This window comes from Medicago truncatula, chromosome 3, assembly GCF_003473485.1.
Source record: "Medicago truncatula cultivar Jemalong A17 chromosome 3, MtrunA17r5.0-ANR, whole genome shotgun sequence".
Classification (NCBI taxonomy): domain Eukaryota; kingdom Viridiplantae; phylum Streptophyta; class Magnoliopsida; order Fabales; family Fabaceae; genus Medicago; species Medicago truncatula.
The window spans coordinates 200,419-469,246 of record NC_053044.1 but is presented as its reverse complement, the minus strand read 5'-3'; the positions used below and the strand labels follow the sequence as shown (position 1 = coordinate 469,246).

General features: G+C 32.7%; 28 protein-coding genes, 1 long non-coding RNA gene, 1 other non-coding gene and 1 pseudogene across 46 annotated transcripts; 22 read left to right on the top strand and 9 right to left on the bottom strand.

The window, feature by feature from the left end:
• The first annotated feature begins 7,929 nt into the window (after nucleotides 1-7,929).
• LOC120575812 (glycine-rich cell wall structural protein-like) lies at nucleotides 7,930-9,772 on the top strand. 3 transcript variants are annotated; one of them, XM_039832387.1, is made up of 4 exons: nucleotides 7,930-8,118; nucleotides 8,211-8,483; nucleotides 8,625-9,029; nucleotides 9,081-9,772. In XM_039832387.1, the coding sequence occupies exons 1-4, from the start codon at nucleotides 7,986-7,988 to the stop codon at nucleotides 9,704-9,706; spliced, it is 1,437 nt and encodes a 478-aa protein (XP_039688321.1). In that variant the 5' UTR covers nucleotides 7,930-7,985; the 3' UTR covers nucleotides 9,707-9,772. The 3 variants fall into 3 exon arrangements, with proteins under 3 accessions (XP_039688321.1, XP_039688320.1, XP_039688322.1); XM_039832386.1 differs by having other exon boundaries at nucleotides 8,625-9,772; XM_039832388.1 differs by having other exon boundaries at nucleotides 7,931-8,118; nucleotides 8,211-8,465; nucleotides 8,829-9,772.
• A 4,604-nt stretch (nucleotides 9,773-14,376) lies between these two features.
• LOC11419399 (uncharacterized) lies at nucleotides 14,377-16,429 on the top strand. The gene is made up of 4 exons (XR_005645462.1): nucleotides 14,377-14,756; nucleotides 15,402-15,512; nucleotides 15,600-15,728; nucleotides 16,058-16,429. It is a non-coding gene; the product is annotated as an uncharacterized protein (transcript).
• An 11,707-nt stretch (nucleotides 16,430-28,136) lies between these two features.
• On the top strand, nucleotides 28,137-32,984 carry LOC112419764 (uncharacterized). 2 transcript variants are annotated; one of them, XR_003009809.2, is made up of 4 exons: nucleotides 28,197-28,397; nucleotides 29,748-30,003; nucleotides 32,376-32,441; nucleotides 32,537-32,984. XR_003009809.2 is itself a non-coding variant. In XM_039831187.1 (2 exons), exons 1-2 carry the CDS (start codon nucleotides 28,152-28,154, stop codon nucleotides 29,805-29,807), a joined length of 306 nt encoding a protein of 101 aa, XP_039687121.1. In that variant the 5' UTR covers nucleotides 28,137-28,151; the 3' UTR covers nucleotides 29,808-30,198. The 2 variants fall into 2 exon arrangements, 1 of the variants encoding a protein (XP_039687121.1); XM_039831187.1 differs by lacking the exons at nucleotides 32,376-32,441; nucleotides 32,537-32,984 and having other exon boundaries at nucleotides 28,137-28,397; nucleotides 29,748-30,198.
• A 1,236-nt stretch (nucleotides 32,985-34,220) lies between these two features.
• On the bottom strand, nucleotides 34,221-35,939 carry LOC112420474 (protein FAR-RED IMPAIRED RESPONSE 1-like). The gene has a single exon (XM_024780147.1). The coding sequence runs from the start codon at nucleotides 35,937-35,939 to the stop codon at nucleotides 34,221-34,223; it is 1,719 nt and encodes a 572-aa protein (XP_024635915.1).
• A 1,124-nt stretch (nucleotides 35,940-37,063) lies between these two features.
• Nucleotides 37,064-41,100, top strand: LOC112420010 (protein FAR-RED IMPAIRED RESPONSE 1). Its single transcript, XM_024778559.2, has 3 exons — nucleotides 37,064-37,830; nucleotides 39,912-40,863; nucleotides 40,948-41,100. The coding sequence occupies exons 1-3, from the start codon at nucleotides 37,064-37,066 to the stop codon at nucleotides 41,083-41,085; spliced, it is 1,857 nt and encodes a 618-aa protein (XP_024634327.2). The 3' UTR covers nucleotides 41,086-41,100.
• Nucleotides 41,101-41,964: 864 nt separating this feature from the next.
• Nucleotides 41,965-44,750, bottom strand: LOC112419776 (uncharacterized). The gene is made up of 4 exons (XR_005645101.1): nucleotides 43,493-44,750; nucleotides 42,946-43,201; nucleotides 42,643-42,708; nucleotides 41,965-42,547 (listed from the first exon to the last, which is right to left on the bottom strand). It is a non-coding gene; the product is annotated as an uncharacterized lncRNA (long non-coding RNA).
• An 887-nt stretch (nucleotides 44,751-45,637) lies between these two features.
• LOC11419396 (DNA mismatch repair protein MLH1) lies at nucleotides 45,638-57,853 on the top strand. Its single transcript, XM_003598014.4, has 15 exons — nucleotides 45,638-46,112; nucleotides 47,159-47,231; nucleotides 47,609-47,743; nucleotides 47,870-48,080; nucleotides 48,577-48,725; nucleotides 49,558-49,656; nucleotides 50,385-50,454; nucleotides 50,550-50,685; nucleotides 51,729-51,823; nucleotides 52,564-52,672; nucleotides 52,891-53,056; nucleotides 53,959-54,120; nucleotides 54,478-54,649; nucleotides 55,911-56,071; nucleotides 57,281-57,853. Exons 1-15 carry the CDS (start codon nucleotides 45,736-45,738, stop codon nucleotides 57,323-57,325), a joined length of 2,160 nt encoding a protein of 719 aa, XP_003598062.2. The 5' UTR covers nucleotides 45,638-45,735; the 3' UTR covers nucleotides 57,326-57,853.
• Nucleotides 57,854-59,004: 1,151 nt separating this feature from the next.
• LOC11414140 (E3 ubiquitin-protein ligase RNF170) lies at nucleotides 59,005-61,816 on the top strand. The gene is made up of 3 exons (XM_003598013.4): nucleotides 59,005-59,555; nucleotides 61,307-61,358; nucleotides 61,487-61,816. The coding sequence occupies exons 1-3, from the start codon at nucleotides 59,142-59,144 to the stop codon at nucleotides 61,597-61,599; spliced, it is 579 nt and encodes a 192-aa protein (XP_003598061.1). The 5' UTR covers nucleotides 59,005-59,141; the 3' UTR covers nucleotides 61,600-61,816.
• A 2,461-nt stretch (nucleotides 61,817-64,277) lies between these two features.
• On the top strand, nucleotides 64,278-65,321 carry LOC11418365 (E3 ubiquitin-protein ligase RNF170). The gene is made up of 2 exons (XM_003598012.4): nucleotides 64,278-64,932; nucleotides 65,009-65,321. Exons 1-2 carry the CDS (start codon nucleotides 64,519-64,521, stop codon nucleotides 65,081-65,083), a joined length of 489 nt encoding a protein of 162 aa, XP_003598060.2. The 5' UTR covers nucleotides 64,278-64,518; the 3' UTR covers nucleotides 65,084-65,321.
• Nucleotides 65,322-74,148: 8,827 nt separating this feature from the next.
• LOC11427949 (sister chromatid cohesion 1 protein 3) lies at nucleotides 74,149-79,730 on the top strand. Its single transcript, XM_003598010.4, has 13 exons — nucleotides 74,149-74,398; nucleotides 75,831-76,095; nucleotides 76,218-76,264; nucleotides 76,348-76,397; nucleotides 76,528-76,595; nucleotides 76,791-77,140; nucleotides 77,218-77,428; nucleotides 77,540-77,670; nucleotides 77,760-78,292; nucleotides 78,675-78,717; nucleotides 78,844-78,892; nucleotides 79,053-79,188; nucleotides 79,424-79,730. The coding sequence occupies exons 1-13, from the start codon at nucleotides 74,275-74,277 to the stop codon at nucleotides 79,520-79,522; spliced, it is 2,106 nt and encodes a 701-aa protein (XP_003598058.2). The 5' UTR covers nucleotides 74,149-74,274; the 3' UTR covers nucleotides 79,523-79,730.
• A 2,087-nt stretch (nucleotides 79,731-81,817) lies between these two features.
• Nucleotides 81,818-82,403, top strand: LOC120579710 (guanosine deaminase). The gene has a single exon (XM_039832397.1). The coding sequence runs from the start codon at nucleotides 81,923-81,925 to the stop codon at nucleotides 82,385-82,387; it is 465 nt and encodes a 154-aa protein (XP_039688331.1). The 5' UTR covers nucleotides 81,818-81,922; the 3' UTR covers nucleotides 82,388-82,403.
• A 909-nt stretch (nucleotides 82,404-83,312) lies between these two features.
• LOC11416268 (lysine histidine transporter-like 5) lies at nucleotides 83,313-89,932 on the top strand. Its single transcript, XM_003598007.2, has 8 exons — nucleotides 83,313-83,540; nucleotides 87,558-87,760; nucleotides 88,174-88,566; nucleotides 88,698-89,094; nucleotides 89,262-89,367; nucleotides 89,484-89,575; nucleotides 89,663-89,731; nucleotides 89,834-89,932. The coding sequence occupies exons 1-8, from the start codon at nucleotides 83,313-83,315 to the stop codon at nucleotides 89,930-89,932; spliced, it is 1,587 nt and encodes a 528-aa protein (XP_003598055.2).
• A 2,543-nt stretch (nucleotides 89,933-92,475) lies between these two features.
• On the bottom strand, nucleotides 92,476-99,391 carry LOC11414139 (putative methyltransferase At1g22800, mitochondrial). Of its 2 annotated transcripts, XR_005645473.1 has the most exons (12): nucleotides 99,222-99,391; nucleotides 99,078-99,158; nucleotides 98,912-98,990; nucleotides 97,883-98,024; nucleotides 97,689-97,758; nucleotides 97,227-97,291; nucleotides 97,066-97,144; nucleotides 94,729-94,816; nucleotides 94,305-94,369; nucleotides 94,093-94,182; nucleotides 92,654-92,833; nucleotides 92,476-92,618 (listed from the first exon to the last, which is right to left on the bottom strand). XR_005645473.1 is itself a non-coding variant. In XM_003598005.4 (11 exons), the coding sequence occupies exons 1-11, from the start codon at nucleotides 99,354-99,356 to the stop codon at nucleotides 92,720-92,722; spliced, it is 1,008 nt and encodes a 335-aa protein (XP_003598053.1). In that variant the 5' UTR covers nucleotides 99,357-99,390; the 3' UTR covers nucleotides 92,476-92,719. The 2 variants fall into 2 exon arrangements, 1 of the variants encoding a protein (XP_003598053.1); XM_003598005.4 differs by having other exon boundaries at nucleotides 92,476-92,833; nucleotides 99,222-99,390.
• Nucleotides 99,392-103,445: 4,054 nt separating this feature from the next.
• On the top strand, nucleotides 103,446-109,179 carry LOC11419395 (uncharacterized). 2 transcript variants are annotated; one of them, XM_003598004.4, is made up of 10 exons: nucleotides 103,446-103,732; nucleotides 103,927-103,965; nucleotides 105,539-105,662; nucleotides 105,953-106,014; nucleotides 106,500-106,567; nucleotides 107,516-107,565; nucleotides 107,722-107,791; nucleotides 107,894-108,017; nucleotides 108,379-108,495; nucleotides 108,916-109,179. In XM_003598004.4, exons 1-10 carry the CDS (start codon nucleotides 103,514-103,516, stop codon nucleotides 109,012-109,014), a joined length of 972 nt encoding a protein of 323 aa, XP_003598052.1. In that variant the 5' UTR covers nucleotides 103,446-103,513; the 3' UTR covers nucleotides 109,015-109,179. The 2 variants fall into 2 exon arrangements, with proteins under 2 accessions (XP_003598052.1, XP_039688391.1); XM_039832457.1 differs by lacking the exon at nucleotides 106,500-106,567 and having other exon boundaries at nucleotides 105,953-106,067.
• Nucleotides 109,180-115,803: 6,624 nt separating this feature from the next.
• LOC11409087 (glucuronoxylan 4-O-methyltransferase 2) lies at nucleotides 115,804-117,096 on the top strand. Its single transcript, XM_003598003.4, has one exon. The coding sequence runs from the start codon at nucleotides 116,025-116,027 to the stop codon at nucleotides 116,919-116,921; it is 897 nt and encodes a 298-aa protein (XP_003598051.1). The 5' UTR covers nucleotides 115,804-116,024; the 3' UTR covers nucleotides 116,922-117,096.
• Nucleotides 117,097-135,610: 18,514 nt separating this feature from the next.
• LOC11405354 (splicing factor U2af large subunit B) lies at nucleotides 135,611-142,395 on the top strand. Of its 5 annotated transcripts, none has more exons than XM_039831189.1 (12): nucleotides 135,611-135,898; nucleotides 137,072-137,469; nucleotides 137,675-137,794; nucleotides 138,870-138,937; nucleotides 139,642-139,712; nucleotides 139,795-139,848; nucleotides 139,944-140,003; nucleotides 140,310-140,483; nucleotides 140,580-141,032; nucleotides 141,129-141,264; nucleotides 141,467-141,534; nucleotides 141,635-142,020. In XM_039831189.1, the coding sequence occupies exons 1-12, from the start codon at nucleotides 135,758-135,760 to the stop codon at nucleotides 141,647-141,649; spliced, it is 1,758 nt and encodes a 585-aa protein (XP_039687123.1). In that variant the 5' UTR covers nucleotides 135,611-135,757; the 3' UTR covers nucleotides 141,650-142,020. The 5 variants fall into 5 exon arrangements, with proteins under 5 accessions (XP_039687123.1, XP_003598049.2, XP_003598047.1 ...); XM_003598001.4 differs by lacking the exon at nucleotides 141,635-142,020 and adding an exon at nucleotides 142,097-142,395 and having other exon boundaries at nucleotides 135,615-135,898; nucleotides 139,801-139,848; XM_003597999.4 differs by lacking the exon at nucleotides 141,635-142,020 and adding an exon at nucleotides 142,097-142,395 and having other exon boundaries at nucleotides 135,615-135,898.
• Nucleotides 142,396-143,235: 840 nt separating this feature from the next.
• LOC11405353 (GDSL esterase/lipase At1g33811) lies at nucleotides 143,236-145,261 on the top strand. Its single transcript, XM_003597998.4, has 5 exons — nucleotides 143,236-143,540; nucleotides 143,929-144,053; nucleotides 144,169-144,417; nucleotides 144,505-144,766; nucleotides 144,865-145,261. The coding sequence occupies exons 1-5, from the start codon at nucleotides 143,282-143,284 to the stop codon at nucleotides 145,080-145,082; spliced, it is 1,113 nt and encodes a 370-aa protein (XP_003598046.1). The 5' UTR covers nucleotides 143,236-143,281; the 3' UTR covers nucleotides 145,083-145,261.
• A 207-nt stretch (nucleotides 145,262-145,468) lies between these two features.
• On the bottom strand, nucleotides 145,469-148,767 carry LOC11405352 (GDSL esterase/lipase At1g71691). Of its 2 annotated transcripts, XM_039831374.1 has the most exons (6): nucleotides 148,457-148,767; nucleotides 147,109-147,230; nucleotides 146,380-146,619; nucleotides 145,913-146,162; nucleotides 145,578-145,814; nucleotides 145,469-145,535 (listed from the first exon to the last, which is right to left on the bottom strand). In XM_039831374.1, the coding sequence occupies exons 1-5, from the start codon at nucleotides 148,695-148,697 to the stop codon at nucleotides 145,594-145,596; spliced, it is 1,074 nt and encodes a 357-aa protein (XP_039687308.1). In that variant the 5' UTR covers nucleotides 148,698-148,767; the 3' UTR covers nucleotides 145,469-145,535; nucleotides 145,578-145,593. The 2 variants fall into 2 exon arrangements, with proteins under 2 accessions (XP_039687308.1, XP_003598045.1); XM_003597997.3 differs by having other exon boundaries at nucleotides 145,469-145,814.
• Nucleotides 148,768-168,868: 20,101 nt separating this feature from the next.
• LOC11417784 (beta-galactosidase-like) lies at nucleotides 168,869-171,386 on the bottom strand (annotated as a pseudogene).
• A 3,335-nt stretch (nucleotides 171,387-174,721) lies between these two features.
• Nucleotides 174,722-179,542, bottom strand: LOC11427947 (cellulose synthase-like protein G3). Its single transcript, XM_003597988.4, has 8 exons — nucleotides 178,927-179,542; nucleotides 178,500-178,592; nucleotides 178,026-178,127; nucleotides 177,714-177,926; nucleotides 177,521-177,623; nucleotides 176,463-176,641; nucleotides 175,983-176,330; nucleotides 174,722-175,316 (listed from the first exon to the last, which is right to left on the bottom strand). The coding sequence occupies exons 1-8, from the start codon at nucleotides 179,497-179,499 to the stop codon at nucleotides 174,843-174,845; spliced, it is 2,085 nt and encodes a 694-aa protein (XP_003598036.1). The 5' UTR covers nucleotides 179,500-179,542; the 3' UTR covers nucleotides 174,722-174,842.
• Nucleotides 179,543-198,819: 19,277 nt separating this feature from the next.
• LOC11427946 (agamous-like MADS-box protein AGL11) lies at nucleotides 198,820-205,336 on the top strand. Of its 4 annotated transcripts, none has more exons than XM_039831275.1 (9): nucleotides 198,820-198,936; nucleotides 199,980-200,187; nucleotides 203,316-203,397; nucleotides 203,483-203,544; nucleotides 204,234-204,333; nucleotides 204,507-204,548; nucleotides 204,657-204,698; nucleotides 204,797-204,963; nucleotides 205,052-205,336. In XM_039831275.1, exons 2-9 carry the CDS (start codon nucleotides 200,006-200,008, stop codon nucleotides 205,053-205,055), a joined length of 681 nt encoding a protein of 226 aa, XP_039687209.1. In that variant the 5' UTR covers nucleotides 198,820-198,936; nucleotides 199,980-200,005; the 3' UTR covers nucleotides 205,056-205,336. The 4 variants fall into 4 exon arrangements, with proteins under 4 accessions (XP_039687209.1, XP_039687210.1, XP_024633663.2 ...); XM_039831276.1 differs by lacking the exon at nucleotides 198,820-198,936 and adding an exon at nucleotides 198,991-199,683; XM_024777895.2 differs by lacking the exon at nucleotides 198,820-198,936 and having other exon boundaries at nucleotides 199,937-200,187; nucleotides 204,806-204,963.
• Nucleotides 205,337-207,469: 2,133 nt separating this feature from the next.
• Nucleotides 207,470-208,203, bottom strand: LOC11417783 (eukaryotic translation initiation factor 1A). The gene has a single exon (XM_003597986.4). It carries the CDS (start codon nucleotides 208,149-208,151, stop codon nucleotides 207,699-207,701), a length of 453 nt encoding a protein of 150 aa, XP_003598034.1. The 5' UTR covers nucleotides 208,152-208,203; the 3' UTR covers nucleotides 207,470-207,698.
• Nucleotides 208,204-210,848: 2,645 nt separating this feature from the next.
• LOC11419393 (regulator of nonsense transcripts UPF3) lies at nucleotides 210,849-220,457 on the top strand. 3 transcript variants are annotated; one of them, XM_039832247.1, is made up of 14 exons: nucleotides 210,849-211,073; nucleotides 211,731-211,837; nucleotides 212,525-212,620; nucleotides 212,739-212,837; nucleotides 212,988-213,067; nucleotides 214,267-214,362; nucleotides 215,741-215,873; nucleotides 217,453-217,553; nucleotides 217,886-218,381; nucleotides 218,511-218,603; nucleotides 218,724-218,839; nucleotides 218,917-218,965; nucleotides 219,721-219,854; nucleotides 219,964-220,457. In XM_039832247.1, exons 1-12 carry the CDS (start codon nucleotides 210,928-210,930, stop codon nucleotides 218,953-218,955), a joined length of 1,602 nt encoding a protein of 533 aa, XP_039688181.1. In that variant the 5' UTR covers nucleotides 210,849-210,927; the 3' UTR covers nucleotides 218,956-218,965; nucleotides 219,721-219,854; nucleotides 219,964-220,457. The 3 variants fall into 3 exon arrangements, with proteins under 3 accessions (XP_039688181.1, XP_024635574.1, XP_003598033.2); XM_024779806.2 differs by having other exon boundaries at nucleotides 210,850-211,073; nucleotides 217,429-217,553; XM_003597985.4 differs by having other exon boundaries at nucleotides 210,852-211,073; nucleotides 217,429-217,553; nucleotides 218,514-218,603.
• A 2,540-nt stretch (nucleotides 220,458-222,997) lies between these two features.
• Nucleotides 222,998-228,268, top strand: LOC25488444 (uncharacterized). The gene is made up of 7 exons (XM_039832442.1): nucleotides 222,998-223,469; nucleotides 223,564-223,809; nucleotides 224,172-224,246; nucleotides 224,343-224,756; nucleotides 224,844-225,077; nucleotides 227,277-227,705; nucleotides 227,785-228,268. The coding sequence occupies exons 1-7, from the start codon at nucleotides 223,038-223,040 to the stop codon at nucleotides 228,046-228,048; spliced, it is 2,094 nt and encodes a 697-aa protein (XP_039688376.1). The 5' UTR covers nucleotides 222,998-223,037; the 3' UTR covers nucleotides 228,049-228,268.
• A 112-nt stretch (nucleotides 228,269-228,380) lies between these two features.
• Nucleotides 228,381-236,971, top strand: LOC11405351 (putative B3 domain-containing protein Os03g0621600). Its single transcript, XM_039832437.1, has 5 exons — nucleotides 228,381-228,395; nucleotides 232,219-232,647; nucleotides 232,727-232,972; nucleotides 235,980-236,408; nucleotides 236,488-236,971. The coding sequence occupies exons 1-5, from the start codon at nucleotides 228,381-228,383 to the stop codon at nucleotides 236,749-236,751; spliced, it is 1,383 nt and encodes a 460-aa protein (XP_039688371.1). The 3' UTR covers nucleotides 236,752-236,971.
• Nucleotides 236,972-237,083: 112 nt separating this feature from the next.
• On the top strand, nucleotides 237,084-241,699 carry LOC120579736 (B3 domain-containing transcription factor VRN1). The gene is made up of 3 exons (XM_039832436.1): nucleotides 237,084-237,098; nucleotides 240,925-241,353; nucleotides 241,433-241,699. Exons 1-3 carry the CDS (start codon nucleotides 237,084-237,086, stop codon nucleotides 241,697-241,699), a joined length of 711 nt encoding a protein of 236 aa, XP_039688370.1.
• Nucleotides 241,700-245,663: 3,964 nt separating this feature from the next.
• LOC11405350 (B3 domain-containing protein REM8) lies at nucleotides 245,664-248,615 on the top strand. The gene is made up of 6 exons (XM_003597981.4): nucleotides 245,664-245,916; nucleotides 246,247-246,636; nucleotides 246,730-246,975; nucleotides 247,370-247,444; nucleotides 247,525-247,986; nucleotides 248,076-248,615. The coding sequence occupies exons 1-6, from the start codon at nucleotides 245,800-245,802 to the stop codon at nucleotides 248,355-248,357; spliced, it is 1,572 nt and encodes a 523-aa protein (XP_003598029.2). The 5' UTR covers nucleotides 245,664-245,799; the 3' UTR covers nucleotides 248,358-248,615.
• A 1,236-nt stretch (nucleotides 248,616-249,851) lies between these two features.
• On the top strand, nucleotides 249,852-251,707 carry LOC11405349 (40S ribosomal protein S9-2). Its single transcript, XM_003597980.3, has 2 exons — nucleotides 249,852-250,332; nucleotides 251,244-251,707. The coding sequence occupies exons 1-2, from the start codon at nucleotides 249,923-249,925 to the stop codon at nucleotides 251,425-251,427; spliced, it is 594 nt and encodes a 197-aa protein (XP_003598028.1). The 5' UTR covers nucleotides 249,852-249,922; the 3' UTR covers nucleotides 251,428-251,707.
• Nucleotides 251,708-255,604: 3,897 nt separating this feature from the next.
• Nucleotides 255,605-257,318, bottom strand: LOC11419392 (40S ribosomal protein S9-2). The gene is made up of 2 exons (XM_003597978.4): nucleotides 256,823-257,318; nucleotides 255,605-256,056 (listed from the first exon to the last, which is right to left on the bottom strand). The coding sequence occupies exons 1-2, from the start codon at nucleotides 257,230-257,232 to the stop codon at nucleotides 255,873-255,875; spliced, it is 594 nt and encodes a 197-aa protein (XP_003598026.1). The 5' UTR covers nucleotides 257,233-257,318; the 3' UTR covers nucleotides 255,605-255,872.
• A 1,510-nt stretch (nucleotides 257,319-258,828) lies between these two features.
• On the top strand, nucleotides 258,829-261,868 carry LOC11408476 (putative B3 domain-containing protein Os03g0621600). Of its 2 annotated transcripts, XM_013603294.3 has the most exons (7): nucleotides 258,829-259,015; nucleotides 259,642-260,037; nucleotides 260,126-260,371; nucleotides 260,500-260,604; nucleotides 260,802-260,965; nucleotides 261,071-261,260; nucleotides 261,347-261,868. In XM_013603294.3, exons 1-7 carry the CDS (start codon nucleotides 258,854-258,856, stop codon nucleotides 261,605-261,607), a joined length of 1,524 nt encoding a protein of 507 aa, XP_013458748.2. In that variant the 5' UTR covers nucleotides 258,829-258,853; the 3' UTR covers nucleotides 261,608-261,868. The 2 variants fall into 2 exon arrangements, with proteins under 2 accessions (XP_013458748.2, XP_003598025.2); XM_003597977.4 differs by having other exon boundaries at nucleotides 258,830-259,015; nucleotides 260,802-261,260.
• Nucleotides 261,869-262,467: 599 nt separating this feature from the next.
• On the bottom strand, nucleotides 262,468-268,552 carry LOC11419391 (putative methylesterase 12, chloroplastic). The gene is made up of 5 exons (XM_003597976.4): nucleotides 268,137-268,552; nucleotides 266,617-266,856; nucleotides 266,388-266,531; nucleotides 265,517-265,651; nucleotides 262,468-263,036 (listed from the first exon to the last, which is right to left on the bottom strand). Exons 1-5 carry the CDS (start codon nucleotides 268,380-268,382, stop codon nucleotides 262,764-262,766), a joined length of 1,038 nt encoding a protein of 345 aa, XP_003598024.2. The 5' UTR covers nucleotides 268,383-268,552; the 3' UTR covers nucleotides 262,468-262,763.
• Between the last annotated feature and the right edge of the window lie 276 nt (nucleotides 268,553-268,828).

Here is a 268,828-nt window from a genome sequence, read left to right as displayed (position 1 = left end):
CAAAATAATATTGAATTATTTTATTTGTGAAGAAATAAATATGCGGAAGTATGAGAGATAAATATGGCGGTTTGTTCACCTGTTTATTTCTTATACAACAACTAAATAAGTGTTCCCTTAGTGCTTTTTTTTTTTTATTTTTTTTTAAGAGAGATGACTCTTGTGAAAGAGGTGAATGGCTACTTATGGAGGCTTACATTGATTCTAATTATGAAGGTTCAATGAGTGATAGAAGATCTACCGCAGGATATTATATCTTCTTGTGCGAGCATCTTTTTGTTTGGAGGGAGTAAGAAGGAAAGTGTAATTTCTTGATCAAATGTCGAGGAAGAATTTAGAGCTACGACACTAGGAACATGTGAGCTACTATGTATGAAAAACTTATTCTAGATAATTTAAATATAAAGTGTGAAGACTTCATGAAGCTGTTTTGTGACTATAAATCAGTGATAAAAGAGAATCTGAACCGTAGATCGATGATTAAGCCCATTAAATATTGCATACTCTATTTCATTCACTAATAATTATAGCTCAACTGACAAATGTCAAAATTGTAAGGCCGGACGTCGTGATCCGAATTCGAACCTAGGACCTCACAGTTGTTTGTGAGTTTAATTTTAGTGGATTACCACTTCTTTCTAAGACAAAAAAAAAATGATCATAGATCGTTGACAAATGTGTTAACCAATGACTTACACCAAGTAAAAGATTTAACAAACTTACTTGCAATATGGACATGATAGATTTTCATTCACTAACTTGGGGTGTTTATTTAGCTCGTTAATTAAGCCCATTATTGCATACTTATATACTTTAACACTTTAATGATCATACTCAAATTACATTTTTTTTAAATAATATTCAGAAAATTACTCCCAATTCGACACAAACGAAAACTCCTCATTTTCTTACGAAATGGCTACTTTTTGGGTGAAATCAAATGAAAGATAGGACGCCTCAAAGGGAAACATTTTCGCACACTTTTTTTCATAAGGGAAATGTAGGTTGTCTAGACTCTGTCTCAATCTCTACCACAATCTTCTCGTTCTTCCATCTATTCCATTTCTTGCATCTTTTTTTTTTTTTTTGTTATTTTACGGCGATGTTTAATTAGCGTGATGGCAGGTCTACGAAAAAGTTACATGGTAGTCTTAATATGCAAGGGAAATTTTGAAACGATATCTGAAACTAATTCAAGTTTTGAGGTTGAAATTTACTAAAAATTGATAGTTAACCACCACAAAAAAAAAAAAAAAAAAAAAAAAAAAAAAAAAAAAAACTGATTTGTGGTCAACTTTAAAAAGATTTGTGGCTTCTAAAAGGCCCTCAAGAATTATTGGCAAAAAAGTTTTAACAAATTGTAAAATTCAAGTATGTTCTTATTATTGGACAAAAAAAGATCTTTCATACATATTTTATTTGAATCAGTATATAACATACAAGTTCAACCGCAAAAGAACAACAAAGAAGCCAGAGAAAAAAGGAAACACCAATACAAATTTCTAGAGATACAAACTTTGAATATTCACAGTTTCAAGAGAGCCAGAGCAAATAATACTTAATATTTGAATGGATTAATTCCTTGACGAAAATGAGGAAATCTCTCTGTAAAGGGAGGATTAGATGTAGCAACAATTATAAAAAGTAGAAACTATATTCGAAAATAAAACCATAAACAAGTTATAAAAAATTGTCAACACAATTCAAACTCTTCCTTTTTTGTGTTTTTACTATCTTCAATTAGTATCAGATTTCAGTCTCTTTTATTAACCACTTTATCGTTCTATATTAGGTAATCATAGGGAAGAATCAAAATTATACTCATTAGAATAGCCAGAAACTATATTTGTATAAAACACTATTGTGAGAATACTATAGGCTAAGAAAACAGAAGGAAGAATCAAAATGATTATCCTGTGATACATAGAATAGCCATAAAAAATGAGAATGAATGTGAATTATATTATTAGAATATGTAAATAAAATAGAATCATATCTTTTGCCTTGGTGATGCTCTAGAGCATTTATAGAATATCGATATTGCAGCTAGGAAATTTCAAACTCATTTCAAAGACATATTTGAAAAACCATCCTAACAAACGTGAGTCTATCTATTAACTTGTTCAAACTCCCACAGTTGCACTAATTGAACATTTATTTGTGTTTTGAATTTGGTTGACTTTCCTGAGACCAATCACGAGTAAACAGCAATATAACATGATCCTTTTTATTCTGTTGAGAATAATGATAACCAATATTTTAGTTCAATTGTTCGTTAATGTTAGTTAGAGAATATAGTTGGTTAGGGTACTAGTTTAGATACTATAGAAGTCACAAAGTTGACTCATTTGTACCTCTCTTTCATTTTTCTATCATTTCAACTACCATAAATACAACAGCTTTGTAAGTTTTTTTCTCTCTAGTTTCATGGATACCATGTTTCTTAACAAGGTATTAGAGCATGGTTGATATTGTTATAGTTGGTAATTCAAGTTAGTTAGTGATCTAATCAAGTTTGTTAGGTTAATCACATTAGAAATCTAGTTATTTTAGTTTGTTACAAATTTACTAGATTCAAGCATAAGGTTGTTAGGGTTTGATAGATTACTTGTCTTTCAAGCAACTTAACAAAACCATATATAAGCTCTTCTCATGTGTATTTCAATAATCAATGAAATCACTTCTTTTACATTTCTATTCTCACCATTCATCTAGTCTTTCTATTCTCTCAAACCCAATAAAATCAAAACCTTAAGAAAAACCCTAGCTTAGCTTGTTCATCAAGATTAAAGCTGGGCTAACAGCCACCTTGAAGAATATTTTCCGCTGCATCTTCTAAAGAAAATCTAATTTTCTTGTCTTCATTTTCTAGTCCATTTCTAAAATCACTTTCCTTTGATTTCATATATTTTCTCACTCAAATTCGAGTTCACTTTCTTGTTTTCTTTTTCTTTGTTCAATTGTGTTTCTCTAATCACATAATTTACGTTTGCATCGATTAATCTAATTGTTCATTCATTTTCAATTTTGTGAGATCCAGATCGAATTCTTACATCTTCTTCTTCGTTTAAATCTCTAAAGCATAAGATTCTTGTCCATTAATTGTGGCAATTCTTTGTTCGATTCTGTTAGAACTCGTTATTGTCATTTTCCCCTTAAATTTGAGCGATCAATTTTGTTTTTAAATCCGTATTCATCATCAGCGGACTCTCTTTTTTAATCATGTTTTGAGATTCCGTTTTATCATAGTTTTTTTTGTGTCTTTTTCTCAATTTTTAGGGCTTCAGGTTTGTGTTTTCCTTTCACCTTTGCTTTCGATTCACTCTTGATTTTCAATTTCATTTTCATACATTTGTTCAAAATTGGATCCGAATTCAGTTTCAATTTCTTGTTACGTCTGTTCTTGTTTATGCGATTACGTCTATCTTTTGTGATTCTCGCTCCAATTATGTTTTGTGAGTCTCGGTGATAGCGACGATTATGTTCGCAAAATTGGTTCGACCTTGTTTTCACACTTTTTCCCCAAATTTTAGGGTTTATGATTTAGGGATAATGATTCAAGACAATTAATTTTACTTGAGTTTCTAAATAAGTGCTCTCAATTTCAATTTTTTTCTTTTAAGAATTTGTGTTGACTATGTTATTTTCTTGGAGTGTTTGCCGCATTAGACTCGGTTCATTTCACATATCTTGAGCACCGAAGGCTTTATGTGGCAATTGTCGTGAATCTTCATATCGTCACCGTTCATGGTAATCATCTCTTTGTATGTTGAAATTCTATGATGCATAGGTAGAGGTACGGGTACCTGTACGTAATACAAAAAACTTTAAAAAATGAAGGTATGGGTACGATGTCATAAAACATCAAAAAAAAATCAAGTGAATTACAACCATTGTTGTTGTAAAAACATGCTTGGAAAAAAATCAATTTAATAAAAATAGTATAATACTGTTAGTATTTTAATCATGTGCTTAACTAGAGATTTAGTTTTTTGAGTAACCTCGTCCACAATTTTAATCAAAAGCAAGAGAGAGAATTGAAATACAATAAAAAGGCAAAATAATTTTGGTTATTTTTCCACCACCTGTATATTTTTTCTGCATCAACTATAACAAATCAACTAAGTAAAAATGGGTATGGTTCGGTATGTACATTACAAGTATCATACGCGTACCCGGTACGTACCGGTACTTCTCCATGTTTGAAGTACCCATGCTTCAGAGTTCTATTATCTGTTTATGCACTGGACTTCTCAGTTTGGAGTTAATTTATTGGCTGCATTACTGATCAACTTGAGCTTAGGTCTTCTTGAATTTTAAGTGTTTGATTAGTGTTGCTTTCAATTTTTGTTTGGGAGTTGGCTCGTTGTTTTGGAGCTATGCTGTATAATCTTCTCAAATATATTGTTGTTTGATATTTAAGAAACACATGATTGAATTGTATGATATGATTTAGAAAACATGAGGTTTTACATTTTTTTCATATTTAAGGAGGGAAAATACAGTGCAGACACAATTTCATCTATTGGACTTCAACAACATGGGTTGATTATACTCGAACATGCATTATAAAGCCTTTTAATAGTTATATATTAAAGTTAACTGAATTCAAAATTTGTTGATGTTGGTTATTTTCAAGGGCTCTCTTTTCCTTGTGTAGATGTAGGGCCGTCGTCCACAATTCGAAGGTCTTGTTGTAATGTTGACAATTTTCATTTAAAAAGTATTAAAAAAATCTAATATCACCTAGAGTGACAAACATCTATGTTGTAGTTAAAAATACGAGAAAAGATTCAAACATGACTTTTACCGACAGACAAATAGGCATTTACCTATGGACAATGTATAATTGACAGCAAAACTGTTGAGATCCAGACTTTTAACTACAGACAGAATGGCATTATTTACCTATGGACAATGTACTGTTTTTTCTTTTTTTCAAATTTTGGGGTCCTTTAAGTTTGTGGCCTTGTGTCAAGGATCTTGTTGCACTTGCACAGGACCGTCTCTGTGTTGATGGGTTCTACTTTGCACTCGTTTTCTCGTCCTTAAGTTCTTTTCCTTTGAGTTTTCTTGAGAAGGTTTTTAACGAAGATGTTGAGTACCCTGGTTATTCTTGCTTGAGTTTTTACCTCATCCTCCAAGAGCTGTTTTTATATTGTTTTTATTTAATAATAAAAATTCTATAGTGATGAAAATGGTAAACCAAAATGTGTCGGCATAGTTCTGATGTCTTTCCAATAAAGAATAGTACACTGTAATTTTTCTTAGTCAAGTACTTAGTCACTAAATTCACACATTTTAAGTTTAAAAAATTGGAAATTCAGGATTATAATCCCGATCCTTACAAATATGTCATTGATAGATACCAATCGAGTTATACTTACGAGACTACACTAATAATATTTTTTTTAATAAATGTGAAAATGACAACATATTTATAAAAAGTCATAAAGATATAGTAACTTTTTTATTTTTATAGTAACAATTTCTTTTTTGGGAATGTAGTAACTAATTAAGTGGTACTAATGAATTAACTTGAATTATTAAATGAATTGATCAAGATAGTGGTAGTGCGTTAACATCAAGCATAATCTTAAGACATTGCCACCGACCTAGTCAACTTTGTGACCCCATATTATTATTTTTTTTCCTTCTTAAGGATTCCTTGAACTCCCATTACCTACCGTCAATGTCATCACTCTTAACTGTGATCCCTTTTTTATGTGTCCTCTTTCATTTGTTTTTCAATAACATTGAACGAATTAAGCTAATTTATAACTGATAAAATAGCAAATAGTTGAAAAGTTTGGTTATTGCTTAATACTGATAACTGAAGCTTATAGCTGATTGAAATCAAAATGTTTGATATAATTAGCTTTTAAAGTGACTCATAGATATAAAATGACATAAAAGTATATATGTGTTTAATTTTTTTTTATAAATTTTATTTGTAAGCGTTTTTAACTACTATATCTAACTTACAATAAAAAAACACAAACATTCAATTTATTTGAGTATTTTTCATCTTTAAAATGATAAATGTTTTTTTTTTGACAAAAAATGATTAATGTTATATATTAATTCAATTGAGGTGTTTTTAACATTTCACTTTATTATCATATCTTTTTATTTTGATATTTTTTAAAGAATATATTTTTAACAAGAAAAATGTTAAAAAAAGAATATATTTTTTAACATTTCACTTTATTTATTTTTATTTAAATTGGTAAAAGAAAAAGGATGGTAAGCCCTTTTTTTTTTTTTTTGGTTACATTTTGTTAAGCCCTTTTTATTTAACTAGGTCTTTTTATTTGAAATGCTAGTTCCCAAACACTTCTTAAGTGCAAGCCCTTCATCGTAAAAGGATGGCAAGTTCATTGTGGAACTAACTACTATGATCAAATGTCTTGAAAATTTTATTTTATTTAGAGAATTGTAGGAATGAAACCTAGTTACCTTTGAAAGAGAGAGGAATCATGTATGACCAAATATTTTTTTCTCTTTAATGCACCAACTCAACCATTGCCAAATGCAACCCCTGATTAAAATTTGATAACAAGTTTAGTACACTTGTTAAAAATTCTCATCATCCATAAAGTACTATTTATATCTTTCATGTTTATTTAATAATAATTCTAGAGTGTTGTAAATGATCGGTGACAACCAAGAAGCGTCGACATATTTGTGATGTCTCAATTTGTCATGTGATGCCTTAGCTTTGTCATTTGTCAAGTAGTCGAGTGACCAGGTTCACACAATTTAAGTATGGAAAAATGGATCATTCGAAATTCGAACTCTGATCGCTACAAATTACATAAGAGTGGTTGACACAATTATTTTCGACGTGCATTCAGAAAGTGATTATTTGATTTACAAAGTGTGAGACATGTGTAGATGTTATAGGGTTAGGTTTACATTCATATTCAACTATTCGGTCATACGACATCGAATCAATCAACTATTTTGCTCCAGATTAAAAGTCGATTGATACAATGAATTTTGTGTTGGTAGGTAGATATGTCAATGTACCATGATGAATAGTTGGAGTTCTATGATCTATATCTTAAAAAGTATACCGTCAATCAATATGAACCACTGAATGAACAATTAACAAAGTCTAATCTTGTCATAACTTTTACTCGTATTTGTAATCCGTTTATTAAATTGTTCAACAACCAAACTTCTTTTTCCTTAAAAAATAAAAAATAAACTTCTTTTAAACTTGATTTAAAAAACTGCAAAACTTAAACCTGACAGTAACTATTTTTTTATTTTTTTTTGGAAGGAAGTAACTAATTTAGTGGTACTAATGAATTAAATTAAATTATCAAATCAAGCATAGTCTTGAGATGTATACTCATATATATTTATAAATGTGATTATCAAAATATTTATAACGTGGTCCCAATTTGATGAAATTAAACTAAAAAAAGACATTGACAACGACCTAGTCAACTGTGTGACCCCAATTAGTTTACCTTCTAAAGCAAGTTTCGTCAATTTCAGGGATTCCTTTGAACTCCCATTACCTTCAATGTCATCACTCTTAACTGTGATCCCTTTTTTATGTGTCCTCTTTCATTTCTTCTTCAATAACATTAAATGAATTTTGCATAGAAATTATGGTAATTGAGTTTTCTTTAGTTCATGAACACACGTATTCAACTTCAAGGTGGCACACCAACATGAAAATGTGGCTTATATCTGTATGAAAAATAGAGAAAAACTTCCAATAGTTCACACTTGGTAGTGGCAGATAATCTGGAATATGAAACTGACTTAAAATTAATATGGTTGAAATTGAAATGAAAACAATTAATAACGTGAAAATATGATAAGGAGACAAAAATTAGTGTTAATGAGTAGGTCCACCTTACTTATAGCATTTAATTTGATGATGCTCTTCATGCACTATAAATATGGGTGTTGTTAGAGCATTTTCTCTCATCCTTTTCTCAAGTACTGTTAACTAATTAACAAAGATGAATTTCAAACCTTTTGTTTTGCTGATACTTCTGTCTGGTGTGGTTCTCATATCTGCAGTGACGGCTTATGAAGATCCACCACCAAGCAGAAAGGATGAAGAGCTTATGGAGTGTGACAAGCAAGAATATGGTAACTTTGATCTCTTTATGTGTATTATTTTAATCCGATTGATATATAATGTGAATGATGGTTATTTAAGTTAATTGTGAAATATTATGCAGTTTTAAGTGGAAGGAAAATGACCTTAGAGCCACTTCATGGTGGAAAGTGTAAAGGAAAGGGAGGCGGAGGTTATGGTGGTGGATCTGGTGGTAGTGGTGGAGGTGGCGGCCAAGGAGGAGGTAGTGGGGGTGGAGAAGGAGGTGGAGGAGGTGATTATGGTGGAGGAAGTGGAGGTTCTGGTGGAGGCGGTAGTGGTGGAAGTGGAGGTGGTGGAGGAAGCGAAGGAGGTGGGGGTAGTGGTGGAAGCGGAGGAGGTGATCATGGCGGTGGTGGAAGTTCAGGTGGGGGAGGTGGAAGCGGAGGAGGAGGGCAAGGTGGTGGAGGAAGTGGTGGAAGCGGCGGAGGTGATTATGGTGGTGGAGGAAGCGGAAGTGGTGGTGGAGGTGGTAGTGGAGGAGGAGGTGGCGGTGGAGGAAGTTCAGGTGGGGGAGGTGGAAGCGAAGGAGGAGGGCAAGGTGGTGGAGGAAGTGGTGGAAGCGGCGGAGGTGATTATGGTGGTGGAGGAAGCGGAAGTGGTGGCAGTGGAGGAAGTGGAGGAGGAGGTCACGGTGGCGGTGGAAGTGGAGGAGGAGGTCACGATGGCGGTGGAAGTGGAGGAGGTGGTGGAAGCGGAGGAGGTGGTGGCAGCGGAGGAGGTCATGGTGGCGGTGGAAGTGGAGGTGGTGGAAGCGGAGGAGGAGGTTATGGTGGTGGAGGAAGTGGAGGAGGTTCTGGTGGAGGTGGTAGCGGTGGAAGCGGTGGAGGTCATGGTGGTGGAGGAAGTGGAAGTGGAGGAGGAGGTCATGGTGGTGGAGGAAGTGGTGGAAGCGGAGGAGGAGGTTATGGTGGTGGAGGAAGTGGAGGTGGTAGTGGTGGAAGCGGAGGAGGAGGTCATGGTGGCCATGGTGGTAAAGGAGGTCATGGTGGTGGAGGCAGTGGAGGGGGAGGTCATGGTGGCCATGGTGGTGGAGGAGGTCATGGTGGTAGTGGTGGAAGTGGAGGAGGAGGCCATGGTGGAGGAGGGAGTGGAAGTGGAGATCATGGTGGTGGGGGAGGTGGTGGCGGTGGAAGCGGAGGAGGAGGTTACGGTGGTGGTGGAAGCGGAGGAGGAGGCCATGGTGGTGGAGGAAGCGGTGGTTCAGGTGGTGGTGGAAGCGGAGGAGATTATGGTGGTGGAAGTGGAGGAGGTAGTTCTGGCGGCGGAAGTGGATCAGGTGGTGGTGAAGGGAGTGGTAGCGGAGGAGGAGGTTATGGTGGTGGAGGAAGTGGAGGTGGAGCAGGTGGTGGAAGCGGAGGTGGTGGTGGAGAAGGCAGTGGTAGTGGGGGAGGTTCTAGTGGAGGAGGAAGTTCTGGTGGTGGAGGAAGCGGTGGTGGAAGTGGAGGAGGTGGTGGTGAAGGAGGTTCTGGTGGTGGTGGAAGCGGAGGAGGAGGATACGGTGGTGGAGGAAGTGGTGGAAGCGGAGGAGGAGGATCAAGTGGAGGTGGTGGAGGCGACGGAGGCGGTGGAGGTTATTAAAACAATGTTATATGAGACCTTTGTATTTTGTGGCAGATATAGAAAGAGTATATCTATATTCTTCAAGTTTCTTTTATCCTTAAATGTTTGTCATGAGTATTATATGGTCTCTTGCTAATGTGTAGCACATAAATTATGAATGAAAAGAATGGAGATGTTTAAAATAATCATATTAGCATATTTCCATGACTCATTGCATATTTTAATTAGAGATATGATATTGAAAGTACCTTAATTTAAATTTAAACAATGTTCAAAGACTAACTAAGAAGCGTTTGAATAATATATCACTTTTATCATTTTATTTCCAAACAGAATCAAAATGTACAATTTTGCAAAAATGAAGTATCATTAATTAATTGGCTCCAAGTTTCTGATTTAAAAAAGAAACAAAGAATTGACACAAGTTCAGTTTATTAAAATAATTGGATAACCCTTTGTTATTTTGCAAAGTGGTATTTTGAAAAGGAGTTTGGAAATTTGATTACATAAAGGAAAAGGTGGATGTTGGATTCTATTGAAACTTTGTTACAAAATCAATAACATGATGTAGTTTCAGAGTTTCATCATTTAATTTATGTATTATGTTACTTATATTGTGCAACTTCATTTAGACGACCAATGTCACCTTAGAAAACAAATGAAAAGACATTTCTTATTTCAAAATTGAAGATACTGCACTTATATATTTATATGGAAGAGGAGTGCTATGAATTAACTGAAAACATAAGAGTAACTCCCAGTAACAATGGAATGGTTTTTACATAATTGAAAATAAACAAGGGAAATGATAACAATAGGAGGAAAAAAACTTTTAGAAATAATAGTTATTTATTTCCTTTTTGAATTTGCAAATGCAAAGTATGTTAAAGAGTTCTTGGGTGCTTGTGATGTGTTGTCTTGATGAGTTAAAAGTATTTATTATGAATATGTCTTGATGAAAAATAATCATATACATTTCCTCATGTAGATCACCATGAAATATTGCATTTTTTTTATGTCATAGTGCAGTAGTTATCTGTTGAAATGAGTAGCTAATGCTAGTAAAATTATGAAAATATAGTCTACATAAATTTGAGTGTATCTTTCTGTGCATAACCTTGTGTATGTTCCTTTATGCATTCATTTCATCTTTCCTAGCCTGCCTCTATTCGCTTTTAGACAATGCTTCAAAAACAATATGACAAAAAATTTGTGAGGAGACAATTTATTTGCAAGAGAAACATAGTGAGATAATGGATGCCAAGCTTTTTTGTGCATTGGCTTTCTAGCATTCCTTACAGCAATAGGATGATCCAACTCACCGGCCACTAATGGAATAACTGTGAGGTTTTGCAAAATCATCATTGATTCTCTTGTGAGATAAATATTAATTATGGTTCAACCATAATCTTCTTACAAGAATTTGAGTTGTTTTCATCCATGAACATGCTCAGAAAAAACAGAAATTCTGAGAAGCATTAGCTGGAGAACATCAGAATAACTAGTTGGAACAACGTCGAAATTTTATTATTAAGAATTTCACATTAGAAGAGATAAGGTGTGAGAGCATAAGCTAGATCTCACTTTCCAAGCTGATTTTATAAGTGGTTGATATTAAAGTTTATCAAAGATCAATTAGATCATGCATCTAACGAGTGTTGAGTTCACATATAGTAATCTATACAATTCAGGTTTCCCTTTTGTGAACTTAATTCACCTAAACAAACATAATTTAGTTCCCTTAGGGGAATCCAGTTTACGAGCATAGCTATATATCACTATTGCAATTTCACGAAAGCCCCGTCACCATTAGGTTTCCCCTTTGGCACGATACAGGATCGGTTGGCAGATTTCATGAGTGGGTCTCTATCTAAAAAGCAATTATATTTTCTTTCTGACGTAACCGTTTGCAGTCTCCACTTCAAACATTTCTTTGTACAAAACAACACCAGGTCAAGCTCCAATTCAAAGCAGCATAAAATCCAATATTCCATTTCACAACCCATTCTACGAAATTTTATTCCACAAAGTTAAATTGAAAATGATAAGAAAATCAGTCAAAATTGAAGAACTGATTTATATGTTGCAGGCTTTGGAATTTGATCTTTGTAGCAATGCAATTTAGGAGGAAGGAAAATAGATCTCATCCTTGAACCGAGTGAAACTCGGAGACTCAGCACGTTCCGACTCGACACAAACGTGCAACTAATGAAACATAGTTTTTGGATTGAAGACTTTGCAATGAGATAGATAAGGAAGTCGATCTTCCTTCCTACGGGTAGTCCAATGGATGGTTCGGATGGATATGAATTAGGAAGGAAATGGATGGATCAACAAAGTCCATTAATTCATACAATTCACTAATTTTTTTAAAAATAATCCAATCCAATCCATTAAAAATAATTTTGTTTTAGTGGATGGATTGAATAAATTTTGTTCTTGCTGGATTGGATCAATATGTATTTGGTGGATCAAATTGCCACCCCTGTTCTTTTCCATCCTTTCACGCATTTTTTAGAATCAAGAGAGCTGGCAAAAGATAGTTGTTTTCAGCGTTTTTCCCTTTGTTACCCGATTTGTGTTTACTCATGAAACAATACTTCAGGAGATTAAGCATAATTTCCTTCAAATTACATTTCACTTGTATAGGAAGTAACAAACATCTCCTAAAACTCACAAACACATATGCAAGATCCCAAATTCAAGAAATAAGAGGCAAAAGAAAAGCCTATTATTCGTGTATAAATCCTAAATTTTAAAAATAAAAAAAAAAGAAACAAAGAATTGACACAAATTCAGTTTAGAAAAATAATTGGATAACCCTTTGTTATTTTGCAAATTAGTATTTTGAAAAGAAGTTTGAAAATTTGATTACATACACAAATTGTGCATTTGCATTTGCGTAAAATGGGGGAAGAGATTAGCGAGATCTTCAGGTGGATTTCAGGGGTTCCATAAATTGTGCATTTGCGTAAAATGCAAGGAAATGCACTATTAAATCAAAGCGACATACTTTTTGAAGGTCATAAAGCTTTAATAGAGCAACTACTAGGCCATCACAAAATAAGTAATATTCACCTAGGGGTTCTGGTTTCCATGCGTCAAGGTTGCAACGAAGCAACTCATGTGTGAGATAATCGTTGTTGTAGTCATGGTTTGGCCTTTGAAGATTGTGTATTATAAAACAAATTGCACATCATTAAGAGTGCAAAAAAGTGAGATTTGTGAGAAATTCAATTCTATTCAAACAAATCCTACAATTCAATTCTATTCAATAAGGCTTCGCTGGACCCATTCTTCGAATTTGATCATAAAATTAATGTTTGAGAATGTCAAAGGAGACAAAAAATTGAAAACTACTAGCATGTAAATATGTTGAGTTTATATTCGTCATTATTCACTACATCATATTCATGTTTCTTCAGTTGATTGTTGGATGTGGGTATGATATGTGGAGGTTAATGCTTTTACCTGGTGACTCTGAATCTATTGGTGTATGATCCACAAGATTCATTTATGATCTTTAGTCTTTTTTTTTTTTATACGCAAGTTTGCATTGATATCATTTTTAGTCTTTTTTATTTTATATTCTAGAACTTTTTTTAGAGAAGTCATGCCAATTTGTTTTCTAAAACACAAGATTCAAAGGCCAAACCATAACTGCACAAGGATTAGCTAGAGATGATAATTCATCCCTTATCGTCTACATTGCAATCTTGAAGCTTGTAAACTGGAATCTCTGTAGGTGCTGCTCTTCGAAACAAGCACAGCCTTGATAAAGCATGCTGCTTTGGTAATGGTATATTAGTATATTTCCTTGCATTATACATGATTATACAATCGAGCTTCTAAACAATTTATTTGCTAAATCAGTCCTGAAATTGTTGTACTTTTACTCAAGTTTTCATTTGGGACTTTTTGAGGTTGTACATTAGTCAGCTGGTCCGATTCTACCGCATCAAGTCTTTCTTTTGTGTGGATAAACTATAGTTCTATGACACTTTTTAGCAGCACTTCTCATCATATCATATCCACAACAGGGTCTCGTGCACATCATCTGCGAGATTCAAGTGATCGAAATTTAGCTTCAAGACAGATTATACATTTTAAATTTGTAAAAATTCAATTTTTTAAAGCCCTCAGCCTCAGCTACATGAATTAGATGCTTTCTTCATTTTAGGATAGCGTGCAACTGTATTAGTTGAGTTTCTGTTTTTTAATTGTAGATGATAACCACTTTGAACATAACGAAAACAAGATTTGTAAACTCATTTGCCACATAAGAAAATAATATATTTATGACTCATTGGGGACCAACATTATACAAAATACTAGGCTTCAAACAAACCATGCAAAAATGAGCCGTTACATGATGATATTGTACAAGACTACAAGTAAACAAAGCTTATTATATGATATTACGAACAAATATTTAGTGAGAGAGCACTTCTACGGTGCAGTCAAACTAACTTTTTTGGAAAAGTTATTTTGTTTAGCCAATAGGATAGCTGTTGATGCCATGTAGTTAATGTACTGCTCGTGGACAATTGTAAGTCTAAACTTTTCCTTATTACAAATTAGTCCTCGTAGAAAACTTTAATTACTTTGATTTATTAACTTATTTTATTTATTAATTATGTAGAAACTCTTTAACCATTTTTAAATTACAATTTCACTTTCCTCTTTTCTCGTCTCCATCTTTCCTCGTCTCCTTCTTCCTCGTCCTTCTTCATACAAACATGAATTCACACAAAAGTAAAAATTCAGTTTCCTTCGTGTTTCTTTCGTTCGTGTTCTTCATATCTATCCAATTCATATGCCGAACGAAAAATCACTAACTCATATTCATCTTCCAATCTCAAATAACGGTATTCTTGGTATTCATTTAAAGTACTGATCTGTGTTAGTGATTTTTCGACCTCAACTCATCGTCCTCAAATTTCGACCTCAATCTTCCTATTCATTTAACTGTGTTATTGGTATCCATCTTCGGACATCATGGATCTCATTTAAGATTAGGGATTTTCGTCGTCTTCCAATTTCATGGATGTCGCCCAGATTTTCAAAGGTAGTTTTTCGCGTTTGCTTCAGTTAATTAGTGTTTTTGTGAGAATTAAATTCGATTCATCTAAGATTATGGATCCAAATTCATAAATTATGCAGTTAGTTATACCTTTGTCATTGAGTCTCAATTGACTTCGACTCATTGAATACAAGGGATTCAAATTAATTGAAGATTAGTTATACCATTGCCATTGAATTGGGCGTTAGTCTCAATTGAATCAAATTTTCACTGAAATGTGTAATTATGGATTAAGGATTAATATTTGACATGTTAACATAAAATGAAGATTGTGTAATCCAAATATATACTGTAATTTGTTTCAAATTATGTACTCTAGTTTAGGTCAGTTCTTTTTCCTAAGTATAATTTAAGTCTTTTTTTTTTAAAGTTCTTTTACAATTGAGGAAGCCATTTCCGGTGGATTACATGTTAGCTATTTGTGGAAATGCTTCCCTCAGGGAGCTTTAATCTCCTGGCAAAAGTGGAATTTTCTTCCACTTGACCCAAGATGACAGATTTATGATTAAGACAGTCAAAAAATCCGAAGTCAAGGTTTGTTTTTGGTTGTTAAATTGAAAACATTTTTCCGTGTTCGTTCAAACTGGTATAATGTACATCTGTATTGACAGCTAACTTTTGTGACTATAGGCACTTCTCCGGATGCTTCGAAGTTATTACGAACATGTTTCTCATTACGAGAATTCGCTTGTGAAAAAATTCTATGTGGTACATCATGTCAAACCAATTGGAGGCCAGAAGGTATGCCTTTGATGATAAATTATTGCTATTTTAAGGGGTTAGTCTGTGAGTTGCAGGAACTGATAGTTTGTTGTTATTGAAAATCAGACCCGCTTCATCATGATGGGCAATGTTTTCTGCTCAGAATATCCAATCCATGGACGATTTGACTTGAAGGGATAAGACTGAAGAAGAGATTGATGAAACTACCACCCACAAGGACCTCGATCTCATCACGTAAGTTGCTAGTTTTGTTCTGGTTAACATTTTTTGTGCTGCTACTTAGCGATGAATTATCAAATATATATGTTAAATTAAAATTTCTTTGGTATAATTCTCGAGACAAATTGAGAGGGATTGCGCTTTTTTGGAAACCGAGGGAATTATGGATTACAGTCTTTTGGTCGACATTCATTTTCGTGATGATAATACTTGTGACAAAACGGGATTATCACCATTTTTCTGCGCACTAGTACTCATTAATATCTCATTTTCTGTGCATATTGTAGATGAATATTATGTAATAGTAATTGAACTAAGACTTGTTATATTGTTTACCCTTTCAGGAAAGCATGACTCTTATCAGAGTGAAAAGTTTATGCGTAGTTATCGCTTCCTTGAAGCAGAACGCTACAGGACAATGATCGAGTCAAAGCTCTTCATTTTTCCTAGAGTATAATTTTCTGTTTTGATGTTTCTGGTGGAGCAGTGCAGCGCATTTGCTGCTGCTCTTTGCTTGGGAGCTCTGTTTTTTTTTTTTTTTTGCTTTATGAGTGTGTTATATAGCCTTCTGGTGTATTTGTTTTGGGGACGTGTTTGTCCCATTTTGCGGTTCTGCTGTTCGGTTTCGTTTTTGTGCGGAATATTGGAAAGTTTCCTTAATATCATGAGGTAAATCATCCTAAATATTTAGTGTTAGTACATATCCATGAATGGTTTTAAATACAATTACATATCCAATACAATTGCAAAATTCCTCTTTGGTGCGCTCAATGCTTAAGCTCACTATACAGTGCCAAGTAAAATTTTATTGAATTGATAAGATGAGTAGAAACAACAAAGTTTGATTTCCTAAGTTCATGATTAAAGAGACTTTAATATCATCCCAAGAACCAAATCATCCTAAAAGATCAACTTTCATAAATCAGAAGGTAAACTAAAGAAAGGATTGATTTTTTTTATTGAAAAAATTGATCTTAGAAATTGCAAAAACAATGTTGAGAAGTAAATCATAACAAAAAGTTAAGGAGTCACTAGAAGTCCATGAATATTGGTTTAAAATACATACACATCACTTACAACAACAAAAATAGAAAGAAAGAAAAAAAACTTTTGGGGGGAGACTTCAATCAAGATACAAGGAAAAACCTTAAACCAGCAAATGTTCGTTATAAAGATGAATAGAATAATAATTAATTAACCTAGACTTCTCATTTCTAAGGATCTCACTCTTGTAAGGGGTAGTTTCTACTAGTACATTATCTTCATAACCATAACAAAATAATGGAAATGTCCTTCTCTGTATTTAGCATTTCCCCCTTTCGCTATCATTCCATCTATGATGGAATCAATGAGCTTTAATACACACATAAATTAAGTATTTATAAATTTAAAACAACTTACTAGAGATTAAGACTCATATATCTCACTTTATAATATGATGAAGACAATATATCTTCAAGACTTATGATTTAATGGATCTAGACAAGAAAACAACTGAATAATATTCTTGAAATTTGTCATTGTCATTGATATCATTATGAAATCAATAAAAGCAATCCTAAAGCTAAAATTTAAGATAAAAAATTTAACAAATGACACCCAAAAACTAACAAAACAAAACATTATAATGTTGCAACTTCTATGGGAACCTACATTGGATTGTATCATCATATTAGTCAAAGAGCAACAACACAAGTGAGATCGACATCACTTCTTCACCCAAAGTCCTAAAGCATTAGTTATATGGATAATCTTCCTCATATGTTTCTCAACATATACTCTTGCATCCAATGTCGAATTTTAACTCACAATTGACACATTAATATCTCTCCATTAAGAGACTCTGTGTCCTCCCCACCCCCACCACCACACACACACAATGTTGAACCGGGATATGATATCATCGTCGGGCCTTATAGAGGAGTCAACATTGATGTGATTCGACACATCGCAAAAAGAAAACCACACAAGTGAGAATGATTCCACATCTTCATAGACAAATTGAAGACTTAAATATGAGTTTTATTAATTTATTTATTGTTCAACCTCCACTTTTTTATTCAATATTGAACTTTAACTGACACTTGATACATCAGAGCATTTTCTCCCTCAAATATGACGAAATTCTAAATGTGCTTGGCACGGGTCCATACTAGTAGAAACAAATATGTCTAGGAAAATATACGAGTATTTACTCATATTTATTATTTTTTGTGTTTTTTAGATACTTTGTGGCTCATTTTAGATACTATTGTTTAATCTATACAAAAAACAGTTTTTTAACTGATATGTCCGGTGAGAACGGATGAGTGGCAACGGTTGCAGATAATGCTCCGGTTTGACGGTAACGGCTTCCGGTAGGCTGGTGTTGAGTCTTCGCGGTGGAAAGAAAGGTGCCTACAGACACGTTAGCACTTCGACGCTCAAGTCAATAATGGAACTGAGAAAGAGTGCGTGGAAAGTGCTGTGAAAAGTGAATTGTCCCTTGAGGGTGAAGCATGTCCACCCTTATATAGGCGCGTGTTGCTCATAACTGTCTGCGGGTTATGCAGCGTGTGATTAGGGATGGAGGAGGACACGTGTAAGGTGATCCTCATGCGGGGGAGCGCTTCTGTGTGGTGATGTGCACTTAAACTGGTTTGCTGTTTTAGACACGGGGCCTTAAGGTGGTGTAAGCTATGCCACGTGTTATTGTGCGATTGGTCCTCTGACCGGTCCATAACACTAACACTACCAAAAATATATACTATTGCCTGATAAAATATAGAAGTCGTTACTTTTTTAAAAAACATTGCCAGATACTTGATTGTATTTTTTAATTATGTTTAAGGATTTAATATCCCTTTTATATTATTGTTAGAAACCTAAGTGTCCAATTTAAACATAGAAAATTATTAAGTTGACTTTACAATACAAACAACAATTATAGATAAGTAATATTTTACACATTGTGTCCAAGTATTTTTGTCGATATCCACTACTAGAAAACTCGGATTTAGCGACGGCCGTTTTCCGTGGCAAAAGAGTTAAAATTCCATAGCAAACAACTTTGTGACGGGTTTTGCGACGCCACAAATCCCTCGTAAAAGTGGGGGTCGGAAAAATTAACCGACGGAATATCAATTCCGTCACTCATTGCGGTGGCTCACACACGGTCGCAAACACCAAAAAAGTCGCTAAGCCTCCAACATTATGGATATATGTAACCAGTTTTCCGTCACAAATACTGACGTAAAAAATATCCGTCACAAATTACTGAGGGAAAAAACCGTTGCAAATAACTGAGAGAAAAACCCCGTCGCAAAATATCTGGGAATTTGGATAGCGTCGCGATGCTATCTGACGCTATACTACAGGACAAAATTTTTGTGACTTTTATATTTTCCATCACAAATCAATTTTTTTTTTTTTTCCTTTAAAATTAGTTTAGGAAATTTCTCAAAACACTTTTGGAATATAAAACAAGGTGATGAAAAATCACAAGATAAAATACATTAATATGATAAAATACGATAAAAATCACATTAATATTTGATGAAAAACCTTTTTGATTGCGTTCACAAGAATCACACTACTTATCTTTTACATCAAAATATATTGAAATAATTACTAAATAGTATTAGAACATTTACTTTAAACTAAAAGTTATAATCAAATTTTCAAAATAATATGATAAATAATCAAGTAGGTGGACACAAATGTTAATCCTAACTCGAACGATGAGGTCGATAAGGAGGTAGATCTGAATGGCCTTGTGTAAAAGACTCCATGAATTTTTGGAACTGCTCTCGGAGCAATCGCGAATCCTCCTGTGACTGCTCTCGAGCTAAACGTGACTCCTCCTGTGATGCACGAATCAATTCCTCGTTAGTCTTCAACCGCTCCTTGAGTTCCATGTTTTCAGCTGACATTTTAGATATTGCAGTCCTCATATGCTCATATTCAGATGGTGAGATGCCGTCAGATGACCTGGATGAAGAAGGCTTGTATTTTCCTGCCTCTATCCCCAAACCATATATGCGTCCTTTCTTGTCGACTCCTCAAACTACGTCCAAGAAGATGAAGTTGTCTGACTGATGGTCATTTCCCCCTTTCCCTATCATTAATTCCATCTACAATTGTCTATCGTTGCCCCTTGATGTTTATGTTGTTACTATATATTGGAACATATATGAAAATTGTGAGTTAAAAGACTCAACATAATTTCCAAATTTGGTAAAAATAGTGTTGTGTGAAATTAAAAAATGGAAGTCCTATATTGAATAGATCACACACATCAAAATAGTGTTTATGTGAGGGATGTACCTCTAAGAGGTGCATAATTATGTGAACGGAGTAAGCACTAGCGAATATATATATATATATATATATATATATATATATATATATATATATATATTATTTAAAAATGTTAAATTAAATAATTAATTTAAACATTATTAGAAAGTGTTTTCGTAGTCCACAGATTTGGCTAAAATATTTTGGAACACAATTTGAAATATTTTGGTACACAATCTGGAATATTTTAATATGCAATCTAATATATTTTGGTACTTGATCTGAATTTTATTTTAGTACATAATATAATATATTTTTATGCTAGATATTATATTTATTGGGACTCAATTTGAGATATTTCTGTAGTAGATCTAATATGTGAATTACTTATTGTCAAAGTTACTTATATATTACTTGTGAATTTTCTCTATAAATAAAGAGCTCACAAAGTTCATTCCACACACCGAAAAATATTCTGAAACTTTGAACATTTTCTTCTCTCTCTTTGTGGCCTTTGTTGACAAGCCTTTTCTTCTATTATATATGTGTAATTCAGTTTTGGCGCCTAATTTGGTGGATTAGGCTTTCCACCACACGGTTCAAAGATTAGAAACAAAGGAAAAGGATAATGGTTCAAAGATCTGAAATCACAAAATAAGGAAGTAAGTTCCTCACTATTAATGTCTATTCACTATTCCCTGAAACGATGCTTATGATTTTTTTGGTTGATAAGAAATTTCACGATTCCATTTTATTTTTTTATTTCCTTACTCTCTCTTTTATGAATTTTCTACTAAAAAAAATCTCTTGTATGAATATCATAGAAATAAAATTTTTATTTCTGTTACTGCGAAAATATATTCTAACTTGAATTTGAGTCCATCTTTAACAAAAAAAAAAAAATACATGAAATTGAGTCACTTGTAAAACAAAACAAAAAAGACTTTGCCTCTATTGTAGAGTTCTTGTGGTTTAGGAGTCAACTTTTCAACAATTAATCATTACCAAGAACACAATCATTTCAATTAACAACTTGTTATGTCATAATGTAAAATAACCTACAAATTACAATGCCATAATCATCTAACCTATAAACACCGACCTTTTACTCTTCTCTTGACTTGGTTATCATCTTGCATTGGCTTTTGTTTAAGCGAATATATAACACATTGCAAGCAATGCATGTTAATTAATATATTTCCTCTATTTTGCATTGGCACATGCCTTCGTGTTGAAGCGGCTATGCAAACATCCGTCAGTTCAACCAGGTACCGCTTCTATTTAGCTTGATTATTTTTTATTTTGTTTATTCTTGGTTATTTATGAATCATCCTTCTTAAGATGAGATATCATGATAAATAGAATTTCATAATTGTATCCTTTTGTTGCATTTTCTGTTGATCTGGATTGATCTTAATCAAATCGTATTTACATATTATGCTTATTTGTTGATCAAAGTATTTACATATTATGCTTATTTGTTTATCTGGATTGATCTTAATTGCTCAAAATCTTAGGATTCTTGACACCAACTAGTTCTACACTTGTAGTTGATTTATGAGAATTTTCTGTACAAAAATCACTATTATGTTGCTTCTGAATTGTGATGGACTTGTGGTGCATTACATTGGTGTTGTTTTTATGCATTACGTGTGCATTCTTTAATCTATTTTCCACCTTCCTTTCTCCATCTCTGAATACCCTCTTATGGCTTGGGCTGGCAGCTTAAAAATCCAACCTCATAAAGAACCCAAAAGCTCAACAGGTTGGTTTTTCAAATTTACCTTTGAAAAACAAAAATCGAAAGTTGAAATACTGATTTTTTATGATCGAATTCTTGCTTTATTAAATCTTGAATTCAATGCTATTGTAGTTTAGAACTCTTTCAATTTGAGTATCATTACCATATTCTCTTGTTTTGGGACTTTGAAGTAGGTCTCCAAGAGAAAGAGAGAGAGCTAATGTACAATCTTAAAAAGTCCCATGTAGATTTGGCAAAGAATAATGATATTCCACATAAACACATCCCACTTTCCCTAAATCCATTAGTATTAGCTTCAATGTCAAAATCTCCAACACCAACTACTACGTGGTTTCGTCTACTACTTCCATTAAAGAATCTTCCAGAACTTCGAAACGACATCATTTTAGAAAGACTATCAACATAATCTCCACCGACCAAACTTGCTTGAGAAACTAACAGAATCTCCACCACAAGCACCACCACATCATCTTTTTCACCGGAAAATATTCTTGATCAGTGTTTCCAACCGAAATCTCATCTTCTTCATCGATGAAATACTCAGCGACATTGCCACTGTCAGCTACGGTGGCTTTGCAACGATTGTTGATGTTTCCTATTGCCAAACGAAAGCTCTTGTTACCGAAAGAAGAAATGGAGGAAGGATGGAAAATCTTCGTAATCTCTTATTCTGATGCGAATACTATGATCGACATAACGGACAGGTTTGATTCAATGCTAACCAAGCGTCGATGCATTCCGTATGGAACGTGTGACAGCAGAGACATAATCTATGTGCATTTGTTTATCAAACGATACGGAGATGATCATTTTGCTCGAACTTTGATAAACAAACACACAGAGATTATGTCTCTGCAGTCACGGATTCCATACGGAATGCATGTACGCTTAGTTAGCATCGAATCAAACCTGTTTTTTATGTCGATCATCAGTATTCGAATCAGAATAAGAGATTATGAAGATTTTCCGTTCCTCATCAACTTCTTCCGGTAACAACAACCTTTGTTTGGAGATATGAAACATCAACAACCGCCGCGAAGCCACCGCAACTGACAGTAACAATGTCGTCAGAGAAATTGACCAGAGGACTTACTCAGTCAGCACGTTTGAGTATTTCATCGATGAGGAAACACTAAACAGAGAATATTTTCCTGTGAAAAAGACCGATGCTTGCGGTGGAGGTAGAGACCTCGGTGGTTTCTCAGGTGAGTTGGTGGATGAAGGTAACTCATTGAAGGATTATGTTGATAGTCCTTCTAGAGTGATGTCGTTTCGAGTTCTGGTAGATTCTTTACTAGAAGTAGTGCACGAAACGACGTCGTAGCTGGTGTTGGAGATCTTGACGTTGAAACTAATACTAATGGATTTGGGGGAAGAGATTAGCAAGATCTTTAGGTAGATTTCAGGGGTTCCATAAATTGCGCATTTGCGTAAAATGCAAGGAAACCCACTATTAAATCAAAGTGGCATACTTTTTGAAGGTCATGCATGCAGCTTTAATAGAGCAACCACTAGGCCATCACAAAATAAGTAATCTTCACCTAGGGGTTCTGGTTTCCATGCGTCAAGATTGCAACCAAGCAAATCATGTCTGAGATAATCGTTAGTGTATTCATGGTTTGGCCTTTGAAGATTGCGTATTATAAAAACAAACTGCACATCATTAAGAGGTGATTTGTGAGAAATTCATTTCTACTCAAACAAATCCAACAACCAACAATTCAATTCTATTCAATAACCTTTTTCTTTAAATTACGCTTTGGCAGACCCATTCTTCGAATTTGATCATAAAATTGATGTTTGAGAAGGTCAAAGGAGACAAAAAAATTGAAAACTACTAGCATGTAAATGACCGTTGAGTTTTATTTTTTTTGAACGGTAATGACAGTTGAGTCTATTGGTGTATGATAATCCACAAGGTTCATTTATGATTGACCCTACCTTTAATTACCGCAAGTTTGCATTGACATCATTTTAGTCTTTTTTATTTTATATTCTAGATATTTTTTTAAGGAGACAAACGATGTTCATCAGCACATGTTCAAATCCAACATGATCGTATGCATGATTAAATTTTTCCAGGTCGCGTTCTTGAATTTTTTTTAGTATTTCTTTGTCCTATTAGAATCTCTCATGATTGCTAGTAGTTAATAATATTTGCTGAATCAAAAATAAATAAATAAAATTGATTAGTTAGGCTTTGAAATTAAAGAATGTAATGTTTTGGAGTTGTGAATAGATAACTTTATATCGTTTATTTGGAACAGTTTAATGAAATTTTGTGTATAGAGAAAATTTATTTATTTTTGTTGTATGCGAAACAGCTTAGCTGAGTTATTTAAGGACTTGAATTGAAGGAAGATGGAAGAACCATAATTTTAAGTTTGGTGGTCAAGCCATCCACATATTGATATCAGAAAGAGGTATATTGTTAATATCATACATGATATATGTTGTCATTGTCTTATTTCGTGTTTTAGTGTAAAAAAATGATATTGACGTCGAAGCCATTATAATAAATATGGCGCTCGCGAAATATAGAGCAAACAATTTAAACAAAAAGTCAATCCAAAATTAGGATTATCGAAATATAGTATAGATTATCCATCAACCTATCCCAAAGAAATCACAATCCAAAACCAACATATTGTCTTAATCAAGAATTGCAGAAACTGTAAAATTGTCTCGAAGTAGATAGCACCAAAACATATAAAAGAAGTTAGTAACATGACATCATAATTCATCAAACTTTCACCAAAGCTCTCCTTCTCGTTTCCTAATCCATCCAATAACTTGCAGACGTTGACAATACTTCAATATAATTCAACCAAGATCCTTTCCAACACGGCGCATTGGATCGTAATTCTCATTCATTATACTTTGTTTATTTCTGTTTTCATTTATGGTTGTTGTCGGTGTCACTAATGTACTTAAAATTTCCACATAATTGATAGTGGAGTGTGGGTTGCTAAATGGATGATTGAATGTGCATTCATAGGTGATTATCAAAATATCAATGTCACTGTCTTATTTATTTCATAAGTTATTGAATGATTGAATGTCCTTTATAACTAGCATGGAAGAATTTATAATTATGTGTATTTTTCCAGGTTGTCACAGCCACTAGGATGAAACTTGCACTTCAATTGGTGCATTCTAGTAACAATACGTTGTTCAACGAAGTATTGTCGAAGGCTTCAAGTTATTGGATAGATCAGGAAAAGAGAAGGAGAGCTTTGATGAAAGTTTGATGAATTATGATGTCATGTTACTAGCTGTTTTTATATGTTTTTGTTAATAACTACTTCGAGACAATTTTACAGTTTCTGCTTGGTTTGTTCGAGACAATTTTACGGTTTTAAAATGGAAGACATGTTTCCTCATTTGGAGTTGCTCAAAGAACATGTTGTCATTTCCATTTATCAGTTCTCTATACCACATGTGACCTGTGAGAATTGATGTAGTTTTCTTTTCTTTCACAACATATTTCAACACATGATGTGTGACTAAATATAGGCCGCCAACACTGTTGCAATATGATAGCTACTATTATGTTCATAATCAATTTCCATTTCTAAACTACTATCACTCTCATCCGAGCTTTGGGACATCCTGTGCCACAACATTTAAACTAAATTAATACATAAAAGAGAGAAAATATATAAAATATTTGATTTAAATATTGTTAAATAATACGTATCCAAATAAGTATTAAAGTAGCCAATATCAAGTAAGAAAACAATATCATAGTACTCTAACATAATTTTTACTAACTTTCATTGTATCAAATAAAATAATAACTAATTATCATTGCTCAAATAAATATTCAATCCTTGATTATGCTCCTTGGAAAGACTGCCTATCCGATCAAAAGCCATGTTAGGATCTTTCTTCATGAGCTGAAAAAATGTTGTACTGTTATCTTTATTGGCAAGGAGTTTCATAGCAAAAAAGTATAAATGTGATCCTTGTACTAAGGAAGGAATCTCATCCAACATTGTCAGACACTTATCATAACTACAAGGATCCGCAAATGTTGGTGATTTATGATTCATCCCATCAACAATACGTTCAAGAGATCGTTGAAGTTTTCTATTGTTCCCATCTTTCCTTTCCCGATATTTTTCCTCTTTTTCAAACCAATATTTGAAGGAGTTGGTGTTGCATTTACTTCAACATTATTACCAACTTCAAAGCTATCATCTTCTCCTTCATTATCAATATTCAGATTATTTTCCAACAAATATGGCTTTAAAAGCCGGTGGATCTTGATATGGCTTTAAAATAGAAAATCCAGTAGCTACCCGGCCCTTGAAAAATTTATCCAACAAATCAAGAAATTTAGGTCCCCCATTCTTCCATTTCAAAACTTCAGGATCCTCCTAGATATCAAATAAAAAAAAATATGTAAACAAATGATTACAAGAAAGATAGACATAAGGAAAAAAATTAATAATTACAAAGTTATAAAGTCAAACACAAATACACCTTACTCTTAGTAGTCCACTAGTCATCACTAGCTTTGACGATATTCTTATCATGATCTCACCCAAGTCCGGTGTCTTTTTCAACTAATTTTGCAAATTATGCAAATTTCCTTTTTAAGGCATCCCATCTATTTTTCAGTTGAAAGCGGTTATAAGCATAAGTTGTCCTCTCTTGAAACTTGGTTTGAATGTTCTTCCATCCATCTTTATTAAAATGTAAAGATGGCCTATTACCGATATCAACTTCTTCAACACAAATTTTCAAAAATATCTCTGTTTTGTAATCGTCCCATTTTGCGGCAATTTTTTCATCTCCATCAGACCCTTTCAAATCCTTTTTGGGTGCCATTCTAGCTCTAATACATACAATGAAGATCAAATATCTATAATAAAAAGTGTGGAAAACTATTTAACTAAAATCTCTTGGACATATATGTGTCATTCTAGTTCTAATACATACATACTATTATAATTCAAAAAATCTAAACTTAAAACACGAGCAAGATGATTAGTTGAAAAAGATGGATTGTTCTTCCATATCTTGTGATACTATATATATATATATATATATATATATATATATATATATATATATATATATATATATATATATATGATATTTAACTACTAAATATTGATAATATCATTTGTTCATAATTTAACCTGACTCAATACTTAACTAAAGTGATCTAACAATAGGGATCAAACAATGCTATATATGTAAACAAATTATGAATAGTTAAGCATGCCATAAAATTATTGATTTACCAAATTATTACTCCACAAATATTTTGCACAAGAAACACAAGAATGATAAATTTATCACTAGCATTTGTTCATAATTTAATCTGTTTGTATACATGCACTCATATTGCCGAATACAAAGTATCATATTATTTTTTTATAAAAAAATTAACAAATATTCATCAGTTTAGCATTTGACACAATACTAAAAGAGTATGAGACAAGCAATGGGTGAAATAGCACAATACAAAAGCGTTCGTCGATTTCTTGCCATTGGTTTTCGTAAAAAAATAGCATTTTCCTTGATAATAATAACTATATAGTGGTTCCAATTTATGATATATAAGTATACAAGCCCCACGCCAAGGGAGGACAGGGCACCCAAACAATTACCCTCAAAACCCAACATCAACGGCACCGCAAAATAGAAGTAACAACAATATATACAAACAGAAAAAACATCCAAAATAGACAAAAACAACACAAAATATATGATAATGGAAAGAGAGACATGAAGAAAAAAAATACAGGTTCAATTATGAATGAATAAAAAAGATAATAAAATTGCTAACCTTCACAACTTAGATGATCAGCAGCAAAAAAAAAAAAGAGGGAACTCACTTGTTTAGAGAATAGAGAGAAGAATAATGAATAGGCTAAGAAAAAAGGAAGACTAGTCTTTTTGTATAGGAAAATGCTATTTTGTACGGAAGTGTTGTGCAAGAATACTCACGGGAGCGTGAAAACTTTCTACTTCCACGCGCTACACTTTCTCTGTCCAACAAAAATAAGATTAAATTAAATATAAAACCTGCAGTTTGTAACTAAAAAAAAAACAGTACTGCTATTTAGTACGGACGGTCGCATACGAAATTTCACGGGCGCGTTTAAAATCTTTTTTTCCACGCGCTACAGTGTCTACAGTTTTTTAAAATAAAAAATGATAAAATCAGTCATCGCACTTCAGTTTCTCTTTCCTCCGCAGCTTATTTTCCAGCCACCGTTTCTCTTCCTTCCGCAGCCGTTTGGAAATGAAAAGCACATCTACTCCATCATCTCTGGCCACCGCGACGGAACTATAGCTTCATATTCGAGTTCTCTTTTCTTCGGGGTAAGTCATCTTCTCCTTCTTACCATCTTCTCTGTTTTCTTTCTTTACAGTTTGATATGGGAGATGTAATTATTGATGGTAAATCCACTGGTATGTGTAGATTTATGTTAGCAGAAATGTTAATTCATTGGTTTGACCAACTACCTAATAACTACCCTTCTAAACGGACTTCCGGTTATAAGCGCTTTTACGCAAAAGCTGTTTCAGCTGACTCACATAAACCTCTTGTTGATAATAACCAAAATACTCCCTCATCATCATCTTCCAAATTGTCCTTGTTCTTGGTGGTTCAGGCGGTGTTGGTAACCATTCATTTATTCTTCTTCCTTCTGTTTCTTTTGTAATTAGTTTGATTTTGAATTTGCTTTAGGCCCGCCCTGTTTGGATAAACAAATTAATTTGCAGCTTAAATTATAAGTGTTTGTCGTGATAAGTCCTTATGAATAAGCTGTTTTCGTATGAGTAATAAGTTGTTTTCAGAAGTTATCTTCAAGAGCTTATAAAAAAAAGTTGAAAACATCTTATGAACATGAGCTATTTTCATAAGTTCTCCAAAACAGTCTCAAAAATGTTGAAGGTCAATCCAAACAAGTTCTTAATGTTTCATAAATATTTACATATTGTTTAACTAAATAGAAAAAATATAATGATTAGTCACTCTAGATGCATTTACGATCGCGGCCAATTCATAGAGTAGTTGCTGACTTATGGGTTTTGTTTATTAAGTTGACTCTATGTTAGATCTGCTATATCAAAAAAAAAAAAAAAATTAAAAGTAGATCAGTTATACAGTTAGTAGTTACTGGCTAGCAATCTGTCACAGTTGGTTAGATTTCTGTTACGGTTTGTTTGTTTTGGTTCAACTTTTTTATCTTGTAAATAAGACATGTTTGACTCAATATTCAATAATTCCGTTGAGATCAATGACAAATGTTTCGCTCATTTTCTCGCATTGTTTACTTTCATATGGTATTAGAGTCTAGTTACGATCCAAGGACATGTGAGTTATACTAGCTTATGTGACATAGAGTCAACCTATATTGTTGATGAATAGTATTAACAACCTTGTTGTTGGTAATATGTAATTGTGGAATAAGGAATTCCTTTGCAATGTTATTTTACGCATTCAGAAAACAACCGTAAAATGTAGAAGTGCATATTAATCCATGCCAATAGTTTTGATTCGGGGAGTTTGTAAATTAATTGACTTGACTTAATATTCAGGGCAGCTAGTTGTAGCATCACTGCTTCAGCGGAATATTAAGTTGTGCTTGATACTTAGGGATCTCAAGAAAGTCAAGGCTCTTATTGTCATTCAGGGGATAGTGATTAAGAAGTTCTTCACCACTTTTGGAGTACAGTATGCTTAAGAAGTTCTTCCTTTCTATTACTTTTCAAACTGTTTTCAGTTTTAAAATGTTATAGTCTAACTATAATATGCAGTACAATTTTAACATGTTGTAAAAATCAAATTATTTTCAATCCCTTCCCCCCCCCCCCCCCCCCCCCCCCCCCTGAGATAGCCAATGCAGCAAGGGATTTTGTTGTGGAAATTAATGAAGATGTCTCAAAGAAGACGAAGAGTTGGAAGCAGGGCGCACGACAGGAGTTAATTCAAACTTCTCATGCTCATGTGATTTCTGTTGATGCAGGTTGTTTCTCGGATGGCTATACTGCATCTGGCTGCGTGTTCAATGACTATACAGGTGTAACTACATTCTCAGCTTGCAAAAAGGAACAAATGACAGTTGAACCTACAATTGCTGAAGCTCTTGGCATCCGCTGGTGTATGCAGCACGCGAAGGATCAAAGAATTAAAGAAAAGAAATCATTGTGCAGTCAGATGTGTTGGTTGTAGTGGAATGCATTAGGGCAGATTGTAAAGCTCTTATGAATGCCTTTAGTAAGGTATCTGTTAACTTTATTGGTAGAGATTTGAATGTTTTAGCGCATAGACTTGTAGGTTATGATATGCAAGTAGGGAACAAGTCTTGGTTTGGATATCCCCTTCCTTTGAATGATGTTATTGTCTCTTGTAATGCCTCTGTTATATAACGAAGTTGTTAGAATATCAAACAGAAAGGAAAAAAAAAAAAAGAGATTGACTAATTGTAACGCCCACTTTCGTTTAATCGTTGATTTAATCGAGTTTAGGCCATTATATTATAATTATATAGTATATGCATGATTTTGGTATGTTTTGATGATTTGATCGATGACGTGTTAAGTTATGAGTATTGAAGGATTTGATTATGATATGGGAATTATTTTATTGTTAAATAAAATAAAGATTTGAAAATAATATAAAATATTTAGTTGAGGGCTGTTTTGATATTTTAGATAGTTTTGGGGGAGAAAGTGAGATAAGATAAGTAATTAGAAAAAGATATAAGTAGGAGAAGACCTAATATTTTAGAAACTCATTGTACGTGAAAACTTTTGGAAGAAGGGAGAAAAGCCAAGTCTAGAGGAATCAAGGTAGAGTGCTGCGATTTTCTTCATTCAAGGTAAGGGTGAGACTAGTAATTCAATAGCATTGATTGTTGTAATTCTGATGATTAATTGACAAAGTTAGGATTGATTTAGAAAAGTTTTGGAATTAGGTTAAAACCCTAAAAATTGATGATCAAACGGTAAAACTTGTTTAGATTGATGTAGAAACCGTCCTTTAACCTTAGAATATGTTTAGGATGAATTCTGGAATCAAAATTAGGCTTTGAACCATGTTGTGTGATGGATTTTTGAGAAAAACCCTAGTCTGCCCGTGCTTCTGTTCATCGCTCGCCACGGCGGGTGATGATCCTCGCCTCGCGAGTGATGAACTTCATCGCTCGCCACGCGAGCCCCTTTCCTTCGCCTCGCGAGTTGTTTGGTGCAACTCGCCATGGCGAGCAACCTTCCTCGCCTCGCGAGCAACCTTCCTCGCCTCGCGAGCTTAGGCAGAGTGCATGTCATATTTCGTGTTTCGACCTTTTTAGTTGAATCTTGTATGCCTTTGAGTACCTGAACATACCTAGTATTGATTAGGAATGAATGTAGGATCAGAGGGAACCCAGAACAAGCTTAGTTTGTGAGTTGAGTGGTGCTCGCCATGGCGAGTAAGTACTCTCGCCTCGCGAGTACAACCAGGATGAACTTGTTTATGTGTTTATGCGATCTGTGTCGCACTTGTTGATCAAGAGTGAACCCCTAACTGGTAATGAGACCTAGTGATGACGTTTAATGCAGCCTGTAGAGTTGTTTAAGTTATATTAATATTAATTGGTTAAGAACTATTGTATTGTATATTCATGCAAAATGAGAAGGTTTGATAATAATGCAATTTATGTGCTATTGATATAATAATATCATCTTGATATGTGACTTGTTTATGCTGCTTCCGTTGTTTAACTAAGTGCATAAGTATATGATAAAGTTTAGCTCCAAATTATTGGATGCATGTTGATTACGTTGATTACGTGTTTTGTTGTTAAGAGTCCATGCATAGCATATCATTGAGCTTAGTCCTCACCACGAAAATTAGGAGCTTTGTCCTCCGCACGTTTTATAGGAGCTTTGTCCTCCGCACGATTAAAGTATATTAATACTTATGATGACGATTGGTACCACATGCATATAAGGAGTCTAGGAGCATTGTCACATTGTCATGATTAAGATGCCTTGTTGATAATGATTGAATATGTGATTACGTGATAAGTGTTTATTGATTATGTTATGTTCCTCATAATGATTGGATAATGATTACGCGATAACTGTTTAGCATTTATGCAAAGTTAATAATGGAATGATTATGATGTTAAATTATGATTCGCAATTACATTGATTAATGTTATTTTATTATGAAATCTCACCCCTTCTGCTTGAAAATGTTGCCCTTCGTATGGGTAACTTGCAGGTGATCGTGCTTAGTGTGCAGTTGCTTCTGTGAGTGGCCTTGCCTCACTGTGTCGTCTAGGTCGCTCTGATACGTAACGGGATGGGGTTATATGCTATAACATGCTTCATTCTTTTACGTGAACTGCCTATGTTTTGATAACTCTTTTGAGATACTTGTTGGGCCTGCGTGCCAAATCGTTTTACGAATTATGATTATGATTTTCCGCTGCTATGTTAAAGATATTTGTGAAGGTTAAATTATCATTTAACTGTTTTTGGATTACGTTTCTATGTGATATCCCGTTTATGGTTTTTACTCTGATAATTGTTTAAGAAATTTGTATATTGGGAAAACGGGGTGTTACACTAATGCTTTTGACCATCTTGTTTCTATGACCATGTAGACTGTAATTACCATGATCAATCATGCAATTGGAGCATCTGGAGTCGTAACCAAGGAGTGCAACTTAGTAAGAAAGAAAGTGATTAATTATCACAATAATTAGAAGTATACCAACTTAGTAAAATATGTTTTGTTCTGCTCTAAATATGTTTTTGGTTACAGGATATTGATCATGGTTGGCTTCTGGCACTGAATGAAAGCGTGCAAGCACTGTTGGCCATATCAAACTGAAATATTGTTACTGTGTGAAGGCTTGTAATTACATATATGTATTATTGGACGAGCTGGGACAGATTGGGAAGAGGTAAAAACAAAGGTGGCTTAGGATTTAGAGGCTGTTAGTATAGTGCATTATGCTTCTTCCTTTGCTGAAGTGTTCAATGCAGCCTGTAGACGGCTTTGGGTGTTTTGAAGGTTAATATTGATGTGGGATGCTTTGAAGGCGGGCACACATGTTGAGGTCTGATCGTTAGCACCATGACTGTGATGGTGCTTAAATTGGATTGATGAACAGAAACAGTTACAGACTAATCCTGCTATTGTATCTCATGTGATTGTAGAAACTAACACAAGTAGTATCCAAGGACAAGCATTTGACTTTTAGGAAAAAGAGAGAAAATAATAATGAGCATTTGGCTTTTAAGAAGTCTGTGTTAAGACTATCCATGTAATGTAATATTACTCATGTCTATGTTATGCATGTCAATGAATGAAAAGTGCAGGAACATCAATTTGTGTACTTCAAGTTTTAATATTCTTTAGTAGTATTTCTTTCAGCATCAATAACATGATATTCCTTCCAAATAAAAATATTATAGTTTGATCGCAAAATAAAGCTAAAAAGTTGAAAGAGCGGTGTCATTTTTTATAACTGATTAATTCATTCAATAAAGCCTAGCACAAGGAGTGCAAAAGGCTAGAGTTTACAAACAAATCCAAACAAACAAGTCTCCACGCACTGATGAAAACAAACACCGGGAGGCACCAAAGGCCGAAACAGGGAAAACAAAAGGCATGTGGCTATACAGCATAACAACAAAAAGCCAATCATCGCCCAAACTGCAAATCATGCAGACCCTCATACCATGACTGCAGAAAACAAAAAAAAAACTCGTAACAGCAGTGTCTTAATCTTGGCTTTTGATGGCTGGATCATTCAACTTATGTCTCTGTGATGATTGTGTTGATCCTTCATATGGTGTCGTTCCTTCAAAAAGAGACAAAGGGATTGGTCTTTTTTGTATTAAAATCTGATTGTATTCCCACACAATAAAAAACCAATAGATTGCATTTACATACAATAAGAAAACTTCAAACAAATACCTGTAACAGATCTGAACAACACCAAAATGATATTAATTTTTAAATAAAAATAAAACAACACCAAAATCTATATTTGCACCTTGTTTTCTTCACCAAGATGTTCTTGATTTGGATTGAAGGGAGCTACAGTATTTACACTACCATTTTCACCACTCCATACATTGTTCTGCTCCTGCTAAAATATTTACATAGAAAACATGGATGCTTAGTATGCAATGTAATATCAGGTGCATTTTAAAATAAAAGTATGGAATCATCTAGAATATGAATTATCAAATAGAAATAGATAGAACAACGAATCTTATATCTGCACCTGATTTACTTGACTAGAATATTCTTTGTTTACTTGAATGCTCTCTTGTGTGCCAATTCCATCACCAAGTTGAGATCTGTAACACACTTCATATTCAATTTCTTGACCTCTAGATATGCATGGGCCCTGCCATAAAAAAATCCTAAATTAGACTTGTCAACTATTATATCTATAATATCAATAAATAAATACTATAAATTTCATACTCACCTATTCAGGACCTTGAGTTTTTTTACTATTTTGGTTGTTCTTTTTAGTTTTCTTTTGTGCAAGCTTCTTCTTCACAATCTGATCAAATTTAGATGTCTTCCTTTTCGAAGGAGGACGCCCTTTACTTCGAGCCAGTTTAGGATCAAGAATGGTAGCTTGGCTTTGAACTGAACAATCTTCTTCTATAATTCTAGGAGATGTTTCATTACATGGTAACTCAATTTTCATGTTTTGAATCCAGTTCATCACTTTCACTAAATCATCTTCACTATTTATCCTTGTTGAAGCAAATTCATAAAAGGCGTCACAAGCTTTATCAACACGTTGCAATTCAGTTTTTCCAGCCAAATTATCAAAACCACATTTAATAAGTATATACCTCCGCTTTATATCTTTCCTCCACCGTGCCAAAATATAATTAGATGGCACGAAATCTGTTTTCCCTATGAGCTTAAGCACACAAAGGATGTGCCTACATAAAATGCCTTTAAATTCAAACAAGTGGCAGGTGCATTTTAACATGAAGTCTTTTTCATTGAAGAGCACCATGAACACAATATCTTTCATCTTGTCATATACTTTCTTACTTTCTGTAACAGAAAATATTGAATCCAAATCCTCCAATCTGTTGAAACATGCATGACAGTACATCATAGAAGCTATTTCCAATTGGAATTCCTGAAACTTTGCATTGGTAAAGGCTTTTTGGAATTGGAATTCAAAGCCAAAGTGACTAATACAAGCAATAACCGTATTAAAAGAACGAAAGTCGGCAATGTTTTCCTTTTCAATTTTATCTTTCAATGCATTATCATACTGCTCAACAAATTGCTTCAGTGTTGTCTTTGAGGTCACATATCCATCAAAAAATGAGTTCATACTTTCACTTCGTTGTGTAGTTGACATTCCAGCCCAAAATGTGTCCCTTACATATGCAGGAACCCAACGATGCCGTTCAACAAATATCCCTTTCAACCATTCATTGTCATGTAGCTTGTAACACTCAATCATATTTTCCCACTTCATCATAAAATCACTTTTGCTAAAAGAATCGTATACAATATCATGCAAAAGTGTTTTGATAGACTCGTAGTCAGAGTGTCTACCAAACTTTTCTGGAATCTTTTTCATTAAATGCCATAAGCACCACCGATGACGAGCCTTCGGAAAGACAACCTCAATTGCCTTTTTCATTGCTCCGTCTTGATCAGTGATTATGGCATTTGGAGAACGTTCATGCATACATTCTAACCAAGTCTTAAACAACCAAGTAAAAGTTTCAGTATTCTCATTTGACAACAGAGCACAACCCAGCAACATCGACTGACCATGATGGTTTACTCCAACAAAAGGAGCAAAAGGCATGTCATATTTATTTGTTAAGTAAGTGGTGTCGAAAGATATGACTTCGCCAAAATATTCATATGCGGCCCTACATCTTGCATCTGCCCAAAACACATTTCGTAACCGACTTTCATCATCGACGTCCATTACATAATAAAATTGACTATTTTGCTTTTGCATCCTAACAAAGTATTTTTGTATTGCTTCAGCATCTCCTGTCCCAAGTCGTAATCGTCTTACTTTGTCTATGTGGTTTCTACAGTCTTTTTCTCCAAATGTGAGATTCTCATACCCATTTGCTTCACCGACCAAGGATCGAAAATTTCTACTCGCATTAATCCCAGCTTGATCATTGAGTTCTAACCTCCTCTTCATTCGAGCCCCAATATTTTTGTTAGATCTAAAATATCGTGCTTTCCCTGGACTTAGATCATGATTATGCTAAAAAAAAACACTTGAAATTTTAGTTGTTCCGTCTGAATACATACACACATTCAATCTAGCCTTACACTGCATTTTTGTTACAAACTGCAGGTTTTATATTTAATTTAATCTTATTTTTGTTGGACAGAGAAAGTGTAGCGCGTGGAAGTAGAAAGTTTTCACGCTCCCGTGAGTATTCTTGCACAACACTTCCGTACAAAATAGCATTTTCCAAAAAAAAAACTGCAGTTCAGCCAAAAAAAGAATGGAAACCCACGATCTCCACTCCCGCGAATCAGATACTCTTTCCTGCGAATTGTTTCCTCATTCCCGCGAATCAAATACTCTGATTGGAGTTCAATCTCATTTGTTGCGAAATAGCGTCGTGGTCGTTTTCTCATTCTTACGTCTTGCCTCTGTGAATTTGATCTCATATTCATCCTCACATAACTCTGTTTCTGCTTACTATCATAGCTTCCATTGATTCATAGCCTAAAGCAGAGTATTTCAGATTTCATTTCACTTACAAGTAAGTATTTTGTGTATTTGTTGTTTTTATATATCATTAGCAGGAAATTTGTGTATTTTGTGTATTCTGTGAATTTGGTCAATTAATATAGGTTTTTTATTTTATTTTATTTGTTGTATTAGTGCAAGAAGGATTTGAGTCTTGTGATGAATTGGAAACTAATGATTGTTTAGAAGCAAATGATACTTATGAAGAAGAAACACCTTGTGATGGGATGTCATTTGGATCTGAGAAGGAAATTAATGAGTATTACAGGAATTATGCTCAACGGGTGGGTTTTGGAACTACAAAAATAAGTTCAAAAAAAGGAGATGAAGGGAAAATGTATTTTACTTTAGCATGCAGTCGATCTAGAAAGTATGTGAGTCGCTCAAAGAATTTGTTAGAGCCAAATCCTGTAACAAAAATGCAGTGTAAGGCTAGATTGAATGCGTGTATGTATTCAGACGGAACAACTAAAATTTCAAGTGTTTTTTTTTAGCATAATCATGATCTAAGTCCAGGGAAAGCACGATATTTTAGATCTAACAAAAATATTGGGGCTCGAATGAAGAGGAGGTTAGAACTCAATGATCAAGCTGGGATTAATGTGAGTAGAAATTTTCGATCCTTGGTCGGTGAAGCAAATGGGTATGAGAATCTCACATTTGGAGAAAAAGACTGTAGAAACCACATAGACAAAGTAAGACGATTACGACTTGGGACAGGAGATGCTGAAGCAATACAAAAATACTTTGTTAGGATGCAAAAGCAAAATAGTCAATTTTATTATGTAATGGACGTCGATGATGAAAGTCGGTTACGAAATGTGTTTTGGGCAGATGCAAGATGTAGGGCCGCATATGAATATTTTGGCGAAGTCATATCTTTCGACACCACTTACTTAACAAATAAATATGACATGCCTTTTGCTCCTTTTGTTGGAGTAAACCATCATGGTCAGTCGATGTTGCTGGGTTGTGCTCTGTTGTCAAATGAGAATACTGAAACTTTTACTTGGTTGTTTAAGACTTGGTTAGAATGTATGCATGAACGTTCTCCAAATGTCATAATCACTGATCAAGACGGAGCAATGAAAAAGGCAATTGAGGTTGTCTTTCCGAAGGCTCGTCATCGGTGGTGCTTATGGCATTTAATGAAAAAGATTCCAGAAAAGTTTGGTAAACACTCTGACTACGAGTCTATCAAAACACTTTTGCATGATATTGTATACGATTCTTTTAGCAAAAGTGATTTTATGATGAAGTGGGAAAATATGATTGAGTGTTACAAGCTACATGACAATGAATGGTTGAAAGGGATATTTGTTGAACGGCATTGTAACACCCCGTTTTCCCAACATAAAAATTCTTAAAAACATTTATCAGAGTAAGCATCATAAACAACGGGATATCACATAAAACATAATCCAAAACAGTTAAATAATAATTTAACCAATATCTTAAACATTGCAGCGGAAAATCATAATCATAATTCATAAAACGTTTTGGCACGCAGGCCCCATCAAAAGTTCATAATCATAATCCATAACATTATAAAAATAACATATTAGTCACGTAAGAGAACGAAGCATGCATAAACATAAACCCCATCCCGTTACGTATCAGAGCGACCTAGACGACATAGTGAGGCAAGGCCACTCACAGAAGCAACTGCACACTAAGCACGATCACCTGCAATTACCCATACGAAGGGCAACATTTTCAAGCAGAAGGGGTGAGATTTCATAACAAAATAATGCTAATCAAAGTAATTCGAATCATAATTAACATTAACATCATAATCATTCTTGGATAACTTTGCATATTCAAATAACAAGTATCACGTATTCATATATTCAACAATATCACGTATTCACTTATTCAACCGTCATCAACAACATAGCATTATGGACATGACAATGTGACAATGCTCTTAGACTCCTTATATGCATGTGGTACCAATCGTCATCATAAGTATTAATATACTTTAATCGTGCGGAGGACAAAGCTCCTAATAATCGTGCGGAGGACAAAGCTCCTAATAAACGTGGTGAGGACTAAGCTCAATGAGATGCTATGCATGGACTCTTATGAACAAAACATCGTAATCAACATATCAACATGCATCCAACAACTTGGAGCTAAACGTCATCATTTCATCATATATAAATACATACAATGCACTTAGTTAAATAACAGCAGCAGCATAATCAAGTCACATAACAGGATGATATCATTATATCAATAGCACATCAATTATTTCATAATTAAACTTCCATATCTTACATAAATATACAATACCTTAATCATACTCAATCAATATCAACATATCTTAAACAGCTTACAGACTGCATTTAACGTCATCATTAGGTCTTATTATCATAAGGGGGTTCGCTCTTGATCAAAACGTGCGACACAAATCGCACAAACACTCACAACACTCAAGGCTGGAGGTGCTCGCGAGGCGAGGGTTCTTGCTCGCCATGGCGAGTACTAAACAATTCCCAAACTAAAGTTGTTCTGCGTCTAATCTTGCCCTACATTCATTCCTAATCATTACTAGGTATGTTCAGGCACACTAAGGCATTCAAGGTCCAACTAAAAAGGTCGAAACACAAAATCTAACATGCACTCTGCCTTATCTCGCTATGGCGAGTAAGGTCGCTCGCTATGGCGAGCTGCATTGCATAACTCGCGAGGCGAGGAAACAGGGTTCGCGAGGCGAGCGATGAATGTCGCTACGGCCAGACTTCCTAAATTCACAAAAACTCGACGTTTCACATGGTTCTAAGCTTGTTTTTTATTCCAAAGTTCGTCCTAAACATTATCTAAGGTCTAGGAACACTTTCTACATCAATTAAACCAATTCTCACCGTTTGATCATCAATTCTAAGGTTTTGACCTAGTTTTCGTTTTCTCCAATTCACTCCTAATTCTTGTTAACTAATCATCAGAATCACATTCAATTAACAATACTGAGTTATTAGTCTCACCCTTACCTGGTTATGAAGAAATCGCAGCCCTCTCTATGCTCTTCTCCCTTCTAAGCTTTTCTCCCTTTTTCAAAAGTTTTCACGTACAGTGAGTTTCTAAAATATTAGGTCTTCTCCTATTTATACCTCTTTCTAATAACTTATCTTATCTCACTTTCTCCCCCAAAACTATCTAAAATATCAAAACAGCCCTCAACTAAATATTTTATATTATTTTCAAATCTTTATTCTATTTAACAATAAAATAAATCTCATATCATAATCAAATCCTCCAAAACTCATAACTTATCACGTCATCAATCAAATCACTAAATTCATCGTGAATCACCAAAACATAACAAAATTATGCATATACTATATAATTATAATATAATTGCCTAAACTCAATTAAATAACGATTAAACGAAAGTGGGCGTTACAGGCATCGTTGGGTTCCTGCATATGTAAGGGACACATTTTGGGCTGGAATGTCAACTACACAACGAAGTGAAAGTATGAACTCATTTTTTGATGGATATGTGACCTCAAAGACAACACTGAAGCAATTTGTTGAGCAGTATGATAATGCATTGAAAGATAAAATTGAAAAGGAAAACATTGCCGACTTTCGTTCTTTTAATACGGTTATTGCTTGTATTAGTCACTTTGGCTTTGAATTCCAATTCCAAAAAGCCTTTACCAATGCAAAGTTTCAGGAATTCCAATTGGAAATAGCTTCTATGATGTACTGTCATGCATGTTTCAACAGATTGGAGGATTTGGATTCAATATTTTCTGTTACAGAAAGTAAGAAAGTATATGACAAGATGAAAGATATTGTGTTCATGGTGCTCTTCAATGAAAAAGACTTCATGTTAAAATGCACCTGCCACTTGTTTGAATTTAAAGGCATTTTATGTAGGCACATCCTTTGTGTGCTTAAGCTCATAGGGAAAACAGATTTCGTGCCATCTAATTATATTTTGGCACGGTGGAGGAAAGATATAAAGCGGAGGTATATACTTATTAAATGTGGTTTTGATAATTTGGCTGGAAAAACTGAATTGCAACGTGTTGATAAAGCTTGTGACGCCTTTTATGAATTTGCTTCAACAAGGATAAATAGTGAAGATGATTTAGTGAAAGTGATGAACTGGATTCAAAACATGAAAATTGAGTTACCATGTAATGAAACATCTCCTAGAATTATAGAAGAAGATTGTTCAGTTCAAAGCCAAGCTACCATTCTTGATCCTAAACTGGCTCGAAGTAAAGGGCGTCCTCCTTCGAAAAGGAAGACATCTAAATTTGATCAGATTGTGAAGAAGAAGCTTGCACAAAAGAAAACTAAAAAGAACAACCAAAATAGTAAAAAAACTCAAGGTCCTGAAGAGGTGAGTATGAAATTTATAGTATTTATTTATTGATATTATAGATATAATAGTTGACAAGTCTAATTTAGGATTTTTTTATGGCAGGGCCCATGCATATCTAGAGGTCAAGAAATTGAATATGAAGTGTGTTACAGATCTCAACTTGGTGATGGAATTGGCACACAAGAGAGCATTCAAGTAAACAAAGAATATTCTAGTCAAGTAAATCAGGTGCAGATATAAGATTCGTTGCTCTATCTATTTCTATTTGATAATTCATATTCTAGATGATTCCATACTTTTATTTTAAAATGCACCTGATATTACATTGCATACTAAGAATCCATGTTTTCTATGTAAATATTTTAGCAGGAGCAGAACAATGTATGGAGTGGTGAAAATGGTAGTGTAAATACTGTAGCTCCCTTCAATCCAAATCAAGAACATCTTGGTGAAGAAAACAAGGTGCAAATATAGATTTTGGTGTTGTTTTATTTTTATTTAAAAATTAATATCATTTTGGTGTTGTTCAGATCTGTTACAGGTATTTGTTTGAAGTTTTCTTATTGTATGTAAATGCAATCTATTGGTTTTTTATTGTGTGGGAATACAATCAGATTTTAATACAAAAAAGACCAATCCCTTTGTCTCTTTTTGAAGGAACGACACCATATGAAGGATCAACACAATCATCACAGAGACATAAGTTGAATGATCCAGCCATCAAAAGCCAAGATTAAGACACTGCTGTTACGAGTTTTTTTTTTGTTTTCTGCAGTCATGGTATGAGGGTCTGCATGATTTGCAGTTTGGGCGATGATTGGCTTTTTGTTGTTATGCTGTATAGCCACATGCCTTTTGTTTTCCCTGTTTCGGCCTTTGGTGCCTCCCGGTGTTTGTTTTCATCAGTGCGTGGAGACTTGTTTGTTTGGATTTGTTTGTAAACTCTAGCCTTTTGCACTCCTTGTGCTAGGCTTTATTGAATGAATTAATCAGTTATAAAAAATGACACCGCTCTTTCAACTTTTTAGCTTTATTTTGCGATCAAACTATAATATTTTTATTTGGAAGGAATATCATGTTATTGATGCTGAAAGAAATACTACTAAAGAATATTAAAACTTGAAGTACACAAATTGATGTTCCTGCACTTTTCATTCATTGACATGCATAACATAGACATGAGTAATATTACATTACATGGATAGTCTTAACACAGACTTCTTAAAAGCCAAATGCTCATTATTATTTTCTCTCTTTTTCCTAAAAGTCAAATGCTTGTCCTTGGATACTACTTGTGTTAGTTTCTACAATCACATGAGATACAATAGCAGGATTAGTCTGTAACTGTTTCTGTTCATCAATCCAATTTAAGCACCATCACAGTCATGGTGCTAACGATCAGACCTCAACATGTGTGCCCGCCTTCAAAGCATCCCACATCAATATTAACCTTCAAAACACCCAAAGCCGTCTACAGGCTGCATTGAACACTTCAGCAAAGGAAGAAGCATAATGCACTATACTAACAGCCTCTAAATCCTAAGCCACCTTTGTTTTTACCTCTTCCCAATCTGTCCCAGCTCGTCCAATAATACATATATGTAATTACAAGCCTTCACACAGTAACAATATTTCAGTTTGATATGGCCAACAGTGCTTGCACGCTTTCATTCAGTGCCAGAAGCCAACCATGATCAATATCCTGTAACCAAAAACATATTTAGAGCAGAACAAAACATATTTTACTAAGTTGGTATACTTCTAATTATTGTGATAATTAATCACTTTCTTTCTTACTAAGTTGCACTCCTTGGTTACGACTCCAGATGCTCCAATTGCATGATTGATCATGGTAATTACAGTCTACATGGTCATAGAAACAAGATGGTCAAAAGCATTAGTCAATCTCTTTTTTTTTTTTTTTTCTTTCTGTTTGATATTCTAACAACTTCGTTATATAACAGAGGCATTACAAGAGACAATAACATCATTCAAAGGAAGGGGATATCCAAACCAAGACTTGTTCCCTACTTGCATATCATAACCTACAAGTCTATGCGCTAAAACATTCAAATCTCTACCAATAAAGTTAACAGATACCTTACTAAAGGCATTCATAAGAGCTTTACAATCTGCCCTAATGCATTCCACTACAACCAACACATCTGACTGCACAATGATTTCTTTTCTTTAATTCTTTGATCCTTCGCGTGCTGCATACACCAGCGGATGCCAAGAGCTTCAGCAATTGTAGGTTCAACTGTCATTTGTTCCTTTTTGCAAGCTGAGAATGTAGTTACACCTGTATAGTCATTGAACACACAGCCAGATGCAGTATAGCCATCCGAGAAACAACCTGCATCAACAGAAATCACATGAGCATGAGAAGTTTGAATTAACTCCTGTCGTGCGCCTTGCTTCCAACTCTTCGTCTTCTTTGAGACATCTTCATTAATTTCCACAACAAAATCCCTTGCTGCATTGGCTATCTCGGGGGGGGGGGGGGGGGGGGGGGGGGGAAGGGATTGAAAATAATTTGATTTTTACAACATGTTAAAATTGTACTGCATATTATAGTTAGACTATAACATTTTAAAACTGAAAACAGTTTGAAAAGTAATAGAAAGGAAGAACTTCTTAAGCATACTGTACTCCAAAAGTGGTGAAGAACTTCTTAATCACTATCCCCTGAATGACAATAAGAGCCTTGACTTTCTTGAGATCCCTAAGTATCAAGCACAACTTAATATTCCGCTGAAGCAGTGATGCTACAACTAGCTGCCCTGAATATTAAGTCAAGTCAATTAATTTACAAACTCCCCGAATCAAAACTATTGGCATGGATTAATATGCACTTCTACATTTTACGGTTGTTTTCTGAATGCGTAAAATAACATTGCAAAGGAATTCCTTATTCCACAATTACATATTACCAACAACAAGGTTGTTAATACTATTCATCAACAATATAGGTTGACTCTATGTCACATAAGCTAGTATAACTCACATGTCCTTGGATCGTAACTAGACTCTAATACCATATGAAAGTAAACAATGCGAGAAAATGAGCGAAACATTTGTCATTGATCTCAACGGAATTATTGAATATTGAGTCAAACATGTCTTATTTACAAGATAAAAAAGTTGAACCAAAACAAACAAACCGTAACAGAAATCTAACCAACTGTGACAGATTGCTAGCCAGTAACTACTAACTGTATAACTGATCTACTTTTAATTTTTTTTTTTTTTTTTGATATAGCAGATCTAACATAGAGTCAACTTAATAAACAACACCCATAAGTCAGCAACTACTCTATGAATTGGCCGCGATCGTAAATGCATCTAGAGTGACTAATCATTATATTTTTTCTATTTAGTTAAACAATATGTAAATATTTATGAAACATTAAGAACTTGTTTGGATTGACCTTCAACATTTTTGAGACTGTTTTGGAGAACTTATGAAAATAGCTCATGTTCATAAGATGTTTTCAACTTTTTTTTATAAGCTCTTGAAGATAACTTCTGAAAACAACTTATTACTCATACGAAAACAGCTTATTCATAAGGACTTATCACGACAAACACTTATAATTTAAGCTGCAAATTAATTTGTTTATCCAAACAGGGCGGGCCTAAAGCAAATTCAAAATCAAACTAATTACAAAAGAAACAGAAGGAAGAAGAATAAATGAATGGTTACCAACACCGCCTGAACCACCAAGAACAAGGACAATTTGGAAGATGATGATGAGGGAGTATTTTGGTTATTATCAACAAGAGGTTTATGTGAGTCAGCTGAAACAGCTTTTGCGTAAAAGCGCTTATAACCGGAAGTCCGTTTAGAAGGGTAGTTATTAGGTAGTTGGTCAAACCAATGAATTAACATTTCTGCTAACATAAATCTACACATACCAGTGGATTTACCATCAATAATTACATCTCTCATATCAAACTGTAAAGAAAGAAAACAGAGAAGATGGTAAGAAGGAGAAGATGACTTACCCCGAAGAAAAGAGAACTCGAATATGAAGCTATAGTTCCGTCGCGGTGGCCATAGATGATGGAGTAGATGTGCTTTTCATTTCCAAACGGTTGCGGAAGGAAGAGAAACGGTGGCTGGAAAATAAGCTGCGGAGGAAAGAGAAACTGAACTGCGATGACTGATTTTATCATTTTTTATTTTAAAAAACTGCAGACACTGTAGCGCGTGGAAAATAAGATTTTAAACGCGCCCGTGAAATTTCGTATGCGACCGTCCGTACTAAATAGCAGTACTGTTTGTATATATAGTAAAACAAGGATATGATTGGAATTTTAGTTTGTTTTAAACATATTTTTTTTTTGTTAAAATCTCGTAACAAATTTCTCTCTCCTCTAAAAATAATCTATAAAAAAAAAAGCTGCTCATAACAGCTCATTTGAAGCTGTTTTTAGATTATTTTCATGAAGAAAACTTAGTACAATTCTTTAGATGCTTTCCGTATGGTTCTTAACTAAATTCACCATGATTTCCTCAAGTCTATAATTTTCTCAAAGTTTGTTATATCCAAAAAAATATTTATTTTTAGTTAAAAATCATACGAAAAGCACCTAAGAAATTGTACGTAAGTTTTCTCCTATTTTCATATTCTTATTTTTTTGAAAATCTGTGAGATACAGATACAATATTAAAAAAAGTGATTATTTTGTTAAAAAAAATGATTTTTTTTTTATTAAAATAAAACCGTAACAAACGGACCTTGATGTATTAATTTCTAGAATCGGTGGGACCCGGAAAAATACTGATATGGATTCCTTCTCTCTCTCCCGCCCAGTACAACATTCATACTCCCGCGAACAAATTCCATTTCTCGTCACTCCAAAACCCAACAAACACCGTAAAAGATGGAATCGCCACCCAAAATTCAACGCCTAGCGGAATCGGTCGTTAACCGAATCGCCGCCGGCGAGGTAATCCAACGTCCAGTCTCCGCCGTAAAGGAACTCGTCGAAAACAGCCTCGACGCCGCATCCACTTCCATAAACCTTACAATCAAAGACGGCGGTCTGAAACTGATTCAAGTCTCCGATGACGGTCACGGTATTCGACGCGAAGATCTTCCGATTTTGTGTGAGCGGCATACGACTTCGAAGTTGTCTGCGTTTGAGGATTTGCAGAGGATTACGTCTATGGGGTTTAGAGGTGAAGCGCTTGCTAGTATGACTTATGTTGCGCATGTTACGGTTACTACTATTACTAAAGGCCAATTGCATGGTTACAGGTTAGGTTTCTTTCTCTCTGGAAATTCAACTTCTGTAGCACCATGAAATCTGTGTTAGTGTCCGACACCGACACATTCAAGTTTAAATAATCCATTTTCGATGTCCGGTGTTTGTGTCAGGGGCTTCATAGTTATTTGATCATATAATAAGAATTAAACATTGTTTGGACATGAACAAATTATTTAAGCTTATGTATGAGATTTTTGCCAATTTTTGCAATTAATTGTTAGGTTGATATATTTCAACTTTAGCTGGGTTTGAATTTGGATCCTTTAACTCATTTAACTGTTAGCTCAAATTAGTTGAGCTACCCAACCACATGCTTATGTATCATAACAGAAGATAAAATGAAATCAAACAGATTTCATGCAAGTTTTAAGCTGTGTTCATAAACTAAAATGAAGAGCTTATGTAAGTAAGCTGTTATGGACATATCCTAAGATGTTTCCATAGCGGAAAGTAGCAGTTTCCTTGATTTCCGCTATGCTTTAGTGCTATGCCGCCGCTATTTGACAAAACTTTGTACTAATTAGCATATGGCAGAACAATTCCAGTTTGTTCGAATTCTGGTAAGCTATAGCGCCGCTATAACTTCTATTTGACAACGCTGGTTTCCATAAGCTCTCGTAAATCTTCTCACAAGTACTTATGTTAATAGATAAAGGTCTTGTTTGAACAAACAACTTATTTGCAGCTCATAGCACAAGTGCTTATCATGATAAGGGCTTATGTATAAGCTATTTCTATAGAAAAAGATAATTAAATTTAAATTGTTTTCGTATAAGTTATAAGCTGTTTTTATAATCTATCTTGAAGAACTTGTGAAATTAAGCTGAAAACAGCTTATGAACAATGTCATAAGCTGTTTTCATACGTTCTCCCAAACAGTCTTGCAAAACTTATGTTAGTTGATAAACTCAAATAGGTCAACCCAAACAGGCCTAAACTAAAATAAGTCAATCTAAATATGCCCTATGTCATAATGTGTAGGACTGATGATATTGAGTATTGATTTTTTATATTAATTTTGTTTATGACTGTTTAGGGTATCCTATAGAGATGGTGTCATGGAGCAGGAACCTAGGCCCTGTGCTGCTGTAAAAGGAACACAGATAATGGTATGCTATAGGTTATCTTTATACTATATTGTCATTAAAGTTTGATTTTAATTAATGGTCTATATAATGAAGACATTGAAGGTTATTATTAGGATGTTTTATTTTGATTAATTCAATCTCTGAAATTGTAGGTGACATGCAATATGGTTCTTGAAATTAACAAATCTCAATATTACTAGTCTTTTTAGATTTGTCAATTTGGTTCCTGATAATGTGACTGAAATTTTTAATTTTAAGGATCATTTTGAAATGACATTAATTTCAGAGACTAAATTGCTTGACTCTTACAATTTCAAGGACTAGATTAGTGATTCACCCAATTGGAATCAAATGTTTGCATGTAATTGATTGAGATTATTGTGCCTGCCTGCTGTCAGGTTGAGAATCTATTCTATAATATGGCTGCAAGGAAGAAGACACTACAAAATTCTTCAGATGATTACTCAAAGATAGTGGATGTTGTCAGTCGGTTTGCAATACATCATACCAATGTCAGTTTCTCTTGCAGAAAGGTTGGTTTTTTTAACTTGAACGATAAAATTAAGCTTATTTATCGCTACATTATTATAGAGGCATGCGTTGTGAGTTATATATGTTAATTAATTTTAATTGATTTCGGACTTTACTGTTACTATCAGCATGGAGCTGTTAAAGCAGATGTTCACACCGTGGCCACGTCTTCAAGGCTTGATGCCATCAGAACAGTTTATGGGGTCTCAGCTGCTCACAATCTGATTGAAGTCCAAGCTTCGGACAATGATCCGTCTTCTTCAATTTTTGAGATGCATGGTTATGTGTCTAATGCTAACTATGCTGCCAAGAAAATCACTATGGTGCTTTTCATCAATGGTATACATTATACATTATATTAGCTATATAAACATAAACTATGATGCATTTTGAAATGTTTAGAGGTGTTTATAGTTATTATATGAAGTCTCTGGCAGTGTTAGTTTATTCCGTCAGATAATATGTTTTGCCACATAGAAACTCTTACCGTGAATGTACTATGCATAACATGTAAAGGCTTCTGTCTGTGTTTCTCTCTCAGCCAGTTTTCATTTTCCTCACCACAGTGCATGATCTTCACCCTCACGCAACTTTATGGGTGGAGCGTAGAGAAACTCAAACGTTTTTGTTAATTATATATATTTTTCTTTATTTCTTTTTATACCCTTTTCAGCATCAAACAAGGTTACGTGCTATTCTGCTCAAGCACTTAATTTTATTTACATCAATTTTTTTTTATAAAACAATGTTTAATATTTATATCTGAAATCTGACATGAGCTAATGACTTATTGTTTACAAATTCTCATGAGAAACTTCTTCTTTATGTTCCTCAGATAGACTGGTTGAGTGGTCTGCATTGAAGAGAGCTATTGAAATTGTTTACGCAGCAACATTTCCTAAAGCATCTAAGCCTTTTATATATATTTCAATTGTTTTACCTCCTGAGAATATTGATGTCAACGTGCATCCAACAAAGAGAGAGGTATGGACGTAATGAAGAATATGAATGCGTATAATGTGCATTCTTTATTTGTCATAATTAGTTAATTATTTCTAAAGTCACTTTCTTCCTCAAATGAAGTTCCATGTAGCTGGCAAGGACCTTCAATTTTTATGACATTGATCTGAAAAGACTTCTAAACTTCATAGTTTTTATTATGGAACATCCTTTGTGTGCAGTGTTACTCTCAATTTGGTTAAACCATTTCTTTTTTACTTTCTTTTTTGTTTGCTGTAATTTTGAACAAATGGTTGGTTTAGTCTTTTCAAAACATAATTTCTTATATTTTATACTCATTTGAAAGATAATTTTTTTTATCTCCTGACTTTTATTTATTTATGTTGCAAGCCAGCAAATAAAACTTTAGGCAGTCTTTGTTTGTTTTCTGATATCATGTCACGAACCAACTCCCAGCTTAGTCTGTCAGACAAAGGCTCATGAATGTTTCTAACATACTCTCTTGTAAGCCCTTTTTTAAAGCATCCATAGGCCCACTTTACCTTGTTATGAAATTTGGCTGCTTATAGAGTTGTGGACATCCATCAATGATGGTGTGCCAAGGATCAAAAAGTTACATGTTGGACAAAGACACCACCTAGAAGGTCAATCAAAAGTTGTCGTTAAACAAGCTAGGAAACAATCTTATTTGAAAATTCTAGTGCCAAGGATAAAAATTCTAGTCCCAAGGAATTGATACCATGTTACCCTATTATTTAACTAGCATTGAATTTAAGCATTTGTTAAAATTTTAAACACTAAATTTACTAGTTCTTTCTTCCTTGTTATTGAAAACAGTGTGTTTGTTTTCATATAGGTGAGCCTCTTAAATCAGGAAGTTGTCATTGAGAAGATACAATTGGTGATTGAATCAACATTGAGGAATTCCAATGATGCACGTACATTTCAAGAACAAGTATGTTTAAGACATAATACTCAACGCTTTCTAAATTTTAGTGTATAGTTAGAAATATTACTAATTTTGAGCACATTACTTTTTCCTCCATCAATTGAATGCATGGATAAAAAAGCAGGTGCCAAATTGTTGTTTTATAAACTGACATTGAGTGAACCTTTCCTAGAACTGTTTGCAAATCAACTTTTACAATTTTCACTGTCTTGCTTTTACCAACGTTTCATCACAAGAACTTACTCCATACGACGCCATGGCTGTACACTATACGGTCTCTTTTTCGAAGCTTTGCAGATGCCTTATAATTATTACTAGAATGCAAAAGCATTTTCAACTGCACTACTGCAGCCTGCTGCATAGCAATATAACTAGTAAGTCAAGGTTTGGTTGTTAAAGAATACTGGCCAATTCCTAGGCGTGATTAATTAGAATACTGATGTATCTAACATTGCCTTGCTTCACAAATTAGGTTAATTTTCTCTCTTTATAATGAAGCGAAACTTTATAAAAAGTTTTACTTGAAATGATTTGCTCCAGGATCCAGTGCTTTCAACCTTTATTATCTATTCCTATTTCCTACTCAAATCCCATGAAATATATCCTGGATCACAATTTTTAATTTCTAAAATATGTGTTCATTTTTAATTATTAACAAATTCTTGGACAACATGAATGAGGATTCTTACTCAGTACCTGTATTTACTGTGTATTTTGTCTCATACTTGTGACAGACAGCTGGACAATTTTCTACCTCTCGTACTAATAAGAGCAAGGAGGTTAACCTCAGCCCTACTCCACCGGGTATGGGAAATGTTTTGTCATTTTGTGTTGCATACCTTTTGTTTGTTTTTGGTTTATACTCTTAATTAATGTGTTTCATCTTTTATTGATGATAGGCTCGAGGTCACAGAAAGTGCCAGTAAATAAGTTGGTTAGAACAGATTCATTAGATCCAGCAGGAAGATTACACGCCTACATGCAAGTTATACCTGGTGGACATCAAGAAAAGAGTGTCACTTTGAATGCAGTAAGGTGACTACCATTTTCTTCTTGTAAATGTTTGTATCTAACAGGCTACTATTCATTTTTAAATTGATTTTTCTTTGCGGTAATTTCTTACTCCTTCAAGCATGTTTAAGTTTCTCCAAGTGCTTTTTACTATACTGTTTTTGAAATTTTTACATACTTCTTGTGTTCTTCACATTGTTTATGCATCTCAACGTTTCTTTATACAGATCCATGCAATTACTATCATTCTGAAGCATAAAATATACAAATTATACAAATCATATTAACTTGAAGCAAACAAACCATTTAGACAAGAATGGAAATGGGAGAGGTACAATAGAAGAATTGAAAACTGGCTGAATTGCTTTATTCCATATAGCTCAGGAATATTTATACGGAGTACGGGCTTGGGTTTTCTAGGAAAGACTACTATACAATCAAGCTATTAATTAATACATTGATTCTAGTTAACTCCTAGCCAAATGAGTTAATAAAGTAAATGGTATATATGCAGCTCTACACATTAACTAAAAGAACAATAAAATTATGAAACTAAATTTCTTCCCCTTAACTGGGTTATATTTGATGTTAAACTAGTAGACTTATGTTTGGACTCATAAAATGATAAAACTTCTACCTATAATTGGAATGAGGAGCATATATGAAGTATGAACCATGGTATTTTGTATGTGGTCTCTCTCTCTCTCTCTCTCTCTCTCTCTCTCTCTCTCTCTCCCCCTCTCTCCCTCTCCCTCCCTCTCTCTCTCTCTCTCATATACTACACACATCCTTCTGTAATTAGTTGGTTGGTTCTAAATATTTGTGATAAATAATTATGATTTGATATGTATATTTTGTTAATTAATTATGTTTTCATAGGTTCTTAAAATCAGAGATTGTATTCATGTTTGATTTTATGTACTCAATCATGCCAATGATTTTGTCATGCAATATAGAAATCTTCTATCCCTTTTCGAGTATAATTGGCTGCTAGAAATATGTAAATATTGGACTCCTATGTAACGATTGGAATATATGTATTTTTAATTTTATTTGTACGTTGCCAGGTCCTCAGTTAGACAACGAAGGAGCCTACAAGATTCTATAGAACTCACTAGCGTAGAAGAGCTTCTTGTTGAGATCAATAACAACTATGACCCTGGTATGCTTCTAGATTAATCATAATGTTGATTCTTGAATTTGATGCAGCATGTGACCATTAATTTATATTATGTTATGAGATAATTTGTTTCCTAGTTTCCTATAATTAGTTTCGGTTTTGGTTATTGATAAAAGTCCCAAATTAGATGAGATATCACTTGAAAACAAGTTTATAAGTGGGATGCATCCCTCAACTTACAAACCGATTTTGTAGGTTTGAGTTAGACCAGCCAAAATTCCAAGAGTTCTCTTTTGATGTTTTGAGTTAGTTACTTTCATGGTTTTTGAAGTTATGGGTTTTATACAAAATAAGGAGGACAGAGATGATAAAAACTCTGAATATGATTGTGACGAGATATAATTGATAATGATTTGATACTAGGTTGATACAAAAGACTAAGCACAGACCCCTATTCATTGAGATAATAATTAAGAAATATGGAAGATAATCTTAAGAGATAATATAAAATACTCTAAGATTGATCGTATGAGATAAACTAAGATACTCAAATATAATATCACGATATTATGTTGTGAAAACATTCTCCCTTTTATGTTGGCTTACTAGTTTCCTAGTTTCCATATTATTATGCATTCTATTTAAAACTTTGAGGTGTTATTGTTTGTGAATAATTTGAATAAAATATTGTCTGGTTTACGATCAATCTCTCCTTCCACCGCAACAACCTCTGTGATGTAGGTCGATTCAGAAAACGTTACCTACTGACATCTATCCTGTAGGAATGATGGACATTGTAAAGCACTGCACATATGTTGGAATGGCAGATGATGTTTTCGCTTTGCTTCAGCATAAAACTCATCTTTATCTTGCAAATGTTGTAAACTTGAGGTAGACATTTTGCTTTTGTTAATTTAATCTCTGTTGTGGACAGTCTTTGTTATTAGTTTCAAAGTTAACAAGGTTAAGCAGGCCTTTCGCTATTCAGACTTCAAGCTCAATGAGCTATTGTACGATGCAGCATGCTAGAGACATACAATATTTGTTGCCATCTATCTTAAAGCTTTTGAGAATTGATCATTGACAGTCTGTCCTTAATTTATATGCAGCAAAGAGCTTATGTATCAGCAAGTTCTTAGCCGTTTTGGCCATTTCAACGCCATTCAGCTAAGTGATCCAGCCCCCGTGAAAGACTTGATTATATTGGCACTGAAGGAAGAGGATCTAGATTCAGAATGTAATGATGATGACACATTTAAAGAGAAGATTGCAGACGTAATCTCACCTTGGCTTTTTATTACTTCTAATTTTATAAATAATATATATCTCCTATAATTGTAGTTTTTGTTTACCCTGTAGCTTAGGATACCCTCTATTCATTTAGTTTGTTAGGTTAGGCTGTGATGAGTATAAAATATGCAGAATAGATTATAGTGGAAAGGGGGTTGTTTGAGAGAATTAGGGCCCTTGGGTAATTGGGAGGTTTGCAGACCCTTGAATTTCTGCAGAGTTTTAGCTTCAGTGTTTTCTCTTGAAATTGTAGATTCTTTAAAGTTCAACAGTAATGTAATACTTAGGAAATGGATATCAAATGAACACTGCACAGCTGGTGGTTAATAGTTAGAAAGTCAAATGCTTTTTCATACCATGGGGTGGATCCAGACATGATATTTTGGAGTGGCTAAATTATGAAAGAAACTATGAGCTAAATTATACTAAAAATAAGAAATAACATTGTTTGATACAATACATTTACGATGAAAATTGTCTACCATCCATTTGTTGAAAATGAGCTAAAATAACATCATTATGATAGTTAACATTCATTTGCTTAGTTTGATTAACAAACGCAGCCTTAATACTTTGGTTTGGATTCATGAGAGCATAACCCATATGCACACAATCAACATGAGAGCTATTGGAAGAAGTAGCATGATTAGCCAATTTTATAAGATTCTTCCAATCACCAAAACTATCTCCCACAAAGTGATCCCCACCATAATTACACAATTTTTAACATGGCAAACAAAATGCCAGGTCCTTAGATTCACTATAATCAAGCCGATCATACAGATCAAACCAAGATGTCGATTTTGCAAGAATTGGTTATCTCTTTATGTATATTTATGATTATCTCTTTATGTATATTTATGGTTACCTCTTTACCTATTCTCCAGATGAACACAGATCTGCTGAAAACAAAGGCTGGTATGCTGGAGGAGTATTTTGGCATTCATATTGATGATCAGGGAAATATCTCTAGACTTCCTGTGATACTTGACCAGTATACTCCTGACATGGATCGCATCCCTGAGTTTGTGCTTAGTTTAGGGAATGATGTTAGTTATAAAACTCTCCATTCTCCGTCTCTTAATCTCAGCAATTTCTTTTATATTTTCTCTACTGTGTATGTCTGACTCACTGGTAATAAATCAGCTATTTATACGATGCCTGAACCTGAACTCGGTTATGCTACACAATTATAAATACTGTCATACTATCTGCATTTTTTTTCTGTATTTTGGATACACTTTTTGGGAGCAAACATTACGCTAATCTAGTTATTATTCCATTCAATTGCTTACCTACTAAACATTCAAATGGATGCCTTTTGATAATGATGAAATGCATAATTTTTTCCAATCACATTTTTTTCCTTCTCATGTTGAACATTGTGGTATGCATTTTGATGATAGGTTGATTGGGATGATGAAAGGAACTGCATTCAAACAGTTTCAGCTGCTCTGGGAAATTTCTATGCTATGCATCCACCGATGTTGCCCAATCCATCTGGTGAGGGATTGCTTTTCTACAAGAAGAGAAAACTTTTTGACAGTTGTGCCATGGAGAATACCTGTGATAATACTGGTATGGACTTGATGCTTGTTACTTTCTAAATCACTCGCACTCATAGACGTGCATATATATCCACACCTATCAATTATCATTGAAATGTGTACACTTTTAGTGTGTAGAGAAAAATATAAATCTACCTAACTAGGTCTTGTGGGAGATAAGTTTTGGAACTATTCTTGTTAAGTTTTGGATGTGGTGTCACATAGTAATTGTTGAATTCATACAAACCCACAGATGTTTTATGTGATATCACGATAGTTTGCTTCTGATAGATACTGGTATTAAGGGGGTAGATTATATGGATAGAAGACTTGTTTATTGACGGATAATGATGATAACCTCTTGGAATAATTTCCAAAAGAAGTGGTTACATAAAAACAGAAATTGGTAACTGCCGCAACAAGCAGAAAGTGTGAGACACAACCAACCACTAAGAATTAGAGATCCTAGTATCTCCCTTCCCTAACCAATAATAAAAATAACCTGATTGTTTACATGTGCCATCCTTTATCCATTTAGACACACAGCACACTAACAAATACATATGGGCCTAATTATTTGGGCCTACTAACAGCTTCCACCTTAGAACTCGCCTCACAAATACATCTGCCTTTTGATTTTCCATAAAACCTGGCTTCCTCAACAAAGGCACAGTACTTACTGATGTAGCTCCAGTCTAAAGGAGATGTGGCACATATACAAGTGCCACAATCTGTCTACGTCCATGATTATCGTGCCAAAACATGCACTCCTTTCTTTTGAGCCTTTTAAACTTCAAATCAATCTTGCTATATTGAGGGGCCAGCAGCTCTTTTCCCCAATGATTTTCTCTTTTCTTTGTTGATTGCTATTTTGTTCTTTGGTTACGGAGGATTCCTTACATCATCATCTCTCTCATTGGTTTCTCTTTCTATTTGTCTTAAATAAATTTCTTATATTTTATCAAAAAAAAAAAAAAAACATGAAGAAAAATTAGGAACACACTGTGTTCACTCCCAATCCTTTTTAACCTTGTATTCAGCTTATTGCATGTATTTTTTCTTTCAATACTGCATGATGGGATTTAATGTTTATTTACTGTTGGATTGTAAAAGTTTGAACAAATCAACTTGGTTCAGACTTTCATCACTTGACTTGCAAACTTGTTGATTTTTAATTGGGAAAATGTCATTAAGGGGATGCAGGAAAATAGACTTGACTTGGAATTTTATTCTTCCATTTAAGTTTTTGGTGGATGTTACTGGGTTCTGACGTTAGTGAATTTTGTGTACAGGGAGTGATGTTATTGACAGCAATATTGAACAAGAACTGCTTTCTGAAGCCGAGACAGCATGGGCCCAGCGTGAATGGTCAATACAACATGTGCTTTTTCCATCCATGAGACTTTTTTTCAAACCACCTCCTTCTATGGCTACTAATGGTACCTTTGTTAAGGTAATGTTTGTGTGAGTAATTATTACTAAAATATTTTTTTACCGTATTTTTAAAATTCATGTCGCAGTTTGACAACATGCACTATTCACATAATTTAATTTGACATGTATTTAGGAATCGAGGGAGTATAATGGAACCTTTCCATATAGCCTACTCTTTTATGTCATGCAAATCTCATCCTCCATATAACCATATGCCCTTTCCCAATAATGCATGACCAAAATCCTTACTGTTTCAGTCTTTTGATTGTACGTGTTAGCCCCACCTATTTAAGAACACATTAAGACTCTCTCCTGCTTACAGATTCGGTTGTAGGGATTTGATTGAAACTCATTGATCTAATCATTTTCCTTAAAAAGCCAGTTAATTCTTCCCGGCTTAACATTATCTGTTGTGATTGACCTGGTAAACGTTGACTATTGTGGTCTCCCTCAATTGATATGATGTTGCAACACGTGTCTAGTGTTTTCATGTCTTGATGAGGACTTACCTACTCATTTGATTATTTATTGTTTTATTAATGGTGTAAAAATGTCTACACATATCACTAATTTTATCTTTTCATAATACCACTTTATTATACTACTTTGTAGTAGAAACTTTTGTTTATGGTTTATCTTCATGCATAAAACACACACCAGTACACATACCATATTTTTTTATTTTTTATTTTGAAGGGATCTACTCGTTTATTAAAGAAGACAGATTTTGATATTTAGTTTGATTGGTTTTATTCTAAATTTTAATTATAGGATATGTTCAATTATGTTATTGAGAATTACAAATGTTACTTCCAATTTAGTCAATGTGTTTATTGTGGTTAAATTAAGTCATGAAACATCAAATAATCTCAGTGATAGAGATAGCATAGCTGTAGACAAGGAGAGGGCCCGGATTACCTTTTCTATTAGAATAAGGAAGGGAATCGCTTTGATTGCTTGCGACAGCTTATCGATGCTCGTTAGCAGCTCAAACCAGAAGTTTCAAAAGCGGGCCTACAGCCTCATTTTGTTTAACTGAAGTTGCATACGTTTATATTTATTTATATATGTAACCTATATGTTATCGATCTCTTAGTTCATGAGTTTTACTAGAGTTTCTGATTTATAATCATAATGAAGTAGGGTGTGGAAACATCCAATCATCGAGGAGGAATTTTACTAGAACCATCATTGATGTGTTTCATTTTCTGCTTTCTATTTTTTACAGGTAGCTTCATTGGAAAAACTGTACAAGATTTTCGAAAGATGCTAGCTAACCAAGTAGATTTGGAGACGACGGACATCATTTTTGCGCTAGGAATTATGGTTTTGGCATTATGGGTTCGGTGTTACTACTTTCACTGCTCGCACGTGTGAATATGTATCTACTATCTAGAATCTAGATGATTCAATCTCCCTTTAGAGAATTCCTTGGCCTATTGATCTATCATGTTTTTTTGTTAAGCAGTTTCAAATGTATAGGCATCATCTCAATGATGCAATTGGTTTAGGGAATATCAATGAATTCTAGTTTGTGCAATCTTCACCTTCAGCTTAGACTAAATATAAAGAGTGTGCTAGGTTTCAAAAATTTGCTTAAAAAGTTGTTTTCATCATTGGATCAATAAGTCTCCCCCTATTGGATTCAATGAGATGTGATGCGATTTATTGTTCCAATTGTGAAAAACAAACTTGTGTATGGTACAAGATCAATTTACTTGTACACATCGGACAAAATCATTGTTAAGTGATTTTTACTTTCGAATGACACAAAATACTGAAATAGTATGAGTTTCTTAGATGATTCATTGACATTTAGAATAATATATCAAATGTATCTTGTTCTCCACATACTTAGATTAGATAGTTGGACGAGGTTCAAATGGATTACACGATATTTACATGAAATGAAATTAATTTAATGGCATCCAATGTCGTCTTTATGGTAAAGACTTAAGGTACCCTTGGAAAAAGTTTGGTCCAACTGTGGACCTTCTACTTCTAGTACAGCCTACTAGGTAATATAAGTGGCTGATGTCATGAAGGCTTAAATACTACTTTGATTTCTTAATTTATTTTAAATCAATTTAGTTACTTAACTTAAAAATTGATTAATTTGGTCAATTAACTTATTCAAATAGGGTAAAATTTTATAAAATAAATAAATAAATAAATACATGGTATGAGAAAACTTTTAACTTTCTTTCTTCCGTTTTCCTTATACCAAATAATTCAAAAATCATCTATATTTTTTACTTAAATGTAATTTTGATCATCTTATTTTAATAAAACCGAATCTTTAATCCTTTTTTTTGTATGAAATAGGGTTATAGGCGCTAGTCCTCCTACTTTTAATTGCGCAACTCCTCGTATTATTTCAATTGATTTTCCTTTGCTCCGTATGCATGTTCACCATCCAATTTAACATCATATTTTAAAAAACTCTTAATGACTATGTTTTTCATTTGAGGAATGTTATTTGAACAACCAAGTTGATGACAACTTATTTGACAATCATATTTTACAAAGAAAAAAGTGGTATTGACACGGAAACTATAGCAATAGAGAGATAAAGTAAAAAATAATGTGAGTATGAGAGAAAAAGTTGTTGCAAAAGTTATCAACTAAATGGATGTTCAAATATTATGTTACTCCCTCCGTTCCAAATTGTATGTCACTTTGGAAAAAAAATTTGTTCCAAATTGTATGTCGCTTTACAATACCCAATGAATCATTAATGTTACTTTTTCTATTATATCCTTCACTATTTATTGTCTTCTCTACTTTCAAGTCATTCATTTATCTTTCACATATCATTTATTAAAGACAATTTTATAAAACAACTCATAATATCTCTTCTCCACACAAAATTAATTACATTTCTTAATACGTGTGAAATGCCCAAAACGTTATATAATTTGGGACGGAAGGAGTATCAAATAGTAGTACTCTATCTTTCCTTCTTCTAATCCATTTTCTCAATCCTACCAACCACATCGTAAAAGATTGAGATAGAGAGAAAACTGATTATCACCGACAACACCAAAACCCTATCATCACAATCACAATCACAATCACAAAATTGAACAATGAATGAAGAAATCGAAAGCGGAGAAGGTCCACCAACAAACGATCTATGTTCAATCTGTCACGGAAACTTCCAACTCCCATGTCAAGCAAATTGTTCTCACTGGTTTTGCGCTAACTGCATAATCCAAGTTTGGCAGTATTCTTCTCCTCTTCAACCTTGCAAATGTCCTCTCTGTCGTCGTCCTATTAACCTTCTTGTTCCCACCGACGTCGTAGACGACGCCAATTCTGAGCAAGATCGTTTGAATTTGGCTGATATTCAAAGATATAACCGTGTTTTTGGCCAACAATCTAATGCTAGTATTGTTCAGAGATTACGTGATCTTCCTTTTCTTTTGAAAAGGCTTTTTAAGGATTTTGTTAACCCTAATACTTCTCTTCCTCTTGTTATTAGAGCTCGTGTTTTCATTACGGTTAGTTCTTTCTTTCTGAATAACTTATCAACTATTATTTTAGTGTTGTTGTTGTTGTTGTTGTTGTTTATGTTCAAATTAAATCATTAGGTAGTCGTGATCCACGTTGGATTTGGATTTGAGATCTAGAGTTGAATTTGAGATCTATGGTGTAGTTGCAAAGACGGTAAGTAAGCAAGTAACTTTAGGTATTTAGGGTGGAAAATGTGTGTACCTGTTGTTAAAAGTTCCACATCGGACAATAGATGACTGAAGTGAGGGTAGTCTTCATCTCACAAGCCGGTTTTGTGGGATTGTGTTATGCTCAACCACAATTTTTAAGACGTGCAGTGAAGCTATGGGTGCGTTTGATATGCTAAAGAATAAGGGATAAGATAACTCTAACTCCATTTTGTAGTATTGATCCAAGGGTAGGACAAAAACTGAAATATTTGTCCCCCAGGAAACCAAAACACAACTTTCTGGCTTAAATATAAGTTGTCTAAAATACCAAAATAGTCTTTTATCCATCCAAAATCGTGTAGGACAAAAAATGTTCAACATCATAAAAGTTTGTGATGTTGTGTTGTTCACTCTAGTACTTACCTTTTAGTAGATTAAAGGCACCCTGTAAGTTACTCCCTCGTTTCCTTCTTACATGTTGTTTGATAATTTAAGGGTATAATTTGTCAATTTTACTTCTTTTTAAATTACTGCTACTTACTCTTTTTCAACAAAACTAATTAATGTTACCTATGATACTGGTTTCATGAAGAATTGAAATTCAATAAATAAGATTAGCTACACTGTCGAAATTTTAAGTGCAAAATAAAGTAACAACTCTGATGGAAAAAGTTAAAGACTCCATGAAGTTGAAATAAATTTTATTTTTGCTTTACGAACAACATTTAGACTATTGACAATTGTTTGTTATGCAAGAGAGATGAAGTGTGGGTGCAAAAAAATAGGAATTTGTATGAGAGAAGGATAGTAACTAACAATTGTTTGTTACAAGAGAAAGATAACACGTCAAATTTATTAGAAAGAGAATGTGTGCAACAAAAATAGAAACTTACTAGTGGATTAAAATGATAGTATAATAGGAATGAAGATAGTAGCTTTTATAGTGAGGAATTAGGGTTCTAGCCCTTGAGTTCCCTTTCTCGGACAATTGTCCTTTGAGGACACATGTGAAAAGACTATCATAAGTTGGCCTTGGATCTAGATTGAACAGTCCAGATTTGTTTATGCGGTCTTGATTCTGTAAATTTAGGGCAGGTCCATGACATGGTCTGCCAGGGCATTAGCTGAGGAGAGTGACCCAGTCCATGTAGGAAATGTCCTTTGGCCTAGTCTTGAACAAGTTGAAATTGATTTTAACAAATTTTATTAGGGTTAGGGTTTATTGGGTGTTTTCTTGTTTGTCGTTATTTTTCTTGTTTACTTTATGTAGGAAATGCTAACTTCGTCACTCTTTATTTTAGTAAAAAAGATAGTGGACCTGTAGATTCTATAGTGAGGAGAGTAGATCAAATTGATGGTAGTCAGATCATTAAAGGCGGAGGAAGACCTGAAAAAAAACTATAACTTAAACTATTTAGAAAGTTTTAGAGATTAATGAGTAAGATAGAAATACGGTATATGATAGAGCATTATGACGTAATTTGATCAATGTAGCCAACCCCACTTAGTGGGATAAGGCTTGGTTGTCGTTGTTGTTGTAACACTTTTGTGGTGTGGATTCTGACATAGACATTGTCTCTTTTATACAGATGCTACTAAGTATTATATACATCTTCAGCCCTATTGACATCATTCCAGAAGGTACCGTAGCGTAGAATGTTATATTGATTTCAATTTCAGTTCAATTAATCAGTTATGTTTTGTCGTTTTGTTGAGTTTGTGTAAGTATCTATTACTCATGCTTGAGTTTTGTTCTCTTTTCTGTGCAGGGATGTTGGGAATAATTGGTCTTTTGGATGATGTCCTAATTGCTCTAATCTTTTTCCTACATGTTGCTGCACTCTATAGATCTGTACTTTACCTCCGACATGGGGGTTCGTGAGTTATGCACCTTTTACAGTTTTTTAGGTAAAGTAGTGAAATGAGATGTTGCATTTACTTTCGTCTTGTGAAAATTGACAATGCTCTGTTTTGTACATAGATAGACAGTTCAGTTCATTTTCGAATATTGGATTTAGCAAGAGGTGAATAGAAAAGCTCCATTTAAATTTCAAATATTTTGTGGAGCCAAAAGAATTATCAAATTTACTTTTATCATATTTGATATGTTCTGGTGGCTATATATGACATGCATCTATTCATAAATGCTCACTAGTTTTCCTGTGATCATTAGTTAAAGGATAAAATGTCATGAATTTTGGAACCTGGTTGTGTATTCGTTCTAACCTCTATGGTAACAAATAGAGAAGTCCATCGCTGAACGCTACTAGCACATATCATAAGCAAGATTTTAAGTAACAGTTACAATAATGGTCACAATCTCATTGCAATCTTTGACACTATAGAGAACTGCATTCAGATGCAGTTGATTTGGCCTTTTAAGGCTGTGTTGTTTTAACAATGTCAAAAAACATTATCACAGGAAAACTAGTGAGCATGTATGCCTTTTTGTTCCTTGCCACTTCACTTTTCTTTCTTCTTTCTTTTTACCTTGTGAGGATCTGGAAGTTGATTTTCCTTTGGTCTAAGTTTTGTGGTGGTTGTTGGCATTTAAGGCGCATGACATTGGGCATTTGCCAATCAGGCTAGTTTCACTTAGGAGAATTGTTCTGTGTGCCCCGTAGATTGCTCAAAAGTTCCTTGAATTTATCGGATCGTACAATCTGATAATAAAACATATCGATTATGGTTGTACGATCGTACAAAACAATGGGCTGGTTTGGATTGGAGTGTAACTCCCGATCAACTTATTTCATAGACCGAGCAATCCACAGGTGCATAGAGCAATTCTCTTCACTTAGTCGATCTTTCGCTTATGAAAGTTATCACTTTATTTTGGAATCCTGTTTTCTGTGAATGCTGCACAGAAAACAATTTTAAGTTTTGTGACCAAAATAGGAAGTGATCTCGCTAGAGAACAAATAGGTGTTGCCAATTCTGTTTCTTTTTGTTGTCTTTCATTCCATATACTTGTACAAATTATGGAATCAGAAGCTTGTCCCTTTACAATTTCACCATCGTATGACCATAATCAATTTGTCATCCCTCGGTTTGAAACCATTGTTTTCACATTCAAATCAGGTGATATTAGTTGTTATTGTGATGAAAGACGAATTCAAATGTTTTAGGGAAGCCGAACACTGTAACGATGTGGCGGTGTCACAGTGAGAAGAGAGAAAAAAAAACAGAGAGAAACAGAAGGGGTGAACAACATACTTAGAAGCGTATGGTCTAATGGTTCTAATAGGACTACGAGACCTATCAAGGTCACCCACCCTAAACAGGATCATAAATATATGTACCTTTCTGGTTTTGATTTCTGCTGAAAACTTTGCAAATCAGATTCTGTAAAAACTAAAAAGTCACAGAAGTGATGAGTTAGTACCTTATATTCTTAAATATGCAAACTCATTTTAGTGCCCATCAAGCTTTAAACTTGGAAAAGGTGAAGTAGTAGAATAGTGCGACAAGTTAAGTAGTTCTAAAGTAGTCAGTCTACGGACCTGTTTGGTACAACTTCTAAAAATGACTTTTGAAGTATTTCATTTTTATAAGCGATCTTTCCACACTCTAGTTTCAAATCAAAATAAATCAGAAAAAAGATGAAAAAAAATGGCTTGCGTGAGATAAATAGTAATTAGGGGTGTGTTTGGAAGTCGTTTCTCTATTCTATTTTCTTTTCTCTTTACCACAAAAAAAAAAACCTCATTAATTTAATTAGAAATGAATTCAAATTTTTTTTTTAAATGGTTGTCGCACACTTCCCGAACTCAACCCAAAACCCTCAAGAATAATAGTAATAATTAATCTGTCTCTTGTTGAAAATTCTTACATATTCTTATATTTTGTTGAAAGCTTTATTTTAACGTTTAAAAAATCATGAAAAATTCAACTTCTAAGTCACATTTTTGAACTTTGTGTATATTATACGGTCAAAAATGAGAAGAATTTCAAATACACGGTCAATTTGAACAATTAATTATAGTATAAAAGACTTTCGAAGTAAATTTGCCTATTAATATTTAATATAGAAATGACACTTATTGTAAATAGAGCATGAACTAAACCGTTAGAAAAATGCTACTTGATACGAATTAAAATTCGTGAAAAACCCACGAATGACTCGTGGCAACCATTTCTTAATGTGTTGGTGATTCCAAACACTCTCATTTGTTTTGGTGCTTCACTTCTATCTCGAGAAATTTTGAATGAATTTATCACATATAAAAAGTTGCAATTAGCTATTAATGTTATAGTGCAAAAATACATTAAAACCATAACATTGTAAAATCAAAGAAAAAGACATTTGATGGGTTATACAGAACATGGAGGATGAGTGATGAGGGTTGTAGTCTAGTGGGGAAGTCAACGTACATAGTATGGATTAAAACCGTGAAACACGGAGTTTTGAGGGCCTTTGTGAATTTTCGTGCAATTATGATTCGCACCATATAGCAGCTCTTTTTCTATAAACCCTACAAACAAACAAAACCACACCAATCACATTCCAAAAATTCTTATCAAAGTTTATCTAAATCTCATCTAGGTTTGAGATTTTTTGAGGGGCAACGTTATTCATTCTGTTAGTTTTTAATTTTTCATATTTTTTTAAATAAAATAATTCTCAAATTTATCAAAATCCCATCTGGCTTTTTTAGTCAGTCACGTTTTAATTGTTTTGATCTGATTTTAAATGCGAACCTACTAAAGAATGGATATATGGTGGCATTGGTTGAGTATGACAACATCAGCTTAAAGAATATATATATTTCCTTCCAATTGCTCATAGGGAGGGAGAGAGATGGATGTAGAGCATCACAGCAGCGGCGAAGGTCCAGCAACGAACGATCGATGTTCAATCTGTCACGAAAACTTCCAACTCCCATGTCAAGCAAATTGTTCTCACTGGTTTTGTGCAAACTGTATTATCCAAGTTTGGCAATATTCTTCTCCTCTTCAACCTTGCAAATGTCCTCTTTGTCGTCGTCCTATTAATCTTCTTCTTCCCACTGACGTTGTCGACAACAACAATTATGAGCAGGATAGTCTTCTGGGTGATATTCAGAAATATAATCGTCTTTTTGGTGAACAATCTAATGCTAGTATTGCTGAGAGATTACGTGATCTTCCGTTTCTTTTAAGAAGGCTTTTTAGGGATTTTGCTAACCCTAATGTGTCTTTTCCTCTTGTTATCAGAGCTCGTATTTTTGTTACAGTTAGTTCTTCATAACTCCTCAACTATTTTTTTACTTTGTTGTTGTTGTTGATGTTTATATTCAAATTATCATTAGGTAGTTGTGAATCGTGTCGGATTGGAGATCATTAGTCGGAATGTTGGAGGTGACTTCGAACCGTTGTTCCTATGATCAATAGCTTCCTTCTTCTCCGGACGGAAATTGTTTATGTTGCAAGTGGACGGGTACGGTACATACAGATATGAGAATACAACAAATTAAATTCCAGAAGGTACCGTAGTGTAGAATATGTATATTGATTTCAATTTCGATTCAAATTGCTTAGCTATATTGTCAAATTAATTACCTATTGAACATCGAATATTGGATTTAGCAAGAGGTTAATAAAAAAGCTCCATTTGAATTCCAATATTTTGCAGAGCCAAAAGAATTATCAAATTTATCTTTACCATATATAGTTCATACATGCAAGCTAATTAAGTGGCTTTATTTGGCATGCATCCATTCATAAAATGCTCACTATTTTTGCTGTGATCATTAGTTAAAGTGTGTATAAAGAGATATGAATATGGGAACCTGGTTCTATCATAAATACTAAGGGTCCCCTAATATGGACCTCTTGCTTAATGGTACAAGCATGGTATTTATTAGCTTATTGCTTGGTCCCCCAATTTAGCCAGCAATAAGTATGTACCTTACCTCAAAAACAAACAAAAATAGTGTATGACCCTTTTAGCTTTTGAAAAGCCAGTTTCTTTGTTTATTGATTATTAAATAGGTCATGCTAACTAACTTGTGTTTTAAAAACATATCTTAATAACTTAAAAAGTAAAAATATTCTTTTAAATTTTGTACATTCTTAATTAATACTACTAACTTGTATTAGAATGTGAAAAGTTAAATTAAATACACATATAAACAAATGATAATTTAGTAAAATTCACACACAAACTAGATATATTGACTACACTACCAATTTTTCTTAATGTGTGAAATTGATCAATGGGGCTTATGATAAGGGACGGAGGAAGTACATATCAATTATCTTTTCATGTATCCGTGTAATGACCACCATCATAAACGTATAGTAAAATATAGGGTTATGTTAACCGGAGCCTCTAGGGCACTGGTTAAGGAAACAAAAAAAAAAATTAAATTAAAAGTAATACTTTTTAGACATTTAATGAGTTGTCTGCATAAATTTCAATGTCATATTACTATATCTGCTTCCTTAACCAGTGCCCCAGAGCACCGATTAACCTTACCCTAAAATATATTGACTTTAAAGTGATCAAAATAGTACTTCATCCGTTTTAAAATGAGGGTCTCTTTATCAAAATAAATTTGTTTTCAAATGAATGTCATGTTCACTTTTTCAATTCAGATTTTTACTATTATGCCCTCTAATTAATGGTGTGTACACTATTTTCAATGTAACACTCATACTAAACGTATCTAGAAAATTTAGTATGTGCATTATTTTAGTACTCGATACATTAAAATTTAGGCTTAATACATGCTTTGGTCCCTTAACTTATTTTTGAATTTTATTTTTGGTCCCATAACTATAAAACATCTCAATTTGGTCCCTTATCTCTACTTCCGTCAATCAAGTTAGTCCTCTCCGTTAGTTTTTTTACAAAAACCGTTAACACTTGCCACGTGTCATTTATGATTGGTGATCAAGGGTTAAATTTGAAAAGCACACACAAGATACAATGGACTCAAACTGAACCTTCATTAAACTAGAAGAAAAAAATATGTAGATTTTTTTAAAGATACAAATCCAGAATTGAAGAAAGTTTCTGCAAAATTTTTGAGAAGAAGGAAAGGGTATTCCAGAGGAAGAGAAAGTGTTTTTATCTCTTCCATATATATTCATCAATCTCAACAATAAAAAACCCAAACTTAAAAATTGAAAACTCCAAAAATAAAAACCCAGAAATAATAATAAATAATAAAAAACATAACTCCATCTTCATCAATCTCTATACTCCTAACTAAAATTAAAACCCAGAAATAAACAAAACTACACATTCTAGCTTTCTCATGAGATAGATATTTCAACAAATAATAAGCTTAAGATTAGGATTGAAGGTTGAAGGTTAAAGAGAGAATACATGATGGGAATAGTGGGGAATCAATAATTTGGGGGTGTTTTTTTTTTTTTTTGCAGAATGTTCATTGCAAAAGAGGGAGCGCGAGAGAGAAGAAAAGAGATCTGGTTTGTTTAGAGAGAGAGAGGGTGTGTGGGAGAAATGTTTTATTAAATTATACAATTTTTTTAGATTTATTTTTGTTTTTATCTATGTGTTGGTGAGTTTTTGTTTTGTTGTGGGTATAAGGTAAGAAGATGAAGATTGTTGATGATTTTTAATTTTAAGAAATTCAAGACAAAAGGAAATGATAATAAAAATTATCATATGTTGCGAGTCTATTGTATCCTTGTGTGTGCTTTTAAAATTCAGCCCTTGATCACCAATCACAAATGACATGTGGCATAGGTTAACGGATTTTGTAAAAAAATTAACGGAAATGACTAACTTGATTGACGGAAGTAGAGATAAGGGACCAAATTGAGATGTATTATAGTTAAGGGATCAAAATGAAATCCAAAAATAAGTTAAGGGACCAAAGCATGTATTACACCTAAAATTTACAACATAACAACCTCAATGAATATGCACATCTATACAATCCTAAAAAATCCAATACATTCTTCTAGTAGCCACTTGAAGCCATAACAATAATCTTCGACTGATACGAACGTGTACTTGATGATAATCCATTCGGCTACCTGCATACCGTCTCTTGCCACAAAACCTGATGATATGAAACATAAAAGGATTGGGATGAGACATAATGTCTCAATGAGTTCTACCTAATCCTATGCTATAGGCAACCTCGGGGAAACTTATGGTTACCACGTGTCTACAACACAACCATTCAGTTGATTATACGTGTGTGAAATCTTGCATACCTAAACGATCTTGCATAACTAAGATCGTCATGATCTTCTACATATCATAGTCTACAAGTCTTGCTATATGCTCTACATGCCATGGAGGTCAAGGGAAACTAAGACCCCTAACTCTGAATATCGTCAACATCATGGCTTAATCATATCATATACATAACATATTTTTGACTGGACGACTGGGGAAGACTAATATCGTCAACAATGTGTCATCATGAACATGTTGCAAGAGCATATACACATCTGTGTCATAACATAATCCTATCATATACATGTTGCATGAATCATTCATATTTTGTTAGAGGTTAGCGTTGAACAATCATTGTTATCTTGGTTCGTTTTACGGATTAATCCCGAGTGAAGTAACCCAAGAATTTAGTCTCATGACATAACCGGTGAAATTCCCATCGGAGATTAACACCGGACTCCTCTTAATGCCGTGCAGTCTTACCTTGCAGAGTGTATCCCGTTCCCCTAACGTGAACCTCTCGTATCCCCTGGCGTGGATAACGGAAAGAGACGACATGTTCATACTTACATAGTCTTATTCATACATAAAGGGCTATTAACTTATACTTACTTGAAATGATTACCATGGGTCCGTAATCTATCCGTATAGCGGTAAATACTTACGTGCTTGCTCTTATTGATACATGTCTTGACGTGTTTAGGTTACATAGTAACATGGCTATTCTCGACTATCTAAGTCGAGGCTCTATGAGTTTCCCAATGCTTAGAGGTTAGGTTACTACCCGGCATGATTAGTATCATATACTCTCGTGTGCCATTCATTGTCGAACAATGTTAATGTTTCATCATGCATTTCCCTTTTAAAAGCTTAACTTGGATTGTACATTAGACACTTGGAAATTGAGGGGTTTATATGTTATAAAAGACTGCACAAAACGGGCCTCTCGGACGGCCCTTGCCGGGCCTAAGAACGAGCCGACGTTGTTGCTGGAGTTTACACGCGATAAGCGAGTTTTTCGCGTATGGCGTGTTTCTTCAGCCCAGAATTTGCAGAACACGTATTTTGGCTTAAAAACCTCAAAATCAAGTCCCTTACTGCACACTATCCATCCAGAATGCATAAAACCATAGAATATGAAATGCATGTCAACATTAACATAGTTTTGGGCAATTCATGGCACAAAGGGGTTAATAAAACCTAATTCATAAACTAACATAGCATGAGTTCTTACAAAAGTACACACACACAAACCCAATGGTATGAACTAACTAAGAACTCACATGTATTTACTGAGATTTGCTTCAAGCTCCTAAGCTTCTACACCAAACCCTAGCCCATAGCTTATCACAAACAACTCGATTCCTTGGGTTCAACACAAAACCCATATCAGTCCCCTTACTTCAAACTCTCCTCCAGGCCTCAATGCTGAACCTAAAATCATGAAACCGATACCAAAATGTCGGGAATTTCGTTAGCTAACCATAGCAACAAAGTTCACGTGATTTGAAGTTACAGCAAGAGAGTTCTTACCGTTTTGGTGAAGCCCTGTCCCAAAACCCCTAACCAAATTCCAGCAGAATTTACCAACTTCAAATGCGTTTTCCGAATCCGTTTCTAGCCCAAATCATACAAAGTTTGTGTTCAAACTGAAGGGAATTGAATGAGGAATCTAAACCTTCAACAATAATTCAATTCCAAGCCATACATAAAGATATACGAATCAAAAACCAGAACTTGAGCTTACCGCTATTTCATGAAACTCAGCCATAATCCCCACAGCCAAAAGATACAACACCAGCTCTATCTCTAACAACTCTTGGGGGTCAGCTTATGCTCTTAGAGATTCTGTCACACAAGCTCATCCCCAACGTGATTTGAAACCCCAAGCTTCAAGCAACTAAACTCAACCTTAGTGCTATCTTCTCCTTCAATTTCATGTTTCTACACACCAACAAACCATAACCAAAGCTTAAACACACATGCAGCAACCATAAGGGCTTAAACTTACAATTTTCCCAATGGACATAAGTGGAAATAGGGCTCGGCTGAGAGGAAGTGAAAAGTAACATTGAACTTATTTTTAGAGCTTATATGTGATGAGAATCAAGTTGGTAACATTGCATGTATGATTAAAATAACTTGGGTGGAAAACTTGTGAAGTTGGTGGAAAGGAGACTGGGAAAAGGCTTCAGCTGGAAAGAGAGAATGGAGTGGATGAAATGAAATGACTATATATAGTGCTTAGGAGAAATGACCATCTTGCCCTTTTTTTTATTAAAAGTCTTGCTAAGCCACACTAAAGACACCGATAACCGAACATGTGTGTTTAATTGAAACTGTATGTTAAATATTCTCCATTAAATAATTAGGTAAGTTCTATGGTACACCCAACAATTTAAGTGTATTGGTACACCAAATCCTTAAATTAATACTCCTTCCGGTCCTATTTATAAGAGAAAGTTGACTTTTTAGATACATTGAATAATTTATGTATCTAGTCAAGATCAATCTAAACCAAATACATAAATTATTTAATGTATCTAAAAAATTAATTGTCTCTTGTAAATAGGACCGGAGGGAGTAGTTAAATGAGTTATTTTTTGTAGGAAAAAATTATTTTCTATCACCTATAATTATAATAACTAAATCTTATTTACCAAAAACGTCAACGCAATAAAATTTGATTTTTCTGAATTCTTATTACTCATAATAGAGAATTTTGAGTATTTTTTACAATAAAATGTAAAAAAATTAGTATGATTTTTAGAAAAAATGAAATGGTGTTTTTTTTTTTATATAAAATGATATTTTCTAAAATATACTCCCTCCGTTTTAAAATATAAGCAAAATTCACTTTTTAGGTTCATTCATTTAATGATGTGCCATTAAATGAATGAACCTAAAAAGTGAATTTTGCTTATATTTTAAAACGGAGGGAGTATATGTCAACAAACACTTATTTTCTTCATAAAAAATGATAGTTAATTTATAAAAATTAAAGTGATGGTACCGGTACACTGTAATTTACGGGTGTACCATAGAAGTCCCCAAATAATTAACCCTTCATAATATTTCTTCTTTGACACGTTCACTGATACTGCGGTCTGTCGAGAATTTAGCTGGATGTTACATTCAAAGTAATATATTCTATTATGGGAAATACATCAATAGTTAATAAGGGTAGTTTAGTAAAAGGGTTATATTTTTAGACAACTTTATTGCATTTTTTAATATGTATGCAGAAACCTTAAATGACATTCGTTTTGAAATGGATGGATTATTAATTAGAGTATAAAATTGAAAAAGAAGTAATTAATAATGTCTTGAGAATCAAAAGGGTCATTCATTTTAAAACAATTTTTTTTTTTTTTTACAAATGAGACACTAATTATCAGAAAACAAACTCAAACACTCACACTGCATCTTTGTATCAATATCATTCTAAGTGTATTTTTTTAATCATACTAATTCTACACAGTGAAATTAGAATTTATCTTTATGTAAGAACTTGTTTAATCTTCTTTGGGGTGTAAAGAAGGATTAAGTGAGTGTTAGTAGTCTGAATAGGATGTGAAAAACTTGTGTAAGCATGTCGAGGCATTGAGAATACAACGTAAATGTCATCAAAATCATAAGTTGAAGGCGCGGAGAAGCATTCTTAAGCATCATATTAAAAATTGTGGGGATTGAACTAATCCACATTCAGTGAAGCATTATTATCTTGTGTTTTACTCGCTTATCCCTACTCTTTATTTATATATTTAGATCATTAAACTTATATCACACACCAAATCACTTTAATTGAATTTGTGCACTTCCATGCTTCATAATCATATTTGTCTATTCTCATTCTAAAGTTTAGTTTAAAAGATAAAAAATTAAAAGGGTCGCGATCTAAACCTCGTTTTCTTGTGACTATTATTTTAACTTCATGGTGGGTTCAGAATTATGACTTCCCTCACCAGAAGCTCTTGCCTTAGTTTGAGAAAGTTTTCATCAAAACACTTTATGGCAAGTTGGTGATGGTAAAAAAAATCATGCTTGGTTTTGACAAGTAAAATTTTATGGTGAACAATGCAATCCACCACGCTCAGTCTTCTTTTGTAGTGATCGATAACACTTTGAGGGTATGTGATATCCTTAATGCATGCAATAACTGTGACGAAGGAGTGACGAGTCAATGTGATATATTCTTCGTGATTGTATTTGTATGCATGTTACTCAAATTTGGTTTCGATTAATAGATTCTAAAAATATCACTTGCTTTATTCTCGAGTGGGACGAAGGAGTGGATCTTTTAGAACATGTAGAGATAAAGGGAATGCAACAACTAACATATCTTGTTCGAGTATATTTATGGTAACTTCTTGGTCTTTGTGGAATTGGAGAAACTGATGTATATTTGAGGAGGGATTTTTTTTTGTAATTTTGTAATAACAGTATCTAAGAGGTACTCAACCATTTATATAGAGACTCTTTAACAAAATATTTAAATGAGTTCTAGGAATAACTTTTTATCATTTACGTTTCAACAAAAGCAATTCAACAATCATTATTTTATTAAAAAGTGGTGTGAGGTCCACTTAAGAATGAGAGTCTTAAGTGAGACCTTGGGTCTTAAGAGACCTCCAATTTTTTCCTCAATGAAGGTACCTATTAGATACTAGGTCTTAAATGGTGAAGACCTCACCATTGAGGATGATCTATGTAATTGTCGAGAAGATTCACAAATTTTTGTGAATAAGGTCAATAAGGTAGATTGCGAGGACAAGTAACATATTCTTTCCAAAAAGTTGTCCAAGAGACTTAATTTTTTTTATAAATAAGATAAGATACGCGATCATTTTCTAAAAATAAATAAAAAAGAACAAAAAATTAGGAATAAAATTTGCAACAACTTTTTTTGACTCAAAAAACTTGTCGAAGAGACTTCACAACATTTTTTTATGGTGGTCGGGATTCTTGCATATATTATGCATTATCTCTACCAACCGAGTTAAGCTTACGAGGACACTTCAGAACATTCATAAATAAGATATATAAGATACACAATCATTTTCTAAAAAAAGAACAAAAAATTAGAAAGGAAATTTGCAACATCTTTTCTGACTCCAAAAAGTTGCCTAAGGACTAAAGAACTTTTATAATAAAATAAAATAATAAAATTACTTGTTAACAATTTTTTAGAGATTTGTTAACAATTGTTGAACTTTGAAGTCTATCATAATCGTGAGCTATAGATATTAACTCATTTAAACTTTTTTAATTATTCCAATTATATCTTTTTAACAATTCTTCTAAAATACTTATTACGTTCCTTTTAAAGGGTTCGTTTTATAATATTAACACAAAAATAGCGAAGTGTATTTTTTAATCTTTTCTTCCTGTTATACCTCATTTTAATCCATCAATATATTTTTATTTTTTTGCACACACTTTCTCTTTCCAACAAATTTAATATGTTATCTTTCTCTGGTAACAAACATTTGTTGGTTACTATCCTTTTCTCCAACATTTTTTTTTTGCACTCTCTTATAACAAACAATTGTCAATTTTTAAATATTTTTCTTCTATCTCATCAAATGCATCTTCAACTATATCATCAGCCGTTCCAATGAGTCTTTCACTCTTTATTCCTTTTGAACATTCATGCAGTCTTTTATTTTATTTTTCTCCCAAATATGTTCTTTTATTTTGCACTTGAAATTTTTAACAATTACTGCTCATTTTATTTATAAAATTTTAACTATTCAATCATTATTATAGGTAACAAAATTTTGTTAAAATTTTAGGATAACAAGAAACAAACTTTGTTTAAAAAAAACAAAATTTAATTTTCCAAATATATAAAGCATTAATTAATTTTATTAAAAAAGATAAGAGTAATTGACAAAAGATATAATTAACAAATCATACTTTTAAAATATCAAAACGATGGTTAAATAGAAACGAAAACGACAATTAAAAAAGAACGGAGAGAGTAAGTTTTATTGTTGGCGGACTTTGTATAATGTTATATTAACAATGTTATTGAAATTAAGATATGAATTTATTAATAGTGTCATCGGAAACATAAACATAGTTGGCTGAATTTGTTAAATAAATATTAATTTGAATATTTATTGAATAAATATAACAATGGTAGTTATCGTAAATTAAGGATGAACCAAGGTGTTTTGTTACAAACCCACACACGAATCGTATCCAACACAACACAACCACACAACTTCCATGACACGATTACACGACACTATAAAATAAAAAGCGGCACTTCAAAAAAACCAAAATTTCATCAAAAATCGCGCGCCAAAAACTTTCCTTAAATAAATAAAACCAATCGTAACCCTAATTTCTTATAAACCCCTAATTTCTCTGAAAATTCTTCAACAAAATCAACACAGAAAAACAAGAAGAATGTTTTACTCTCAAACGTTTTTGGCGCGAAAAGGACCACTCTCAACGGTTTGGATCGCTGCTCATCTTCAACACAGACTCAAGAAATCTCAGTATGCTTCTACTGATATTCCCTCCACTGTTCGTAAGTACCATTTACTTCAAAACCCAATTTTTCAATTTTTTTTTTTCATCTTAAAGTTTAAAAGATTAAATTTTTCTCAAATTCCTATATGGGTTTTGTGATCTTTGGAGGGTTGATGTTGTTTATTCTATTGGGTTTTAATTTTTCATATTTTTTTTATTTTTTTCTTGATTGAAAACAACAAATAATTTTTTTTTGTTGTCAAAATTCTATCTGGGTTTTGAGTTTTTTTCTGGGGGTAATGTTACTCATTCTATTTGGTTCTAGTTTTTCATAAAAAAAATTAATTTTTCTTGATTGAATTATATGTTTTTTGTATTTCATTTGTCAAAAAAAAATGTTTTTTGTATTTCAAAGTTTGAAAGTTTCTCAAAATCCTATCTGGGTTTTTGGATTTTTTTTAGCGGTAATGTTCTTCATTCTAATGTATTTTAATTTTACTATGATTGAATAGAAAAAACTAATTTTTTTTTTTGTCAAAAACCCATCTGGGTTTGAAATTTTTTGAGGGGGTAATGTTATTCATTCTATTGGGTTTTAATTTTTCATATAAAAATTTATTTTTTCTTGGTTGAAAACAAAAAATAATTTTTTGTTCTCAAAGTTTATCAAAACTTGGGTTTTCAGTCATTTGTTGAGATTTTTGAGCCATTCTTTTAGACTTAATTTTTGAGTCTGTTAGTTCCTATTGTGGGGGTGGTGAGGATGTTTATGAATGTTTTTATTCTCAAAGTTTGATAGTTTTTATTTTTTTTTCTCTATTGGGTTTTAATTTTCCTTGTGTATTTGTTCCTTTTGTGAATGGTGGGGTGTTTGTGCCAATTGAGGACCTTGGAAGTTATTGAAGTTAGTAATTTATGAATTTTAATTATTGAATTTTGTTTGTTGATTTTGTTTGTATGATAGTTTTGTTTTATTCTTCTAAACTTGCATTTAGAGATTTTATTTATTAGGTTTTTTGCTTTCCACAATATCTGTTGACATTGTTGTAGACATTTTAATAATCTCAAACTTGAAAAGTTTGTAGCTTGTTCAAAATCAGATAAAATTCCATCTGGGTTTGCGGTCACTCATGATGGACAATGTTATTCTGCAGGGTTTTAATTTTCACAATATAATCGGTGTGGAGCTTTGGTTATAAATATAAGTGTGTTTTGTTAAATAAAATCCCAAAAGAAATAGTGGTCCAACTGGTGAAATCACCTGAACTGCCATTTTTTGACCGGATGATCGGTTTGTTCCCAGATTTTATGTCATAGCTAGTTTCATCCTTTATTGGACCCAATCTGTTTTTTATCAGCTTAGTTTTTTTTTTTTATTGAAATTTCATTTTTTAAGCAATTGTATAGAGGTTCTGCTTTCTACAATGTTTTTCAATATTGTTGTAATGATTAACGTAGTGATTGACATTGATCTTGAATGTTACTTTTAGAGCATATAATGGATCCTGGTGTTCCCATTGCATTGAGGATGTCAGCTCACCTACTCTTAGGTGTTGTTCGTATTTATTCGAAAAAAGTTGATTACCTTCTTAACGACTGCAATCTTGTTCGGACTGTTTTGTACAAAGTATTTGCTTCAGTATCAAATAATACTTTACCTGAGGATGCTAGGCAAGCACCGGTTCATACTATTACCATGCCAGCCACTTTTGACCTTGATGCGCTTAACTTAGGCTATGAAATAGATTTTAACGGGTAGAGTCTCCTTTATCTTTTCATACTATTATCAAAATCTCTATACAACTGAGTTTTCTTTTATCTTTTCATATTATTACCAATTTTTTTAATCAACTGATATAAAATTGGTTATGTCTTAGGTATGAGGATGCTCACATAAGGAGTCAAGATGAGATTACTCTTGCAGGTTAACTAAGTGGATGCATAATTTTAGTTATGTATTTTTTAAGTAACACATGAAAGTTTAAAATATTTTAATGCTATGTGCAGATCGAAGTCCTATTGTAGTGGATAATTATGTGGCTATACGTTTCGATGAGGTGCATGCTTTTTCCTTTCCTTCTCATTCCTTTTATATATATAGAACTTACGACTTTAATTTGAATAATGTTTTTTTTTTTTTTTTGAGTTAGAAATTTATTTCATCTACTTGTTTTCTTGTATTTTTAGGACATACCATTTAGTCCTTCAAATGCACAACCGCTACCAGATTCTGAGGCAAGACCAAATGAGGAAGAGTAAGATTTGTTGGTTTTGGTGTTCAGTTACATTTTTATTTCTGTTTCCTCTTATGAACCAATAGAATAATACATTGTTATTTGTCCTTATAGATATATTCCAAAGAAGAGTAAGTTTTTTGTTGGTTTTGGTGTTTAGTTGCATTTTCATTTCTGTTTCCTCTTATGAACCAACATCTTTGTTTGTCCTTATAGATTTATTCCCCAATCTCCATCGTCGACAAGGGTAGTGGATGTTCAAGATGGTGGTCCAAGTTCCCATATAGAGTCACATACTACCAGTCATACTAGTGATGATAACAATCATATCTTTCAGGATCCCGTTACAAAACAGACATTGCCACCGGAAAGTCTTCGTGATCCTTCCAATGATGCTGTTGAAAATATTCCAACAGATATGGATATCGATATAACTGTTCATGAAAAGGATCAGACTCCTGAAATGATTCCTGAGATCCATGCTGAAACCCCCCCAACTCAACCAGCTAGACCACCAACTCCAGATGCTTCTCAAGGTGGTGCCTCAGATGGACAAGTTCATGGAGGTCAGTGCTTACCTTTCTCTTACATTTACATATGAATCATATAAATTTATAACTGATTTTTTCGTACTCAATCTCAGGGCCAATTTCTGAACCATCTCTTAGGAGTTGTTCTTTCGATGCTGCGATGCTTCCTACCCCTCAAATGGAGCAGGGACAGAGTTCTACCCATCAAATGGAGCAGGGACAGGGTCCTGTCCCTCAAATGGAGGGTCAGGGTCAGGGCGAGAGGCCTCAAAGAGTAAGGAAGAGAAATCAATTCTATGATGACCCCATAGTGTTACCAAATAGGTAATTTTTTCATTGTTTGATTCAACTGCTTTTGTGTCCTGCAACATATAGTTACATGTAGAAATGCACGGTTTTCCCATACTCATTGCTCATGTTGGGATACCTCTATAGAGTCATGAAGAGAGCCCTTAATGATACTCGTAACATACGACGGAGGCGAAGGGACGTCACTACTTTGGGTGCATGGGAACTGAAGAGCAAACGGTTCAAGGAGGGTGTTTTTGACCAGCCTTTATTTACAGGTAGCTGTTCTTTATCGTTCAATCTGAAAATTTTGGTACTTGCATTCCCTTATGAATTTCTCAATTGAAACTTGTGGCTTCTTATTCAGGAATATGCAATGAACTTCTAAACATACAAAGAAGGGAATATATATGTTCAAAACCTCACTTGGTCATCTCTGAGGAAGATCATCCGGATAATACTACTATTACTCCTCCTCCAATTAATCAAGTTGCTGATGAGCCAATAATTGATGCACCTGAAATTGCTGTTGACGAGCCAACAACTGATGCACCTGAAATCGTTGTTGATGAGCCAATAACAGATGCACCTGAGATCGTTAATGCATCTGGTGTGGAAGATATTGAACACATTCGTGACGTTGCTGATGATCAACCTGCCACTATCCCAACTCAAAGTAAAGAAACTGAACAGATTATTCCAAGTGCTTATAGAAGCCCTGTTAAAGGAGGTGTTGCGACTCCTACTTCGGTTTCTGAGGGAATGGACATACCATATGGTGCAACATCACCTCGAGCTCATGCATCTGAAACTGGAACTTCTAGCACATATCATGATAACATATTGCAGAGCCATGACTTTTCAGATACTAATCAATTTATCAATTCTGCTGGAAAAGACGTAAGATTTAACGCCTTTTTATGAATACTTCTGTACAATCTCACTTGATGAATTATGTTCCATTTCAGCATAAAACTTTTATTCTAGTTAGCATTTTTACATGAGTTGAGAAAAAAAATTGAATGAGATATTTATACTTGCATCTTTTTGCTCTCTTATGATAGGTAAGGATATACTTATGACATATTGTTGGTCTCCGTTTCGTTCCATGGTTTAATGAATATTTTCGTGTGACACGTTCTCTTCTGTTCATACTTATCAAACTATCACAGTGCTATCCTGCATGTTCTACCTTGTACACAATATCCTTGTACTGTTTTGCTTTTGGTTGAATTGAAGCATTTCAAGTAATCTAATATCTTATCAACCTTTGTTATTGTAGGACCTCTGGTTTCTCGAAGAAGATAGTACACCAGCCACAGCCAGTATGTTCTATTTTCATGTCATCTGCTATTTGATTCATGACAGTATTTTACTCATGCTATGTTAATATTGGATAGCGAGTTTCTGCAACAGTGATATTATAGTTGACGTAAACGTTTTAATGACAGGTTCACAAAGTACAAGTAGAAGTATTGATACATTGTCTGGGAGGACTAGGTACTTATCGATTTATTACTATTTTAGAATATATATGTTCTTGTTCAAGTTGTTCATATCATGTAACATTAAATCACTTAGCGAAAGGCTCTGGAAAAGCTTTCCACTTGGATTTGTGCCACATAAGTTGTTATGTTAACTTTGTTCTTCAAAATTCCAGGGGTCTAGCTCAATATTTAAAAGATTATTCTCCATGTACAACAATTCCGGAGCAACCTGCTGAAGATTTCAGCTTGAACAAGATCTTGGATGGAAAAACTAGAAAGATTGCTGCTAGGATGTTCTTTGAAGTTTTGGTGAGTCATGACATTTCCAAGTTAAAAATTAGAGATTAAATGATATTAAATTGTTTTACATCAACAACCAATCTCAGCTCGCCAACACAACAAATAACCGTCTTTTATTTAAAAACTGTCAAACTTGATGTGCAAAATTGAAGAGTTACATGATTGGATGTTAGTGTAAAATAACTGTATGCTGACAGTGCATATCCTTAATCTCCAAAACTTATATCTGTATGTTGCATTTCAGGTGTTAAAGACTCATGATCTTATTGATGTACAACAAGAGGAGCCTTATGGTGATATTAGCTTCAAATTGACTCCAGCACTTGACAAAGCTAAAATTTAATATTTTTAGTTATTTATAGTCCAGTTTAGTCCCTGATGTAAATTAGAGGTCAACCCCTTGAGAAATGTGTATTTTACCTTAGAGTAAATTAGAGGTTAACCCCTTGGAGTCTCATTTCATATTTGTATAGGCTTGAAGTCTTATTTCATACACCTAGTTTAAAATCTTAAGATTTCTCCTCAAGTTTTGATGGCATTATTTTGGTGAATCAAAGTGGCAAAGAAAGACCATTCCCTCATCCCTAAAGAATACATATTAAATTATCAAGAACACTTCTCTTTTCAAAATATTTGAATCTCACAAGAATAAAATCAAATACTCCATCGCATTTTTTTCACTCACTTTTCATCACTTAGATGGATAAAAGTAAAATCTACAGTCATTATTTAATAACGCATAGCACCTGGTCCTAGTATTGTCCAATTTTATATATTGTCAACAGTTAAAATATATGCACCGACAGTAAATAATTATGATTTTTTTCATGTCATTACAAAACTCAAGTGCTTTTAGTGATCATGATGCATATAACTAAAACGAGAATCTGTATAAGATTAAAGCACACAAATTAGATCACAAAGAGACCAAAATCTTCAAAAATATTATTAAGATGTTTGTTATCGTTAGAGCACCAATTAGAGATTTTGACACAACAAATATAATTAAGATGTTTGTTATCGTTAGAGCGCCAATTAGAGATTCTGCCACAACAACTTTTGATGATGACGAACTTTTTGAATAGAGTTTAGCAAAGAACCCCCTCAAGTTTCTCATGTTTGCATTGTCCATTAACCCGTATGTGACCATATTTAAAGAATTTGTAGTGCTTCATATTATGGGAAGGACATATAGAGATAAGAAGACAATAATAACAGTCAAATCCATAAAATATGCTCCATCCTTAAAGAACATCATGAATGTTGTGAGGTTTTAGATTAAAAAAGAGTGTACCTAAGCCTATACTATGAGCAAAGCTTTATAGTGGGACGATTATGGTTTTATGATCCAAAACTGTAACTTGGACAACTATCTCAATGGACAGTTGTAGACAAATCATGAGGAGATTTAGATCAAACAAACGATCTTTATAGGTTCAAGGACCTACTTGAGTGGCGTGTCAGTTGTTATCAGAGCAGGTTTCTCCTTCTTTTTCTAACGGATCAGCCATGGGAGATCAACCGATGACGAGGGCAGAGTTTGCCGGCATAACCGCGACTCTTACCACGACCATCAAAGCTCTGTCAGATCAGATGGCGGCATGGACAGCTAAGGTTGACAACAACAACGCCAACAATAACAACTACTACAACAGGAATATTCAGAACAGGGGAGAAGTACCAATTCCAATTATTAGGGTTTGTAATAACAATCAGACTATTGATGATTCGAGTCCTGAAGAGAAGGTAGTCGTGACTGAAGAGGGCGATGGACGTGGGAATCACCATGATTACGGCGTAAAGGCTGATATTCCATTGTTTTACGGAACAATGGGAGTAGAAGAATTTTTGGATTGGGAGATTGATGTTGACAGATTTTTCGACATCATGGACGTCCTGGAAAGCAAGCATGTTAAGATGGCTGCGAACAGACTGAAAAGTAACGCCGCTGTTTGGTGGGATAGACTCGTTGTTCAGAGACGGAGACAAAGAAAAAACCCTATTCGAACTTGGAGAAGGATGAAACAGTTGATGCTTGAAAGATTTAACTCTCGCGGTAGATTGTCTCTCTCGCCACTTGTTTCAATTGAAAAATTGGAGAGGAATCAGCTCTCGTCGCCACGGATGTATGAAACGCCGGTGAAGGGTGGTTATGATGATATAATTGAAGAGGCGGATCAGTTCATTAATGAAGAGGATTTTCATAATTCAGCAGACTTGTTATCAATGGAGACAACACATAATGAATCATCTGCTCATCAAACCGAGAACGATGTAATCTGTTCCTCTTTGCAAAATAATGGGAAGCATGTTGGCGTAGATTTGCATCATGAGGCTAGTGACTGTGTTCTAGCTGAAATGGATGACAAAAGAGAGGAACAAGAACATTTCAAACGTACATATCAAGAAAACTTGATACCTAATGATCATTGCTTGGCATCAGTACCCTTGATGGAATCCTCCAATAAAGATCACATACCACCATGTTACCAGAATGTGAAAGTGGGTTGATTAATGCTTCTGGTATACTTGAGAAGGTGGAAAACTTACATGAGGGAGTTCTGATGAACACTGGACCAGTTATTGCTACTCCGAACAAAACTGTTAATGTATTCTCTAGAGGTGTTAGTATAAATGATATAAATTGTTATCTAACGTGGATGAAAGGGCCATTCAAGAAGCACCTCCAATTATTAAAGAGACTCCTGTTATAATTGAAGATACTGAAAAGATTAACTCTTTAATGGCTGAAGTCAATAGTTTGAGGAAACCACCAGACCGAAGCAGCGTTCTGGCTCGACTCAAACTGCAGAACTTGAGTACTTATGTTGAGAAGAATCAGCTCCGACCCATGTCCAATCCGCCACATCGACCACCAGCAAAACCGCCGCATCACAGCCGTCACATTGGACTCAAGGAATTGCATGTAGATGGGGTTCAGTTCAGGTTTTGCCACAAATCTTATGCTGTAGAGGATAAAGACCAAAAGTTCATAACAAAATCTTATGCATGTGGTGATGGACGCCCATTTGGTCCAGTCATTGTTCGAAATGATGAAGTAGTTGTAAGCTTTCATAACATGGTTTTAAGAAACAAAGATCCCACTGCTCATGCTGAGATTATTCCTATAAGAGAGGCTTGTCAAAAGCTGGATCAAATTTACCTTACCGACTGTGGAATCTATATGCTTCTTGTGAACCTTGTATAATGTGCTTTGGTGCCATTAATATTTCAAAAATTAAGAGATTGGTTTATGGAGCCAAATATGAAGTTGCAGGGGCAATTGGATTTGATAGTTTGATGATAAAAAAAATAGACGGCAATGCTGCTGAAATTGCAGAACAGGTATTTGAGAAGAAAAAGGGAAAATATTATTCAATTTGTAGGAAGATCTACAAAGGTTCTGAGACACGGTCAATAGTTTGGTGTGACAATTATCAAGAGGTTTTTCCAACCTGTAAATGCAAGCTTGAGTCCGAATGTGCTGGAGTGAAGTTTAACATGTTTTCCGGAACTTCAATGTCATGTCCTCATGTAAGTGGAATCGCGAAAATGATCAAAGCTAAACATACCGAATGGAGTCCAGCTACTATAAAATCTTTAATCATGACAACAACTTACTATGTTCATGATAATATTATTAAACCTCTCGGAGTTGTTTCTTCTGCTGAATTTTCAACTCCTTATGATCATGGTGCTGGACCTATTTATTAAACCTAGAAAAGCTCTTGATCCAGGTTTAGTATATGATATTAAACCACAAGATTACATCGAGTTTATTTGCACAAAGAAAGTAAGTCCTTCAGAAATAGGAGTTTATTTGCTAAAAGTGCTTTTTGATTCTGCCTTTACTGCGGGATGTCACAAGTACAAGACACTCCTAACTACATAACCAGTGAAGAAGCTTGCATATGTAGGCAAATCAAAGAGCATGATCTTCATTATGAGGGTGTAAATTCTGTAATCAACTTTCGGATTATGCTCAAAAGTATCTTTTTATGAGTGAACCACCAGCCCAACACTACATTTCAATTTTTAGTACTTGTGTGGAATGGGAAAATAAAGCTATAGTTCGATTACATGTGCACATGGAGAGCTTTGTCATTCGAGTTCCTTGCCATGATTTTTCAAATATGTCTGACAAGTGTGAAATTGGACCATGGGGGCTAATTGATCCAACAATTATTTTGTGCCAAGCTTTGGGTGATGATGTGATTATTTACATACCTTTCTGTTCTGCTGATTCTTATATCGCTTGGGTTTTCAAATTGTTAGGAGGTATGTATTCTGGGAAAAGGCACGACTCTTCATCTGTCAAGCACTTACATTTCACTCAATGGGATCCCGGAGGGTGGTCTCCTGTTCATTGGAAGAGTCAACATACATGGAAGCTCTTTATCAAAACGAGAACTCGAGGTCGAGTTCTTCAGAGGTGGAGGAGATTGATGCAGGAGGATTTTATTAGTAATTTAGTAGTATTTATTATTTCACTCTAATTTTCTAGAACTTTCTATTTTGTTTTCAATTTGTTATTTTTGGCCAATTAGGGTTTGTTATTTCCATATTAAGCTTAACAGTTGTAGCCTAAGAGATAACTTTTATTCAATCAATAATATTTCTGAGACTTTTCTCTATTTTCTGGTGGATTCAAGAACCCTATTTTCACAAGTTTGTCGCTTGGGAATTTGTTATTTTCTTTTTAGGTTTAGCGTTTGCTAGCCTACGCTTCCGTAATGCGTCAATATATCTTTGTAATCAAAATTTGGGTTGTTCATTAACCTTTATTTTGTTGAAATGTCATCCTTTAAAGAAGTTTCTCAACTTGGATTAAATTAAACACCACGATCTTTTACAATAATGGTTAATTTTACCAATAATTTGACTTACTTGGTGTTAACGGATCTTGGTTATGCGCGCACACACACATGTGTGTGTATAAAGAGAGAGGTAAAGAGACGGAATGATCACTATAACTACAAAATATTTATGGTATAAAATTATCGTTAATTCATTATGAAAAAATAGTAGTTGTATATCGTTAAATGCTATGATTTTTGCCGAGCTATTTGAAGTGAATGTTGGTAATCAACAATTCTATTCAAAATGTTATTTGTGAGATAGGTTTTTTAGAATCCATTCATCTTCGTTGCCATATGCAGCACTCACATTTGTTGGTGAAGATTTTTAATTTAAATGAGCAAATTCTTAATATTTCCAACATGTAATTAGAAAAACAACTTATGTGTGAATATTTGGGCAAGCTCGGATGCCATTCAAGATTAAGTCTGAGCTTTTGGCAGACTTCTCCGTAGAAGTTAAAAATAGTGTTAAGGCTTAATGCTCCAACCTGAGCATTTCTATTTTCTTCTTCTTCTTTTGTTTCCTTTGTCATTCTACCAACAAAATATGACTACAACTCAATGCTACTTTCTCTTAATTTCATTTATTCAATGAGACTCAATTTGTTCCTAAATACATGTTGTTGTGAACCACTTCACAAATGTTAATGCACAAATTTACTTATTAATATTTTTAATTACATATAATAAAAATTATAAAATTTGATATTTAAAAAAATATTCGAGACAAATCCAACAACATATTAGTTAAAAAAACATGGTTACAGTAAATTACATAAATAATAACTTATAAAATTACGGCGACATATATTTAAATACACGGATTAATGTGTTCATTAACTCAGGAGCTAAGTGCCAATGTTAATCAAAATGTTGTTACTCAACCTTCCAATAACGTGACCCCTCCAAAAAAAAGTGTCCCAAAGTAGATAGTTAATTTTATTTTATCTTCTGTATTTAAAAAAAGTTATTTTATCTCTTCTTTAATTTCTTTTAGAAAAAGTGTTTTAAATGTTTTTTCTTAGAAAATAACTGATTTAAACCCGTCTTTATTGGATGGCATTGTGGCAGTCCCTTTTATGTCCCCACAAGAAATTGTGACAAATGTTATTATCAAATAACTCAGTGGCTTGAATGCAGTGAATGTCTGAAGTTTAAATCCAATACTCACAGAAACACGAACACTTCATTATATTAAAGATAATATCATCAGTATAAGTGGGAGTAGAATAAAACAATTGAAAAATTCTTGGGTATCCTTATAAAAGATTGGTATCAATATTTATAAGACAAATTAATTAAATATAAAAAGACTATTAGCCTGTTTGGTTTGGCACTAGACGTGAAAAGAAAGAAGCTATGTTTCCTCCGCAATTTCTTAGGAACAAATGGCTTCCATGTCAATATGGTTTCCTCCGCAATTTCTCACTTTGCAACGCTACAACAAACACTCACTATGTTTATTGAATGATTGATACTATATCCAACAAAACTTAAGGACCTGTTTTGTGTGTAAAATATGAAAGAGACATGATATGATATAATCCTTAAAAAAAATTATTGTTTGGGAGGATCCTCCTCCTGAAGACTTGAAGACAATCCTTTTGTCTGATCGCAAAAGGATGTTGCACCCTCGAGCTTAGTTTTTTTTTTCTTTTCTCTATTTTTGATTTTTCTTTTTTCTTCTTTAGCCAATGTACCCAAAAAAAAAAATTGCATCATAATCAATTCTTCCAAGTAACATAATCGATTAAGGAATTAAAATAAGCTCCACACAATTCGGACATGCTTCTTAATAATTGAGTATGCCAAATATAATAAAATAATCAGCTTTGACCAAGATGGGAAAATACTAGAACTTCTCGATGCATGATATAAGCATATTTTTAAAAGTTGTAGTTAATTATGAATTTCTCATAATCAATAATAGTTTTTCCAATAAAAAATATTTTTAAGCAGAATCATATTAAGATGAAAACCACTATGAACGTGTAATTTGTTTGCTAGAGAGATTTTTCTAGTACTCACACCTAAGGATCCTAAAATACATGGATTACAAGTAAATAAACTCATAACCTTGTTCAAAAAAAAAAAAAAAACTCATAATCCAAAACTTGAAAACTAGATATTCTTTTCCGTTTTTTGCACTAAAGTTTTTCTAGTTGTTACATATAATTATTTACGTGTCTTTGTTTGAATATATAAAGTTTTTTTATAGTACAAATGTAATGATATCTTGTCAAAAAAAATGTAATAATATTTTAGTCATTCTATAAATATTTAATTTATTTCCTAAAAATTATTTAAGTACGGTAAAATTTCGATTACATAAATTAACATTAATTTTGTCAAAAAAAAATTAACATTAATTAACCATTCCAAAAATCAATACATTATTTATTTTTATTTTTTTTGTCAGATAGCCTAGTGATTAGAATTCACCTTATAAAGTGAATAAGTGGGGTATCCGGGGTTCGAACTCCGACCCCTGCATATAATAATGCATTGTCTACAAATATACATTATTTAACTACTCCACGGAAGAACCAATTGTTCGAATGAAATCGAGTTGCCTTCTAAATTGAACAATTTTTTTGCAAGACTTTACTTACATCCCGACCAAACTTTAAATTATAATGGGATCATTCTCCTAAAAACCGAAGGGTTAAAAAAAATACATTCCTTGACTACTACTCAACTTCTGTAAATATCATAGTCAATTTATGATATTTAAATAAAACATTATGGCAAGTACCATGAAGGAGCAGTATTTGACTATTTGTTATTAGTTTTCCCAAAAAAAAAAATATTTAACTTCTCTTTATTAAAAACAATAGAGTGAACAAAAAATAAAGTTTTATTTATAAACAAATGTCAACAATTTTTTTTTTTTTAAGGAAAACAAATGTCAACAATGTTATCTGGAATGTCTCTTATCTCACCAACCGAACGCGAGACAAATAGAATAAAATACGGATTAAATGTACTTAGAAGATGTTTTTATAATTGTTGAACTTTTCAATATCCCTATTTTGTTGGAACAGGTAGAATACTTATAATCTCAAATTTAGCACCTATCGATCTGAAATCGTGAAATACTGCAATATCCCTATTTTGTTGGAACTTTGAAATACTATTATTCATGACCGATCTCAAACACTTGAAAAAGGTGACATGTTTATTGTATTGGAGTTTGATGAAGTCACAATCCCTATTATGACTCAACCAAATTTGATTTCATACACATGGCCATAATCCATTTAATTTATTCACTATTATTTCTCTTTTTAAGTGACTAATTCAACACTCACAACCTACCATTGCTATATATACATATGTATATCCATAGAGAACTATCACTTCCAAATCTCTTACAGTAGAATTATCACTATAATTCAGTATGGTACTATTGGTAATGTTAATCGATCAATATCTTTACAATTCACTACTACTTTCAATTATTCAATCATGTGTACATGTGTGATTAACTTTAATTTGTGGGCGTGTTCGTTAATTCAGGAGCAGAATATTGGTCATGATGTTGAACGTCAAGGTGGTGAGGGTGCAGCGAATCAAGGTGCAAATCAAGAAAATCTGCAAAAATGGTTGCCAATTAGTGCATCTAGAAAAGCAAAATGGTGGTATTCAACTTTTCATAATGTGACTGCTATGGTTGGTGCTGGTGTCCTAGGGTTACCATTTGCTTTATCCCAGCTTGGATGGTATTTATATCTTAATTCATTCAATTTCATCACTTCAAACTCTTCATTACCACTATCTAGGTCACTTACTCGACACCAATGAAAACACATCACCACTGGTAACAAATCGAGAACATGAGTTAAGGATGTAATCACGTGTATCGGTATGGTACACTAACATATGGACACTTGTAATAATGTTAAAAATTTATTGAATATAATCACATGTGTATATAGTTGTCGTATTAGTGTTGGAGACCATGATGAAGTGTATATGTTTCAACTAATTAGCTACCTAACAATTTAGCATTGACACATCACAAATCATATTGAAGATATGTCTAGTGTTGGAAAATAATGACACGAAATTTTCACATGTAGTTTTTCGGTTACAATATATGCTAATTTAAATCTATATATTTGTATTTGTAAAGGATTCCAGGGATTTCAGTGATTTTAGTGTCATGGCTTGTGACATTTTACTCACTGTGGCAACTAGTGCAAATGCATGAATTGGTTCCAGGGAAGAGATTTGATAGATACTTTGATTTAGGAGAACATGTATTTCAAGGCAAAGTTGGATTCTGGGTTATAATGATACAACAATTGATTGTTCAGGTTGCTTCAACCATTGTGTATTCAGTCACTGGTGGAAAATCACTTAAGAAGTTCTGTGAAATAATGACTCCAATAATGCCAATGTTTGATGAAATTAGACAAACATATTATATCTGCTTCTTTGTTTGTATACAGTTACTCCTTTCACAAATTCCTAACTTCAATACTTTAAAAGGAATCTCGCTGCTCGCGGCATTCATGTCTGTTTGGTATGTGTTGATCACATTTAATTTATGCAATCTCAGTTAAAAAAGTTAACCTAATTGCCTTATTGACCGATGAATCGGTTTGTTAGAAATACAAAAAAAATTAAGCTATGTCTCTTATGATGGTTTTGCAGTTATTCGATGGTGGCATTTGGGTCGTCACTTGCGAAGGGAATTGAACATCATCCAACTCACTATGGTGTTCGATCGCACACTACTCCTGGGAAGACTTTCGATGTATTTAATGCACTTGGAACAATAGCGTTTGCCTTTGCCGGACATAGTGTGGTTCTAGAGATTCAAGCTACATTACCCTCTTCAGAAGAAAAACCTTCCAAAGTACCAATGTGGAGAGGTGTTGTTGTTGCATACACCATTGTTATTCTTTGCTATCTCACCGTTGCTGTATCCGGTTTTTGGGCATTTGGAGATTTGGTAGAAGATGATGTACTCGTCTCACTCGAACGTCCTCCATGGGTTATCGCTATTGCTAACTTGATGGTTTTCTTTCATGTTATTGGAAGCTATCAGGTGATTCTAACATTTCCTTATCGTATTTTATTCATGATCAAGTAGTAAGACTTGCGTGAATTTTACTTGATCATAAATGAGCGAATTTTAAATCACTATATATCATCAATGTTAAAAAATATATTTCATAAGGTTATATGATAATAATTGGTTTCTTTTTGTTCAAGGTTTTCGCAATGCCAGTTTTTGATACACTCGAGTCTTGTTTAGTGCAAAAGTTTCATTTCGATCCCTCAAGGACTCTTCGTGTCGTTGCTCGAAGCATATATGTCGGTAAGATCAATATTGTGTTAAATATATGACATTTTCGTGTCGTTGCTCGAAGCATATATTATTGACAATAAATTGAGTTATATTTAATTTAATATGAAATTTTCATTTCTTTACAGTTCTAGTTGGATTGGTTGCTGTAAGCTTCCCATTTTTTGGAGGCTTGTTAGGGTTTTTTGGAGGACTAGCATTTGCAGCAACATCATATATTGTAAGAATTAATATTTGTTATTAAGCATCCCTTTAAATATCTTCATGTATTAATATCTTCTTACTAAATTTGAAATACGTGATACAGATACCTTGTGCCTTATGGCTTAAGGCCAAAAAACCAAAAATATGCAGCTTTCATTGGATTGCATCAGTGGTACATTTTTTTATTTTTTTTTTGAGCTTATTCAAATATGGTTAATTAATGTTCATAGAAAATAATCTGTTTATCTAAGTTATTTATTTTTTTTTGTTACAGTTTTGTATCATTCTTGGAGTTATAATAGCAGTTCTTGCACCTATTGGAGGAATACGAACAATTGTTGTTTCGATAAAAACTTACAAGTTTTACTCATGATGATGATGATGATGATTAGAAGGTTAATTAAATGATGTTCTTTTTGATGTGGAATTAAATGATGTTCTAAGTATTCTTTTTTTTTTTTTTAATGACTAGAACATCATTTAATAGAACTTACTAGTGTTTTTTTTTTAGGGTTTCTAGTATGTTCGGCAGAAATTTTAGCTGCCTAGTTATTGATGAGATTTGTAAATTATTAATTAATTCTAGATTCTATGTTGGCTTGGCAAATGTTATGCTAACTATGGGGATTAAGGTTAGGTGTTATAGTAGTTATTATATGGAAAGAAAGGTAAGGTAGGAGAGACATATTTTTTGTTATGGGTGGTAGGAAAGACATATTAATGATGTATTTGCTTTCAATTTGTAATGGAAATATTTATTTTATGTTATGCTTGCTTGTAATCAAGTCAAGCAATGCAAGTTTTTTTTCACGATAAATTGTGTTGAAAGTTGTCTTTTATTTTATGTTAGATATTTCATTGTGTTTTTTAAATAATAAACTCGTTTGTACTAAAATTGAGTATTGATTACATGAAACAAGAGATCATCTTTTGGAGGGAAGTAAATGTTCTTTGAGTCTAATGGTCTTCTCTGTCTTAGACTATGGCACCATCCCCTCACCCTAAAATTTATGTAACCAAAAAAAAAACAAGAGATCACATAGTTGTCGTATGTATGGTGAGAGTGTATCCCAAATAACTTTTGTTCAATTATCTTTAATATCTAAACCAACCATGGGTCGTAGATTCAACATCCGACTCTTGAATATGAAGAAAATTCGGTTGAGAGAAGATAAATTAAAAGCACTTTTTAACTAAGAAATAAAGCAAGTTTGTACAATTTAAATTTAGATGTTCTATGCCTAAAAAAGAGTTGGATGAGCACCAAAAGAAAATAGATGTTTTAATAGTTTCGATTTATATATCAGCTGATTTTTGTCAAGGTTGTATAAGCTAAATAAATATCAACCGAATTATACAAGATAAATTAAAAGCACTTTTTAACTAAGAAATTAAACACTTTGTAAAATCATGCAACAAGCAAGTAACTTGGAAAAAAAAAGTTCATACAACAAACTTGTATTTTCATTCGCTCTCGAAATTATTTTTGGATTTTGTTGTCTAATATGAGATTATTCTTTTCCTTTTGTTGGTGGAACATTGTGATAAAATTTGTTATGTATTTCTTTTTTCAATAATTTAGTGGCTAAAAATTCTCTTAAGTGGGATGTTCGGGCTTTGAACTCGAATCCCGCATATATTATGCAATGTCATTTACCGATAGATGGAGACAAAATTTGTTATGTATTTAACTCATCAATTTATGTTTTCCATTTTCTTAATCTTCCTTTAGCAAGCCATTTTCTCAATAAAAAATCAATTTTTTTTATATCATGATTACATAACGAGTCATAAGAATAATATAAGTTTTTAATTATATATTTTTTTTAATAAAATATGAGTTTCTCACTTTGATAAATAAGTTATGAGACATGTGTTCCACAATATTATGCTTTATTCATTGTAAAAACACAAACTTTTGGCACTATTAACTATTATTTATATCTTCGTGTAAAAAAAAAAAAAAAAAAAAAAACTAGAATTTATATTTTAGGATTGTAAAAATATGTTTTGTTATCGGTATACTCTCTTTTGAACACTCTCTATCACTCACTTTTTTATTGGATGAAATCAATGTAGGTACTACACTTTGGAAATGGAACCCACATAAAGTGGTGAGGCATACATTGATTTCCCTCAATAAAAGAGTGAGTGCTAGAGAGTGTTCCTAGGTTTCCTCTATCTTACATTGTTTTACGAAAAAACTAATTAATTATAAATATGTTGAGTGTGAGTGGTTAAGTTCCACATACGTTTTTTTAAGTGGGGCTCAACTGATTTCAGCTAAGGCTAAGAAATTGAAGGTTCTGGATTTAAATCCAAACAAAAGAGTAAATATTATTCTAAAGGCTACTTATTAACAATTTCATTAAAGAAAACTATAAACGGGTTCAATGTTGGATTTATAAAAAACAAAATTAAGGTTTTGTATTAACATGTTGTGTCTCCCTTTCTTGAGGTCTTGAAGCATTGGCACGGTGTTGCTCTCGTCGCTCCCCCAAACTCCCTAACAAGTGACATCTTCATCTTGGTTCGGCTTGATGGGAAAGTGTAAGTGGGATTCTGATGTTTGGATCAAGTATAGGAAAGTGAACTAACACTTGAAAGAGAGATTGTTGAATTTCAAGTGAGTGGTTCACATCACTTATGAATTGGTACAATGTTGATCTTAAAGTTTTGGATGAAAACATGGCGTCTCCGTCTTTTGTGATCCAACTCCCCAACAAAAATGTATTCATCAATTAATTTTTTCATTAATTCCTAACTTATAATAATAATTGTTGTTATTATTTTTATTATTATTAGTATGGGAACTGCAATGCTAGACTAAACATATCTAATGGTGAAATTTTAAGGGAAAAACATATATCAACAAAATATAATGTACTGTGTAATAAAAAATGTTGGGTATCAAAATATAACAAGTACCAACATTTGATATCTTAGAAAGAAAAAAAAGGGACCAGCATTTTATAGATAACATACAAATGAAGAGTGCTCATGAATTTAAATGTCTTGATACATAAATTAAAACTTTGATATATAACCGATACTGTGAAAAAAGAAAGAAAAAAAAATAAACCGATACTGTGAAGAGTGCTCGTAAATTTTATTGCCTTGATATATAAGTGAGAGAATCAAGTGAAATGAAAAAAAAAAATCAACTCTGGTTGCCAAACTGCTTTTGAATATCCTTGAAAGAAACAGTAGCTGATCCTCTTCGTTTTGGTTTCTGTTGAGAAGAATGTTCCTTCCACCCCGTCATGTATATAACCTATTTAAACATAATGATGACCATATTGTTAAATTTTTTTTTTGATAGAAAAGGTTAATTTATTAATGATAAACAACACCAGCATCACACGTTACAATAAGCTGTACACATAGGCAGGAACATAATCAACTACTGTAATATGAAATTTAGTTGAATGCCTAGGTTGGACAAGCATACGAGCACAACGATTTGCCTCTTTCGGAGCAAAACAAATAGAACACCTCCTGTCTTTACTATAGAGTATGAATTTCGTTGAGCAGAAGAATCAATGGAGTATTAGTATGTCATTTTGTTGACCATATTGTTTATAATTAGTAGTGCGTGAAAATTGTAACCACTAAGAGAAGACGTGTCAATATAACGCCATATTATGAAGCAAAATGTGAGAGCTTTGTCAGTTTTCTTTCAAAAGCGTTGTCAGAAGAAAAAAAAAAGTTACTCATTTAAATTGCTGGCTTTAGTTCAAATCCAAGCCACTGATATTTTGTTATTTTTTCAATTTCACATATATGTTCCGTTTGATTTACAAAAGGGTAAAGTGACAAACAACACACAAGACGAACATTTAAAGTACGAGACAACTTTTTGTCTTATGCGTTGTTTAGTGGACAATAAATAGTATAAAAAAGTATTTAAAAATAGGGGACTATATTTCTGAATTTTAAAATAGGATTAAAATCATGAATCAGTAAAAATCGGAGGTTCAAAAGTATATTTTTATTAGAATGACTCTGGCATTAGTTTTTTTTTTTTTTTTTAACATCAAAATTTATTAGATAAAAGAGAAAAGTACAAATAGACATGTTATTCTGGTTATTATAAACAGAACTATAAGGTATTATTTTGCATCACAACATCCTATGCACAGGACAATATTAACATGTTCTGGTTCTTCATTCCCTGATTTTGTCCTTCCATACTTAAACCCCATCGTTTCCTTGTTTAACAACTCATGGGGTTGGTTTCTGCTAATTAAATTTTAGAGTTTTTTAACTTTAACAAGCCACATATAAGAATGTGCTTTATCTTTTGTCCTATTAACTCAACATAAGAAGAAGAAAAATTGTCCCTTTGGTCATGATGCGTAGTTTCATATTTTTTGAACATATTGTATAAAAATACATGCACTGGAAAACACTAGTTTGAAATCATAAGCTTGAACCATTCTTCTTATTGGTTTTCAAAATACTATTATGAAGACATTTTTGATAAACACTTCTAGTTTTCTTATGCAAAAAATGAGCTTCTATTTTGATTACCTGGAAGGTTGCAGGTACAGTGCCATCTTCTGAAGCAAACATTGAATCATAAATCGCTGCAGTTGCTAAGGCTGTGTCCCGCTTCAGCATCTGTTTCATTTATGCACAGCTTCATTTCAAGATTAGATAAAACAAAAACCAAGGTTCACCATTTGATAAAATGAAAAATTCTATTCAATAATCATTGGTACGAAAGAAAAGAAAAACTTTACCGCGTTCATTTGGGAAAGTGCATTTGTTTCACCCATTGCACGGAGATGCTCTATAAGCTCGAGGGCTGCACCAAGAAGAGATGAGAACTACCATTACAAATATGAATCACAAGAGTAAGAAGGTTATTGAAGACATATATTATAAAGAACTGGTGACAACTTGAAAGAATCTTATTATAACTTATATAAAGCCACCATACTCCTTATGACCATTATTTACTTCCTTTGCACCTATTTCGTCAGCACTAAATGCAGCCGTGCTCATATCACAGCAATTAACTTCTAATTTGGTCATCAACCATAGTTGAAATTCCAAACTACGGAAGAATCTCAGTAGATAAACTTTGAGGAGATATCAAAACTTGATTAATTCAGGTCATGCATTTAGAATAATTCAATTATAGAACCAAGTGGAAACACTCACCACTTGGATATTTAACTGTATACTCATCAACATCAACACCTGGAAGGTTGAAGCCTGCCCTAGTCAAAAGATTCCCAGCATCTCGAACCTAAAAATGGAGGACAAAAGGGGTTCTCAGTCCAGGCTTTCAGCTTTATATTTTTACTCGTAAGAAATACAAGTATTCTTTACAAGCATTAAAGTTAAAACTAGCCAGATTAACCAACAGATAATAAAAAGGTAAGCAAGACTAATGTTACAATGAAAGATACGTGACAAACAAGCTTATGCGAAATCATATTTTGATACACAAATTTGAGAACAAATTGTGACAACAACTTAGATGGTTAACGCATCACAAATATGTGATTAATTACATTTGGTAGATGGTTAATGAATATAACTAAGTGCCGCAACTCATTAACCATCTATTGAACATAATTAACTGTGATTTTGAACGTCATTGACCATGATATTTATGTGTTCAAATCTATGTAGTCAGTAGCAGATAGCATAGCCTAGCAGCCGACCCCTAAAACACTTTAGTGGTGCAGCGGGCAGCAGTATGGCCGCTATGTTGAAGTCTAAGGAAATAATAAAAATATTTCATACAGTACACATATGATGATGTCTAAAAAATAGAATAATACACAATTAAACGCATACTCATAACTAACCATCAAAGTTTGCTACTAATATTCAGACATAATATAATGCAAAACAGAAAGTAAGTTTTAGCCTACAAGGCTAAAAAACAAAACAGAAAAACAGAGCACAGAAGCAGACAAACAGAGCACAAAGAATGTTAAAAAAAAGACAGCACAGAGAAGAAAGGATCAGGGAAGAAAAAAATGGTTGCAGAGAAGAGTGAAACTTTGGAGGAGAGAACAGGGAATGGATGCAGAGAATATGAGAATGGTTGCAGATAAGAGAATCAGGTGGTTGCAGAGATTCAATTAAAGAAAAACAGAGCACTGCATATATGAAGAATGGTTATGATAAGTGATACTTAAAAAATTACCAAGGTGAAAAACTCAAAATAACCCTAAACAGTTCAAAACTAAGTAAACTTCCGACATTTTGCATTTAAATCACCGAAGTTGCTTCTTATTGCGTTTCTGGTTCATGCCATCTCTGTGATTGTCCCGTCATGAACAGCGCTATCACCGCAACCCTAATACTGGATATAACACCGTACTGCGTAGTGTATGGCTGCCGCCGTAATGCGTAGTGTATGGCTGCCGCGGCAGCCGTGATTCACTAGAGGTTCAAATATACATGATATTCATTGACCACGGTTTGAGTTCAAATGTTCATAAAAAAAATCAAGGTTAATGATGTTCAAATCAAAACGTGTAAAAAACAGGGTAAGGCTGCGTACAATACACCAATAATGGTGGGACCCCTTCCCGGACCCCGCATATGCGGGAGCTTTAGTGCACCGGGTTGCCCTAATGATGTTCAAATAAAAAAAAAACATGGCTAATTGTGTTCAATGGATGATTAATTAGTTATGACATCTTTGTTATTTTCATTAATCATCGACTAATGTAATTAACCATGTATTTGAATCCAACTTGGGTTGGCCTGGTGGCGTTGGCTAGGGACCTTGTAGTATTCTTCTCCTCAAGGTCTCAGGTTCGATTCTCATTGGTGCCAATCTAGGTGTGTAGTTTAGCTTCTTAAAAAAAAAACATGTATTTGGACTGTGTTAACCAACTAAATTGTTGTCCCATTTTGTTTCAAATAACATAGCTCCAAACTAATTGCTTCTAAACTAACCATCAACAATGATGGGGAGTCATTTTCAAACAAAAACGTGAACTTCATTTTTTATGAGTGCCAACTGACAAGGATTGGTCATCATTTAATGTGACATTAATTTAGCTATGCTGTTTTGAAACAACAACTTTATTGCATTCTGCAAAGCTTACAATAACAATGCAGCAAACTTGTACACATCAATCCCCAGAACTAAGCCTCTCACGAGGCAAGTGACATTGGTTTCTACTAGACACCCAAAAAGTTCCCCCTAAAGATTACTATGGGATGTAAATTCCCGCTCGGCCAAGGTAAGATAACTACCTCAGAAAATTCAGGTAACAAAGTGACAGAACAGAATTACAACCTATGAAATGATAAACAAAATTAACTGTGTAACCGATCTTCACTAGTTAACCGACCCCTGTTTACAAATCCTTGATTTCCTTGTTGACACTCTCCAAGTGTGGGTCTTAGTATTATGAATCAGGGGTCTAACAGAACCACACTATTCTATTTGAAAGAAACACCATTACATTCATTCAAAACACTAAGGATCTTAACTACTAAATAAATAGGTTTTGCAATAATGCATACCTGTGCTAAAGGTGAAATTCGGGGACTGATTCCTCCTTCACGTTCCATTTGTGCTATAGTACAAGCTATTCTGAGTTCCCTGATAGCAGCACAAATGTCATAAAAAACCTCCATACATACATTGGTGTTCCAAATAAATCTCAAAATATAGTAACAGTCACTTTAACGTTTCTCCTCCGAGGATAGCTGCTAAAAATAGGCCATCAGGCTTCAATGCCAACATAGACTGCCAAACAGAAATATCACATTAGAATAATAATATATGACATCATAACTGAAATTTGGATAAGGTGAAAGAAAGGAGATTTGCATATAAAAGTTTCCTGTGTACGGCTAAAAGCAAAGAAATACAGCTGCACTTAAGGTGCACAAATTCCATTGACCCTTTCTCATACTAATACAAGACTTCTAATCCTAATTAACGAAAGTTTTTTTTTTTAAGACATAAATCCTAATTAACGAAAGTAATCATGAAATACAAAGAAATATAGAAATAATCAATCACAAGAGATTATCTAAGGTATGCAAAATTACTCCAAGATATGACCCAAATATTATGTGAATTCAAATACTAATCAAGCCAATAAGCACATCAATGACCACAACTGTATAAGAAAGTTTACTTGTATCATTGCTCCTGGCAGATCATTAGTCCAGTGTAGCCCCAAGCAACTAATAACCAAATCCACTGAGCTGGAAATGATACATGTAAAACAATTCAAAAGGAAAATTGTAATATCAAATCAACATCAAGTGTAAAATCATCATTACACATTAAGCATAAAATTATAATTAAATACAAAGCTAACTTGTGTACCTTTCTTTGATAGGCAAGAATTCTTCATCACCAACCACAAATGTGGTTTCAATGTTTTCGTTGTTAGATGCATGGTAATCATTTTTACAACGCTGTACCATGTCATGGGATGCATCCATGACGATAAGCTTCTCTATGCCACCTGGAATCAATCATTTTAACAATAATGTCACCCTACTCAATTAGTTGAAAACTGAAAAACACATTCCACAATTAGGGTTCTGTTAGCACTTAGCAGTATTAGGAGGCACATACTAGTCAAGTCAAATGGTCCCATCTTTTGAACAATTTCTTTATTCTCCTATTCATCTATAACATAATATAAAGGGAACTCTAAAAATAACCACAAATTTGCCCTTAAAAACTAGTTTGTAAGATGAGGGCTGCCCATGCTTTATAAACACTACACATGTCACATCTGTAAGCAATGTGGGACTAAAGCCACCCCTTCAAACTCAACACAATGAAGGTATTATTGAAGGCTGCAATTAAGGCAAAACAAATGCCGCAATTAGGCGACTAGGGGTGGAACGCAACGAAGGCGGAAATTCCAACAAAGTTAAAGTACTGACAATTACAACAATACTCAAAACTCATGATCAATGTGATAGCATAGAAGCAATAGCAATGAATGGCAATGATGTGCAGTGGCCTGGGAATCACTATGTAGCATTGACACTTGAGATTCAAAGGCATGTTTGGTGTCTAACACTTGTATGACAGCGACACCGACACCGACAAATGTGGTTACTTTCAATAACTTTCACCTTTTCAAATTATTATCGGTGTCTATGTGTCAGTGCCGGTGCTGTGTCTGTGTTTCATTGATAATAGATAGTATTGGAGCAACAAGTAACACAAGCAACACACTCTCTAGTACCATCTAATAATAAATCAAGAGAGTAACGTTACTCATTTTCAAAGTGGCGGGACCTACATGAAAATAGTTGTGTTGCTGCTACACTACAATTCTAAAGCATGGTACAACTGCAATGTAGAGTAAGGCACTGGATGAAGTTAATTAATTACCGTGGCCGCGAATAGAACGTGTGACAGCTTGCAATGAGCCTCCCAAACATAAAGCTGAAGGAAAAGTCTTCTTACAGTCCTAAACAGAAAACAAGATAGATTAATTGTAGAAATAAAAGCATACTGATACCAGAATAATATAATGGAATTAAGTAAAGGAACCTGCCTGCAATCGATCTAAAAGATTATGAGCAACGGTGTGAAGTAAAGGATCGGTTTGAGGCATTAACCATGCGGCACGGTCACGCTGCATCAATCACATCATCAATCAACGCAATGAATGAAATTAGAGAGAGAAAGGTATACCTACCTGATTGCGTTTGAGTTGGCGATCGAAGATGTTAAGTTTAGAGGTTGATGTTGTGAAGAAGAAAAGAGGAGCAGAGAAACAAAATGGTGGCTTGGTTTTGCGGCGGAAGAGGGAGAATAATGCTCCTCTCATCATTAACACAGAACAATCACACTATTCACTTCTGCTGCTACTGCAATCACTGTTTACTTTCACTTTCATTTTTCTATTTTTTATTTTTTTTTAATTGTTTTTCATATTAACACTCTTAATTATCTATTTATTTATTTCTCTATTGTTTTGATTAATTAAGAAACAATTATTTGATGTAGATTTTTTATAATAACATTGAAATATATTTATTGATTCGGCAGTTTTATTAATACATAAATAAATAAGCTCGAAATAAAAATTAAAGTCTAAGATCGAAGATAGAAGTTCAAGGGGTTAAATCTTTTAGTATAAGATAGAAGTTTAATGATATCTTCTATTTCTAGAAGATAAAATATATACATTTTTTTCAAATGATAGAAAACCATTGCCTAATAATCACTAAACTTTAGTTTCCAATGAGAAGTTTTGTTTTTAGAAGTGCCACCTAGGCACAAAGCTTGTTTATGGATAACTCATGTTTATAATTAGAAAATAGATAGATAGATAGAGGATATAAGATTGATAGAAGATAAATAGATAGATAGATAGAAGATGAATATGAATAATAAAATATATAAATTCAATTGAAAAAGAAAAGGAAGTTTCGCACCAAAATAAAAAACAAAGAAGCTATTGTAAAAAAAGAAGTAAGAAGCTACCAACATATAATAAGAGAAATGATATTTGTACAACCATTTTATAATAATTTTTGTGGCAACTTTCTCTTTCATACTTACCTTATATTTTTATTTTTCCTCTCTATTACTTTGATTTTCGTACCAATACATAATTTAAAAGCAAACAAATATTTAAAAGAATTAAGAAATAACATCCTATCCTATATTATATAAAAGAAGAAATTGAGCAATGTAAATGAAGAGGAGGTGTAGAAAATTAGATACATGGCCATAGAGTTATTTTGGCACAAATCTAACATGTTCTACGTACTTTGATTGCCTTCATAAGTATTGAGTTGGAGTTCTTAGAGCCATAGAATTTAAATTAGCCATAACAATAAAAAATTGGCATTAAAATTGAAAGCATACAATTAAAATAGTTAATAATAGAGTGGTTTCTTAGTCTAACAATATTTATCCCGATTTTTAGCATGAGTGGTCGGTACAAAAAAACACATTGAGTAGTGGGAGGAGCTAATGAATATGTTTAAAGGAGTTACAAATTTTCGCTTAAATTTTTCTAGACTTCAATGGTTCAAACAATTTTTACTTGTATAAATTGTTCTTTCACAACTAATTTTTTTTACAATTATTTTTAATGACATCATATTTTTACCTGAATATGTATCCTCTACCATGAAGAGATATTTTAAGGGATAGACAAAACTCGCCCCTTTTGTAGTCCTTCAAATCTTCCTCACTTTATGAATATGAGCAACCATTGTTTTGCTTTCTAACACTTTAAGTTTACTACAAAGACCAAATAAATATGGTGGTGAAAAATGTAGAAAATGTACCACTTATCTTGTTGACATTGCTGCAGAACTTGAATATGCAAGATATGATCTTAAATCAACGTAAATGAAAGTGTCAAATGAAGAAAAGAGATAAAAATATATGTGTGTGTTAAGTTGTGGTTATAAAACGTTGTAGAAAAATTGAAAATTAAGAATATAAAAAAATGGATGAAAAATAAGAATATAAAATTAATAAAAGTTTTATCACACACAATGATAGGAGTAACACATTACGTATTTATCAAAGACAATGAATGAATAGAAAGAAAAAGAAATGGAAATAAATTAATATTCAGTGGTAGAATATTAGTAAATATATAATGATGGAAAACAAGAATTTCAATGTAACCACAACTACCTTTGTAAATAAGAGTTGTTCTTTCAACAAAATTCTCCTATCTCCAAAACCTACACATACTATATGAAAAAAAATAAAAAAATCATTGTAGAAAATGAAAGAGGGAAATATGAAATCTAAAGAAAATGGAAGGGACAGAAAGAGCATGTGAGTAGTGGTTAGTAATCAAAGGGAAAATGAAATGGCCTATATAGCACTCTTAGTTTTATATATGCAAATAAAAATGATTAGAATAGCAAACAACTAAGAATAAAGTTTTTTATACTAATAGTTGATCATGCACCAAAACTATTTAAGGTTTTTTAAATAGTCCCATGATGTATTAATCATGCAACATGCATAAAGTCAAATTAATGGAGAGTTAATTCGTAACTTATATGCATAAAGTCAAAACATCGGATCCTATGTTTTAGCCAATAACAACCATTGTGTTAAAGATTTAATTCATGATACAATGAAGCATAAAGTCGAGCATCTTAACTTATGTGGTAGACTAACTATGGAAACCCATCTGAATCTCAATCTTGAAAAATTTGTAACATGGATTCCCCTTATGCCTTGATACTTGATCATCATTTTTCTTCTTATTCAAGACCAATGGAAGAAGCCTCTTTGTTCATAAAACAATTATGTAACTTTCAAATAAAGTACTATGGAAGTTGTTAAAAAAAAGGACCGAATAAGAAGGAATGGAAGGAAAAGAATAAATAAAATGTTAAAGAAGCATGGATAAACGTTACTAATGGAGGGACAATGAAAGAGTAAGGGTTACCACTAATTGAGAAAATGAAAGAGTGAGTGATGGCTAGTTATTTTGGGAATATAATAATAATAATAATAATAATAATAATAATATTAATAATATAGTTAAAAGTATAGTTGAAAATGTGTGGTTATTTGATTATATGGTATGTATGATTTTTTTTTTGGACAAATATTTTTTATTAAATATTTTTTCGGGAGTAAAGCACCATTAGATATTAAATTCATAGAGAGGAGGCTATGTAACCCATATAGCGAATATGAAAAATTATACACAAAACTTTTCCAATTTTTAGCACCAACAAAAAACCTTGTAGTTGAAGGAGTTATACAAATTGATAGGCATTTATATAGGAAAGAATAAAGAAGAAAAAGGAGTTATGAAAGAGTGCCCGTGAGAAAAAAAAGTTATGAAAGAGTGATTAAAATAAAAGAGAGAAAGCCACATGGCATTATTATGAAGGGAACTTCTATGGTACACTCATAATTTTGAGTGTACTGGTATTTCTGTTTCACAAAATATATAAATTAAAGATCACTTTAATGTAATAAAAAGGTATTTGTCAATATTTATATTTTAAAAAACATTATTTCATAAGAAAACCCATCATTTCATTGTTTACAAAGATCATATTACAAAATTTACATTTTGTCATAAAAAATAATCAATATTCATTGTTATGAGTAATAAAAATTCTTAAAAATTAAATTTTATTTCGTCGAAACTTTTGGTATATACAATTTAATTATCTTAGTTGTCGATGATAGAAAATAATTATTTTTCTTCAAAAAAACAACTCATTTATTATTAATTTTACCACTTAGTGTACCGATACATCCAAATTTATTGGGTGTACCATAGAATTTGCCTAGTATGAAATATTAGTTAGAAATGGGGAGTTTTGGTGAGATGACACATAAGCAAAATGTAGTTTAGAATACATGTATATAGAGATAGAGATAGAGATACGATAGTGTCGTATATTTGTCTGATTTTGTGTTCATTTATCAAAACTCTCTTTTTAAATTATGGTTATCACATAAGTTGTCAACTAAATTAATTGTTCAAATAACATTATCTTGATAAAACAACCGTCTTATTAATTTTTGAAAAAGAAAGACAAGGAGATCAAAAATAACTTTTTTCTACAAAAGTGAAATGTAAAAATGAATGAAGAGAATATTTTCTCATGTATTATACGTAAGATCATTTTATAAAAGTAATAAAAAATATATTTAATTTTTTAATTTTTTTTTAATACTCATTCTTTTATTATTGTTTTAAATCATTGTGAGCGTAAACTTTGAAAATAAAACTCATACAAAGTGGTGAGACATGCATCAATTTCATTCAACAAAAGAGTGACTGGTGTTAGCATTTCACTATTTTAAATTACCTAAACTAACCTTTTGTGAAATGAAAAAAAAAAAAAAAAAAACTAAAAGCAAAATATAAAAAAATATCTTAAGAGACTTGTGGGAAATGAAGTATCTCCCCCCATACCCATAGGCCACATCCACACTTGTTTGTTGTGTCTTGTGTGCGTGCGCCCACAAAAAGAGAACATGTCCTTCCACTGCACCAACTCATGCTCAGTTCCCAACACTCTCTGCACCATAACTTCACATAGCATATCAATTCCCAGTCTCAAACTAAAATGCAACACCAATAATAACAGATTCAAAATTCATGCAAAATCAAATTCAGATGATGCACCACAACAACCCACTTCCACTCCTTCCTCCTTTCTCTCCTTTCTCTGTCCCTTGCTCAACCTTTTCTCTGTAACTAACTCTCTATTTCTGAAATGCAATTTCCACCAAATTAATTAATTAGTTGTTAAATTATCTATGTTTTTTGCATGACATAATATGTTTTTCTTGAATATAGTTTATTTTTCTTATTGATACATACATATATTATGTTATCTTCTTATTATTTGTTGTTACTGTTTCTCATCTAATGATTTTAATGGTAGGGAGGGGATCCTTCTGGACAACGTAATTTTGCTTTGGAGGTGAGTTAGCCCTTTTAACAATCTAAGGACTTTTATTTGTGTACCGTTACAAGTGTGAGTGGTTAAGTCTCACATCGCCCCTGCAAATAAGTAAAATGTTAGATATATAAAAGAGATACTCGTATGCATAATGCCTTAAGGTTTTAGGTGGGAATGTGGCGTCTCCATCCTGAAGCATTGGCCTGTTATTGCTCCCGTGCTCCTCCGAATTCCCCAACAGTTTGGGAGTGGGTTTAAGAGGGGGAGGGGAGGGCTATGAAATGTTTCTACAAATTAATGAAGTGTGATTTTTTTTTTTTTTGTGAAGAAGCAAATGAACGAAGTTTGATTGAAATGTTATATGATCATATATCATGATATTGTTTCAATTATTTTAAAATATGAAGTATATATTAAAACTCGGGGATGTTGTATAAAACCAAGTGTTGAGCGGTTAAGAACCAACACAAGAATAAAGTAAGCATAGCGGAAATTAGGATGTTATGTTGGATTTGTGGTAAGACTAGACGAGATAGGATTAGAAATGATGACATTAGAGAGAGAGTTGGGGTAGCACTTATAGTAGAAAAGATGTTAGAAAATAGGCTTAAGTAGTTTGGTCATGTAGAGAGAGGACCTGTAAATTTTTTAGTAATGAGCGTAGATCGGATGGAGGATAGTCAGATTACAAGAGGCAGAGAAAGATGTAGAAAAACTATTAGGCATTATGGTGTAATTTCATCGATGTAGCCGACCCAACTTAGTAGGATAAGGCTTGGTTGTTGTTGTTGTATATTAAATGGACCTAGCCCTCCTAAAAAACCCTTCCAGACCGGCCCTAATTTTTTAGTAACCTCTCGTGTTCCCTTTTAGGATTTTAATTAAAGGTTTAAATGCTATTTTGGTCACTCTATTTTGTATGGAATTTGGTTCCTCAGGTCTCAAACTGTCTGACTCTTTTTCCCAGCTATACATTTTAAGACTAAATTTTGATGATGTGGAGAGTGAGGTGCTTTTGTGACAATTCAATAGATGATGTGACATTGTCTAGGTTGATTCTCACTTAACAACAAATATCTGCTTCATCGAAATATACATTAATCTATAGCACAAAAAAAACTAAATGTGTTGCAAGACACTCTCTAGGAGGATTCTCACCTAACAACTCATTTTTTTATATCATAAACACAGTTGTCACATAACTATCTCACTTGCCACATCGGAGAAAACCAGTCCTAAATGCATAGTTGGAGAAAATGTCAGATATTTTGAAAACTGAAAGAACAAAATCGTGAATGAGGGAAAATACAGAGAATAGAAATTATACATAAGTCTTAATAACTAATTATTGGCTTTATACTCAGTACTACTTTGTTTGTAATGCAGAGCCCTTTTGTACTGCTATTGGTATTTTTTTCTGAATATGAACTATTGGTATGAAAATCATAGTAATACATGTACTAAAAGGCTTCTTAAATGTTTTCTAAAAACTTTATGAAGAAGGAAATTTTTGGCCAAAATATTCTAAAACATTTGCATGCACCGAGTAACTGACCAAACCTCCTTTGTGTTTTGATAATGATGATGATGATAGCTAGCAACATCTTCCTTGGCCAGCACATCAAGGTTTGCATGGGGAAGAAAATCTGTAATTGAAAGTGCTTCGAGTGAAAAGATAGCTTCAGAACCTCCTATTAGTTTGCAGCTTTTTGAATTTGGTATTTTTTCGCTACCGAAGAATCCTTGGTGATGTTATTGCTCATAAAGGCAAACATTTTTTGTATTCTTTTTTACTTTGTTATTGAAATTTGTCATAATTTCAGAAGTTAATTTATTTATTTTTATTGTAAGCATTTATCAGGCTTGATCTAAATGTTGATAATGCTATACCATTTTGGAAGAAGTTTCATTTCTCAAACTCTTATTTTTTTTGGTCTTTACTACTATTCTTTTATCATTGAAGTTGGTAATTGTCCCTTTTTAAATCTTTCGTACTGTTTGTCAACAGAGGCATGCCCTTTTTGTAGAAGGGTACGAGAGGCCATGACCGAACTAGATCTTTCTGTAGAGGTTAGTCGCAGATTCATCACATACACAACATTCAATATCTATTGTTCTTTTGAGTGAGTTTTGTCTCTCATTTGAGCACTATTATTCATTTCCTTTATAACAGGCTCTATGATTTTGTGGTCTTTGTCCACAGCAGTTGAATCCAGTGTTTTAGCTTTTGAACACTTTAATCCTTTTGCTATTAAGTATGCAACATTGACAGAAACATGGATACAGAACACGACATTGACACTTTACACTGGTAATAATTTGAGAAAATATAAGCAGTTGAATGTAACTACATGTGTCAGTTTCGTGTCATTGTTTTGTCGGTGTCCGGCACTGGAAACATCTTCAATCTGAAGTGTTGGTGCTATACACTAACTATTTAAACGAATTTCAAAAGAATTTTATTGAATGTTATACTTACCTGTGACTTGAGAAATGATTCATAGTTAACTTCTGTCTATCAGTTCCCTTAATATTTCTACTATTGGTATTAATAGGTCTATCCTTGTCCTAAAGGTTCTGTAAGACACAGAGAGGTGGTCAGAAAAACTGGTGGCAAAGAGATGTATGTTGTACTTTATGATATATATTTTTTTGTTTCTTTTCATCTGTTGAGTGTTTCTGATTTTATTGTAGTACTACTGCCGAGTGATGAAAATCAAAAGCTGTTTTTTTTGGGGTATCTGTTAGGAATCAGAAACAAATTCCAAGTTTCCAGAGAGATGAGAAAAAAGATAAAGGGAAAACACGAAGAATACTTTATTGTGTTGACAATCGCGATGGAATGGAGTGGATTTACATGGAATAGAACGGAGTTATAACACTATAGTTTGGATATTTTCATGTTGGAATAGAGAAAAATATTTGTTGCATCCAGTGTTGTCAAATATATTGACCATGATGGCGCCATGGCTGATTGCAGTGGCAGATTTTCTGACAACTGCCCTGGCCAAGTTGTTAATGTTGGCTGCAACATGGCGTTTTATGGCAGCTTAATATGGTGGTTTTTGGCTTTCCGCCATTCGCAATCGATAACACTAGTTTCAACCCATTCCCTGCAATTGATACACTGATTTCATTCCATTCCACATCATTCCATGATTGCATCCCTTACCGCCAATCCAAACATAACTGAGCCCTTTCTATAGTTGAGCTGATACTCAGTTTCCAAATGATAAAAATTCAACTTGTCCCCTCTGCTGCACTCTCCCCTTATTAAACTAGTTCCCTACCTTAAACACTAACCACCCAAAAATAACCATTCTAACTAACTATTCTCAGGGCATATCAGCATCTCATCTCGAATTTTTAGATTCCATTTTTGTATTTTATATGCTGATTTATCCTGGAATAACTACTTCAATAGGACTTGCATCTTGATTTCTGTTACATTTTTGTTACATGTATGCATTTTCAACATACTCATTACTGGTGTAATACGTTCTCCTTATCTTTTAAAATATTTTGTCTGTTTAAAATAGGTCACAAATTCACAATGTTGTCCTTTTTGTAGGTTTCCTTTCCTCATTGATCAAAATAGTGGTGTTTCCATGTATGAGAGCAGTAAGTAAGAAAGGATGCTTTTTCCTTATTCTTTCTACTTATATTTTTCGTAGTTGTTAACTAGTTTGGATTAATTCTTCTTAATGGTCTATTGTTAATGATTTTAACTAATTCAATCCATTGAATGTTGTGTACTTTCTTGGTTTCTTGTTGTAGGCGATATTGTAAAATACTTGTTCGAGCGATATGGAGAAGGGAGAAGTCCATCATTAGGACTTTTAGAGAGGTATAAATATTTTAGGGGAGGAAAACTGAGTTCAAATTTCATATGTTTCATGGGTTGATCAATGTGTGATTTATTTCTTCATAATAACCTATTCTTGTGCAGCACTATTTTCACTGGATGGATGCCAACAATTATACGAGCAGGTAGAGGAATGACGCTGTGGGAACGTTCTAGGGTTGAACCTCCTCCTACAAAGCTGGAGCTGTTCTCCTATGAAAATAACCCGGTAAGATAATGTTTTTCTATCTCCAATTTATGGAGGAAATGCAAACATGTAGAGGACTTTGTGTGTGTTTGGGTTTTTAAATGAATCGGAGTTGAATGTGAAATGATTTATGATTGGATACGTAAAAGTGAATTGAAAAATAAATTTGAGTGTAAAAATCACATTTGGGGTAACTCAAACATGTAAAAATCAATTTTATGTGTAACTCACATTTAGGGGTAACTCACATATAGGGTCATAAGATTTGCTATAATTGTCCTGGTTTGACCCCTGCCCTAGTAGAATGAACTATCTTAATTTCTCACTTTGTTTTTGGGTATATATCTTCTAACTTTATACATTTCAAATTTCGTTTTTCTAGGATGCTCGTATTGTGCGTGAGGCGTTATGCGAATTGGAACTTCCTTACATTCTTCAAAATGTAGGAGAAGGATCACGACGAATGAAATTACTGTTCGATGCTTCTGGATCTAAAGAGGTAAGAATATATTTGAACTTAAATTGAATATAACTTTAATACATCTTTTGGTTATTTTCCACAGTCGGAAATTCTGGATATTTTTTGCCGGCATATCACTATATTTGTACTACACTAGGCACCCTTCTCAAGGATGATTTGGCTTTGTAAAATACATACAAATGTGTAACAATCTATGACCTTTTTGAAATCCACTTCCTTCATTTTCTCATAAATCATGTGTTATAAACCCTTAACTTTTTTATTGAAATTGAACCGTTCATTTTAGAAGAACTAAAGTAGTAACCAGTTATGTTTAATAATTGTTGAATGATACTTGGCACTTATTCCGTATCTTGCTAGCGTTTTCTGATATTTCTTGGTCATGCTCTACTTTATCAATTTAAATCCTTACATGAATATGAAAGTGGTTCTCTGCAGGTTCCTTACTTTGTCGATCACAACACTGGATTTCAATCTGGGGACTACAAGATGATCTTGCCTTATTTGTTCGAAACCTATTCGTCGGCTAATTTATAATTTCCACTTTCTTCAAATGAAAAACTTTAGTTCTTTCAAATCACTGCAAAGCCTATTAATATGTGATGAACAAAATCACAGGTACATACATGCAATAGAAAGTTGTAAAGAACTGATTATTCAAAATGGTTAAGTTGAATGCATCTCTTAACATTGTTTCCTAGATATTCTGGTCAGATTATTTTGCCTCTTGGACTAGTTAAACCTTTTGTTTAGGGACTCAGATCAATGGCTATATTGTGCCAAAAAGAAGGAAAATTCTGACAACAATTTTGCCACGGGAAAATAATGAGCACAATATATTAGCAATGTGAGAGTATTAGTTCACATGAGAAATGGAGGAAGCAATACTTCATATGAAAGATACACCAAATCTAAATGGCACGGGTTTCAAGAAATTGTGTATATGATGTCCATAACGTAGATATTATAATCATGACCATCATAGAAAATGGAGAAAGTCTTGCATAGATACAAATACAAATAAAATTATTTGGGCACACATACAACAATAAAGAAAATTAAATGATAAATAAATTAGTCACATTTATCTTTTAAATAAAAAGTGTTTTATGTGAGTGTGCCCAAATCTTTTACATTTGGGTTTGTCCATATGTAAGACTTTCTCTAGAAAATGATATTACTTGCAAGTATAGGTTTCCTGAAATAAATAGCACTATACCTATCATTAAAATATGCACATTTTATAGGTTTTCTAGACATAGAACTATAGACTCTAATTGAGATACACAATGGCCGAAAGTTGCGGATTGCAATTAGTTGATGTTTTCAAGACCCAAAACCATGGATTGCATGCGAATAAAACTCGAGTAATTATTGCCTAAGTAATTATGAATCAATGTGTTCCAGACCTAAAATCATAGGTTGTTATGAGATACACCAAATTTAAATGGCACGGGGATCAAGAAATTGTGTGTATATGATGTGCCATTATGTAGATTTTATAATTATAACTATCATAGAAAATTTTATTACTTACAATTAAAGGTTTCCCAAAATACTTGTCATTAAAATTTTCAAATATTAGAGGTTTTCTAGACCTAAAATTATAGACTCTCATTGAGATACACAATTGTAAAAAATTGTGGATCTCAATTAGTTGATGTTTTCAAGATCCAAGACCATGGATTGCATGCCAAGAAAACTCAAGTAATTACTGGATAAGTAATTATGAATTGAAGTGTTCGAGACCTAAAATCATAGGCTTGCTATGGGATACACCAAATCTAAATGACACAGTCTCAAGAAATTGTTTATATGATCTTCCATTATGTAGATTTTGTAATCATGACCATCATAGAAAATTTTATTACTTGCAAGTATAGGTTTCCTGAAATGAATTGCACTATACTTGACATTAGAATTTGCACATTTTATAGATTTTCTAGACCTAGACTTATAGACTTTAATTGAGATACACAATGGATGAAAGTTGCGGATCTCAATTAGCTGATGTTTTCAAGACTCAAAACTATGGATTGCATGCGAATAAAACTCGAGTAATTATTGCCTAAGTAATTATGAATCAATGTGTTCGAGACCTAAATCCATAGGCTTTCTATGAGATATACCAAAATTAAATGGCACGGGCTCAAGAAATTGTGTATATATGATTTGTCATAATGTAGATTTTATAATTATGACCATCATAGAAAAACTTATTACTTGCAATTATAGGTTTCCCAAAATCAAAAACACTACACTTGTCATTAAAATTTTCACATATTAGAGGTTTTGTAGACCTAAAACTATATACCCTCTTTGATATACACAATTGCAGAAAATTGCGGCTCTCAATTAGTTGATGTATTCAAGACTCAAGATCGTGGATTACTTGCCAAGAAAACTCGAGTAATTATTGTCTAAGTAATTATGATCTAATGTCTTCGAGACCTAAAACCATAAGCTTTCTATGATATAAACCAAAATTAAATGGCACGGGGCTCAAGAAATTGTGTGTATATGATGTGTCATTATGTAGATTTTATAATTATGACCATCATAGAAAATCTTATTACTTACAATTATAGGTTTTCCAAAATCAATAGCACTACACTTGTAATTAAAATTTTCATATATTAGAGGTTTTGTAGACCTAAAATTATAGACTCTCTTTGAGATACACAACTGCAGAAAATTGTGGATCTCAATTAGTTGATGTTTTTAAGACACGAGACCATGGATTGCATGCCAAGAAAACTCGAGCAATTATTGCCTAAGTAATTATGAACTGATGTGTTCAAGACCAAAAACCATAGGTTTTCTATGAGATGCACCAAATCTAAATGGCACAGGTCTCAAGAAATTGTGTGTCTATGATGCGTCATTATGTAGATTTTATAATCATGACCATCACATAAAATCTTATTACTTGCAAGTATAGGTTTCTGAAATCAATAACATGTTTCCTTAACATTTGCAGATATTAGATGTTTTTTAAACCTAGAATTATAATGAGATACACAAAATCTATATGGAACGGGGCTCTAGAAATGTGTCTATGATGTACAACATATTTAACTTTGATAATAATGACCATCGTAGAAAATCTTATTTCTTTAAGATATAGTTTCCCCTAATTCAATAACACTTCACTTATCATTAACATTTGCACATCTTAGAGACTTTAGAGACCTAAAACTAAAAACTTTCATTGAGATAGACGTTATCATTAACATTTGCATGTATTAGAGAACTTCTCGACCTAAACCTAATTTTTTCTACATTTATATGGTGATCATATTTGTATGTTAATATCTTGCAAACAACTTGGACATCAAAATATGAATTGAATGGAACAAAAGCGTATCAAATCATAAGTGGAGTAATAAGGATACTCTTGAGAAATATTAACATGCACCAACAATAAATTCATCCAACTAAGATTAACTATTCATGCAAGTCATAGATGAATACAAAAAAAGTGCAAAACATACATCAAAACTTAGATGCAAAAGTGGCCAACAACGACAGTTCTTAGTTCATATTACAGAGAAAAATACAAAACACGGCAAAATAAGAAGTATAAGCAAATAAAGGAGTAGAACATAGGCACCACATATATCACACCATCCAAGCTTGTTAGCTTGGTTCACTTCAAATCCTTAATCTTCAAGCAACCATTTTGTACTCTTTAGTTGCAAAAATTTCTCCACCCTCAATATTAATTGAATCTAGCCCTTCCAAACTCGCAGCTAGCCTTTTTCTAGTTGATTTGCTTGTTGGAGTTTCAATTGTCTCCATGACTTAGGAACAAATCACATAGCATATGTCATACTCCATGTAAAAGGTTTGCATGTTAATCAAGTCCCTCCTAACACCTCTGTCAATCTTTGGACAAACATTACCTTGAACTGTTAACATGATATGAAAAGTGCACAAATAAGATGAAACACTAACATATACAATATAAGCAACATAAATTTGCAAAAGGAGGCTTTTAGTGCATGGTTCAAGACTGAGTTTATTCAAATAAGCGTCATCAAAACCACTGTGTTAGAAACAAATTCAAGTGATAGAAAAAAACCATAAACACGTAGCATTCAAAAGCCAATCATACCTTTCATGAGACGAAACGTGCACAAATAAGATTTTGAACATAAATTTTCGAAAAGAGATTTTGTGTGCATGGTTCAAGACTGAGCTTATTCAAATAAGTGGCATCGAACAACACGATGGAAGAAATAAATTGCCTTCTTAAAGTTTATGAGATGTACTTTATAGTGACCAGATAGAGGGAGAGAGTCTGGGTTTGTGAAGGGAATATTGGAAATGGGTTTGGAGAAGAGGAAGAATGAGCTTTGGCTATGAGAGAGATAGGAGAAGCTCTAGTTATGAGAAGAGAACAAAGATGAAAAAAGATATGTTATGAGAGAGGTTCCATGTGTTCATCTTAATATATACATCTTGGTTGAAGGGTATACTTGTCATTTTATCATTCTAAAAGCTATGCAATTTAGCGTCCAAAAGGGGACGTAAAAAAAAATCTATGGCAAACCTAGAGTTTTGCTAGGTTTTTCCTACAGCAGTGTTCAACTTTTATAAGATTAAGATAAGATAAGATAAGATTAAGTGCGATAAGTGTAAATAAAAAAGTGAAAGAATAATTTTGTATAAATATGTAATATTTGAATTTTATATATTGAATATTATTCTATATTGAATTTGCATTTAAATAAAAAAAATATAAGTCAATTGATAAACAAACCATATAATAAAAATCAATAAATTCATTTTTGCACTACCAAACATGAAATATTACTGATTATTCTAATGGATTTGTTATCTATAAATATATACACCCTCCAGTCACTAATATAACCAAAAAATTATAATAGTGACCATGTGCATCATTAAATGAATGAATCTAAAATGTAAACTTTTACTTATAATAGTGACCGAATGGTGTATTTTTGAACGAGATTAGCGGCCAAATTCATACACACGAAATGCAGAGAAATGAAAAATGTCAGTTTTATCTCGTATTCCAAAACATCTACTCCCTCCGTCCCAAATTGTATGTCGCTTTATGAAAAATATTTGTCATAAATTATATGTCGTTTTACAATACCAATGCAACATTAATGTTACTTTTCCTATTATAACCTTAGCTATTTATTACTCTCTTTTCTTTCAATTCTTTCATTTATCTTTCCCATATAATTTATCGAGGACAATTTTGTAAAACAATTCATAATATCTTTTTCCCACACAATATTAATTGCATTTCTTAATATGTGTGAAATGGTCAAAACGTCATACAATTTAGGACGGAGGGAATATCAAATGTTCCTGTCGTGTTTTTAGCATGCGAACTATACTCTCTTTGGTCTCAAGTATTACCGACATTTCACATTTTAGGTTCATTAAACAACCAATATTGTATACTTCCGAGGTGTTGTTATTAAGAAATGATTTAATTTGTGTAATTTATTATGAAATTAATTATTCTCTCCGGTCCTATTTACAAAAAACAATTTACTTTTTAGATACATTAAATAATTTATGTATTTGGTTTAGGTTCTTGACTAGATACATACATTATTCAATGTATCTAAAAAGTCAACTTTCTCTTGTAAATAGGATCTGATGGAATACTAAAAATTGCTATAAATACACTTTATTTAGGAGCTATAAATACACTTATTAATTAATATAAGTGGTCAAAGAAATATGCTCATGTAAAATTTAGGTCAATTTACTTATTTATTTTTGACAAATGTAGGTCAATTAAATTTTATCTATCCGTTTTGACGAATTGGTCATTTTAAAGAAGCTCATTATGTCAATCAAGAATAGGTTGGACTTAAATTCTTCACTTTTAAAATTAATTTTGAAAACTTCCGTGAGCATAGCTTAGTTGGTAGGACAATGCATTATTATATGTAAGGACCGGAGTTCGAACCCTGGACACCCCACTTATTCACCTTATAAGGTGAATTCTAGCTACTAAACTACCTCAAAAAAAAAAATTAATTTTAAAAACGATTATGTAAATTTTTTTTTGACCAAACGATTATGACAAATTAACAACAGATAAACAAGGCATACATTTGTCCTCGTGAGTTTAACTCAGTTGGTATGGACAAATGCATAAAATATGCAAGGTCCGGGGTTCAAACCCCGGCCACCACAAAAAAAAAAAAAAAAAAACAAGACATACACCCTTCGGTCACTATTATAAGAAAAATTTTACCTTTAAGATTCATTGAATTAATGATGTATGTAGTCTTTATTATAGACCATATATATCATTTATTGAATTAATTTAAAATATGGGGTTTTGCTTATAATAATGACCGAATGATTGTCTTCTATCTCTTTTACTTTTCATCATGTATAAAACTAACACGTATCAAAAGTATACATATAATTTAAGGATCAGGTTAACAATTACTCTATCAGGTCATATTTATAAATAAAAATCAACTTTATAGGTTCATTGAATTATATGTATACTTAAGTAAATATACATATAAGGGATGTGAGTGACACGTTAGAGAAGACTAAGTCAAAAGTGGCTTTGGGAGCCAAAACTGCCAAAGATTCAATATATAGGAGACTGTTTTAGAATTTTAATTAGTTAGGGGATTAAAATCGTAACTTTTAAAAAGATAGGGGCAAAAGTGTTGTTAAGTCAAAAAAAATATTATTATTGTGATCCACCAAATTTAACTAATATTTAAAGAATCAAATGTATTCAGATCTTGTCAATAAAAAATTACACCCGAGTAGCTTTCTCGTCATAGTCATGGGGCCCAAATTTCGTTCCTTCATATTTAATCAATAAAATTATTAGAATTATTAATATATTTTCCAATTTATATCATATCACTTATTCACTTGTACTCACTTTGTCACCTTACAACGTTGCCACTATTATTTTCTTTACCATAAACTGTATATACAGTTGATGTAAAACTTTTTACACCATCAATCATCACAATAAATAATATATTCAACTTTTAAATTATTTTTAACTATCCGACAATTATAATTAATTGAAATAAAAAATATTGATATTAGAAAAAATGTTAAAAAAGTTAAGGATAAGTACTATGATATTCTAAAATTTTGTAACGTACATTCATTTCATTTTATACTATTTTTTTACATTTAATTATTTTAAAATACAAAAGAATTCTCCTTGAATTAAATCTATATAATACTCCATGACTCCTCCACTCCATAATCTCCAAAACACTACCAAACGTTAGGTGTTTTATTCTCACCAAATGAATACTTTAGTAGGTGCAATCCAAACAATATATGACACCTCAAAAGTCAATATCACCAATCCTTTGCTATGAGCTTATGATTCTTACATATTTTCTTCACCTTTACTCTTAAGCAAATTCACATTTTCATTTTCCAACAAACACCTCTCTCACATAAATTTTCAAAATAAAACTCATCCAATCTATTCCTCACTAGTTGAGATCCAAAACATACATTTTTTCTTCTTCTATCAAAATAATCAAATTGAAACCATGAGATCCAAAACACAACTCTCATCCAATCTCAAACTAGTCATCATCTCTCTTGTATTTCTCTTTCTCTTCATCATGCTATTCAAATCATCCATTTTCTCATTTACTCAACCACTCACCACAACTTCAAACACCAACAATGACTCAAAAATCTCATCGCAAGAAACAGAAAAAACCACAAAATCTGAATGTCCTTCACTCCCTATAACACCAACATGCACAAAAAACCCTCCATCATTAGCCAATGCATTAATCCATTATGCAACAACAAAAATCACCCCTCAACAAACAATTCAAGAGATCTCAGTCTCAGCCAAAGTTCTTCAAAAAAAATCACCTTGCAACTTCTTGGTCTTTGGATTAGGTCATGATAGTCTCATGTGGACATCATTAAACTACGGCGGCCGGACCGTTTTCCTTGAAGAAGACAAGACATGGATTGAGCAAATCCAATCAAAGTTCCCAACGTTGGAATCATATCATGTTGTGTATGATACAAAAGTACATCAAAGTGATGAACTAATGAAAATTGGAATGGAACAAGAGGATTGCAAAAAAGTTTCTGACCCAAGATTTTCAAAATGTGGATTAGCACTTAAAGGATTTCCAAGTGAAATTTATGATGTGGAATGGGATGTGATCATGGTGGATGCACCAACGGGGTACTTCGATGGCGCGCCGGGGAGGATGAGTGCTATTTATACAGCTGGTTTGATTGCTAGGAATAGAGAAAATGGTGATACTGATGTGTTTGTTCATGATGTTGATAGGAAAGTTGAGGATCAATTTTCAAAGGCTTTTCTTTGTGAAGGTTATTTGAGGGAACAAGAAGGAAGGATTAGGCACTTCAATATACCAAGTCATAGGGCTCGTTTGGGTAGACCTTATTGTCCATGAAATTGATTTTGGATCAGATCTCATTCAAACATTATGCAATTATTAGTTTAAAATCACATGTCTTTGTTTTTTGGGATTTTATTATGGAATTGATTCTTATCTTTTTCATGTTATTATTAATGGAGAATGGAATAATACATCTTATTATAAATTTAAAGACATCTTTACACTTTTATTCCCTCAAGTATGTGATTTCGCTCTAATTTTTGAGTATTTTAACACTTATGTTTTCTCCTTTTGTGATTTGGTAATTTCCTTTCTAATTTTTACATACAAGTAGAGACGGATCTAAGATTCAAATTGTTTTTTTTTTGGGGGGGGGGGGGGGGGTGGGGTGTTAAATAATAGTATAAATTTATTTTGTAGGATTGCGGCGCAACCAACCCCAAAAATGGCGCTGGGCTGGAGCGCGGCAAATTTTTGCGGCATAGACACTAATACATTTAAATTTAATACTAAAATACCTTAAGAGTGTGTTTGGATGGAAGAATGTTTTGAGGGAATTCAACTACTTTAAGGTGAATTCTATTGTTTTGAATTCACCTCAAAGTAGTTGAATTCCCTCAAAACATTCTCCATCCAAACACACTCTAAAAATTACTCAAAGTAATATATTATATTTACTAAAATACCTTAACATATACACCCTCCGGTCACTATTATAAGCAAAAATTAACATTTTAGATTCATTCATTAAATGATGTATATAATCTTTATTATAGACCACATACATCATTTAATCAATAAATTAAAATGTTGATTTTTGCTTATAATAGTGACCGGAGGATGTACATGTATTAAAACAATACATGATATTTATTAAAATAATAAACTTAAAGATTTTTATTGTTAATGGCTCTGGATGGAATAATAGATTTTTTATGAACTAAAAGAGTTGTTTTAATTGCACTTTTAGTCTTTTAAGTATCGTAGATTTGCTCCCCTTGTTTGAGTGATTTTTGTGTTGAAGTCGGTTTTAAAGTTGTTTGTAGTTTGTTTTTAGTCTCACATTGCTCAGATCCCATGATGTTTAGTGTATAATATGCTTGAGTACTTCACCTTTAAACTAACTTTTGGAATGAAATCCAAACATATTTAACATTTTAGTAACATTTTCTTCCTTTGTGATTATGTATTCCCGCTTCCGATTTTCCTCCAAATTTATACGACAGAGACATTAGTAATTAATTAACGTGACTCTAACTTTCATATCAATGTGACTTTTCTTTAAAACTAAATATTAAAAACAACAAAAAACACCAAAAAGTTTGAAACTCTAATAAGGTGTTTTATTCGCTCTTAGTACCTATTGATTTTTAGTGTTTTTACTATCGGGTCATGCTAACAAGTATTTTAAAGATGTTATTTAAGGAATACATAAAAGAAAAGTTTATCTTAAAAATATAACTCAAAGACTTGTTAAAGTTACAATTACACAACTTTTAACATAAAGGTGTACTTTTTTTTAAGAACACATAAAAGTGTACTTCTTATGGTTTTGATTTACGCCCTTCAAAGAAAAGTTATGTTAGATACGAAAGACGTTGAATGTCAATAAATGACGTAGCCTGAGCCTAAATTTAAAAAAAAAAAAGGAAGGGGCTGCAAAATCATAAAGGGAGAAAACATTAGACTTTGTTTGGATGACAAGAGAAAGTAAGAGGAAAGATTGTAAAATGAAAGATTGTTAAAGGAAAGAAAGTGGGTGAAAAGTGAAATGATTTTTTAGATATTTGATATGAATGAAAGTGACAAGAAAGTGAAATGAAAGAAAGATATTTATCTATCAAATGACAAAAATGACCCCATATTTAAATAAAATAATTTATAGTACATATACATACAAAAGTCAGAGTTTATAAAATAAATTTAGAACAATATACTTGTGCTCTTTTCAATTTAGCATAAGACAATGTTTGGTTCTAAGGAAAGGCAATGGATAGAAAGCACCAAAGAATGAAAGTTTATTGAAATGCGTGCTTTCATCGTTTGGTTGATGTGTTAGTGAGGAAAGAAAGTTGTTTTAGGGTGGGACCCACGTCTAAAAACCTTCCCCCTAGACTGCGCGGAAAGCTTGAGAGGAAGGTTTTATTATGTAGTTTAGGGTGGTCCCTCCTTTTTAGGGCGTCCCTCCTTTTTTATTCACTTGTTCAAAAAAACATAAAATTGCAAATTGCTATGTATCACATGAGTGAAAAAAAAGGCTTAATTACACATTTGGTCCTCGCATTTTGACCAACTCACGAAAATGGTCCTACCTTTTTTAAATCAAACAAAATCGTCCCTAAACTATATGTTTTTTGCAGTTTTAGTCATATCTCCCTATTTCCAACTCTAGAAACGCACAGAAATGACAGTTTTAATCCAACCACCTATGCTCAACCATAAAATAAACAATGAATAAATCATGTGGGTACAAGGAATCTACTTTGTTCAACACACAAACCAAGAAAAACCCTAATTTCTAAGACATGTTTCAGGTATGTAACATATCTCGGAAATTAGGTTAGTGTGCTGAATAAAGTAGATTCCTTGTACGCACATGTTTTATTCCTTGTTTACTTCATGGTTGAGCATAAGTGGTTGGACTAAAACTGTCATTTATGGAGTTGGAAACAGGGAGATAGGACTAAAACTGCAAAAAACATATAGTTTAAGGACGATTTTGTTCGATTTAAAAAAGTTAGGACCATTTTCGTGAGTTGGTCAAAATGGAAGAACCAAAAGTGTAATTATGCCAAAAAAAATTGAAATTTCTAATGATACACATGAGTTGAATTATAAGGAGGGACCACTATTTTTAAGTTTTTCATGTCTACTCAAAATGAAAAAAAAAAAAAAAAATCATAGTTTCTTCATTGAAATACAAGCAAAAGTTAAATCACTTCACTTATAAAATTAGTGAAAGACTGGGGTTGTTCTCTAACACACTCTTTTAACACACTTCAATTAAAATTTTTCACATCGTCGATTATTTCTATTGCATTAATCAGGTAAATGGTTCTCCATACTATTTGTCAATTAATTTAATTTTTTATATTTTCAATAACTCAATTCGTTAGTCATGGAGGGTAATTTAGACAATACACTATTTTTTATTGGGATCACATACATTGAATATGATCACCCACCTTTCTTAATATGTGTAATAATTTGATCATTATACTAAACTAAAATGCACTTTTTAACTCTTTAAGTTTTAAAATCCGGGGACTATCGTCCCCTATTTTAAAAATAACACTTTTGATCACTTAACTTTAATCCATCTTACAAAAGTGATATGAAAATGCTATAGATTAAATATTATAAAAGACGTGGCTTAGACGAAGATGATAAAACTAGCAATAATTTCATTTGTGAAAATATCTACGAATCCATACTTTGTAATAAGGTTGCTTAGACAATTGACATAATTATTAGTTGAGAACAATGTCAATTTCTGTGATATCATTTTGCATGCGTGGCTTTGGAGAATGACAAGAGCTGTTATGTGCGTGTACGTGCATATATGAAAATAAACACAAGTCACATAATAATTGGTACAATCAAACCCTTGGGAATTTATTTAGGGGAGACAAAAAAGTATTACAGATTTGTCATTTGTGTGGTAATCGAGTTCCACCTTGGTCAATTAGGAATTTCCCCCTCGGTGTGTACTTTTGTAATCTCGTCTAGAGATCTATCATCGATCAGGCTTAATATCACATGTATTCCTCGTTAATTACCTGGCTTGTCACACCCTAAATAAAACAGATTTCATAAAAAATGATGAGAATACTAATCTATTACTTAGGTCAAGAGTAAAAGAAATAGAATGGGTTATTGGTATAAGAATTTGGTTCTTCATATATGATTTTTTTAGTCATCAATAATAAAACCTTCTAAAAATATCATTTGTTAATATTTTATAATCTAAAACCGGTTTGAATTATAAAATCCGAAAAGTTCTTAAACCGTTGGAGCACCTTAGAGATGTTTGTGTGATCTCTGTAAAACTACATTTCAGATTGTATAATCTGAAACCCTTTTAGTCATTTCAGATTATAGAATCCGAAAAGCGTCGAACACCCAAGAAAAGCCTAACTTTGAAGTAAGAAAAGGTAAAAAAAGGTACATTTCAGATTATATAATTGTTTTTTGGCTGGGACATGCATAGGATAAAAAATTACTTCCAAATGATATAAACATGCATTCATGATCGTATAAAATATATACTTAAATAAAAACGATAAGAAACAACACAATTTTCATACAATAAATTTAAAATTAAAATTATCCAAATGTTATAAACCAAGTGTTTACACATAAAATTCAATATTAATGATTATCCAAAGGTTACAACACCAATGAAAAGGGTAAGTAAAGAGGATGCAACAAATCTGAATTAAATCACTTTGACTGAAATGCCAAAGCTGAAAAAGGCCAGCAGATTATTGAACATTAAACATAGTATTAAAAACGCAAATCACCCATTTATCATGTTGAAGGAATTGAACGAATTATTTTTTAGTGGAAAAGGAATTGAAGGTAAATGATGATCACTGTAACACCCCGTTTTCCTAATATAAAAATTTCAAACATATAATCAGAGTAAACAACAGTTAACAGGATATTACATTCTTAAAAATCTTCAAAACATAGATAAATAATAATTTATCCTTCATCAACCAAATAGCAGCGAAAATAAATTCTAATCATCATAAAGTCTTGGCACGCAGGCCTCATTAAACATCTCATAATAATTCAGTCTAATATCATAAATGAACACGTAAAAGAATGAAGCATGTAAATCATGAAAACCCCATCCTGTTACGTATCAGAGCGACCTAGACGACACAGTGAGGCAAGGCCACTCACGACAGCAATCTGCACACTAAGCTCGATCACCTACAAGTTACTCATACGAAGAGCAACATTTTCAAGCTGAAGGGGTGAGATTTCATAACACAATAATATTAATCAATATAATTCGAAATCATAATTAACATCATAAACAGTCTTAATCATCATTGCATCTTTGATAACAATTAACAAGTAATCACAGCATTCAATCATCATCAATAACATAACATCTTTAGACTCGACAAATGCGACAATGCAACTTAGACCTCTTATATGCATGTGGTACCAATCGTCATCAAAGTATTAATATACTTATAGCATCGTGGGGAGGACAAAGCTCCAATCATGGTGAGGACAAAGCTCAAATCGTGGTGAGGACAAAGCTCAATGTATGCTCATGCATGGACTCTATCAACAAAACATCTTAATCATCAAATCTCTTATACATCCAATAATTTGGAGTTCATCATCAATTTAATTATCTTATTCAGACTCATGCAACTTAGTTAATTAACAATAGCAGCATAACTAAGATCACATCAACAGCTTAATATCAATTCATCTTCAACAATTTCTTGATCATTCAATAATAATTCAAGTAATGCAATCAATCAATAAATCACATTATAATCACTTAGCATTTCATAATAGCTTCACAGTTCTCAGTTAATATCTTAAATAGGTCTCATTAGTACCTAAGGTTCCTTTTCTAATCAATCCAAGCAACTCAGGTCTCAAAATCCTCAAAAGCACTCAGTTCTGGAAGTGCTCGCGAGGCGAGAGCATCTGCTCGCCATGGCGAGTACAAGCCAGATTCCCAACTAAGGTTGTTCCAGGTTCAATCTTGTTCTAAATCATCCTCTAATCTTTAGTAGACACCTAAAGGTACTCAAAGGCATCTAAGGTTCAACTCAAAAGTCAAAAACTCAGAATTCGACATGCTCTCTGGTCATGCTCGCTATGGCGAGTAGGGTTGCTCGTTGTGGCGATCTACGACATGTAACTCGCGAGGCGAGGGTTTTGGCTCGCGTGGCGAGCGATGAACTTCATCACTCGCGAGGCGAGGATCATCGTTCGCCAGGGCGAGCGATGAATGTTCGCTCGGGCAGAATGCAGTTTTCTACGAAAAATCATCTAATCACATGGTTCTAAGCCTAATTTCAATTCCAGAATTCATCCTAAACATATTCTAAGGTCAAGGGACAGTTTCTACATCAATCTAATCAATTTTCACCGTTTGATCATCAATTTTAGGGATTTGACCTAGTTTTCGTTTCCTCCAATTCAATCCTAATTCTTGCTAATTAATCATCAGAACTATACTAATCAACATTACTGAATTATTAGTCTCACCCTTATCTTGTTTGAAGAAAATCGCAGCACTCTAAGGTGATTCTCCCTTCTCTTGGCTTTTTCCTCCTTTTTCCAAAGTTTGATCGTACGTGCAATTGTTTTCTAAAAACTAGGTTTTCTCTTTTTATATCTCCACCTAAAATCTTATCTTATCTCACTTTCTCCCCCAAAACTCTCTAAAATCTCAAAACAGCCCTCAACTAAATATTTTATTTTATTTTCAAATCTTATCTTATTTAACAATAAAATAAGTCTCATAATCTCATCAAATCATCAAAACACATCAACATCATCCAAATCATCTAAATCAACAAAACTCACACATATATTATATAAATATAATATAATCGTCTAAACTCGATTAAATAATTAATTAAACGAAAGTGGACGTTACAATCACCATTAAGGAATTGAAGGTAAATGTGTTATGAATTATCTTTGACTATGCATATTACGTAATCAACTAAAATCAATGCATTTCTTCAAAAAAAAAAACTATAATCAATGCATATCATTTTCATTCAAAACAAAATTCTTGCAGTGATAATATATGAGTAAATGGACATTTCTTAACCAAAATTCTTGCATGTTCAATTTTTTTTTCAGGGAATAGTGGCATGATATTTTTTTTTAGGGAATAGTGGCATAATTTTTTTTTTTTTTAAGTATGGAATAGTGATATAATTTTTTTTTATCACAGAAATACCCTCAATCAATATATAAAAATGAGTTGGGATTAAATGACATTAAAATGTCAAAGTTAATTTGATACCAAATTTTAGCCTTGATTGATTTTAATTAAATGATGATATTGATTAAGTTAAGGTGGTCACGCGATGACCATGTTGCCGTCAAGTCTAAGTTTTGGTCATTTTTCTCTCATTTGCTCCCATTTCCATGAGTTAGTGTGTTTTCGATATGACCTCTCATCTCCTCAGTTATCTTAAAAAATGAAGGTTATAGATTTGCTACTCTTAGTTTTTTATGTACTATGTGTAACGCCCTATTTCTATCAAAGCGATAAAATTCGCGAATAAAGCATATATTCAAGAAATAGACACTACGTCATCATACAAAATCCAAAACAACATGCATGTATAAAATCTCAACAGTCGCATGAATAATTAATCCCAAATAATAATTCATAATGATAAATCCAAATATCATAACCAATCACTCTCAACCACAAGTATGTCAATTATTTCACATTTATGGGAAGAGAAGAACCAAGAGGAAAGGCTGCCGATCGTTAATCTTAAGGTAAGGGTGGGACTAGCATTCAATCTTCTTAAGCCTATGATTCTGATAATTAGATTTAACATGTTGGAGGTTTAGTTTTGAGAATTGGAGAATTAGGTTAAAGTGAAGAATTGATGATTAATTGATGAAAAGTTGTTAGATTGATGTAGAAACTATTTACAGACCTTAGATAATCCATGAGATGATTACAGGAACCAGTTTTGAGGTTTAAACCATGTGAATAGGTGAATTTTCGTGAAAACTGCAATTCTGCCCGAGCCAACATTCATCGCTCGCCTCCCGAGTGATGATCCTCGCCATAGCAAGTGATGAACTTCATCGCTCGCCTCGCGAGCAAATTTCATTCGCCTCGCGAGTTGCACCTTGCAGCTCGCCATAGCGAGTTGATCAGTGTGACAACCTGATTTTGAGAATTAACTTCTTAAGTTGAACTTTAGATGATTTTGAGTGCCTGAATATGTATAATAATGATTAGGAAAGATTGTAGAATGAGATTGAACTGAGAATAGTTTAAGAATGAATTTTTGGGAGTTGCACCTGAACTCGCCATAGCGAGTAGAGGCTCTCGCCTCGCGAGTTACCAAGTTACAGAACACCTTGTTAGGTTAAATGTGACCTTTGTCGTACAAGTTGATGTGAGTTGATCCTTGGGGTAGGAATGGAGGTTGAATATAATATTACTAATGATCTGTGAAGCTGTTATAATATGATTTAATGTTGATAGTAATGTAATATATTTGTATATGCATTATGTGAATTATATAAGATGTTTAAGTTGATGTTGATTATCATTTGATGTTGTTATATCTTGAGATGTTTACGTGCTGCCTATGTTGCTGTTGTTGGTTATGTGAAATATTTATATGCCTTATGTGGAAAATGTATGATGTTTAAGTTGTTGATGCTTTTCATTAATATTGTTATGTTGTGAATTGCTTGTGCTGTTTCTGTTGCTGTTGAATATTGATCAAGTTGCAGGTGTTGGTCTAAGTTGTAAAGTTGTAAGTTGTCGTTCCAAAGTATTGGAGTCTTAAGTTGTCGATGTTGTCTAAGTTGTAAGTTGTCGTTCCAAAGTATTGGAGTCTTAAGTTGTCGATGTTGTCCAAGTTGCAAGTTGTTGAGTCCATGCATACTCATTCATGTTGGGGGCTTGATGCCCTGGAGCCTTTGCTCAACACGTTCGGGGCTTGATGCCCTGGAGCCTTTGCTCAATTAAGTTGAGGGCTTGATGCCCTGGGAGTATATTAATGCTCAAATAAGTTGAGGGCTGGATGCCTGTAACGCCCACTTTTATTTAATTAATTATTTAATTGAGTCTAGACGAGTTATATTATATTTATATAATATATGTGTGAATTATGATGATTTATGACGATTTAGATGATTTGGATGATTTTAGATGAGTTACGTGTTTTGATGATTTTTATGAGGTTATGAGACTTATTTTATTGTTTAATAAAATAGGATTTGAAAATAAAATAAAATATTTAGTTAAGGGTTAGGAGGAGATATAAAAAGAGAAAACTTAGTCTTAGAAAAATTAGTACGTACGACTGTTTTTGGAGAAAAGGGAGAAAAATCCATAGAAGGGAGAATCACCATAGAGAGCTGCGATTTCTTCATACAAGGTAAGGGTGAGACTAACTCTACAATTCTATTAATCATGTAATCCATCCGGTTTTAGTAGCAAGAATTAGGATTGAATTGGAGAAATCGAAAATTAGGTCAAATTCTTAGAATTGATGATTAAACGGTGAAAATTGATTAGATTGATGTAGAAACTGTCCTTTGACCTTAGATTATGATTAGGATGAATTCTGGAATTGAAATTAGGCTTAGAACCAAGAGATTAGATGAATTTTCGTAGAAAACTGCATTCTGCCCGAGCCTACATTCATCGCTCGCCCTCACGAACGATGATCCTCGCCTCGCGAGGGATGAAGTTCATCGCTCGCCAAGCGATCCATTTCCCTTCGCCTCGCGAGTTACAAGTCGTAGCTCGCCACCGAGCAACCTTACTCGCCATAGCGAGCATGACCAGAGAGCATGTTGAATTCTGTAATTTTGACTTTTGAGTTGAACCTTAGATGCTTTTGAGTGCGTTAAGATGTTTATTAAAGATTAGATGATGATTTAGAACGAGATTGAACCTGGTTTAGCTTAGAACAACTTAAGTTGGAATTCTGGCTTGTACTCACCATGGCGAGCAGATGCTCTCGCCTCGCGAGCACTTCCAGAACTAAATGCAAGTTAGTATGTTGCGATCTATTTCGCATAAATTGATTAGGGTTGGACCCTTAGGTAGTAATGTGACCTATTTAAGATGTTAACTAAGATCTGTGAAGCTGTTATGAAGTGTTAAGCTGATTATAATGTGATTTAATGATTAATTGCATTACTTGAAATATTATTGAATGATCAAGATGTTGATGAAATGAATTGATATGATGAAGTATAATATTGTTGTGATCTGATTATGCCGCTATTGTTATTTAACTAAGTTGCATGAGTCTATACAAGATGATTATGATGATGTTGAACTCCAAATTATTGGATGCATATGACATGATGATTAAGATGTTTTAGATGATTGAGTCCATGCATTAGCATACATTTGTTGGGGGCTTATGCCCTGAAGCTTTGTACTCACCACGATGGAGCATTTGCTCAAAATAATTGTTGGGGGCTTATGCCGTGAAAGTATATTAATACTATAATGCTGGGGGCTCATGCCCTATATTGGTACCACATGCATATAAGAGGTTTAGGTTGCATTGTCGCATTGTCGAGTCAATTGATGAAAGATGTTATGTTATTTATGATGATTGAATGAAGTGATTACTTGACATTTGATTATCAAAGATGCAATGATGTTTAAGATGTTTATGTTGATAATTACGATTGTTGAATTATATTGATTAATATTATTGTTTTGTGAAATCTCACCCCTTCTGCTTGGAAATGTTGCTCTTCGTATGAGTAACTTGCAGGTGATCGAGCTTAAGTTGTTGTTGTGCTGTCGTGAGTGGCCTTGCCTCACTGAGTCCTTGGTTGCTCTGATACGTAACGAGATGGGGTTTATGATATGCATGCTTCATTCTTTTACGTGTTCATTTATGATGTTTAACTGAATTTTATGAGATGTTTTTATTAGGCCTGCGTGCCAAGACAATTTTATAATTTTGAAATAACTCCGCTGCGATTGATTAAGATATTTTGTTGGAAGTTAAATTGTTATTTAACTGTTTTTAGATTATGTGAAAGGTGATATCCCGTTTGTGATGTTTACTCTGATTTATGTTAAGAAATTTTTATGTTGGGAAAACGGGGTGTTACAAGTACAGGCTAGATTCCCAACTAATGTTGTTCTAAGCTAAACCAGGTTCAATCTCATTCTAAGTTATCATTTAACCTTTAATAAACATCTTTAGGCACTCAAAAACATCTAAGGTTCAACTCAAAAGTCAAAAATACAGAATTCTACATGCTCTCTTGTCATGCTCGCTATGGCGAGTAACATAGTTCGCTGCGGCGAGCTGCGACGTGCAACTCGCGAGGCGAGGGTAATTGGCTCGCGTGGCGAGCGATGAACTTCATCCCTCGCGAGGCGAGGATCATCGTTCGCGAGGGCGAGCGATGAATACAGGCTCGGGCAGAAGTGTAGTTTTTACGAAAATCCATCATCTCACATGGTTCTAAGCCTAATTTCAATTCCAGAATTCATCCTAAACATATTCTAAGGTCAAAGGACATTTTCTACATCAATCTAACTAATTTTCACCGTTTAATCATCAATTCTAACAATTTGACCTAATTCTCGACTTCTCCAATTCAATCCTATTTCTTGCTAATTACAACCAGATGGATTACATGATTAATAAAATTGCAGAGTTAGTCTCACCCTTACCTTATAGATGAAAATCGCAGCCCTAGGTCTCTCTTGCTCTTCTCTTGTCTTTTTCTCCCTTTTCTCCAAAAACAGTCGTACGTACAAAGTGTTTCTAAAAACCTAGGTCTTCCCTTTTTATATCTCCTCCTAATATCTTATCTTATCTTTCTTTCTCCCCCAAAACTCTCTAAAATCTCAAAACAGCCCCTAACTAAATATTTTATTTTATTTTCAAATCTTATTTTATTAAACAACAAAATAAGTCTCATCTCCTCATAAAAATCATCATATCACATAAATCATCTCAAATCATCGTAAATCACACATATATTATATAAATATAATATAACTCGTCTAGACTCAATTAAATAATTAATTAATTAAAAGTGGGCGTTACAGTTGCAACTTCGGAAGTATGCTCCGGATCCATCTCCGTGATCCAAAGAGATGATGTCCAAGTTAGAGATAACCTTACGGTTGAGACCTTACCGGTGAGAATTGAAGATCGAAAAGTGAAGACGTTGAGAGGCAAAGAGATACCTCTTATGAAAGTCGTTTGGGACGGAGCGACTGGTGAAAGCTTAATGTGGGAGATAGAGAGTAAGATGCTGGAGTCTTATCCAGAGTTGTTTGCATGAGGTAAATTTTCGAGGACGAAAATCTTATAAGTTGGGGAGAGTTGTAACGCCCACTTTGATTTATTTAATTATTTTGTTGAAATTAGAGTCTATTAAGATGATTTATATGATTTATATGATTGATGTGATTTTTAGTGATTATGTGATGTGTTGTGACTTATTTTATTATTTAATAGAATAAGATTTGAAAATAAAATAAATATTGAGATGATGGGTTGTTTTGAGAATTTAGAGAGATTTGTGGGAAAAAGAGGAAATAAGATAAAATAGATGGGAAGAGATAAATAGGAGAAACCTAAGTCAGAATTGTTTTTACGTACAACCAGTTTTGGGAGAAAAGGGAGAGCAAGAGGAGAGAAGACCAAATAGAAGCTGCTGATCGATTTTGTTTAAGGTAAGGGTGAGACTAACATTCAATTCTCTTAAGCTGATAATTTTGATGGTTAGATATAACATGTGTAGGTTAGTTTTAAGAATTGGAAAATTAGGGTTAAGAGTCATAATTGATGGATAGATGATGTAGAATTGCTAAATTGATGTAGAAAGTGTGGACAGACCTTAGATAATCCATAGGATGATTATAGGAATCAGTTTTAAGGTTTAAATCATGTGATTAGGTGGATTTTCCTGAAAAAATGCATCCTGCCCGAGCCTGAATTCATCGCTCGCCTCGCGAGTGATGATCCTTGTAACACTCCTTATTTCTATTAAAGCAATTAAACATGCGAATAATACATTTATTCAAGCAATAGAGGCTACGCCATCATTAAAAATTCAAAACTAATAAACATGTATATAAACCTCAATAGTCGCATCGGAATATAAACCAGAGTAATCCAAATATACATGTCATGAATCAATAATTACATCTACATAGATGCATCTTAAAAATCCCAACATAAGGGTAATCTCCAAACATAACAAAGTCCAAGCAAAAGATAATCTAGACTGACACAACGAAGCCTAGATCAGAGCCGACTAAACACTAAACACCGATATCGGAGAAAGCTCCCGATATCCACCAGCACAAAAGACTCACCAAGCACTACTCCTGCTCAACGTCTACCCATCCATACAGACAGGTAGGCGGTTAAAACCACTAGGGTAAGTATTACATCATCATAATCCAAATAACAGTTAACATGAATATTTCAATATAAACATCATGCACTTGATCAATAATAATATTCTCATATATATATACTTACATCAAAACCCCAATATCTCATATTAATAAATCACCAATCACATGTGTCATGAACAAACATCAATGCACAATTATTCATACACAATCACCAATCACCAATCGCATTTCCAAATAAGACTCATGTCATGATATGCACTTATTGACACATAAATGCATGTGGTACCAGATCACCTCAAGGTCGTCACCTTCGATGCAACAAAAACATCGTATGTAAGAGTTCACACCCGTCTTACATAATTTCCGAAGTAAAAGAGTTCAACCCTTTTACGACTACAATCTCAACACGACTATGATACATGGACATGTAACAAGACTCGATAATGCGACAACAATCACAATTTTCTCCACAATATATAGGATAACACCCAATTATATTGTTCATTTCCACATCATTTGCATTATCAAGAAAACATGCCCATACACGATTAAATCATAACATTCATCATCACCACATTAACATGATTATCAATAATCAACAATGTCATTCAACATCAACTATTCACATATAGTTTCACCAATTCAAGCATTTCTTACACCTTAAGTAAGATAGCATACACATCTGATGATAAATATCATATCCAACACAATCATTCATTCATACAACTTCACTTAGTCATATAAGAATAGTCACCACAATTTATAAGACAATTGGTTCAAGAAACATTTTTGACCAAAAACCATATCAAGTGGCCACCGGCCAACATTGACAAACTCCGAGACAAAACGACATAGACAAGTGGGAAACCTTCAAACAATCTTAATCGACAATGTATTCATGAAGTTAAGTCGCCTCCGGATTATTAACATTAACCCAAGCACAACTTAAGTTCATATGAAAATCCCATTTCACAACCTTTCACATTCCCACCCGAAACATCACTTTCTACATGATTAAGATGTTTGACCACTCTTACAAGTATTACCTAAGTCTATATGAGCTGTAGGTTCAACTTGCAAGCTTCACTAGTTTACAAAAGTTATTTTCGACAAAAGTCTAGAATTTCCAAAATTTCTTAAGTTAAGACTCAAATGAAAAATTTCAAGTTTAGGCAAGCTAATCATTGTTCCAGTAGGTTTTAGGGGATTAACAGTAGTTAAACATGCTTAAAGAATCATTTAAGAAAGCTCAGATTGGCCCCAAAGACACAGAACAAAAGATTAATGTGGCTGAAACTGGATCTGTTCGCTTAAGCGACCACCTGATTCGCTTAAGCGAACGAGTTACAGTAGCAAACCACGTTGTTCGCTTTCTGGTCGCTGACTGGTCGCTCACCAGTTCGCTTAAGCAACCACATGTTCGCTTCAGCGAACGAGTTCAAGTAGCTACCAGAAAACTTCGCTTACCAGCTCGCTCACCGGTCGCTTAAGCGACCCAACCTAGAAAATCACTATGAATGTTCGCTTACCAGGTCGTTTAAGCGAACCTTCACAGGTTTGCAGAAAATGTTACGGGTTTGGACCCCTTTTCACCCCAAATCCCCAATTTTGATCCCTCATCGTCCAAATGTGTTTCCAGAACATGTTTATAGGTCAATATGACTAAAAAGACTCACAAAGACTCAATCAAACTTGAAAACACTTGACAATTGGACTAATTCACCATTTTCATCAAAACACCAACAACATCTCATTTCTCCACAACAAACCAAGAATTATACAAACTCAAGCCATGAATTATCATCAACAACATGACTAAACAACAACAACAACAATTGATCATGAAACATATCACAATTCATCAACAACAATGCATAATTCACCAATTTAGCATATTTTCACACATACCCATTTTTCATACTTTGAACATACAATTCAACTAACAACAATTCAATCATTCATAACTTCATACATCTAAACATGTCATCATACTTAGAGCACGAATTTCATCACTTATGAACAATTAATCAATTCATCCAATTAAGCACTTATCATACAAATAATTGAAAATTACAAAAGTGATTATGATGAATTCTAACCCCCTTACCTTAGTAGGTTAATCTCCCTAGCTTAGGCTTCAATTTTGCTCCTAGCTCTTCTCCCAACCCTTGATTCTTCAAGTCCTCATCTCTCTACCCTTTTCTCCTCTTGCTCCCACTTTCTCTCTCTATTCACTCTCAAAAATATCTTATGAAGGAAAGTGTGAGGAAATTCCCATAAGAGTAGGTTTTTATACCTAAGTCTTCTTATTGGGCCTACCCCTCCACTTAATGGACTTAACCTATTTCTATTCACATCTCAAATGTTTCTATACTCTAACCGGTAATTAACTAATAACGGTCAAGTAACGGTAAAATGTCACTAACGGTCACTAAACGGTAAAATCTTAGTTTTACTATAGTAACTTAGTAAAATAACTATTATCACTAATCACTAAAAGTAATTCCCACCAAAAATTATAACTTTACTCGTTCTCACAAAATGACCAAAATACCCCTAAGTCCAAAATGACTAAAATACCCTTATAACACGGAAACCCATGAAAATGCACCCAATGATGAATAATCAAACACAAGCACATAAAACACATAATAAAAGTAATTAAAATAAATCTAGCTGAAAATCGGGCTGTTACAATCCTCGCCCTCGCGAGGATGAACTTCATCGCTCGCCTCGCGAGCACTTTTCCTTCACCTCGCGAGTTGCAACTTGCAGCTCGCCATAGCGAGCAGATCACTCGCCATAGCGAGTTTGACCAGTGAGGAAACCTGATTTTGTGATTTAACTCCTTAAGTCGAACTTTAGATGTTTTTGAGTGCCTGAATATGTATAATAATGATTAGGCAAGTTTTTAGATTGAGATTAAACACGAGAAATTTTAAAAATGGGATTTTTGGGTGAAAAATGTCAAATTCCCGAGAGCACCCAATTTTAGTTCGCCAAGGCGAACAGCTTACTCGCCAAGGCTAGTAGCCTTTTTTCTGAACTCGCCATAGTGAGTAGAGTGGCTCGCCTCGCGAGCTGCACAGATTCAGTCAGCCTTGTTTAGGGCTTTGCGATCTTTGTCGCACGAGATGTTATGAGTTGATCATTGGGATATGAATGGAGGTTGATTATGATATTACTGATGCTATGTGAATCTATTGTAATGTGATTTAATGTTGATAGTAATGTAATATATTTGTATATGCATTATGTGAATTATATGAGATGTTTTAAGTTGATGTTGATTATTCTTGGATATTGTTATATCTGGATTGTTATTGTGCTGCCTATGTTGTTGCTGTCTATTAATTAAATTGCATGAGTCGGTCTAAGATGAAAGATGTTGTTCCAAATTATTGGAGTTATATAAGAGGTCGATGTTTCTAAGATGTAAGTTGTTGAGTCCATGCATACTCATTCATGTTGGGGGCTTGATGCCCTGGAGCTTTTGCTCAACACGTTGGGGGCTTGATGCCCTGGAGCCTTTGCTCAATTAAGTTGAGGGCTTGATGCCTTGGAAGTATATTAATACTCAAATAAGTTGAGGGCTTGATGCCCTGGATTAGTACCACATGCATGATTAAGAGGTGTAGGTTGCATAGTCAAGTTGAAGTCGCATTGTCGAGTCGAGTTCTTAAGTTGTTATATTTAATGAAGTGTTTAATGAAGAATGATTATTTTATGAAATGTTGGTGATGTTTATGTTGTTAAATATAATTGATGAATTATATGCTTAATATCATTGTTTATGAAATCTCACCCCTTCTGCTTGGAAATGTTGCTCGTCGTATGAGTAACTTGCAGGTGATCGAGAATAAGTTGTTGTAGTTGCTGTCGTGAGTGCTTTCCTTCTCACGTGTGTCCTTAGGTGCGCTGATACGTAATGGGATGAGACTTTGTTGCATGTTTTTCTATTCCTTACGTATTGATTATGAAGTTACATGACTATGTTTTAGATTGGATATTTCATGAGATGTTTTGATGAGGCCTTCATGCCAAAGACTATGTTTAGATGTTGAATTAAATCCGCTGCGAAGTTTTGAATATTATGTTGAATGAACTTTGAAGGAAAATTAGTTAATTATACCATTTATGTTGTAAGAAATGAAGTGTGACATTCCGTTTGTGATGAATACTCTGATTAGTTAAATGAAATTTTTATGTTGGGAAAACAGGGTGTTACAAAGTTCATCAGAGTCTGAAGGCAAGAAGCAGGAATTAGTTAAACTCAATTATTTGAAGACACATGATTGCAGGAGGAATAAAAACCTGGAGCAACGGCTATTTCAGAGGAATTAGAAGGCATTGAATGCTTATCCACTGAAGAGCGCATGAAAAGGACAATAGTACATTGTACAACCACTACTCCACTCTCATGTCTGCAATAGTACAAGCTACAACTATGTCTACGCTGGTTAATTCTCCAAACAAGGAATGAATTTCAAATTATTCTCTCCTAGGACATTAACCAAATAAAGAAACAGATCATTGGTGATGATCAAGTTTCAACAACGACTTTTTTAATGTGCTGGCAATCCTCAATGTATCTTTCACACCTCTATATAAATTATTCTCTATTAACACGATCATAGCGTTATGCGTTATCCCTCTATAGCATTTTTTGGGTCCATCGTTACTCGCCGCTATCCTCAATTGACTACTATGATACCTAATAATGATGAACTCTGCTAAAATTAGGTAGAAACTAGTTAGTAATTAAGGAAACAAGTGACTTCATGACTTAAATTAGTCCAGTAACTCCATTCTTCTCGCACCTTCGTAAGGTAGATGTTGATAGGACTGTCTGTTTGTAGAATTACCGAGAGGGACAACGTGCTATGTACTTGTAAGATTCATAGATGGCTCCCAGCTGCACTTAACTACTGTTGGCTTCCAGCTGCAGTTAACTACAACTGGCTTTGCTGCACTTAAGTGCAGTTCCAGATAAAGAATCAATTGTGATTAGGTGTTTCGGTCGAAAAATCAAAATAAATCGAGGCTTATTAGGAATGCCATCAAACTTTACAGACACTCTATATGTATTTTTATAGAGCTTTCTGCAAAAAACCAACTCATAATTTAATTTTTAGGTCGACGTCTTGATGTTTTGGTTTCTTGAGTTTTTGACGCATTAAAAATTAATATTTAATCCATCCGTTTTCGGAAAATTCTAATTTTTTTTGATGTCCCTAACATGTGTGCAAAAAATAATGAAAAAAATTTAACCTCTATATAACATATCCGGATGCGCAGTTGGAAAAATATTGTGATTTTACGCGTTTCGGTAAAAAATTCAAAATAAATTCAAGCTTAGTTGAAATACTATGTAACTTTGCAAATCCTCTATATGTATTCAGACTTAGTCGAAATACTATGTATTTTACAAAACTTTAGAGACATCTCTATGAAAATACATATAGAAGATGTGCAAACTTCAGTAGCATTTTAAATAAGTCTAGATTTTTTTATTTTGTAGAGAAAATGCGCAAAATCACAATTGATGCTGCAACCGAACTTAAGAGCAGATGAGAGGCGGTACTTAAGTGCACTTGGGAAGATAGAGAAGCAGTTAACTACCGTGGGTAATTCTGGAATTTCCATGTGTTTTTAGGAACTTGTTGAAGTAAAAAAGAAACAATTTTCATTCATAAATCACAACGAAACGAAAAACTGCGATAAAAATCGAATTCACTGATTCGAGAGAAGAAAGAGAGAGAAAGAGAAAATGGGTGAATACGAATTCGAAGACGAAGAGAGAAAATTCCAACAACAAGACGAAGATCATACTCACAACGATTCTTCTCCACCACCACCACCACCGCCACCACCTGTTGATGAAGAAGATCTCACCGATTCCAAAACCAACGTATTTTTCCTAATTCACGGTTCCTTTACTTTTCAATTTCAATCAATTAGGGTTTTTCTTTTGTTTCCGAATTGAAATTCAATTGTAACGGCAAATTAGATATGTGTTGGTTATGATTTGATTTTTCGATTAATTTCTGATTCAATTGTATGATTAATTAGGGGTAAGTATTTGATTAATTGTATGATTGATTAATTAGGGTAAATACTTGCATTGATCCGTGAAATTGTAGGATTGTTTTGAAGAAATCCCTAATATTTCAAAATTTTAATCAAATTTGACCCTTTGGGGTTTTTGTAGGACGAGAATTGCATTAAGTTGGTATTATTAGGGATGAATTTGAAATTAATTGATAAATTTTATTAAAATTTTTCAATTTTAGGAAATGTTTAGAATATTGATAACCTAAGGTTCATATAACTTTACAATTTCTGGTAACTGGGTACTGTATTGGTTTTTTTTTTCTCTTACTGATGTATTTAACCTGATGAATCCTCTTCATCGTTTTTTTTCTCTCATAAATGAAAAATTCTGCTGTTTGATGTATTTAATTTGTGAACATAATTTTGTGATTTTATATAGCATTTTAAGATTTTTCATTTTAGGTTTAATTGCACTCTTGGTCTTCTATTGTATAATGTTCACGAAAATAGTTCCCTTTTCAAATAGAAATTTTGGTTCTCAGTTATTGTAATTGTTTCATTTTCGATCATTACCCAGCGTTGTCTCATGTGAATTTTAGCCCCAAAAGTGGCATTTTTTCTTTAGATTCAAAACTGGGCAAAAAAAATCACTTGTGGAGCCAAAACTCACCATTTTTTAAGACTATCTGGTTTGGGATCAAAGTTGCACCAAATGTGATATTTGAAGGACCAAAAAGTTCGATTTTAATAAAGAGGAATATTTTTGTTAGTGAATAGAGGGTTCAAAAGCATAATTAACCCTTTACATAAGAAATTTTGAAATGCTAGATGGTTGTGGTATTTTCTCTTACATGCAATGTGATATGGTATTTGTGATTGTGTATACCTATTGTTTTTTTCTTAATTATGCATCTCTTTCTCTGTTGTGCTTATTTATCAACCAAATTTTATATGCATCATAACTGTTATCATCAAATTTGTAGATATGGGTTTGTTCACCCTTGTTAATGTTTTGTTTGTTTCTTGGCAGCTTGGTTCTCGTGATAATGACAGAGAATCCTCCAGAAGTAGAGAAAAGGAGCGGGAGAATGGGAGAGAAAAGGAGAGAAAAAGGGATAAGGGAAGAGACAGGGATAGAAGCAGGGACAGGGATAGGGAAAAAAGCAGGGACAGAGAGAGTGAGAGAAGCAGGGACAGAGAGAGTGAGAGAAGCAGGGACAGGGTCAGAGATAGGGAGAGAAGCAGGGACAGGGGCAGAGATAGTGAGAAAAGCAAAGACAGGGAACGCGATCGGGATGGGGAGAAGGAAAGGGAGAGGGACCGTGACCGTGACCACCATAGAGATCGCCACAGGGATCGTACTGAGAGAAGGGAAAGGGTAAGGGATAGAGATGACGATGATTATCACAGAAGCCGAGGCTATGACAGGTAAAAGTTATTTTCTGGTTTGGTGCATCAGCATCAGTTTTTTATTTTTTATTTTTAATGTTATCTATTGATCTTATGTGAGGATTTACAATTTTATAAACAAGAACATCAGAAATATTTTAATTTCAGCCAATTGATGTACTTGCTATTCATATTCTTTTATATCCAATATTTATTTATTAACTAACATTGTTTGTTGGTATAGACGAAGGGAGTATGATCGAGAGGATAGACATAGGAGTAGGCGCCGGTCTCGATCTAGATCAAGGTCAAGGGCTCGATCTGAGCATAGATCAAGGTCACGTTCTCGTTCACGCTCCAAAAGGTAATTTTTTATTTAGGTGTGCACTAATAACATAAAATGCATGTGCTGGGTCTGCCATTTGTAAAATTTCAAGTTCTGTTTTGTTCAACAAATATTTAAAGGACATGCGCATGGGGACTGGCATAATGTTGTGTGAATGCATGTGGAAGGGACTAATAACTTACTTAGTTATTAGATGCCATTTTATTACAGTTTTCATGTGATATATCCTTGATAATTTGATCTGGTCAAACTACTTTCTAGATCGTTTTTTTTTATATCATTAAATAAAGTCTTTATAGTTTTTAAGATTTAGAGGTCAATTAGTTGGATCCAGATATGGTTTTTGATAGAACACTATGGCGTCATTTGATACATGTAGCCGACCCCACTTAGTGGGATAAGGCTTGGTTGTTGTTGTTGTTGTATAGTTTTTAACTTTTTAACAATGACCTGATAATTTTAAATTTTTAACCAAGTTGCATGAAGCTTACACCACTCTAAATTAGTTACGTTGACTTGAATTTTGTGATTCAGACAATCATTTATTTATAAATATACATTCAAGTATTGGTCATTTCACTCTTTAGATGATATTAAACTTAATTCAATCTTAACAGTGCTGTTGGCCTTTTGAGAACTTGGTATGTGTTTGCTTTATGTTGAGCCGACAGTAAATGTTCTTCGAACCTGCAATAAGTTGTTCCAGTCGAGTCCAATGTGTGTTGAGTATGTTTGGATAAAAAACAAACAATACTGTTCATTATAAAATTTTGGAACTCCATGGACTTGGAAGTATCTCTTAAAACTAAAGGACTTGCTAAGTAATTTAACCTTTTAATGTAAGGAATATTATGACTACACCACCTAAAGTATGAACAACTGATAAGGGCCTGTATATTCATTATTTCAAATTTCATAGGTGGTGGAAGGTTGCCTTGCTGCTAAGTGATTGTAACATTTTAAAAACCACCCATTTTTTATTTGTGTTGGATGCTATTAGGTTTAATTTGAATTATTTATTATTTATTCATACATGTTCCTCTGCATGAAAAGCAACATTCATCATTGAGAAACTAATTTGATCTACTTACAGCAAAAGGACTAGTGGTTTTGATATGGCTCCCCCTACTTCTGCGATATTGGGTGCTACTGGTGTTGCAGGTACACTTTTTCATGTGTATATTACAAACATTTTTAATCTTAACTTCTTTTTTTTTTTTCCCTCTTTTTTGTTGGTGTTGATCCTAGTATGGAAAATTCATATCAAATTACATGGTGTTTACTGTTTACTTGGTAAGATAAGTATCAGTTACTACTGGGTATATAGCTCTTGAATACTGGTTTCCCTTGGTGTGTAATTTTGTCTTTCTTTTTACTTAGTGATACTATTCTGGAACTAAATGGTGCTTTGGTTTTTTGTCTTGTTTTTGGTGTTTGTTTGTTTTGTTGTATGTCTTGTTTTATGCTCTAAGAAGGCAATGTTGGGCTACTAGCCCCACTGTGCTGACAATGGGCGTGAGCCGACATCTGTAGCTTTTATGTCCAAGGAGGAATCAATGCACCTGTTTTTGGTGGGTCTTGTTCATCTTCAACTGGAAACTATTACCTACTTCGGTAGACTTACGAATATTATCTTTAAAGCTTGTTTACAAATTACAATATTATTCAATCTTATTGATAAAAACATAATATAGAATAAAAATAAAATTATAATATAGCAGTGAGGTGAGTTTATGCTTAAGCTCATGCCAGTTGTAGCAGAAGTCAGTTGATCATTAATAGTGTAATAGAATTGCAAAAGTTGTAAGGTATGGGTTTATTTATTTATTTTTTCTGAGATGCAATATGCCTTGCTGTACTTGCAGGTCAGATCACTGGGGCAAGTCCTGCTATTCCTGGAATGTTTCCAAATATGTTTCCCCTGCCTACAAATCAGGTATTTTTCTTTTTATTCCCAATTCTGGTTCTGCTGGACAATGTTATATCAAATTCACTACATTTTTGTTTGTCTTTTTAAGGTGCAGCCGTTTAGTGCTCTACCTGTCTTGCCAGTTCAGGCTATGACACAACAGGTAAAAGAGGAATTTCTGTGAGATGATGTTTAGTATTTCCCTTTTAGCATTGATTTCCCTAACTTTGTCCCGTTTTTGATGTACCAAACATGTAGGCTACACGACATGCTAGACGGGTATATGTTGGTGGCCTCTCTCCTACAGCTAATGAGCAGGTAATGTAGAGCAGCTCAAAATGATCTTTCCATGTTGGTTCATGAATGAGAATGGCAAAGCTAGTTTCATACCCTTCTAAATTGCCTATTTGTCATGTAGTTTCCATGTTTCATAAAATGTTGAAGCTTTTTAGAGTATGTTACTGGCTTACTGCACACTCTCTATTAACTGATTCTTGTGATTTGAGTTTAGGAAGCAATTAGGACATAGTTAAGTGGAGAACACGTTGGATACATTTTTTAATCTAGTTTTGTTTGTGCTACTTTTGGGTTTTAATATTTGCTTCTAATTTTGTTATGCTGCAGTCAGTTGCAACTTTCTTCAGTCAGGTTATGGCTACAATTGGAGGAAACACCGCTGGTCCAGGTGATGCAGTTGTGAATGTTTACATTAACCATGACAAGAAGTTTGCCTTTGTGGAGATGAGGTCCGTTGAAGAAGCCAGCAATGCAATGGCTTTGGATGGAATTATTTTTGAGGTATCTTTGGACTATAATTGATGGTTGAGATCTTTTTGTTCTGTGAGATTGTGAGTAAATATATTAGTGTTAATTGTAATTTCATTTTTAATTCAGGGTGCACCAGTGAAGGTCAGGAGACCTACTGATTATAATCCGTCTCTAGCTGCTGCCCTAGGGCCAAGCCAACCTAACCCAAACCTTAATCTGGGCTTAGTTGGACTATCACCTGGCTCTGCTGGGGGACTTGATGGTCCTGATCGGATTTTTGTTGGTGGAGTTCCTTATTATTTTACTGAAACTCAAATCAGAGAGCTTTTAGAAACTTTTGGTCCTCTTCGGGGTTTTGATCTAGTGAAAGATAGAGAAACAGGGAATTCAAAGGGTTATGCATTTTGTGTTTATCAAGATCTTGCAGTTACAGATATTGCCTGTGCAGCTCTCAATGGAATAAAAATGGGTGACAAGACTCTTACAGTTAGACGAGCTAATCAAAATACAAACCCAATGCAGCCTAAGCCTGAGCAAGAGAGCATTTTAATGCATGCACAGCAGCAGATTGCTCTGCAGGTATGATGGGAATATTAATTTGGATTGTGTATCTTCCTTAAATTTTTTGTGCACGAGTTTGAAATTTTAATTGTTTTGAACTTTTAATTTTTGTAGAAACTTATGTTACAACCAGCATTGGTGGCAACAAAGGTGCTGTGTTTAACTCATGCAGTTTCTCCTGATGAGCTCAAAGATGATGAGGACTATGAAGAGATTCTTGATGATATGCGACAGGAATGCTCTAAATTTGGTAATATTTGTGTTCTATAACATTCATTTAAATTGTGTTATATGCTTGTTTTACAGCCTTTTGTAATCTACATTATCCCCTAAAGAATCAGGCCTAAGTTTCAAACTCAAAGCCTTCATAATTCAGTCTTTTACGCGTACTTGTTTCATTAATTGCTTTGAAAATGTGCATATTTAACTCTTTATTTACACAATATCTGCAGGTAATTTGGTTAATGTGGTGATCCCTCGCCCACGGCCTGATGGTGAACTGTGCCCTGGAGTTGGAAAGGTTTGCTTTTTTGACCTATTATTTTGGAAATTCTCTACTCTTTTGTCTCTGGTCATATTCATAATCTTTTGTTTTTTGTTTGTCTGTGTTTGTCCTTCAGGAAATAATGGCGTGATTCATGCAGTCAATCTCATCTAGCAAACAAAGCTTTTGATGTTGTTTTTCTGTTATATAGAAATTGAAAAATTGTTTCGATTTAATTTATATACAATGTCAATATAAAGAAGTTCTACACATGCATCCAAAACGAGTATGCCAATTTATGTGTTTAACTCATTAATTGATGTGACAACACACATAATTGGATGCATGTGTAATCTTTTTTTTACACTGACCGTGCATATGAATTAAACTCCTTTCCTTTTTTTTTTTTGGTGAAAAAACTCCTTTCCTATTGCCAATGCTGCATTACTTTTTTTTGAAAAAAAATGGGAATTTGTCAGAAATACTTATGGAAAATGATGTAGTTAGTAATTTGCTGATGAATCAATGTTTTTTTTTTTTGGTTCTAGCGATTATATATAATAAATTGTCCTGTGAGAACCTGTTTTCTTTTTTGCAGGTATTTTTGGAGTATGCTGATGTTGATGGTTCTACCAAAGCCCGTTCTGGACTGAATGGAAGAAAATTTGGTGGAAATCAAGTAATTGCTGTCTTTTATCCAGAGAACAAATTTGCTCAGGGCGATTATGAAGGCTAATTGTGTTCTTGTTACTTGGATTGTATCTTTATTTAAGATTTATATGCAGGGATTGTTATATTTTGTATTTCTAATGAATTATCAGCTGGAATAGAACGTGATGGAGGATTTGTTGATATATTTATTTGTTCTAATACAATAATATACTTGTTTGTTTTCAAGTAGACTTCATATTTAATCAAATTGAAACTTGTTTTTTAGTGAGCTGGTTATTATGATAGGTTGTGTTTGAGAATAGGTAAGAACTGAGCCCCTCATTTAAGAAACTCTAAAATACACAAGAAAAAGAGGGCTTCAAGTAATATATATTTTGAAGTAAATATTTTTCCTACCTACTACTACTTATCCATCAACTCCCTCTATTTTGTTTTCAACTAGTAAGTTATATGGTCTACAATACAAACAAATTGCAACTAATTCTACTACAAACAAATTAATTAAGGATTTATTTACTTCTATATAAGAAGCTTTATTGAAGAATATTTTATGGAATCCATTCAATTTTTTTATTACGACAAGACATTTATTTAATCAAGTTAAGACTTTATCATAAATGTCCCGTTCCGTTCCGTTCCTTCCGCCATCATTTAATCATTAATTAAAATGGTTGTTTCAAATTATTATACGCCATTGTAGAACGGATCCATGTGAATGCTATTAAGGCCATGACTATATATGAATCGGATTATAAACAATATCACATAAAGTAGTTACCTATAACCAATAACCAATACAATACATATCTGGAAGGCATGCTCCTGTTAAGTTTTTCGGTCACGAGATTGAGCCTCCAATCACCGATTGATTGTAAAGTAAGTCTCATCATGTTAAATGATAAGACCCCATAAACACACTACCAAAAAGTGTATAAAAAAAAAAAGCTTCTGTTGCCATCTTCACATTTTCCCAACCAATTAGCATATTAAATAAACTTAGAATTATCACATGAATGCCATAAATATGTGAATCATACAACTATATCCAAGATAATATAAGAATGCAGTCCATATACGGTCATTTGTGTCAGAATCGTTTGAGTTCACTAAGATGAAGCATTTTATTTTCACATTCACGTGTATATGGCTGAGCCTAAGTGCTACAAAATGTTTGTCTCAGGTTTTGCCACGGCAACCGGAGGGACAACAAGTGCCATGTTTCTTCATATTTGGCGACTCACTGGTTGATAATGGAAACAACAATGGGATCCTAACACTTGCTAGGGCTAATTATAGACCTTATGGCATCGACTTCCCACAGGGTCCTACCGGTCGCTTCACCAATGGTCGAACCTTCGTCGATGCATTAGGTAAACATACAAAATTTAATTACTATGCGCTGACAATGTGATATAAAAACATACATCATAGTGAAATATAATTTGGTGTCTGAGAAAAAAAATTCTCTTATAGTGGCATCAGGATGTGCTAATTAATTATTATATCTTGGTCACATTATTATTTATATATATACTTAAAAATTCATTATATAACGACTCATATTGGTGACCGAACAGTTTCGTGTCTGTAGCTACTGATTTTATATAATGTCACTAAATCATTAGTCGCTAATGTTAGGGAGCGATTTAGAGAATGATTCAAAATTTGCAGTCTCTAAATTGATTGTTAAATTGGTCGCTAAGTCGATCATTACAGAGCAGTTTTTGTAGTAAGTAAAATTTGAGTATATAATTGCAGCTCAACTTTTGGGTTTTCGAGCATATATTCCTCCAAATTCAAGAGCAAGGGGTTTGGATGTTCTAAGAGGAGTGAATTATGCATCTGGAGCAGCAGGCATAAGAGAAGAAACAGGCAGTAACCTGGTATTGCATATATATATATATATATATATATATATATATATATATATATTCTTAGATATATATATATATAGCACACATTAATTCAAACATTAGAAGTATCTTTTTATGTATGCAGGGGGCTCATACATCAATGACTGAGCAAGTGACAAACTTTGGAAACACAGTGCAAGAAATGAGAAGGTTGTTTAGAGGAGACAATGATGCACTTAATAGCTACCTAAGCAAATGTATATATTATTCAGGGTTGGGAAGCAATGATTACCTGAATAACTATTTCATGACTGATTTTTATTCAACTAGCACTCAGTACACACCTAAAGCTTTTGCATCTGCTCTTCTTCAAGACTACGCTCGCCAACTATCTGTGAGTAAATTGAAGTAAATAGCTAGATAGATAGATAGATAGATAATGTTGTCACAAATATATTATTATTAACTTATTGTTGTCTAGCAATTGCATTCATTAGGGGCAAGAAAAGTGATCGTTACAGCAGTTGGTCAAATTGGGTGCATACCATATGAATTAGCACGTATTAATGGTAACAGCAGTACTGGATGCAATGACAAGATCAACAATGCCATCCAGTATTTTAACTCAGGTCTTAAGCAGTTAGTTCAGAATATAAATGGAGGGCAGCTTCCAGGAGCAAAGTTTGTGTTTTTGGACTTTTATCAAAGCAGTGCAGATCTAGCATTAAATGGAAAATCAATGGGTACAATAATTTTATCTATTTTGCATTGCTTAATCATGACAAAAGCACATGGTTTCAAAAGCTGATTTTGAAATTTTGTATTGATGTTATTGATACAGGGTTTGATGTCGTAGACAAGGGATGCTGTGGTGTTGGAAGAAACAATGGACAAATCACTTGTCTTCCATTACAACAAGTATGTGAAGATCGTGGGAAATATTTGTTTTGGGATGCTTTCCACCCAACTGAGTTGGCCAACATTTTACTAGCCAAAGCATCATACAGTTCACAATCATACACTTCTCCCATTAATATCCAACAATTGGCAATGCTTTAGAAATTCAATTTGTGTTTCATAAATGTCCATGGTGTACTTTTCTTATAAAAATGTTTTCATGTTTCTTAAATTTCCTTTGTCCGCGTATGGGTTGATATTCTGTTGTAATAATAATACAACATTGATGTTTCAGTCTAACTCTAATCATTTATGAATAAAATCATGATCATCTGTTTTAATTTATTTTAATTTTTTTAGATCAAATTATCGAAGATTAACAGATCACTAGAGACAGAGAAATACTTCCTACTTAATTCTGATTTTGACCATTTTGCTAATATTGTAGATGGAATGGAATAGTCTCCAATGGACCAAATTAAGATTATAATTCAACATGTAATGCATAGTGTTGTTTCATTCAATTATATAAAAGAAAATAACACTACTAAATCCATATCATCGATTATATGACAATTTTAATTGGAAATCAAGCTAGGAAGCAATACACCACAATTGATCTCTAATAGTTCCTCACACTAGAAGATTCTCACATAGAAGAGTTGAAATATTATTATAGTTGAGCAAGTTGGTGAATGTTGATAGGATAAACAAAATTGGTATTGCCATTAAAAGCCATCCTTCCCATAAGAATGTTAACTGCTTCTGTTGGATGAAATGCATCCCAAAACACATAACGGTTTCTATTAGGGCATGGAGTTTGGAATGGTAGACAAGTTATTTGACCTCTGTTTCTTCCAAGGCCACAACACCCTCTATTCACATCAGTAAATCCTACACACAAACAAATACGTAAACTCGAGGATATTTTCTATATTCTAAAACAATGTGACACTCAGATTGATATATGCTATTTTATGTTAGATTCATACCATATGATCTTGCATTGAAAAGAATTTCCTGAAACATGCGGGAACTGTCAATGAAAATGAATCTGGAACCAGGTAGATTATTGTTGAGATTGCTCAACATAACCTTCACATTTTCATTGAAGGGTTGCACTAGCATGTTCACTTGTTCAGAGCAGCTTCCACTCATGCTTTGAGACAATATGCTTGGAGTACATCCCAGTAGCCCTAATCCAGCAATCACAAATTTCCTTGCTCCAAGATTGTAAAGCCTCTATGACAAACACATCATGAAACAATCATTTTTCCTTGAAAATTAACCTTAATTTGACCTATAAAGCACAGATACAAACACGGACACGGTGTCGGACATCGACGCGTATCCGACACTGAAACACGCCTAATCCAAGGAGTGACCGTGTTTCATACAGTCTTTGACAAAAATGTAGTTCTAGGTACTTAGAGTGAGTAAGAGAAATAAAAGATCTTACAGTGAGTTGGTGGTTATATGTTTGAACCAAGAGATCAGCATACTGTTGTCCATTGTACTGATTTTTGGTGTTATAATTAGGCATAAGGTAGTTGTTTAGGTAATCATTGCTTCCCATTCCAACAAAGAATATGCATCTTGATAGTTGTGTGGCCATATTATCTGCTCCAAGATTTCCAGTAAGTTGATTCAATGTATTCTCAAAGTTTCTAAGTTGTTCATCGAATGGTATGCGCCCAACCTGCTCAAAAGATAACAAATTAATTATTCAGTGGTGACAAACATTGATTTTGAATGAATTAGATTTGTAAAATTGACATCGGTTAAAATTCAGTTATGTAAAGTAATTTATGTTTGAATTCCTCCATGTAAGAGTGGATTGAACGATACATTCAAGGCTAAAAGTTAATTCTAGAAATAAAAGATGCCAATTCCTGCTTCAAATTAGAATCAATTCTAGAAACAGAATCAATTATACTCTATAACATTCAAACATGTAAAAATTATTTCTACACTTGGCAAGTGACAAAATGGATTGTTTATGCAAAATGCAACGGAATGTTTCTATTAGGGTTTTTACAGAGTTTAACTCATCCTTTTAAAATCGTCATGTAAAGTGAAGAATGTCACTCGTTATAAACATTTTTCCAACCTTATCTCTTTTCCCAATATTTTTCTTTTGCAAATAATAAAATCAAAAAGAATAAAAAAATCTTAGTAGTTTACTGACAAAGTTTCTTCCTGTGTCATCAAGGATTCCAGCAGCAGCTGAAGCATAGTTTACTCCATGAAGCATTTGATCCCCTGTGGCTCCATTGTATGCAGGAATTAAGGGAAGTCCAAGCAGTTCAGCTGCATTAATGAGAAACAGAAATCAATTTCAAATAATAGTATATGATGCATAATTCATAGCAAGGTACTTTGGCTAGTTAAAAAAAAGTATTGGTAACGTGTGATACTCTTTAAAAATTCCAAATTAAAAAATTATTTCATTAAAAAGTCAAATATTTTAATTTTCAATACAATAGTTACACAAATTGTCATAAAAGATTACCATTTAAAGATCTTAAAAAGTGTTTCGGAGACACTCGTTAACATTTCCTTTAAAAAAAATTCAGTGAGTAAAAAGAAACTAGGGTCTGAACATCAACAATTATTAAAGCCTGATGAAAATCTTACACATTTTTCTAAGTAAATGCTAAAATTATTTTTAGAAAGCCTGAAAAACCTTAAAACATTTTTTAAAGTAAAGTTCTAAAATGTAGCTTGATGAATTATTCAATATTAAATATATTACGTAACACAGATTTATGTATTAAATATTAAATTGTTTTTTGTTTTTTTGTTGTTGATTGGTTTAATTAAACTACAGACCCTACAATGTCCTATTTAATGCACCTTTTACTATAAGAATGCTCATGAAAGAGATTTGTCTAACCTTTTGGTCATGTGCACCAACCAAACATATAAAACACAGTCATTTATTGAAGCACAAAAGAGAAAGTCATAGTCATTGTTAGATTTTACTTCAGATTAATTATGACTTAGGTGTGGTAGTTGTTTACCCTATTGATTGGTAGCTTTGTAGTTGGAATTGGACAAAAATGACAGCTTGTCCTCAAAAGACACTTTTAAGCCAAAAAACAATAAGTTAAAAAATATGAGTTAAATTTGCCAAGACAAAAAGTCCTTAAGCTTGGAATCTGAATTTTGTCACTAACTATAGCTAAGTTACAAATTAGAAGAATGTTACTTTACAAAATTTCTTTCTAACAAAGTTATGCATGTAAAGCTTATTGCCAAAAAACACACTAATTTTAATCAACTCCCATAAAAGCTTTCTTTTTGCTTATAAATAAAACTAACCTTGAGACAATAATTTATATTAAGAGAAAGGTTGTCAAATGTACATATATTTCCTATAGTTCTCAACTTAAAAATTGTATAAATATCACAAACAAATTAGAAATGCACAAAAAGGTCTTGCTTGACTTAAGATTAGTACTTCAATAATACATGGAATGTGATAATGACAAACTATGGATGAGTAAGAAAATTGATGAATAAGAAGAGGGTACCTATCTCATCAACAATAGTGTAACCATTTGAGAAGCGACCAGTTGGTCCACCATTGAAGTCAATACCATATGGAAAATAGTTAGCTTTAGCTAATGAAGCCATGTTGTTATTGTTACCATTATCAATAAGTGAGTCACCAAAAATGAACATGGCAGGAACATTTTGGCCTGTGACTGCACCACTCAAGATCATGATAAGCACCAAGAATATTTGAGATACTCCAAACTTAGCCATCAACATGTTTCTAAGTTCTACAGAAAAATAGTTACTATAAGAACAAAACAAAGAAAAATAGTTAATATATTGGAATGTCTTTGAAATGAGGGGGAAGTGTTTAATAGGAGATGAATGGCATTGGTGGTAGTTGAAGAGCAATCAATTTTTTCATCTGTTGTCTACCTTGCAGTAATTGTACACAATATATGCATACTACTAGTAATCAATTTGTTGTAGCTCCCAACAATTGTGCACAACTTTTTGTACATTTTCAATGTTTTTAGGGTTAATAGTGTTTTACCCCCCTGTAATATAGGTCATTTCCGGTTTTTCCCCCTGTAAAATATTTTTTTTGAATTTCATCCTTGTAATTTGAAGATTTTTTGGTTTTGGACCTTCATGGAAAATTTCACTCCCTGTAATTTGAGCAAATTTAGGTTTACCCCCTTGTAATTTGAGAAAATTTCGGTTTACCCCCCTGTTAATTTGAGCAAATTTTGGTTTACCCCCTATGATATCTTCGATTTTGTACTGTCAAAATTCATGAAGGTCCAAAACCAAAAATCATCAAATTACAAGGACGAAATTCAAAAAATATATTTTACAGGGGGTAAAATCGGAAATGACCTATATTACAGGGGGGTAAAACACTATTAACCCATGTTTTTATTTATTATTTCAGAACAATAAAAATAAAAAGTAAAGTGAAACACAAAACATATGTGCTTCCTCCGTCTCAGAGAGAGAAAAAAAAAGTACCAGCAAAACAGACAAAAATTAGTGGACACCCATACAAGGTAGCGGATGTCTCCACCAATCATGATAGCAATAACAAAAGCATGTTTGTTTAGCTTTCAACCATAAAAAAGAGAGTAGCTTTACTTTCTCAACAAGGACCAAAGGAGTAACCATCATATTTTTGAAAATGCGATTATTATGTTCCTTCCAAATTACCCAAACACAAGCAAACCAGATGACCTTAAAGAACAAGTGAGTACCACGCGACATCCCTCCCATGATAGAAACTTGAATGCAATGATCACATAACTGACACGGAGCAACCACCGTGATCCCTAACCAATTTCAGACAAGAGTCCACAAGGAGCAAGCCAAATCACAATCAATAAATAGATCCGTTGCTGTTTCGGCAACTCCACACCCATTGACGCAAGCCAAATAAGTTGCATGAATAATATTCCGCTGCATTAGATTGTCTTTTGTAGGTAGCCGATTACGCAAGAGACGCTACACGAACAGAGACACTTACACAGGAATATTCTGATGCCATACATCATCTACAAGACTCCTATCCACCTGAATTTGTGAGAAAGCGGTAGGAATCCCGCATCGAATACCCATGCACAGGATCTAGAGACCATCTCCATGAATTAGTAACGTCAACTTGCAAAACAATGTTATTTAACACTTCGGAACACTCCCTCACACTTTCCTCCTCCCAAGCTAACAACCGCCATCTCCACATCCACGCCCTACCGCCCACCTCCCAACCTAACCGCTCCATCTCTTCCACCGTACAATCCTTATTAATGACTAAATCAAAGAGCCTAGGAAATTTAAATTGCAAAGGTGTTTCCCCGACCCAATGATCAAACCAAAACAAGGTTGTCTTGTCATCACCCACCACCCGACGGACATTGTTGTCAAACCAACTGCCCACTCCCTCACCTACTCCTCCTCTGACTCGACATAGAGACCTCCACCACATAGAATCATGCCTTCCCCCCTCCGTCAATTGGCCCCCTACCTCCCCATAACGGGCCTTCAAAACACGGTACCACAAACACTCCTTATCAGTCAGCATCCTCCAACACCATTTCCCCAACAACGCCATATTAAACTCTCCTAGTCTCCTAACCCCCAACCCTCCATCCTACTTCGGGACACAAACAGAGTCCCAATTTATCCAAGCTATTTTCCTATGATCCTCACCACCCCCCTAAAAAAATCTTTTAGAAATAGATTCAAGGGAAGAGATTATACCTGTGGGAGCCTTGAAAAAGGAAAGAAATTAAACCGGGAGCGACGACATGACAAATTTTAGTAATACCAGGCGACCACCAAATGAGAGAAAATTATTATTCCACGAGGACAGGCGAGCAACTATACGGTCAACAACCGGTTTCCAAAAACTCAGCTTTCTTGAATCCCCCCAATAGGAAGGCCCAAGTATACAAAAGGAATGGACCCCATTCTACAATTCATCACCATAGCCGCTTTAGCCAACCACAACCCTGATATGTTAACACCGGTAAGCAAACTCTTATTAAAGTTCACTTTCAACCCTGAAATTTCCTCAAACAATAGCAAAACTGCACGCATTGAACGCATATTCTGCCAACTCTTCTCTCCTATGATCAATGTGTCGTCTGCAAACTAAAGGTAAGTAAGATGAACCTCACCCAAAGTACCAACACTGTAACCCGTAAACATATCTACCTCAACCATACCCTTCATCAAAATGTTAAAACCTTCAGCTGCCAAAAGAAATAGAAATGGGGATAAAGGCTCCTCTTGACGGAGACCCCGCTCGATTGGAAAATATTTTTATCACTTTAAAATATTAATACAACATTTATTATTTTTAAGTAGTCTCCCGTAGTCTCCTAGTGTGATGCGTTCCATGATTTGCTCTTGTCGACAATTGTTTAAACCGGCAACACTAATATAATAACTTGCAAGGGATTTCTTGAACAAGAGCTTGCGGTAATGAATTAGACTACAAAAAGGAAAATTATATATACTAGCGGAAAGATGGACACTGGTCCACTCTTTTTACCGTGCTAACGTATATGTATATTTTATTATGTTTGTTTATATAATTTTAATTACAATTTTTTTTAAACATTAATGGAAATTATTCGTACATCGATTATGTATAAATTAATGTCAAAGCATATAACAAAATTATTCATCAAATCGACATATTTTGGTTTGTCTGTATATAAAATAAAAATAAAGTCAAAATCATTTTCTTATTGATTATATTTATAGTGACATATACTTGATCTAATTGTTACACTTTTTTGTTTGTTAGACGATATATTTTGTGTGGTAACAAATAAAATTGTGTTTGTTACACATTTTCTAATATTTGAAGTTGGGCAAAACCTAGGTAAAATTTTTTAGATGCTTTTCATATGATTCTTAACTAAAAACATAATTTTTGAATATAACAAACTATGAGAAAATTATGGATTTCAGAAAATTGTAGTAAATTTAGCTAAGAACCATACGAAAAGCACCAAAGGAATTGTACCTAAGTTTTTTTCCTTTGAATTTACTCCCATCCATTATCTTTTTAAAAATGATAAGGAAAAAAATCAGACATATACAATTTGTTACATTTTGGAAGGAGAAAATGTCACCTCCAAAGAGCCAAAAGATACTATTTTCTTTATATATAATACCGTTTTTTCGCTCTTTTTATTGCACTAAAGTTTGAAAATTAAGAGCAGTATTTTTATATGAAATTTTGATTTTGATTAAAAGTATAAATTTAAAATAGTTGTTGTATGATTATAACAGACCAAACTAGTCACTCTGAGCTTAACTTAGATGGTAAGGATACGGCATAATATATGCAAGGTTCGAGATTCGAACCTCAAACACCACAAAAGAAAGAAAATAACAAACCAAATGTTCGAACCCGATACACCACAAAAGAAAGAAAATAACAAATCAAACTAACCTTGTTTATCTATTTCAATGACACCAACAATATACCTCATTTGATCCTTTTTAAGTGTCGTTTTAGAATATTAACACCAAAATAGCGAAGTGTATTTTTGTACATTTTCTTCCTACTATACCCTCATTTTATACCACCAATATATTTCTATTTTTTTGCACACACTTTCTCTTTTCAATTAATTTAATACGGTATCTTTCGCTCATAACAAACATTTGTTAGTTACTATCTTTTTTACCAACAAATTCCTTTTTTTTTGTACACTCTCTCATAACAAACAATTGTCAATTTTCTAAATATTGTTCTTCTATCTTATCAAACGAGTCCTCAACTATTTATCTCTCTTCACCTCCCATCAGCCGTTCCAATGAGTCTTCCACTCTATTTTTTTTTTTGAACATTTATAGAGTCCTTTATTTTATTTTTCTCTCAAATCTGTTTTTTTATTTTGCACTTGAAATTTTTAACAATTACTACTCATCTTATTTATAGAATTTTAACTATTCATAGAACCATTATTATATAACAAAATTTTGTTTAAATTTTAAGATAACAAGAAACGAAATTTGTTTTAAAAAAACGAAAAAATTTGTTTTAAAAAAATAAACTTTAGTTTTCCAAATATATAGCATAAATTAGTTTTATAGAAAAAAGATAAGAGTAATTGACAAAGGGTATAACTGACAAATCATACCCTTAAAATACCAAAATGTCAGTTAAATAGGAACGTAAAATCCGCACTAGAACGACACTTAAAAAGGAACGGAAAGAGTAGTAAAAAAAAATCTAAATTCTTATCTTTTTAATGACACTGTTGGGTATTTGTATTGGTTGCATTGTTGCTAAAACAAATATCCTTGTTTGTGTTGTGGGAACCAATGTTCCAAAATCCTGGCACGGTTCAGTGTGCCTGGGTTCATGCATATTTGTACGTGCGCCCTTTATTGTTTAAGGAAACAATATTTCCTTATCTTATTGACCAAGCAACACGCGTATCTTTACAGAATCAGAGGTGGAATATTCCTAAAGTTGCATTTATATTTTAGGAAATATTTGTTATTGTTTTGGACGATCCTAAAGATGTTCCGACATTTTAGGACTTTCCATATTTGTCTCTGATTCTTGTTTTGCAGATCAACTGGACGATCTGTTTTGTTCTGAAGCCCAACAAGAGTATTTGACCCGAGATGCTTCAATATATAAGACTTCAAGACTAGTATTCAAGCTGCATTCTAAAAATTTTAGATTTTTAGGATTTTGATTCTACATGTGCTCTACTCTTATATCATGTTGATGTAAGTTTAGAACCTTTTATTGTGAGCCTTTGTTGTGTCGTTTGTGATACATGTTAAGGACTGTGTGTTGAGTTCATGTTTACTACACCAAAGTTGTGAAGTAAGGTACTACTTGTTTGTTTGAAGGTAAATTCATCTGTTTGTTTGTTTTTAGTCTGATAGATCACAAGGGCTGTGACTGACTATAGGATAGTGAGATGGGATCTCAGATCTAGGAGTTCCTAAGTTGAAATCAATACGGGTAGGTCCTAGGTCTTTAGTGTAAACGAGGAGTTTGCTGAGAGCTATAGAATAAGGACTACACTAGTGGATTTCCTTCCTGGCTTGGTAGCCCCCAGAGTAGGTGTGTTTGTCACCGAACTGGGTCAACAAACTCACTGTGTTCTTTACTTTCTTGTCAATTATTTTCTTGTTTTTATTCCTGTTTATTTCGAGATGTTAGAACATTGAACGGAACATTATAAACATTGAAACATCTTACAGAACATATTAGAACAAGTGCGTTAGAATTTCAATTGGCATCTGAGCATACACCCTGCCTGTTTTAGGGTGAGGTCCAGGAAAATTTATTTCTAGCCTAATGGACAAGGAAGGAGGATTTGTGAATAGACCACCTCTATTGGATGGGTCAAACTATGACTATTGGAAATCACGTACGAGTGCTTTTCTTAAGTCAATTGACAGCAGAACATGGAAAGTAGTAATGAAAGGTTGGGAACATCTTGTGGCACTTGATGAAGATGGTAAAAGGACATTTGTCTTGAAACCAGAAGAAGAGTGGACTGCTACTGAAGATGAACCGACTCTTGGAAACTCCAAAGCATTGAATGCCTTATTCAACGGGGTGGACAAGAATACGTTCAGGCTGATCAAGCATTGCATTGTGGCTAAGGATGCTTAGGAGATTCTCAAAACAGCTGAAGGCACAACTAAGGTAAAAAGTGCAAGACTTCAACTCCTTACTACTAAGTTTGAAAATTTGAGAATGCTGGAGGATGAAAGCATACAGGACAATCACCTGAATATTCTTGACATTGCCAATGCATTTGACTCACTTGGAGAGAAAATCTCTGATGAAAAGCTTGTGAGAAAAATCCTCAGATCTCTACTTAAGAGGTTTGACATGAAGGTAACTGCCATTGAGGAAGCTCATGATGTCTCTAATATGAAGGTTAATGAACTTTTAGGCTCACTTCAAAATTTTGAGATGGTTGTTGACAACAGAACTGAAAAGAACGGAAAATGTGTTGCTCTCACTTCCAATATTGAGAATGATGAGTTACTGGAAGTTCAATGTCATGAATGTGAAGGATATGGTCACATTAGAACAGAATGTGCTACTTATCTTAAGAAACAAAAGAAAAGCTTAACTGTTTCATGGTCTCATGATGATGAATCTGAAGGAGATAGGGAGAGAGCATCTGTCAAACATGTTGCTGCTATGACTGATAGAATTTCTTCTGATGATGATTCATGTGATGAACTAGCTGTTACTTACAGAAACCTGAATGACAAAAATACCGACATTTGTAAGCAACTTCTGGAGCAGAAAGGTATCACATATCAACTAAAGGAAGAAAGAAGTGGCCATTTTGCAAAAGTATCTGAACTCAATAATAAGGTAATTCTTCTGAGCTCTCAATTGAGTCAGGTTATAAAGCAAGTAAATATGATAACCACTGGGACTGAGGTTCTGGATGAAAGTTTGGAAAGGAAAACTAAAGGGGAGTCTGTCAGGAAAATATCAAATTTGTAGCTTCCACAGGAGCAAAAGATCCTTGTTGTTATCTTTTTTTTTTGGATACTGTTGTTGAGATTTTACCCATATGTCGGGATTTGGAGATTTTATATGGTGATGTTTTTATGACATGTTTATTCTGGATATATATATATATATATATATATATATATATATATATATTATCCGCTGCGTAGCTGTTTGAATGCATGTTATATTTTGGTGAACTTTTGTAGACGTGAAATCTATTTCTTGAATAATTGTATTATTCACCTATTTTATCGCTTTAATAGAAATAGGGCGTTACAATTACCACATGAATTTTCTCTCTCTAAGTTACAAGTTCAAATTTTCCTCTCCCTCTCTCTCTAGGATTTCGATCCTTCTTCTCCTACCTCCACTTAATCTTCCCAAATGCTTCACTCCAAGAGAGGTCATGATTAATGGATGATTTTTATATGGTGCATGCAGCTGAAAACATCTTTGGGCCAAGCTTTATTCACCTTAAATCTTCTTATCTAGAGGTTTCATGGCTAGGGCTTTGGATGTTTTAGATGAAGTTGAATCATTAGCATACTTTAACAGTTGGTGAGCTGCAAATGGAGCATTTAGAAGTAATGTGAGAAGTAACTTTGGAAGCTAAGCTTGAATCAAGTGGAAACATGAATGAAGCTTGGTTAGGGTTTCAAAGAATCAAGAGCTGAGATGATGGATGTTGAGATGATTGAAGTTAATTGATGCATAAGGTGAGTTCTTTAGATAGTTTTTCCTACCATGGGTTGTGTGTACTTATATGAGGAATCATGTTGTGATAGTTTATGAAATAGGTGTGTAGAGAACCCCTTTGTACCATATATCGTCAAGAACATGTTAATAATGTCATGTATTATAATTCCTACTGTTTTTTTTTTTGTGTTCTGGAAGTGCTAGGTACCTTATGATGCTTAAAATTGAGGCTTTTATGCAAAAATACGTTTTCTGCAGAATTCTAGACTGTCACAAGTCGCCGGGTGAGCTAGAACTCGCCATGGCGAGTTGGGAATCTGTGCTCTCTGGAGTAGCTCGCGTTGAGCTCGCCCTGGCGAGTAGACAACTTGCCGTGGCGAGTTTGACAGCACAACATGTGTTGTCGACTCGTCTTGTGGCCAACAAGGGCTATCCGAGGCTCGTTCTTGCAGTATTTTATTAAAAGGAAATTCCAAGTTATGTTTTTAAAAGGAAATTCCATGATAGAACATTAACATGGTTCGACGATGAATGACATACGAGTGTATATGACATGAACCATGTACGGGTAGAAGCTTAACTAAGAATGGGAAAATCATAGAGCCTCGACGTAGATCGTCGAGAACTAGTATGTTAACATGAAACCTAAGTATGATAAGTTAAGTCATGTATGAACAAGAATGACCATATAAGCATTTTACCGCTAATCGGGTAGATTACGGACCCGTGGTAAACAAGCAAGTAATAGGTAAATCATTATTTATGTATATGATTATGAACATGATTATTTTAATATGTTGACTCAATGTTAAATCTTGTGTTCACCCCACTTAAACACAAACTAATGCCTTATATGTTAACAAATACTCTCTCGGTCCAAAATTACCGTTATAGGAAAAAAATTGTTCCAAATTATAAGTGCTTTACAACATCAATGAAACATTGATGTTACTTTTCTTGTTAAACCCTCAACTATTTATTATTATTTTATTTTCTTTCAATCCTTTAATTTATCTTTTCTATATTTTTTATTAAGGATAATTTTGTAAAAAAAAAAACACATAATATCCTTGTCCCATACAAAATTAACTACATTTCTTAATACGTGTGAAAGCTCAAAACTTCATATAATTTGGGTCGAAAAGACTAGTATATACGTATTATAGTTGTTAAAATATTATTCCTTCGTACTGCACTATAAAAAGAAGGATAAGTGTTATCTCTGTTTTTGTAAAGGCATTTTTCTTTCTCCTTTTGACAATGACATTTGGGATTTAACATGCAAAAAGACCACTGTTTTTTTCCTTTAAAACCAAGATAAAATTCTTCAAAAAAGACAAAAAAAGAAAATCAAAGCAGATAATGGAAGATGTTAAAACCAAAATGAAATGCTCCAAATAGAAAATCAAAGATAGTGGAAGATGAATTGCTTAATAATAAGAAGCTTGTATTCAAGATATTACTTTTTGCAATTGAAAAGGAGAAGTTTATTAATTGAGTAAATTACACTCCCCTCCCCTCAAAAATGCTTGAATTACACCCTCCTCCCCTCTTATGTTCAAATATACACTCCCCTCCCCTCTTATTCAAAATGTATTAAAAAATATTTCACTCCACTCCCCTAAGAGAAGCATGAATTACATTCCCCTCCCCTCTTAAGTTAAAATCTACACTTTAATCCCTCAATATTTTTTTTTATTTCTAATAATCTAGAAAAAATATAATAATCTAACATACTTTGGGAAAAAAAACGTTGCGGGTCTATTTTAATATAATAAAAATTTGAATACATATTCTTTTACTAGCTTTTATTGACAATTTCATTAACATATAGTTTTAAACCCTAATATAAAATATGAATCAACCAAAAATAAAATTAAAATATGTGAAAAATTACTAAAGATCAATAAAATATGGTAATTTAAAAGTAAATTTTATACTCTAAAATCTAAAATTTATAGCAAAATATTTAAATTTAATTATCATAAACATTTAAATTCTAAAGAAATGAATTTATTTTTCTTATTTGGTGGTTCAAAATTAATATATATCATAAACATATTTATTTAAGTTAAAATAGATTAAAGTGTAGTGCATATTTAATTATTAACGGAGGGGGTTGTAATTCAAGCATCTTATAGGGGAGGGGTGTGTAAATTTTTCTTTTCAAGGGAGGGGAGTGTATATTTTAACATAAGAGGGAAGTGTGTATTTTCATCCGTCGGTATTTTTTTCTTTAGAAATCATGGAACTCGACAATCAAATTGAAAATTATATCATGGATGCTCATTATTTATGGTTACTTTTATAATTTGATGGGATTAGTGATCGTTAAATAAAGTTGAGAGAAACTAGATAGAATATTGCTTATCCAATGATGCACTTACTTTTGAAGCTAGCATTATTATTGCGTGTGGCGAGTGCAAATGAAGAAAGAAGTTAGAAACTTTATGGATAGTCAAATGGGAAACCACATGGAAGATATATATTGTTAATGATTGATTGGTAACATACATACATAGTGATTGATTGCTAACTATTCGATATTAAGGTGTCTACATTTCTCTAATTATTTTTCTTAAAGATAACGGTGTCATCATTTTATTGGTTATAAATTTATATATTTTTGTATAAATATTCATGATATGCAACCTTGATCCCACTTAACGAAATTTTTGGATTCGTTGCTAACTATGTCGACAGACACATTGAAAGGGCCTTCACCTAGACCCAGCTCTTCAAACAAGACCAACGTGTTTACATCTTTATTTAAGAATGGCCTTGGCACTGCGTAAAACCTAAAAGATGAATTTTCACCAATCCAATACCTTCCGATACTTTGACCGTTAACCCATGCTTTTCCTCTTTGAAGACCTATCAAATCCAGGACTACAAGGTTTGAACCTTCAGGGGTCTTGAAAGTGGTCTTGTACCAAGTCATTGGTCCTTCTATAGAAACATTACGTGTTTGCCATGGAACTACATTGGTAGATTTGGGATCATAGAACTTTCTAGCCACACCATTCATCCCAACTTTGTATGACCAAGTAGATTTTGATAAATCCAAAACATTGTTTGGATATTCAGTTGAAATGAGTTTCGCAGGACCGCCAACAATACCAGTTTCTTTCATATCAATGTACCCACTACAATTTGATTTGCCAAGTGTAACACTTAACAAACTTATAATATTGGCACCTTGTTTCAAAGAAACATCCTCTTCATATACAAAACCAGGTTTACTCGGGCTACCACCTTCTACGCCCCACCAAAATCCATTAATATATGAATAAAGAATAGGACCTTTTGTATCGACGTGCAGCCTTGCTTTTCCCCAAATTTTTGTGTCATTTACGACTACTTCGGTCATGTACCATAAATAATCACTAGCTCCAGCGGTAACATTCTTTTGATTTAAAAGTTTAGATGCAGTAAATGTCCCTTTGCCTAGTAAGGTGTCTTGCATTGGTTCGGATGCCCATTCCCACTTGAGTGTGTTTCCTAATGAACAAGTACACAACAATGCTAAACATGCAGTAAGAAATATACTAAACCTTGGATTAGACATATTTTTCAAACATGCAATAAGAAGTTTCCAAACCATATGATTGAATGTATCATTTAAGGTCAATGTACAGATTTTTAATAGGCACAATTTTATACATGGGTTTTCTATTTTTAGTTTATTTACGTATTATGGATGATATCCATACAATCAGATAAGGATTGATTTATGTCTATGACTAGATTCACTTCCTACCTTAAAATGGTTTTTTGGTTGAGGTTTTCTTACTTAAAAATATCGGTTGGTTGTGAATTGTTGTTTCCTAACTTGATGGTTGGTTTCTTAAAGAAATATAATGGTTGGTTAACAGTTTTATTCTGCATTAATTGTGCATTTCAGTTTATCTCATCATATTTATTTGTACTCCTAAATATTGTCTTATTGAACTTGCTATACATTATTATTTTTTTGGTACAAACTTGCTTTATATTATGTAACTATATATAATAATAATAACGTTTTCCTTTTTTATATAACATTAAAAAATTAATAGAAATAATAATTTACAATACCATGTCGTTGCATTTTAATGGATTTAAACCCGTCACTGCTCCCAACTAATCAGAATGAAATATTTTATAAGCAAAGCCATGCCATTATTGTCATTACACTTTATCTCTCTCATTCGTAAATTCCTTTCCTTTTTTGGTTATATATATTAAAGTATATTCCTCTTTTTAATGCCTTTAACAAAACAGCTAGAGTTCCTTGGCAGATGAATACCAGATGGTTTAACTGTTTGAGGTACTGTAAAAACATTACTTGCATTTGTACACATGTCCTCAGAGAGGGTAATTTGGTAGCTGATGCATTTGCCAAGAATGGCCAAGGGTTGGCTTTGTATTCTTCACAGTGGTGGTCTTTTACCCCACCTTTTGTTTCTTGAGTTGTGTTATTTGAAAATCCATATATGTGACAACTATTGTAACAATCAAAATTTTACAAAAGAAATGAGATAGTGACACAAAAACCAAAGCAATAGAGAGAGAAAGTAAAAAAATAATGTGAGTATGAGAGAGAAAGTTGTCACAAAAGTTATAAAAAAATTGTTGTTCAAATATCATTTCTCTTGTTTCTTCTTTTCTTTTGAGAGATGAGTTAGGTCTACCTTCTACTAGAATTATTATGGATTGACTTTGTATATGGTTCAGGCCTCTCCTGACTTTTATATTTCATTCTAGCTTTATCAAAAAAATTTCTCTTTTTCTATTATGAAGGGTGAGTTAAGTATATTCAATCAAATCTTTTTATTATTACATGGTTGGTTAAGTTTTTTAAAAAAATTATACACGAAAACAATATTAATATCTTCCCTCTCAAAACAAAAGCCATTTACAACTTAGCTCCAGGAAAATTCTTCCGAAATTTGGTTGTCGATTATAACGTTGGATTCGCCATAGCTTAGAGGAAGGAATCATGACATATACGTGTGGTTGTCGTTACTTGCATCATTCAACACATAGTTTCATTTTAAGTGAATCGAGCAATGTATGTAATATATTATGAATCGTACTCGCATCTTTTCGTTTGTTTTCATTTAATTTAGATGAAATAGTGTTGTCAAAACTTAGAAGAACTATCTAGACAATGATGCAAACAACTCATATTGCATATTTGTAACAGCACTAACTGCAAGGAGAGATAAGGGAAGGGGAACAATCATGGTAGAGCCGCATACCAAGGACATTGTCAATGGACTATACTACAAAATTAACCAAACAAATGTGTATCAATGTATGCAATGTCGTTTGGCTAAAATGCATATTTTTTTTGTTATTAAGGCATACTCCATGTACTATAATTAAGACATCCAAACAATCAAACAAGCTTATTTAACTTTTTTTTTTTGTCTTATTACCTTTATCTTTACTATATGAATTTTGAAGTGTGGCTAAACACAAAATCTTCCTTAGTATCAACCGCTTGAACCAAAAGGGAACACCTTTGAGAAAATTCAGTTTGATCCTCGACTTAATTCTTACTTCATCAACACGAGGTTCATTAAATATCATATGATCAAGTTGAAAGGTTGAACCTTTGCCAAAAAAAAATATCAAACCAAAATTTGTTTTATTATGATTTAAGTATCATTGTTATTTATAAATGATACGAGAAAAAGAAGTTAAAATAATTTGAATGAGAGCGAGTAGTAAATAGTAATGTATGACAAGAAATCAATATTAATATTTTATTGATATTGTAAAAATTAAAAAACTAAAATTTGTGACGAGTGGAGTAATATAGCTTTTTATTTGCTTTCAATAAATTCGTAATGGTGCATTTGTTGGGTAATATATTTAGATAATTTCTTAATTCACCCCGTATGTAATGCTTAAATATGTCAAAATACAATACTAGAATTATGCTTCAGTAAGACGGTGATAAATTAATAAATTATCCATATTAACTGAAATATGGACATTGACGTGCATTTTTTCGTTACACTTGTATTTATATTTTAATGAATTCATTTTCCATGTTTTGTAATATCTATTGTCTAATTTTATTTAAGCTTTAATTTGAAAAAAAATATATGATATTAAGATAGAATTGTGCTATAAATGGTAAATTTATTGAAATTCTAGTGTACATGTTTTAAGATGTTTTATACAATATTTCAACGTCAGACACACAGTAGGCAGATGTTCCGGTTAATGTTTCAACATCATGCAAACAAACAAATAAAACAAAAGAAAATAAATGACAAGAGAGTAAAAAAAAAAAACAGTGAGTTTGTTAACCTAGTTCGATGACAAACACACTTACTATGGGGACTACCAAACCAGGAAGGAAATCCACTAGTATAGTCCTTATTCTAATGTTCTCAGGAAACTCCTTGTTTATAACACAAGACCTAGGACCTACCCGTCTAGATTTCAACCTAGGAACTCCTAGATCTGAGATCCCATCTCACTATCCTAACACCAATCACAACCCCTGTGATTATCAGATTCAAAACACAAAAGATGAAGTTACCTTCAAACAAACAACTACAACCTTGCTTAAAAGCTTTGGTGTAGCACAATGACTTACAACTCAACACACAGTCCTTAACATGTATCAAGAAGATACAAGAAAGGCTCACAATAAACAAACAATACTAAACTTGCATCTACACGATACAAGAGTAGACACACAAAGACTCAAAACCCTAAAAACTAGACTCTTAGAAATGACGGCTTGAATACCTAATTAGGTCTTGAAGTCTTCCTTATATACTAAAGCAATATGTGCTAATAAACCTTGTTAGGCTTCAGAACAAAGTAGATCGTCCAGCTGATCTACAAAACACGAATCAGTAACAAAAAAAGAAAGACCTAAGAAGTAGGAACATCTTTCGGAACTTCCAAACATATCCAATTATTCCCGAAAATATTATATCTCCTTTGGGAATAAAAGTACAAGTGATTCTGTGCAGATATGCGCGTTGCTTGGTCATCAAGATATGGGAAAGAGGTTTCCTTAATAAGATAACGCGCGTACAAACATGCATGAAACAAGACACACTGAACCGTGCTAGGATGTTGGAACATCGTATCCAACATCTTACAGAGATGCCTGAAACATGTTGGAACATAGTATCCAACATCACAAACATGAATATTTATTTTAGCAATGATGCAGCCAATACAAATACCCAACATTTATAAAGAAAAATATCCGAATATATATTTAGAACAAAAAAAAAAAAAAAAAACACGAACTTACATGGATGATTTACATATTTAAGCCAAGAAAATAACATGTGTTTGGATCTTTTGGGCTGACTTTTTTCTTTTCAAAATTACCCTCAACTTTCATCACAAATAGCACATATAACAAATAAATAAAAGTAATTCAAATATTAAAGTGTAACAAACACAATATGAGCGCAATTTTTTTCTTTATCCTTTAAAAAATGTAATAAACTAGATGGGTATATATACTTACTTTTTCATTAAAAAAATAAGAATTTAAATTATATATTTTATGTTATATTGTTAGTGTCATTGAAATAGATAATCATGATTTGTTTAATTTGAAAGCAAAAAGCGTTTATATTTTTACTTTTAATCAAAATCAAAATAAATAAAAAAGTACCGTTCATAATTTTCAAACGTTAACGCAATAAAAATAGTGAAAAGACGCTAGTATCTCTAATAAAATTAAATTAACTTTTAAATATACTACTATATTAACTTTTAAATATACTACTATATTAACTTTTAAATATCCTACTTTATTAAATTTTAAATATCCGACTATATAGTCAACTTTTGATGGTTAACTTTTTAAATTTAATTTAATTTATGAAAAATAGAAGAAAGACGGGCCCTATCATGTCTTTCTATCTACTTTTCTATGTGTTTAATTATACATCTATATTATTACATCTCGTTATATATTTGTTAGTATATACATCCATTTAAAGTGAAATCTGTTTGTCTTTTTCTAAATAAGATATTGCTATTTTTTTTATCATGTCCATAATCCTTTTTTTTTTTTTTTTTTGTCTTTTTGTGTGTGTGCGTTACCCTCCGGTTCTCAGAGAAAGTGGTTCTGATAATCCGAAGTTCGGTCAGTATACAAGTAAAGTCTGATTAAGGACTGATTCATCCAAAAAATGAACCAAGGTTCTTATGAACAATTCCTCCTTAATGGAACTCATTAATCAGTTTGAGCCAAACCACTTACCACTTGGTTTATAACCATTTTCTTTAATGCCGTCATATCTAAAACTGTTTCCTTTAAATATGAGAGTCAACAAATTTGTATTTATTGCAACCCAATCATAATTAATAAATTTGAATATAACACTAATTGAGAGTAATTTGTATTTATGTATAATAGATGACAATATTTCTAATTCCTAACATTGTCTGGTATTATTAATAATATTTGTGGCAACTCCATAAAAGACCGACTAAAGAAAAACTTCTAAATCTTTTGTCGTATTTTCATTTTTCCAATTATTCATTTTAGATAATAGACAAAATGACAATTGTCATTGGAAATGCAAGGTGATTGTGTATCACTTGTGAAATGTTATATTCTCGATTTTTTGAAAGAAAAAGTGTTATGTCGTCAAATTTTTTAGGATAAATAATCATTTTCGTCCATGAATGTGTAATGAGTAACCATTATAGTTCCTAAATGTATTCAAATTTAAAAATAGTCTCGGTTATGCACTTTATTACTTAAATACTCTGACGTTAAGATGCTACATTAATATTATTGTACTGGTCTTGACCAAAAAAAAAAAATTATTGTATTGGTCGCTCAATATACTTACTTACTGTAATATTAATCCATATAATTACTTATTGTCATATCAATATAAGAAACAGTTTACTTTTAAGATTGAGAGATTATTTTAACTTCAGATAATATTTTGTCTAATCGAGTGCACAATCAAGGACTATTGTAGAATTTTGATACATTTAGAAACTAGTGTGACTACTCTTTACACATTCAAAGATAAAAATGACTATTAATGACGCAGATTCCCAACCAAAATAATAAATAAAAAAACATGAATATATTTAGACCCTAAAGTATAACCGTCTTCAATTTAATGTCTAAAAAAATCGTTTTCATTTAATTTAGATGAAATAATGTTGTCAAAACTTAGAAGAGCTATCTAAACAATGATGCGAAAAACTCATGTTCCATATTTGTAACAGCACTAACTACAAAGAGAGATAAGGGAAGGGGAACAATTATGGTAGAGCTGCATACCAAGGACATTGTCAATGAATTATACTACGAAATTAACCAAACAAAAATGTGTATCAATGTATGCAATGTCTTTTGGCTAAAATGCATATATTTTTTTTGTTATTAAGGCATAGTCCATGTACTATAATTTAAACATCCAATCAATCAAACAAACTTATTAACTTTTTTTTGTCTTTTTACCTTTTTACCTTTATCTTTACTATATGAATTTTGAAGTGTAGCTAAAAAAAACCAAAAAACAATCTCACCTTGCGCTCTACTGACCAAATTAGGGATCCAAACAACTAAGGAACACAAAATCTTCCATAATATCAACCGTTTGAACCAAAAGGGAACACCTTTGAGAAAATTCAGTTTGAACTTTGACTTAATTCTTGCTTCATCAACACGAGGTTCACTTTTTCCATCCTCACTTTTCACTCAGTCAAAAAACACTACCGTCCAAGCTCAATCGAACTCCACCATTCTCTCAACGTCCATCGTAGGACTTGCCTGTAAACGTTCAGTCTTGTTCTTACCCAATAGATAAATTTAAGTCATCAAAGCTTTGTGAGTGAGTTTTAAATTTAATGAGCATATACATCATGTGAAGTTGATTGGAATTGATGTACGATGAAATCAAATTGTATGCTCTAACTTCTTGTGTGGCTATCTATAGTCACACACGTTCACTCGATAATGACTGCTTGTGTTGTGTGTGCTTTAGCATATCTAAATATTGTATTGCCAGAATTATTGTTGCAACTATTTTAGACCTTGAATCATTTAAGTGTTAAGCTTCTACTGCAGAGTACAATCCCCAAGCATGTTTTGTTTATTAATTGTGAATGACACTCACATTTATCCCATTTATACCCAAGTTCCATTATAACCCAAAAAGTCTTTAAAAGTGTGTACTTGACAAAGATTTTGATTGATAGTTTAGAAATGTTTCAAGTCTACGGTAATATGGCAGACATGCACGTCGACTGTGGGAACCCTTTTCAAATTTGTGCGAGGAGTGTGGATAAGGAGGTTTGAGCAAAGGCATCCGGTACATCATTACACATGTTAGGAGTGAATTTTTGCTAATATCATTGGTTGGTGAGCTGTTATTTTATTGTAATTTTTCATTTAACAAATTTGCTCTTAAGGACAAGTAACAGTTCAAGTTTAGGGTTGTGATGAAAGTCAATCATACACTATTTTTTGAGTCACTTTTAATTAAGTTTTTGGTCTATTTTTATTAGTTTAATATTTAATTTATAGTCATTTTAAATAAATTGTCGTTTTTCGTTCTTGAGTCAATCAAAATGTATTATTATTATTATTATTATTGGTTAATTGTACATAAGAAGAAATAGAAAAGGAGGTTTGATTTTGAGAGATACTAGGGAATATAAAAGGAGTTGCACACGCACATTGGAAGGCAATCACGTTTTGGCAAGGAATCACGGTTTTGGAAAACAAAAACAACGCAGCTCGAGAGAGGATGACACATGAACATGAAATAACAACATCAACAATAGCTATTGAAAATAAATATGTGGCCGTGAAACTCAATTGATTATAATTATAAATCTAGTTTTATTCAATTCAATTTCTTTTAATGCTTTTTATATCATGATAATTTATAATCTGAATTTGTAAACACGAATGACTACTGACCCTAACTTTTGACTTAGACCTAATTGAATTGTTCGAATAAACATGGTTAGTCTAGGAATGGATAATTGTTTATTGGTGATATTATGTCAACGTTCTTAAAACCTTCGAAGAATATTAGATCACCTAAGGAATTAGTAATTGTAATCTGAGAAGAGGGTTCTAAGTCAATGATTGATTAGAACTATTTTAATTAACCATCGTAAAACTAGAGGAATATTCATAAGACATAGGTGCAGTTTACCAAACAGTATAAATCAGAGGATTCAAAAGACCTAATCTCATCTCTTTTATATTTTCAAAACAACTTTTATTAGCTTATCTACTATTTATGCAATCAAACCTACTGCCTAGGGCACTTATAACATTTACTCATCCTAGATAATAATCATATTGCTAATTTGAGATTAACACAGTCCTCTTGGATACGAACTTAGAATTATTACTTCGATAGAATTAATACACCTGTTTAAATATCTATCAAAAACCTACCCCTGTTGAATTTCCATAACCCTTCCCAACTTGAAGAATCTCATCTAACATATCAGAACCAGTGTTCAGCATTCTAACATATTTTGTCATGTTATCAAGTTTGCAAGTTAACAAGGTTACCTCATTTTGTAAACATGAGATAGTGGATATGAGTTTTTCTTTTTCAATATGCAGTCTTGCTATGATTTTCTTCTGTTTTCTCCCTCTAGACAAACCTCCTCACTTTTCGCGTACGACTTTTGTAAGAACCATAGGAAACATCATCATTACTGTAATCTCCATCAGAATCACATTTACCAGTAAGAGCAGTGACTTGTTAGCACTTTCATCATCAGGTTCTTTCTTCTGAATCATTATCTGACCATGAGACAAATAACCCCTTTTTTCTAATTATTGAGGTACATACGACATTCTGATATGATGTGGCCAAAACCTTCACATCCATTACACTGAATTCCTTTCCCTTGATTTTTCTTCTCATTAGTTCTTTCCTTGCGTTGGAACCCACTTATTTTACTAATGTCGAGCTGCATATTCTTGACATTAGGTTTTGACTTCCTGTACATTCTTTTCAGAACCTTATTGAATCGTCTACCAAGAAGCACAATTGAATCTGAAACACTTTCATCAGTATCCACATTACAATGAACATCTTCCTCATCAGTATTGGATATGAAAGCAATGCTTTTGTTCTTCTTTACAGTCCTATCATTGATATCAAATTCAAAGGTTTATAGAGACTCAATCAACTCATTCACCTTCATATTACTAATGTCTTGGGGTTCCTCAATGGAGATGACTTTCATGTCAAACTTCTTGGGTAGAGATAAGAGAATTCACTTTGATATATGCTTGTTTGAGTGAATTTATGTACTGATGTACTATTTCAGTTTACGATGTTTGGCCTATAAATTATAATTATACAAAAATTATACTTTTCATATGATAATAATGAATTCAATATTGATTGTAAAATATAATGATATTATGGCATAACAAACTCGCACGGGTCAAGAGTCTAGTTTTAATAAAATTTGTTTGGCTTTTCGAAAAATAAATTTTGTTTATTCATAGTATTTAGTTATTTAAATTTACAAATATATTTATTTGTTAAAAATTAAAATAAATAACTTGATAACATAATTGTCCCCTGCAATGCCCGGGTTAAAGTTCTAGTTGAAACTAAAAAAATGAATCTATGATGATGATTAAAAGAAATGAGTTAATCTATTGAAATTTAATTAATAAAAATTAAAGTAATTACAAAATTGTGACATTTTTAGAATGTGATGTGATAAACATGTAGCACTATGCAAGAAGACTCTGTACACGATTATCTTCAGGATTAGAGCCACCACAAGAGAGTTGCACAGCTAGCTGGCCATTTGTGCCACCTTTTTTTAGTCGAAATGTAGAACTTGTCACATTGATTGAACATGATTGTTTTCCAATACATGCTTTTTCAACCACTGTCTTACTATAACGTGATTCCCATTCACCTATTTTGAATGACCCACAACTTCCTTCTGGATCTCCATAACTAGCAAATTGGATTTCTGACATAGTTTTTCCCTCAGGGCATTTCAATTCTAGGGTTTTTTCATAATCTGCAGTTGCACATAGAACCAATGGTAATTGTTTGGACAGACGCATTGAAAGGGGTTGCATCAAAACCCATTTCCTCAAACAAAACCAACGTGTTTACATCATTATTTAAGAATGACCTTGGCACATGGTAAAACCTTTGAGATGGTTCTCCACAACCACTCAAACATTTATCAGCATTATATTCTCCTCTATAATCACATGTGTCACTGCATCCTTTATTTTCAGCAAGCATTGCAGGCCAATACCTTCCAATACTTTGACCATTAACCCATGCTTCTCCTTTCTGAAGGCCTATCAAGTCCAAGACTACGGGGTTTGTACCATCAGGGGTCTTGAAAGTAGTCTTATACCAAGTCATTGGTACTCCTATAGAAACATTATTTGTTTTCCATTGAACTCCAATGGTGGTTTTGGGATCATAGAACTTTTTAGTCATACCATTTATCCCAACTTTGTACGACCAAGTAGATTTTGATAAATCCAAAACATTGTTTGGATTTTCGATTGAAAAGAGTTTTACAGGACCCCCAACAATGCCAGTTTCTTGCATATCAAAGAACGCACCGTAATTTGCATGACCTACTGTAACACTTAATAAACTTATAATATTGGTACCTTGATTTAAAGAGATGTTCCCTTCATGTATAAAACCAGGTTGACTAACGGTACCATGTTGTGTACCCGTCAAAAATCCATTAATAAATAAATAAAGAATATGACCTGTTGTATTCACTTGCACCTTTGCTTTCCCCCAAGTGTTTGTATCATTTACGACAACTTCGGTCATGTACCACAAGTAATCACTAGCACCAACGGTAACACTCTTTTGATCTAAAAGTTGAGATGCAGTAAATGTCCCTTTACCTTGAAAAGTGTCTTCCATTGGGTCGGATGTCCATGACCACTCGGGCGAGTTTCCTAATTTTTGATCTAGTTGCTTCATATAAATATTTGTTTGTGCTTCAGTCTTTGCAGTGTTGTAAACTTCTTTGTTGCAGTCTTGGAGAAGGGACATTGACCAAGCAGGAACATAATACTTTCCATCTTGTTGTAAATCAACTTCAGCATCTTTAGAGGTATGTGAATTACTCAAAAAACAAAATTTTTGTCCAGTGCCCTTATTTGTATAAGTAGTCATCCATAAAGAATCTCCATGACTCTCCCAAGTAGCAGTGCCATTGGTGAGAACCTTCTCTCCTAACTTTATGGCAGCATGGAGTCTTTTAAGATGTCCATATTTTGGTTCAATTAAGTTACCATATTCATCAAGTGGTGCATCATAGTCATATGTTGTAATGATAAACGGGCCACCCGCGGTTCGTCCAAAATTTGTTCCTCCATGATACAAGTAGTAATTTTGGAGGGCACCACCATTTTGAAAGAAACGTGCAACTGAAAATGCTGAATCTTCAGCTGTTCTATGTGGCCTCCTTTCACCCCATTTTTGGAACCAGCCAACCCAATTCTCTGTAAATATTTTAGGGCTTTTAGGATTGTTTGGCTTGAAAGTGTCACAATAATAGCCATTGCATGTATCGATAATAGTGGCTGGAGCATTTTTTTGCTTGCACATGATCCATGGGACACCAATATTTTGAGCTAAAGCCATTTCGGCACACCATTTAATGTATGAATTCCCAGCTTCTCCATAATGACTTATGACATCTCCATATTCATTCTCAATTTGAGCCAAAATAATTGGTCCTCCTTGTGGTGCAAACAATCCAGCTTCCTTGCACATGGTTACAATCTTTGTTGTAAATATTTTCATTTCCTCCTTAAAAACTGCATTGTCGGTCCTTAGTTGAATCCCTGGCATGTTATGTAACCACATTGGGAAACCTCCATAGTTCCATTCAGCACAAACATAAGGACCAATTCTAAGCACTACATAAAGCCCTTGTTCTTGAGCAATTTTTAGAAACTTGATGAAATCTAGATTTCCAGAAAAATCATATTTGCGACGAACAGGTTCGTGAAGGTCCCAAAATATATAGGTTTCAATGGCATCAAGATCACCATCTTTTGCTTTCATTATAAGATCTGGCCACATTTGTGAAGTGCTGCGTGGGTAGTGAATTGCACCAGAAATTATTAGTTTTCGTTCTCCATTAAGAATAATTGCACTTGAATCATATTCAACAGTTGTTGCTGATGAACAAGTGTACAACAATGCTAAGCATGCAATAAGAAATGTCCCAAACATAGCATTAGACATATTTTCTTACCATGCAATAAGAAATTTTCAAATCCTAGGATTTGATATATCAATCTATGGTCAATGTACAAGTTTTTCTAGGCACAATTTCATCCTTGGGTTTTCTATTTTTAGTTTATTCGTATATTATGGATAATATCCATACAATCGAATAAGGATTAATTTATGTCTATAATTAGATTTCCTTCCTACCTTAAAATAAAATGGTCTTTTGGTTGAAGTTTTCTTAGTTAAAAATATTGGTCGGTTGTGAATAGTCAATTCTTAATCTGATGATTGATTTTTTAAGAAATACAGTGGTGCTTTTTAACATGCCAAAATAAAATTATGTATGTAACCAAAGAAATGAGATTATATTAACAGAAACACAAAGTTCTACCAAACACAAAATATGCCGGAATAGAGCTAGTCATATTTTATCTAGGGTCTTGTTAACCGGTGTCTCCGGGACACTAGTTAACAAACTAAAAACAGAAAGAAAAGTAAAATTTTGTATTAAAAAGAACACTTTCTCAACTTTCAAAAACTATAATGCACAATTTTCAAAAGAATATTTCCTTTTATATTCCCTTAGCAAGTGCCCCGGGGACACTTGTTAACATTTCCCTTTTATTTATACTCCTAAAACTAGTCCTATTGCATTTTCTATAGATTATTTTATTATTTTTTGGTACAAACTTGTTATACATTATGTAATTATATGTAATATTAATTTATTTTTTTATGATTTTATGTAACATTAAGAAATTAAAAAAAATTAATTTACAGTTTCATGAAATATTAATATTTTGTAAAATTAAAACTATAAACATAATATTTAAAATAAAATTGAAAAACATTATAAAAGTTAATTTAAGCATTTAAAACAATATGATTTATTTATAAGATGATTTTGACATTTTGTGTATAATTAAAAAATATTAATTTTGTATAAAACAATAATACACAAGTGTTTATTTTTTTACCAACTATAATACGCTAGTATTCAAAATTATAAAAATAAGCTATTACATGAGTAAAACTGATAAGGTAATATTGGATTAACGAAAAAATGAGAAGTTATAAGTTAAAACGCTACATGAATTAATTTGTCGAAAAACGCTATAAACTTATGAAACAACGATGTAAGCCTATGAAAAATATATATAATCAAACATGTATATTTTGCTCATATGAGTTTATATCTATCTTCTATAAGCTTCCAAAACCTAGAGCAACAAGTCTCTCTCAAAATTCACCTCAAAAAAATAAAAAAAAATCTTAAAGTTACTTTTTTCATTATATTAAAAATAAGTATTTTGTCTTCAATTATTTATTTATTACCAATAATAGCACCACCACCAACCATCGTAAGATCGTAAGATCGTGGAAGTTTTGCCTCCGTCCACTGCGAGGTCCTAGAGCTCCACCGTATTGGTTGTTGAGGATCAGTCAGTCACAATCAGTCATATGTTTTGAATATGGTTAGTTAGTTTTAGAGGTTACTTGTCACACAAGTAAACAAATTAATTAAACCTCTATCATAAACACTTGCTATATAAAAGCCTTGTATCAATAGTATTGAGCAATGAGAATTCAAATCACATCACAAATAGTAAAACCTCTCTGAAGTGTTTAGCAAAAACATTCAGTTTTTGGAGGGAAGTTAGTTAAAACTGTTTTCGTTGCAAGTTTCTCATAGATCTTAATCAAGATGATTTGAAGATTTATCTATGGAGGATCAACAAGCTTTCAAGCCACATGCAATTTCCAAGTTTGATGGATACTATGATCACTAGGCTAGGCCGAACTTATGGATAATTTATTATGATCAAATGAGTACTAGGGATTGGTGGAGAATGGAATCACCATGGAACCACCATTAATGCAACTCTTGAACAACTCAAAGCTGCAGAAGATAGCAATATATCAAAGATCTCAAGGTAATGAAGTATCTTTTCCAATCCATTGACAGATCAACTTCAAGATTTACGTTATGAATTGAAAGAAGGAGAATCTGTGAATGATTTCTTTGAGGAAAGCAATGGATCAGGAGATTGAATTTATAGAGAACAATGATACGTGAATCTACAAAAGAAAGTGCAACGACTCTTGCTATAACATCTAGCAATGACTATCAATTAGATGTGAAAACTGATTTTCTTCATGGTGAGCTTATGGAAGATGTATATGTAGATATATAGTCTCAAGTGCAATACTATTTTAATAATTGATTCCATTTTGTATTTTATTTAATTAATTAAAGTTATCTGTAAATCTAATACACATCATATGATAATGGCTAAAATATGATTTTAGTCCCTGTAAATATGCTTCGTTTTGGTTTTAGTTCCAGTAAAAAAAAAATGTTTTTGGTCCCTGCAAAATTTTTTGTTTTTTGAAAATAGTCCCTGGAGGGACTATTTTCAAAAACAAAAAATTTTCAGGGACTATTTTCAAAAACAACAAATTTTGCAGGGGCCTTTTTTAAAAACAAAATATTTTGCAGGGACCAAAAACTACAAAATTGGTTCAGTTATAATGTGTCACGTATGCAAATCATCACAAAAGTGGGGTCAGGGACTATTTTCAAAAACAAAAAATTTTGCAGGGACCAAAAACAATTTTTTTTTGCAGGGACTAAAATCAAAACGAGGCATAGTTGCAGGGACTAAAACCATATTTTAGCCTATGATAATAGTCCACACATCAATAGAGTTCTAGACATTTTTCTCTGCTACATACATTTAATACTATAACTTTTTGACAACCTTCATTTTCTTTCTTCTCATTGGTCAAAAATAATGGAGAGAGAAAAAAAAAAAAAGAGAGTAAGAATATAATGTGAGTATGGAAGAGAAAGTTTTTTAAAAGTTGTCAATAAATGATTGTACAAATATCATTTCTCCAATCAATTTCTACACCTCTCTAAAATTTTCTCTAGATTGCGATTGGTTTGCTAAAATTAGAGGATTGGACTGCACAACTTTTTTTACTTTGTTTGATTCGGAATCAAATCATGTGATTGGACAAAACAGGTGTGAAGAGACTCAACAAACACATGATTTTTTTGTTCCAGCTAAATTATGGAACAATTTTTTGTCCCAAGTACAAATTATAAAAATGACAAAATACTCTTTTCATTTTCCAACATAAAAATATAATGTCTCTATTTCTTTCCAATATAGTTATGGATTCTCGGGGTACTTACTATATTGTAATTAAATCAAACACACCTTTAGACTATGCCACTTATTAGCTAATTGAGTCTAACACTTGATTAGTCCAATGACCAAATCAAGTTTATAATCTAACAATTAGACTACACCACTTATTAGAAATATGAAGGGACATAGTCATAGACAAACTAGCTATTTTATTAATCTAAACATAACAATGGAGATTTCAGTTTAAGGTACAAATAGTGGTGCATTTTAGACTCTTGAAGAAGTCTAACTATTTAGTATTGAAAGATCATTACCCACTCTTACTTTTCATAGTTATAATCCCCTCAAAAATTGGATAACTAAGAGCCATTACATAGCTAACTAGGAAAAGTTGACCAAACATATCTTCAATATCTCTTGTATTGAATAGTCTCCATAAACCACCAAAGAAGCAAATAGTGTTCACTATGAGTAACACAACCATTGGAGACATGTACAAAGCTGCACCTTGAAAATCAAATCTACCTTGTTCATATTTCTTGATTTTCTCTTTATCTGTGTCAATTGCTTTGTTTGACAAGTTGAATTTCTTCTTGTTCAATCCAAACCATTTCTTAACTGCCTCTGTCATTGCAAACAAACTGGTAACTGATTTCAGAATCCAAATTCTTTGTTCATCCCACCACATTGACACTGAGCCATCACCAGAAATGACCTCTATCAAATGTTGAATTTGTGTGGCAACATATAAGAATGCAAACACTGCAAACCAAGGGTCTGTGACCTGTAACACCAGTAAATTAAAATATTGTTAAATTATAAAACCAGGACAAAAATTTACTTACTATATTAGGAGTATATAATAAAAAATATTAAGAGAAAATCTAAGTTTTCTTTAATATTTAAAAAAATCTGTCCCTATTTTTATTTTTCAAATTTCACTTTTAATTTCAAAATTGTCTCTTTTTTTTAAAATTTATATATGAAACAATAAATGTTTCACCGTTTCATGTCAAAACCAACTGATTGAGGTCAAGTGGTAAATAAACTCTAGTTAAAGACAAATCGTTCAGGAGAATTCAAATTTAAATTATGACAAAACAATCATTGATCAATCTTTACTTACGTGCCACCCGACCTCCAATTTACCAATGGTCCATTGTAGCATAGACAATTTTGCAATTAAAAGTGATCATAATAAATTGACACAACTTATTTTTTCAAACCAAGCAGATCCAATCATAATAAAATTCATAGTTTTAAATTGCGGTTTGTAAACACAAACACAACTGCAGCTACAATATTGCGGATTTTGAAGTCTCCTCAATAGTATCACAACCACAATTTCAACTGCACCGGACGCATTTTATCACAATGTAAAGATTCGCAGCATAACCACAATCGCAATTTGAAATATATGTAGAAAGAATTGATTGAATATATGTTTTACCTTTGGAAACACAGGTATTCCTTTCAAGAAGCATACTTGAGGTACAATGCCATAAAGTATGAAACCAATAGCATATATGGATGAAATAGACATGAAGCAATAAGTGAAGTTGTGAATAGCAGACATTCTTGAAAATCCATAAGTAAAAGGGCTGTATTTAGAGACAGCAAACAAGCAAAGTTCAGACAACCACTTCACCAATTGAAGCATGCCTTCTTTGATATCAGTTGGTGCACACCCTAAGAAACATGGTGTTTTTGGGTAAAGGTAAGCTGATTTCCATCCTCTGCTGTGCAAAAGATAGCCAGTGATAGTACTCTCTAGTAAGATGCCATATGAGAATCCTATCTGTCAATAAAAATTCAAATTTACATTTAGTAATATAAAGAATTATATTGTCGATCTTTACAATTTTAAGGACTAAAATATCTATTTACTTGGTATCTCCCTAGATTTTGATAAATGTATCAATACACTTACTTCTGTGCCCCATTTTGTGTTTGATTCGTAGGAAGAAGATGCAACTACTTGAGCTTCTCGCAAAATTTCCTCTTTAGAAAGATTCTTTTTTATGGTTTGTTGTCCTCGGATGGCCTTGAGTGATTCTATGTATGTGGTAGACTTGCCAAAGTAGTTTTGTGCATCAAGAAGATAGTCATCTACAATCATAAAAACAAGTACTATTATATTGGTGAATTAGAAATGCTAACTTCAATGTTGTGGATAATTTCACTCATATCATTAAATAGTCCAAATTTTTATGTGGTTGATTTTGTCAAAGAGTCTTACATCGGACAAAATATGGTATATCTGTCATTATCTCACAAGTCGGTTTTATAGGGATGTGCTATGTTTAACCACAAATTTTAAGATGGTATCCGAGCCTCTGTTAAAATCTATTGTACCATCTGCTATAAAGTTTTCGCTATCAGCAGACCATCCATCATTTATGTCCATGAATCAAGCTCAACAGTGCTTGTCGTGAGGAAGTGTGTTAATGAGTCTCACATTGAACGAAATATGTTTTGTTTATAAGTGAGGACAATCATCACCTCACAAACCGATTGTGTGGGGTTATGTTAGGTCCATGCACACAAACCATAAGTTAATGGGTCCTGCTAACCGGTGCCCCCGGGGCACCGATTAAGCATACCATAAAAGGGAATTATTACCATAAAAGGAAACTATTTTTGACTTTATTATAAATTAATTACACAATTTCAATGCATTAACTACTATATAATTTCCTTTTTCATATCCTTAACCAGTGCCCCGGGGGCACCGGTTAGCATTTCCCTAAGTTAATTAATCAATAAAAATTGAGAGATCATATCCTAGTTAGTATCATTCCTCTTAAAATTTGGTTGTGACTAAAACCTACAATAGAAATGTATATATGAGCATATTTTATATATGAATTTACATGGAAGACTATTTTATTTTTATTTAAAAAAAAACTTTTTCTATGACATTGAATATGATTTACATGACAAGAAGAGTGTGTGGATTTATATATTATATAGTTGCAAAATATGTACCTTTTTGAACTGGACTTCCAAATAATAATGCACTTCTATTCAAGTAATTACCAGTGCCAGAAAGACCAGGACCTCTCAAACCATCCATCCCTTGCCACATTGTCTGAAATAAATTGCATTATGCCATCATTTATATATATGATCATCAAACATAAACGAAATGAAGACCTTAATTAATATTTTGTTGATTTACCTTAAAAGCAGTCCTAGATTGATTATCATAGATGTCTTTTTTGCTAAGGTTGTGAAACATTTGAGGGAATTGAACAAATGCAATATATTTAGAGGTTTCTGGATCAAGAAAGAAACACATGGCTTGTTTGGCTGAAGATGGGTCATTACAATACATATCACAGTCCACTGCAAGTACATAAGGTCCATTGCTGATTAAACCTGAGACTCTTAGCTGCAACCACAATAAAAAAATGTGTGAAATTTATTAATTATGCCACACAAAAAATTTATTATATAAAGAAAAACATAAATTAAAATAAAAAATACACACCAATGTATTGAGGGCACCTCCTTTGAATTTGTGAGGAAGTGATGGCCTTCTTTCACGAGACACATAAACAACACGTGGAATTTCTGGTTCCTCATTTATAATCTATAATAAAATAAACAAATATGAATAGACATTATAAATAAAAACATTTTTTTCAATCTTTAAACCTTTAGGTTGTCAAAGGTAAACCAAAAGTAGAAAGTTTGTATTGGATTCAACAATGTTTTAACTTTTAAAAAGTCAAATTCATTATTTTTTATCGTTTTCCAATGTAATATTTTTATCATCTTAACCAATGCTCTAAAGGTACTCTTTAATATTTCCTTACAAATAATTAACTACTAGTGTGAATATTTACACATAAGATATATTCACAAAAACATTTTGTTATCCATTAAACTAAGTTATTCCATGTATTTGTGAGGATATAATTATTATTAGTCATAATCCATTATGATCCTTTATTGGGTTTACCTCAATCCGAGAAGGTCTGTCAGTCACCATACGAAGATTTTTGGGATCGGAGCCGAATTTCTCAATATTTTTCTCCATTTTCTCATACTTGACCTGTAAAACAAACATGTCATGTAAACCAAAACATTAATTAATTACGAACTATGCTTTGTTCTTATTCATTATATTACTACATACATCATTTTAGATCACTTCTTTTGAGTGTTACAATCTCGAAGAAGAAAAATCTAACTAAATGAAATCTTATAATGGAATATATACTATAAGAGTTTAATTGCAATATGCTAATGGTATAAAATTATTTTACACATGTAACTAATAATGTGTTGTTACGTCAATTAATGAATATAAAAGTATGAGTTGGAGTGTGTCTACTACTACTACCTCACTTGTTTAAAGGAGAGAAAAAAACTTTAGTAGAAAATACCTTAATCTGGTCTCTCTCAGCCTCGAATTCTTGTGTTCTAAGAACATGTTCATCCTCAGCCATAGGAGAGAAAAAAACCTTAGGACACCTTGACTTTACACCATATTTTTTACAAAAGGGAACCCATACTTTAGCAAATTGAGTAGCCTCTTTAATCCCAAAAAGAGTAATAGCAGAAGCACCATCATCAGAAAGATAAATAGAAAGCTTATTAGAAGGGTAATCCATTGCAATAGCAGAAACAACAGTGTTCATAACTTCAACCGTTGGTTCTTTTTCAGGATCAATCGTACATACAAATATGTCGAGTCCCGGTAACTTCTCGTCAGCCGGTAATTTCTCGACCATTACCGATCGACTCACCGGCCGCCATCGGTATGCTTGGTTGAAAAACCACAAGACTGATAGAATAAGCTCAGCTAGTGTCATTAGAATCCATGGATATGATATAATGAAATTGTTGATACGATAATAAAAGAGAAACAAGACACATATGAAGTGGAAAAATATGTGAAGTCTACTTAGAGGTAAACATGATTGGACTGTTTCTTTGTGAAGTGTGAAGGTTGTCATAGTAACTCAATAATTTGAAATTTTCACTACAAAAAGTGTATATGGCTTTATACTAGCCAAGCACTTTCATTTATATACAATTTTACTAATTTTTAAGTACCTCTCGTGGAACTCGCACTAGTGTTATTATTTGTTTATGCTATATTGGTATTATAGAGGAAAAAACAAAAGCCACGAGAGCCCTCGTGACTCACGTAGTTGCTGCGTGGCTATTTTTTTATTGTGAATTTAAGTTCCTCGTTTCATAGCAATTATGGACCAAGAAGATTGTTTGATTTCTTTGTTTAAAATTGGCTTAATGGATTATCTGGTCTCAACTTTATTCTTTATGGTCGTCTTAATTTGTTCTCTTATCTTAATTTTCGTCAGTCAAGTTTGTCATCTATGTTAGTATTTTGTAAAATATGTTAACTCATTTTTGTTGGTGATTTCCAAAATAATGGAATCACTTTAGAATCAAAAGTTGTAGCTCTTTATGGAAACCATTCATATATATTGGAACATTATTATTTATTATAGATTGAAATTCTAGCGCGTTAGTTAGAAGATGTTCTATGCGATGTTCCAACACCAGGTACACAGAAAACGGATGTTGAGTTTAATGTTTAAACATCATGCTAACAAACATAAAAGGCATAGAAGGCTCACAAATAACAAAAACACAATCCTAGACTTGCATCAAAACGATACAAGAGAAGACACATAAAGAACACGACTCAAAACCCTAAAAGTTATTCTTTTGATGACGGCTTGAATGAATAATTAGGTCTTGAAGTCTTGTATATATATACTGAAGCAATATGGACTAAATAGTCTTGTTGGGCTTCAAAACAGTACGCTAGTGAATCGATTCAGACTACTTATGATACAATTCACTAGAACACATAGACCACAATGCAAATTTGAAAACTTGTTAACACCATTTGTGACACACATGATGCACACTATCATTTGTAACACACATGATGCACACTAATTTTGTTCATGACATTTAGACTTACTAGGGCGCTTGTACAATCTAAACTAGCTAAAGAACCAACAACAAGTAACTGCAAATCTTAAAGAATAAAAACATAAAACATCATCAAAACCTAGAGGCTTCAGAATATCCTATGCCAATGGCAGAAATGCTACTTGATTATGTAGCAGCATTTGAATACTTGAGTATGCTCGACGGCTATTCCGGTTATAATCAAATCTTCATTGTTGAAGAAGGCATGTCAAAAATGGCATTTCAATGCCCATGAGCTTTAGGTTATTATGAATTGGTAGTAATGCCTTTTGGTCTAAAGAATGTTGGTGCTACATACCAAAGAGCAATGAATTCAATGTTCCATGTTTTCATTGGTAAATTTATGCAAGTCTACGTTGATGTTATTGTGGTAAAATTTTCATCGGAAGATGACCATTTGGAACACCTTCAATTATCATTCGAAAGAATGAGAAAATATGGATTGAAAATGAATCCATTAAAATGTGCATTTGGCGTATGTGCAAGTGACTTCTTAGGTTTTGTTGTGCACAAAAAAGGTATTGAGATTAATCAAAATAAAACAAAGGCTATTTTGGAAAATAAGCCTCCTTCAACGAAGAAAGAACTTCAATCTTTGATGGAAAAAATCAATTTCTTCAGCCTCAAAACTCTTACCACTTAATTCTACAAAGTTATTACACACTTAACTCTCAAAACATCTCTTAATTACCACCAATTACTTCCAACTTAGCAAAAATAACTATTCACACAAAAACACTAAAATAATCATCCTTATAAGATTACAAAATTACCCTCACTCAACAAATGACAAAATTACCCTTAATCCTAAAATTGACTAAAATATTCTTCTCGTCTCAAAATCCACTAATCTCAAGTTAAACACACAAACAAGCAATTAAACACATATAATAAATAATAAAATAATCCTAGCGAAAAACGGGTTGTTACAACTCTCCCCTACTTAATTTTCGCTCTCTAAAATTACCTGAAGAAAGCAACTCTGGATACGACTCCTTCATCCTACTTTCCGATTCCCAAGTAGCGTTCTCGCCGGTGGTCCAAACTAAATCACCTTCACCAAAACAATCTATTTTCCTTTAAACACTTAACTTCCCAATCTTCAATCCTAACTGGCCAATTCTCAATGGTAAAATTATCCCCTACTACCAAATCATCCACTTGAATCACATGCGACGAATCATACACATACTTCCTCAGCTTAGACACATGAAACAAATAATGAAGATTCGGCAACGACGGCGGTAGCGCAATCCGATACGCTACTGATCTAACCTTCTCAATAATCTCAAACGGTCCAACAAAACACGGTGTTAACCTCCTACACTTCAAATCATGTTCAACACCGATTACTGGATTAACCCTCAAAAACACATGATCTCCAACTTGAAACTCAATATCCTTCCTCCTCTTATCATGATAAATCTCCTGCCTACCCTGAGACACTTTCATGTTTTCCTAAATCATCTTAACCTTTTTTGTAGTCTCTTGCACAACTTCTGATCCTAAAAAAGTATTTTCCCCTGACTCATACCAACACAACGGATTCCTACACCTCCTCCCATATAAAGCTTCAAACGGTGTTATCCCAATACTCGAATGAAAACTGTTGTTGTAGGTAAACTCAATCAACACTAAACATTCAAACCAACTTAAAACCTTGTTCCAAAACACAATCTCTCAACAAATCATCAAAAGATTGAATAGTCCTCTCCATTTGACCATCAGCTTGAGGATGATAAGCAGAACTCAACTTCAGCTTAGTTCCCAAAGCTACTTGCAAACTCTCCCAAAACATTGAAGTAAACCTCGAATCTCTATCTAACACAATGCTAGATGGAATACCATGCAATCTGACAACCTACTCAATGTAGATATCTGGCAACCTCACCACAGACATACCAATCAACAATCACCCAAATAGAGTCACTTCCATTCATAGTTTTAGGTAATGCTCCAACAAAATTCATAGAAATATTATCCCACTTCCACTCCGGTACAAACAATGGTTGCATCAAACCCAATGACTTTTGGTGTTCAATCTTCGACTTCTGACAAACCAAACAAGCATACACAAACTCCGTTATAATTTTTTAAAGAATGAAAAGGAGCAAGAAATTGTCAGATAGAGATAAAATAGTAAATAAAATTTGCGATGAGGAATATAAAATTGGGTGCTTCTACCATAACTGTATAATTGTATATGATAGGTGAACTCGATGAAACCAAACATGACAGGTAAGATGATAAGTGGACCGACATCGCAATACAAGTACTCAACAATCTTCGTTGGAGATGAAATCATTGGGGACAAACTAAGTTGCTGACGGGGTAAAGTCTGGAACAAAGTAGCAACTGATGGGGAAGTAGACATCACTAATCATGGTAACATGGAGATGTCTTAAAACATCACTAATCATAGCACTAATCATAGTGTTTTTCTGGGAAAGTAGACACTTCCTAGGAAGAAAAACCCATTGTTTAGCCAAAAATCTGGAAGAAATCGTCATTTATAAACCGGCACAGAGTGTTCTTCCATTGACACACCTTAGTCGTCATGCCTTTTTCTTTTGTTTTTTTTAATCCCTAACTTTTGCCTCGATCGCCCTTTTGGGTTTTCAATCCACGGGGAATATATTCCTTTTTTGTGTCCCTAATTTTTGCCTGGACCGCCCTTTCGGGTTTTCAGTCCACCAGGACGCTCTCTATTGCCTAAGTCGTCTTTTCAGGTTTTCAGCTTAGCGAGCTTTTCTATTTACATTTTTCTTTTTTTCCTTTTTTTTGTAGAAGTCTTCCCACAATGATGGAATTAAAAATACTCAACAGTAAACTCTTTAGGGTTTACGGCCCCTAGAGGGGTTACGAAATGATGCAGCCACAAATCACCCAAATTTGTGTCGTAGCTCGACGAACCACTGAATCATATTAGAAGCAACCGACGACAGAGATGATCTCGTCGTTAAAGGGACTAACTAATCACCAAGGGGTGGTGGTGATGGCGCCGACCACCAGGTGGGTGATGGTGTCGCCAAAACAGAAGAAACACCACCACCTACTTCTTCTAGGACTACATTGTGCGAAACAAGGTTTGAATTTGGGTGGGGTGAAGGTGGAAGACGGTGATTTGTTTCTTGGTTAGAGAGAGGTTGTGTCCTTTGGGTTAGAGAGATTGGTTAAGCCTTTTCAATATTTGGGTTAAATGAATTTTTGGTCTTTATAAATATCTTAAAAAAAAATTTCGTCCCTCTAAAAATTTTCAGTAAGTTTTTGTCCCTCAAATGTTTTCTATCACGACTTTTAGTCCTTATTTTTAAATCAACTCATGTGTACCATTCATATTTTTGAATGAATTTTTACATGGATGTTTAGAATATTATAACATTCTCTTACACAAAAAAATTAGTTTTTTCTAACAAAATAAGAATTAAATATGAATTTTTAAACACTAAAAACTTCAAATTCATATTTAATTCATTCCTTGTTAAAAAACACTAAAATTTTGCAAAAGATATTTCAATAGTGTACTAAATATGACTGTAAAAAAGAATTTAAAATTTTGAAGGATGCACATGAGTTTACTCAAAAGCAAGGCCCAACAATGGTGAGGAAAAATATTTGAGGGACAAAAACTTGAAGGAAAATCTTAGATGGACTAAAGTTAAATTTTAACGATTTTGTAGGGACTGAAAATTTAATGTCTCAAAGTAAAAAAAAAAAAAAAAAAAATAGAGACGCAACATCATTATTATAACTAGCGAAAAGATGGGCATTTGCGTGCCCGTCTTTCCGCTCTTTTTATTGCGCTAACGTTTGAAAGTTATGAACGGTATATGTAGTCATGATCCGTTGACACCAGGTGTCAACGGATTCGTTGACACCAAATCTCAAGCGTTCACTACTCTTAATCTAAAGGCCATAATTTATTCAATAAAATCATAATACAGACGTTCATTATTCCATATCTTACTTTTGAGTCTATTTATTATATTATCTCTCATCAATCTCATTCACATTCTTCTCTAAAGCATCTTGTTTCCAGCCACTTTTTTTCTTCTTCCTGATTGTTCCGTTTAACACCATGTTTCTATCATTTGACATTGTTAGAGATGTTCATCTCATTAACCTCATGAATTTTTAGTTTTAAAAAAAAATACCATTAAAATAGATTGGATGTTGAATTGTTGCACACGACGTGTTAAGTTCAGATTCAAAAGGTTTATGTTTGAAAAAAAAAAATTACATGCTAGCTAATGTTTGATTCAAGTGAAGGATAAATATAAAAAAAATTAACCATGAAATAATTCTTTCTTATGATAACATAACATAGTGCAGGACATCTCATTGAGAAGAAGATGAGTCTCTTTTAGGAAATAAGAGGATTTTTAGGAAAGGAAAATATTAAATGTTGAATATCCACATTATGATCTTGTTGAATAAATTCTGCCTTTGGATTAAGAGTAGAGAATGCTTGAGATTTGGTGTCAACAAATCCATTGACACCTGGTGTCAATGGATCCTAACTATATATATATATAGGGGAGGGATATATTGACTCCAAGAGTAACTCTAAAGAGTTACTCCACATCCTTGCCCTCCATTTTATCAAAGTTTAATGGACTAGATTTAAGTCTTACTAATAATCATGTGATCTCATCTACCTAATCATTCACACAATATTAATTATGATTGTTTTTTTTAAAGAATATTAATTACGATTATGATTTCCTTCTTTTGACTCAATAAATATTAATAATCATCCCCTAAAAAACATATTAATGATTAGGTGATGAGATTTTTGGTTCTAACTTTCTCCTTTTTCAATGTCTAACTTATGACACTCGACTATTATCAGCAATTCACAAGTTAAATCATGTCTAAAAACATCTTCAACAAAGAAAAAAAATGTCTAACAAAATTAAATCTATGACAATTCAACTTCACGATTGAAATATACAAACGTCTAACTAAAAATTTAAAATCCAATGATCAATCAATACACTTGTCAAAAAGAATAAAATCAATAATAAGCATTTCTAAAAAGGATCTATGGATAATCCAAAAAAAAAACTATGGAAGCATCTACTCCTTCTAAATAATAAGGGGTATTAGGAAAAGTATATGTAATTTGAATTGTGAATCTTGAAATAGTTGCAGGACATTTTTATTTTTTAAAAAAAAAAATTCAATGAACAAGTCGAAGAAGAGAGGAGTTTGAAAAAAAAATAAAATTAGAGATTATGTTTTTTTTACCAATAATCAATTGTGTTTATAAAAAGGAAATATTGATCAAGTCAAAAGAAGAAAATCATAATTAATATTGTGAGAATTGTTAAAGTAAATGAGGTCACATGATTGGTAATAAGAATTAAAACTAATCCATTAAATTTTAATAAAATGGAGGGTGAGGATGTGGAGTAACTCTTTAGAGTTACTCTTGGAGTCAATATATCCCTCCCCATATATATATAAGAGTTACTCCAAATCTAAACCCTTCATCTTAATAATAATTAATAGCTAAGATTAACTCTGAATAATCCCTAGGTGTGACTAAATCAGGAGCAATGCACATGTGTGGCTTATTCATCCCTTTCAACCTAGCAGTGTTCAGTGGCAATGGCAAACGACTTTCTCTACAAATGCCATGCCTTTGATTTTCAATTTCGGATTTCTAAGACTTCTGTTTTTCAATTTTAGAATTTCAATTTTCAATATCGTTTTATTCTTCATTAGAAAATTGATTCATTCTTTCTAGGTTTTCTTTTGATCCATTTCTGTATTGATGAAGCACCATCGTCCATCAATTTAATATATGAATCGAACCTTTTAACAAAACTGCACCAAATTATTGAAAATATTGTGTTTCAAAACCCGTTGATTGCAAATTAAAAGGTCCTAGTTTGATGAGTGGCTTCCGATTATACATGGAATTTTGATGAAACCGATTCCTTGTGCACAATGATTTGTAGCAGTAAAACAACATAACAAAATTGTGAAACCGTACCTCTAATAATTCTTTTGGATTGAATTCAAGGCAACACATGTATCAGTATGTATTGTCGCGTCATTTTTTCGGAGATCAAGGCTATTTGATTAGCTTTTGACTCACTAATTATTTCACGACTGAACATTTTATTTTTTAAGAAAAATGGGAAAAAAAGTTCAAAACACCCCATATTGAGAGATTTAGGGTTCGGGGGTTGGTTATATTTAGGGAAGGTATTAGCACCCTAAATATTCGTAGTACTCTACGAGAACCTCTTGATTTTATTTAATTAATGTGCTATAACTTGCTTATTATTTTTGAAAAGAAGGAATTAAAGTGATAAAAATAAAGACCTAATTATCTACATTTTTTATTGATTTGGAAGGACATGGTCCTCTGCCTACGTACCCATGAGGGATCAAAACCTCGTAGTTCGGGGTAGAAATTGACGTTTGATTTGTTGAGTGTTTTTTATTAGTTTTGAAAAAGGTTTTAAATTGAAAAAAAGCCAAGTGGCAAATAAGATTAGGTTTGTATTTTTTAATAGAAAATGAACTCAAGGTATGATTAAATTGATTGAAAGTTTGATTAAGAAAAATAAAATAAAAAAAGGATCACTTGATTTTGGAATCAAGGTTTATTATGAAAATATTTTTGTGATTTTTGATTATTTGCATGTTTTTTGTTTTTTTTTTTGGAATATTAAATAAAAATTAAACTAACGGAGCAATAAAAATAAAAGCGCGTGGATTTTTGTAGTGACGTTGGATCACCACAAAATCCCTAATCTAATTTTTTTTGCATTTTTGGATATATCTAAGGCGGTAAAGAAATAAAAGGACACACACACCCACACATTTTTCTCATTTATATTTACATTGGACCTAAATACATTCTAATTGCTGGAAAATAAATAACAATAATTAAAATGCTAAACAGAAATAAAAAAAAATGCAAAAATGCTAAAAAGAAATAAAATGCAAGAAAATAAAAGAAATTGACAACCGAAGGGACTTATTCCGAAGGGACAGAAAAAGAGGGAGAAGAAAAGAATAGCTCGTCAACACAAGCTAAAGAGGGAGAAGAGAGAAAAGATCTTTGACAACTCAAGAGAACTTTTGGTGTGTGAAATTGTGTGGAATGAGAGCTCTATTTATAGGTGAGGGGGTTGATGAAGAAAGGAAAATTGGTTTAATGGAAATGATGGACAATTATGGTGAATTTTGAAAAAGGAATGTTAAAGTTGACACTTGACTTAAATTTTTTTAGACCTTGTGCATTTTATTTTGGACCTATTGACACTTTGTTTTTTTTTTTTTTTTGACACTGATTAATTAAAAAGAAATAAAATAACTAATACGAAATAAAATAAAAACAAATTAAACTAAATTATGTAAAGAAAAATAAAATTAAAAGATGGAAAATAAAAAAAAATATAAAAAAAGTAACTAATCTTAAAATTAAAATTAATAAAAGATGGAAAGAAAATAAAAAGAGAAAAGAGGGTCTGACTCGGAATTAAAAATGAGGTATTTTAAAATACCTCCCTGCCAAATTTTTTTCACTGAAAAATCAAAGATCGATCAGAGTCAAGTGACATGTGTCAGTGGGGCCTTAGGTCAAAAATTGGGGTATGACATGTATCAAAAGCCATTTTCCAAGTGTTTTGCCGTCGGAATCAGGAAGAAGGTATAGAAAGATCATGCTATAGGGATGATTAAGAATCAATTATAGCCATTAATTAATATTAGGATGAAGGGTCAAGATTTGGAGTTACTCTTGGAGTCAAAATATCCCTCCCCTATATATATATATATATATATATATATATATATATATATATATATATATATATATATATATCATGTTTGTTACATTTTTTTTAATATTTAAATTTATTCTTATCTATTTATTACATGTGTTATTTGTATTGAAAATTGATGACATTTTTAAAAATTGAAAATTTCTTCTTAATTTTATTATGAATAAATATTCATAATAAAATTGATGGCATTTTTCCAAGCAACTTTTAATAAATATTCATTATTACTTTTAAAAGGGCACCTCTAAAATGAAATTGCTGTTGGACTTGTTCTTTGTTGATTTATGACAGTTGTGTGCAAGTGTGAATTATACATGTCTCATATCAAAACTAAAAGTGGAGGTTGATCATTTTATAAATGAGATGACCCATAAACACTCATTCTCTAAAGTTTTTTTTGGATAAAAGTGTCGTGTCTTTCTCACTCGTATGACTGTTCTTGCTTGGATGTGGGTGGTCTCATAGCCTCATCTCATGATCCAACAATGACTTGTTTTTCCACTGATTGCCCATCTTTGAGATTTAAAATGAAAAACTTCTTTGGTCATTTGCTTTGTATACAATCAATGAATTCCGGTGCCTGGAGCAACTAAGCATGAAAAATAGAGAAATTTATCCTACCTTACAATATTTTCCCATGGCGCCGTTGCAACTCTTGAATGTGTCTTTTAAACCATGCTTGCTTTTACAAGAGATATAGTAGAGATATAGGATCGTTGTCAAGCTTATGGTAGAACATTGTCTTTGATAAAAATAGAGTGGACTCAAATCATTGGACTTACAAATGAGTAAGAAAGAAAGTTGTTGTTGACACACTAAGTTTGACTGAAAAACACCATTAATTTACTCAAATGTCCCCATCGATAGTTAACTGCCACGGAAGTTAATTAGCGGTAGTTAACCGTCGAAATTCAATTTCATCCATTGGCATTTAAGTGCCAAGGAGCTCAATATCAAGATCTGCGAGAAGAGCAGCAAGTATTTCGCTTTCTTCTTCAATGGCCATTTTTAGCATTCTTATTCGTTATCATCATCTCAGTATTACCCAGCACAACAACAAAAAGTGAAGACCTTCATATGTGATAGAGTTGTAATTCTATTTCAATCACGTTTTCATTGAACCAACTGAATCAAATAAAAGAGATATACAATGGGACAAAGGGAATCAAGCCATATTTTAAACTTATCTAGAAAGAGATGAAGAGATAAATACATTTAATAAATTCTGGGTTATTGATTTTTGATCTGAAACTTCATCTGAAAAGATGAAAAGGTTTAAAAAAAATTATGGGTTTTATTTTAGATCTGAAACGTAATTCAATCCCCTTAGAAACAAACCACGTCATCTCCACAACCATGCTCCACAAACTCATACGAGGAATTAGATGTTGAAGCCATGGTATAATTACCAACAAGAAGAAGAATTAGAATCAGAAGAGGGAATCGTTCATGGCTTTGCTCCTTGGCACGTGCCGATGGATGTTTTTTTTGTGGATCGGTAGTTAACTACCATCGGTTAACTTCCGCGACAGTTAATTGCCGATAGGAGCATTTGGGTAAATTACTGGTGTTTTTCAGTCAAATTTGATGTGTCAACATCAACTTTCAATAAGTAATCTTTTGAGATGAACGTCCAATTGATGAAACTTTGTAACCTAGAGGAGCTTAAGACTCTAAGTTGGAATGAAATTGGTGATCCCTTGGTTTTGACCCCCTAATTCTTACTACCTAAGCAATTGCTTAAGGTTCAAGAAAGGGAAAGTTTGATAGACTTATATTTTAAATAATTTTATGGTTATATTTTATTTAATAATTAAGTTAGTACTTCTATTTACTGAATAGGGGAGTTTGTGCATTACTGAGAGATATTTTTCGCCAATAATCCTAAAAATTCTTATAGTGATATATCCGTACACTGAGGAAAAACTATGGGTATATAAATGAGGTATTTGGAATCTTCAGAAGGAGTTTTCAGGGAACGTGAAGTGAAAGATGTGCCAAGAAGAGGAGATTTTATAACGGTACAATTGAAAGGATTCCTAGAATGAGATCAAGTATTGGCAACAATATGTTTGACACTTCCTTTTTCACGCACTTGAACAAGGTAGGAATAGGTATATGTTTAAGAGATGACACATGAGCTTTTGTGTTAGCTAAAACTAATTAGATTAGTCTATGCGAAGTTCATATAGGAGAAGCACTTGGTTTACTTTCGACTTTAGAATGAGTTCATGAGCTTAATCTTGGCCCAATAGACTTTGAGTTTGATGCGAAGAAGATTGTTGATAATTTCTTATCAACAAAACATGACGGGACTGAATATATTATTCAAAGTTATTGTTTTTTTAAGAGTTTAAAATAAGATACAACCAAACCAAATAACATCAAAAAACTAAAATGCTTAACCAACAAAAAGGATTAATCCACTAAAGATTAAGATCATAAGAAAACGATTTGTATTTGGCCTTAATCCACCACCAAGTTTGTATAATAACTTTATTATGTTTAAACTATTAAAAAAAATGGTGAATAAATTCAAATAATTAATAGGACAAAGTTTCCTGAACTTGCACATGGCACCCAAAATGTTAGGACAGACCGATATGGAACCCAAAAATGCGGTAAAATGTATTTACCTAGGCTTGAAAATGTCAGTAAAAATTTCAACCTTTACCCTAATTGGAACTTTTTAAAATTGAGGACATGGTCTACTTATGCACCATTCCTGCAAAGTACAAAGACCTTAGACCTGATTTATGTACAAGTAAAAGTAGAGTGGGGGGATCTTGAATGATGAATTTTTATTGCGTGCGTGACTGAAAAGGACATTCAAATGGAAAGGGATTTGTACAAACTACCATTTGACTAGCTGGCATCCATATAGTGAGCATAAACTTAGATAGCGATTGCCAACAATTAATCAACTTTATTTTCCCATCATTGATGTTTCACTTCTCCGATAAGAGTTTGATATTGTAATTTTAATATATAAAAGAGATAATAGTCATTTTGATATTTGAATGTGTGTAACGAATGGTTGCAATAGTATTTTGAAGTATCGAAATTCTAAAATAGTTTTTGATTGTTCATTCTATTAATCAAATACTCTTTGAAGTTAAAATAATCTTTCATTGTTGACAATGAGTCTTTTTTATATAAGGACTAATATGATAATACGTAAGTTCTTATAAGTATTGATATGATAATAAGTAAGTATATTAAAAGACAAATATAATAGTATTAACGGCACATTTTAGTACTAAAGAGTATTTTGATTAACAGAGTGCACAATCAAATGTTATTTTGAAATTTCAATACATTCAAAGATTATTGTTACTACTCGTTACACATTCAAAGACAAAAATAACTATTACTCAAAATTCAATTCTCCTTTAAAATGGTTGAAAAATAATCATTAGTGTTATTTTATAGGCTTAATTGCACTTTTGGACCCCTATCTTTCCAAAAGTTGTGGTTATGGACCCCTAACTAATTTAAATACAAAACAACCCCCTATGTTTTGATTCTTTGGCAGTTTTGGACCCCTAATCCATTGTTGACTCGGTCAACGCTGACGTGGCACCCTAAGTGAGGTGCCACGTGTCAATTTTTTTTTTTTTTGTCTTGGGGAGTCCAAAACTGCCAAAGAATCAAAACATAGGGGGCTGTTTTGTATTTAAATTAGTTAGGGGTTCATAACCGCAACTTTTGAAAAGATAGGAGTCCAAAAATACAATTAAATCTATTTTATATAATGTTCCATAATAAGTGTAACATTTGAGAGAAAAAAAAAAATCTTAAAAAAAGTGTCCATTTGAAAGTTGGGGCGGCGACATAGTTGTGAAATTAAATGTGTTACCATGATGCATCCATCTTCAATTTTACTTAAAAAAATGACTTTTTTTTTAGTTGTATCATTTGTTTTTGCACAAATGATCTTTCAACAACTTAATATCCCTGGTTAGATGACGAGTTATCAACCTCGGTCATTGTATCATCTAACTAGTTTTACATGCATCACTTTTAAATTATTATTTTGTACTTTGTGTTTGTAAATAAAATTATACCAATGAATAAAGATAATTTAATAAAATCGATGTTTTCTTTCATTAATTTTCATATTTTTTGACAAGTTATATTATTTTTTCTTAACGTATGTGAAATGGTCAAGTCAATAATCATTGTAGAACGGTATAACTAATAATTTCTTCATTCTCCCATTTTTATATAAAAAAAATATAATAATATCCGATTTCCTTTTTGAATCATTCATTAAACTCTGTTTTAGTGAACCCTAGATATCTTTACTTCTTTCAAATAGTGTAATGCTAAAACTCTCACATTTAATTCAGACACAGAGGTATTACACTATGGGAGTAGATTTTCTCCTGTGATATTTTGCTTTGGCGGAATCTCATCCAGTCCTCTTTAATTTACCAATTGCAATTTTAGTTATAAAAAAATTATGAAGGGTGGATCTAATTCACGGGAGAAAGGCACTATAGTAGCCAGCAGCGGTGATGTAAGAAAGCTAGGGTTAGAAACAAAGCTCTTTGATAGCATGTGAGAGAATATTTGAGAAAATATTTTTCTTGTCTTTTCATTGAATAATCATGTGTGAGTCCCTCGTATGCTTAGCTCAGTTAGTAAGGACATATGTAAGGATAAAAGTCATCATGACCTTAGTTAAGTTGATATGAACATCGCATGATATACAGAGGTTAGGGTTGAACCCTGACACCCACACTTATTTACCTTGAAAAAAGTGAATTTCTAGCCACTAAATTATTTGAAAGAAGAAAAAATACTTTGAAAAATAAAGTTTATATATATTGAAAAGAAAAATTGAAAATTTTGAGATATTGAATGTAAAGTTTCCAGTATTATATTTTTATATTTGATTTTTTAATGAATTCTTACACTAATAATTGAACTTATTTTCCTCTACCTTTTATCGATTGAGTTGCACTTAAGAAAATAATCTTTTTTTAATGAATTTTTACACTAATAATCGAACTTAATTTCCCCGTCTGAGTTGCACTTAAGAAAAGAATCTTTAGACAATTTTATCAACAAAGTAACACACTTGGTCGGTTCATTTCACCAAGCAATATCATTATCCCAAAACATAACTATCTGTGCCCACTAAGTGGTCCTTATGTATTATTGAGACATGAGAGGGCCACATTTGATACTTGAGGACCACCAACTACCCAGTGACGACACTCATGCAAACATTTCCTCGTACCCGTCGTAGTAGTTAGTAGTAGAGCTGTATAAACCGAAAATAATTTGATTTGAACTTAATCAAATAAACCGTGTTGTGTTATTTGAAGTTCTAATCAACATGAATGAAGAATTAAGAAGTTTATTCAAAAAAGGGATTGAGAAATTGTTTTCATATTCTAATACATATGAAGGTAGTTTGCTATAGTTTATGTTTTCAAAGTTGTACACAATGTAAAAGAAGAATTAAGAAAGTTATTTAGAAAATTTTCAGTGCTCTAACATAGCTAAGTTGATAGGAATATATAATGGATTATTATATACAGGAGTCAGGGTTTGAATTTCGGACATTCCATCCATTTCAGTGTTCCTTGCTAACTTATCATCGTAAAAGCATCTTTGAAGGATCGTTCAAGTAATGAATTTTTTTTTATCATTAGTTCTTGATGAATTAAAATTTAATATTAAAGCATTCTTGAAGGATTGCGAAAAATTATGATATTCCTTGGTCGTTGTTGATAGAGATTTGTGGTATAGTTCCTAAAGAATTATACTTCTAGAACATAACAAAGTCTATAATTTATCTTTGATCTTAGTATTAATTTAAAAGAAAGTAAAATTAAGACTAAAACATTCCTGAAGGATATCAATCAAATTTTTATCATTGTTTATGAAGGTTTAACAAATTTTTATCATTGTTTATGAAGGTTTAAAATATATATAGTTCTTGAAGAACTAAATATTTAATATCAAACATCCTCAAAGGATAACAAAAATAAGATCTATTTTACCTTTGTATAACTTTTAAAATGAAAGTATTGAATAATTACACATTGAGAATGTAATATAAATATTCTAGAAGAATTTCTTTTTTTTTTAAGGATCCCTGAAGGATCGCTCAAATAAAGAATTTTTTTGATCATTGTTTATAAAGATTTTCGAAAGAACTAATATTTAATATTCCATCATCCTTGAAGGATTGTGAAAATGTGATTTTACTTGCTTATTGTTCATAGAGGTTTGTGGAGTTCTTGACCACAATTCAAATATATAAGATCTATTTGATCTTAGCATAAGTTCTATCAAAAGAATTAAAAATAAAAAAAATAAAATAAAAAACAAGAATTATTTATGACTCTTGAATGTTCCCCCTGAAGTAGCAACAATGAGAAAACAATATCAAGAAAATTTTGAACAATAAATCACATTTGTGATTGAACGTAAGAGTAGTTATTGATTGAAATGATGGAGCCTCACATGATAAATTGAGGACAAAGGGTTTTTTTCAATATTATTTTACATACGATCTCTTAGACTCAGTCTCTCACACACGACTTTCTTACTTCCGCAACTCTCACTTTTTATTTCAAACTTCTAACTCAATCTCATGTCTTCGCTCCTCCAACTCAACCTCACACCATCGCAATTGTTTTTTGAGTGACGTTTGTACTATTTAATTTATGCATCATTTATTTTGATCAAATAGAATACAAATTGTTAACTAATTTGTAACACAATGTTGCTACTATTTTTGATTAGTTTGTAAGACTATGCTACTTTTGATTATGTTGTTGTTTTCTATGATTAAAAAAATTGTTGAATAATTTTCTTTTAAAAAAAATGTATGTATTGACGACTTATCTTGAGACAAACCTGATCTTGTCCTCGTATTGTCCAGTCCACGGACAGGTTTGGATCTAAAATTTTGTCCGATTTAATGTGAGAATCGGGTTTAAGTCACATATTATCCGGTCTAACTCATCCTTTATATACTTTTAATTTTCCGAATGGACTTAAACTCTGTAACTTCAGGTTACAAGACTAAATTTTTAACATTGAGCTTTAAGTGTAAAATATTGAGCTAACAAAATAAAAACATATTAAATTTTGTGGAGACCAAAAATAATGTGTACCATAATAAGCAGCAAATAAAATCAGTGTATGCATAAACTACTACTATTTTATTGCTATGTCACTTACTGCCTCCATTAATAAGACAAGATAATATTGAATGACTCAACTCAACTCAATTTTAATCATGTTTTTTGTTACTAACCCTGTTATTTGTTGCTGATTTACTATTTTTTTCTTTTTGTTGTCAGTAATTGGTTTGGTGCATACATTACCTGGAAAGCACCAAATGTCTAATTAAACCCCTAACTAATTTGAACATTAAGTTTAAATGTAATTTCACAGAAATTTCGGTTACACTTACAAGAATTGGAATCGCCTTGTAATTTCTTAATGTCCTTTTTGTTTTATTGTTTTATTATATATATGAATATGAATATGAATGGCCCGAATATTTTTGCAGTGGTAGCAATTTATGATATGAGACTGAAAGTGATAGATTCTGGGGAGGGATAAATAAGTCGTCAAAAAATCAAAATGTGATTGGTGGAATTTTACACAAAAAAGACAAAATGAATTCCATAAATCAAAGTCATGACGACAATAGATTATTTTTTATTTTTTTAAGATGACAATGCATATCTAATGACCCAATCCGAGATCTTTAATTTTTTATCATTAACCTTTTCTTTTTGTACTGCAATAGAGGTCTCAATAATATGGAATCATAGGAAGAAAAAAATGTAAAGTGTACTCCCACACATACAAAATCTCTAACCTTATTTTATTTTTTTATTTTTTTGTTGGATATCTCTAACCCTATTTTATTGACAAAACCTACTGTTGTACAAGAAATTATTGGTTTGAATCTGGTTTTTTTACATCTGAAATAGTAGTAATAAAAAAGATAAAAATAAAAAGTACATCTAATATGCATCCTCTAAAGAAGAGGTATAACCATAGACCTCTCACTTTGTCACAAAAGAAAACCATAGACCTCTCATTTTACCTACAACAGGTTAATTTAATATTAAATATATTTAATGATACTAAAATTATGAAATAAAAGCATGGTTAATCGTTTACTATTAACCTATAATTGCATGTCTTTGCATAATATGGACTAGGGAGCTACATAAAATTAACTAAATAGTTGCGCTCAAAGAGTTAATGACTTCGAGGTATATTGTTTGAATTCTTTGAATAATATCAAAGTTTTTTCTTTGATAGAAACAGTTTTAACTAATCATATTTTTAATTACTTTTAGATTGAACTCCACATTAATAAAAATATATATATCTCTTAATGAATCGAAGTGTTGAGGTTAAAAAAAATAGGTGGATCAAGTTTCTCTATGAGCAATCTGAGTGGAGTTGTTTAGTTTAATAATTCTTATAAAAATCATATTTAACCAATCAAACGGTTAAATTAAAAGTCGTATTTACCAGATCAACTCCACAACTTTTCATCAAATTTTGAAAACTATTTAATACTTCAACGAATTAAAATGAATCTATAAAAAAAACGTTTTAAAAAGTTCACGGTGAAAACTACTCCGTATTTTTCTAAGAGTTCATGGTATTAGGATATGTAACTTTTTGAAAAGTTCCCATGTTGCACCTCTTCCACTATTTTGCTTATCTTAAAGTAAAAATTAACATATACAAAAGCCCTAATATGATCGAACAATTAAGGTAGTTGTAAATAAATTATAAATAATTTAATTAGTTCGCACCCATATGGTGAAATATCATCGTTCAATTATATATCTCACATACCATATAGGTATTTGTGAAGCTATTTAAAAAATTCCCTAAAAAAAAAAAAAAGTTTTGTAGCTCCTTAATAGAGCTGACCATAAAGTAAGTTTTGAAGCTATTAACCAAACAATGATGTGGTAGAAGGACCAAATCGAAAACGTTTACAAACTTAAAGGACTTATTTGTGACCAAAATAACTTAAAAGACTGATCTGTTACAAACCTTAAACTTAAAGGACTTACGTGTGACCAAAATAACTTAAATGACCAATCTATTATAAACCTCAAACTTAAAGACCCATTGGGTAATTTAACCTAAAAATTTTAAAAAAAATAAAGGAGAATTCCAATAATCTGGATTTTTTTTTCCCTAATAAAGTTTTTAATGAGACAGTTTGTATACGTTCCTTCCTTGAATTTTGGTCTTGTCCTCCCAAGATGTTTGTTCTCTAGAAGATGAATATGAATATGTTTGTTCTCCAGGTGGTTTGTGGTTGGGCTGTGCAAAATATGTTTCTTCTCTATAAATCAATGAAGTGCAAAATATGAATATGAAGATGTTTTTATTTTTAATAGTATTTTTCTTTGAGATGTTGCTTTAGGTGGTTTGTGGCGGTGATGCCTCGTCTTCATATTTTGCACTTCATTGATTTATAAAAACAAAAAAAAAATGTAAATGAGAAATTATGGGTGGTTACCCCTTATTCACATGGGAACCTAATATTTCCACCCTTTAATATGAGAATAAAAAGCAGAAAATTTATGAATAATTATAGTCTCACGTATACAAAGTACCTAAGCAAAACATGGAAATGAATGATTTCTAAGAACACATTCCCACCAATAAATTTGTAATCTATGAAACAAACACCAAGGTAGTAGTTCATGTTGTGCATAAGAACATTATAGCCTATGTACACGCTAAAGCGCTCGACCACCAACTCGCATAAAAGTATCTTCTTAATGATTAATCATTGTCTGATCAACATCAAATGGTGATCCATTACAACGAGAATGTATCAACGACCTCAACATGATTTACCTTTATTCACACGAAACATCACTTACAAAATTATGCACGAAGAGAAATACACACATTCTATTATGATAAACCTCACACTATTCAATTTATAAATATAGGCTTAACTATCGAAGTATTTGCACGTACATCACCCTCTCCGCGACGCAACAACTGCCATCCTCCGTTGTACTCTAATTGCCGACTAAGGTAAATTTTATGTATATACTCAATATCATGCTTCATTCTCTTGAGAAATATATTTGGTTTGCCAATATATAGTAAAACTTGATGAGATAATTTTGTTCATATACTTCATATATACTTAAATCTGTATAAAAAGAATATAGCTGTAAATGGCTGACTGACCACCGTCTAATTTCCTAACATGATTTATCCAAGAATTAATCAATCCTATGTTTTTTACCACGCAATTAATTAAGGACAGACATAGTAAAAATTGAAAATGCAATACCAAAACAAATTATTTCTGTTTATGGTGCAAGTTTGCAACTGGAAAAGTTGCATTGTTTAGCTAAAACATCTACGTCTACCACTTATTTTCAGCAAAAAACTATCTCTCCTTCTTCAAAGCATCTCTCTCTCTCTCTCTCTCTCTCTCTCTCTCTCTCTCTCTCTCATACGCGTAAATATATATACAAAGAGAGTAAGGGCTATAAATAGGGAGAGTTAGAAGTGGAATTAAGTATATAGTGCAGTTTCATTTCTTTGGGATTCCAAACTTTTCCCAAACCTGAAACTAAGGTTTGTATACAACTCCTCTCTCTCTTTCTCTCTCTTTCATCATTTGTTCTTTTGTTCTTCCTATAACAAATTAAACAACCCACCACAAACTTATTTATCACACACTCATCATCTTTTTTTTCTTCCATGCTTGCTCCAACTTTCTTTCTCCATTTTCTCATCAACACTTGTCTTGTCTTTGAAAATTTATTTTATGGATTTTAATATCTTTTTTATGACCTAATTATTAATATCTTTGGTTTCTTCCCTATGAGTCCGATGGTTTTTTCTTTCATGAGATGACTTCTGAAAGAAAAGTGAATTTATAAATTGAAAAAAATAGGGTTTAATTGTGTATTTTATTGGAGCTTGGTACACCTTATACTAGGGTTTAATTTTATTATAAAATTATTGTTTCTTATAAAAAATTACTATTTGTGCCTTGATCTAATTAATTAAATCAAAAGGGTCTTTCATCTAGTTAATTTTTTATAAATTTAATTAATTTCTTTTGAGTTCATCAAGTTTTGTTTGAGAAGATGAGGATTTCTGGTCCTAAAGAGAAAAGAGATGAATTTTGTTGTTTAAATTAAATCAAAAGGGTCTTTCATATAATTATTATCTTTTTATAAATTTAATAAATTTCTTTTGAGTTCATCAAGTTTTGCTTGAGAAGATGAGGGTTTCTAGTCTAAAGAGAAAAGAGATGAATTTTATTGTTTAATTTTCTTCAAAAAAACACACAGAAACATACAAACAAAAAGATCAGTATGATATCCTTCATGGATCATGTTTATTTTCTTAGATCTTGCTCTCAATTATTTTCATCATTTACAAATTGAAGATTATATTTGCTTTTACCCTAGCTAACTTCATATGCTCTTGCTTCCACATAATACATCTGATAAATATCATTCTTGAATTTTTATAATAATGGATTTGATTTTCCTAGATCTAGTTTCCTAGGGCCAATTGTAATTTTTTTTATATATGATATGATTTATAATTTATATCTTTGTTTGTATGTTACTAATTAATTAATTAAATGAAATTGATTTATTTAGAGTATAGAGTTGATCAGAAACATAAGATGGGGAGGGGAAAGATTGAGATAAAAAGGATTGAGAATACAACAAATAGGCAAGTGACTTTTTGCAAGAGAAGGAATGGACTTCTGAAGAAAGCTTATGAACTATCAGTTTTGTGTGATGCTGAAGTTGCTCTCATTGTCTTCTCCAGCCGTGGCAGACTTTATGAATATTCAAACAACAAGTATGTTCTTTTTTATTTTTATTATTCATTCTGTTATGCAATTGTTAGTTAATCATTACATTACATTACATTAATTGTTCGTCATCTTGGGTAGATCTATTGAAATTTTGGGCCCGTGAACTAGGACAGTGCCCTTGATATATATAAAGAAAAAAAATATGATACAACTCAATGTTGTATATTTCGTGATTGGAATCAATCACTTCAGTTTGCAAGAGTTTTTACTGACTATATTGACTCCAGTTAAAAAGTACAAGAACTCTTTTTTTCCCTTCAATTATTTACCTTTTTTTTTACAAATATTTACTTAAAGATGGTATTAAATAATTTTAAAAAAAAAAAAAAAAAAAAAGTTGCTTTATATTATGCCTTTCTTTAATCCTTTTTTGTTGATGACAGAATCTACTTTAATTTCATAACCCTAAAACCATCATGAGTAAATTTCAAGAACTTAAGCTTACATAGTCTATAAACCTTGTTGCCCATTCCTTTTTGTACCCAAAAACAAAAACCATGTTAAGCATAATGATGAATTAAGTGTATGTTTGGACAATTTTGGAGGTGTGTACCTAAAATTGTGTCTAGAGGTAATTTTGACATGTTTGAATGTTTTTTTAGTAAAATTGATTTTACCTCTAAAATTAATTCTTTAACTTTGAAACTAAGACTCGTAGATCTTTAACTTTAAAGGTAATTTTTACTTTCAATTTATGATTCAACTAACTTTTACGTATATGTGCTCACATATAAACCATTTCATATTCAATTTACTTTCAACAAAAATCAATTTTATATGATAAATTAATCCAAAATCGATTTTCTCACCACAGAACCAAACACACCTTAAAAATCACGTCAAATTTAATGTTAGGCTCAAATGCACTTTTTGTCCCTTTATTTTAAATTAATCGAAATTTTAGTCAATTCATTTCAAAAACCATTATTTCAGTCCCCTTATTATACATTTCTTGGGTTTTTTTTAGTCCCCTTTTAGTTTTAGTGATTTGTCAATCTTGTGTTGGCTTTCTTACTTTTCATGTCATTGATAGTACTTTAAAAATGATTCATATCAATTTTGGTGATCTAACCTAGTGAGTAACACGTCATAACATATTTTGTCAACAAAAAAAAAAAAACCATAATATTCTTAAAAATTATAAAGAATAAAAAACAATTATAAACAAGAGTAGTTTAGTGTGGCAATGATATAATGATGAAGTTGACCTACAACAAGTGAGTGATATGTTGTAACAAAAAATTCATATCATGTAACAAGAATAGCATATATAAGTGTTTTGTTTTGTCCATGCAAGTACATACATATCAATCAAAACTTGTCTTTTTGCCATCCAATTTCGGCTATTCAATTCTGTTTCATGTTACGTAAACATGTTGTACCATAGTTTGGGTTATATATGATACCTTTTTCTTTTACAAAGATTTGCATAAAAAGGGTGAAACATTGGACTTAGTATAGGATTTCCATTCCCTTTGTTTAAAACTTTCAGTACTACACGCTACACAATAGTGAATAGTGAAGAAGAGTACATTCAAGTTCAACAGTTAATAATTTCGTTATAGATCACATATATATATATATACTTATATATTTCAAAAGTACACTAAGATTATTCTATGTCTCATCGTATTCATCATATATATATGGACATGTTATGGAGTGAATTTAATAACTTTTTTTCATAGTACTATTGTACTTAATCTATATGCCATAAAGCTATTGTTTCTCTTTGTACCAAAAAAAAAGCTATTGGTTCTCACTTGTCTCAGTCTCACCCTATATATAGTTTCAAAATCAATTAGTACTATTTTACCTTTAGTTTTTAAGTTTTTTGGTTCCATTATGGTATCTTAAAAATGTTTGGTATTTTCGTTTTTAAGTTACAAACGTTAGAAACTTTGGTCCATACTATGTTATGTTACTTTCTATCATTTGTAACTTAAGGAATCATAATTAGAACAACCTAAAGGAAATCTAAAAGGTAACTTTAGGGCCAAAATATAATTTAACAATTTTAGAACTAATTAATGAGATTTTATTATATATAATAACCATGATTGAGTACAATGTTGTGCAGCAACATTGTAAGAGATACATCCGTTCCAACAATTTGCACTAAAATGGAACCATGCAGTCTCTACAATTTTTTCCTTTTAGGTGATAAGAAATATGAGAATCTGTGCATATATATATATAGAGAGTAAGAGAGAGAGAAGAAAAAAAGTGAAGGAAAAAGTCTTAGCTTAGGTATTAAAATTTGTGATCTTGAATCCGATTTGCTTGATCAGAGAAAATCTCTTACCTTTTCAAAGTTGATGTACTTTCATCACTTTATATATTATATTGTCTGCATTTTGACCAGTCTCAGCTGAAATTATCAGCTTAAGTTGTTCCTTCCTTGTACATGGAATAAACAAAATAAAAAGTCAGTTTCCTACTTTCATGTGTACAGAATCTTGCAACACTGTTAGATGCTTGCTTGCATGCATTCAAATATATTAGAAACAGTCAGAAAAATTAAAACCTAAGGTCCTGATTTGTAATTACTAAAAAGATCAATTTTCAAGAAATGCATTGTATATATAATTTTTTTCATTGTAATTACGTACTTGTTTTACTAGTATAAAAAGTTACTGAAAAAAAATATTTAATCTTTTTTAGGTTTTTTAATTAAACCTTGGAATGAGATCAGAGTTAAGAGGAAAAAAAGTCTTAATTTGGTTTTCTACAAAAGAAAATTATTTGTGGTAGCTAAACTGTTTTATCTTTGAATGGATACTATGAATGCATGCAAAAATCCAATATTATCCTTATAATTTTTGTAAGTTAATTGTGGCAAAAGGAACATATATAGAATTAAGGTGGCAAAGATTTCTTACACAAAATTAGTTTTTATTTAATTTCTTCCATATATACAGTGAAAGTAGAAGAGATGAACTTAACTGCTGAGACTAATATATAAAGTGATGAAAGTACATGAACTTTTAAAAAGAGAAGAGATTTTTGTCGGAAGAAGACAAAAATGAAATAAATAGCAGTGACTAAGTGTGTAAGATAGATTGAAGAAAATGATAAATATTTCTAAATGATTCTTATGTGTTGCTTGTAGCATAAGGTCAACAATTGATAGGTACAAAAAAGCTTGTTCAGATCATTCAAGTACCACCACTACCACTGAAATTAACGCTCAGGTAACCAAATTACACATTAATATCTAGTTTGAATTGATTCAGTTTTATTTATATATCATTTTAAACGAGTTCAATAATTTGGCAGTATTATCAGCAAGAATCTGCAAAGCTGAGACAACAAATACAGATGCTGCAAAATTCTAACAGGTACATTGTCTTGATACTTTTTTATAAACAAATGTTACTTGTTAGTTGTTACCATGTTATTTATTTATCTTTGAAATTACAAATATTTGTTATTTTGTTGATAAAGAATTTCTTATCACTCCATCATAGGGCTTAGTCTGTATTTTAATATTTGATTTAATTACTGTATAGTATAAGATTTTTTTTTTAAAATGAAAAATATCATGATATAAAATCATATAACAATTCAATCACACTTCATTCATTTTTAAAAATATTTTATAGCTTGCTTAATTTAGTAAAGAAAAATAAGTATTCTCCTCCCCTGATCCCCTCCAAAATGACCCTTAGTATGTTACTAGTAGATCATAATAGTCGAAGTTTTTCGGTCTAATCTTCTCAAACTATTTTTGATATCTCGACTCAACTATTTGAGCTATACTTTTACTTGAAAAGTACCAATTTTAGACGAAACATTTTCGTCGAAACATTTTTTCGTCTGAAATTTTATTAAATGATCGGACAAATATGAACGAATTGTACATATAATCATCATCCAAGAGATTATGTCTCAAGGATGTGATCAATGTCTTAGATCCCAGTTTCTATTACAATGATTCATTGTTTTTCTATTTAAGTTCTGTCTTAAGCCTATATAGATGCAGCTAATTGATTGATTAACTAGCTATTAATTTGTTTCTAAATTGTAGGCACTTGATGGGTGATGCATTAAGCACACTCACTGTGAAGGAATTGAAGCAGCTGGAGAATAGACTTGAAAGAGGAATCACTAGAATTAGATCTAAGAAAGTAAGATTAAATTATTATTTTAATACCTTGTTAGTTAAGTAATTAAGTCTTTTGGTCCCCCTTAATTAAATAAATAAATACAATGTTAGGTGAGTAATTAACATGATGGTTAAGCCTTTTGGTCCCTCTAATATTTGCTATGTTTCTTATTCTGTTTTTGTTAATGCTTTCAGCATGAGATGCTACTGGCTGAAATTGAATACTTTCAGAAAAGGGTAATTCATAATTTTCTGTATTTCTAGGTTATATTTGATCTCTCCCACTCCCAGTAAAATTCCTTATTAATTACCACTAATTAATCATATGATGCATTATTTGCTTAGGAGATTGAGCTGGAAAATGAAAATCTTTGTCTTCGGACTAAGGTTAGTATACAAAAATGCTTTTGTCACCAATAATATTTGTTACTACTATTAATTAATCTAAGCAATTTGGTTTTTGTCCTTAAAACTATAAATATAAGCAAATGCAGATAAATGATGTTGAGAGGCTTCCTCAAGTGAACATGGTTTCTGGACAAGAGCTGAATGCAATCCAAGCATTAGCATCTCGTAATTTTTTCAATCCAAACATGATGGAAGATGGTGAAACTTCCTACCATCAATCAGATAAGAAGATTCTTCATCTTGGGTAAGTTTTTTGCATCTATCAAATAGAAAAAAGACTTGCAAGTTCTTCATTTTTTAAGATTTCTGATGTGTAGCTTTTGCTGATGCAGGTGATGAATAATAAATAATATTAGCATTTGCTATATGACTACCTATCCAATTAGCTATTAATGCTCATTAGCCCAAGTGACCAATTAAGTCCTTAAATTTTCTCCAATTTATATTATGGTTTTTTTTTGTGAGGGCATATTATGGACTTTATGTATGTATGTGTGTGTGTTATTATTATGTCAATGTATGTTGTTAGATCAAATAATAATAATAAACAATTATTATATATGTATGACAATTGAGGGTGAGCTAGTATTGAGTATTGTGGAACCACTTTCAAGAAACATGTTCTTCTCTGTTTTGAAAGTAAATTGTTTGGCTCTGAAGTAGTAGATATCATCTACTCTATTTCAAAAGAGGAACACTCAGATTTGAGTTGAAACTTGAAATAGTAGCAGTAATTTACGCATCAATGATACAGTGATGCAATGGAGAAATTAACAATTGATCAAAAAAATGAAGAAATTAACATACTAAGGTGGTGGCATTGGAGAGGGTCTGCAATATCTTCATTTGTATGAATGCTTTGTTACTCTAGTTAAATACAAATAGACAAAAACCACATTTAGCTTAATACTCAGTGATTCAGAAGAAAATGAAGTAACAAGACAGCTTTAAACTGTACATCACCTTATGGTTCTCTTAAATGGCATTCTCAACTCATCAAACTATTATCGAGTTGAAGACCTCCATCAATGGTTTCATTCATAGAAGAAAACAAAAACAAAATTGACTTCAAGCCTAACTTGCCAAAACAAACTTAATCACTTGTTCCAATGAAGAAAACAAAAACAATTTTCAGCCCAGGAATGTGAAACACCACCTCAGTATGATAAAAATCACAAGTCCATACTCCCCCCTTTGAAACAATCCAGTGCATAACCATTAACCACTCATCCCACACCAACAACCAAAAGACCACAATTAAAACAAATAGACCACCAAAACCAAAACAACACTAATAAGAGCATATCATCCAACACAAGCCACGCTATGTTACTACTTGACTCAAGTAATTTTTCTAGTTCAAGACTTTGAAACAATAAGTGGTTGCAAGACAAGGTACTTGAAAAACCAATATATCATCAACTGCTAATTTGCTAGAACGGCCTTGGAAAACTCATATAAAGCAATTAATAGAAAAAGGCCAACAAAATACTACGCTAATCTCTTAATTAACGTGAAAAACAGCTTAATCAATCATGCCAGACAACGTTAAGTACATAGGTTTTCAAACACTTGCGAGAAATCGGTTTCATCCTGATAAAAAATGGAGCAATCCCGAACAAATAACAACATCATCATCTCAAAAAAGAGGCTTGATAGAGTAGAGTAGGCCGATATGCAAATTTAAAACTCCACAAATTCTGTAAAGAAACCAAAATTGAAATAACCCTATCCACTACCATGAACTAGTAACAATCATTCATGGCAAAAACAAATACCTCCAATAAAGCATCAAATGACCCTCCCTGCTTCACAAAACTTAGGACAAGTTGCAGAAACCCACCCTGGAACCTTAATCCTCTAGTAGCAATCAGATCCTCGGAATTTCACTAATAAAATTTATTCTAGGTTGCACTATGCTTAAAAAGGGAGCAAAGTATGAAAAGGCTGACCAGTAGTACGAACTACACACACATTTAAGTCAACTGTTAAGTCTATACACACATCTGAGCAATGCTCTTGAATCGACAAATATATACATCTGCATATTTGTATTAAGTTAACTGCTTCCTCAGTCGCATAATTTGGATGATCCAGTGCCAATTCAAGTCTGTTATTATACAGATTTAATGCTTTTGAGTGGTAATAAAAAGATATGTAGTAATGTTGTCAATCGCAAATTGCAGAAAACAACAGCTTGATGAAATTCTGCTATATAGCAAAACTATTTAACGACGCTGTGTATTAGTATGTTTGCATTTAAACTCAATTAAAATTGTGTAAACATAGAGTATTGAATTGACAGTGTCTCTCTATCATCAGAGTCTAATTGTAGAATGTGTACCACTACAAATGATAAACATAAATAAACAATTGAGTTGAAGCTAAACTTGACAACTGACATGTACTGATGAAGAAAACAAAAACAATTCTCAGGACAGTGAAACACCACATTAGTTCAATCTTCATTCTCATTACAACAACAACAACCTAAAAGCAAAATCACAATCAAGTCCTACTCCCACTTGAAGCAATCAAAACCAAAAATACAACACAATCAAAGCAAACAGTAAATCACAACCAAACACAACAGCAGCAATAACAATCATTATAATCATAAGAGCATAATTTCAAACAGAGCAGCAAATAAACTAAGATGATAACAAACACTTTTCATAAGCTTATCAAATGAATAAACATAAAAGTTTATTTATTTGCATAAGCTATTTTTACATAAGATCAAAAACAAGTCAATCCAAGCAAGCCCTAATTCTTATCATTCAACTTTGCAATCAACACAACAAAAGCAAACTGAACACGGCAGCCAAAACAAATCATGATGATTAACAATAAGAAAGATGATAACAAACTATTAAACATTATTCTCGTGTTGGCAATATCATATGAATGATATCACTCGATCACATAGTCGACTAAATGATAAAAATAAAAACATAAAAATGATCATAATCAAAGTTCTCAAATCCTATCAATATCCTCATCCTCAAAATGAACATAATCATTAGCATCACCATCAGCATCATCATCATCCATCCCACCAGCAATACCTTCATTAAGCCTAATAGATTCCGGAATCTCATCATAAGCCTTCAATAGCCTCGCCTCATCCGGCATATATTTCAATATCACATCAGCCTTATCATCCTGATAATCACGTAATCCAATAAGTATTATATCTCCGTTAGCAATCCAAACCTTCTTGTGCATCTTACCCCGGATATGACAGAGACGTTTTCTGATGTTGTTCTCGTTGTCGATGCAATTCGCTTCCAACCGTCCGTTTCCAAGCATACGTGTTACCTGTGCGTATTCTTGACCGTCTTCTTTGAAGATCAGTTCGCGTTTCTCATCGTCAGCTTCGTTCTTTCCTCTCTTTCTATTCTTTCCTCCCTTTCCCTTGTTCTTCGGCATGATTCTTCTTCTTCTTCAACGACGGTGCCTTCTCTCAACGTCAACAACAACCCTAGTTTTCTTTCTTTTATATGTTCATAAAGACTCTTTTGTCCTTGCACTTTCCTTGGCCTCCAAGCCTCTATATTCGTTATGACCCTTTTGTCCTCACCTTTTGCTTCGGCTCCAAAACACTCCAATTAATTCATTTTCATAAAAAAGAATACTATCAATTTTTTAAAATAATAATATATTAAATTTATCTATCATGTTTTTATATGAGGAACAAATTATTCACTCTGCTAAATTACCAATAGAGTGGCCAATTTTCATTTTGTGTGAAAAAATTTACTTACTAATAATTTGAGTATTATTTTCTGCCGAGAACTGAAACAGTATTTAATTGCATTTTTAACCTCATAAGTAACATGATTGTGTGAGTTTGGCCACCTTAAACTTTTTCGTTGTTTGATTTGGTAATCTCCACCTAATTTTTTCCTATAATTTATACGTAACGTGAATTTATTTATTAATGTACACTCAACCTTTATGGTCAAACTTTTCATTAAAAATAAAAATGTCAAACAAATTAAATTGACCGAGTAAGAAGATACTTCCTCCGTTCCAAATTGTATGTCACTTTAGAAAAAATATTTGTCCCAAATTGTATGTCACTTTACAATACTAATGAAACATTAATATCATTTTTTCTATTATAACCTTAACTATTTATTACTCTCTTTTCTTTCAAGTCTTTTATTTATCTTTCCCATATTATTTATTAAGGACAATTTTGTAAAACAATTCATAATATATCTTTTCCATACAATATTAATTATATTTTTTAATATCTGTGACATGTCCAAAATGTCATATAATTTGGGACGGAGGGAGTATAAGATTAGTTTGTTGACGGAGGTGAGAGAGTTAATAAACTTGAGGGAGAGGGATGTTCTATTTTTATTCTCGAGTCAGTGGAATTTTTAAGAAAATTTAGTTTAATAGAAAATAATTATTTGGTAATTTACTAGGTTTGGGGGGATATATGGTGGGGTACAAGTAAATTTATTTTTTTTTTTCAAATGTGCTCCTCTCAAGGTTTTAGATTTGATTCTCTTTGGTGCTAATTACAACGGGTTAGTCTGACTTAAAAAAAAACTAGGTTTGACACATTCACGTGGATTTGAACACAAGACCTCGCAATTGTTTATATGTTTCATGTAGTGTTTACCGCTTTCTATACATACCCAATAAAATAAAGAATCACCAAATGTAATTAAACCTTTCTTTTTCGACATAACTTGTGTGTAACCTTAACAACAAAAACGACTGCACAAATTCAGTTGAATAAAATATCAAGACTAATTAAAAGAGTTCGATAACAAATAAACTTTCACAAAATTATCAATAATATCTAAAGTCGGTTTTTTTAGTGAAATGTCAACATAATTCAAAAAAATGTTAATTTTTTTTATAAATAGCCTGATCAAAAAGTCAGTTTTAATCGATCCATGCACATGACCCTTTTTTTTTTCTTATTTATTTAAGTTTGTGGGTCTCTCACAATTACTACATCACAACTCAATTGAACACAAACTATTTCCTCTCAAGAGTTTCCTATGCCATACCTCCTTCAATCTTCCAAGAAACATTATTGGACGACAAGGACAACACAACCAATGTTCATCATAACATCATCACCCTCTTTAACAAGAAACGTCGTTAGAGTGGAACAACTTATTCAGGGATTGCACCAATGCTTGGTTTGCTGGCTCTTCCCACATTTTTCTCGTGTTTCTTGTGTTCCCTACTTCTAAACCGATCTTCCAACACTTGCATCCATGTTCCACTTTTTCGCAACTCATTCATCTAACAAGCAAATGTTTTGTCTTATTCCTATGTCGTTCAAAAACTTAGCAAGATCTTTACATCAAAAAGAGTGTTGATATGTTCTCCATGTCCTTCACAATACACGCTTTGCCGTTATGAATGATTACCCATTATGCAATAACATTAATGTTTTGTGGGTCGAATTCTTTGATATTAAATGATGTTATTGTGACACTATGTTTGATAAAATAACATACATGCTTTTGCATGAGATTTGTATTTTGAAGGATGAGATTTTCGTCAACGAGAGATTTTGTATGTTAATTACCCTATCATGGAGCTTATCTACTATCATTATTATTTGCGAGACCGTTTGTAAGATGTTATTGAAACAACTTACGAAAAATAGTACATATAACTTCTAGTCTGACAAATATCTTAAAAAGTCGAGGAAGCACGACTCTTTTTTTGCTTTTGCACTGCATAAGGTTTCAAACTCGTAACAAGCAAAATGTGTGAAACACATTTACGTATCAAACATTTTCTTTCAAAAAATTATTGCTACCGAACAATCCATAACATATAAGGTTTGTTTGATGACTCAAATAAGAGAGCGAATGAACGAAGTGAAAACGGTTGGTACTCAGATAAGAGAACGAACAAATAAATGAAGCGAGAACAACGATCTCAAATTCAATTCTTATCTCCAACAAATACTAACAACGTAACAATCAACATATACTAATACTAATACGAAAAATAAACTGAGAATTAAGCATAACAAAGAAATGACTAGTATTGTGGGTATATGATCTAGGTGGGGGTACAAGTAGAAAATGCAATACTAAAACTAACATTGATAAGCCCAGTTTCTATTGTTTTGTGCTGAAAAAGAAGAACGAAAGAGCAATATGAGAGAAAACAAAATTCGAAGTTAGTTTCATTTCCGAAGAAGAAGAAGAAGAAGATGAAGGCGCGTTCGGAAAAGGGAAGAACGAAAGTTGTGATACGGCATTTACCACCTTCTCTAACCGAATCTGATCTCATTCAACACATCGATAACCGTTTCTCTTCTCGCTATCACTGGTTCGTTTTCCGTTCCGGCAACACCAGGTTCTTCTTCTCTCACAAAACCCTAACAATTCTGTTTCATTTTCGTTGATAATGTTTATTGAAGTTCTTAATCTTTGTTTTGTGTTTATAATTATGATTATCGAAGTTCTTAATTGTAGTTTTGCCTTTGTTATTGTGATTATTGTTGTTATGATTATGCATGATTTGTTGAAGTTGTTAATCTTAGCTTTGTGTTTATAATTATGATTATTGAAGTTGTTAATCTTATTTTTGCGTTTATAATTGTTATTTGCTGTTGTTCTTCTCTTGCAAAACCCTAACGATTCAGTTTCATTTTTGTTGATAATGATTATTGAAGTTCTTAATCTTAGTTTTGCGTTTTTATTGTGATTATTGTTGGTATGATTATGCTTGATTAGTTGAAGCTGTTAGTCTTAGTTTTTCGTTTATAATCATAATTATTGAAGTTGTTTATCTTAGCTTTGCGTTTGTTATCATGATTATTATTGTTCTGATTATGCGTGGTTTGTTATTGTAATTGTTGTTGTTATGATTATGTGTAATTTGTTGAAATTCTTAAGCTTAGTTTTGCGGGTATAGCTGTAATTATTGAAGATGTTAATTGTAGTTTTGTGTTTTTTGTCGTGATTGTTGTTATGATTTTGTGCGTGATTTGTTGAAAATTGATATGTGCAGTTATAGGAATCAAAAGTATGCAAGAGCGTATCTAGACTTCAATTCACCTGATGATGTTTTCGAGTTTGCGGAGTTCTTTAATGGACACGTTTTCGTTAACGAGAAAGGTGAATTTTTCTGTTTCAAATTCATTTCTCCTGGTTTTTGTTTTTTTCTTTTCTCCTTTTGTAGCGTTTTTTTTTTTCATATGCAATATGGAACATAGCTTTTAGGGCATGTTTGGATTGGGTTATTTCAGCTTATCAACTATAGCATAAACATTTGTGAGACTATTTGAATGAACTTATGATAAACAACCTATGCATGTCCATAAGCTGTTTTCAGCTTATTTCCGTAAGCTCTATAGGATAACTTATGAAAACAACTTATAACTTACATGAATATAATTTTATTTTATTTTATCTTCTGTTATAGAAATAGCTCATATATAAGCCGACCCCACTTAATGGGATAAGGCTTGGTTGTTGTTGTTGTTATGTTATAAGCGCTTAATTAAGTTGTTTAACTAAATAGAACCTTAATTCTTTAGACCTGAGTTATTAGAGCCTTAATTGTTTAGACCTGAGTTATTATGTTTTCCATTTAAACCTTCACTTGTTATTTGTTAAATGGGTTAGTAGTTATTGTACTGGGAACTCAATTGAATGTTTTTCGCGGCGTAATTGATGTTAGTAGACTCAAAATTCTAACTATCATTCCGGTATTCTGTTTATCATAATTTGTTTTTCTTTCCTTTCTAAATGTTGATTTTTTTTTTGTGCCATGCAAAATATTAATGCTTGATATTCAATCAGGTGTCCAGCATAAAGCAGTAGTTGAGTATGCACCTTCTCAGCGTGTTCCAAAGCTGAGTACCAAAAAGGATGGCCGTGAAGGGACTATATATAAAGGTATCAATGTAGTTGTCATTTTTGTGCCTTCAAGATATAAAAGTGTTCTAATGCTAATTATCTAGGTTAACGGCATGTGCTCTTCATGTTTATGATTATTGTTTTTTAATAAGGACAGATCCAGACTATCTCGAGTTCCTCAAACTCATTTCGAAGCCTCAAGAACATCTTCCGAGTGCAGAAATACAATTGGAAAGAAAGGAAGCTGAGCAAGCTGGTTAGTTATTTGTTGACCACCTTTATTTGATTTACACTTATTAAAGCAGTCTAATCACTATTCTTATGTAAATGTGTTTTGAGCAAGCTGGTTAGTTATATGTAGGTAAATTTCAGTACCATTTGTCTCATATTTTCTCCTCCTTTCTAGGGGCTAGCAAGGAAGCACCTATTGTCACACCCCTGATGGCATACATACGTCAGAAGCGTGCTGTTGACAGTGGTCCACTGGTAAATGATTCTGGGACTTCTGAGTACTTCTTGTTTTTTCTTATACTATAAAGGGGTGTAGTAGTAAAATTTTATGTATGCTCCTCATAGCTATAAGCGTTTTTTTATAAGAATGTGCTTTGGAGATTGACCTTGAATTCGAGTAAGAAAGACATTTCGAAATATATATTGTGAGCTGTGGGTTTTCCCTCCTTATTCTTTTAATTCTAATAGTTACTACTAAATGCTCTGATGCTAGAACATATTCTATTTATGGTTCATGCTTTAAGTGTCTCATTTGCCTCTTGTTTAAATTCTCGAGGAATTTGGTATCATAGTGTTGAATGAGAGAGAAAGAGGCAAAATATTTTGAAACGGTGTGTTTCAACGACACAGGAGTCTCTTTATTATGTTTTAAAAGCAAATAGTGCAATAGAGATACATAATATTCTACCCTTATTTATGTGATATGATATGCCTGTCCTACATTGTTATCAAGTAGCAGCCATGGCAGAGTGCTCTGGCAAAGAATTTGCCATCCGCCATGACCAATCTGTGAAGGATGGCAGCACCATGATGTTTATGGCGGAGAGAGCAGAATTTTGGCCTTCTGCTATGGTTTGCCATCCGCAATCCATATCACAGATTCACAGCCCATGCAATGAGTACACAGATCATAATTTTATTTTCAACACATAGCATAACTACTTGGAAGCATATTCATATGACTTATATGAGGGAGTTTTTTGAAAGAACAATTATATTTGAGCAACTAAAACTTTGGATTGAATTCTAACTTATGGATTCAAATGTATTTGAACAATTATATTCATGCTTGGGGTTACACCTGTTTGAAATGAATTTTTATTTTGTTCTTTCCAACAGGTTTGTTTTTTTATTTATGATGCTTGGGCATATGTACTTAGCTGATTCATCCTTCCCCCTTTGTTAGCTCTCTATACTTTTTGGGCCTTCAATGGGTCTGGTGAATTTTGATTTTTGAAAAATGTGGAAAATGCACTAAAATTTGTTGGTATGCATTGTTCATTTATATTATTATGCCTTCACATGATTGTGGCTTTAATCTTCAACTCCTGTTGGATGGAATTATTCTGGTATTATTATATATAAGAAACTTATTAAATTACAGATAAATATAAGTTAAGATGGCCTCCTGCTTGGGTATATGCTGACATGCAATACTCCACATCTTGTGTCAGGTTTCATCGGCCGCAACAAGAGTTGGCAGAAGAGCCAGAGCTATGCAAGGCAAGCCTGGCCCCAGTAATACCAGACGGGGATCCGAAAAGAAAAAGGTGAGCCTTTATAATGAATTTCAAGTATATATTATTATATTGCTGGAGGCAATGTATAATCACTTTACTCATTTTGAATGCCATGACTTTGTTGACATAAAAGTTGCAACTTTCCTATTAATTTTTATTAGTTTAATAAAGACAAGAGAAACCATGCTGTTATTGCCTCCTTTGTAGCATTCTTAATTCTATGTGTAGCATCTTAATATTCAATTAGTATTTGTCTACTAAGTGGCCGAGAAATAATATTTTGTCATCTTATTGTTGCTTGGAAACCAAAATGTCTGTGAAATGGTTAGGGGGCTGCTAAGCTACACAACATGATGATGCCATAACAGCCACTATGGCCATTATTGACTATAGAGGCAGTAGGTGTAGTTAGATATACGCACACACTCATGCATACTATTATTAAAATGATTTATTAATTATGTAAACTTCGTGAATATTCATAAACTGAAGATTTCAAACTATTCTGTTTTATTTTCTTTCCAATTTGGATTTTCTTATTAATAATTTAATTTTCTATTTAATTACTATGTATTTTATATTTAATCAATAGGATAGATTACAAAGGTGTTAATTTATTGATACCGATTAATTCTTATACGCAAAAGGAAAATGTGTGGATTGAAAAAAAAGATGGACCGTGTCTCATAAATTTCTTGTGCAGACAATTTTAAATTCATTAACTAGTCAATTGCTTGGCTCCTTATGTCTAGTTTTTAGTTTGTTTTTCAACTACACCTAAAGAGGGCAAGAATGTGCATGAATCACCCACCAACACCCGCAGCTAAGGAGGGGACTGGCCAGTTTTAGCCTCTGGCTCTGCACACAAAAATAAATTAATGTGTTAGGGCTTGAAGTCCACTCAAGAAGGGAATGTACATTCAGTGGGGATGTATGGGGCCAAGTGGGTTAGGCTGTGGTCTAAACCCATTTTTTTCAATTCTTTCTATTTCAATAAACAATCAATTAATTCCGCCAGAAAAAAACAATCAATTATGAAGGAACTTATTGAACCATTCCCTCATTTCCAGTCTATTATCTTTTATCTAATGCTTTGGTTCTTTTATCAAAACCAAGCAAAGCCAAACAGTGACTCAACATTTCTCTATTTATATTTTGATTTATTTCCTTTCTCTTTTTGGGTGTGGCAACATGACCCACATGAAAGGTGTGGCTGTATTGACCTAGATAGATGTGAATTGAAACATGGGTTCAATCAAGTTAGCATGATAGAGGGAGGGATGTTTGTCTTCCCCTATATGTCTTCAGATTGTTTGATTCTCCTATTGTTGATATATAGATGTTCTATTTGTGCTTGCAAAATCACATAGATTTGTTCCACTTGATGAAAATTAGTTTTGGTTGTCAGTATGTTCAGAAGGACAATGTCAAGAATGCTAATCGGAAAGATTCAAAAGACAAATCTGCCTTTACTGTGGTCCCTAGGCGTGAGGACCATTCTTCTGAATCAAGTATAAAAGGAGTATATGAAATTGATTCTTGTAAGTCATCTTTTCTTCCTTTAGATTTTGTTAGATCATCTTTTTCATGTGAATATCTCTGGTGTGGTATAGTTATTCAGTTCTGTATAGGCGTATTGTACTCTACTTTCACCTTGTATATGCCAAGTTCACTGTCTTCATTTTTCCCTTTTTCAAAAGCTTAATATGTGTAATTTGCTTTTAATTGCTTCCATATTTGATTTCAAGATGTATGGTAGTTTTGAACCAAAACAAAAGTCTCTTCCTTATACAGCTTTTGTCTCTGCGATTCTCCCAACTCCTAATCATATCTGTTCGTTGCTTATGGTGTATTAATTGCATGTTCCGAGAGTCTACAGAAATTGGTGGAGCTTTCGTAGACTTGACTCTCAAACTCGTAAGAGTTCACCCAATATCAAAGTAACCTATACATGGCATATATACATAATATAGAACAGCTTAACACAACAATAATTCAACATTCCAACTCCTTAATAAAGTGAAGTAGATAGTATCATAACATAGAACAGCTTAACACAACAATAATTCAACATTCCAACTCCTTAATAAAGTGTGCTAGTACATCAGTACTAGATAGTATCATAACATTATCGATCAAATCATACATAAATTCATAAAAATAAGTTACTAAAGTGGTTTTTGTTCAAAATACAAGAATTTATTTGACCTAACAATCATAATCATATGAGGAGAAACTGGGGGTGGGGAGTCATTCATTCTCATAGGTCATCTCTATAGTTTCCTTTTGTTTCTATTCTTTGCCGCAGCTTTCCAGTTTAATATATAGATGGCTTCCTCTGAAATCAAGGATTCAGTCTACTTTTCCTATATAGTGGAGTTTCAATTGATATTATAGGACGAGATATCCTTAAATGTTGTTACCTCGCTCCAACTATACTGAAGAAGTGAAGAATAGCAACTATTGCACAAATTTTCCTCTCTTAATTTTGCCCACCTTTTCCAAACCTATAAACTAAATCAGCAAAAAATGCTTTATAGTAGAAAAGTGGATGAAAAGTAGGTGCCTAGTATAGAAACTTGTTGTGTTGTTTCTTAACTTCCATTGAATGAATACCTGTCTGAGTAAAGAGCAGTGTAATGGCTGTAAATAAGCAACCACCACAAGATGTGGTAATCCCTGAATTGTTGTTACATGGCTAAAACCATACTTTATTTGAATAAATTGATTGCTTTAAAAGGTAAACAACACCATAGGAGAAAAAAATTTAGATAACTTTTGTAGGACATAGACCCGTTCTTATTTGGGTCTGCTTCACAAACTCGATGGAACAAGATGGTCACTTTTCAGATTGTCCACCAGAAACTCCTTGTAATTGTTTTTAATCATTCGGGACTCTGTACGAAGTATATCAGAATGATACATAACGGAGGGGAATACTACAGAAACATGTTTGCATTAAAGTAATACATCAGCCAAATTAAATTTGTCAATTTTTTTTTTGAAGATTCAGCAATTGCAATTGTGCTTTTAAGTCTCGTTTCCAAGTTTCATGTATTTTAGCTGATAAATTATTTGTGATTGATGAATTTGCAGCGCATGTGATTGATGAATTTGCAGTGCATGGCATTGAAGGTTCCATCTCTGGAATACCACTGACTTCTGACTCAGGAAAGAAAAAGATCCTCCTTCTGAAAGGAAAACAGCGGGAAATTCCCAAAGTAGGTTTAATTATCTGTTAAATTTTCATTTGCCTTCACCCGTACCTTGCTCATGTCCATTTCACTTACTTTTATAAATGATCTTAAGTCTCTCATTTCCTTATAAGAAAATAATGTTCTTCATATAAGCAAATGCAATATAAAGTTCATTTTTCTCCCATTCTACTAACGTTGGAGTTATTCTTTGTATGGGTAGACATTAGATTTTTTCTCTCTCTTTAAATACCCTAGTGTTGCCCTTCCCTGAAAGTTGGTTTGGAGCAGTACAGTCACTTAAACATGAATAGGCCCTTATTAAATTTTTCATTATGAACTTTCTATGGAACTTTCAGGCCACTGAAGGTATGGTTAAACAGCAAAATGCACAATCTGCAAATTTGCCCATTCCAACTACTGCAAAACAGAACCAAAGGCGTGAAGCCGGTGGAAGATTGATCAGGAGCATACTTCTAAATAATGAATCTCGTCAGAGTCAGTCTACATCTACTGCACAACATAAGATTCAAATCTTAACTTCTGAGAATGGGAGGCGTCCACCTCGTCCTTTTGGTTCAAGGTCTGGGTTAAGTGATCAAGTCTCTAGTCATGATGCTGGGCATGTTAATTCTGAAGGGGAATCTAAAAGGGATTTGGATGAAAAGTTTGTAAGAAGAGATTTTCATGGTTCGGGTATTGGTGATAAAACCGAAAGACGTACTAGAAACAAGGACAGGCCTGATCGTGGTGTTTGGGCACCTCTTCGCCGTTCTGATTCTTCACATTCTAGTAATGAGCTCTCATCATCCTCACTGGCACAGTCTGCACCATCAAATCCTGAATCAGTTGAAGGTATGACCATTGACTAGACAACAAGTTTTCTACACACAAAGTAGATGTATTTCTGTCAATCCACTTGAAATTTCAAAACAAAGCTGAGTGATTGAAATCTATTGTATGGTGGTGATTTTCAATTTTTAGCAGGAGAGGTAAAAGAAAATGCTTATTCGGGAAACAGGAGTGGTGAATTCTCAGCTTCTGCAGGTGGACGTAGTAGTCCCTCCGTTGAGAATGGTTGGTGTGTCTTTACTGATTATGGATAATAAATAAAAACTCACAATATAAACAACTATAGAAGGTATTTATCTGGGTTCTGATAGATAAATGTTTGAATCGTTCTTTTTATCTCTGTAGGTTCACAAAGAATTTTTACTCGTCGTGGGGCTCCCTATATAGTGAAGGATGATGGTGCAGTCAGTTCGAGTGAAGGGAAACTTTCAAAGAAAGGTGTTGGGAATAGTACTCATGAGGTATACATGTTATATTGATGTATTCTGTCGCCACCTCTTTGCTTGAATCGCCCTGTAAAATGCTTTTCTGTATGCAGAAACAAGTTTGGGTTCAGAAGTCATCTTCAGGCACTTAAAATATCTGTGGTAAGTCGTTAGTTTTTTGTATCTTGTTTTATTGTCTTGTCTCATCTGAATGAAATTCAGAGTTTATTGCATCAATGGGGGATCAGTAACTCATTCTGACAAAGATTGATATCTGAGAAAACTTTCTGTAAAACTTGTGGTTAGTTGTGATATATTTGTGATTTTCTTCAACTGTTTTTGCTCTACTTGTTGAGCTCAACTGACTGTTGAATGGATTGTTAATGTTCACAAAACCTTGATCTATTGTTCCTAACTCTTCAAAACAATCATGTGAATTTTTGGCAATTTTCAATAATAAAATCACTATATAACCCGTTGAAAACCAAAAAAAAGAAAGAAAAGAAAATTAGTCTTAATTGGGTTAACCTTGAAATATGAATTCACATGAAACTAAAAGCTGTTGAATCCCTCTGTGTAACTAAATATGCATCACATGTGCGTTTGTGTTTAGAAGTGAACGCAGAACTGTGAAGTCATAGAAGTAGATTACTTGATTTTATGATTATCATGATGTCATAAGTCTAACGAAACTTCGGATGCTTTACACATAAGTTAGTGAGCTTTAATTAATATGTTAAAGGATTATATACACAAGTTGCGAGCTTTAAGATGTTAAAGGAGTTCCTTTAATATAAACATCCAAAAGTTTATTTAGACTTTCGATAATCATGATTTTAATTTGAACAAATGTGCTTTAGTAATAACAGATGTTGCTTTAGCCAGTGCTTTAAGAGTGCTTACAATTTTGCAAACAGATAATGGACACTCGGTTAGCGCAACAATTACTTGAAAAATTGAGGGGATCATTCCTGCTACATTGAGCTAGGGATCTGTTTAGGACATCATCCGCGTCCAATTCAGGTCGACATGAGCCTAAGCTACTTGTAAGGTCTGTGCAAGTTCAATTTTTGTTAATACAGACTACTTGAATGTTGCTTTAATTCTTCAATTTTTTAAATTTCTTTGGCTTGTAATCAATTTCTAATGGACTTTTACAGAAAGATGATCCAGTTGTTGCCTGACAGAGCCTGTAGAATTGAAGGAATGCAAAATTACAGACCTCCTTGACATGACTATTTACCGAAAACATACCGACATTGTTAACCATGTTGATGGGTTAGACCCTTGTATGGTTCGTGTCTTTTCGAATATTTTGGTTTTGGGAAATGTTTGTGTTTGGAATTTAGCTGTATAGTTTTGGTACTTGCCATAGGAAAGTGAATCATTTAGCAGGTGTTTGGAACTGTGTCAAGTATGCACTAAACGTGCAGTAGAAATGAAGCTCCAATTGGTAGCTTCACCCTAAATGTGGGTTCCGTGGGTTCTAAACGCGGAACAAACACAATTTAGTCAGGTTCATTTGACATATATAGTCGAGTAGGGTTTGTATGAAAGGCTTAGTGTTTGTATGAACAGCTTAATACTTGATTTTAGCATGCACATGATGTATATTTTGTTATTACTAATAGGATGTTAACATGTCTTCGGTACACATCCCAGATGAGGGACTTATTTTTGAATACAAATTATTTACAAAATGATAAGGAATGGCACGCAGGACCAAAATGATAAGCATGTCGTGTCTTTTGATGTTTCAAATTTCTGCCATCAACCAAATTCTCCCTTTTATTGAAAATTCCAAAATCCTCATCTCTTTATCTTTCAAGGGCCAAGGTTGCCACATTATTTTCATGTTGGTTTCAACATGAGAGAACCCAGATCCTCGTTGCACAACTCTTTATTCCTTTCTGTTTTTGTTCGTTTTGGTGGGATGTCTTTCATACGAGAAATTGAGAAACGGTGGTGAGCTTTTGAGTTGCAGTCTGGCCATTAAGTCTGGCCAAAATGGTAGTATTTAAAAAATAAGTAATTTTTTTTTTCTTCAGAAAATTGGTGACAGCGGTCACTTTGTCCCAGTGAGTCCCAATTTTACTCAAACACTTGCTCTCGTTCTAGAATCATGCAGTTTTGCATAAGATTGTGGCTGGTTTGACAACGTTAAGTTTTGTTAGAATTTTACCCCTCGTGCATCCTCTCCCACTCTATGCATTTCCTCGCGCGTCCTTTTTTTTTTTTTTCTTCTTCAATTTTACCCCTAGTTTGAATTTTGGATTGCATTGCTAGAATTTTGCAGATGTTTTCGGATTTGACAATCCGGAATAATGTTTTACCAGAAGTTTTGCAATTTTAAGCTTTACATTTCGTAAAAAAAAATGCGACTAAAATAAATAACATAAATAAATAGACACAAACATAAAAACAACTCATTTTATTAATATATGAACAATACATTACAATAATTTTCAAGCTTTTTAAACTTATTACATAAGATCCTAAATCTATTTCTAACCTCCTATGAGCCTAATTCTAATCTCCTAAGAGCCTAACCACTAGTATGTGATGGGACATACTAGTAGTTTGCCTATTGGAGGAAAACTGGAGGAGGAGGAAGAGGAGGGCGGGAAGAAGAAAACAATGCCCTTGAGGGAGATGGGGGGGGGGGGGGGGGGGGGGGGGGGTGGGGGTGCTCAAACTTACGCCTAGACAGGTCAATCTAAGAACCACATTGACCCACAGATGAACCGCACTTCGTTGCAACGCGGTTCCATCCTCATTGACCGTTCATACAAACCCTGAAAGTTTTCAACAAGGCCCCTTATCTATGAAAGGCCAACGATGGAAAACCATGGTTGTATAAGGAAGAAGAGGAGGAGAGAGTGGGAGAGGATGGTGTGAAAAATGGTGGGGTTTGGAAGGCTATTTCAGAGCCATTGATGTGGGTTTGGACGGTTACAACCACTAACACGTTTTCATTGACTGTATTAATGACCTAGGACTTGTTTTAGGCTATAAATAGACTTCCATCTTTAACAAATACCTTCATTCTTCACTTCACCTCTTTTCTTCCATTTTCTTCAAATGTTTTTTAGTTTTTTAGGGGTGTCGATGGTGTCATGGTCATTGTCGACCGTTCATAGGAACCCTGCAATTACAATGCATTGCAGCTTGTGTGGGGTTCATATAACGGTCAACAGAGACCCTTGACATCAAAGAAAAACACAGAAAATTACATAACATCTGGTCCGGATTTCTGTTTTCGCAAATCACTAACAATAGTCCGGATTATGTAATCCGGACCAGGAGTATTTTAGTAAATTTTGCAAGGCACGCGAGGAGGCAGCATGGTGGGAAAAGTAAAAGTCTTTTTTTTTTGGGGCTTGATCGTTTGATTTGGGTATTTTTTTGAGATAAAATGATTCCTTTTAACAATATTAGCTTTAGGTAAATTAAAAAAAAAAAAAAAAAAACAATATTAGCTTTAGGTCTTCCCATGATTTGATTTGATTTCAATTGATGATATATTGTCAAGTAGAACTCGTAGTTTTAGACTCAAGGTTAACAAATCTTTGTAGTAGGTGTAAAAACGTCAAAAAGTCAAAAAAATATAAGGAAGCTAAGAAAGAGATGAAGAAGCCGGTGGACGAAGTAAAAACTAAATTTTTTGATGGGTTATACCAAATTTTTATATAAAAAAAAAAGGATCGAGTAAGGAAATTTATTTTATTAATGAAGATTATACCAATGGTCATTTTAACAACTCTTTTTAAGGGGATTTGAACTCAATACTTTGACATGTTACATCAATCTTTAGGCTTCAAGGAGACAAATCTATAATATAAGCTAGGTAGGGGGTGAGAAATAAGAACAATAGACTTGAACAAAGTGAAGCATAAAAGGGATGAAGAATGTAAAGTTTTGGTTTAGGAAAATGATATAAATGATGGATGAGAGAATTATTTTCACATCTTATTTAATCATGGATATAAGATCCTACTGGACTCTAACATGCTAGATATTAGATTCATGAACACGAGAAAAGAAGTGTTGGAAAATATGGATAGTGGCAAGACATATTGGCCGGACAACATACATATCGTGATATAGTTTTTGATTTTTTTTTTAAAATGGATTCTAAATCTTTTATTCATTGTGCACAATAGTGAATCCAAACAATAACTTAGTTGAAGAAGCTCTTTAAAATAGAAACTTAAATGTTTGAAATTTCATAAACATGTTACCTATCTTTTTAAGTTTAGATACCTATAGTGTAACAGATGAGTTGTTATCACTGCAGAGAATTCCAGATGAGTTTATAACAAGATTTGGGAATGAACTCGACAATGTTGCTACCATTACTGTTCCCGATGGTCGTGAGTGGAATATGGAACTAAAGAAATGTGGCGGCCAAATTTTCTTTTGCAACAATTGGCAACAGTTTGCAGAATACTATTGTATTTATTATGGTTGTTATTTAGATTTCAAATATGAAGGGAATTCAAAGTTCAATGTTGTTATATACGATAGAACTTCTGTTGAGATTTCTTATCCATTCCAAACTCGGAGGACTAATGGAGAACCAAACATAAACTGTCCGAGCTCTGCTTCCAATGGAATCAACCCAAAAAACACTTCTTTTTGTTCCAAAGTCCAGAACAACTACGCAGTAAGAATTTTTACTTCATAGTATTTGGTTTTGAAGTAAATGTTTGAGTTACATTTATGTTGCGGCTTAAATTGATTGCTCCTCCATTGTGTAGTATGTTCCTGGTGAATTTGCTAAGGAGCATCTGAAGCCAAATGTTCCGTTCATGCTCCAAAATTATCAAGGAAAGCAGTGGGAAGTTTCTTGTGTATTGGATAGAGCAAGTAAAACACCAATGCGAATTACGAGTGGATTCTGTAGATTTGCAAGGGAAAACAATCTATCAAAGGAAGTTTTTTACAACTTTGAGCTGATAAAGAGAAAGCCTGTTGTTGTGTTACAAGCTACTACATCTCGCACGGTAAAACGTTGTTTCACATTTGTTTATTCATCAATCCTTATAATTTTTGAACCGTTGTATATCAATTCATATGATAGGTAGTTTGGTTGGTTGTTAGGTTTTTTTAGTTACTAATAGCTATCATCAATGAGCAATATGGACCAAGTGTTGTTAGTAACAGAAGCAGTGCAGTACCAGTGAATAAAATAATTTGCATTCATTCTTTCTCATTTTCTAATTTCAAATATCCTAAGTGTGTTTTCTTTCGCAACATAAACCGCTCACACGTCACGCCACATACGAGTTCATTATTCTTTGTTTATAATGTGAATTGGTGATCTGAATGTGTGAAGTGTTGACACTTATCACTTATTGAATTGCAGGCAGAGATGGAAATTAGGGAATCCAAACATTTTAAGAAGGCCATACTTCCCTCACCCATTCATGACAAAGAAATTGTAAAATTCACTACTCTCTCTCTCTCTCTCTCTCTTTCTAATAGTATAACTGATGAGTTGTTTTATAATCAATTAAACAAGTGATAATAACTGCAGAGAATTCCTGAAGTCTTTATAACAATATATGGGAGCGAACTCAAGAATGTTGCTACAATTACTGTACCGGATGGTCTTACTTGGAAATTGGAATTGAAGAAACGTGGGGAGGATGTTTACTTTTGCAACAAATGGAAACAATTTGCAGAATACTATTCTTTAAGATATGGTTGCTTCATGTCTTTCAAATATGAAGGGAATTCAAAGTTTAGTGTTATTATATTTGATGTAACTTCTGTTGAGATTTGCTATCCACTCAAAACTCCAAGTACTAATGGAGAAACAAACACAGAGTGTCCTAGACCTACGAAAAGGTCCAGGGTTGAAATCAATTATGCTGATGATTCACCAAGTGAGGATGAAGGAACAGAATTAAACCCTTCTTTTACTTCTACCTATAAGTATAGAACTCTGGTGAGTGAGGATTTTAGTTTTTAATTGATATATATATGTTGTTGTTGTTCCTTAAATTGATGTGTCCTACCTCGCTCCCTTGTGCAGTATATTAATGCTGATTTTGCATCAAAGCATCTGAAACGAAATGTTGTTGTGAAGCTCCAAAATTGCAATGGAGGAGAGCAATGGGATGTTTGTTGTACACGTTTAGGTCGTTCAGGACTGCGATTGGGGAAAGGATTCATTAAATTTGCAACGTACAACAATTTGTCAAACGGTGATAAATGCAAGGTTGAGTTGATTAAGAAATCATCGCCAGTTGTGTTACAACTTGATCTTGTTTGATATTTTACAATTTACATTCACCAACTATGGCATTGTTAGGCTTTAATGGAATGCTTTTGCTCATTTGGTTCTTGAAGCAGCATTGTTCAAGTCATACTTATAGGTAGAAGTAAAAGAAGGAATAATTATCACATGAGTTTGACTGAGCCATTCTACCTATAAATATAAATACCACATAATAATGACTTCTATAAAATGAATGTTATAAGGAAAAAAGGCCTGAAAAAAATGTGATACTATATTTTGTTCAAGTCAAAAAAGAATTACCTTATCCATTTATTCTTCAATGTAGATTCAATTCTTGTGGGTCAAAACAGTCCTTAACAAAAAAAATAAACTCAAATTAATCATGTCATTTTTATATTGGGGACAAATTATTTTCTCTGATATATTAAGTTAAAGACTAATTTGTCTATAGTATGAAAATTTCAGAGATTAATTGAAGTATTTTATGTCAAAGACTTAATTAACCCCTTAAAAAATTGTGAGAGTCTGAATTGAATTCAATCTTTTTTCTTCTTCTTCCTCATTTCTATACTCCTTTACTTTCTTCTTCTTTTAATTATTTTTTATTGAGTATATCAATCAAAAGATTATGTCAAAAATAGTATAAAAAATAGAAGATTCATTGATAAATAAAATACTATATAATTGACTTTTCTTTATAGAATAATAAATAAAATACTATATATTTAGAATGTGAAGTAACCTTTGAAACTCATTTCACTTTATTATTATTTGCACAAGTGAACAAACAATGCAGGCTCGCCGGAGAAGCTCTGTCCGGCCACCGGCGCCGGAGAAAGATTCTAAACATTTTATGAAAGCCATCCTTCCCTCACCCATTCATGACACTCAAATAGTATGTTTATTTTTATCTCTTTCTTTTTGACTTGTTTTTCTGCCTATATATGTTTATGTCTCAAATACTAGTGTTTTTTCTGGCTTGTTTTGTACTATTATGCATGCATGTCAATCAAATGTTATTATTAATTTTATAAAATGATATTTAAATGTTCATGTGCTACAAAGTCTCTTTGTCATTGTTTTTGTTCTTTTGTGTCTGTTTGCATGTCGATCACTTGTTCTGTTAAGTGTTTCTTTCATACTAAGGTTGTAAAAATTGATTTTGAAACTTTTATTGTGAGTTTAGTTTAGTTTATGTTTGGTTTAGTTTTGGATGTGGCAAAATTTATTCTAGAGATGTGAAATTGATTTTGACATTTTTTTAATGATAAATGTTAGTATGTTAATTGTTGTGTTAGTTTTTTTATTTCCTTGTGAGGACTTGAATCCTAGGCTTCCGACTACTTAACTCTTAGCTCAAACCAGTTGAGCTATCCAACCCCCCTTGCTTGTGCTCGAGTAAAATTGATTTTGCTTCTAGAATTGTTATCAATCTGAAGCTAGAATTTAGAGCTTTTGTCACTACAAACTACAATAACTTATGTTTGATTACATTCCCATAGTTGAATTGAAAGTGATTGCATAGTACATACTTAGTTGAATTCATTAAACTCCCTTAAGAGTGAATTCAACAATAAATCTGAGACTAAAATCACACTTGGAGTGCAATACTTAAAATCTCAACTTTAAGGTAGAATTCATTCTTTGTAATACGTTTCTGCGCTAAATACTTCTATGATTGTAATCAAATAAATCCTTCTTGAGAAGAAAAGCACGAAAAATATTTAATCTTTTTGGAATCGTCTTTGTGTTTTGAAATTGATGACTCGAAACTGTGATATTGAAGTTACGGAAACGCTGCTGCTTTTCACCTCTATGTGAAGGAGTGAACTGTGGTTAGCTTGTAATTTTATGATTTTATATATGCATGTCAAATATTATATTATGAATTACAAAATGATAAAATGTGCTTTCTCGAAAGTCTCTTTATAATTGTTTATTGAAATGCTTTGTGACAATTTTGCGTGATTGGATTTTGACATTTGGTGCTCTCTCTCTATTCAAGATGATGACCAGTTCTGCTTGAGGTTTATCCTTCTTTTTCCTACAAAGTTGAATTATCTTCGTTTGGTTCTATGGCGCCAAAAATTGATTTTGAACAAATTGTTGAAAAGCGAGCTGATTTTGAATGAATTATATTGAACAAAAGTGATACCAAGAGTCATAGAAGTGAACCAATTGTGACAATCTCATACACGTATAACAGATGAGTTGTTATCACTGCAGAGAATTCCAGATGGATTTATAAAAAGATTTGGGAATGAACTCAAGAATGTTGCTACAATTACTGTTCCCGATGGCTGTGATTGGGAAATGGAACTGAAGAAATGCGGCAACGACGTTTACTTTTGCAACAAATGGCAACAGTTTGCAGAATACTATTCTATAGGGTATGGTTCCTTCTTGCGTTTCAAATATGAAGGGGATTCAAAGTTTAATGTTGTTATATTTGATGTAACTTCTGTTGAGATTTGCTATCCATTCAAAACTCAAAGTATTAATGGAGAAACAAACACAAAGTGTCATAGTCCTAGGAAAAGGTCCAAGGTTGAAACAAGTGACAATCATGCTTCTAAAAGATCAGAGGAAGCTGCCAAGGAATTCAATCCAAAAAACCCTTACTTTTGTTCCAAAATTCTTAAGAGAAAATATGTGGTGAGAATTTTACTTTAAAGCAAATGTTGAGTTATTTATTTATGTTGCCACTTTAATTGATATCTCATTTAATGTGCAGTATGTTAATGCTGATTTTGCTTCAAAGTATCTAAAGCCAAATGTTCCTATAAAGATCCAAACTTCTCATGGTGAGCAGTGGGAAGTTTTTGGCATATTGCATGACGCCAATTCGTCATCAGCAATGAAAATAACGAGGGGATTTTCAATATTTCAAAGGGACAATAATCTGTCACATGGAGATTATTGTGTGTTTGAGCTGATCAAGAATAATCCGTTGGTGCTAAAAGTCACAATGTTTCGTGCGGCTGACTATGGCGATTAACAACTTATGTATCCTCTCTACTTTGATGTTTTGGTATTTGATAATTTCAATGCATTGCACCAACAAGTAATGTAATAGGCACTTTGTATTCTGTTTTATATTGCTTATATAGGATGTCTTTGCTTTTTCGACCTTGAAGCAGTGTAGAATTAGAACTTAGGTACTAATGTAGTCAGTGACATGTAAATGAAATGGCTATGATGACAGGCCTAAAAATCAACATGCCATGTTGCCTTCCATATTAGTTTTTAGGGTTCGAACCCTGAACCTTCTAGTAGTACGCCTTTGATGTCTCTCATATCACCAACCGAACTGCATTCTTGTGACGGTCAATGGCTCTTATACCGGTATGCATCCTCAAAATATTTAGGATTTATGTTCTATGGACGGTCGGTTCCACTGCCATGGAGTCTAAATAAGGATCTTTGGATTGAGACGATGATTAACTAGAATAAAATCATTGTCTTCCAACAGTGATAGAATGTACTTTTGTTTAACTTTGCAATTTAGAATCCCACAGGATCCTTGAGATTTTCAATATGATTATATAATTCAACATGTTTAATTTGTTGCCTTCATCACCAATGGATTAAGACTAGCTATAATGATGCAATCTACATAAAAAAATTAGTAAGATGAGCAAGTTATAACAGAGAATCTATAATCACAACATTTATCATTAAAAAAAATGTTGACTAAAAGTTTGGTTTTATGTGTACTAAAGCGACCTTCAACTTTAAAATATGTACTTTGAAAATTCATCCATAACCAATTTCACCATTCCTAATTCCTTCGATTATACCATTTAGGGTCTGTTTGGATGGAGGGTTTAGGAGGAGAAGGGAGGGGAGAATTTACTTTTCTTTTTTAAATTACGGACTATGTAACATGTTTTTCTAAAATAAATCAAGTATGATTGAAGTGTTATAAGATTGTTTATTATGTTAATATGTTAACTTTTTAAAAAACATTTCATAATGTCCGTAATTTAAAAATGAAAACTAAACCTCCCCTCCTAAACCCTCCATCCAAATACACCCTTAATGATATAATTTGGGTTCATAGAGACTAACTTCGAGAGCATGTTATCTATCTATAGAATTGGAAAGTTTGGTATATACAGATTTCTTAAATGTATTAGAATTAAATATTGATATCTCTTTCAATTAAATTTAAACAATAATTCATCGTGAGTCATGTCCTAATCAAACCTCGTCTATAATTGAAATGTCTTTTTTTTTTTTTATAAAATTACTTTCTTTTTTATTATCAAGTAACACGTTTATTTTAATTGTGAAAAAGTAGAGTGTCTGATGTTCGAACTCCAACCATTACCATTTCACTTTCCATTATAAAATGAATGAATGTTATAAGAAAAAGTCCAACAAAAAAAACGTGACACTCAATTTTATTGTTAGACAAAATAAAAGGTCACGTTTTTCGTTTCTTAAAATCTTTTTTTTCTTCTTCCCTCGTTTTTATACTCCTCTCCTCTCCTTTCTTCTTATTTTTTTTAATTTATTTTTCATTAGATCAATCATAATCGAAAGATCATGTCAAAAATAGAAGAAGAGAAAATCTTATTTTTGTCAGTTTGTGTCTTTGCCTTTGCAGGTCTCGTCCCGTCACTATCACATTATACTAGTTGATTTTTCTTTATTCTTTATATATAATAAATAAAAGGTTAAATATATTTTCAAGCTGCATAAATATATTAACATTTTGTTTTAGGCCTTTGAAAAAATTTCTTCGATTTTTAATATATATTAAATTTTTAATCACCACTTTCGATCATTCTTTCCTAAAATAAATTAGAATTTTTTAGTTAAATATGAAATTAATCTTAAAAAATAGGGTTAATTGTTTAAATTGACTCTGTAAAATACGTGATGTCTGAAAAATGACATTGTAAAATAAAAAATAGATATTTTAACCTTGCAATTTGAAATTCTTCTTATTTTTGACTCTATAAGAAACTCGTGGTCCAAAAAAGTTATCTAGAGATTGAATTTTTTCATGATTTTTTTTCCAACCATCTTTAGGATGTTTTTTTTTTTTAAAAAGAAAAGTCATCTTTAGGATGTTAAAACACGGTGTTACACGAAAAAATAGATTTTTCCGACTAAGGATGAATTTATTAAACAATTCAGAATTAATTTTTGTCTCGTTTAAAATCTCCAAAATTTAAAGGTGAAGTTTCTTGTGATGTTATAACCATGCCTACAAAATTAGAGAACAAAATTTGACCCATGAGTATGCACTCGGATCAAAATTGCAATTTCGCACGTTTTGGTTGAAAAATAAAAAATATGGAAACATTTTTGAAATGCTACAAATTTTTGCAGATCCTTTTTATGTATTTCTATAGATGTCTTTGTCAAACAATGAGCTCAAAATTTGATTTTAGGTTGGAGTTATCATTATTTTGTTTTTTGTGTTTTTGACACATTAAAAATTCATAATCAATTCGTCCTTAGTTGAAAAAATTTAAATTTTTGTGTAAAGTCATGTTTTAACGTACTAAACATGTTTGAAAAAAACTATGAAAAAATTCAACCTCCAAGAATTTTTTGGACTTCAACTATATTTTATGGTAAAAAAATAATAAGAATCCCAAATTACAGGGTTATAATATGTGTTTTTTATTTTACAGGATCGTTTTTCGATTTCGCATATATTACAAGGTCAATTTTAATAATTAAGCCTAAAAAATATAAAAAATCATATTTTATTAAAAAAAAATTATTCTTTTGGAGAGAATATTATAATATTATAAATTTTTCTGCAAAAAATTCATTCAAAAATGTGAATTCTATATATGAGTTTACTTAAAATGAACGTCAAAAAATGAAGATGAAAAGTTTTGAGGGACTAAAAGTTCATTAAAATAAAAAATTGGTATATTTACATGATCAAAAGATATTTAACTCAAAAATAAATAACATATATTTAGAATATGAAGTAAACTTTGAACACTTTTTACAAAATTGCAACAATATGCAGGCTCGCCGGAGAAGCTCTGTCCGGCCACCGGTGGCGGAGAAGGATTCTAAACATTTTATGAAAGCCATCCTTCCCTCAGCCATTCATGACACTAAATTAGTATGTTTATTTTTGTCTCTTTCTTTTGAGTTGTTTTTCTGCCTATATATGTTTATGTCTCAAATACTAGTGCTTTTTTCTGGCTTGTTTTGTACTATTATGCATGCATGCATGTCAATCAAATGTTATTATTAATTTTATAAAATCATTAAATGTGCTGAAAGTCTCTTTGTCATGTTGATCACTTGTTCTGTTTATTGTTTCTTTCATTCTAAGGTTGTAAAAATTGATTTTTAATCTTTTCTTAAGTTAGTTTAGTGTATGTTTGGTTTCACTTTTGGATAAGGCAAAATTGATTTTGGAGATGTGAAATTGATTTTGACATTTGTTCATGTGTTTTTAACATGAAGCTAGAATTTGGAGTTTTTGTCTCTACAAACTACATTAACTTATGTTTGATTTCATTCCCATAGTTGAATCAGAAGAGACTTATGTTTCATTACATTCCCTTAAGAGTCAATTCAAGACTAAAATTCATGTTTGTAGTAGAAAACTTTAAATCTCAACTTCAAATAATTCATTCTTTGTATTATGCTTCTGCTAAATACTTCAATGGTTGTAATAAAAAAAATCCCTTGTAAGAAAAAAAGCATGAAAAATATTTAATCTTTTTGGGTTTGTCTTTGTCTTTGTCTCAGTGGTTTCAAGGTGATGACTAGAAACCGTGACGTTTAATTTGTGAATTGTGGGTAGCTTGTTTTGTGCTTTTACATATGCATGTAATATTATCTTATAATATTAGTTATAAAATGATAAATTGTGCTTCCTCGAAAGTCTCTTTACGATTGTTTAGGGAATCTATTTGAAATGCTTTGTGACTCTTTTACATGATTCGATTTAATTTTGACATTTGGTATGATCCATTCTGTTTAAGGTTTATCCTTCTTTTTTCTACTAAGTCTACTTATCTTCGTTTGGTTCAATGGCGACAAAAATTGATTTTGAACAAATTGAAGAAAAGTGAAACTAGGAGAAATAGAAGCAAACCAATTATGTAAATCTCAAATGTGTCAGCCCTGCTCTAAAATTTGGTCCTATACTATAACGGATGAACTGTTATCACTGTAGAGAATTCCAGATGAATTTATAAAAAGATTTGGGAATGAACTCAAGAATGTTGCTACAATTACTGTTCCCGATGGTTGTGATTGGGAAATGAAACTGAAGAAATGCGGCAATGACGTTTACTTTTGCAACAAATGGCAACAGTTTGCAGAATACTATTCTATAGGGTATGGTTCCTTCCTGTGTTTCAAATATGAAGGGGATTCAAAGTTTAGTGTCTTTATATTTGATGCAACTTCTATTGAGATTTGCTATCCATTCAAAACTCAAAGTACAAATGGAGAAACAAAAACAAAGTTTCATAGTCCTAGGAAAAGGTCCAAGGTTGAAACAAGTGACAATCATGCTTCTAAAAGAGCAGAGGAAGCTGCCAAAGAATTTAATCCAAAAAACCCTTATTTTTGTTCCAAAATTCTTAAGGGAAATTATGTGGTGAGGATTTTACTTTAAAGCAAATGTTGAGTTATTTATTTATGTTGCCACTTTAATTAATATCTCATTTAATGTGCAGTATGTTAATGCTGATTTTGCTTCAAAGCATCTGAATCCAAATGTTCCTATAAAGCTCCAAAATTCTCACGGAAAGCAGTGGGAAGTTTCATGTGCAATGCATGATGCCAAATCATCATCAACAGCAATGATAATATCAAGGGGATTTCCTATATTTCTAAGGGGCAACAATCTGTCTCATGGAGATTATTGTGTGTTCGAGCTGATCAATAAGACGCCGGATGTGCTAAAAGTCACAATGTTTCGTGTGATTGACTATTACGTTTAATAACTTATCGATCCTCTCCACTTTGATGATGAATGAGACATGATGTTTCAGGTTGTTTTGGTATTTGATATTTACATGGATCGCACCAACTAGTAATAGGCACATGTGTATTCTATGTTTCATTTTGCTTTATTGGGATGTTTTTTCTTTTTGGATAGTGCAGAAAATTAGAACCCTACGAGAAGCTTGAGAAATTGTTGGACTTAGATGATTGTTACAAAATATGATATTTGACATGTTGCTTACCTCTACTGATAATATTGCATGTTGCTTGATGAAGTTGCAATCATTATCAAATATGTTTTAGATATTTCATTGTATGCTATATCATGTATTCTATCGAAATTGCTAACATATCATAATAGATCACCATATAGTGGGAGGCAATTGAATTTCAAAGATAAATTAAGTGGTTGGATCAAGAGAAGTTCACTTGTGAGACAAGCAATTGACCTACATTCTGCCTCTGTTAAAGCTTGAGCTAGAGCTACTACATTTGGCCTGATTGGTATACATAGGTTGTGAGTTTAGTGGAAGAGTGAGCATGGAAAAGAATTCCCTGCTCTTGTGTAGAACTTAGCTACTATAAAATGGCATCTAAATGGAATGGCTGAGTTTGTTGACAACAAATATGATATCAGTCTTAAAAAGAATGAGTTAAATCAACATGCCAAATAGTTTAGGATCTATAGATAAAAGCATATTTGGATAGTGACAATGATTAAATGGAGATAAAAGCATTGTTTTCAAGAGAAAGTCTAATATAGTCACAACCTCAAATCAAAAAGATTTAGACACATTCATATAAGATGGAAAAATAAAAATAAAAATAAATCAGTCACATCAATTAATATCATTTAATTTTATTCTCATTTAAATTTTTCTATGTTTTGTGAAACATAGAAAAAGAAGGAATAATTATCACATGAGTTTGACTGAGCCATTCTACCTATAAATATAAATACCACATAATAATGACTTCTATAAAATGAATGTTATAAGGAAAAAAGGCCTGAAAAAAATGTGATACTATATTTTGTTCAAGTCAAAAAAGAATTACCTTATCCATTTATTCTTCAATGTAGATTCAATTCTTGTGGGTCAAAACAGTCCTTAACAAAAAAAATAAACTCAAATTAATCATGTCATTTTTATATTGGGGACAAATTATTTTCTCTGATATATTAAGTTAAAGACTAATTTGTCTATAGTATGAAAATTTCAGAGATTAATTGAAGTATTTTATGTCAAAGACTTAATTAACCCCTTAAAAAATTGTGAGAGTCTGAATTGAATTCAATCTTTTTTCTTCTTCTTCCTCATTTCTATACTCCTTTACTTTCTTCTTCTTTTAATTATTTTTTATTGAGTATATCAATCAAAAGATTATGTCAAAAATAGTATAAAAAATAGAAGATTCATTGATAAATAAAATACTATATAATTGACTTTTCTTTATAGAATAATAAATAAAATACTATATATTTAGAATGTGAAGTAACCTTTGAAACTCATTTCACTTTATTATTATTTGCACAAGTGAACAAACAATGCAGGCTCGCCGGAGAAGCTCTGTCCGGCCACCGGCGCCGGAGAAAGATTCTAAACATTTTATGAAAGCCATCCTTCCCTCACCCATTCATGACACTCAAATAGTATGTTTATTTTTATCTCTTTCTTTTTGACTTGTTTTTCTGCCTATATATGTTTATGTCTCAAATACTAGTGTTTTTTCTGGCTTGTTTTGTACTATTATGCATGCATGTCAATCAAATGTTATTATTAATTTTATAAAATGATATTTAAATGTTCATGTGCTACAAAGTCTCTTTGTCATTGTTTTTGTTCTTTTGTGTCTGTTTGCATGTCGATCACTTGTTCTGTTAAGTGTTTCTTTCATACTAAGGTTGTAAAAATTGATTTTGAAACTTTTATTGTGAGTTTAGTTTAGTTTATGTTTGGTTTAGTTTTGGATGTGGCAAAATTTATTCTAGAGATGTGAAATTGATTTTGACATTTTTTTAATGATAAATGTTAGTATGTTAATTGTTGTGTTAGTTTTTTTATTTCCTTGTGAGGACTTGAATCCTAGGCTTCCGACTACTTAACTCTTAGCTCAAACCAGTTGAGCTATCCAACCCCCCTTGCTTGTGCTCGAGTAAAATTGATTTTGCTTCTAGAATTGTTATCAATCTGAAGCTAGAATTTAGAGCTTTTGTCACTACAAACTACAATAACTTATGTTTGATTACATTCCCATAGTTGAATTGAAAGTGATTGCATAGTACATACTTAGTTGAATTCATTAAACTCCCTTAAGAGTGAATTCAACAATAAATCTGAGACTAAAATCACACTTGGAGTGCAATACTTAAAATCTCAACTTTAAGGTAGAATTCATTCTTTGTAATACGTTTCTGCGCTAAATACTTCTATGATTGTAATCAAATAAATCCTTCTTGAGAAGAAAAGCACGAAAAATATTTAATCTTTTTGGAATCGTCTTTGTGTTTTGAAATTGATGACTCGAAACTGTGATATTGAAGTTACGGAAACGCTGCTGCTTTTCACCTCTATGTGAAGGAGTGAACTGTGGTTAGCTTGTAATTTTATGATTTTATATATGCATGTCAAATATTATATTATGAATTACAAAATGATAAAATGTGCTTTCTCGAAAGTCTCTTTATAATTGTTTATTGAAATGCTTTGTGACAATTTTGCGTGATTGGATTTTGACATTTGGTGCTCTCTCTCTATTCAAGATGATGACCAGTTCTGCTTGAGGTTTATCCTTCTTTTTCCTACAAAGTTGAATTATCTTCGTTTGGTTCTATGGCGCCAAAAATTGATTTTGAACAAATTGTTGAAAAGCGAGCTGATTTTGAATGAATTATATTGAACAAAAGTGATACCAAGAGTCATAGAAGTGAACCAATTGTGACAATCTCATACACGTATAACAGATGAGTTGTTATCACTGCAGAGAATTCCAGATGGATTTATAAAAAGATTTGGGAATGAACTCAAGAATGTTGCTACAATTACTGTTCCCGATGGCTGTGATTGGGAAATGGAACTGAAGAAATGCGGCAACGACGTTTACTTTTGCAACAAATGGCAACAGTTTGCAGAATACTATTCTATAGGGTATGGTTCCTTCTTGCGTTTCAAATATGAAGGGGATTCAAAGTTTAATGTTGTTATATTTGATGTAACTTCTGTTGAGATTTGCTATCCATTCAAAACTCAAAGTATTAATGGAGAAACAAACACAAAGTGTCATAGTCCTAGGAAAAGGTCCAAGGTTGAAACAAGTGACAATCATGCTTCTAAAAGATCAGAGGAAGCTGCCAAGGAATTCAATCCAAAAAACCCTTACTTTTGTTCCAAAATTCTTAAGAGAAAATATGTGGTGAGAATTTTACTTTAAAGCAAATGTTGAGTTATTTATTTATGTTGCCACTTTAATTGATATCTCATTTAATGTGCAGTATGTTAATGCTGATTTTGCTTCAAAGTATCTAAAGCCAAATGTTCCTATAAAGATCCAAACTTCTCATGGTGAGCAGTGGGAAGTTTTTGGCATATTGCATGACGCCAATTCGTCATCAGCAATGAAAATAACGAGGGGATTTTCAATATTTCAAAGGGACAATAATCTGTCACATGGAGATTATTGTGTGTTTGAGCTGATCAAGAATAATCCGTTGGTGCTAAAAGTCACAATGTTTCGTGCGGCTGACTATGGCGATTAACAACTTATGTATCCTCTCTACTTTGATGTTTTGGTATTTGATAATTTCAATGCATTGCACCAACAAGTAATGTAATAGGCACTTTGTATTCTGTTTTATATTGCTTATATAGGATGTCTTTGCTTTTTCGACCTTGAAGCAGTGTAGAATTAGAACTTAGGTACTAATGTAGTCAGTGACATGTAAATGAAATGGCTATGATGACAGGCCTAAAAATCAACATGCCATGTTGCCTTCCATATTAGTTTTTAGGGTTCGAACCCTGAACCTTCTAGTAGTACGCCTTTGATGTCTCTCATATCACCAACCGAACTGCATTCTTGTGACGGTCAATGGCTCTTATACCGGTATGCATCCTCAAAATATTTAGGATTTATGTTCTATGGACGGTCGGTTCCACTGCCATGGAGTCTAAATAAGGATCTTTGGATTGAGACGATGATTAACTAGAATAAAATCATTGTCTTCCAACAGTGATAGAATGTACTTTTGTTTAACTTTGCAATTTAGAATCCCACAGGATCCTTGAGATTTTCAATATGATTATATAATTCAACATGTTTAATTTGTTGCCTTCATCACCAATGGATTAAGACTAGCTATAATGATGCAATCTACATAAAAAAATTAGTAAGATGAGCAAGTTATAACAGAGAATCTATAATCACAACATTTATCATTAAAAAAAATGTTGACTAAAAGTTTGGTTTTATGTGTACTAAAGCGACCTTCAACTTTAAAATATGTACTTTGAAAATTCATCCATAACCAATTTCACCATTCCTAATTCCTTCGATTATACCATTTAGGGTCTGTTTGGATGGAGGGTTTAGGAGGAGAAGGGAGGGGAGAATTTACTTTTCTTTTTTAAATTACGGACTATGTAACATGTTTTTCTAAAATAAATCAAGTATGATTGAAGTGTTATAAGATTGTTTATTATGTTAATATGTTAACTTTTTAAAAAACATTTCATAATGTCCGTAATTTAAAAATGAAAACTAAACCTCCCCTCCTAAACCCTCCATCCAAATACACCCTTAATGATATAATTTGGGTTCATAGAGACTAACTTCGAGAGCATGTTATCTATCTATAGAATTGGAAAGTTTGGTATATACAGATTTCTTAAATGTATTAGAATTAAATATTGATATCTCTTTCAATTAAATTTAAACAATAATTCATCGTGAGTCATGTCCTAATCAAACCTCGTCTATAATTGAAATGTCTTTTTTTTTTTTTTATAAAATTACTTTCTTTTTTATTATCAAGTAACACGTTTATTTTAATTGTGAAAAAGTAGAGTGTCTGATGTTCGAACTCCAACCATTACCATTTCACTTTCCATTATAAAATGAATGAATGTTATAAGAAAAAGTCCAACAAAAAAAACGTGACACTCAATTTTATTGTTAGACAAAATAAAAGGTCACGTTTTTCGTTTCTTAAAATCTTTTTTTTCTTCTTCCCTCGTTTTTATACTCCTCTCCTCTCCTTTCTTCTTATTTTTTTTTAATTTATTTTTCATTAGATCAATCATAATCGAAAGATCATGTCAAAAATAGAAGAAGAGAAAATCTTATTTTTGTCAGTTTGTGTCTTTGCCTTTGCAGGTCTCGTCCCGTCACTATCACATTATACTAGTTGATTTTTCTTTATTCTTTATATATAATAAATAAAAGGTTAAATATATTTTCAAGCTGCATAAATATATTAACATTTTGTTTTAGGCCTTTGAAAAAATTTCTTCGATTTTTAATATATATTAAATTTTTAATCACCACTTTCGATCATTCTTTCCTAAAATAAATTAGAATTTTTTAGTTAAATATGAAATTAATCTTAAAAAATAGGGTTAATTGTTTAAATTGACTCTGTAAAATACGTGATGTCTGAAAAATGACATTGTAAAATAAAAAATAGATATTTTAACCTTGCAATTTGAAATTCTTCTTATTTTTGACTCTATAAGAAACTCGTGGTCCAAAAAAGTTATCTAGAGATTGAATTTTTTCATGATTTTTTTTCCAACCATCTTTAGGATGTTTTTTTTTTTTTAAAAAGAAAAGTCATCTTTAGGATGTTAAAACACGGTGTTACACGAAAAAATAGATTTTTCCGACTAAGGATGAATTTATTAAACAATTCAGAATTAATTTTTGTCTCGTTTAAAATCTCCAAAATTTAAAGGTGAAGTTTCTTGTGATGTTATAACCATGCCTACAAAATTAGAGAACAAAATTTGACCCATGAGTATGCACTCGGATCAAAATTGCAATTTCGCACGTTTTGGTTGAAAAATAAAAAATATGGAAACATTTTTGAAATGCTACAAATTTTTGCAGATCCTTTTTATGTATTTCTATAGATGTCTTTGTCAAACAATGAGCTCAAAATTTGATTTTAGGTTGGAGTTATCATTATTTTGTTTTTTGTGTTTTTGACACATTAAAAATTCATAATCAATTCGTCCTTAGTTGAAAAAATTTAAATTTTTGTGTAAAGTCATGTTTTAACGTACTAAACATGTTTGAAAAAAACTATGAAAAAATTCAACCTCCAAGAATTTTTTGGACTTCAACTATATTTTATGGTAAAAAAATAATAAGAATCCCAAATTACAGGGTTATAATATGTGTTTTTTATTTTACAGGATCGTTTTTCGATTTCGCATATATTACAAGGTCAATTTTAATAATTAAGCCTAAAAAATATAAAAAATCATATTTTATTAAAAAAAAATTATTCTTTTGGAGAGAATATTATAATATTATAAATTTTTCTGCAAAAAATTCATTCAAAAATGTGAATTCTATATATGAGTTTACTTAAAATGAACGTCAAAAAATGAAGATGAAAAGTTTTGAGGGACTAAAAGTTCATTAAAATAAAAAATTGGTATATTTACATGATCAAAAGATATTTAACTCAAAAATAAATAACATATATTTAGAATATGAAGTAAACTTTGAACACTTTTTACAAAATTGCAACAATATGCAGGCTCGCCGGAGAAGCTCTGTCCGGCCACCGGTGGCGGAGAAGGATTCTAAACATTTTATGAAAGCCATCCTTCCCTCAGCCATTCATGACACTAAATTAGTATGTTTATTTTTGTCTCTTTCTTTTGAGTTGTTTTTCTGCCTATATATGTTTATGTCTCAAATACTAGTGCTTTTTTCTGGCTTGTTTTGTACTATTATGCATGCATGCATGTCAATCAAATGTTATTATTAATTTTATAAAATCATTAAATGTGCTGAAAGTCTCTTTGTCATGTTGATCACTTGTTCTGTTTATTGTTTCTTTCATTCTAAGGTTGTAAAAATTGATTTTTAATCTTTTCTTAAGTTAGTTTAGTGTATGTTTGGTTTCACTTTTGGATAAGGCAAAATTGATTTTGGAGATGTGAAATTGATTTTGACATTTGTTCATGTGTTTTTAACATGAAGCTAGAATTTGGAGTTTTTGTCTCTACAAACTACATTAACTTATGTTTGATTTCATTCCCATAGTTGAATCAGAAGAGACTTATGTTTCATTACATTCCCTTAAGAGTCAATTCAAGACTAAAATTCATGTTTGTAGTAGAAAACTTTAAATCTCAACTTCAAATAATTCATTCTTTGTATTATGCTTCTGCTAAATACTTCAATGGTTGTAATAAAAAAAATCCCTTGTAAGAAAAAAAGCATGAAAAATATTTAATCTTTTTGGGTTTGTCTTTGTCTTTGTCTCAGTGGTTTCAAGGTGATGACTAGAAACCGTGACGTTTAATTTGTGAATTGTGGGTAGCTTGTTTTGTGCTTTTACATATGCATGTAATATTATCTTATAATATTAGTTATAAAATGATAAATTGTGCTTCCTCGAAAGTCTCTTTACGATTGTTTAGGGAATCTATTTGAAATGCTTTGTGACTCTTTTACATGATTCGATTTAATTTTGACATTTGGTATGATCCATTCTGTTTAAGGTTTATCCTTCTTTTTTCTACTAAGTCTACTTATCTTCGTTTGGTTCAATGGCGACAAAAATTGATTTTGAACAAATTGAAGAAAAGTGAAACTAGGAGAAATAGAAGCAAACCAATTATGTAAATCTCAAATGTGTCAGCCCTGCTCTAAAATTTGGTCCTATACTATAACGGATGAACTGTTATCACTGTAGAGAATTCCAGATGAATTTATAAAAAGATTTGGGAATGAACTCAAGAATGTTGCTACAATTACTGTTCCCGATGGTTGTGATTGGGAAATGAAACTGAAGAAATGCGGCAATGACGTTTACTTTTGCAACAAATGGCAACAGTTTGCAGAATACTATTCTATAGGGTATGGTTCCTTCCTGTGTTTCAAATATGAAGGGGATTCAAAGTTTAGTGTCTTTATATTTGATGCAACTTCTATTGAGATTTGCTATCCATTCAAAACTCAAAGTACAAATGGAGAAACAAAAACAAAGTTTCATAGTCCTAGGAAAAGGTCCAAGGTTGAAACAAGTGACAATCATGCTTCTAAAAGAGCAGAGGAAGCTGCCAAAGAATTTAATCCAAAAAACCCTTATTTTTGTTCCAAAATTCTTAAGGGAAATTATGTGGTGAGGATTTTACTTTAAAGCAAATGTTGAGTTATTTATTTATGTTGCCACTTTAATTAATATCTCATTTAATGTGCAGTATGTTAATGCTGATTTTGCTTCAAAGCATCTGAATCCAAATGTTCCTATAAAGCTCCAAAATTCTCACGGAAAGCAGTGGGAAGTTTCATGTGCAATGCATGATGCCAAATCATCATCAACAGCAATGATAATATCAAGGGGATTTCCTATATTTCTAAGGGGCAACAATCTGTCTCATGGAGATTATTGTGTGTTCGAGCTGATCAATAAGACGCCGGATGTGCTAAAAGTCACAATGTTTCGTGTGATTGACTATTACGTTTAATAACTTATCGATCCTCTCCACTTTGATGATGAATGAGACATGATGTTTCAGGTTGTTTTGGTATTTGATATTTACATGGATCGCACCAACTAGTAATAGGCACATGTGTATTCTATGTTTCATTTTGCTTTATTGGGATGTTTTTTCTTTTTGGATAGTGCAGAAAATTAGAACCCTACGAGAAGCTTGAGAAATTGTTGGACTTAGATGATTGTTACAAAATATGATATTTGACATGTTGCTTACCTCTACTGATAATATTGCATGTTGCTTGATGAAGTTGCAATCATTATCAAATATGTTTTAGATATTTCATTGTATGCTATATCATGTATTCTATCGAAATTGCTAACATATCATAATAGATCACCATATAGTGGGAGGCAATTGAATTTCAAAGATAAATTAAGTGGTTGGATCAAGAGAAGTTCACTTGTGAGACAAGCAATTGACCTACATTCTGCCTCTGTTAAAGCTTGAGCTAGAGCTACTACATTTGGCCTGATTGGTATACATAGGTTGTGAGTTTAGTGGAAGAGTGAGCATGGAAAAGAATTCCCTGCTCTTGTGTAGAACTTAGCTACTATAAAATGGCATCTAAATGGAATGGCTGAGTTTGTTGACAACAAATATGATATCAGTCTTAAAAAGAATGAGTTAAATCAACATGCCAAATAGTTTAGGATCTATAGATAAAAGCATATTTGGATAGTGACAATGATTAAATGGAGATAAAAGCATTGTTTTCAAGAGAAAGTCTAATATAGTCACAACCTCAAATCAAAAAGATTTAGACACATTCATATAAGATGGAAAAATAAAAATAAAAATAAATCAGTCACATCAATTAATATCATTTAATTTTATTCTCATTTAAATTTTTCTATGTTTTGTGAGTGTGTCTGGAATTCTGACGAGTTAGCTTCCTGATGTTTTATACAATGTTTCAACATCAGACACAAACAGTATGTTGAGTAAGATATTTCAACATCGAGCTAGCAGAAAACATTCACATTAAGGAAAATATAAAGGACAAAAAAGTAAAAGGCACATAAAAGTAAAAGCCACGGAAGGTTTGTTAACCCATCCTCGTTTACAACCCTAGACCTAGAACCTACCCGTATTGACTTCAACCTAGGAACTTCTAGATATGAGATCTCATCTCACTTCCCTCAATCAATCACAGCCCCTGTGATTTTACGATTACAACTCAAAATATTGAAGTTACCTTCAAACACAAACTATTACCTTGCTTCAAAGCTTTGGGGTAGCACACGAGTTACAACTCAATAAATAGTCATTAACAAACAGTCTTAGACTTGCATCAAAACGATATAAGAGAAAAACATGCAAAAACACGACTCAAAACCCTAAAATCTATTCTCTTATATAAAATGATGGTTTTGATACAACTCAACTACAAGACCTGCTCAGTGCATCAATATGACACAAAGAGAGGCTCACAAAATAAAGCTCAAGGCTTAACAATGAAACCCTAAAAGACTCAATTCAATAACAATGAATTGGTGAATAAAACTAGGGTTTGAGTCTTCCTTATATAACCATTCAGCAGCATGGGCTTTTTCGTCATAGGCTAAACATATATTTATATCAAATATTCTTTTTCAGAAATATATTGAAACAAATATTTTTCAAAAATATATCTTCCAAAATCTCTTTTGAAAATATATTTCACAAATAAAAATATCCATCTGAAAAATATATTTCTTCTGGAAACACAAGTCTCTTGGACCACAAGTCACGTGAATAAAATCTTCATAGAATCTTCAATGATCTCACATAACAAAATAGTAACAAATATAGCAACTCCTAAAAAGTAGGAACATCTTTAGGAACCGTCAAACACACCGCCAATGAGTCCTAAAATATTGCTATATTTTAGAAATAAATCACCCAGCTGATTTTGGACAAAAATATGTTACTTGGTGAACAAGAAATAAGTCGGGGTTTCCTTAAAAAGATAAAGTTCGCGAAAACCAAGCCACAAACAAGACACACTGAACCGTGCCAAGATGTTGGAACATCGTATCCAACATCATACATGAGTATTTGTTTTAGCAACAATGAAGTCAATACTCAAATACCCAACAGTGTCCAAATTATTTTAATTTGGGGTTGTCTCCATCTAAGACTTTCTCTATCTTCAAATAGTAATATGATGTACTTTTGTTGGACTTTGTAATTTCCAATCCCATAAGATACTTGAAACTTTCAATTTGATTGTATGATTCAACATGCTTGAGCAGAAATGGATAGGTGAATCACGAAAGTAAGAAGAGTGTTAGCAACACTCTCTTCAACACTCACTTTTTAATTGATTTAAAATATGATGGGTCTCACACTTTGGAAAGGGACTCCATTTAAAGTGGTGGGTCATATATTGGTTTATCCAATAAGAGAATGAGTGTTGAAGAGAGTGTTGAAAAGAGAGTGTCTTTAGCATTCCTTAAATAGTAATTAATTTGGCTAATGAGAAAAATGAAATATTGTTTTGAGAATTCATCTAGTAACCAATTTTCAGTTCTCCACCTGGATGTGGAACAAGTACAACATCCTAGAGATAAAAAATTTTCTCGATTCCATGAATTACTGTGATAAAATTGGGGCATGGTAATTTGGTCAGACACTTTTATGATCCGAAAAGCTACTTTGGAAGTATGGTTAATTAAGCAAATGATTCCTATAAATATCTATATTTTTGTTTTTAATCTCTACAAATAAAAATCATACTTTTTAGTCCTTATAATCTTTTCTGCTAGCATTTTTAGTCCTTATAAAAATATTTATTAACAATTTTAATCCTTGCAAAAAATTTCCGTAGCCAATTTTAGTCCTTAAAAAGCCAAACAAACATGTTACAAGGACTAAAGAGTCTGATTTTATTTTATTTTGTCGGGACTAAAAACAAAACTTTAGATATTTATAGCAACAATTTACTTAATTAACCCCTTAAAAATATACTAAAATTCAATTTAGTGTATGTTTGTTTATGTAGTGAGAAAATTTGTTTTTATGAATAAATTGATTTTGTAAAATTGAATTGATTTTGTAACAATAAACTTTAGTATAAAAATTAATTCTAAAATTAGAAGCCACAATCTCTAACTTTAAGTAAAATCAAATATGAAAATAAAATCAATTCTACAAAGAAACCAAACATTACAAAATCAATTCTCTACCTCTAGAATCAATTTTGAGTCATCCAAAAGTATAAATTTTGACAAGATATAACAAAATATCTTATTAATCTCAAACAATTTGATTGTTAACATTTTCATTAAAAGTGATTATATGTCCGTTAGATATATTTAAAAATATTCTGACATAATTTTCAATCTTTTTATGAGTTGAGTAGCTTCTATGAAGCTCGGATATGAGATACGATACAAATATGATACTGCATCAGTACGTCGATACGGAAAAATTTCAAAAATCAATATATGATACGACTGAGATACGTTAATAAAAAAAATTATATAATTAAATGTACAATATAATTATAACCATTTTTTTAATATACAAATATATTAACAAACAAAAGAAATTAGTCATAGGCTCGTACCACATCAACGTAAATATAAATAATATTGACGATTAAGAGAGTGATTATTAGTCAATTACATACATAATATATCTCAAAAAGAGCAACATGAGTGCTATACTATATCCATCCGTAGTATACTTTATCGATCAAAAAAAGAAGCATTTTATCCAAAAAAGAACACATCAATACTCAAGAGTTAAATAATTTTAGTTGACATTAATTGAAAAATACCGGGGCAGATATATGTGTAGGATAATTATCGGATATTCTTCTAATACGTAACTGAAAATATTTGTCAAGTATTGGTGCAAGATACGCAGCAGGTGATACCTTACGTCATTCATAAAAAAAAAACATATAATTGCCTTATCGTGTGGTGTCTTTCTTCTGAAAATCACATCGACATCAGTGTCTCCTCACATCACTGTGATGAGTTTAATTTTAATTACATAATATATCACTTAAACTGAAAACTTACTTATTAAACTTTGAACACATTTCCCTTCCAGTATATCACATATGCAACAAAGAAACAATGAAGCCTCGCCCGAGAAGACGTGTTCCGTCAACGTCACCGGCGGCGGCGGCGGAGAAAGATTCAAAGCATTTTATGAAAGCCATACTTCCTCCTCCTGATCATACAAAAGAGATAGTATCTCTCTCTCTCTCTTTTTGATATTATATATGAGTTACTATGCATCATTATTTTTCTACTTGAAACTTTGAGGATATAATAATGATCAAATGTGCTTGTTTAGTTAGTGTGTCTTTCATTCTAAGGTTGTATAAATTAATGAATTCAACAATATATTTTAGGCTATAAATTATAGTTGGAGTTACAAAATTTTAAATCTTATAGTTTCAATTTAGAATTTACCTGAAACTCTTTATGAGATTAATTATTTAAATCAATTGTGAAAATATCATAAACTTTGAAGTTTAGTGGTCTATAGTGTAACAGATAAGTTGTTTATCACTGCAGAGAATTCCAGATGAGTTTATAACAAGATTTGGGAATGAACTCGACAATGTTGCTACCATTACCGTTCCCGATGCTCTTGAGTGGGATATGGAACTCAAGAAATGTGGCGGCCAAATTTTCTTTTGCAACAATTGGCAGCAATTTGCAGAATACTATTCTATTTATTATGGTTGTTATTTAGATTTCAAATACGAAGGGAATTCAAAGTTCAATGTTGTTATATACGATACAACTTCTGTTGAGATTTCTTATCCATTCCAAACTCGGAGGACTAATGGAGAAGCAAACATAAACTGTCCGAGCTCTGCTTCCGAAAGATCAAAGGATGCTGCCAATGGAATCAACCCAAAAAACACTTCTTTTTGTTCCAAAGTCCAGAACAACTACGCAGTAAGAATTTTACTTCATAGTATTTGGTTTTGAAGTAAATGTTTGAGTTACATTTTTGTTGCGGATTAAATTGACTGCTTCTCCATTGTGTAGTATGTTCCTGGTGAATTTGCTAAGGAGCATCTGAAGCCAAATGTTCCGTTCATGCTCCAAAATTCTCAAAAAAAGCAGTGGGAAGTTTCTGGTGCATTGGATAGACCAGGAAAACCAGCAATGCGAATAACTATTGGAATCCGTAGATTTCTTAGGGAAAACAAGTTATTAGATGGAGTTATTTGTCGCTTTAAGCTGATCAAGAAGAAGCCTGTTGTTGTGATACAAGTTACAGCGTCTCACATGGTAAAAAGTTGTTTCACGTTCGTTTGTTCATCAATTCTATTTTCATTTTAACACTTTTTCCTTCTAAAATCTGAACTGATGTATTGTAATTCATATTATAGGTAGTTTGGTTGGTTGTTAGGTTTTTTAGTTACTAATAGCGACCATCAATGAACAACACGGGCCAAGTGTATTTAGTAACAAAAGCCGTGCATTAGCAGTGAATAAAACTTGTATTAATTCTTTCTCATTATTTAGTTTCAAATACTCTAAGTCTGAGAGTGTACATGTGTTCTTCCGCAACATGAACCACTCACACGTCACGCCACATACAAGTTCATTATTCTTTGTTTGTAATGCGAATTGGTGTTCTGAATGTGAGAAGCGTTAACACTTATCACTTATTGAATTGCAGGCGGAGAAGGAAGTTAGGGAATCCATACATTTTAAAAAAGCTATACTTCCCTCACCCATTTATGACAAAGAAATTGTAAAATTCTCTTCTCTCTTTCTAATAGTATAACTGATGAGTTATTTTATAATCAATTAAACAAGTGATGATAACTGCAGAGAATTCCAGAAAACTTTATAACAATGTTTGGGAATGAACTCGAGAATGTTGCTACAGTTACTGTTCCCGATGGTTGTGATTGGGAAATGGACTTGAAGAAATGTGGCGAGGATGTTTACTTTTGCAACAAGGAATGGCAACAGTTTGCAGAATACTATTCTTTAAGATACGGTTGCTTCCTGTCTTTCAGATACGAAGGGAATTCAAATTTTAGCGTTATTATATTTGATGCAACTTCTGTTGAAATTTGCTATCCATTAAAAACTCCAAGTACTAGTGGAGAAACAAACACCGAGTGTCCTAGGCCTATGAAAAGGTCCAAGGTTGAAACAAGTGAGAGTCCAGGGAAAAAGGTCAAAAGCATGTCTAATTATGCTTATAAAAGGGCAGAGGATGCTGCCAATGCATTCAACCCGAAAAACCCTCATTTTCGTTCAAAAATCACCAAGGGAAGACATGCGGTGAGAATTTCTCTTTATAGTTTTTGGTTTAAAGTAAGCGTTGAGTTATTTTTGTTGTCATTGAAATTGATCTTTCCTTCATTGTGCAGTATGTTCCTTCTATATTTGCTTCAGAATATCTGAAGCCAAATGCTCCTATAAAGCTCCTAAATTCTCATAGAGAGGAGTGGAAAGTTTTTGGCATAGAGCATAATGCCAGATCATCAACGCGTAAAGCAAAGTCACCAGCCATGCAAATAACACAGGGATTTAGTCAATTCATAAGGGAGAACGATCTATCATATGGTGACTGTTGTGTGTATGAGCTGATCGAGGAGAACCCTCCTGTGCTAGAAGTCACGATGTTTTGTGTGGTTGACTATTGGGATTAACAACTCATGTACATCTAGCCTCCCCACTATAAATAATGAGTCATGACGTTGCATGCTACATGTGGTTTTGGTATTTGATAATTTCCATGCATTGCACAAATTAGTAATATGCACTTGTGTATTCTGTGTTTGATTGCTGTAATGGGATTTTCTGTTTGTTGGATCATGAAACAATAGAGAAGATTAGAATCCTATAAGCAGGTTTAGGAATTGTTGGACTAGGAGTTGTCTTCAAACTTAAATGACTGTTAATAATGATTCTAGATGTTTAGCAATGCAAATGGAGAGAAAATTTGCGATGGACAATGATCTGTCAGAGGTTGAGTTGATTAAGAAAATGCCAGTTGAACTTCAACTCAGTGCTTGATATTGGATAATTTACATTCACCACTTTTTTCTGTTTTTTTCATTGCTATATTTATGGATGCTTGTGCTCTTTTGAACCCCAACCAAAGAGAAAATCTAAGTGCTGAAATAAATTATGATTGAAGTAAATTTGTGAATGTTGTAATTGCTTTGGGGAAGTTTTCAGGCTATTAAGTTGAGTATGGTTCACAACAAATATTGCTCTTTTGCATATGGTACACTTGAATCAAAAGTTATTAAATCAGTTTAAAATAGACAACCATTTGCACTTTCATTTGGCAATTTCATATTTCTGAATACTGAAGTGTAACCATTACTCAAATGCTGATCTCAAATTCATCCAAACATATTTCAAATGCTGATCTCAAGAGCTACAATTCCATAAATTTTTGGTGCAATATGAATGAAAGGTGGTGCTCATGAAGTCCTGAAGACAGGTTAGGGGGATTGGTTTACAAGAGTTTGAAAGGGGTGTCAACACACAATAGTGGCTACTGTAGAACAATGAGTTAAACATATGCTTCATCCATTTGATTCGGGATTTTATGAGGATATTACAAAATTTGAATCAAAAAAGATATCTATTTTTATTTGATTCCCACATGTTTCACTTTCATCGTTTAGAATTATTGAATAACTTTAAAAATTTAATCGCTTAATTAATTTAATTTATTTAATCAATTAAATCTATTATAAATTCAAATTAAATTTTCAAAGTCTACAATTTTTTTTTAAATACTTATGCATGGTCATGGGAAACCACTAACATAACATTGATGATTAACCCGTATTACAACTAGTATCAACCGAAGGTTTAACTATATGTATCAAATACAATTGTTTTTTGATGAAAAAATACCACAATTGTTTTATTCATTCATCAACTATATTGTTTTATTACCCTTTTTCTCCTTGCTTCTACGTCTCCTCTTCTCTTTCCGTTTGTACCAAAAAAATTACTCCCATCCTTTCTTCTTCTTTTTCATTATATTTTTTTATAATGAATCATCAAGAAGGTGGGAGGGGTGCTAATAGTATACGATTTGAAAATATAAAAACCGGGGTTTGTTAAAATGTAAAGCCCAACCCACAATAAATTAGGGTTTTGAAAACCATAAAATGCACATTTTACCATATTCTTCTTCTTTCACTTCATCAAAAACCTATTAGGGGCGGAGGCATACCGGCGGTGAGCAAACATGGTTCACGTTGCGTTTTACCGTAACTATGGCAAAACTTTCAAGAAGCCACGTCGTCCATATGAGAAGGAACGTTTGGATGCTGAGTTGAAGCTCGTCGGAGAGTACGGTCTTCGCTGCAAGCGCGAGCTTTGGAGGGTTCAATATGCTCTTAGCCGTATCCGTAACAATGCTAGGACACTTTTGACACTGGATGAGAAGAACCCTCGTCGGATCTTTGAAGGTGAAGCACTTTTGAGGAGAATGTTCAAACATGGTCTTCTTGATGAAACACAGAACAAGCTCGATTATGTGTTGGCTCTCACTGTTGAGAATTTTCTTGAACGTCGTCTTCAGACTCTTGTGTTCAAATCTGGCATGGCTAAGTCTATTCACCATGCTAGGGTTCTAATCAGGCAGAGGCACATCAGGTATATTCATTTTTTTATGTTAATATTGAATTAATCTGATTATATTTTTTATCGAAGTTAATCTGTCTTGTTGATTTTTTTATGTCTATGCTCATCTGGTAATTTATTTGAAAGAATATTTTAGATTTGTCATTTTCAGTTTATATACAAGCTTGCATAAGCTGTCTTCTTAAGCTGTAGTGAAGATCGTGTGAAAATAAGCTGTTTTAATAAATAGTCATAAAACTTATGCCAATAGATAAGCTCAAGCAGAACCTGTATCATTTTGAAAAACACTCTCACGTGCTAGTGTTTTCTGAAAAGATTAGCTTATTCTTCTGCTTGTGTGTTACTTAATGTTTTTGTATGATATAGTTTATGTTTAGATCATTGATTGTCTCTACCAATGTTGTGTTTGTTGTGCACATATTAATTTATTAACTAGCAATGTCTAGTGATTTATTGTTTGTATTCGTCTATTGATGGAAAAACAGGTAATCTTATCTAGTAGGAGCATAGGGGCTTAACAAGTCTTTGCTTGTTCCCTTTGATTCAATACATGTTTTGTGGCTCTTACCCCATATCTGCTTTTAACTTTTAACTTTTGATGTTCTGATATCTAATGGTACTGCATTTCCCGCGTAGCTTAAATTTTATCAATATATTCTTTGTATGACTGCATTGTTCAAGTAATGGAGGGCTCCTCAACTATGGTTTTTCTGATTAATTAAAATACTCAAATGTCACTAATTTTTTAAATGTGTAATTTTATATCATTTTTACACCTAAAACTAGTTGGTGTGAATGAAATGAAGAGAAATAGAGAGAATGTGCTTATGGGTACCTGATGTTTTTTTTTTTTCCCTCTTTCTATTTAGTCTTGTTCAAATATGTCTGGGCATGGATGATAATGTTATTTTTTGGTTTCATAGGGTTGGGAGGCAGGTTGTGAACATCCCATCCTTCATGGTAAGGGTTGATTCACAGAAGCACATTGACTTTTCACTCACAAGTCCATTCGGTGGTGGTCTTCCTGGTCGTGTGAAGCGTAAGAACCTTAAGGCTGCAGCCAAGAAGGCTTCCGGTGGTGATGGTGATGAGGAGGATGAAGATTAAATTATGATTTTCATTTTCTTAGATCCTTGCTCTAGCCTTTTTATATCTGTCCTAGACTTTAGATTTTCTATCATGCAAATGACTTTTACCGTTTTCCCATCCCTGTTTATTGTGTGAGGAAATCTTTGCTTGAGACATGTTGTTTTTGATCTTTTCTTTTCCAAGTATTAAGTTTTGCTCCAATACATTTAAATGATCTTTGTTATAATTGAACCTTTTACTTGATGGTGTGTGTAAGAGAATATTATTTAGCAGTTTGATATTGCATGTTTTGATGGTATATCCGTGTATGAGCTGATCGAGAACCCTCCTGTGCTAGAAGTCACGATGTTTCATGTGGTTGACTATTGCGATTAACAACTCATGTACATCTAGCCTCCCCACTATAAATAATGAGTCATGACGTTGCATGCTACATGTGGTTTTGGTATTTGATAATTTCCATGCATTGCACAAATTAGTAATATGCACTTGTGTATTTCTGTGTTTGATTGCTGTAATGGGATTTTCTGTTTGTTGTATCATGAAACAATAGAGAAGATTAGAATCCTATAAGCAGGTTTAGGAATTGTTGGACTAGGAGTTGTCTTCAAACTTATGACTATTAAAAAGGCGCATTGAGCGATGATAAGTTTATTGCATGTATAATGAATAATGTATTCTAGATGTTTAGCAATGCGAATGGAGAGAAAATTTGCTAAATTTGCGATGGACAATGATCTGTCAGAGGTTGAGTTGATTAAGAAAATGCCAGTTGAACTTCAACTCAGTGCTTGATAGGATAATTTACATTCACCACTTTTTTCTGTTTTTTTCATTGCTATATTTATGGATGCTTGTGCTCTTTTGAACCCCAACCAAAGAGAAAATCTAAGTGCTGAAATAAATTATGATTGAAGTAAATTTGTGAATGTTGTAATTGCTTTGGGGAAGTTTTCAGGCTATTAAGTTGAGTATGGTTCACAACAAATATTGCTCTTTTGCATATGGTACACTTGAATCAAAAGTTATTAAATCAGTTTAAAATAGACAACCATTTGCACTTTCATTTGGCAATTTCATATTTCTGAATACTGAAGTGTAACCATTACTCAAATGCTGATCTCAAATTCATCCAAACATATTTCAAATGCTGATCTCAAGAGCTACAATTCCATAAAATTTTTGCTGCAATATGAATGAAAGGTGGTGCTCATGAAGTCCTGAAGACAGATTAGGGGGATTGGTTTACAAGAATTTGAAAGGGGTGTCAACACACAATAGTGGCTGCTGTAGAACAATGAGTTAGACCTGGTGAGTTGAGTACCATGGGTTCACCACGATCAAACAAACATATGCTTCATCCATTTGATTTGGGATTTTATGAGAATGATTTGGGATTATAGAGTATACAATGAACTTTCCAATGCTTTCCTTGAGAATTTTGGAGTGCGATTGGAACATTTGGCATTAGATACTTTTGAGCAAATTTAGCAGTAACATTCTGCACAATAGATGAGTGATCAATTTAAGTGACAACATAAATAACTCAACATTTACTTTAAGCCAAAAATAAGGGTTTTTTGGATTGAATTCATTGGCAGCAACCTCTGCACTTTTAAAAGCATGTCCAAACCTGATTTTGAGCTTTATCACTTGACTGCCAATTGTTTCAACCCTTGAACTTTTTCTAGGAGTAGGACATTGTGTATTTGTTTCTCCATTAGTACTCGGAGTTTTGAGTGGATAGCAAATCTCAACCGAAGTTACATCAAATATAACAACACTAAACTTTGAATTTCCTTCGTATTTGAAAGATAGGTAGCAACCACATCCTAACGAATAGTATTTTGCAAACTCTTGCCATTCGTTGTAAAAGAAAATGTCATTGCCGTGTTTCTTCAATCTCATTCTCCAATCACGACCATCAGTAGCAGTAACTGTAGCAACATTCTTGAGTTCTATCCCAAATCTTGTTATAAACTCATCTGAAATTCTCTGCAGTGATAACAGCACATTGGTTATACTATAATACCAAACTTCAAAAGGAGGGTAACACGTTTGAGATTTCCCCAATTTGATGTTTTGAAGTAGTTTTTCAAGATAAAAAAAAATGATTCTAGACACCTAAATTTGATTTGGACACGTCTAAGTGCTCTCAAGTATAATTGTTTTACCCGAGTTTCAGTTCTAACTTGGAGGTTGTATTTGGACCTTTCGTCTCCAACAATCCAATGTCACAGTTTCGAGTAATTAACTTCAAACCATATCACAGAGACATAGACTAATCCAAAGCTGAATATTTTCAATGCTTTTCTTCTCATCAGTGAATTTTTTTATTCTTATCATCATGGATTTTTTTTTACTATTTAACAGAAAGCAAAGAATAACAGTAACTCAAAACAAAAAGGGAAACTTACTATCTCTTTGTCATGAATGGGCGAGGGAAGTATGTCCATCTTAAAATGTTCGGATTCCCTTACTTCTTTTTCTGTCAATGACTGGGAAGACCTTCCCTGTGGAGGCTGCATTACAATAAGCAATAACTATTATCACTTTATGCATTAAGTTCACCAACAGTTCAAACATTAAAAGAAAAAACTGTGAAAGAAATTAGAATTGATGAATAAACAAATGTGAAACAACGTTTTACCGTGCAAGACGCAGTAACTTGTAACACAACAACAACAGGCTTCCTCTTGATCAGCTCAAACACATATGTAACTCCCTCTAATAGATTGTTTTCCCTTGCAAATTTACTGAATCCACTCGTTATTCGCATTGATGAGTTTCCTTTTGTATTCAAAAAAAAAAAACTTCGCACTACTTTCCTTGATAGTTTTGGAGCATGAACGGAACCATTAGCATCAAATACTTTTTAGCAAAACCAGAAGGAACATACTACAGAATGAATGAGAAGTCAATTCAAACAACACCGTAAGTATATAACTCAAACATTAACTTTAAAAACCAAAAAACTAGAAAGTGAAATCCTCACCGCAAAAATGCCCTTGATGGATTTTGAATGAAAATAAGGGTTTTTTGGGTTGAATTCACCGACAGCACAATTTGCTCTTTTGGAATCAGAGTTAGGACCCTTTATGCTTTGATCTCCATTAGTACTTGAAGTTTTGAATGGATAAGAAATCTCAACAAAAGTTGGATCATATATAACAACTACGAAATTTGAATTTCCTTCATACTTGAAATCTAAATAACAACCGTAACTGATGGAATAGTATTCTGCAAAGTGTTGCCAATTGTTGCAAAAGAAAACTTGGCCGCCACATTTCTTGAGTTCCATATCCCACTCACGACCATCGGGAACGGTAATGGTAGCAACATTGTCGAGTTCATTCCCAAATCTTGTTATAAACTCATCTGGAATTTGCTGCAGTGTTAACAGTTCATCATTTATACTACTAAAGGATCAATCAATCTTCAAAAGAGGGGTGACACATTTATGAGAATTCTACGATTTAAGTAACTACTCTCAAAAAGAACTTCAGCTAAGTACATGTTTGGACTAAATTTTGTGGGAGGCAACATTAATTTTCGACACAAAAATTATTTACAAATTTGGGCAGCATTTTTTTTTTTTTAAGAAGCTAAATTACCACTAGAGATAATCGAACCTCAAACCTTAAGGAAAAGCACACTCCCTGATCCCAAGTCAATACCACTAGGCCAACCCAAGTGGGTTCAAATTTGGGCAGCATTGCTTTTGACTCTAGAATATATCCTAAACCTATTGCCCCGACTCGAAGAATATATCCTAACTTGTAGCCCTAACTCGAAGTTTTTTGCATCCAAACATGATTTCTAATCAGATATAAGTCACTTTCATTATTAGCAAAAATCATGTTGTGATGATGAGTCTGCGGAGAGGCTCCAATTTCTAGGTCTATAAAATCACAATGACATGTCTTGAGAAATGAAAATGATAAAGTCTCCATTAATCCAAAACACAGGCTCAATCAATGAAAGATTCAAAATCAAATTTTACAACTTTAGAATTTAGAATCAAACATATTTCCTTCCTTAATTTAGAATCAAAATATTATTATTATTATTATTGTTATTGTTGTTATTCTCTTACACACAGAATCAAACTAATATTCAAAATCAACTATGCTTCAATCAATGAAGCATAGTTGGATCAAAGTTTCGGTTGGATACACGGGTATACCATCAAAACAAGCAATATCAAACAGCTAAATAATATTCTCTTACACAGAGCATCAAGTAAAAGGTTCAATCATCACAAAGATCATCAAATGTATTGGAGCAAAACTTAATACTTAGAAAAGAAAAGATCAAAAACAACATGTCTCGAGCAAAGATTTCCTCACACAATAAACAGGGATGGGAAAATGGTAAAAGTCATTTGCATGACAGAAAATCTAAAGTCTAGGGCAGATATAAAAAGGCTAGAGCAAGGATCTAAGCAAAAGAAAATCATAAATTTAATCTTCATCCTCCTCATCACCATCACCACCGGAAGCCTTCTTGGCTGCAGCCTTTAAGTTCTTTCGCTTCACACGACCAGGAAGACCACCGCCGAAAGGACTTGTGAGTGAAAAGTCAATGTGCTTCTGTGAATCAACCCTCACCATGAAGGATGGGATGTTCACCACCTGCCTCCCAACCCTATGAAACCAAAAATGACATTATCATCCATTCCCAAACATAATGATATCTACTTCTTTTGATACATAGAATATATTGATGCAAATTAATGATACCCTAACAGCCACTACAAAAGATGCAAGTAAAGAAAGAGTTACAGGCAGTTATGATAGTATACGCAAAACATGTATTGAATTAAAGGAAACAAGCAAAGACTTCTAATCCTGTAACTCTAGGAGGATACAAACAATTGATCAATAGACATTGCAAAATAATACATTTATAAGCACAAGACACAGATAGCGTGCAAACTAAACAACAATGCAACCAATGATCTAACTAAGATCTGCATCACACAACAACATTTAGTAGAAAAATACTTTGCACGTGAGAATGTTTTTCAAAATGACAGGGCCTGTTTGGATTGGCTTATTTGATCTTATATTTGGCAACGTTAAGTTATGTGACACGCTGTTTGGGAGAATGTATGAAAACAGCTTATGAAAATAAGTTTTCGATAAAGCTTATAAATTAAAACAACTTCTAGCAATTACAAAAACAATTATTATAAGTTATTTTCTCTTTTGCTATAAAGAAAATTAGCTTATGGCTTATATATCCAAACAGGCCGCCAAAACGAAAGCAATTATAATTGGCAAATGACAAATCATGATCATTCAATCAAATAAATTATTAGACTAAAAAATAGATCAGCACGGGTATAAAGATAGATTAAAAATAACAAGCAATAAAAAATCAGATTAATTCATCATTAACAGCAATATACCTGATGTGCCTCTGCCTGATAAGAACCCTAGCATGATGAATAGACTTAGCCATGCCAGATTTGAACACAAGAGTCTGAAGACGACGTTCAAGAAAATTCTCAACAGTGAGAGCCAACACATAATCGAGCTTGTTCTGTGTTTCATCAAGAAGACCATGTTTGAACATTCTCCTCAAAAGTGCTTCACCTTCAAAGATCCGACGAGGGTTCTTCTCATCCAGTGTCAAAAGTGTCCTAGCATTGTTACGGATACGGCTAAGAGCATATTGAACCCTCCAAAGCTCGCGCTTGCAGCGAAGACCGTACTCTCCGACGAGCTTCAACTCAGCATCTAAACGCTCCTTCTCATAAGGACGACGTGGCTTCTTGAAAGTTTTGCCATAGTTTCGGTAAAACGCAACGTGAACCATTATTGATCTCTGTTCTCTCTTCCTTCGCCGCCGGTATGCTGTTGTTGTTGTTGGTGAAGCTGCTCAAATGTGCATACAATTCCAAAACCCTAATCTCAAAAGCCCACTTGCTATATTCAAATGGGTTACTATTAACACCCACCACCTCTCACGTTTTGTACGGACACTTTTCCGCTTGCAATTCAATTCGATCTCTAACCAAAAAATAATATTCATATTTTTCTGGTATAAAAATAATACCCAAACAAATAAATCCCTTTATTAATTTTGACTAATTAAAACATAGGACTAATTTATCCTCAATATAAAAATTTCATAGATCCAATAGTTTTGTTTTAGAGTAAGGCTTTGTTTAGATTGATGGAACATAATAGAATGGAACGAAACGGAATAAATGTTTAATTCCTTTGTTTGGGTATGTTATGACGGAGCGGAACAGATTATTGGTTCTATAGTTTAGAAAGTGAACAAAATCGAACGAATTATACTTTTTTAATTATTTTTTATACTTCTTAAAAAAAACATTGTGTAAAACTAATTCATACCATTTTTTTATTAAAATGATTAAAATTTGATAATACCATTTTTTTATTAAAATGATTAAAATTTGATAACTTATATAAAGAGTCTTATCCTTTTTTTACCATTTCCATAGAGCTGGTTAGAAAATAATAATAATGACAACAAAAATTAAAATATCACTTATTCTTGAACCATATTAGAACAAATATATTAGGATAAAAAGGAATAATGATCTTTGAAGTACTAATATGAGTCAAATTTAATAGAGTTAAAGTCATTTTTGGAATATTCATAAAGTTAAAGATCTATTTAAGATCGTCCTACAAAATCATAAACTAAGTTGATGGTTTACTCCTTTCAACTTTCCCACCCTATTTTGTTAAAAGGCATAGAATCAAGTAGGAGAAATATTTTTCATCTTTCCCACCCTATTTAAAATTTATCGAGATCTATTGCTCAAATTTAACATTTTATTCTCGGCCCCTCCCGTCAAATATGATAACATGTCAACAACGGATGTTAAATTGCTCACTTCTTTTAAATTTTAATCACTAAAATGTTTGAAATTTCAAATATAATAGTGAAGATCGCGATAAATTTACTATGTTCCATATCACTATTTATAAAAATCTCATTGTAAATGTCCACAATTTTTATATTTATAGATGAATTATAATTTTGATTTTTTTACGAATTAAAAATAACTATGAATTCAATATAAAAATAATTCAATTGATAGAGATGTTGCGCCATGTAGAAACTCTGAATTTCATATTTATTTAAAAAAAAAAAAAACATAAAAAATAGAAACTAATCATTAAATATTATGTTTGGGATAAGAGCAGTGGACTACCCATTAAATTAAGAAGATAGTTCATCAATTATATATATTTGTGACAACTCATTTTCTTCTTCCCTCCTTTTTATACTCTCGTTTGGTTTGTTTTCTTTCTATTTTTGTGATAAACATTTACTTTTCTTTACTTGTGATATTACATCAAGATCAATCTATCACTTCTAAATCATAGTTTCTAGTCATGTCAGTGTCACATTGATAATTACTATAATATTGTGAAGTAGTATAGTACTACTAAACTAAATGCAGCAGCATAACGTAAAACTTATCATTATTATTTGCATTGCAACAAACAACACAATGCAGCCTCACCGGAGAAGATGTGGCCGGTCACCGGCGCCGGAGAAAGCATCGAAGCATTTTATGAAAGCCATACTACCCCCTCCTGATCACACCAAAGAGATAGTAAGTTTCATTTGTATAACTCTTTAACTTTGAGGATATAATGCTGTAAAGTACTCCCTCCATTTCATAATAGTTGTCCATTTTAGAAAATAATTTTGTTTCACAATATTTGTCATTTTCAAGTTTCAATGCAACATTAATTATTGTTTTGTCAATAATACCCTTGCATATTTATTGTAGAGAGAGAAAAAAATAAAATGAAATAATAAATGATTAAGGGTATTATAGAAAACACACATATATTTTCATCAAAAATAACAAAATTTATTTGGTTTCTTGGTCAGTGCAATTTCTCCAAAATGGACATGTATTTTGAAACGGAGGGAGTAATAAACTGTGTGTATTACCTTGTTTTATACCTTTATGCTTCATCTAAATCAAATATTGTTGCTGTTGTTGTGTTTGGTTCTAAGTTTGTAAAATATGATTTTGAATCTGAACACAAACTAAGAGTGAGTTGAGTCGAAAGTGATTTATATTTGCTTCATAGTGATTTTTGAGCATAAAAACAATGTTTGATGGCAGAAAACTTTGAGTCACGGCAACAAGTTAGAATCTATTCTTAGAATCTTTTGAAGATTGATTGATCATATAGTGGTATAACTGATGAGCTATTAACGCTGCAGCGAATTCCAAATGAGTTTATAAAAAGATTTGGAAACGAACTAAAGAATGTTGCTACGATTACTGTTCCTGATGGTCGTCATGAATGGGAAATGGGACTGAAGAAATGTGGCGAGCACGTTTTCCTTAGCAACAATTGGCAACAGTTTGCAGAATACTATTGTATTTATTATGGTTGTTATTTAGATTTCAACTATCAAGGGAATTCAAAGTTTAATGTTGTTATATATGATACAACTTCTGTTGAGATTTCTTATTCATTCAAAACTCCAAGTACTAATGGAGATCAAAGGATAAAGGGTCCCAACTCTGCTTCCAAAAGAGAAAATTGTGCTGCCAGTGAATTCAACCCAAAAAACCCATATTTTTATTCAAAATCCAACAGGGGCTTTTATGCAGTAAGGATTTTAATTACTTTCTGGTTTTTAAAGTTACGGTATGATTTATATTTATGGTTCCATTTGCATTGACCTCTCCATTGTGCAGTATGTTCCTTCTATTTTTGCTGAAAAGTATCTGACGCTAAAGGTTCCGTTCAAGCTCCAAAATTCTCAAGGAAAGCAGTGGGAAGTTTATTGTGTATTGCATAACAAAGGAAATTCGCAAATGCGAATAACCGGTGGATTCGGTAAATTTGCAAGGGAAAACAATCTACTAGAGGGAGTTACATATGTGTTTGAGCTGATCAAGAGAAAGCCTGTTGTTGTGCTACAAGTTACAGCGATTTGCACGGTTTAAAAATCTTTCACATTTGTTTATTCATCAATTCTAATTTCTTTTACAGTTTTTTCTTTTAATGTCTGAACTGTTGGTGAACTTGATGCATAAAGTGATAATAGTTATTGCTTATTGCAATGCAGCCTCCACAGGGAAGGTCTGTCCAGTCAATGACAGAAAAGGAAGTAAGGGAATCCAAACATTTCAAGAAGGCCATACTTCCCTCGCCCATTCATGACAAAGAGATAGTAAGTTTCCCTTTCCGTTTTTAGTTACTGTCATTCTTTGCTTTCTGTTAAATAGTAAAAAAGCATATGTGATTTGGTATATAAGTTAATAACTCGAAACTGTGACGTTGGATTGTCGATGTCTCTAATATGCTAATTAGTATAAAACCATAATAAGAAGAATTAAAAAATTCACTGATGAGCTGTTATCACTGCAGAGAATTCCTGAAGACTTTATAACAATGTTTGGGAATGAACTCGAGAAAGTTGCTACAGTTACAGTTCCCGATGGTCGTGATTGGAAAATGAGATTGAAGAAACGCGGCAATGACATTTTCTTTTCCAACGAATGGGAAGAGTTCGCAAAATACTATTCATTAGGGTATGGTTGCTACCTATCTTTCAAATACGAAGGGAATTCAAAGTTTAGTGTTATTATATTTGACGTAACTTATGTTGAGATTTGTTATCCATTAAAAACTCCAAGTGTTAATGGAGAACCAAACACAAAATGTGCTAGTCCTACGAAAAGGTCCAAGGTTGAAACAAGTGAGTGTCATGGGAAAAAGGCCAAAAGCGTGTCTAAACATGCTTCTACAAGAGCAGAGGTTGCTGCCAATGAATTCAAACCAAAAAACCCTTATTTTTGTTCAATAATCGCCAAGCAGAATTATACGGTGAGGATTTTACTTTATAGCTTTTGGTTTAAAGTATATGTTGAGTTATTTATGTTTCCACTAAATTGATCTCATCCATTTTGCAGTATATTCCTCGTGATTTTGCTGAAAAGTATTTGAAACCAAAGGTTCCTACAAAGCTCCAAAATTCTGATGGAAAACAGTGGGAAGTGTTTTGCGTACCGAATACTGTCGGATCATCGTCGATGCGAATAGTGAAGGGATTTTCTAATTTTGTAACTGACAACAATCTGTCACATCGAGATTATTGTGTGTATGAGCTCATCAAGAAGAAGCCGGTTGTGCTAGAAGTCACAATGTTTCGTGCGGTTGACTATCTTGACTAACGATATGTGCTTCCTTTCAGCTGTGATGAATGAGGCGTGTTGTTGCAACCTATGAGTAGTTTTGGTACCAACTAGTAACAGGCACTTCTGCACTTGTGTATGTTGTGTTTGATTGTTTTAATATTATGTTTTTGCTTTTTGGATCATGAAGCATCGTCGGAGATTAGAACCCTACCAGCAGCGTGAAGAATTGTAGGATGAATGTTAAGAAAGCATATTTATGAGAATCGACTATTGTTTAATATTTTATTTTTTTGCTTACTATGTTATCGGTACGAAGTTTTCACCGCCGACAGTGACTAATCTCCGTCGGTAACCAAACCTGTGGGGATTCAAATAGATGAGACATATTCTAGTTGAATCAGTAGTCTACTAAGCTGAGTTAACAGTTATGGTGGAAATAATTACAAACAAATATTAGTTGTTAATATGATATATTAGTAGTGGGTTCAACCTTTGGATAATCTTCTTAAAATCTTTCAAGTGTTCTACTTCAGCCACTTGAGCTATGTTTTGGGGAAGTTGCCATTGAAAATCTGACATCTATCCTATCTATTTTGTTGTCACTTGAGACATTGTTAAAAAGTGACCACCTAAAGTAAATTGGTAATGAAATTGTAGGATATTGTCAAGGTCAGTAATTGATATAAGATAGTTTAAAAAAATTGCATAGATAATAACATAACGTATTATACATTCTTGGAAAGCAAAAAAAAAAGGTCGATTCTTTAATTATTTTGAGTTTCATAATGTAAAAATAATTAGAGAATATTTTAAGTTTCATGATAGATAGAAAGAAAAATGAAGCCACTTACATGTGATTTCGTTAAACGTATATGCACTTTTTACTATGTGTTGAATTGAATAAACAATAAACATTGGTTGCCAAAGTCAAAATCTAAAGTATAAAATTTTACTGTACTATACATATGAACCAAAAATATAAGAGAAGCTTACAGAAGTCCTTCACTAGTTAAATACTAAATTGTCTCAAAGGCAATAAATCAAGATCTTCCTCTATTATATTTCATGATTATAAAAAATAAAATCTAACTCATCTCCCAGCTGGGCCATGTGAACTCTATTCTTTAATTTGGTGAGTTGGGAGATGGAAAGATAAAAGTAACAAATCATGTATTGTTGATCATTAAGCTAGTTACTGAATTTGAGCTATTTCAACTAATATTTTGTGGAGAGATTGTGGTTTGGAGAAGAATGGACAATGATCACTGCCTTTGATTTTGAAAACTCCTTCAGGTGGATTTTCCCCCACAAGCTTCTCTTGGACATCTGGTGAAAGAGCACGATCATCTAGCGTTTGAATGTAAAAACGGCGAGCAGTACCATATTTTTCAGGAGATAAACACAGCTTCTCCATGAGTGGACCAATTGGACTAAGTCTCATTGAAACCATGGCTAAAGCAACATCCTGTATCACACAAGATATCAAATTTTACCAGATCAGATACTTATATAGTGAGAATCTATAAATCTGGCTGGAAATTAAGGTAATAATCTACGATAAAAATAGTCTCCGTTGTTTTAGATAACATCCAAAGACATTGAAAGATTGTTAAAGAAGAGTCACGCACGGCTACAGGGAGGATAAGACTGAAACTACGAAAGAATGTGCAATAAGAATGTTCAGTTAATGATAATTCCTTTGAATCATGAGCAAAAGTTAACTATGATATAGAAAATAGGAGCTTCAAGAAAAGGTACCAGCGCAGTCAATAGACCACACTCTTCTATCTTGGTAGATTAATACAAGTGAAAAGAATAAAGTAAAACAAAAGGGATTAAGGAAAGAAAGCCTTCTAAAAAAGTAACAGTTCCCACTCACATGAATAGGAGGGCATGTTTTTTCGTGAAGAGAAAAGAACAAAAAAAAATAAAAGCTCCTTTCTAAATAATTTGGAAAGTGGGAACTTTAAACAAATCTACAATACTTAATACTTAAGTTTTAGAGGAAAAAAGAGATTTTTTTCCTTTAATCTTAAAGCCAGGTTGAATACCAGCCAATTATTTTTGGAGTTATGAGGGCATTATCCATTATGAATGAAATCTTGTTGTGCATAACTACGTCCCAAAGAAATTACCCTAACACCAAATTATTTAGACAAAGAAAACAGCCCATCTAGTTGTTAATGTAGTTAGCATTTACAATTACCTCCTTCACTCTTCTCTTTTCCCAATGGATGTCGATTTCGCCCCGTAAGTGGGTCCCCAGCAAAGACTGCCCCATTTGGGGCCCCACGGGTAGGGATTTTTTCCTTTGTGGACAAGGGAGAAAATCCCACCGTAGGAATTTTGTGAATGGAGACGGGAACTATTCCTCCCCACAGGGTCCTGTCCCTAAGAATATTACTACGGCTCTGTTTGGTAAAAATAGCGGACAGCTGATAAGCTAGCTTATAGCTGATAGCTGATGACTGATAGCTTACAACTGATAGCTGATAAGCTGATAGCTGAACTAGCTGATAAATGAAAAATTACATAAAAGGACATTATTAATTCATATAAAATTTATACCACTATAAATTAATATTTAAGATATTTGATAATTTAAATATTTTAAATTTAATAAATGTTTATATATTATTAAATTATTGTTTTTCGGTAAAAATTTATTTTCAATTTATTTCGATTCAGTTTCCAGTTATTATACATTAATAAAAAAACTAAAGTATACAAATTTATTTTAAGAATAAAATAATCAATTCATAAGATTGAAAAAAAAATTGTTAAAAAAAACGAAGGATAAAACAAAAAAAAATACGTATACATGCATACCCAGCAGTAGCACAATTGAAAATAAAAATTACATTGCATAATTAAAAGGACAACAACAATAGAAAAAAAAAATTGTATGTATCTTATACTGAACAATGGTTTCGTGGTAGAGATTCAACCATTGTAAGCTTAATCGTGTGTACATGTAGATGTAGCATCGTTTTTGTTTTGTTTTAAATTATAATAAAATTAATTATTAAGGGTAAACATGGGTTTTAGTTAAAGTGGTAAGGGTATAAATGGAATAAAACATGATAAGCTATAAGCTCAAACGCTACTTGTAATAGCATCTGAAAAATAGCTTATAAGCTCATAAAATAAGCTATAAGCTCGTTGTAAAAAATTGTTACCAAACAGAGCTATTTTTGTCAAACGAGCTTATAAGCTATAAGCTATAAGCTCATTAGATGGGCTTACCAAACAGACCCTACATGTTTACAAATACATCTCTTTTGGTCTTTTTTCCATTTAAAAGAATAATAATAATAATTTACAACAGAATAACACGTCAGTCACTCTTGTTCCTATTATCTTAATAAACCTCAAGTGGATTGAAATTTATCCTAAAAGTAATATAGAATTTACAATTTTTCAATGTCGATGGGGTACCCACGCTACCCATGGTGGGGAATGTGGACGAAGAACATTTTGAGGGGCGGGGACAGCCAGACAGGGGGAGCACTCCCCACCCCCGCCTTGCCCCATTGACATCCCTACTTTTCCCTCCCCCTATTTTATATAAATCATGAGCAGTGCCAGTGGCTTGCATAAGACCCCGTGTATCTTCCATGAACCGGTAAATCTATTGATATAAAAAAATGTGATAATTACTTATTTGGTATTATCAAAAGGCAAGCTTTCCTCTTAAGCTATTAACAATGTATTGGGCACCACAGTAATGCATTTCAGATGAAACCATATTTCTCTCTGCCATATAATATTAAGTTGTATATTGCTTATTACCCTCCACCCAACCATTTCTTAAAAATGAAAGAGAAAAAAGGGAGAAAGTAAATCGAGTAGTGAAGCAGCTTAATTTTACGCAGCCAACTTAAATGAATAGCAACAAAATATCTAGAAAGTAAAAAGTTAGAAATAGACTCAAATCCTGCATACCTTTGTTGGGGATTGATTAAAATACAAGCCTTTCATCTGCTCTTTCTCAAACATAAATCCTGTCGGGGGCTTTTCTTTACCATTACCATGGATCAGAAATTTTGATTCTTGCATAAACTGTTCAGCAGATCCTAGCTGCAGTATAGATGATTTGTTATAGCAATTATAAGATCTTCCAAGAAAAATGCAAAATAAGATGTAATTTGAAAAGGGGAAAATGTTTATTTGGTAATGAAATTTCATCATAAAGAACTTTAATTTAACAGCTATAATAATATTTACTTTGAGGGTTTATGCGAAGAAATTAATTGTGATCACATTTGGATGTGCTTTCTACAAAATACAAATTCTTTTCATTTCACAGAAACAAAATTTTCAGCTTTCTAGAAACAGCTTTTATCATTAGTTTCTATATTTATACTACTTTTGTGGTTAGTAAACATATTTTACCAAGGCAGATATGTCATACGCAGCCTATTAGAGCAATGAAAGATTCCCTGAATTGTTCGCTAAGACTTCAAGTTATAATGTCGGTTATTGAAATTGAGACAGCCGTGTGACGGTAAATTCGTGATAATAGATGAAGATATTACCCCAATTAGTTGAGATTGAACAACCGAGGTGAAACATGGAAGGGCAATATTTTGTACCATATTAATATTATATAATTGTACGAAATATGACTGACATGGAAGTTTAGTTTTTTTTTTTTTGAAAGAGACATGGAAAGTTTAGTTGGCACACTATACATTGGATGAAAATGTTTTGGCTGTATATTAGGGAATTTAAGTTTGATTTAAGGATTTATTCACCATATAATATGCGAACTCTCAAAAATTCAACTGGTCACATAAGTAAACGAAGAAAATACCTGATCAGCGAAAACATCAAACGGCCTTTTACCATCGGTCACCATTGTAGCACAAAGGAAGATCGCTTTTGAGATCTTGTGTGGATAGTGTTCCAAAGCATAAGAAATGCAAGCACCACCAATGCTATGACCAACAAGAATAACCTGCAAAATTTCCATTTTTATGAAATATATACATAACAGAATGCAGGACAATAAATGCTTTAATTTCAATGTCACGCATCTGAACCTTTTCGTCCTCAGGAAGGTTTTCAAGATAAACAGTTAAAGGTTTTGAATATTCTGCCAATGTAGTGACATTGTTGCTGTCTGTAAGATCAATTCCAGATCCTGTAAGATCTAATGCAACAGGCTGAAGTCCTACTTCTTCTAGAAGAGCAACAGTCTTGTACCAACACCATGCTCCAAAGCCTTCTCCATGGATCAATACAAACTTCTTTGTTTTAATGTTCACCAGAAGTTCTGGATCCTGGATGGAATATAGCAGGTTATAACATGTTCAACCGAAAAGATTAAAACAGTATTGTTATACGCTATAATTTATCATTAATTTCAGAAATATGGCTAGCAAAGTTTGTTAACAAATCTTTTGTGCAAACACAAGATTGTGAACATATATATTGATTACTCAAATTCAAATCCTTTTCCATTCTAGGTTCATGCAACACATTTGCCTCTCCCAAATATTTAAGTATAATCTATGAATTAATCCAAACAACATTTCAAACAGCCTTAAGAAAAGGAGTTAGTTAGCGTGTGTAGTGTGTTGGTTCTACGGTGGCGGAAATTGATTTTGATAGACTTGATTTTAGTTTTTTTTTTTTTTTTTTTTTGACAATATAAAATTGATTTTAGTTGAAACTGAGTTTAAAACAAAATGATTTATATTGGATACATTCACGTGAAAGTGAGTTGAACAATAAATTTGAGTGCAAAAATCATGTTTGGAGGCAAAAGCTAGCTTCAAGTTAAAATCAATTCTAAAGACAAAATCAATTATAACCAGGAACCCCAAACGTATCAAAATCAATTTTAACTCTCCCAAAAGATGCACTTAATTTAGATTAAATCACAAGCAATCCAACTGTATAAGAATTAAGCACCAAGTCCAGAATAGATGGTGATTGACTTCAATAAAGGTACAAACTAGGAGGATGCTCAACATGAAACATCCCTAATTGCCCACCCCATTAGATTCTTCACCATAGACTCTAAAAAGTAAGAAAAAACATGTTCCTAGTACTCCATGCTTAACAATAATAACAACACATCAGTAATTAGTGGAGTCAACACTACACTAGCCACTACTGAGCACCTCATCTCATCCTACACAAGTCTGGAAGTGGGGTATGGATGTATTGTAAAGAAGTACAAATAATCATAAATTAATTTCATATATCTACTTTTCATTAACACAGTGAATTTTGGTCCTGTACTTTTCTAGATACATACACCACCTTTTTAACTACACTTTTCAGACACATCATGTTTCCATTTACAATTGAATAATTTTTCTAACCATCTTACTTTAAGATTTAAGATCTTAAAAAAATCATAATAACCCACTTTCTGAAACTTATCAAATAATTCAAAAATCAAAACTTTACTATCAATCAATAAACCATAATCCTGACAACCCACTTTCTGAAACTGATTAAATGATTCAAAAATCAAAACTTTACAATCAATAATCCAAAAATCATGCAAACCCAAAATAGAAATTGAAAAGAAAAAAAAAAAGAGCAGAACCTGTTTGTTGACTGGAACAGAATCAGGTAAAGTACGTCTTCTAGAGCTAGTAGAACCAATTCTTCTAGACATAGAACCTTCAAACCTCTGAGAATGTTGTTGAAGTGCCATAGATAAAGCTTGAAGATGCAATTCTTCTTCAGTAACAAGTTTCCTCTGTGATCTACCACCACCACCCATTCTTTTGCTTCTTGATCCAACTTCTTTTGAATCTTTTTTTGTCATGCAAATTAAACGGTTTCCCATTTTTTTCAACTTTTTCTTTTTTCTGAGAATTTAATGAAACAAAGAAACTTGGGTTGTTGTTGAAGTTTGATTGTGTTTTTTGTTTGGAATTTGTGGGAGTTGTTGGATATAAATGCAAAAATAATATTAAATAATTAAAAACGAATTCACAACTGATTTTTATAGCTTATTAATAAATGTTCTTTCTATTTTCAACGATTTGATACTTCTCCTCTTACGAAATCATTTCACTATTTCAACGCTATTTTCAATTTTAGTGTTAGAGACAAATATTTTTCTCTTAATTATAATAATTTTATACTGTATATATAATATAATAATGTTTGTACAGTTGTATTGTGTATGTGCCTTGCTTTGTTTGTTTTTTGGTTTTAGATTTTAATTTTAATTTATATAATGATTAATACTTTTTATACTGTTTAGGAGGAAAATAAAAAAATATCTCT

Excerpts from the sequence above, each read along its gene's own strand:
- LOC120575812 (XM_039832386.1), top strand. The coding sequence starts at position 7,986 with ATGAATTTCAAACCTTTTGTTTTGCTGATACTTCTGTCTGGTGTGGTT. Across the intron at positions 8,119-8,210 it reads GTGTGACAAGCAAGAATATG|TTTTAAGTGGAAGGAAAATG; the intron begins GTAACTTTGATC and ends AATATTATGCAG. Across the intron at positions 8,484-8,624 it reads AGGTGATCATGGCGGTGGTG|GAAGTTCAGGTGGGGGAGGT; the intron begins GAAGTTCAGGTG and ends GTGGCGGTGGAG.
- LOC112419764 (XM_039831187.1), top strand. The coding sequence starts at position 28,152 with ATGGGAGATGTAATTATTGATGGTAAATCCACTGGTATGTGTAGATTT. Across the intron at positions 28,398-29,747 it reads TGGTGGTTCAGGCGGTGTTG|GTTGTTTCTCGGATGGCTAT; the intron begins GTAACCATTCAT and ends CTGTTGATGCAG.
- LOC112420474 (XM_024780147.1), bottom strand. The coding sequence starts at position 35,939 with ATGAAGAGGAGGTTAGAACTCAATGATCAAGCTGGGATTAATGCGAGT.
- LOC112420010 (XM_024778559.2), top strand. The coding sequence starts at position 37,064 with ATGAAGAGGAGGTTAGAACTCAATGATCAAGCTGGGATTAATGTGAGT. Across the intron at positions 37,831-39,911 it reads AAAGGGATATTTGTTGAACG|GCATCGTTGGGTTCCTGCAT; the intron begins GCATTGTAACAC and ends TGGGCGTTACAG. Across the intron at positions 40,864-40,947 it reads AAACTCAAGGTCCTGAAGAG|GGCCCATGCATATCTAGAGG; the intron begins GTGAGTATGAAA and ends TTTTTATGGCAG.
- LOC11419396 (XM_003598014.4), top strand. The coding sequence starts at position 45,736 with ATGGAATCGCCACCCAAAATTCAACGCCTAGCGGAATCGGTCGTTAAC. Across the intron at positions 50,686-51,728 it reads GTCACTTTGAATGCAGTAAG|GTCCTCAGTTAGACAACGAA; the intron begins GTGACTACCATT and ends GTACGTTGCCAG. Across the intron at positions 53,057-53,958 it reads TTAAAGAGAAGATTGCAGAC|ATGAACACAGATCTGCTGAA; the intron begins GTAATCTCACCT and ends CCTATTCTCCAG.
- LOC11414140 (XM_003598013.4), top strand. The coding sequence starts at position 59,142 with ATGAATGAAGAAATCGAAAGCGGAGAAGGTCCACCAACAAACGATCTA. Across the intron at positions 59,556-61,306 it reads GAGCTCGTGTTTTCATTACG|ATGCTACTAAGTATTATATA; the intron begins GTTAGTTCTTTC and ends TCTTTTATACAG. Across the intron at positions 61,359-61,486 it reads TATTGACATCATTCCAGAAG|GGATGTTGGGAATAATTGGT; the intron begins GTACCGTAGCGT and ends TTTTCTGTGCAG.
- LOC11418365 (XM_003598012.4), top strand. The coding sequence starts at position 64,519 with ATGGATGTAGAGCATCACAGCAGCGGCGAAGGTCCAGCAACGAACGAT. Across the intron at positions 64,933-65,008 it reads GAGCTCGTATTTTTGTTACA|GTAGTTGTGAATCGTGTCGG; the intron begins GTTAGTTCTTCA and ends AATTATCATTAG.
- LOC11427949 (XM_003598010.4), top strand. The coding sequence starts at position 74,275 with ATGTTTTACTCTCAAACGTTTTTGGCGCGAAAAGGACCACTCTCAACG. Across the intron at positions 77,141-77,217 it reads AGATGGACAAGTTCATGGAG|GGCCAATTTCTGAACCATCT; the intron begins GTCAGTGCTTAC and ends ACTCAATCTCAG. Across the intron at positions 78,718-78,843 it reads TAGTACACCAGCCACAGCCA|GTTCACAAAGTACAAGTAGA; the intron begins GTATGTTCTATT and ends TTTTAATGACAG.
- LOC120579710 (XM_039832397.1), top strand. The coding sequence starts at position 81,923 with ATGGCTGAAGTCAATAGTTTGAGGAAACCACCAGACCGAAGCAGCGTT.
- LOC11416268 (XM_003598007.2), top strand. The coding sequence starts at position 83,313 with ATGTCTGACAAGTGTGAAATTGGACCATGGGGGCTAATTGATCCAACA. Across the intron at positions 89,576-89,662 it reads TTGCAGCAACATCATATATT|ATACCTTGTGCCTTATGGCT; the intron begins GTAAGAATTAAT and ends TACGTGATACAG. Across the intron at positions 89,732-89,833 it reads TTCATTGGATTGCATCAGTG|TTTTGTATCATTCTTGGAGT; the intron begins GTACATTTTTTT and ends TTTTTGTTACAG.
- LOC11414139 (XM_003598005.4), bottom strand. The coding sequence starts at position 99,356 with ATGATGAGAGGAGCATTATTCTCCCTCTTCCGCCGCAAAACCAAGCCA. Across the intron at positions 97,292-97,688 it reads TGCCAGGAGCAATGATACAA|TCTATGTTGGCATTGAAGCC; the intron begins GTAAACTTTCTT and ends TCTGTTTGGCAG. Across the intron at positions 97,145-97,226 it reads CTCGGAGGAGAAACGTTAAA|GGAACTCAGAATAGCTTGTA; the intron begins GTGACTGTTACT and ends TGCTGCTATCAG.
- LOC11419395 (XM_003598004.4), top strand. The coding sequence starts at position 103,514 with ATGTCCTTCCACTGCACCAACTCATGCTCAGTTCCCAACACTCTCTGC. Across the intron at positions 103,733-103,926 it reads CCTTGCTCAACCTTTTCTCT|GGAGGGGATCCTTCTGGACA; the intron begins GTAACTAACTCT and ends TTTTAATGGTAG. Across the intron at positions 105,663-105,952 it reads TTTGCAGCTTTTTGAATTTG|AGGCATGCCCTTTTTGTAGA; the intron begins GTATTTTTTCGC and ends GTTTGTCAACAG.
- LOC11409087 (XM_003598003.4), top strand. The coding sequence starts at position 116,025 with ATGAGATCCAAAACACAACTCTCATCCAATCTCAAACTAGTCATCATC.
- LOC11405354 (XM_003597999.4), top strand. The coding sequence starts at position 135,758 with ATGGGTGAATACGAATTCGAAGACGAAGAGAGAAAATTCCAACAACAA. Across the intron at positions 141,033-141,128 it reads AGCAGCAGATTGCTCTGCAG|AAACTTATGTTACAACCAGC; the intron begins GTATGATGGGAA and ends TAATTTTTGTAG. Across the intron at positions 141,535-142,096 it reads TGTGCCCTGGAGTTGGAAAG|GTATTTTTGGAGTATGCTGA; the intron begins GTTTGCTTTTTT and ends TCTTTTTTGCAG.
- LOC11405353 (XM_003597998.4), top strand. The coding sequence starts at position 143,282 with ATGAAGCATTTTATTTTCACATTCACGTGTATATGGCTGAGCCTAAGT. Across the intron at positions 144,054-144,168 it reads AAGAAACAGGCAGTAACCTG|GGGGCTCATACATCAATGAC; the intron begins GTATTGCATATA and ends TTATGTATGCAG. Across the intron at positions 144,767-144,864 it reads ATTAAATGGAAAATCAATGG|GGTTTGATGTCGTAGACAAG; the intron begins GTACAATAATTT and ends TTATTGATACAG.
- LOC11405352 (XM_003597997.3), bottom strand. The coding sequence starts at position 148,697 with ATGTTGATGGCTAAGTTTGGAGTATCTCAAATATTCTTGGTGCTTATC. Across the intron at positions 146,620-147,108 it reads ATGACACAGGAAGAAACTTT|GTTGGGCGCATACCATTCGA; the intron begins GTCAGTAAACTA and ends TCTTTTGAGCAG. Across the intron at positions 145,815-145,912 it reads TTTCAATGCAAGATCATATG|GATTTACTGATGTGAATAGA; the intron begins GTATGAATCTAA and ends GTTTGTGTGTAG.
- LOC11427947 (XM_003597988.4), bottom strand. The coding sequence starts at position 179,499 with ATGACAACCTTCACACTTCACAAAGAAACAGTCCAATCATGTTTACCT. Across the intron at positions 177,624-177,713 it reads AATCTAGGACTGCTTTTAAG|ACAATGTGGCAAGGGATGGA; the intron begins GTAAATCAACAA and ends AATTTATTTCAG. Across the intron at positions 175,317-175,982 it reads GAATACCTGTGTTTCCAAAG|GTCACAGACCCTTGGTTTGC; the intron begins GTAAAACATATA and ends CTGGTGTTACAG.
- LOC11427946 (XM_039831274.1), top strand. The coding sequence starts at position 199,961 with ATGAAATTGATTTATTTAGAGTATAGAGTTGATCAGAAACATAAGATG. Across the intron at positions 200,188-203,315 it reads TATGAATATTCAAACAACAA|CATAAGGTCAACAATTGATA; the intron begins GTATGTTCTTTT and ends TGTTGCTTGTAG. Across the intron at positions 203,545-204,233 it reads ATGCTGCAAAATTCTAACAG|GCACTTGATGGGTGATGCAT; the intron begins GTACATTGTCTT and ends TCTAAATTGTAG.
- LOC11417783 (XM_003597986.4), bottom strand. The coding sequence starts at position 208,151 with ATGCCGAAGAACAAGGGAAAGGGAGGAAAGAATAGAAAGAGAGGAAAG.
- LOC11419393 (XM_024779806.2), top strand. The coding sequence starts at position 210,928 with ATGAAGGCGCGTTCGGAAAAGGGAAGAACGAAAGTTGTGATACGGCAT. Across the intron at positions 211,838-212,524 it reads CGTTTTCGTTAACGAGAAAG|GTGTCCAGCATAAAGCAGTA; the intron begins GTGAATTTTTCT and ends ATATTCAATCAG. Across the intron at positions 213,068-214,266 it reads CTGTTGACAGTGGTCCACTG|GTTTCATCGGCCGCAACAAG; the intron begins GTAAATGATTCT and ends ATCTTGTGTCAG.
- LOC25488444 (XM_039832442.1), top strand. The coding sequence starts at position 223,038 with ATGTTACCTATCTTTTTAAGTTTAGATACCTATAGTGTAACAGATGAG. Across the intron at positions 223,810-224,171 it reads AAGCTACTACATCTCGCACG|GCAGAGATGGAAATTAGGGA; the intron begins GTAAAACGTTGT and ends ATTGAATTGCAG. Across the intron at positions 224,757-224,843 it reads CCTATAAGTATAGAACTCTG|TATATTAATGCTGATTTTGC; the intron begins GTGAGTGAGGAT and ends TCCCTTGTGCAG.
- LOC11405351 (XM_039832437.1), top strand. Across the intron at positions 232,648-232,726 it reads TTCTTAAGGGAAATTATGTG|TATGTTAATGCTGATTTTGC; the intron begins GTGAGGATTTTA and ends TTTAATGTGCAG. Across the intron at positions 236,409-236,487 it reads TTCTTAAGAGAAAATATGTG|TATGTTAATGCTGATTTTGC; the intron begins GTGAGAATTTTA and ends TTTAATGTGCAG.
- LOC120579736 (XM_039832436.1), top strand. Across the intron at positions 241,354-241,432 it reads TTCTTAAGGGAAATTATGTG|TATGTTAATGCTGATTTTGC; the intron begins GTGAGGATTTTA and ends TTTAATGTGCAG.
- LOC11405350 (XM_003597981.4), top strand. The coding sequence starts at position 245,800 with ATGAAGCCTCGCCCGAGAAGACGTGTTCCGTCAACGTCACCGGCGGCG. Across the intron at positions 245,917-246,246 it reads CTGATCATACAAAAGAGATA|AGAATTCCAGATGAGTTTAT; the intron begins GTATCTCTCTCT and ends TTATCACTGCAG. Across the intron at positions 246,976-247,369 it reads AAGTTACAGCGTCTCACATG|GCGGAGAAGGAAGTTAGGGA; the intron begins GTAAAAAGTTGT and ends ATTGAATTGCAG.
- LOC11405349 (XM_003597980.3), top strand. The coding sequence starts at position 249,923 with ATGGTTCACGTTGCGTTTTACCGTAACTATGGCAAAACTTTCAAGAAG. Across the intron at positions 250,333-251,243 it reads ATCAGGCAGAGGCACATCAG|GGTTGGGAGGCAGGTTGTGA; the intron begins GTATATTCATTT and ends TTGGTTTCATAG.
- LOC11419392 (XM_003597978.4), bottom strand. The coding sequence starts at position 257,232 with ATGGTTCACGTTGCGTTTTACCGAAACTATGGCAAAACTTTCAAGAAG. Across the intron at positions 256,057-256,822 it reads ATCAGGCAGAGGCACATCAG|GGTTGGGAGGCAGGTGGTGA; the intron begins GTATATTGCTGT and ends TTGGTTTCATAG.
- LOC11408476 (XM_003597977.4), top strand. The coding sequence starts at position 258,854 with ATGCAGCAGCATAACGTAAAACTTATCATTATTATTTGCATTGCAACA. Across the intron at positions 260,372-260,499 it reads AAGTTACAGCGATTTGCACG|CCTCCACAGGGAAGGTCTGT; the intron begins GTTTAAAAATCT and ends ATTGCAATGCAG. Across the intron at positions 260,605-260,801 it reads CCATTCATGACAAAGAGATA|AGAATTCCTGAAGACTTTAT; the intron begins GTAAGTTTCCCT and ends TTATCACTGCAG.
- LOC11419391 (XM_003597976.4), bottom strand. The coding sequence starts at position 268,382 with ATGGGAAACCGTTTAATTTGCATGACAAAAAAAGATTCAAAAGAAGTT. Across the intron at positions 265,652-266,387 it reads TTGATGTTTTCGCTGATCAG|CTAGGATCTGCTGAACAGTT; the intron begins GTATTTTCTTCG and ends TCTATACTGCAG. Across the intron at positions 263,037-265,516 it reads TTAATCAATCCCCAACAAAG|GATGTTGCTTTAGCCATGGT; the intron begins GTATGCAGGATT and ends TGTGTGATACAG.